Source organism: Phacochoerus africanus, chromosome 2 (genome assembly GCF_016906955.1).
Source record: "Phacochoerus africanus isolate WHEZ1 chromosome 2, ROS_Pafr_v1, whole genome shotgun sequence".
Taxonomy (NCBI): domain Eukaryota; kingdom Metazoa; phylum Chordata; class Mammalia; order Artiodactyla; family Suidae; genus Phacochoerus; species Phacochoerus africanus.
The window spans coordinates 271,696,015-271,900,696 of NC_062545.1; the positions used below are offsets into that span (position 1 = coordinate 271,696,015).

The window sequence follows — 204,682 nt, forward strand, 5'->3', positions numbered from 1 at the left end:
ATCCCAAGCATTCTGCCAAGACGGCCAGGCCTGCACAGGAGCAAAATCCTTCCCTCCCCCCAAATCCGGGGCTGAGACCCCTCTGCCGCCCAGTTCATTGGGAAGAGGATCATGCTGCCTGTAGAGGGAATCTCCCAGTGTTCGAGGCGGCTTTAAGATATACTATCTCAGAAGTCCCATCATGGCTCAGCGCTAACAAACCCGACTAGAATCCACGAAGACTTGGGTTTGATCCCTGGCCTCGCTCAGTGGGTTAAGGATCCAGCATTGCTGTGAGCTGTGGTGTAGGTCGCAGATGTGGTTCGGATCCTGCATTGTTGTGGCTGTGGTGTAGGCCGGCAGCTGCAGCTCTGATTTGACCCCTAGCCTGGGAACTTCAATATGCCAGGAGCGTGGCCCTAAAAAGACAAAAAATAAATAAATACGCTATCTCAATAACTAGGCTTGACCCATCCCTTGCCAGGGAGAGCAGCTGACATTTGCATTGTCACCTAGTAATAATGATGGTAAGGACATAGGCATGATACCGAGAGGTCCCCATGTGCCAGGCATTCGTGACCTTCCCATGAGGGCTGCACTATTACTCTCCCGATTTAGCGGATGAGCAAGGCAGGCTTGGAGAGGTAAGGCCAGTGACAAGGATGGGACAGCTTTTCCAACCTGGGCCTCCTTCACTCCAAAGCCCTCCCGTCCCCCACCCCTGCCTCTCCCGCAGGTAGGACAAAACTCGGTCCATTTGACAGATGGGGAAACTGACACACAGACATCGTCGCTGCTCCCCAGAGAGCCACTGGCAGAACCAAGGCGTCTGAGCTTGTTAATCAGGAGCCCTCCCTTCCTGCCCCTTGGTCAAAGGCTTCTGTCTGTGAATGTAGGTGTTTTCATAAGAATAAAAAGCCCGGAGTTCCTATTGAGGCACAGTGGTTAACGAATCCGACTAGGAACCATGAGGTTGTGGGTTCAGTCCCTGGCCTTACTCAGTGGGTTAAGGATCCGGTGTTGCCGTGGACTGTGGTGTAGGTTTCAGATGCGGTTTGGATCCTGCATTGCTGTGGCTCTGGCGTGGGCCAGTGGCTACAGCTCTGATTCAACCCCTAGCCTGGGAACCTCCATATGCCATGGAAGCAGCCCTAGAAAAGGCAAAAAGATAAAAAAAAAAAAAAAAAAAGCCCCAAGGAGAAATTCCCACTGTAGCACAATGGGTTAAGGATCCAGCATTGCTGCAACTGAGACATGGGTCACTGCTGCAGCTCAGATTCACTCCGAATGAAACAATGCAACACACTTTCTTTTGTGTCTGGCTTCTTTGGTTCTATGTCATGCTTCTGAGATGAATCCATGCTGTTACTTGTATCAGTAGTTCATTCCCTTTTTTTGCTGTATAGTATTCCAGTGGATGGATACACCACAAAATGTTTATCCATCCTCCTGCTGCTGGACATTTCTGTTGCTTCCAGGTTGGGGCTATTATAAACAAAGATGCTGCAAACATTTGTGCACAAGTCATTTTGGGAATGTACACTTTTCTCCTGGTGACTGGGTCATAACTAGGAATGGAATTTCTGGTTCATAGGGTAAGTATGCCTGTTATTGGAAACTCTCAAACATCTTTTCAAAATGGGCATATCATTTACATTCCCACGAACAATGTATGAGAGTTCCAGTTACTCCACATTCTTGCCAACATTTGGTATGTTCAAGCCTTTTAATTTAGACTTTCTGGTGGCAAGCACGGTTATCTCATGGAGGTGGTTTTTTGGTTTTTGTTTTTTCCCTTTTTAGGGCCTCACCCGCAGCATATGGAGGTTCCCAGGCTAGGGAACCCGAGCTACAGGGTCTGGGAACCAGGGAATCAGAGCTACAGCTGCTGGCCTATGCCACAGCTCACAGCAACACCAGATCCTTAACCCACTGAGCGAGGCCAGGGATCGAACCCACAACCTCATGGTTCCTAGTTGGATTCATTTCCGCTGCACCACAGCAGGAACTCCAATGGTTTTGTTTTGAATCTCTCCTACGACTAATCAAGTAATGAGGCTGAGTACTCTTTCATATGCTTATTGGATTTTATTTTTCATTTAAATCTTGAGTTATTACAAAAGTAAAACATGCTTAACGTAAGACATTTAACTCAAAGTATATAAAGTACAAGATGAGGAGTTCCTGCTGTGGTACAGCGGGTTAAGGATCTGGCGCTGCCGCCGCTGTGGAAGGATTCGATCTCTGGCCTAGGACCCTTCATATGCCTTGGGTGTGGCAAAAAAAAAAAAAATGTACAAGATGAAAAAATGTACCTTATTCTCCCCATTTCATCCCCTGGCATTAGCTAACAATTTTTTATATAGCCTACAAAAACAGATATAATTGCATTCACATGCACACGCGTACTTTCATTTTTAAACCGCTCATCAAAAAATCCTTTTTTTGGAGTTCCTGTTGTGGCACAGCGGAAACCAATCTGACTAGTAACCAGGAGGTTGGGGGTCTAACTCTGGCCTCGATCTGTGGGTTAAGGATCTGGCGTTGCCGTGAGCTGTGGTATAGGCTGCAGATGCGGCTCGGATCCCACATTGTTGTGGCTGTGGTGTAGGCCGGCAGCGGTGAGCTGTGGTGTAGGTCACAGACTCGGCTTGGATCCCACATTGTTGTGGCTGTGGCTATAGGCCAGCAGCTGTAGCTCCAATTTGACCCCTAGCCTGGGAATCTCCATATAACGCAGATGCAGCCCTAAAAAAAAAAAAAAAAAAAAAATCCTTTTTTTCCTTTTTTGGCTGCACCCATGGCAGGTAGAAGTCCCCAGGGCAGAGATCAGACTCATGCCATAGCAGTGGGCTAACTAGATACTGAACCCTCTGTGCCACAAGAGAAGTCCAAAAAGCCTCTTGTTTTAATTGAGCATATACTATGTGCAAATTTTAAGCTAAGGGACGGACACACATCTTACCACTGAATCTGTTCAAGAACTGTGATAATTAGAGGAGGAGACTAAAGCCCAGAGAGGTTAAGATGGTTGCCAGAGGCATACAATTCATTAGTGGCAGTGTCCACACTTGAACCCATAGTCAAAGCACCAGCTGGAATAACTGAGCTATTATCCTCTTACCACCTTAGATTCACTCACTCATTTGTTTTTCATTCACTTAACATATATATATACATACATATATTTTGCCTTCTTTTTTTTTTTTTTTTTTTTTTTTTAGGGCCATGCCCACGGCCTATGGAAGTTCCCAGGGCTAGGGGTCAAATTGGAGCTGTAGCTGCCAGCCTATGCCACAGCCACAGCAACTCGGGATCCAAGCCATGTCTGCAACCTACACCACAGCTCACAGCAACGCCGGATCCTTAACCCACTGAGCGGGGCCAGGGATCGAACCCGTGTCCTCACATATGCTAGTTGGGTTCGTTACCACTGAGCCACAATGGGAACTCTAACTTAACATGTATTTTTGAAGACCATTCCAGGTCTTTCCCTGCCTTTCAGCTCCACAGATGAGCTGAGGCATCAGATGAGTAGATTCACTAATATAATTTGGGGAGAAGCGGGTTTGATGGAGAAGTAGAGGGGGCAAGCCAGACCCAGATTTGGGGTCAGGAAAGGGTCCTGGAGGAAGTGATCCCTGAGGGGTGTGCAGGATGCCCAGAGGAGAGAGGGTACAGAGACAGCCTGGGTGGGAGATGGCCACCAAAGGAAGCCCACCTCTTCCCTGAGGTGGAGCTGGGGTTGAGTGGCAGCAGCTGGAGTGGAGAAGCAGTGCCAGCAGTAAGACCTCGTGACCTTCTTAAGGGACCTGGCTCCACTGAGAGCATAAATGCAAACCATGGAAGGGCTGGAGTCACAGTCTTCAGATTCCAGGGTTTTAGGATTTAATTTCCTTTCCTCCCATCTTACAAGATTCCTTTGCAAGGAGCAGTGTTTCCACGGCTTGGAGGCCACCCAGGCACCATGCTCCACAGCTGTCCCCAGGGGCAGACTGGCTCCAGGATTCTGGCTGCCTTGTGGGCCATGAAGGAACCCACTGCCCCCTGGTGGTGACCAGGATGCAGCCGTGAAGGGAAATCCGATTTCTGTAGGATCCAGGAAATGCGGATGGGGGCAGGGGTTCTGGGGTCTGGTCCTCCCCCCCAAATTTGCCACCGCCTCCCAGTAGGTTTCTCTGCTGTCTGGACCACTATCTTGTAGTCTCTATACAGAAGCTACGGGATATTTTATTATTATTGTATTTAAGTAAGTTATATTCGGTAAATTGCACAATCTTAAATGTACAGCTTGATACTTTTTTATTTTTATTTTTTAAAATATTTGTTTATTTATTTCTCTTTTCTAGGGCCACTCCCGCGGCATATGGAGGTTCCCAGGCTAGGGGTCGAATCGGAGCTGTAGCCGCTGGCCTACACCACAGCCACAGCAACGCGGGATCCGAGCCACGTCTGCGACCTACACCACAGCTCAGGGCAACACCGGATCATTAACCCACTGAGCAAGGCCAGGGATTGAACCCGCAACCTCATGGTTCCTAGTCGGATTTGTTAACCACTGCTCCACGACGGGAACTCCCGATACTTCTTTTTTAATGTAATCACCCATGTAACACCCACCCAGATCAAGCAATAGAACATTCCCAGCCCTGGAAACGCACCTAGTTTCCCCTCCCCCCAAAGGTAAGCTGTATCTTAATCTCTGTCACTAAAGATCTGTGTGGCCTGTTATTAGGATGCAAAGAAATGAAACCATTGTGTAATGTGCACGCTTGCCTCTCGGCTGTCACACTCAGCACACACTCAGGTGCTGTGTGTATTTACACATTTCCTTTCTGTGGTTGGGCAGTATTTCATTGTGTTGATGAACAATTTTAAAAACTTTTTATTTGGAAATAATTTCAAACTTACACAACATTGGCAAGAATAAAAATGGTACAAAGAGCTCTCTTGGGAGTTCCCTTGTGGCGCAGTGGGTTGAGGATCCAGCATTGTTGCTGCAGGGGCTCAGGTAACTGCTGTGGCGTGAGTTTGATCCCTGGCCAGGGAAATTTTATATGCCATGGATGCAGCCCCCCCCCAAAAAAAAAGAGCTCACTTGTATGTTCTTTATTCAGATTAAACTCTAGTTTATATCATAGGAGTCTATCTATATACACACACATATATAATAAGAATGTATACATGTAGGACTTGCCTGGTGGTTCAGCAGGTTAAGGATCTGGTGTTGTCACTGCTGTGGCTGGGGGTGGGGGTGGGGTCACTGCTGTGGCACAGGTTCCATCCTTGGCCTGGGAACTTTTGCATGGAAACATTCCCATATGTGTATGTACGTGTGAACACAATTTCTTCTTCTTTTTTTTTTTTTTTTTTTGGTCTTTTCTAGGGCCGCTCCCTCGGCATATGGAGGTTCCCAGGCTAGGGGTTGAATCGGAGCTGTAGCCACTAGCCTACGCCAGAGCCACAGCAACACGGGATCCGAGCCTCGTCTGCAAGCTACACCACAGCTCACGGCAACGCCGGATCGTTAACCCGCTGAGCAAGGGCAGGGACCGAACCCGCAACCTCCTGGTTCCTAGTCGGATTCGTTAACCACTGCGCCACGACGGGAACTCCCCACAATTTCTTCTTAATCATTTGAGTGCAGACTTTATCAATCATGGCTCTTCACCCCTAAGCATCTCAGTGTGTGTTTCCTAAGCAGGGGGATACTTCCTGACATAACTACAACTCAGTTTTAAACTTAGATAGAATTCATATTGCTTCAATCCTTTTTTTTTTTCTTTGCTTTTTAGGGCCACACCTGTGATATATGGAAGTTCCCAGCTATAGCTGCCAGCCTATGCCACAGCCACAGCAATGCCAGATTCAAGCCACATCTGTGACCTACACCCCATCTCAGGGCCACACCAGATCCTTAACCCACTGAGTGAGGTCAGGGCTCAAACCGGTGTCCTCATGAATGCTAGTTGGTTCGTCTCCTCTGAGCCACAACAGGAGCTCCTGATTCAATGCTTTTATTTAATCGAACATTCACATGCTTTTTTGGACCTAATAGCACTTTGCCAAGCATTCTTCCCTCTCCAGCACAGGATCTGGTCCTAGACCAGCTACTGCATGTAGCTGTCACATCGCTGCAGACTTGTGTCAACCAGGAACACGTCCCCAGCTCTTTTTGCTTTTATGACTAAAACTGTCACTCTCAACTGGAAGCAATTTTTGACCTACAGGGTACACTGGACATCTTCTGGAGATGCTTTGGGTTGTCACAACTGGGAGTTTACTACTGGCACCTGGTGAAGAGAGGCCAGGGATGCTGATAAACATCCTACTATGCACAGGAGAGCCCCTTACAACAAAGGGATTATTTGGACCATAATGTCAATAGGGCCAAGGTTGAGAAACCATAGACTGGAATGAGTTTTGTTTTGCTTTTTTTTTCTTTATCTTTTTAGGGCAGCACCCACAGTGTATGGAGGTTCCCAGGCTAGCGGTAGAATTGGAGCTATAGCTGCTGCCCTACACCACAGCCACAGCAATGCCAGATCCGAGCTGCGTCTGCGAACTACACCACAGATCACGGCAACACCGAATCCTTAACCCACTGAATAAGGCCAAGGATTGAACCTGCATCCTCCTAGATATTAGTCAGATTCGTTTCTGCTGAGCCATGAGGAGAACTCCCTAATTTTTTATTTTTTGGCCATGTCCGCAGCATGTGGAAGTTCTCGGGCCAGGGATTGAACCCGTGCCACAGCAGTGACCCAAGCTGCTGCAGTGACAACGCTGGATCCTTAACCCACTGTGCCACAAGGGAACTCCTTAGAGTGATCTTTTATTTAAGATATTTATTTTCTTTTTACAACCCCACTTGGGGCATAGGGAAGTTCCCAGGCCAAGGGTGGAATCAGAGCTGCAGCTGCAGGCCTACACCACAGTCACAGCAATGCTGGATCTAAGCTGCATCTGTGACCTACAAGGCAGCTTGCAACAAAGCTGGATCTTTATCCCACTGAGCAAGGACAGGGAGGGAACCCATATCCTCATGGATACTGTGCTGGGTTCCCAACCTGCTAAGCCACAACAGGAACTCCTAGAGTGATCTTTTAAAAATGGAAGCACATCCCATCACCTTCTGCTTAAATCCCTCTGATGGTTTTCTATCACTCTCTGGATAAAATCCAGGCTCCTAGCATGATTTTAAGCCCTAGGTGACCAGGCCCCAGACCTCGTCACCTCCCTTCCCTCTTTGTTCACTGTGTTCCGACCACACCAATGTGTCTGCTCCAAAAACGTCCCTAGCTCACTCCTACTCCTGGCTTTTGCACCCCCTGTTCCTTCTGTCTGGAATACTCTTCTCCCAATTTCCACTTGGTGGGCTCCTTAGCACACAGATCTCACCTCAAATGTCCTTTCTTTTTTTCTTTTTTCTTTTGCTTTTTATCTGCGGCATATGGAGATTCCCAGGCCAGGGTTTGAATCAGAGCTACAGCCACAGCCACAGCCACACCAGATCCAAGCCACGTCTGTGAACTATACCACAGCTCACGGCAACACCGGATCCCTGACCCACTGATCGAGGCCAGGGATCGAACCTGCATCCGCATGGATACTCGGGGGACTCATTTCCGCTGCGCCATAATGGGAACGCCTCAAATGTCCTCTCTTTGGAGAAGCTTCCTGACCACCCAGAATCCCTCTCCCACTGCCCAGCTTTAGTTTTCTGATGATGCTTCTTCTTATCTGAAATGATCTTGTTTTATTTAATTACATGTTTATTGCTTGTTCTCTTTCCAGATTGACTATTGTGCAGGGGGGATTTTTAATCATTTTCTTCACTACTATACCCTCGGCACCTGAAACAGGTCTTATCGCAGTTAGGATGCAAAAGTATTTGTTGAATAAGCAAATAAGGCCTAATGATTACAAGAAGGGCCCATAGCCAGGCAGACCTCACACAGAATCACTGCCCTGCCACTAACCAGCTGTGGGCCTTTGAGTAAATGACTTTACATCTCTGAGCCTCAGCGTCCTTATTTGTTACATGAAGGTATACACGGTGCCTCTCTCACAGGGGTGTCCCTTGATCTGATGAGCCAAGGCCATAGAACATGGCTGGGCATATAGTACTTGATAAGTTATTATCTGTAGTTCAGCCATAGATGAGGCAGCAGTTTAGAGATGGGAACTGGCACAGAACCATCGAGACCCTTTCCTTCCCATGATCCCACATGAAATCCTTCTCTTGGCCATTTAAAGCTCTTGCAAAAAAATAAAAATAAATAAATAAACACTCCACTGCCTTTTCTGGATGCATCCTTATTAAATGGAGACACTGTTTCGGCAGTACCTGGCATAAAGGAACGAAGAAGGAGGGAAGGCGAATTCCCACTTTGGCGCAGTGGGTTAAGAAGCTGACTGCAGCAGCTTGGGTCGCTGCGGACGTGCAAGTTCGAGCCCTAGCCCAGGGCAGTGGGTTAAAGGATCCATCCTTGCCAAAGCTGTGGCATAGGTCACAGTTGTGGTTCAGATTCGGTCCCTGGCCTGGGAACTTCCCCAGGCCGCAGGGGAGGCCGTTGGAAAGACAGACGGAGAGGGAGAAGAAAAGGAAGAAAGGAGGAAAGAAGGAAGGGAGGGAGGAGGTAGGGTGTTCCTGCCTTTGGTCATGCAGAAGAGGTGAGGTCCTCTGGGGAAAAGCCAGTGCTGGGTTAGGGGGCTGGAAATTAGGATGGGGTTTGAAGCTTCCTGGTTTTAGTGGTATAAGGTGATGGGAATGGGAGGCAAGGGGTGCAAAATAAGAGGTGGGTGCCCAAATCTCAGTAATCCAGATAAATAACAGTTGAATGCAATATGTTTTAAACATTAAGATTAGTGCCCAAAATTCCAGGATGGACAAAATACTAAAAAAAATTTTTTTTTTCCTTTTTAGGGCCGCACCTGTGGCATTTGGAAGTTCCCAGGCTGGGGCTTGAATTGGAGCTGCAGCTGCCAGCCCAGGCCACAGCCATGGGAATGCCAGATCTAAGCTGCGTCTGTGACTTACACTGCAGCCCACGGCAACGCCAGATCCTTAACCCATGGAGGGGGGCCAGGGATCGAACCCTCATCCTCATGGATACTAGTAGGGTTTGTTGCCACTGAGCCACAACGGGAACTCCCAAGATATCAACATTTTAAACAAAACCAGGATTCCCACCAGTGCTCTGCTAAGCCACGTTGGAGCCTGGGGCAAAAGGAAAAATGGGGATCCCATCACCCCTGTCCTGGCCCTTGGGGTCCTGCTATTCCTCTTGTCTACTTGTAGATGGTGGGATCAACCTGGTTTTGAAAATAGTGTCTGCTGGTCCCTGGCTTTTCAGATCTGGGGGATTAAAGTAGATGCTGACCTGGCTGGATAGGCAATCTGTGATCTTTTTTTTCCTTTTATAGGGCCAAACCCAAGGTACATGGAAGTCCCCAGGCTAGGGGTCAAATAAGACCCCTATGCCACAGCCACAGCAATGCCAGATCCGAGCCACGTTTGTGACCTACACCGCAGCAACACCAGATCCTTTAATCCACTGAGCGGAGCCAGGGATTGAACCCGTGTCCTCATGGATACTAGTGGGGTTCGTTTCCACCGAGCCGCAAAGGGAACTCCCGATCTGTGATCTTGAATAAGTCCCTTCCCTTCTCTGGGCCCCGGTGTTCCTATCTGTAAAGGACTGGGAGCTCAAATTCTAGCTCTAGCTCAAATGTCTGAGCTTTGGCTTCTTCATGTGCCCTCATTCCTCCTGTCACACCTTTTGGAATGGAATTGGTTTTATTTTATTTATTATCCTTGTTATTATTATTATTATTATTATTATTATTATTATTATTATTGTCTTTTTGCCATTTCTTGGGCCGTTTCTGCAGCATTTGGAGATTCCCAGGCTAGGGGCTAATCGGAGCTGTAGCCACCGGCCTATGCCAGAGCCACAGCAACGCGGGATCCCAGCCATGTCTGCAACCTACACCACAGCTCACGGCAACGATGGATCCTTAACCCACTGAGCGACACCAGGGATTGAACCCGCAACCTCATGGTTCCTAGTTGGATTCGTCAACCACTGAGCCACGACGGGAACTCCTCCTTGTTATTATTGTTATTATTATTATTAAATGGCTGCACCTGCAGCACATGGAGGCTAGGGCTCGAACTGAAGCTGTAGCTGCCACCTATACCACAGACACAGCAACGTGGGATCCGAGGTGCACCTGCAACCTACGTGAAACTTGCAACAACACCAGATCTTCAACTCAACTCAGCAAGGCTAGGGATCGAATCTGCATCCTCACCAACACTAGGTTGTGTCCTTAATGCACTGAGCCACAGTGGAAACTCCGGAACATAATCGCTTTCACTTTAGCACCTAACTGCAGGCTCTACATGCTCGGATTGATTGAACACTTAATTACAAGAAACCTGGGAGTTTGGAAGAGCAGAAGCTCTATTGCACAAAGCATTATGGCCTTCCTAATGCGTATAGCATGGTACAGGCGCTCACTCAATGCTCTAATTTTTTTTTTTTGTCTTTTGTCTTTTTAGAGCCACACACACGGCATATGGAGGATCCCAGGCTAGGGGCTGAATCAGAGCTGTAGCCACTGGCCTACACCACAGCCACAGTAATGTGGGATCCGAGCCGCGTCTGCAACCTACACCACAGCTCATGGCAACGCCGGATCCTTAACCCACTGAGCGAGGCCAGGGATCGAACCCACAACCTCATGGTTCCTAGGCGGATTCGTTTCCCCTGTGCCACAATGGGAACTCCTCAAATATTTTTTATGGTTGAAAGTTATTCATGTTTTTTCTCCTGTAATATGTTTATGTTATGAATTAAGTTGACTGTGTTTCTAGAGACAAACTCTCTTATTCTTGGGGGTGAGAGAGGAGACTCAAAAGTGAAAATGGTCTATAGTTTTCCTTTTTTTTAAAAAAATTATGTTTTGGCACTAAGGATATGTCAGTAAAATGGATTGGAAATTTTTTATATTTTCCTATTGTCCAGAATAGTTTGTATAATATAGGAATAATCTGATTTTTTTTTTTTTTGTCTTTTTAGGGCTGTACCAGTGGCATTTGGAAGTTGCCAGGCTAGGGGTCAAATCAGAGCTGCAGCTGCCAGCCTACACCACAGCCACAGCCACGCCAGATCCGAGCAGCATCCCCAACCTATGCCTCAGCTTGCAGCAACGCTGGATCCTTAACCGACTGAGTGAGGTCAGGGATCAAAGCCACATGGTCATGGATACCCATGGTTCTTAACCCACTGAGCCACAATGGGAACTCCATAATCTGATTTTTAAAGTCTAGGTAAAGCTCATCTGTGGGGAGTTCCCTTGTAGCACAGCAGATTAAGGATCCAGTGTTGTCACTACAATGGCTTGGGTCCCTGCTGTGGCTCAGGTTTGATCTCTGGCCTGGAACTGCTTATCACAGAATCTTTGGAACTGAACAAGCTAATGGCTTCATTACTATCATTTGAAGCTTGCTGGGAAAAGTTTTTAAGACCTCTATGTGAGTAATGACATCTTTTATTCCACCCGAAGGAACAAATATCATGGCCAAATGATCATACCAACAGAAGACCAAGTGAAAACCCCCTGTGCTCACTTCAAGGCAGATGGGCAGGGGCAGCTTCCAAGGTTAACTGTAGGTGATCTTGAGCCCAAGGGAAAGCAAGAGTGTATCTTCCTAATCAACCCGGGGGGAGCCGAGGCCATAAATTTGAGCCACAAAAACCCTCGGTCCCTTTAGGCGCTACCCTATTTCTCGCCACCATCGCAACCAATCAGTTCCCAACCAATCACGGGTCCTCAGAGTTGTAGTATATAGACAATTTTCCAGATGGTATCTGCCTTAATTTATGGGTATGGTTAGGCTGATTATCTTTGGTATGATCGGTTTGTTCCCAGCAAGAAAGTGCCCTCATATGCGGGTGGCTATATCGTGGCAACAGCCAGATAAGTCCATCCCATACCTGGGGAATAATGCCACCCAAGAGAACAGCTGTTACATTTTTTGTTTTCGCTTTGGCATGCTGCACTACTGGGATGCACTAACAACATCTAGTGAAAAGAAGTGTTTATGGCCAATTCAGAACAGGTGTCATTAATTGGCCAGATTCGAGGGTCCCACTTAGTGACACCAGCGGTAGCTTGCTTGATACTAGAGTTCGCTTCCTCTAAAAGAAAATTTTGAAGGGTCATCCAGTTAGAGCCTCGGAGAGGAGGAATTCACCAAGGAGCCGTGGACCATAATCAACCAACAACTGGATTAGTTTTTAAACTCTGCATAGACTTGTGCCCATGACAAAAAAATACTGATACACATAAAAGCCCCCAAATCAATAAAACATTATAAATAATGAGGAAAATCAGGTCCAGCATCGTAGAATAGCTGTCTACTTCTTAGGCTGTCTTCTTGTCTTGGTGTGGGTGTAGTTTCTCCTCCACTTGATTATTGTTTTAAATGATTTTTTGGGATTTTGTTTGTTTGTTTGTTTTGTCTTTTCTAGGGCCGCTTCCCACGGCATATGGAGGTTCCCAGGCGAGGGGTCTAATCGGAGCTGTAGCCACTGGCCTACACCAGAGCCACAGCAACGCGGGATCCGAGCCGCGTCTGCGATCTACACCACTCATGGCAACGCCGGATCACTAACCCACTGAGCAAGGCCAGGGATCGAACCCACAACCTATGGTTCCTAATTGGATTTGTTAACCACTGCTCCACAATGAGAACTCCTGTTTTAAATGATTTTGAGGTCAGCAGTACTCTCTATAGACCAGTGTGGTGAGGGGGCCCTTTTTAAATGGGGAACATGTATCCCCAAATCCATCCCCTCTAGTTTTGCTGTGCATGAGCTAGTTAAGAGTACCTGAAAAGGGTCCTTCCATCTAGGTTAGAGAGAGTCCTTTAAATGATGGGTTTTCCAGGATGTATGTATGTTTTCCTGGTTGCAGTCATGCGGCGTCTTGATCTTCATCCAAATATGGATTATAAAAATAAGCTTCAGAAACAAACTTAGAATGTCCTTTTAATAATTACTTTCAATAACGTAACATAGCAACAAGGAGCTGCACAGGAAGGGAGTCTTAAGCAGTAAATACAAAACCTCAATTAACAAGACTAGAATTTAATAGCCATAAAGGCATGCTGCAGAAATGTCATCTTTCTATCATTATCTTTCTTGCTGCCAAGTATAGCCAAATGAAGACTTATCTGTGTGCAGAGTAAGTCTGGTTTTAGTAAACTTGGCCTGAATACGTGAGCATAATTGATCAACTACACTGTAGGCTTTGTATTAATTAATTGATTTATTTTGATTTTAGGGCTGCTCCTTCGGCAAATGGAAGTTCCCAGGCTAGGGGTCAAATTGGAGCTGAAGCTACTGGCCTACACCACAGCCACAGCAACACCAGAGCCAGGCCATGTCTGTGACCCACACCACAGCTTAAAGCAAAGCCAGATCTGTAACCCACTGAGCAGAGGCCAGGGACCGAACCCACATCCTCATGGAGACTAATCAGTTTTGTAACTGCTGAGCCACAGTGGGAACTCCACCAGGCTTTTTAAAATCCACTTTACTGTAATTTTTCATAAGGAATCTCAGACTGAACCTTTAAAAACTGTCTCAAGGCCAGGAAAGCCATACTAAGGACTTACCATTAGATTCTGCCTGCAATTTCAACAGATTGGGGTGGGTTCCTCTCTTCTTGATGTTTCCAAAATACCTTGAGACTCCTGCACCTGCAAGGAAGTAGCCTTCCTTATTCACCTGATAAGGCTGCTGGGAGCCCATGAGTTTCCAAATTCTGGAAGGATCAGGTAGAGAGAAAAGCTAAATGTTTCAATTCTGCTTTCTTTCAATTTACCAAATTGCTATAAGTCATAATTAGCCTAAGGGGAACTTTCCCTTATATATGGAAAACAAAGATTAAAAGCCAGTAATATTTCAGACAAAAATCCATACAAATTTTGACCATATTCATCAGTTCACTCTGTCCTATGCAACCCTGATTCTTGATCTCGATCTTTTGTTAACATTTTTTTTTGTCTTTTTGTTTTTTCTAGGGCCGCTTCTGCGGCATATGGAGGTTCCCAGGCTAAGGGTCCAATCGGAGCTGTAGCCGCCAGCCTGTGCCAGAGCCACAGCAACGCAGGATTCAAGCGTCGTCTGCGACCTACACCACAGCTCACGGCAACGATGGATCCTTGACCCACTGAACAAGGCCAGGGATCGTACCCACAACCTTATGGTTCCTAGTTGGATTCGTTAACCACTGTGCCACGACGGGAACTCCAGTTAACAGTGAAGCCATCCGTTTCCATTAGAAATCTTTAATTTCTTACCCAATTAAGCAGTATGATCTGAAAGTGATCAGAAACCTTACTTGTCAAAAATCCTTTCCGGGAGTTCCCATCGTGGAGCAGTGGTTAAAGAATCCGACTAGGAACCATGAAGTTGTGGGTTCGGTCCCTGCCCTTGCTCAATGGGTTAACAATCCGGCGTTGCCGTGAGCTGTGGTGTAGGTTGCAGACGCGGCTCGGATCCCGAGTTGCTGTGGCTCTGGCGTAGGCCGGTGGCTACAGCTCTGATTAGATCCATAGCCTGGGAACCTCCATATGCCCTGGGAGCAGCCCAAAGAAATAGCAAAAACAAAAAAACAAAACAAAAAATCCTTTCTGTGAATCTTCTTTTTTTTTTTTTTTGTCTTTTTAGGGCTGCACATGCGGCCTATCGAGGTTCCAAGGGTCCAATTGGAGCTGGAGCCACTGACCTATGCCAGAGACACAGCAACTCGGGATCGGAGCCACATCCGAGACCTACACCACAGCTCACGGCAACGCTAGATCCTTAACCCACTGAACGAGGCCGGGGATCAAACCTGCATCCTCATGGATGCTAGCTGGGTTTGCTAAGCTCTGAGCTATGAAGGGAACCCCTCTGTGAATCTTCTTAAAGATAGGCATCTTTTGGAGTTCCCATTGTGGCATCAGCAGTAATGAACCCGACTAGTATCCATGAGGATGCAGGTTCGATCCCTGGCCTCGCTCAGTGGGCTAAGGATCCAGTGTTGCCGTGAGCTGTGGTGTAGGTCGCAAATGTGGTTCAGATCCCGCGTTGCTGTGGCTGTGGTGTAGGCCAGTGGCTACAGCTCCGATACAACTCCTGGCCTGGGAACTTCCATATTCCACGAGTGTGGCCCTAAAAAGCAAAAAAAAAAAAAAAAAAAATTTCACTTACAAAATTCTTACCTCATTTATTTAAATTGCTTATAAAAATTCATACCAAGTTATTTTCTTGCTGACAAATTTTGTAACAGAGATAATAAGATCTTATTTGACTTTTAGCAAAAATGGGTACAAATATACTTAATGCTGATGACTCTAATGACATGTCTGTAGTAATTAAGCCAACAAATTAATTTTAATTCCAAATATTAATTTAATACTAAATATTTCCCAGTTCATGTGAACCCAAAAATCATTGGGTTAATTTATTTTATATTACCAAGAATTTATATAAGTGCTTAATTTTGCTTTAATCCAATTTAAATAGATCTCATTTACAAGCTAATTTTGGTAATACCGTCTGAAGGTAGAGACATATTTTATCTACCATGTACATACAGACAAACACAATCAGAGGTCTTATAGCTTCATTTTAAAGTTTAGTCATGGGAGTTCCTGTTGTGGCTCAACAGTAATGAACCCAACTAGTATCCATGAGGATGCGGGTTCAATCCCAAGCCTCGATCAGTGGGCTAAGGATCTGGCAGTGCCGTAACCTGTAGTGTAGGTCACCAATTGGCTTGGATGTGGCATTGCTGTGGCTGTGGTGTAGGCTGGCAGCTGCAGCTCCAATTGGACCCCTAGCCTGGGAAGTTCCATATGCTGTGGATGTGGTCCTAAAAGGCCAAAAAAAAAAAAAAGAATAAATACATTTGAAAAAAAAAATAAAATTTGGGAGTTTCCATCGTGGCTCAGTGGTTAATGAATCCAAGTAGGAACCATGAGGTTGCGGGTTCGACCCCTGGCCTCACTCAGTGGGTTAAGGATCTGGCGTTGCCGTGAGCCTGTGGTGTAAGTCGCAGACTTGGCTTGGATCCCGAGTTTCTGTGGCTGTGGCATAGGCCGGCGGCTACAGCTCTGATTAGACCCCTACCCTGGGAACCTCCATATGCCGAGGGTCCACTCTAAAAAGACAAGAGACAAAAAAAAAAAAAAAGAAAGAAAGAAAGAAAGAAAATTTAGTCATGAATATAAAACTCACTAGTCTGGAGTTCCTGTCATGTCTCAGCAGTAACAAACCCAACTAGTATCAATGAGGATGTGGGTTCAATCCCTGGCCTTGCTCAGTGAGTTAAGGACCCCAAGTTGCTGTGGCTCTGGTATAGACTGGCAGTTGCAGCTCTGATTCAACCCCTAGCCTGGGAACTTCCATATGTCACAGGTGCAGTGTAAAAAGAAAAAGAAAAAAAAGATCTAGATATCAGAACTCAATGGAGCACCTGAGGAGTACCAGGAAGCCTGTGGGGATCAAAGGATCTGTGCCAGTACCAAGCACCAGTTCTGGGTTCTGGGTAGGCTCCAGGTGTCCTCTGGAAAGCATCTCTGATATCCTGCCAACTATGCCAAGCAAATGTTGATGAGAAAATCACTCAATAGCCAATCAAAGAAAGAGAAAATTTTATTCAATCCAACCTAAAGATTCAACCCAGGAGAGTCTCTCCAAGAGCTCTGAGAAGTGTTCTGCCCACCAGAAGCCAAGAGAAAAATTATATATGTTTTTGAGATGGAGGATCATACATCAAAATCACATATTGGCATTTTACATAAAGTTCACCGAAGATACATAGTCCAATTCTGATGTACTAGGCTGAGCACAACTCCTTGCAGAATTGAGCGAGGACTGTTATCTTCTAAGGAGTTACATAGGTGGTGTCAGAAGATGAAGAAAAAAAAATTTTTTTTAATGAACTTCATTGGAGTATAATTGACTTACGAAATTGTGTTAGTTTCAGGTGGACAGCAAAGTAAATCAGTTATACATATTTATAACATATTTATAAATATATATGTTTTGATATAATCTGTATTTCTGCCATTGGGGAGGTTTGGTTAATGCATAATGCACATTGAACACTAAAGGGAAGGAAGGCGGCCCGAATGGGCAGAGAGAAAACTGCATGTTTATATTTTTCTTGTCTTAAAATATGAATCATATTTCATCAATCTGTGAACCAAATTAATTGGCACGATTGAGAGTAGTTCCTTCTTTTTTTTTTTTCTCGTCTTTTTGCCTTTTCTAGGGCTGCTCCCTCAGCATATGGAGGTTCCCAGGCTAGGGGTCTAATCAGAGCTGTAGCCACTGGCCTATACCACAGCCACAGCAACGCAGGATCTGAGCCACATCTGCAACCTACACCTCAGCTCATGGCAATGCCAGATCCTTAACCCACTGAGCGAGGCCAGGGATCGAACCCGCCACCTCTTGGTTCCTAGTCAGATTCGTTAACCACTGCGCCACGACGGGAACTCCTGATAATGGTTTCTTGTAAGTCATTCTTGGGAGCATGTTAGTAAAATGCAGTCGTGGTCATTTTCTTCCTGTGGTGTCAGAAACAAAGCTGCAGAGGTAAGGTTATTACATTGAACTAAGGTAATATTAGGTGAGAAAGTAACAATAGTACCTAAGAATATATGTACATAATATTCAGCTTACAGAATAGTGCTGAGCGTGGTGAGAGTTTAGAAGAAACTCAACTGAGTGTGGGATATAAACACTTAAAGGAACCCCCATGACTATGTCTTCAATAGCTTACAGAAGAGAGCCGCTGCTGAAATAGCCCTTATTCAAGGTAGAAGTCCTTTTGCTACTGAGTCTAACAGCTGAGAGTAATATCCTATGAATCCATGTTGATCACCACATTTTGGGGTTCATACCCCTTAAGCATTTCCTTTATCTTCAGTACAAAGAGAAAAAAAATGTCTAGTTATAACCAGGGGAAGCCAGAGCCAGTGCTTGAGTTAAGATGGGCTTCAAGGCGCTTATGATGGCTTTTCCTCTTGGCGTCCGTTCAATCAGATTAGGCTGGTCAGACTTAGCAATGCACCTACAGGTTGAGCAATAAGTGAAAAGTTAGGCAACCAATTCCTGTAGCAACTAATTCTAGTGAGTTCCAGAAATCCTCTCAATGTTGTTTATTTGTTTGGGGGAGTGCAGCCAGAATTCCTTTCATTCTTTCAGAATCAGTCAGTAGTCCATCCTTAAATATTAAGTGGCCCAAGACATTTACAATAGGTAGACATTTACAATAGGTAAACAATAGGGATTTATCGGAGTTCCCATAGTGGCTGAGAGGGATAAGAACACTACATAGTGTCCGCAAGGATGCCGGTTCAATCCCTGGCCTCGCTCAGTGGGTTAAGGGTCCAGCGTTGCCACAAGCTGCATTGTTGATCACAGACACGGCTCAGATCTGGTGTTGCTGTGGCTGTGGTGTAGGCTGGCAGCTGCAGCTCTGTCTCGACCCCTAGCCCAGGAACTTCCAAATGCCGTATATGCGGCCAGAACACTAACAAAAAAACCTGGAGTGTATCTTTGGACACCTTTTGTCCTGTAGATGTGAGTTTTTGTAAGAGACGGTATCCTTTGGGGGAATCAAATTTAGTTTGGGAACCTAAACGCCATTCATCGATATACTGGATTCAGGTAGAGTCACTAGGAAAATCTACATGAGCTAAATCAGCCTTGAGTATTGGAGAAAAGTAAGCAGGACTTTCAAGCCAGCCCTGTGGCATAAACTGCTCGGGGCACTGATGACCTTCCCAGGTGAAGGCAAAAAGATATGCTCTTTTCCCACAGGGGTATGAAAGAAGATGCTGCATCAGTCCTAAATACTGAAAAACAGCAGCTATCAGCTGGAACGGCTGACAGCAGTGTTTGTGTGTTCGGGACCATGGGAAGTCAGAGAACCACAATATTTATAGCTCTCAGATCTTGAATAAATCTCCAGTCTTTCCCATTTGGCTCTCTCACTGGTAAGACAGGTGTGTTACAAGGACTAGTACAAGGAATGAAAGTCCCTTCTTAATTCCTGGAGTTCCCACTGTGGCTCAGTGGTTAACGAATCCAACTAGGAACCATGAGGTTGCGGGTTCAATCCCTGGCCTTGCTCGGTGGGTTGAGGATCCAGCGTTGCGCTGGTATTGTTGCAGCTGCAGCACAGGTCACAACTGCAGCTCAGTCTGATCCCTGGACTGGGGGCGGCCAAAACTCCAGGCAGCCAAAAAAGAAGAGAGAATGAGATATCAGGTCATCAATTTTTTTTTTCCCTTGGTCTGTTGGAGCCACTCATTTCATAACCATCAACGTTTCAGTAACTGGATTTGGATCAGCATCCAAATTTTCAAACTCTAGAAGCATTCCACCTTTTTTTGGAAAAGGCTATATGAACACTGTCTGCTTTTAAAAGGTCTCATCCTATCAAATGAATTGGGCACATTTTACTAGAAGAAACATGTTTTCCCCTGATAGTTCCTCATGGAAAAGTAGTTCTGATTTTATTTTATTATTTATTTATTTATTTTTGTCTTTTTGCCATTTCTTGGGCTGCTTCTGCAGCATATGGAGGTTCCCAGGCTAGGGGTCTAATAGGAGCTATAGCCACCGGCCTACGCCAGAGCCACAGCAACACGGGATCCGAGCCGTGTCTGCAACCTACACCACAGCTCACGGCAATGCCGGATCCTTAACCCACCGAGCAAGGCCAGGGATCGAACCCACAACCTCATGGTTCCCAGTCAGATTTGTTAACCACTGAGCCACAACGGGAACTCCAGGTTAGTTCTGATTTTAAAACTTGCATAGGTACATTAGAAAGGCTTACCATTTGAATTGTTTATGGCAGCGAGGGAGAGGGCAGTGAACGAGGGTAGGATTAAGCACTGCTAATGCATGGAGTTCCTGTTGTGGCTCCGCATGTTAAGAACCCAACTCGTATCCATGAGGACGTGGGTTTGATCAGGTTCGAGCCCTGGCCTGCTCAGTGGGTTAAAGGATTCAGCATTGCTGTGAGCTATGGTGTAGGTCAAAGACTCGGCTCGTATCTGCTGTGGCTGTGGTGTAGGCCGGCAGCTGCAGCTCTGATTAGACTCCTAGCCTGGGAGCTTCCATATGCAGCAGGTGTGGCCCTAAAAAAAGAAGAAAGGAATTAATGCAGGATGTACGGTGGTGGTCTGGCAGTTAGGATTCAGCACGTTCATTGCTATGGTCCAGGTTCAATCCCTGGCCTTCGAAATGAGCTTCCCACATTAAGTCCCCACACTTAGCCGCAGCCTCTAAGAGGGCTTTTGAGGTTTCCCCTCTGTTATTTCAACCCCTTCTATTGATGAGGAGGGGAAATACCCTCTCATGGTCCTCAGAGCACCCCCATTTCTTTTTAGTTTTGCCATGTTCCTGATCCCATTTAAATTTATGGAAATCTCTTTTTAGTTTATTTTATTTTTTGGCCACACCATGGCATGTGGAAGTTCCCAGGCTAGGGATTGAACCCGTGCCATAGGAGCAACCCAAGCTGCTGTAGTGACAATGCCAGATCCTTAGCCTGATGTGCCATAAGGGAACTCCCTATAGCAATCTCTTTTGAGATGATCAGGTCTTTTGCAGTAAAAACAAATATGGTCATTTCATTTTTGGCCAGAGTTAGACAAAGCTATTTTCAGAGGGCCACTTTTCTTTCGTTCTTTTTTTTTTTTTTTTGCTTTTTAAGGCTGCATTCAAGCATTCAAGGCATATAGTAGTTCCCAGGTTAGAGGTCCCGAGCTGTGTCTGTGACCTACACCACAGTTCACGGCAACACCAGATCCTTAACCCACTGAGGGAGGCCAGGGATCCAACCCGCATCCTCATGGATCCTAGTCGGGTTCGTTGCACTTCTGAGCCACAAAGGGAACTCCTCTTCATTTCTTTTTTATTTATTTTTTACTAAAGTGTAGTTGATTTACAATGTTGTAGTCTTTCTTTTTCTTTCTTCTGGAAGGTTTCAGAGAGTTTGTCTGCAATAGTGACAAGCACATAAGCACGCAGTATGGCCCAGTCCAATTCGTGTCTTTTAACTAGCTTTGCTAATTCTTCATCTAATCCTTTTAAAAAGGTTGGATTCAGAATTGGATCATTTTGATGATTTTGAAAATCATCACTCAGGAGCCATTCCAGAGGGCCGTTTGAAGGTTTTCTCAAACCTCTCGAACTGAGCTGAAATAGTTCCTCTGGGCTTTTGTCTACATTGGCGGGTCATGTCCAATCTATTTTCTTAGGGAAAATTTTGGGGATGGCTTCGTACAAAGTTCGAGAAAGTTCTGTACCCCGAGAAGATCTGCAGGCTCAGGCTTGTTAAAACCTTCCACAGGTGCTTCCTTTCTGCCTCTTGGAGCCCTTCCTTGGCTTTCCTCTCTGATCCCAGCAAACACACAAGCTGACGGCGATCTGAAGATCCTGGCTCAAAGGTCCTCACGGATCGAATTGTCGAGCAGACCCTAAAGGATCTTGGAAAGGGTCTGGGCAATCCTTAGCCAAATATTTAAGTTCTGCTCCGGTCCAGGAAGCAGACATAAGCGCAGCCTCACGTCCTCCTGCACGTTTCTCCGTTGGAGGAGGCACAGGAGGAGGTAAAGCCAGGTCATGGAAGTGCAGAAAGGAGAGGATAGACCAGCCGCTGAAGGAGAGGAAGGAGGAGGAGCAGAGGAGAGGGAGGCTTTTGAGCTTTTCTCCAATTAGCAACAGCTTCTAATAATTTTCAGTTTCCTGTAAAGGTGCCATGGTATCTATCACCCTCACGCTTCCAAGCTTCCAAGTACCAACTGGAATATGCTTCCCATTCTGTCTCTGTGATTTTATAGCCGGCTTCCCCCACCCCCCCGCCCCCCAGCTTTTCCATTGTGAATGCAAATAAACGAATTTTGGCAAGTTGAATGTCCCCGTAATTTAAGAGTTAAGTTCTGGAGTTCCCATTGTAGCGAAGCAGAAGCTCATAACCATGAGGTTGCGGGTTCCATCCCTGGCCTCGCTCAGTGGGTTCAGGATCCAGCGTTGCGGAGAGCTGCGGTGTAGGTTGAACACACGGCTCAGATCCCATATTGCTGTGGCTGTGGCGTAGGCGGCTACAGATCTGATTCCACCCCTAGCCTGGGAACCTCCATACACCGCAGGTGCAGCCCTACCTAAAAAGCCAAAAAAAAAAAGGAGTTAAGTCTCTTTCGTTAGACCTTCCCGTCTTAACAAGTACTTGCATATCTGGGCTGCCCCACCAGCAGCTGCTCAGCCTTAGAAGCACAGTTTCCCATCTTCTTTTTGTCTTTTTATAAGGTCAGAACAATTTCTTTCTTTCTCTGTATTTTTTTGGCTGCACCCGTGCCATGTGGAAGTTCCTGAGCCAGGGACTGAACACATGCCACGGCAGTGACCCCAGCTGGTGCAGTGACAATGCCAGATCCTTAACCCGCTGTGCCACCAGGGACATCCGGGTCTGAACAATTTCTAAGGACAGTGTCGTGGATCAGAGGTGTGTATCTTGTGAGCTTAGCTCCCGGAGGTGTTACCTTCGAGTTGGTTCTCCTCTTTTTGTGTCTCAATTTCTCCGGCCGGTGTCTCAATCCACAGAGGGGGCTCAGAGCACCGAAGGACCAGTTTGTACATGTGTCCCTGGACGAGCCGTAAATAACCTAAAGTCTTCCGATAGTGTGCCCTGGGGGACCGCTATTCATCACCAGGATTAATCTTTCCTAGGTTCTCAGTTGCCTGGAGACCCCTTGTGGACGGGAGGAGCAAAGGCTCCTTTTCTTCAGAGCTGAATAGGTTGTCTCTCATTGTGTTGTTAAATAGCTCGCTCAGACCCTGTATACATAATCTTTCCAATTTAAGTCAAATTAAATAAGGCCAGCCAACCCAGTTCACTCAAAAGCTCCTTCTAGGCTTTCCTGGTCTAGGAATATCCCTCCAGATTCCTGCCTAGAAAATTCCCCCTGAGTCCCTTTCACCCAGGAAGTGTGCCAGTATCCCCTTAAGACGCCAAGCCGTCTTCTTCTTCTTCTTTTTTTTTTGGTCTTTTTAGGGTCGCACCTGTGGCATATGGTGGTTCCCAGGCTAGGGGTTAAATCGGAGCTACAGCTGCTGGCCTACACCACAGCTGCAGCAACGCAGGATCTGAGTCGTGTCTGCAACCTACACCACAGCTCTCGGTCACACTGGATCCTTCACCTACTGAGCGAGGCCAGGGGTGGTATCCACATCCTCATGGATACCAGTCTTGTTCTGAACCTGCTGAGCCACAGTGGGAACTCCAAGACTCCAAGTCTTAAAATTGTAACAGCTCAGATAAAACTCAAGACTACCTGATGGGCTTGACAGATACACACCACCATATACAAGATAGATAAGCCACGAGGATTTTCTGCATAGCGCAGGGAACCATATTCAATGCCTTAGAAAAATGGAAAAGCATTGGGAAAAAAAAAGGCTACAGCTATATATGTATATATAACCAAATCACTTTGCTGTATACCCGTAACCAACACAACATTGTCAATCAATTACATTTCAATTTAAAAAAAAAAAAAAAGCCTCAGGACCATCCAGAATGAGGTCCAGATACCTGGAAGAACTCACCCAGGCACCTGAAAGGTGCCGTGAAGCCCGGAGCTCAAGGGGCTCGTGCTTGGTACCGAGCGCTGGTCCAAAGGAGACTCCAGGTGACTGCAGGTGGGTCTCTTTGATATCCTTTGCCGAACAATGTCAATCAATAATCAATCTATAATAAAGAATAGAGAAGAGTTTGATTCAAGCCACGCTAAGGATGAAGAGCCCAGAAGGAAACTCTGAGGGCTGCCCTGTTAAAAAAAGGTTTTCAGGAGTTCCCGTCATGGCCCAGTGGTTAACGAATCCGACTAGGAACCATGAGGTTGCGGGTTCGATCCCTGGCCTTGCTCAGTGGGTTAAGGATCCGGTGTTGCCATGAGCTATGGTGTAGGTTGCAGATACGGCTCTGATCCTGCCTTGCTGTGGCTGTGGTGTAGGCCGGTGGCTACAGCTCCGATTCGACCCCTAGCTTAGGAACCTCCATATGCTGAGGGATCGGCCCTAGAAAAGGCAAAAAGACAAAACAAAACAAAACAAAAAACCACAAACGTTTTCAGGACAGTTTCCCACCCTGCAGAACAAAGGACATACATCATGTTGACAGGACTACATGCCTTCAAGGTCTCAAAAGAGATAGATTCACTGTGTACACAGTGAGACAGCAGGACTCTGGGAAGGCAACCTTATCTTCCAGGGAGTGTTGCCATGAATGCCATAGGGAGGGAGTTATTTATTCTTCGAAATGGACATTCTTTACCTTAACGATGAAAACAGATGTGCTGTCAGAGGGAGTTCCTGTCGTGGCTCGGCCAACATGAATCTCATATCCACGAGGATGCAGGTTCGATCCCTGGCCTCTTTCATTGGGTTAAGGATCCGGTGTTGCTGTGAGCTGTGGTATAGATCGCAGACTCAACTCGAATCTGGTGTGGCTGTGGCTGTGGCATAGGCTGGCAGCTGCAGCTCCGAATCGACCCCTAGCTTGGGAGCCTCCAAATGCTGCGAGTTCGGCCCTAAAAGCCAAAAAAAAAAAAAAAAAGGTAGATTTTCTGTGTGTGTTTGACAGGCCTGAATCAAGCTGTCTTAGTTCACACAAAATTCAGGGTGAACCATGTATAAGCCATGATGACATCCCCTTACCTCAGTACGTGAAAAATGTCTCCCTCAGAATGCAATCACTCTTAATTACCTTTCTAATCTCTCCCTCGGTTTTTTGTTTTTTTAATTTTTTTGCCACACCTGCTGCATATGGAAGTTCTGGGGCCACGGGCCGAATTCAAGCCACAGCTCTGGCAACACCGGATCCTTAACTCACTGTGACAGGCCCAGGATCCAACCCACACAGCTGCAGAGGCAACTCTTGATCCCTAACTGCTAGGCCACGGTGGGAACTCCCTCTTCCATGGTTCTTAGTCTGTTAAAACGTTCTGCTTTTCAGGTGAATTTTGATAGTTTATATTTTGCTGAAAAAATCATATTTCCCTTTGCTATTTCAATTTATTACCACAATATTTTAAATGATTACTTTTTTGGGGGGCTGCACCCACGGCATTCGGAAGTTCCTGACCCAGGGATTAACTCTAAGCCACAGCAGTGACAATGCTAGTTTCTTAACTACTAGGCCACCAGGGAACTCCTGTTTATCTTTTTAGTATTTTTTTCTATTTAGTCTCTGTCAGCTTTCATCTCATTCTCCCCGCTTCTCTCTTTTATTTTATTGCTATTTTTCTAATTTCCTAGGTTGAATATTTGATTTGCTTATTTTTTTTATTACTAGTAAAGCACTTAAGGCTTTAATGCTTAATTAATTTTCATCCAAGCCCAACTTTAGCTGTGTCCCAGGCAGTTTTAGTATCATTTCCCTTTTGAGATGCTTTTTAACATTAAAAGTATACTGTATGACGTGGATGTTGAAAAGTGAAGAAAAAAATACATAACGTCCAGGGAATTCCCGTCGTAGCTCAGCAGTTAACAAATCTGACTAGCATCCACGAGGTTGTGGGTTCGATCCCTGGCCTCGCTCAGTGGGTTAAGGATCCAGCATTGCCGTGAGCTGTGGTATAGGTCACAGCTACAGATCCTGTGTGGCTGTGGCTGGGGCTGTGGTGTCGGCTGACAGCTGTAGCTCCGATTTGACCCCTAGCCTGGGAACTTCCATATGCTGCACGTGTGTCCCTAAAAAGCAAAACAAAAACCATAAAGCCCAACCCCCCCCCCCATCATTCTAGGACTTCCCTGAAGGGGAAGGGAACACACAGGAATTAGGAATGACGATGGGCGTAGCAATGGCAGAGGATTTGATCTTGCTTCTCAAGGAAGGAGACGGGCACTGTTTCAGCAGGATGAGGTTCAAAAGTTGGGTCAGCAATAGGGGTGGTGGGGTGGTGGGGTGGTGAGAAAGGCATCTCAGAGAAAGAGTACCCATGGCAGGAGATTTCATCTTCAGAGTAAAAGAGGTTTTAAATTTCTTTTCTTTTCTTTTTTTAGCCTCAGAGAAAATGCCAAGGAGGAAAAAAAAAAAAAAAAGCAAGCTGTAACCCAGGATGCAAAATGTGAAGTTCTGCCTCCTCTCTTCCTCCCTGAGGCCCCATCAGCAGGAGGATTGGGGGCGTAGGGGGTGTTTGCAGCCTTTCAGCAAAACAGGGCAGAGAACTGCTTATAAATATGCTCCAACTACTCTGAGACTGCAGCGCTTTTGCTAAGGAAGGCGGCAGGCATCTTTAGGTTCCAGGGTGGGGTGTCCCAAACAGATGGCTTCAGATTGTTGGGGAACCATTCAACGAAATAGCTGCTATTTTTATTTTCTATATTAAACATCTGTTCACAACAGGGCATGGCTGTGATGCATTCAGCAACAGCTGTGGAAGGGTCACAGTTGAAAGAGTGAAAGGGAGAGATTTGGGGGCTAAGTGGACCTCATTCAGGGGTCCCTGCAGGCCTGGGCAGCGAACCCTGAGCCTCTGGACAATCAGCCCCAGGACAACTGCTTGCCTCCCCTGCTGGCCCAGTGGAGGCACCTGAGATACCTCCAAGGGTGGGCAGGCAGCGAAGAGGGAGTCAGATCCCCAGGGTGGACCCCTTGTGCCTACATGACTCAGAGAGAGGGAGAGACAGCTGGTGTGATTCAGTACAAGGAACTCAGGGCCCAGGTGATGCATAAATAGGAAATGGGGAAACTGACATCCAGAGGGAAGAAGTGACAGGCAGGACCCCGAGGGCTGGACATCTGGCTCCCCCAGCCGAAGAGTCCTGCCGAGTCTCTACCAGCGTGGAGAAGGCTCTTGGCCCTGACTCTCCGTGTGATAAGGTGGGGAGGCGGCTGCTGTCAGGGAGAGGGGTGAGTGGTGAAAAGCGAGGTGGGAGGAGAGTAGACAAAAGGAGAAGGAGGGAGGGGAGGGAGGGAGGGAGGAGGGGTGTGTGGAGGAGGAGGGAAGCTGGAGGGGCCAGAAAGACAGCCTGTGTTTAATTTGAATTGGGAGGAGCAGGCACCCCTGCTCTTCCTAGGCTACTGAGAGCTGTTCAGGGTCTGCTTTTTTTTTTTTCTTTTTTGAACTTTTAAGTGCGAATGGCAACGATTTTTCATTTTAATTTCTTATTCATATTTCGATTGATTGATTGATTTTGCTTTTTAGGGCCGCATCCGCAGCACATGGAGGTTCCCAGGCTAGGGGTCCAATTGGAGCTACAGCTGCTGGCCTACACCACAGTCACAGCCATGCAGGATCCGAGCCACGTCTGCAGCCTGTCCCACAGCCCACTGAGCAAAGAAGGCCAGGGATCGAAGCCACAACCTCATGGATGCTGGTTGGATTTGTTAACCACTGAGCTATGACGGGAACTCCAGGGTCTGCTTTATAAGACGTGGGTGCTGGAGGTCTGCTGAGAGCCTTAGGGCACCTCGTCATGAGCCAGGAGGGGGTTAAGTTATTGCTACAGTCTAATGATGGGGCAACCACCCTCCCAAACATGCTGAGCCAGCGCCTTAGTGGGGACAACGGGGAGGGGGTGCTTTCTTTAAGAATAACAGGAGTTCCTGTTGTGGCTCAGTGTTAATGAACCCAACTAGGATCCATGAAGATGCCAGCGCCTTAGTGGGGACATTGGGGGGGAGGGCTTTCTTTAAGAATAACAGGAGGAGTTCCCGTCGTGGCGCAGTGGTTAACGAATCCGACTAGGAACCATGAGGTTGCGGGTTCGGTCCCTGCCCTTGCTCAGTGGGTTAAGGATCCGGCATTGCCATGAGCTGTGGTGTAGGTTGCAGACGCGGCTCGGATCCCGCGTTGCTGTGGCTCTGGCGTAGGCCGGTGGCTACAGCTCCGATTGGACCCCTAGCCTGGGAACCTCCATATGCCACGGGAGCAGCCCAAGAAATAGCAAAAAGACAAAAAAACAAAACAAACAAACAAACAAAAAAAAACAAAGAATAACAGGAGTTCCTGTTGTGGCTCAGTGTTAATGAACCCAACTAGGATCCATGAAGATGGGGGTTCAGTCCCTGGCCTCTCTCAGTGGTTAAGAATCCAGGTCTCAGACTTGGCTCAGATCTGGCATTGCTATGGCTGGTGGCATAGGCTGGCAGCGGCAGCTCTGATTCGACCCCTCACCTGGGAACTTCCATATGCTGCAGGTATGGCTCTAAAAAAAAAAACCCCAACAAAAAACAATGGAATTCCCTGGTGGCTCAGTAGGTTAAGGGCCTGGCATCACTGCTGTGGCTCTGCTCCCTGCTATGGTTTGAGTTCGATCCCTGGCCCTAGAACTTTGCATGCTACTGGTGCAGCCAAAAAGAAAAATAAAACCAAATTAGTGACAGAGCCTTGGAAGGCACCATGCACCTTCTCTGCTCAGAGCCATCGCTGGTGTCTCCTCCCGTGTCCTCTGTGACCCAGGTCTCATCACCTCTGTGGGGCCAAGGAGGTGAGAGCAGGTGGTGCCAAGAGCATGGACTTGGGGGTCAGACGGATGAAATAAAATTTCTAAGATAGGACAAGAAAATTTAAACATGAAGTTCCATCTCGCTCTGTTTGCACCCCGCCTCCCCTTTAGTGTGCAGTGTGCATCTGCCTTATACACTAACCAGACCTCCTCAAAGATGGGAGTGCCTACCCAACCATAAATATCTTTCTTTTTCTTTTTCTTTTTCTTTTTTTTTTGGCTTTTCTAGGTCCCTTCCCACGACATATGGAGGTTTTCAGGCTAGGGGTCTAATCAGAGCTGTAGCCGCTGGCCTACGTCAGAGCCACAGCAACACAGGATCCGAGCTGCATCTGGGACCTACACCACAACTCATGGCAACGCCAGATCCTTAACCCACTGAGCAAGGCCAGGGATTGAACCCGAAACCTCATGGTTCCTAGTCGGATTCGTTAACCACTGAGCCACAACGGAACTCCTCATTTTTTTTTTTTTTCCTTTTCTTCTGAGGCCAGCAATGTAATTTCTTAGAAGATTAGCATTCTTTCCCACTCGGTAAGGGGTCTTGGTGACCTAACTGCTCCTTTTTTTTTTGGCTGTTGTTGTGTTTTTGGGTTTTGTTTTGTTTTGTTTTGATCATCGAAGCTCAGTTTTATTTCCTGTGGTTAAGAAACATTTAAGCACCAAACAAAGCAAGTGGAGCCTGAGCGCGCAAGGGCCAGTACCGGCAAAAGAATTGGTCCCCATAAGGAAGTGGCAACTACAGCAGGAATCACTGCCCCAGGAGGGCTGCGCTGTTGAGGAGGTGACACAAGGTTCCACCTTAGCCCCTCTCCCCTGCCCAGGGGGCCCAAAGCTCTGCATGGTCCGAATCGCCAGGAAAAGCTGGTCAAGAAAGTTTCCGATGGAAAATCAGAACCCTGGGGACTGCCCGCCACCTGAGGGGCTGCCGCGCTGGACCCCGCCCTCAGGGCGCAGGGCTCACCCCTGCCCTCTCCCAACTCTGTAAGGGGTCACGGTGACTTCCTGCTCGCTTTGTGTGTTCTTACCTGGACTACGTGTCTTTGGTAAACTTTACGTAAAATGTCAGGATGTCATTTTGATGTGCAACCCTGTGCCTTCAACTTCTAACCCACAGAACAGCTCAGAACAGTCTGCCTCTCTGTGTTACCACCCTGAGTTTGGCTCAGAAAAAATTCTCTTTTCCTTCTTGATTGTTAGTTGAATTTTCATCAACAAGACCACTCTGAGCTGGCTAAGCCACTTCCTGTGTGACCCAGGCAGATCACTGCATTCTCGGAACCTCAGGTTCCTCATCTGCAAAATGGGCAGGATATTAAACCTCCTCAGGACCACTGTAGGAATTAAATAAAATATGGGAGTTCCCATCGTGGCTCATGACTAGCATCCAAGAGCACACAGGTTCAATCCCTGGCCTCGCTCAGTGGGTTAAGGATCCAGCATTGCCTTGAGCTGTGGTGTAGGCTGCAGATGTGGCTCTGGATCCTGCGTGCCTGTGGCTGTGGTGTAGGCCATCGGCTACAGCTCCGATTTGACCCCTACAACTGTGACCTACACTGCAGCAGCAATATCAGATCCTTTTAACCCACTGTGCCAGGCCAGAGATCAAACCTAAGCCTCCAAAGGATCGGAGCCACTGTAGTTGGATTCTTTTTTTTTTTTTTTGTCTTTTTTGCTATTTCTTGGGCTGCTCCTGCAGCATATGGAGGTTCCCAGGCTAGGGGTCCAATCGGAGCTATAGCCACCGGCCTACGCCAGAGCCACAGCAACGAGGGATCTGAGCCGCGTCTGCAACCTACACCACAGCTCACGGCAACGCCGGATCCTTAACCCACTGAGCAAGGGCAGGGACCGAACCCGCAACCTCATGGTTCCTAGTCGGATTCGTTAACCACTGTGCCACGACGGGAACTCCAGGATTCTTAATTCACTGCACTAAGGTGGGAACTCTCAGGAAGCCCTTTAAAAAAAAATTATGTGTAACATACATCCAATAAAGTACATAAGTGAGAAGACCGGTGAATTTTTACATAAATGTGCACTCGTGTTGCCACCACCCAGATCAAGACACAGAACATTTTCAGAGCCCCTGGGGCTCCCACGCCTTCTCCCCAGTCAATGCTCCTTACTCTCCGCCCCCAAGAGAGAGTTATCCTACTTTCTAGTGTCTAAGATTCGAAGTTTCCTAAAACTTCATTTGCATGAACTCATAGTGTGTACTTTCATATCTGGCTCAAAAAGTTCCTGGCTCAGCAGGTTAAGGATCTGGCAGTGTCACTCAGGCTACTGCTGTGATGACGGTTCTATCTCTGGTCCTAGAACTTTTGTGTGCTGTGGGCACAGCCAAAAAAAAAAAAAAAAAAGATTCTGAAATAAAGTTAAGAGTTAAAGGAGTTCCCATCATGGCTCAATGGTAATGAACCCAACTAGTATCCATCCATAAGGCCGTGGGTTCTATCCCTGGCCTCGCTCAGTGGGTTAAGGCTCTGTGAGCTGTGGTGTAGGTTGCAGACGTGGCTCAGATTTGGCATTGCAACGACAGCTCCGATTCAACCCCTAGCCTGGGAACCTCCATATGCTGCAGGTGTAGCCCTAAAAGACCACCCCCCCCCCAAAAAAGACAAAATAAAATTCTGAAGCAAAAGATGAACTGTCGTTTGTTCTTTGGAAGGACCGCACAGGGATTTGCTTATCACTTTTCTGTGATCCCTTGCGATTCCTCCAGACGTTCTTTTCCTATTCATTGTCATTCTTGCAGAAAGATACGTCCGTACTTTTTGGAGAAGTGTGGACAACAGTCCCCCTCACCTCTCAGGCAATCCTCACCAGTCTGCATTCTGACTTTTGCCCAGGTCACCAATGACTTCTCAACCACCAGACCTACTGATGTTTTAAAATTTTAATCAGGAGTTCCCGTCGTGGCGCAGTGGTTAACGAATCCGACTAGGAACCATGAGGTTGCGGGTTCCATCCCTGGCCTCGCTCAGTGGGTTAAGGATCTGGCGTTGCCATGAGCTGTGGTGTAGGTCGCAGACGCAGCTCGGATCCTGCGTTACTGTGATTCTGGTGCAGGCCGGAGGCTACAGCTCCGATTGGACCCCTAGCCTGGGAATCTCCACTGCCACGGGAGCGGCCCAAGAAATGGCAAAAAGACTAAAATAAAATAAAATAAAATAAAATTTTACTCAGAGCCTTGGGACATGAGGTGCTGTTAGTTACTCCATGTTTCTGCAGCCTGGCTCACCCTGTGCCTCTCCGACCATTTCCCTTCTGCCTCCTTCTGGTCTCTGCTCCCTTTGCTCTGCCTTAACCTGGAGTGTTTCCCAGTGTCCTTCACATGCCTAGTCCCTGACCCCTTGTGTCATCTATGTCACTCTTCCTGGCATCATCCACTTCATATGGCCTGACAAGGAAGCCCAGATCTGACTCCTGACTTTGAACTCATATTCAACTTTCTCAATGACGTCTAGCCCACCAATCTCCCTTAAAATTCGACCCCGGAGTTTCCGTGGTGGCTCAGAGGGTTAAGAACCTGACACAGTGTCCATGAGGATGTCGGTCAATCCCTGGCCTCACTCGGTGGGTTAAGGATCCAGCATTGCCGCAAGCTGTGGTGTAGGTCGCAGATGCAGCTTGGATCCAGCATTGCTGTGGCTGTGGCGCAGCTGTGGCAGCTGCAGCTCCGATTCGACCCCCAGCCTGGAAACTTCCATATGCCATGGGCACGGCCCTAAAAAGACAAAAGATAAAATAAAATAAGATAAAATAAAATGCAGCCCCCCAGCCTAATGCTGATTACCCTACTCTATTTTTATCACAGCATTTACCACCTTTGAACATACTATACAATTTATTGTTTACATATTTACTGTGTTTCCCCTCTAGAATGTCAGCTTCACATCCACAGGTAAATTTCTCTTTCATTCATTGTTTTGTCTGCGATGCCTAGGATAGCGCCTGGTACACAGTACAGGCTCAATGATTAATTTTGCTGAATTAATGAATGCCACCACACTTTGCCTATGCCAGAGTGGCAGCCTTTGTGTCTCAGTCTTTGCTTCTGCTTTTGTTTTCCTTTTTTGGCTGCACCTGTGATACATGAAAGTCCCTGGGTGTCAAAATCTGAGCTGCAGATCAAACCTGAGCTGCAGCAACTCGGGATCCTTAACCCACTGTGCCAGGCCAGGAACTGAACTAGCGCCGCCACAAAGACAAGTCAGATCTTTAACCCACTGTGCCACAGCAGGAACTCTCCATCATTTTATCATAGCATCCCGGACCAAAAGAAAAACCTAACAGCTCTGCTTCCGAAGCAGTCAGGACCAAAAAACTTCTGTTATATTCTAACAACTTAGCATCATTTGAAAAAACAGTACCTATAAATTGAAAGAAAAAAATTTAGTGTATATATATATATTTTTTTTTTTTTGGTCTTTTTAGGGCTACACCCTCGGCATGTGGAAGTTCCCAGGCTAGGGATCAAATCAGAGCTGCAGCTGCCAACCTACACTACAGCCACAGCAGCGCCAGATCTGAGCCGCATCTGCGACCTACACCACAGCTCAAGGCAACGCTGGATCCTTAACCCACTGAGCGGAGCCATGGGGATCAAACCTCATTCTCATGGATACTAGTTGGATTCGTTACTGCTGAGCAACAACTGAAACTCCCAAAATTTACTATAATTCTTTTTTTTTGTCTTTTTTTGCCATTTCTTGGTCCGCTCCCGCGGCATATGGAGTTTCCCAGGCTAGGGGTCTAATCGGAGCTGTAGCTGCCAGCCTACGCCAGAGCCACAGCAACATGGGATCCGAGCCGCGTCTGCAACCTACACCACAGCTCACGGCAACGCCAGATCCTTAACCCACTGAGCAAGGGCAGGGATGAAACCCGCAACCTCATGGTTCCTAGTCGGATTCGTTAACCACTGTGCCACGACGGGAACTCCTACTATAATTCTTAAATAACCACCATTCCTCACTAGTAATGGGCACCTTTTCAGACCTGGGAATCAATCACATCAGACATAAACACCCTCATCTCCTACCCGACACTGATTTTCATGAGCTATTTGCTTCTTACCACATCAACTGTTGAAAACTCAGCTTCGCAGAGATATACTGTCATAGAAAGAAATGAAGAAGAGTCTAATGTTGAAACTGTGAACAGCTTCCAGCTCTTAGTTTCCACAGTGTCCAACAGATGACAAGAATCACTGTTTCTTTTCTAATTCTTGCTTTTTAGGGCTGCACCTGCGGCATATGGAGGTTCCTAGGCCAGGGGTTGAATCGGAGCTGCAGCGGCCAGCCTACGCCACAGCCACAGCAACGCTGGATCCGAGCTGTCTCTGCAACCTACACCACAGCTCACAGCAATGCTGGATCCTTAACCCACTGAGAGAAGCCAAGGATGGAGCCTGCAACCTCATGGTTCCTAGTCGGATTCGTTTCTGTTGCACCACGATGGGGACTCCGTATCACTGTTTCTTTCCAAAGTTTTTAAAATAGGCCATTGTGCTCCTATTGGCTGTGACACCCCAGGGTGCCTTGCACACAGTTTGGCAACCGTGGGCCTAGGCACTTTTCTTTGGATTTGATCTTCTCTCTCTTCTCAGCCTCTAGGCTCAGCTCAAGTGCCACCTCTTCCATGAAGCTTTCTGACCCCACTGGCCAAGAACAAACCACATCTAAACCAAGTGATTTCTCCACTTGGAATAAAAACTTCTTCCTCTGGGATCCTATGACAATTCAATGTGTGTAAATTATTTTCTGATACCCAAAGGGTAAAAAACGCCCTATTTCTTTATTTCTCTAAATTGATCACAACTCTTTTGAAGTCCCCACTGTCTGAGGTTGCTGAGGTTTCATTTGAGTGGCATTTGCGGGGGGGGGGGGGGGGGGGGGAAGGGATCAAACCTGCACCACAGCAGCAACCCATGCCATACCAGTGACCATACCAGATCCTTAAGCTGCTGAGCCACCAGGGAACTCCTGAGTGGCATATTTTTTTCTGGTCTTTTTATCTGTTTTAGGGCCACACCTGTGGCATAATGGAAGTTCTGAAGCTAGGGGTTGAATCGGAGCTGCAGCTGCAGGCCGACACCAGAGCCATAGCAACACAGGATCCAAGCTGCAACTTCAACCTACACCATAGCTCACAGGAACGCCAGATCATTAACCCACTGAGTGAGGCCAGGAATGGAACCCAAATCCTCATGGATGCTGGTCGGGTTCAATAATTGCTGAGCCATGACAGGAACCCTGTGGGGTTTTTTAACCCTTCTTCTTTTTTTTTTTTTTTGGTCTTTTTATGGCCACACCCATGGCATATGGAAGTTCCCAGACTAGAGGTTAAGTTGGAGCTGCAGCTGCCACCCTACACCATAGCCATGGCAATGCCAGATCCAAGCTGCCACGGCAACCTACACCACAGCTCATGGCAATGCTGGATCCTTAACCCACTGAGTGGGGCCAGGGATCAAACCCACATCCTCATGGATACTAGTCCGGTTCTTAACCCACTGAGCCAAGACAGGAACTCCCTGAGTGGCATTTTTATGCGGTTCTCTCTGTGTTTCTGGGCTGGACCAGGACTGCAGGATTTCCACCGTCCAGGCAAAAATGAGCTGTCCACACCAGCTGTCCTCACAGACTGCCACCACAGTGTTCACCGGTCCCATCAAACATGTTTGGCCCTAGGGAGTTGCTGTTGTGGCTCAGCAGAAACGAACCCGACTAGTATCCATGAGGATGTGGGTTTGATCCCTGGCCTCGCTCAGTGGGTTAAGGATCCAGAGTCGTCATAAGCTGTGGTGTAGGACACAGATGCAGCTCAGCTCCAGCATTGTTGTGGCTGTGGTGTAGGCTGGCAGCTACAGCTCTGATTCAACCCCTAACCTCCATATGCCATGGGTTCGGTTCTAAAAAGCAAAAAAAAAGTGGTTGGCCCTGGAGTTCCCGCTGTGGTACAACAGGACCAGTGGCATTTTGGGAATGCTGGGACGTAGGTTTGACCCCTGTCCTGGCACAGGTGGGTTAAGGATCTGGGGTTGCTGCAGCTTCAGCGTAGGTGGAGACTATGGCTGGGAACCGATCAATGGCTGGGGAACTCCACATGCTGGGGACGGGGGCAAAAAAAGGAAAAGAAAAAAAAAAGTGGTTGGCCCGAGTCTGCAGCCCCAGAGCCAGCCTGAGCAGAGGGACTCACTCCTGGCTCTCAAGGTTCCCAGGGGAAGTCCTGGTGCTTGGAGCCAGACACTCACATCACCACCACCCCTGTCCAAAGCCCCAACCACTAGGGCACTCTGTGCCTGGGGGAGAAGTTGGTGCCCCCTCAAAACCTACTGTTGGAGGGAATCCAACCTCTCACTTTGGGAAGAGGTATTTGTCCCCCAGAGTTTGCATGCAAGAAGCCTGGAGGCTGGATGTCGCCCACAGATGTGTTTCGTTTAGCCAGTGTAGTGTTACTAGTTTTTGTTTTTTAAATCTATTGCAACATTTAAACTTACCAACATCTTGGTTTCTTGATGGCTGCATGGAAACCAGTAATTGGAGCTGAGTAAGACTGACCCCTGCACAAGGCTCATGCTTTGCCACTGGTCACATTTGTGGTTTTACACATGTCTGCCTGATGCCTACAGTCCTTTGAGTTTGAGATCATGGCTTAGGCTACTGAAAAATTTAGCCTTTTTTTTGGGGGGGGGGGTTCTCCCCGCAGCATGTGGAGTTCTGGGGCCAGGGATCGGATCCAAGCCATAGTTGTCACCTAAGCCACAGCTGTGGCAACGCCGGCCAGATCCTTAGCCCACTGTGCTGGGCTAGGGATTGAACCTGTGTCCCAGGGCTCCAAAGATGCCACCAATCCTGTTGCACCACAGCAGGAACTCCAAAGCCTTTTTCATTTGTTCGTTTTCTCTTTTTAGGGCTGCAACTGCAGCATGTGGAAGTTCCCAGGCTATGGGTCCAATCGGAACTGCAGCTACTGGGCCATGCCACAGCCCAGCAACATCAGATCTGAGCTGCGTCTGCGACCTACACCACAACTCACAGCAACACCAGATCTTTTTTTTTTTTTTTTCTTTTTGCCTTTCCTAGGGCCACTCCCGCGGCATATGGAGGTTCCCAGGCTAGGGGTCGAATCGGAGCTGTACACCAGAGCCACAGCAACGTGGAATCCCCGCCTCGTCTGCAACCTACACCACAGCTTACGGCAACACCGGATCCTTAACCCACTGAGCGAGGCCAGGGATCGAACCTGCAACTTCATGGTTCCCAGTCGGATTTGTTAACCACTGAGCCACAATGGGAACTCCTCCAACTCCAGATCTTTAACCCACTGAGAGAGGCCAGGGATCCAACTCATCCTCCTGGATACTAGTGGGGTTCTTAAGCTGTTGAGACTCGAGGAGAAATCCAACAAAGCCTTTTTGATACTGTATTCCAACTTCAAACACACAAAATGTGTTAACTCACTCTTCCCTGCAATGATGTACCAAACTCAAGCACTCCAGGCCCTGTGGTTCGTTATGGGTGTGGGGAAGGGGGTGGGGGGTGCTGCGCTAGGGAAAATTCCTTTTTCATTCTCCGCCAGTGAACCGCAGCAGCAAAAAAGGCAGGATACCAACTGAACACTCCACAAGTATATTCAGCACTGATTTACTCAGATTCACGTTATGTCATTTTTAACCATATTAATGGCTAACATTTATTGGGTCCTTAACAGGTTCCCAGTACCAGGTAAAGAAGCTTCAAATCAGTATCTTGTTGAATTCCTTAGAAATCGCTTCTAAAAGAATGCGGTAGAATCTAAAATCCTAGAGATCAGGAGGAGGGGGTTTGGGGGGTGAACCCGGAAAAATGCAGCTGATGATGCAGCTTAAAAGCGGAAGGGAGGTAGGTGCAAGCCGGAGACTGTCGGAGAAGCCCAGACTCTGGACCCAGGACCCCGGGTGGGTGGGGGGAAGCAGGCCGGTGGGTCCGCGGTATAAGCAGGTCTGAAAAAGTCAGAGGCGCGGCTGTGTCGGTTTCTCCCTGGTCCGCCCCATCGCCTATTGTGGATGGTCGAACCGCCTCTCCCTCGATTCTACGTCCCTCTACGCCGCTCCCTGTCCCTATTCCCCGAGTCCCTCGCTAACTTCTGCCTCCTCCGCTCTGCATCCTTCTCCCCACCTCCCTGGCTCCTGGCGCAGTCGCCAAGCCGCAAGCAGGCGCCCCACCGTCACGTGACCAGAGCGTAAATCACAGGATTGTTCCCACTCCCAGCTGCTGACCCGCACTGGGGCTCTGCAGAGGCTGCAGGCCGCGCATGCGCAGCTGCAGGCGCACCTGCCCGCCGGGAGGGCGGGGCCGCGGACCAACACAGAGCATCCATCCGCTCGCTGGACCTTCGCCCCTCCCTCAAGCTGGGCAGGGGCGCAGGGAGAAGGACCTCCAACAAACAAGAATTTGGAGTTCCGGTTGTTGATGTGCTCCCAGCAAGCGGTCCTCCTGGCCGAACCTGTCCTTAAGGCAGGGCATTGGCGCTGCACTCCGGGCGCTGGATGTTGCCCCCCTGGGCATCAGGGAGTAGGACCGCAAGTCCTGGGTCTGCCCTTAGAGGCGTGTAACCTTGGACAAGTGACTTGACCTCCCTGCGCCCCTGGAAAATGGAGTAATAATAGCACTGACCCCGTGAGGCTGTAGTGAGAATTCGATGAAAATTCATGAGAGCCCTTTGCGTGGTGCCTGACGTGTATCAAACGTATGTGCAAATAAAACATACAGAGCAAAGAATAGTACTGTGGGCTGACTGAGGAAGGGTTTTATCCTATCATGTAGGTCATCTCCCTAGTTCCTCAGAGCCACCTTTGAGAGAAGCCGGGAAGCTTTATTGTCCCTATCACTCAGATGGAGAAATCAAGGCTCAGAGATGTCAAGAGGTCTTAAAACAGGTCTTACACCCCGCATTCAGAGAGATTCCAACCTGACACTCCAGTCTGGGGTTCCCGAGTTGAGTTCACAGTCTGTCACCCTACTCCCCTTTTCAACCATTCTATTTAAAATAACATCTGTTCTGATTTTTGCCATCTCTTGTAAACATCTCAGGTACACATCTGCAGGGAAGAATTTCTTTTTTTGTGCTTCCTTCTGCAGAAAATAAGAAACGGCTGTTTCATTTTCTGTGGCCTTTGAGGAGGTCTCCAGGCAGATTCCAGGTCAGTCCAAAGTCCTGGAGGTCTGTGATAAGATCTATCCCAGGAGTTTTCCTCCCCACCCTGTCCCTCAGACTCTCCCCTCTGGTCACACCAGCCCCTCTCTGTTCATGGAAAAGTCAAACTTCTTTCTTAGCACTTGGTCTCTGCACCTTCTGTATATCTACCTAGGACACTCTACCAGACCCCTGTTGCTACCTTTCACTCATCTCAGGAAGCCTGCCCTGACTGCACCCTGCCTGATCCCATCAGGTGCTCTGTCATTGGCTCTTACAGCCCCCTGTCTTTCTGCTTCAGCACTTAGTGGAACAGTAACTCAGTGCTGTGTGGGACTCCTTGATTCCTGTCTGTCTCCTCGGCTAGAATACCAGCTCTTTTTTTTTTTTTTTAAGGGCAGCACCCAGGGCATATGGAGATTCCCAGGCTAGGGGTCAAATCGGAGCTATAGCTGCCGGCCTACACAGCCACAGCAACATGAGATCTGAGCTGCGTCTGTGACCTACACCACAGCTCATGGCAATGCTGGATCTTAACCCACTGAGTGAGGCCAGGGATCGAACCTGCAACCTCATGGTTCCCAGTCGGATTCTTTTCCGCTGTGCCACGAAGGGAACTCCTAGAATACCAGCTCTTGAGGGCAGTCTCTGTTGATATGTGCCAGTGGGTCACAAGGAGGGATCGTGTGGGATCACAAGGGCATCTTAGGTCCCCTCACATTTACAAATGATCTCCTCCTTTTCCAAATGCAACCCAAGGCTATTAGGACCTTCGTTGGGTAAAAAACAGCCTACACATGAAGAGATGACAGATGAACATTTTTCTGCCCTAGGAAGTGACAGGAAGTTTCTGTTGAGATAGACTGAGGTGAGGGTGAGAAGATGGCCAGATCTTTGTGCCCTGGGGCTGGTGGCTGAACTAGAACAAGTGGCCTCTTGTCCCTGTATGGCCAGTGTTCACTATGTGACCTTGGGAAAGTCCTCCTTTAGGCCTCAACTTCTTTAGTTGTTGCTCAGTATTAAATAACTAGAATTAGATCTTTCAAATTCTAGAATTAGATCTTTCCTTTGTCGCCAGCAAAGCACTTATCTTCCACGATCTCCTCCATCAATAAAATCCAGCAGGAGTTCCCGTCGTGGCTCAGTGACTAGGAACCATGAGGTTCCAATCTGACTAGGAACCATGAGGTTTCAGGTTCGATCCCTAGCCTTGCTCGGTGGGTTAAGGATCTGGCATTGCAAATGTAGTTGTAGGTCGCAAATGCGGCTCAGATCCCGTATTGCTGTGGCTGTGGTGTAGGCTGGTGGCTACGGCTCTGATTAGACCCCTAGCCTGGGAACCTCCATATGCCTCAGGTGGGGCCCTAAAAAGACAAAAGACGAAAAAAAAAATCCATCAAAAACTGACCTGGGACCGCTTTGGTAAAGATGAATTCCAGGAAAGAGACGGTGAGCAGAGTCATCTCACAGCGCATTCCTACTAGATTTGGGATCTAGATATTTCTAGACCTTGGTTGCCCAAAGGCTAGGATGGGTGTCTCTCTTTTACGTGGCTAGGGCTCCAATGCCTAGAACATATAGCAGTGGGGTAACAATACATCTTTGCTAATTAATGGTATACAACCTGAGAGCAAGTCTGGTGTTCCTGAGCCTTTTTTTTTTTTTAATCTGAAAATGAAGATTCAATGTCCAATTATTGTGAGGATTTAATAATATGATGCATGTAAGGTATAGAGTTTGAAACATAAGAGCTCAGTAAATGGTGGATTTATGGATATGGGTACTCAGGCAAAGCTGGGGTCAATAAACCTCACGTTATGTTGTGGCTGGGATGGGTACTGCTAATAAGAGATCTAGCCTCTGAGTTCCTTTCGTGGGCAGGGGGAAAATGGGAGGCTCTCAGAAAGAGGAAAGGCAGGATGGAACGAGTCAAAAACCTTTGGCCAGGGTTTCAGGTGCGGAGGGACCCTTAGGATCCAGCTCCCCGGGAGCGCGCGTTGGCTAGGGCGCGCGTGGCGCGTGAGGCTAGGGGGACGGCGCGGCTCTCTCGCCACCCGGGGACCGCCTCGCATCCAGCCGCATCTCAGCGGGCGGGGCCGAGCCCCCGGGCCGCGGTGCGATTGGCCGAGGCGCGCGGGTGACGCTCACGGCTGGAGCTAGACCTGCCCCCGGCCGGACCCGCCCCCGAGCGCGCGCCGGCGGGTCGTCAGCCTCGCTCTGGCTCGCGCCGCGCCTCCGCGCCGAGTCCGCGCGTCAGTCGATCCCGAGCGCGGCTGCCGGGAGGCGGGCTGCAGCCAGCGGAGCGCGCCGATCCCGGGAGGCGGCGGTGTCCGCGGGCGTCTAGGGAGGAGGCTCGGAGCCCGGAGATTCGCGCAGCGCGATGGCCCCCATTGGCCTCAAAGCCGTGGTCGGAGAGAGTAAGTGGAGTCGGGGTCCTCCGCGCTGGCGGCCGCTACGGCTGCCTGGGAGAAGCCGGGCGCCGAACCTGCCCGCAGTCCCCCGGCCTCTGCTGGCCGCGCGCCCGACCCGGCCCGGGGCTCCTGGCTGGGAGGGTCCCGTTATTCCGGCGCCGCCCTCCTCGGAGGGAAGTCCTTCCCGGCCTCCTGCGGCCCGCGCCCGCTTCCCTTCTTCCCCCCTCTCGGCTTCCCGCATTCCTCCCCTTTCCCCCACCCCTCCCCTCATCGCCTTGCTCCTAACCCTTCATCCCACCCCTCGCCTCTTCGCCCCATCCCTCCCCTCCACCCAATCCCTCTCCTTCCTCTTTACCTCCACCTCCCTCGCTCCATCCCAAGCCCCTTCACCGCCTGCGGCCCATTACCCTCCCCGGCACCCCATGCTTCACTCCCATTACCTTCCCCCCCATTTCCCTTCTCCTTTTCCTGGCCTTCTTTATTCCCGAAGCTCTTTGATTCCACTCCTTTTTCCGTCTCCAGTCCCTCCCACTTTCCCACCCTCCTTGTGGAGTCGTGACGAGCGAGCTCCAGGCCTGCGTCCTCCTCCCTCTTCCCCCCCCCCTCCCGGGAGCCGGAGCTGCGGTCCCCGGCTGCGGAGACCCACCTGGGAGCGGCTCCGCGCGCCCTGGCTCAGACGCGCCGCTCGCCCAGCCCGGGCCACTCCTGGCAGCTGGAGAGGAGCCTGTTTTCCAAAGGCTTGGCACTGCTGGGCTGAGGCCGCCTCACTCCTCCAGATCCAGGATCTTGGCGTCAAGGGCGGGGTCTTATCAGGGTCCTGAACCGCCGTAAATCACCCCGGAGACCAGCAAAGCTTTAGAGTGCGGCGGGAGGAGTGGCCCTGCCCAGCACCGCAGTCTGCAGTCTCCTGGTCGCAGGACCTAGCTGGTGCTTGGTTTCGGGCAGTTTCAAATCACTGTTGTAGGGAGGATATGGTGGTGCCTGGGTTTGGACGCAAAGCTCAGCGTAAATGGATTTTTAAAAATGGATGATGGTGGCGAATTGCAGGCTGCAGCGGAGTGAGGGCTGACGGTGGCAATGTTTGGAAAACGGTGTCCCCACTGCTAAATAGGATTGGTGATACGTGTAGACAATAGTGCCTCCTCAATACTTTGGCTGTTTCTTTAACAAAACAAACAAACAAAACAAAAAAAAATGAGAGAGGACTGCTCTGGCTTTTGCTACCTCTTTTGGAATCGAGAGAAAATTAAAACTGGACTTTTCTCTGTAGGAGAGGATAAGAAAGAAAATGGAATAAAAATGGTGGAAGTTACAGTTTCCTTTGCAATGATTCTCTCCAATTAAAGCGCTTCCTCTCTCTCTCTGTCTTTGACTGTAATGTTGCTTTTGAGCGTCATGATTGTTTCTTCTTCCTTATTCTTTTCATTGATATATAGAAAATATTCCCATGTGTACAACCTTATCCGACATATTACATCAGAAGAAAATTGTTATTCAAAGGGAGCCCAGATGACCAGGTTTTAAAAAAGTGCCCACTCTAACACCTGCCTTCTCCATGCAGTAAAGCTTCTGATTCACGTACCTTCTATTTTTAAAGGCAAATCCAAGCCTTTAGGACTGGAAGGACCCATGGGAATCCTCTAATGTCAACACCCTCATTCTACCCGTGGGAAGAAATGGAGGCTCAGAGCAGTGAAATGACTTGCCAAAATCAGTATTAATTAATTTTTGAAAACCTGGTGTCTTTGCAACATTGGTAAAAAAATAACTTTCTGTATGGTTCTAGCTATACCATTTACTTCCAATATCCTTTTTAAAGGACTGTGCAATATGGCATGTGTCAAGTTACGTGTTTTGCATTCTTTTAAACGTTGTATTTGAATAAGGTGCTTTTAAAACAAAATCCCTACGTATTAGAGAGATCACATTTTTGCTTCCTTTGCCATTACCCTTGTTTATGCAGGTAAACTGCTCCCCCCCCCCCAACCCCGGACCTTTTTTTAGAAGCAAGTATTGGAAAGAAATGAATATGTAATATGGTCAAACTAAAAACAAACAAACAAACAACAGTTCTACATAAAATTGGTGACTGTGGGAACAACATTTTATGTCCATAACAGCTGAGTTTGGTATACATTTTGGAAAAAATTTTGCACTTCTTTGTCAGTGACATAAAGAATTCTGTTAATTCTGACTCCTAATTTTGGATGGGGTTTCTAGCTTTGCCTTTTTTCTCTAAAAATAAAAGCGAAATAAAGATTTTTTTTTTTTTAAACCAAGCACACCAGTTTAAGTGTCACCTTCACAGCCTGGCCTTCCCACTCTAAAATAACACCTCCTAGTCACTGTTTATCAGATTCTCTCATTTTATCGTCTTCATAGCACTTAAAATCATCTGAAGTGATTTGGTCTAGTTTTTTGGTCTTGAGGGTTTTTGTTAGGGCCTTTTTGGTCCTCGTTTGATTGTTTCATCCACTCGATTGTTGCTTTTGAGAGGGCATGGTCTTTATCTGTTATGTGCACCCCCGTATCCCATACTGAAAACGGTGGCTGGTCATAGTTGGCAGCTAATAAATATTCACTGAGTGAATCAGTGTTATTAAGGATATGATTAAGAGCAAGATAAATGTCATTTGGGGCTTCCTGTCACATCTTCCTGAGTTGAGTTTTAGAGTGGCAGTAGGTACAGACACAACAAAAGCAGAGAACAGTGTTAGCTGTTGATTCAACAAATGTCTGCTCAGAGCCTGGTAGGAATTATGGGGGTTACAGGGACGACTCAAATAGGGGACAGTCTCACCCTGTTGTGACAGACACAGACAGTCCAGAGATGCTCTCCCTGTCACTCCCCTGACACCCCCAGGGTATAATGGGTGTATTGCACTCCTACGGGCTGGTCTCACTCAGACCAGTAGCTCCATCAGGGGAAAATAGGGCTTTGTTTCATTCTTATGTTGGTGGTTAGTGTGAGAGTTAGTGCTTCGTCCTCCAAATGTTGGACAAATGATTTCATCTTATGTGCAGTGATTCAGAGAATGGGCTCCGGGGTGAAATTTTGATCCACCATGGTGAGCTGTGTGACTGTGGCAAATAATGAAGCCCTTTTGTGCCTCAATTTCTTCTTCATCTGTAAAGTGGGTAATAATAGCACGCACCTTGTGGGGTTCGCTGAGTCTTAAATGAGGTCATGCAGGTGTAGTGGCTAGCACGGTCCTTGACCACAGTCAATAGTATTGCTATGAAAAGACCCACAAAAAAAGAAAACAAAAACAAAAACACAAACAAAAAGATCCACGGAGAAGGTCAGTAAAAGGGTTAGAGTGTTTCAAGGAGAGGTGGAGTCCCTGCATCCTGTGGGGTGGGTTTTTCGGGGAGAAAGTGGAGTCTTAGATAAACTTTTTTTTTTTTTTTAATCTTTTTGCCATTTCTTGAGCCTCTCCCATGGCATATGGAGGTTCCCAGGCTAGGGGTCGAATGGGAGCTGAATCGGAGCTGTAGCTTATGCCGGCCTACACCACAGCCACAGCAACGCTGGATCCTTAACCCACTGAGCAAGGCCAGGGATCAAACCTGCAACCTCACGGTTCCTAGTCGGATTCCTTGACCACTAACCACTGAGCCACGACAACGGGAACTCCTTAGGTAAACTTCTTGAAAGAGAGGCAAATGAGCTAGAAAATGGAAGGATAGACCTGAAGAACCTATGGATGATTCGTTAACCTGACCCAACTTCTATCTCCAGTTCTACTCATTTATTTACTAGTTTCCCTTTCTTTCTATAAAATGTAGGGTTTTTTTTTTTTCCCCTGCTCTCTACTTTGCAAAGAGATTGTAAGAGAGAGGAGAATTTTCTTCTCTTTTCTTTTTTTTTTGTGGTGGCATTTTATATCTATTTTGTGTTGATGGATGATGTCTCAATTATGTAAATCCCTGTTGTAATCCACAATTTACTCTTATTCCCTGAAGTTTTGTCAGTATGTTTCAAAGATGCAAGGATTACAAAATGTACTGTTTTTCTTGCTTTCCTAGCTGTTAGCAGTTTCTCCTCATGTTGGTTTATAAGAGTCACATTCTTTTGGAAAAGAATGTCATTTCAATTTGTCCATTAAATACATACCTTTTTCAGATGGGGCTGTGAGTCATAGAATGTGTCAGATGTGTCTTCAAACCAGATTGAAGCAGTTTTCATTCATTCCTCCCCTTATTTTTTTGCTTTTCAGGGCCGCACCCACAGCATATGGAGGTTTCCAGGCTAGGGGTTGACTCAGAGCTGCACCTGCCGGCCTATACCACAGCCACAGCAACATGGGGTCCAAGCCGCATCTGCAACCGACACCATAGCTCATGGCAATGCTGGATCCTTAACCCACTGATCAAGGCCAGGAATTGAACCCTCAACCTCATGGTTCCTAGTTGGATTTGTTTCCGCTGCGCCACGGCGGGAACTCCCCATTCTTACACTTTTTTAAAAAGGAGACTTTGGTTAGCATACACATAGTGTAAGTATATTTTGACATATATTAAATATATGTTGTGTTTTTTCATTTTATAATTAAGACATTATTTGCATAAGTAAAATTTACCCTTTTCAGTGCACAGTTCTTCAAATTTCAGCCATTGCATCAGTCATGTAACCACTACCGTAATCAAAATACATGATTTGCTTTGCTGTGCGCTTGAAACTAACACAACACTGTAAGCCATCTATGTGCCAATAAAATTCATTAAAAAAAAAATACACGACAGTGCCATCATCCCTCCAAAGTCCCTTGTGCTGCCCCTTTCTAGCCACCCTGCTCTCCCAAAGCCAGTTCCTGGCCACCACCAAACTGTTTTCTGTCCCTATAGCTTTGCCTTTTCCAGGCGGTCCTATCAGTGGACTCATACAGGATGTCGCTTTTTGAATGTGCCTTCTTTAACCTGGCGTAATGCGGCTGAGAGTCAGCCGTGATACCTGTGTCCAGAGTTGATCCTTTCTGGTTGCTGACCGCTCTCCTGCTGCAGGAATGTACTACAGTTTGTTTCTCTCTGCCCCAGCTGAAGCACATTTGAGTTATTTGCACTCTGGGGCAACTGCAGAGGCTTCTAGCCTGCGTCCATAAGCATTCGCAGGTTTTCTGTGAACTTATCACTTGGATTGGTAAATACCTCGGAGTGGGATTAATGGTTTTGTGTGATAAGCATGTGTTTAACTTTATAAGAAACGGTCAAATTGTTTTTTCCAAGTGGCTATTCCATTTTATATTTTTGCCAGCATCCTTATTAGGACTTTATTGTCAGTTTTAAAAATTTTAGCCGTTCTCGTACGTAGTGGTATCTCGTGATTTAAATTTGCATTTTTCTAATGACGAAAAGAACTTTTTAAAGCACTTTTTTATGTATTTATTTGCCATCTGTATATCTTCTGTGGTGAAATGTCCAAATCTTTTGTGTATTTTTTTATTGGTTTATTGGGTTGTCTGTTTTCTTATTATTGAGTTTTGAGAGGTCTTTATATATATATATAAATATATATATATATAGTCTGTTGTCTGTTTTCTTATTATTGAGTTTTGAGAGGTCTTTATATATATATATATATATATATATACACACATGCTGGGTACCTGTCCATCAGATACATGAATTAAAAATCCTGGAGTTCCCGTCGTGGCGCAGTGGTTAATGAATCCAACTAGGAACCATGAGGTTGTGGGTTCGGTCCCTGCCCTTGCTCAGTGGGATAAGGATCCCGCACTGCCGTGAGCTGTGGTGTAGGTTGAAGATGCGGCTCGGATCTGACATTGCTGTGGCTGTGGTGTAGGCCAGTAGCTGTAGCTCCGATTCGACCCCTAGCCTGGGAACCTCCATGTGCCGCAGGCACGGCCATGAAAAAGACAAAAAAAAAAAAAAGAAAAAATAGTATTTTTCTTTAGCAGAAGCTCGAGATTTTTATGGAGTCCAATTTGTTAATTTTTTTATTTTATGGACTGTACTTTATCCTATCTAAGGAATCTTTGCCTAAGCCACGTTCACAAAGATTTTCTGTTTATATGCTTTTTATTTTCTGTGTTTTCCTCTAGAATTTTTATAGTTTTAGGCTTTGTATTTAGTCTTTGATCCACTTAGAGTTAATTTTTCCATATTATGGGTTATGATCAAGGTGCATTTTTTGGTGTATACATACTTTTTTGTTTGTTTGTGAGTGTACAGTTGTTCCAGCACCATTTGTTGCCAAGACTATCCTTTTCCCCATTGAATTGTCTTTGCTTTTTGTGGAAAATCAATTGACCATTGTTTTGGGTGGGTCTGTTTCTTGACTCCTTGTTTGGTTCATGGATCGGCATGTGTGCTTTCGCTGACACGCATTCTGACTCTGCTACTGTCGCTTTAAAGTAGGACCGGAAAGCAGATACTGTGAGTCCTCCAACTTTGTTTTTCTTTTTCAAAATTGTTTTGGTGCTTTTGGTTCATTTGCTCTTCTATATAAATTTTAGAATGAGCTTGTCAATTTCTATTTTTAAAAAATCCTTCCGCAGTTCCCGTCTGGCACAGTGGTTAACGAATCTGACTAGGAACCATGACGCTGTGGGTTCGATCCCTGACCTCACTCAGTGGGTTAAGGATCCCAGGTTGCTGTGTGCTGTGGTGTAGGTCTCAGACACTGCTTGGATCTGGCGTTGCTGTGGCTGTGGTGTAGGCCGGCAGCTACAGCTCCAATTAGACCCCTAGCCTGGGATCCTCCATATGCTGCTGGTGTGGCCCACAAAAGACAAAAAAAAAAATCCTTCTGGGATTTTATTTGGAATTGTCTTGAATCTATAGATTAGTTGGGGAGGGCGTTGACTTATTTTAATATATTAGTTTCTTTGCTGTATTACAATGTGAAAATAAAACTTCTTAGCTTCACAAACAAGGGAGGAGCCCTATGATAGAGAGAATTGCACCTGACTTAGCAAGATTGCAGGATACGGAGTCAATTTCCAAAACCATATTGTATTTTTATATACTAGCAATAAACAATTGGAAATTGAAACCTGAAATAGTATCCCTTACAAAAACAAAAACAAGTAAAATAGTATCTCTTACAGTGGAACCAAACCATGAAATACTTGTGTAGAAATCTAAAAGGGTTCGTTCTGGAGCTGCATGCTGAAAGCTACACCTGCACCTGAAAAAGCTGATGAAAGATATCAAAGCTTAAATACACGAAGAGCTATACTATGTTCATGAATTAGAAGAATGTATGTTACATTTATTGTTTTTGAAAGTGTATTTTCCGTTCTCTTGGGTAGGTGCCTAGGAACAGAATTGCTAGGACATATGGTAACTCTAAATTTAACTTACTGAGGACCTTCCAAACTGTTTTCCTAAGTGACTGCACCATTGTACATTCCCACCAGCAGTATGTGAGGGTTCCAGTTCCATAATATCCTCACCAGCACTTGTTATTGTCTTTCATTATTGCCGTCCTAGTGGGGTGGAGGGGTATCCTATTGTGGTTTTGATTTGCAGTTCCTTAATGGCTAGTGATGTTAAGCTTTTTTTTTTTTTTTTCCATATGCTTATTGGCCAATTGTGTATCTTCTTTGGAGAAATGTCTACACAAGCCCTTTGCCCAGTTTTAAATGAGGCTGTCCAATTTACATTTTAATCTACATATTATTTTCTTTTGAAATTATTATTTTTACTCTGCCTTTTAAGTGTAAAGGTAGGAAGCTTCAATAAATGATAAGTTTATACTTAAATCTGACCAGTTTAGGATTTCCCATCGTGGCACAGTGGAAATGAATCCAACTAGGAACCATGAGGTTGCAGGTTCGATCCCTGGCCTCACTTAGTGGGCTAAAAATCTGGCATTGCCATGAGCTGTGGTGTATGTGGCAGATGCAGCCTGGATCCCCGTTGCTGTGGCTGTGGTGTAGGCTGGCAACAACAGCTCCGATTAGACCCCTCGCCTGGGAACCTCCACATGCCGCAGGTGCGGCCCTGGAAAAGACAAAAAGACAAAAAAAAAAGAAAAGAAAAGAAAAAAAAGAAATGACCATCTAGTTTGTCCTATTTAATCTAACAATGTAATAGAATTAATGAAATATATAGTAATCATTGTATTTCTGAAATAAACTTTACTTGATAGCTGCGCACTATTCATTTTCTGTATTATTCAGTTCTACTTATTATTTTTGCAGTTATATTCATTCGTATTGGAGCCTCCTTGCTGTTCTTTGATCATTCCAAGTATATCCCCACCTTGGGGCTTTGCATCTTGGAATTACCTGCATGCTTATCCCCTTAATTCTTTTGGTCTCTGGTCAGATACCACCTCACCAGTGAGGTCTCCTTTGACATCTTTGTATAACATGGGAAATATCCTCTGCTTTCTTCCATAATTTATTATCCCCCCACCATGCTGAATTGTCACATTGGACATTTCATACTAACGGGTTTGTTTGTTTATCCCGGCCAAATGAAAGCTCCATGAAAGCATAGACATTGTTTTGTTCACAGCCGTGTTCCCAGAATGCAGAACAGTGCTGGTACATAGTGGGCACTCAATGAATATTTGGGGTTTTTTTGTTTTGTTTTGTTTGTCTTTTCAGGGCTGCACCTGCGGCATATGGAGAGTCCCAAGCTAGGGGTCTAATTGGCACCATAGCCACTAGCCTATGCCACAGCTACAGCAATACCAGATCTGAGTCACATCTGCGACCTACACCACAGCTCATAGCAATGCTGGATCCTTAACCCACTGAGCGAGGACAGGCATCGAACCTGCAACCTCATGGTTCCTAGTTGGATTTGTTTCTGCTGCACCATGATGGGAACTCCCAATAAATATTTGGAATGAACAGTTGAAGGCTATGTTGTGTATGTGTTATTACTCCTCTCTCCCTCTCTCTCTTTCATCTTTTTCAGATCTTCTGCAACAGAATTTCTCTCCCCTTAAATGAATTGGGAAGCTTCTCATCTTTGTGTGTGTTTCAGAATGGGTCAGATATCATCAATGTATCATTCTCTGAATGTTAGAAATGATTTATCCATAAAACTATTTGAATTTCTTGCTTTCTAGGGGGAAGAGGATAAATATTTGAAAGTCTTTTGAATTTATTTGTGTCCCAATTGTTTTTTAAGGCTTTCTGCTTCTTCTTGTTTGGCAGTCTCTATTTTCTTTCTTTCTTTTTCTTTTTTTTTTTTTTTGGTCTTTTTGCCTTTTCTTGGGCCACTCCTGCGGCATGTGGAGGGTCCCAGGCTAGGGGTCTAATTGGAGCTGTTGCAGCCAGCCTACACCACAGCCACAGCAATACGGGATCTGAGCTGCATCTGCAACCTATACCACAGTTCATGGCAACGGCGGATCCTTGACCCACTGAGTGAGGCCAGGAATCAAACTGGCAACCTCATGGTTCCTAGTCAGATTCATTAACCACTGCACCACGACAGGAACTCCGGTCTCTATTTTCTTATAAAATAGACCTTTCAGGGAGTCCCCTTGTGGTGCGGCAGGTTAAGGATCCAGCATTGTCATTGCAGTGGCTCAGGCCACTGCTGTGGTGTGGGTTCGATCCCTGACTCAGGAACTTCCACATGCCATAGCAGTGGCCAAAAAATAAATAGATACATAAAATAGGCCTTTCTACTTAAATTTTTCAAATTTATTAACTTTAAAGTTCTGTAATTTAAAAAAATATCAGGGAGTTCCCATCGTGGCTTAGTGGTTAATGAATCTGACCCAAACCATGAGGTTGTGGGTTCAGTCCCTGGCCTTGCTCAGTGGGTTAACGATCCGGCATTGCCATGAGCTGTGGTGTAGGTTGCAGATGAGGCTCGGATCCCGTGTTACTGTGGCTCTGGCATATGCCGTCGGCTACAGCTCCAATTAGACCCCTAGCCTAGGAACTTCCATGTGCTCGGGTGCGGCCCTAGGGAAAAAAAATCAGGTGTTCCTGTTGTGGTGAAGCAGAAACAAATCCAGCTAGCATCCATGAGGATATGGGTTTGATCCCTGACCTCACTCAGTGGGTTAATGATCTGGTGTTGCTGTGAGCTATGGTGTAGGCCAGCAGCTATATCTCTGATTAGAGCCCTAGCCTGGGAACTTACATATGCTGTGGGTGTGGTCCTGAAAAGCAAAAAAAAAAAAAAAAAAAACTTCTCCATCAGTTTTTGTGATCTCTTTTTCCATTCTACCTTGTTGTTATTATTTATGGAAATACCTGCTAGAGATTTGTCTATTTTAATTATCTTTTTAAAAAAAATTAATTCCTTCCTTCTGTAGTGTGTATGTATGTGTTCTTATTCTAATTTCTTGAATCAAATCCCTGGTTAATTTTTTTCCCTAATAAAAGCATTGAAAGATATGAATTTTCCTTTGAGTACAGCTTTGGTTGAATCCCCTAGGCTGCCCCTACCCCCCATCATAGTTCTTAATATGCAGTATTCTTGCCATTTATTTCTAAATGTAGTCTTCTTTGTTTTGGACTAGATGTCACTCTTCTGATGGAGTAATAAGTAGTTTAATTTGGGGTTATATTTCCATAAGAAGCGGTTTTGGACTCAGGTATGATCCATGTGGTACCCATCAGATGTCAGAGAGCATAATGGCCACAGGATCCAAAAAGGGCTTTTGGCTTTTTTTTTTTTTTTTTTGGTCTTTTTCAGGCCACACCTGTAGCATATGGAAGTTCCCAGACTAGGGGTCTAATCGGAGCTGTAGCTGCTGGCCTACACCACAGCCACAGCAATGCCAGGTCTGAGCTGCATCTGCGATCTATACCACACCTCATGGCAACGCCGGCTCCTTAACCCACTGAGTGAGGCCAGGGATCGAACCCGAAACCTCATAGTTCCTAGTTGGATTGGTTTCTGTGGTGCCACGACGGGAACTCCCAAAAAGGGCTTTTGGAATGTGCACTAAAAGATTTTCCCTTGGGTGTTTTTGGCACACAGCACCTCTTAGACAAACAGGTGTTTGGCAGCTAATGAATATTTTCTTTAGTGGAGTAGTCAGGCCAAATTTTATAGTTATCACTGGCAACTCAGCAGCCATAAATCTGGAACCCCAGTCCTGTGGCTCTCCTCTGCAAGAAGGGCTCGGGGAATCCCCAACACGATCCTCTTAATACGATTGCTTTGATCAGTTGCTTCTGTGCAGGGCTGTTGCAGCTAAAGTTAGGGTGAGATAGCCAAGACTTCATTTTAATTTCAGCAAGTATGAGTTTTATGTGTTTTTTCCCCCCATGCTTTTTTTTTTTTTTTTTTCCCAATTAAAAAATGTCTTTGTAAATCAGCAAGAAGCAGTGTTGCGGCGCAGAAAGCATTCTGGACTAGGAGTCACAACATCCAACTGACAGTCTCAGATCATGGCTGGGTGATCTGGACTTGTTATTTAACCTCTTTTTTCAATTGAGAATTCTAATCCCAGCATCACAGAATTCTTTCAAGGCTTGCATTAAAAAATGATTCAGGGAGTTCCCGTTGTGGTGCAGCAGAAATGAATCTGACTAGGAACCATGATGATGCGGGTTCCATCCCTGCCCTTGCTCTGTGGGCTAAGGACCCGGTGTTGCCGTGAGCTGTGGTGTAGGTTGCAGACGTGGCTTGGATCCCACATGGCTGTGGCTGTGGCGTAGGCTGGCAGCTGCAGCTCCAATTGGACCCCTAGCCTGGGAACTTCCATATGCCGCAGGTGCAGCCCTAAAAAGCAAAATAATAATAATCATTCAAAATAATTGCTTGGGTTATTACAATAAACAGTTGCTATAACAGATTGTTGTTATTTTCCATATATGATTATTGCGCTAAGGGTCTGCTCAGCATTATGAATAAGTCCTTGAAAGTGTTAAGGAATCCAATCACTCATAGTTTTGACAGGCACAGGATCTACTAATCGCCAGATAACAGCCAGCTGTTGCCCACTCAGTGCTCTTTGGGAAAACGTGTGTTGGTTAAAACAAAGCAATTGCTTCTGATAGACACTGATCTGATCTTAATAGATGTCTCTGGGGCTCCAAGCTAAGAGTAACTACGAGTGGCTCAAATTGCAAGCTCTCACCAGGCAGATTTCCAGTATTCCTTTCTGTTTCTTACATGCCATTGCTATTTCACTTTATTTAAAACTTTTTTTTTATTATAGTTGATTTATGATATTTCACTTTAAATGTCTCCCAATTATTTGGCCTACAAAGTGACCTTCTAGGAAGTGAATGAGGTATTAAGTACTTGCTGTGCTAGGAAAGCCTGTTTTATTCTTGGGAACAAAAACATTTAGAGAGATATGGAGAAAAGCAGAGAAAAACAAATTTTATTTTTATTTTTTTGTCTTTTCTGGGGTTGCCCCCACAGCATATGGAGGGTCCCAGGCTAGGGGTTTAATCGGAGCTGTTGCTGCCGGCCTATGCCAGAGCCACAGCCACGCCAGATCCGAGCCGTGTCTGCAACCTACACCGCAGCTCATTGCAACGCCGGATCCTTAACCCACTGATCGAGGCCAGAGATCGAACCCAAAACCTCATGGTTCCTAGTCAGATTCGCTTCCGATGTGCCACGATGGGGACTCCGTGGGCGCAAGTGTTTTTTATTCATTTAACCAATACGTACGCAGGCTCTCCTCTGTGCAGGAAGCTGTGCTCAGGGCGTGTAATGGTGTGTATGGAGACCTGGTCCACGTGTGATTCAGACAGACAGGTAATTCACTGGGGAGGTGCCCTGAGAAGGCACTGTCGTGTGATGACGTTGGAGCACAGGGTGGAGCCCCCCAAAGGCCTGGGGAGTGAGGGAGGCTGGGGAGACCTGGAGGCTGGGGAGGAGCTGGTCAGGAGGAGGGCGGGGCTGGGCCTGCAGAGAGTAAGTCAGAGAGTAATGTCCAGCTTGGCAAGAAAGTGGGACAGGGTCAGCCCGGCTGGAACTGGGGGGCCGAGGGAGCGTGCAGAGAGAGTTGGAGAGGTGCCTGGGTGCTCCTGTCCTCGCGAAGGACGTTTATCCTTTTTTTTTTTTTTTCCTTTCTTTTTTTTTTTTATGCCCCAGCCACAGCAAGGCAGGATCCGAGCTGCATCTTCCACCTACACCACAGCTCATGTCAATGCAGGATCCTTAACCCACTGAGCGAGGCCAGGGATCGCACCCATATCCTCGTGGATACTAGTGGTTTACAACCCACTGAGCCAGGACGGGAACTCCGGGACCTTTATCTTTATTCCAGGAGCACTGGGACACCGCTGATGGTTTTGAGTCGGGGAGAGACCTGGTCAGGACGTGGCTCAGGAGTCAAGTTGCTGGTCGGTGTGTGCAGGAGGGATGGGGGTTCAGGTAGGAGCTGTTGTGGCGGTCCAGGCTGGAGTTGGTGGTGGCGAGAACGGTGACCTCCTCCGGGGCGGAGAAGGAGCGGCCGGTGGAGAGAAGAAAGGTGACTTGAAGGCGTCTTTGGAGGTGGACGTGTCAGGCTATGGTGATTGATCCTGTGCAGAGGACGAATAGGTGGAGCTGGGGAAGATTCCTGGTTTCCTGCCTTGGGCAGCCGATGGGAAGGCCGGGCTGTTCACTGAGATAGGAAAGGAGAAGAAGCAGGTTTCCTGGGGAAGACCTGCTTTTGGAGGCCTGTGGACTGTCTCAGGGCAGCCGTGCTGAAAGCCTGGGCTGGAGATTGGGGCGGGGTGTCCGCAGGTGTTGGAAGGAGTAGGAGTGGGGCCAGATGGCAGAGGAGAGGGTGCACCGTGGGAAGAGGGCCTGGCTTCACCCCCGAGGGACACTGACATTGACAGCTGGGTGAAGGAAGAATAGCCAGCGGGCTTGAGAATCGGATGGGAAAGGAAGCTAGCAGAGCAGTGGTTATGATTTTGTGACTCCCAGAGCCCATCCTCAAATCATCCCAAAGCAGGCCTGAGCCAGCAGCCCCGAATCTTCATCTAGGAATCAATCTCGGGTTCCCCAGTGGCTCAGCAGGTTAAGGATCTGACATTAGCACTGCTGTGGTGCAGATTCATTCCCTGGCCTGGGGACTTCCACATGCCGTGGGTGAGGCCAAAATAAAATAAATCTTTTTTTTTTTTTTTTTTTGCTTTTTTAGGACCATACTCGTGACATATGGAGTCTCCCAGGCTAGGGGTCTAATTGAGCTGCAGCTGCCGGCCTACACCACAACCACAGCCATGCCAGATCTGAGCCGCATCTGCAACTACACCACAGCTCATGGCAACGCCAGATCCTTAACCCACTGAGCGAGGCCAGGGATCGAACCTGCAACCTCATGGTTTCTAGTCGGATTCATTTCTGCTGCACCACGATGGGAACTCCAGAAATAAATTTTTTTTTTTTTTAAAGGAATGAGTCTCCACTCCAGCTGGGGGCTTGGCAGCCAGAAACTTCAGGACTTCTTGCTGTGGTGCTTCCCCTGTGTCTTAGAGTCAGTCTTGCCTGTCTGAACCTTATTGTTCAGGACAGTTTTGAAGAAGAAGTGAGGAGACTGTAGTCAGTTGTAATGCAAGGCTCTGAGGATTGGAGTGTTGTGTGGTGTGTCAGGATGCCATCAAACGGTGGCATCTTGGCACTGGGATCACTCGTAGGATCGTCTAGTCCCGACTCACATCTGGAGCAGGAAGTCAGGTGGCACTAGTCCGTCTGCTGGATGAATGGCATTGGCAAGTCTTTTCCTTCTGGGTGGCTGTAGGGGACACTCTGTATCGTTTTCATGTTCTAGGCCAGCATAGCTTCACAACGACAGGTGTGAGTACTAGGAGTGTCACAGTAGTGAGGGGGGAAGGCTGCTTATACTGCGCTTAGAGGGAGCTCAGGACTTTCCAGCCGATTCTAATCCCGCCGCAGGTGACCCTCATGAACTTCCTTTAATGGCCGTAGGAACAAAGCTGCTTCTGTTTGGCAGCTGAGCGGGCAAAGGAAGACCCTTTCGGCTTAGAGGGGCTCCTACTCGCCCCCGACTCTGGGGGTGATGGGGTGAAGAAGGCTTGCTGACCCTTTTCCCTCATAATCTCTTTCACCCATCTTCCTAATCATTGTAGCCAGGAGGCCTTTCCCTGGTCTCTGAACACGTCGATATTGTCGGTACCAGTTGCTGGGGATTTGAAGAAAATAAAACACTGGAGCAGAGCGAGAGTCTTTCTCTGCTCCGTGTGAATGTCACACTGTAGGCTTTCAACAATAGACTACGAGGAGGCCAACCCCTGAGCATCCCTCAGTCGACAGACCTCATCATATTTCAGATAAAAGTGCTTGGGATTTGAAGACGAGGTAGTCATGTGGCCACTGAGAGTTTTCTGGTTTGCTTTCCCTCCAATAATCTTGTGCGGGTGGTGGTGGGGGGAGGTCACCTTATCCTTTAAGGAACTTTGAAACTCAAATTAGCGCAATAAGGTTTTTTGGGCTTTCATTGAGATGGAAAGATCTGGTCAGTCTCTCTTAGAGAACACTCATGCTTCCTCTGCCCTCCCCCATTCCTTATTAAAAAAAATATGCAACATACTGAGAAGCAGAAAAAATAGTATAATGATTACTCACATACCCTCTATCCAGGTTTTACAATTGTTAACCCCTTGCTATTTTTGTTTTTCTCTCTTTACACAAGTGCTTTTAACTAAAGGGGAGGGTTAGGGTTAGACCTTGCAGGAGGAAAAAAATTAGTGAACTTGAAGTTAAAGGAATTGAAACTCTTCAAAGTAAAACAGAAAAAAATGAGTGGAAAAAACAAGAGTATCAGCAAGCTTTGGGGCAATTTCAGGGAGCCTAATATATATAAAGGTGAAAAGAATGAGGGGGTCAGAAACAATATTTGAAGAAATATTAGCTGAACCCCCCAAGTTTGATATAAACTATAAACTCTCAGATCCAAGAAGTTCAATGAACCCCATAAGCAACATGAAGAAATCTCCACCAAGGTACATCATAACCAAAATTGCTTAAAAGCAGTGATAAAAAGAAAAATGTTGGATTTCCCATTGTGGCTCAGTGCGTTATGAATCTGACCAGTATCCACGAGGATGTGGGTTCATTCCCTGGCCTTGCTCAGTGGGTTAAAGATCCAGTGTTGCCATGAGCTGTGATGTAGGTCACATACTCGGCTCAGATCTGGCTTTGCTGTGGCTGAGGTGTAGGCTGGCAGTTGTAGTTCTGATTGGAAACTTGCTTATGCCCCAGGTGAGACCCTAAAAAGAAAAAAAAAAAGAAAGAAAAGTGTTTCACTAGAGAGCAAAGATACATTACATACAAAACAGAGATAAGGATGGCAGCAGATTTCTTGTGAGAAACAATGTAAGCTAGAAGCAGCAGAGCAGAGCAATTATCTTTAAAGGACCACAAGATACAAGATATTAACCTAGAATTTTATACCCAGAGGATATATCCTACAGCAAGAAAACGAAATAAACACCTTCAGACATTAAAAAAAAAAAAGGTTGAAAGAATTTATCAGCAGCAGATCTGCACTGCACAACATGATACCCCAGGGAGACCTGGTTCTACACAACAGAATGAAGAACACTGGCCATGGTAACCAGGTGGTAGAAATAAAGCCACATTCCTGCAGAGACTGGTGATTTTCCTCCACTGTACCACCATTACCCTGGACTTCCACTCACATCCTCCTGGGATTTTTCTCACCTCTCGTTTGGAATCGTCCTGTCTCCTGTATTTTGTGTCTTCCTTTCTTGGTTTACGCGCTCCTGTTTTGGCGGCGCTCTCTCTCCCAGGAACTTTTGAGAAAAGGAAGATAATTATACTGAGACCTTGCATGTCTGAAAATATCTTTTTAGCCCCATACTTCATTGATGGTTCAGAGGACCATGGGATTCTACACTGGAAATTGTTTGCCTTTAGAATTTTGAAAACTTGGCTCCACTGTCATCTGAATTTCCAGTGTCGCCTGTGAGAAATTTGAAGCCCTTGGATTCTTGATCTTTAATATGTGTCCCATTTTTATCTTCCCCTCTGAAACTTTCACTCTGTCCCCAGCGTTCTGGACCTTCATAGCAGTTTGCCTTGGTAGTTTCCTGTTCTTATCCGTTGTGCAAGCCTAGGATCAGGAAACTTTTTCTATAAAGGGCCATGCGTTTAACTACTTTAGTTTTTTTACGACTGGCCCCTTTGTTGTAAAGCAGAAATGATCACAACCTTGTAAATTAACTACACTTTAATAAAACTTACACGAAAATAATTTTGGAGATCTATATGTGACCTCTGCCACTTCTTATTTTCCCAGCCCTTTAAAAGTGTAAAGGCTGCTCTTATCTTACGGTCTGTGCAGAAACAGGCTGTGGGTTGAATTTAGTTCCTGGGCCGCATTGGATGGACATTCCCTGTGCCCCTCCAGTCTGGCAACTTAGGCTGTTTACTTCCAGGAACACTTCTTTTTTTTTTTTTATTTTCCCACTGTACAGCAAGGGGGTCAGGTTATCCTTACATGTATACATTACAATTACATTTTTCCCCCAGCCTTTCTTCTGTTGCAACATGAGTATCTAGACAAAGTTCTCAGTGCTATTCAGCAGGATCTCCTTGTAAATCTATTCGAAGTTGTGTCTGATAAGCCCAAGCTCCGGATCCCTCCCACTCCCTCCCCCCAGGAACACTTCTTAAGTGACTTCACAGTGATTTCTTCCCAGTTTTCTCTGGATGGAATTTCTACTATTCAGATGTTGACCCTCTTGGACTGGTCCTCTAGTTTTCTTATCTTTTCTCTTTAGTTATTTCTGTCTTTGGCTCCTTGCTCTCCCCCCCCCCCGCCCCAGGAGATTTCCTCAAAATTATATTGCCACCCTTCTATTTAATTTTTGTTCATTTATCTGTTCTTTCAACCAACATGTCCAAAAATGATCAATCCTGCTCCCTTGGTGAACAAATCACCTATCAACCCAGAAGTCTGTTGTGTTGCCTTCTTCTTCACCCTTGATTTTTTTTTTTTTGGTCTTTTTTTTTGCCTTTTCTAGGGCCACTCCCGAGGCATATGGAGGTTCCTAGGCTAGGGGTCTAATCGGAGCTGTAGCCACCGGCCTACACCATAGCCACAGAAATGCAGGGTCCGAGCTGCGTCTGCAACCTACACCACAGCTCACAGCAGCGCCAGCTCCTAAACCCACTGAGCAAGGCCAGGGATCAAACCCGCAACCTCATGGTTCCTAGTCGGATTCGTTAACCACTGTGCCACGAGGGGAACTCCCATCCCTGAATTTTTAAGAATTTTTTTTATTGTGGTAACATTGGTTTATAGCATTATATAAATTTCGTATGTGCAGCATTGTGTTTCTACTTCTGTGTCCCCCACAGCGTGCCCACCACCAAACCTCTAGTTTCCATCTGTTACCCTACAGGTGCTTCCCTTTACCCATGTGGCCCCCCAGCCCTCCCCAGCCCTGCCCCTCTGCGAACCACTACTCTCTTCTCTGTATCTACATGTTTGTTTTTGTTTGGTTCGTTAGTCTGTTTTTTATATTCTTCGTATGAGTGAAATCATATGGTATTTGTCATTTTCCATCTGATTTTTCTTCACTTAGCACCATCCCCTCACGTTCCTTCCATGTTGTCACAAATGGCAAGATTTCTTTCTTTTTTTTGGGGGGGGGTTTTCCCTTTTCTAGAGCCGCTTCCCATAGCATATGGAGGTTCCCAGGCTAGGGGTCTAATCGGAGCTGTAGCCACCGGCCTACACCACAGCCACAGCAACACGGGGTCCAAGCCGCATCTGTGACCTACACCATAGCTCATGGCAACACCAGATCCTTAACCCACTGAGCAAGGCCAGGGATTGAACCCGCAACCTCATGGTTCCTAGTGGGATTAGTTAACCACTGCACCACTATGGGAACTCTAAGATTTCATTTTTTGTTGCAGCTGAGTAGTATTCTGTTGTATGTATATTAGGTTGTTTCTCTCTCTTGCCTATTGTAAAAAATGCTGCTATGAACTTGGGGGGAGTGTGTATCTTCTCAAATTCGTGTTTTTGTAGCCTTTGGGTAGATACCCAGAAGTGGGATAACTGGATCAGATGGTAGTTCTATTCTTTTTTTTTTTTTTTTGTGGCTGCGCCTGTGACATGTGGAAGTTCTTGGGCCAGGGATTGTTCCTGTGCCACAACAGTGACCCAAGCTGCTGCGGTGACAATGCCAGATCCTTCACTCACTGTGCCACAAGAGAACTCCTAGTAGTTCTGGTCTTAATATCAAATATTAATTTATAAGTTAATTAAAATTAAAGTAATATTAAATAATTATTTTGAGGATTCTCCATACTGCTTTCCATAGTGGCTGCACTGATTTATACTCCTACCAAGAGTGAGTGTTTCTTTTTCTCCACATCCTCGCCAACACTTGTTATTTCTTACTTTTCGCTCCTATTTAATTTTAAATTTCTGCTCTCATGTTCTTTAAAATTTTTCTAATAGCTCTTTTTAATTTTCTTTTTTCCTACCTCCCTATTCTGCTATACAGCACAGCCTTTGTGCCGTATTTTAGATTCCACATATGAGTGATATCATCTGATATTTGTCTTACTTCTGGACTTAACTTCACTTAGTATGAGAATCTCTAGTTGCATCCATGTTGCTGCGAATGGCACTACTTCCTTCTTTTGTATGGCTAAGTAGTATTCCATTGTATATACGTACCACATTGTATATACTTCATTCATTCGTCTGTCAATGGACATTTAGGATGTTTCCATGTCTTGGCTACTGTGAGTAGTGCTTCTGTGAACATAGGGATGCGTGTATCTTTTTGAATTATAGTTTTGTCCAGATATATACCCAGGAGTGAGATTGCTGGATCAGGTGGTAATTGTAGTTTTAGTTTTCTGAAGAGCCTCCATACTGTTTTTCCTGATGGTTGCACTTACATCCCCACCGACAATGTAGGAAGGTTCCCTTTTCTCTACACCCTCTCCAGCATGTATTATTTGTAGACTTTTTAGCGACAGCCATTCTGACCAGGGTAAGGTGGTACCTCGTTGTAGCTTTGATTTGCATTTCTCTAACCATTAGCAGAGTTAAGCATCTTTTCCATTGCCTACTGGCCCTCTGTATGTCTTCTTGGGAGAAATGTCTGTTTAGGTCTTCTGCCCATTTTTTAATTAGGTGGTTTGTTTTTTTGTTGTTGAGTCGTATGCGATGTTTGTATATTTTCCTGATTAAGCCCTTGTCCGTGGCATTGTTTACAAATATTTTCTCCCATGCTGGAGGTTTTCTTTTCGTTTTTTTTTTTTTTTCCCCCACTCTTTTAAGTTCCATAGGTACCTGGCACTGCCAGTTTCTGAAACAGTTGAGGATTCATCCATGTACTTTTGGTGGGTTTTTAGTGTTCCCGACTGCTGCATCCTGCCAAGTCAGTTACCACACATCTATTGTAGAAAATGAGACTCAGAATTTTAAAATAAGACTTTCTCTTTCAAAAGAACTGCATTCCAGGAAGAAGAGAAGGGAGTGGCCACCAGCCGGAGGCTAGGGACCTCCACACCCAAGTTTCTTAGTAAAGCAAAACCACTGGCTTTGGGGGCCACTTTTATTTTCTTTCTTTCTGAAAGGAGAATGGAAATAGTCTGCTGAAGTCCTTGGGCTCCCCGTCTGAGCAGCAAACAAAAGCCTGATTAAACAGAAACAGGTTTAAAAAGTATTTGGAACATCCTACGTTCAGCTATTTCATTCTGAATTTGCTTTGAAGTAGGAAATCAAGTGAAACCCAGGGTCACTTCTTTTGATTGTTTTGTCTTTTTAGGGCCGCGCCCATGGCATATGGAAGTTCCCAGGCCAGGGGTTCAATCAGAGCTGCAGCTGCCAGCCTACACCTCAGCATAGCAACCCGGGATCCAAGCCACCTCTGCAATCTACACCACAGCTCACAGCAGTGCTGGATCCTTAGACCACCAAGCGAGGCCAGGGATCGAACCTGCGTCCTCATGGATGCTAGTCAGATTCGCTTCCTCTGAGCCATGATGGGAGCTCCCGGGGTCCCTTCTAATACCGGGTATCTCCTCCTAGACCCCAGTATACATCCTCAGTGGACTGGTCTCTGGCTCAGAAGCTTTTACTCAATTATACAATTTGGAGGGAGAAACGTGACCAGTCAGTTCAACCCCACACGCATCCTTTAGCAGAAGTCTGGGCAAAGACCACTGTCCCAGCACAGAACCAACTCATACTCTGAGGGCGATGTTCAAATAATGCCTAGGTGAATAGGGAGGGGGCGAGGGTAGCCCGCCTATACATTTTTGTACAGTATACAATTTTTTTTTTGTCTTTTTTGTTGTTGTTGTTGTTGCTATTTCTTGGGCCGCTCCCGCGGCATATGGAGGTTCCCAGGCTAGGGGTTGAATCGGAGCTGTAGCCACCGGCCTACGCCAGAGCCACAGCAACGCGGGATCCGAGCCGAGTCTGCAACCTACACCACAGCTCACGGCAACGCCGGATCGTTAACCCACTGAGCAAGGGCAGGGACCGAACCCGCAACCTCATGGTTCCTAGTCGGATTCGTTAACCACTGCACCACGACGGGAACTCCCAGTATACATTTTGATACAAGTAGACAGCCAGAGAGAATTGCCTCTGCTCTAGGTGATTTAAGCAGAAAAGAAAAAACAATCTACACGGGAACTTTGTAAAAGTTTGGTAGGGAAAAATGACATTCCTGTTGTGGCTCAGTGCTAACAAATCTGACTAGTATCCATGAGGACTCGGGTTCAATCCCTGGCCTCCCTTAGTGGGTTAAAGGATCTGGCATTGCTGTGGCTGTGGCATAGACTGGCAGCTGCAGCTCCAGTTCGACTCTTGGCCTGGGAACCTCCATATGCCATGGGTGCAGCCCTAAACACACACAGACACACACACACACACACACACACACACGCACACACACACTAGAGAGAGAGAGACAGAAACATGGCATTAAAGGCTCAGGTAGAGGATTTATTCTGGAAAAAGACCACTGGTATAGAGAAAACAATTTAAATCATTCTCAAATGTAAAAATTACAAGCCAAGAGCTTGAATGGGAGGTGACATGAAATAACGCAGTGGAAAGCAGGCCAGCCTGGCCAAGGAAACAGAAAATGAAAAATAATAGGATTGCAGAACAATAAACGGATTTGAAAACATAAGCAGAATCTGTTCGCTAGAGTATGGACAACTGACTTGCGACACTCACCCATTCTGCACACGGTGAAAATTTGCACAAACTCAGCCATTTCTTCCGGCTTTTCAATGTTCCTTCTCTTTGGAGCTCCACCCTCCTTCTGTGCTTGATCTGGAGCCCACATCCCAACAGGATGTTTTCTTGAAGGTTCCAGAGGGGGCTTGACCTTGTGGCCTTGTCATGCTGTGTGAGATTAAACATTTCTTAGCATCCCAGACCCAAAGACCTGTAGCAGGTTCACTCTTAGAGCAGAACAGATTGGGCTGGTCAGAATCTTGGACCTTGGAAGTAAAATGATTTCTGCCACCACCATCATGGAGAAGACACTTGACCCCTCTCGGGGTCAGTTTCTTTATAAAATGGACTAGATCAGGGTGTCTCACTCTCGGCACTAATGACATTTTGGGCTGTGTGCGCTTGTGCATCGTAGGATGTGTAGCAGCTCCCCCCACACCAGCCTCTCCCCACTAGATGCCCATTGCACCTCCAGTCGTGACCGTCAGAAACACCTGCAGACATTGCTAATGTCCCCTGGCGGGGGGGGGGGGGGGGGGGGCAAAAAAAAAAAATCACTTCCCACCAAGAAGTGATCTTCTGTCTGCTCTGGGTTTCTGGGCTGATAGGAAACACGCTTTCCTCCTTGTTCCAAGGTGTATTTTCTCTAATCCTCTAGTCCTTAGAGAAACTCCCGTTTAGGTCAAGAAATGTGATTTGGGAGTTCCCGTCATGGCGCAGTGGTTAACGAATCCGACTAGGAACCATGAGGTTGCGGGTTCGGTCCCTGCCCTTGCTCAGTGGGTTAACGATCCGGCGTTGCCGTGAGCTGTGGTGTAGCTTGCAGACGCGGCTCAGATCCCGTGTTGCTGTGGCTCTGGCGTAGGCCAGTGGCTACAGCTCCTATTGGACCCCTAGCCTGGGAACCTCCATATGCCACAGGAGCGACCCAAAGAAATAGCAAAAAGACAAAAAAAAAAAAAGAAAGAAAAGAAAAGAAATGTGATTTGGAGCCATTAAATGCTACATCTGCCCGTTTAAGATACTGGCCACACCTTGGGATCCTGCCAGGATCAAGATAGATACGGGTTCTCCATCCCTGCACAGCAAGCAGGCGTGACTGCCGTCGTCCTGCGCCTGTAGACGAGGAGGGCCGGGTCTTTGCAGAGAAACAGATGCAGGCTGGCAGATGGCATGCGGCATTCACAGGCGGGGTCTGCTGCGGTTGCTGACGCAGGAGGGCGCTGTGTTTTCCCTCTCTCCCTCCCTCTCTTTTTCTCTCAAATTCTTCTCAAAGGACTGCATGCTAATCCCTCTCTTATATAAAAATGGCCCTCCTTCTTGAGACCTTTCTTCTCGAAAAAAGTCTTATTCTTCAATACTTAACGGGAAACAGCAGTGCTTTCTGTCCTGAAAGATGAATTGCCATTTAACCACGTTGGTCTCTGTTTGGTCCTTCCGTTTCAAAATATCCATATAGCCAAATAGTAATAGTATTTATTATTGATTTTAAGAAGAGGCATTGATTGATTTTTTCTATTTGTGTGTATATATATGGTAATTTCACATCTTTTATCCACATTGTAGGCAATCTTAATTTGAAGAAAACAGCCTTTTTTTTTTTTTTTTTTTGGAACTGAGGGGAAGTGAATGTTGCATCTAAAGTACCACTGGGGGAGTTCCCGTCATGGCTCAATGGTTAACGAACCCGACTGGTATCCATGAGGATGCAGGTTCGATCCCTGGCCTTGCGCAGTGGGTTAAGGATCTGTCATTGCCATGAGCTGTGGTGTAGGTCACAGGTACAGCTCAGATCCTGCATTGCTGTGACTGTGGTGTTGGCCAGCAGCTATAGCTCCAACTCGACCCCTAGCCTGGGAACCTCTATATGCCGCAGGTGCAGCTCTAAAAAGCAAATCGTCATCATCATCGTAATAGTAATAAAGTACCACGGAGAACTATTTCTAGCCTCTTTTTGTCTCCAATTTGAGATTTTCTTTCCACTAATCAAAGTCCTAAGGTCTGTGGGGCTTTGTTTTAGAGATGTAGCTTATTAACCTTTTGGCTCTGAACCTTATGAAAGAGTGGGGCCAGTAAGATCGAAAATGAGGATTTCCTGCGAAAGAGAAAGTGACTAGGGATTCCTCTAAGTCTGTCCAGCATCTTCACAGGCCGAGGCTGGGATTCGGTGTCTCAGATAGCAGGCATTTAGCATCACATACTCCTCTAGAAAACGGTAGCCACCCACGCTTCAGATGTCCTCACATGGGACATTTGAGTCTTACGCAACCTTGGGGTGTGCTCCCCAGGGCGGTGCCATCAAGCCACCATTCTCCCATCTCCCCACGTTCTAAGGCTTGGGACCTCCTCCCTTCTCTCCCCTTCCCGCTGCCCTGCTGAGAAAGCAGACTTCAGGAGGGGTTCTCTTAGATTAAGCAATTGTCATTCAGCAGTAATAGGGAGCCCTGTGCCTGACAATTTGGGGTCTCTATTTTGGTCTCTCTCACTTCTGCAGTGTACAATTTAGATACAAAAATATATAGGAAACTATCATTTTAGATAACTGATATTTTATAGGGTACCTGCCTTGGGACAAAGACACCATGGCACTGCTCCATATTAAGCAAAACTGCATTGTTTGTTTGAGCTTTTTACGGCCGCCCTTGTGGCATATGGAAGTTCCTGGGCCTGGGGTCAAACTGGAGCCTCAGCTAAGGCCTGTATACCACGGCCATGACAACACCAGATCCGAGCTGCATCTGTGACCTTCACTGCCGCTTATGGCAATGCCGGATCCTTAACCCACTGAGCAAGGCTAGAGAGCCAACCTGAATCCTCCCGGAGACAACGTCGGATCCTTAACCCTTAACCCTCAACGGGACCTCCTCGAGATGCTTCTGCTTGCCAACCCAAACGGGCCAGAATAGCCATAGTGGACCTGTCAGTTTCCTTTAATAGAGAGCCCTCTCCCCAGCAATCCTTGTGTAAGTGTCTCTGGGACTTTTGACCTGGAGGGGGTCTAAATCTTTCGGGTGTCAGGAGAGGGGCGGCCCGGGAGGGGTGTGTCGGTGGTTACGGAGAACCCCTGTGTGTGATCCCCTTCCTCAGCCTTGAACAGCGAGCCCCACAGGGCTCTGCGCTCAGGGGCTCATTCATCCTGCAGGCATTTGCTATCATCATGTTATGCCAGATGCCAGAGACGGGTGGGAGGGAGGGGAAGGGAATTGTCGTGTTTGAAGGTGAACGAAAGGGCTCCATGTTCAAGGAGCGGGTACAGTGCGTGGCTTGCTGCGTCCTCCTCGGAGGGCGGCTCCCGCCTTGAAGCCCACGTGAGACCCAGGCGTGATGCCTCCTAGTGCCGCCTGCGCCGCCGTCTCCTCCCTGGAGCTTGCTGAGTCTCTCCGTTCCTACACGGTCCCATCCTGGATCCTGACTTGGGGACTTTGCCCCTGCGCTTCCTATGCCTGGAAAGCTCTCCCCCCAACTCTTGACAGGGTTGGTTCCTCCTTGGCACCTCCTCTGAGGACCTTCTCCCAACTCCCCCCCCCCACCCCAGTCTTCTTCATCAACCCATTACATTTCCTCTGAGCACTTAGCATGCCTGAGCCATCTGGTTTATCTCCGTGTGTGTACTGGCCGGCTCGCCCCTTGCACATCAGGTGTAAGCACCTTACCAGCAGGCGTCTTGTGTAGCTTGGTCATCGTGGTCTTCCTGGTGCCTGGAAGGATGTCTGGCACATAGCAGGAATTCAGTAAATCATCGCTGTTGAATGGGTTAAAGAAGACGTAGGTGGAGGAGTTCCCGTCATGGCGCAGTGGTTAACGGATCCGACTAGGAACCATGAGGTTGCGGGTTTGATCCCTGGCCTTGCTCAGTGGGTTAAGGATCTGGAGTTGCCATGAGCTGTGGTGTAGGTTGCAGATGAGGCTCGGATCCCACGTTGCTGTGGCTCTGGCGTATGCTGGTGGCTACAGCTCCGATTCAGCCCCTAGCCTGGGAACCTCCATATGCTGCAGAAGCAGCCCAAGAAATGGCAAAAAGACAAAAAAAAAAAAAAAAGACGTAGGTGGAGAAACAAACTGGAGAATGGAAGACATGGAGTTGGAGGAACTGTAAGAAACCAATTAGACATCACTGGTTTCTCTCTTATTAGGAAGGTCACTTCCCTTGAACACAGATGCGGATGGCGCTGGAGGTAGCCAACCGTGCAAAGTGTCATTCTAAGACCAGACTGAGTGCTTTACACACATCAAGTCATTTCACCCTCCGAGGCATGTGTGGTCATTCCCATTTTACAGGTGGGGAAACTGTGAGACAGAGATGTAGTAACTTGCCCACAGCCACAGCAAGGAAGTGGAGGAGCAGGGATCTGAACCTTAACTGTATTTTAGGAGCTCCCGTCGTGGTGCAGCAGAAACAAATCCAACTAGGAACCAGGAGGTTGCGGGTTCGATCCCTGGCCTCGCTCAGTGGGTTAAGGATCTGGCGTTGCCGTGAGCTGTGGTGTAGGTCACAGACACGGCTTGGATCTGGCATGGCTGTGGCTGTGGTGTAGGCCGCTGGCAGCAGCAGCTCAGATTAGACCCCTAGCCTGGGAACCTCCGGGTGCGGCCCTGAAAAGACAAAAAGACAAAAAATAAATAAATAAATAAAAAACTATTTTAAATATGCGTTTCATTTTAATAGGGTTTTTACATTATATTCAAAATCTTGACTGGTGAAAGTGATGTGTTGTAATTTTCTTATTTCCTTGTCTGTATGAATAACATAGTTTTTCAGTGACATCACAATAGGTGCCTTTTGTTAAGTGCCTCTCATGTGCCAGACACTTTACCAGGCATTTTGTCTCGTTAATCTTCAAAACAGGTCATTAGACTATTATATTTTTACTTTTGCAGATGAGAAAACTGCAGACTAAAATGTCTTACACTTGCCCAAGGTCCACCAGCTAACAAATCCCTGAGTCTGGATTTTCCGTGATGTGTCTAACTTCAATGCCTCCCTTGGCTTTTTTTTCATTTTCTTTTCTTTTCAGGGCCACCTCTGTGGCATATGGAATTTCCCAGGCGAGGGGTCCCATTGGAGCTGCAGCTGCCAGCCTACGTCACAGCCACAGCAATGCCAGATCCAAGCTGCATCTGCAACCTACACTGCAGCTCACGGCAACGCCGGATCCTGAACCCACTGAGTAGGGAATCGAACCCACATCCTCATGTATACCAGTCAGCTTCCTTACCACTGAGCCACAACAGGAATGCCTTTCATTTCTTTCTTTCTTTCTTTGTCTATGTTTTTTAAGTTTTGTTTTGTTTTGTTTTTGTCTCTTTGCCTTTTCTGGGGCCGCTCCCGAGGCATATGGAGGTTCCCAGGCTAGGGGTCTAATCCGAGCTGTAGTCACCGGCCTACGCCAGAGCCACAGCAACGCGGGATCTGAGCCACGTCTGAGACCTACACCACAGCTCACGGCAACGCCGGATCGTTAACCCACTGAGCAAGGGCAGGGACCGAACCCGCAACCTCATGGTTCCTAGTCGGATTCATTAACCACTAAGCCGTGACGGGAACTCCTTAAGTTATTTTTTTAAATTATAGGTGATTTACAATGTTCTTCCAATGTCTGCTGTACAACAAATGTGACTCATACGTATCTCTGCATTCTTTGTCATATATTCCTGTCCATCATGGTCTATCCCGGGAGATTGGATGTGGTTCCCTGTGCTGTACAGTAGGACCTTGTTCCTCTGGCATTTTTTTCTTTTCTTTTCTTTTTTTAAATTTAATTTTATTTATTTTTGGCATATTTTCTTAATCCTGTGGGACGGGAGTGACCTTGCCCTGAGTGACTAACCTGATACCCTCTCACTGCGGCGGTTCATTTAAGAGGCTGCCTTTTGGAAGAACTGCTGCTCGTGAGGTGGCATACCTGGAAATTTCCCATATTTGGAGCAGTCAGAGACGAGGGCAGTTTGGCCTGAGTTTACACTCCCTTAAATCCCTCTGCAGAGTGGAGGCACTTCTTGGTCTGTCTGGGGACATCTGGTCTCCTGGTGCACAGGTGCAGGATGGCGGGATGCATAAAATATTTGAGTCCCCCGTGGTTTGGGGGACTTTGGTGATGCCCCCACTTCTCCCGAGCTTCCAGCCTACCTAATATTAGTCATGCTGTTTCAGCTGTTTGGGGGGCTGAGGGCAGTCCTGGGTGCCAGGGCTGTAAGGGCTGAGCTTCGAGGGGAGGGGTTTGTAGCTATCCCTAGAGTTTGCCCCGGGGGCTCCAGCGAGCATACGGGGTGCCCCTGAAGGTGTCCCAGGTAACCTAGAGCACCTGCTTTTTGTCTCAGGACTTGGAGGGCCTTGTTGAATTTGGGAGTCATCCAGGACCTCGAGGATGTGGCTGAGAAAGAATCTACTTTCTTGCCCTTCGACCCTGAGGGAAGCAGAGTCCACCAGGGCCTTGGGTCCTGGCGATTAAGGAGACGTTGAAGCTGCCCTGATGTCTGCTCTGTCTACACAGACTCGGTGGCGGTGGATTAGATGTCTTGGCAGTGGCTGCCCGTGGTTTGAGAGGCAGAAATAAGACCTTCTGGCTGGAGCAGCCTTGGAAGCCTTTAGGGTTTCTCTCCACCCACAGAGGACACGTAAGGGAGCTGAACTGTGATTGCCAGGGATTATTTATGAGGAAGTAGCCCAGCCCGCTTGATTCTTAATGCTTAAATGAGCTCTAATCCTTGTTTCCTTTTCGGTATTGGCTTAGAAGAATGTAGGGCAGGCTCAGAACTGGCTGACAACAATACCCACAGCAAATATAGACCCCGAAGAGTTTCAGAACAGGAATCAGTAGGCAGGAAGAGTTGAACCTGCAAGCGGTATTCCCAGCCAGTTTTTTTTTTTTTTTTTTGGTCTTTTTATGTTTTTAGGGCCACACCCACATCATATGGAGGTTCCCAGGCTAGGGGTCTAATCAGAGCACCCCCCAGCCAGTCTTTAGCACTTGCGATCTGTGTTTTGATTTTCTGATTATATCTCTGCCTTCCCCTGTCAAAAGGTGACTTGAAGTCACTGAATTTAATTTTATGTAGCGGTGAAAAAAAAAAAAACAACTTCATCCTCAATAATACAAAAAGGACATTGAAATATACCATTTTATGCAGTTCCCATCGTGGCGCAGCAGAAACAAATCCAACTAGGAACCATGAGGTTGCGGGTTTGATCCCTGGCCTCGCTCAGTGGGTTAACGATCCGGCATTACCGTGAGCTGTGGTGTAGGTCGCAGACGCGGCTGGGATCTGGTGTGGCTGTGGCTGTGGCATAGACTGGCAGCTGTAGCTCCGATTAGACCCCTAGCCTGAGAACCTCTATGTGCTGCGGGTGTGGCCCTCCAAAGACAAAAAGACAAAAAAAAAAAAAAAGGCCATTTTCTGTGGTCAGATTAGCAAACAAAGCTCAAGGTATTATTTTATTTTATGTTCAGTATGTTATTTGGAGAGCCACGCAGAGTACTGACGTCAATTGTGCTTTGGGGAAGTAATTCAGCAGAATTTATTAAGAGCCCAGCGTACTTATACGCTTTACCTATTCGTCCCATACCCAGTAAGCTCTCCTAACAGGATAATTTGTGCAAAGAAAAGCCCTGGAAACAAAGATGTCCACTAGTACATTACTTTTAGAGTATTTTTCCTATTACAATAACTAATCCATGCTCGATGCAGAAAGCTTGGGAGAACATAGGAAGGCACAGATGAGTGCCTAGGAAATTAATCATAATCTTCCTGCACAAAAATAGCATTTTGATATAAAATTTTCTATTTTTTCCTATGCATATATCCTTTTTAAATTATTTATTTATTTATTTATTTTGTCTTTTTGCCTTTTCTAGGGCTGCTCTATGGCATATGGAGGTTCCCAGGCTAGGGGTCTAATTGGAGCTGTTGCCACTAGCCTATGCCACAGCCACAGCAACTCGGGATCCGAGCCGCGTCTGTGACCTACACTACAGCTCACGGCAACGCCGGATCCTTAACCCACTGAGCGAGGCCAGGGATCGAACCCTCAACCTCATGGTTCCTAGTCGGATTCGTTACCCACTGGGCCACAACAGGAACTCCCCTCTGCATATATCCTTTAAAAAATAGTTGTAGCGGAGTTCCCATCGTGGCGCAGTGGTTAAGGAATCCGACTAGGAACCATAAGGTTGCGGGTTCGGTCCCTGCCCTTGCTCAGTGGGTTAACGATCCGGCATTACCGTGAGCTGTGGTGTAGGTGTTGCAGACACGGCTCGGATCCCGTGTTGCTGTGGCTCTGGCATAGGCCGGTGGCTACAGCTCCGATTGGACCCCTAGCCTGGGAACCTCCATGTGCCGTGGGAGCGGCCCAAGAAATAGTAAAAAGACAAAAAAAAAAAAATAGTTGTAGCAAGCCTTTTTGCATAAGCTGCGTATCTGGGACATTTCCTCCTGTTGTACTCACCTGGGCAAACTCTAACCTTAGTTAAAACCAGCTCCTCTTTCTTCCCTGGCTTACACCTGAACAATCATTTTCGGAAAAAAGAAGAAAATCCCTCAATTGAAGTGTCTGGTTTTATGTTAAATTTATGGTTATGGGGTTCCCATCGTGGCTCATTGGAAACGAATCCGACTAGTATCCATGAGGATGCGGGTTCGATCCCTGGCCTCACTCAGTGGGTTAAGGATCCGGTGTTGCCGTGAGCTGTGTGGTGCAGGTTGCAGACACGGCTCGGATCTGGCATATGGCTGTGGCTGCGGTGTAGGCGGGCAGCTGTAGCTCCAGTTCAAGCCCTAGCCTGGGGACTAACAGATGCCGCGGGTGCGGCCCTAAAAAGACAAAAGAAAAACGCTTCCTTGAGTTCGTATTCTCTGTCTCGCTTTCAGACCCTTTCTCTGCCGCCTTTTATAGCAAAACTGCTAGAGAAATCGACTAGTCTGTCTCCTCGTCCTCTTCCTTTCAACTGGCTTCATCCTTATGGTTTCACAGGAGTGCTTATCGGGGTCAATAAAGACCATGTTTCTATCCCACCTTACAGAACCTACAAGTGGGATTCTCTCCAACTTTCCCTCCTACCTCTATGTGGTCATAATGCTCCGACTGTAGACGGTAGCTAAAGGGCAGTCTCTCAGGCTCCACAGTTACCCCCAGCTACCCGTCCAAGGGCGCCTCTCAGTCTTGGATCAAAAAGGGACTCTAGGGAGTTCCCGTCGTGCCTCAGTGGTTAACGAATCCGACTAGGAACCATGAGGTGGCGGGTTCGATCCCTGGCCTTGCTCAGTGGATTAAGGATCCAGCATTGCCGTGAGCTGTGGTGTAGGTCACAGACGAGGCTCGGATCCCACATTGCCGTGGCGTAGGCCGGGGCTGCAGCTCCGATTAGACCCCTAACCTGGGAACTTCCATATGCCTCGGGAGTGGCCCAAGACATGGTAAAAAGACAAAAAGCAAAAACAAAAAACCAAAAAGGGACTGTAGATATTTTCCTACAGATCAGTTCTCCTGGCCTGAAATCTTTGCTGTCCCTACATCAGTTTCTTTGTTTAAGCCAAAAACCTAGGTGTTATATTTCGTTACTCCCCCCCGCCCCGCACACTCAGTTCAGCAGCTAGCCCGGTTGGTTTTATTTCCAAACTGCCTATCAAATTCACCCACTTCTCGCTGTCTCCACCGCCATCCATCATGGCTGGGCGATTGCCAAGTCCTCCCAGATCTATTCCCCGCATCAGTTCTTGCCCTCCCCACCCCACCCCCAGTCTTGTCTCTACAGCACATCAGGTGATGTCCCTACCCTCGGTGGCTTTCCAGGGTCCTTCAAATAAAATCAAACTCCTCTCAAGGTCCTGTGATCTGGCCTCCAGCCTCAGCCTCTCCCATCTTCAGTTGCAAGAACCTCTCAAGCTCCTCTTCCTTTTGCCACCTCAGGCCTTCGTGTCCCTGGCTGCCCCTTTCCCAGCCTTGAATGGCTGGCATCTTCCCCAGAGGGGCCTTGCCTGACCACCTCTTGGGTCGCTCTCCACGCCTGGTTTTTTCTTTGCTGCTGCAGCTCTTATGTATTTGCCTTGGAGCCCTTGTGAGAAGCCGTGAGTGCCCTTTCTGTTTTGTCTGCTCCTCTCACTAGAGTGTAGGCTCCAAAGGAGTAGAGCCATGTCTGTCATAGTTCATCCCTGGGATGGGTCCTGGGCTCGCCCAGCGGTGGGAGTGAATGAAGGAGCAGGTGGTTCTTCCGTGTCTTTCTTTCTTTCTTTTTTTTCTTTTTCCTTTTTTTTTTTTTTTTTTTTGTCTCTTTGCCTTTTCTGGGGCTGCTCCCAGGGCATATGGAGGTTCCCAGGCTAGGGGTCTAATTGGTGGTCTAATTGATGGTCTAGCTGCCATCCTACACCAGAGCCACAGCAACGTCCTAGCCACGTCTGCAGTCTACACCACAGCTCACAGTAACACCGGATCCTTAACCCACTGAGCAAGGCCAGGGATCGAACCCGCCACCTCATGGTTCCTAGTCGGATTTGTTAACCACTGAGCCACGATGGGAACTCCTCCATGTCATTATTTCTAATGGGTACGTGGTTTCCATGGCACAAATGGAACCTAATTGACTTAACCACGGCCTTGTTATTGGACGTCCTTGTTCCCAGGTTCTCGCCACATTGAAACATGGGAACTAATCTAAATTTGGGAAAGTTGTCGACTACACTGGAGACTATTCTGCAGGCATTTAAGACCCTAGGAAGCATTTTTATTAGCATGGAGAAATGAGGTTTCTTTCTTTCTTTCTTTTTCTTTTTCTTTTTCTTTTTTTTTTTTTTTTTGTCTTTTTGCTGTTTCTTGGGCTGCTCCCGTGGCATATGGAGGTTCCCAGGCTAGGGGTCAAATCGGAGCTGTAGCCACTAGCCTACACCAGAGCCATAGCAACGCGGGATCCGAACCGCATCTGCAACCTACACCACAGCTCACAGCAACACCGGATCCTTAACCCACTGAGCAAGGGCAGGGACCGAACCCACAACCTCATGGTTTCTAGTCAGATTCATTAACTACTGCGCCACGACGGGAACTCCAGAAATGAGGTTTCTTAATGAAGAAAACATACTATGAAATTATATATACAGCATGATCTTCGGTATCTAAAATTTCATGGGAAAAGAGAGTAGGAAATAAACTAAAGTGTTAACTATGTATTTCAGGTTGGCAGGATTATGAGTGATTTTTCTTCTGGATTTTTTTTTTTTTTAAGAGGAATACAAGTAATACAGGTATACAAGTAAGAGAGGTTTTCTCTGTTTTCCAAGTTGACTGCAGTGAGAGTATGCTTTCTTATAGTCAGGTAAAAAGTTCTTAAAAATTTTAGAACCCTCTTATGACACCTCAGATTATCGGAGATGGTCCACAGCAGAGCCAGGAACCCCTGTGCTCCAGAGAACCTCCTCTAAGTGTTTGAAACACACCTGCTAATGACAGCTCCAAGCCTTTGAGCCCTTCCAGGCCTGTGGATGACTTCTCTGTGGCCGGGTAGACTTGTGTGTGGTGCAGCAGCGTAGAGAGTGTGGCTTACAAAAATGTTAATTTGGAGTTCCCGTCGTGGCGCAGTGGTTAATGAATCCGACTAGGAACCATGAGGTTGCGGGTTCGGTCCCTGCCCTTGCTCAGTGGGTTAAGGATCCGGCGTTGCCGTGAGCTGTGATGTATGTAGGTAGCAGATGCGGCTCGGATCCCGCTTTGCTGTGGCTCTGGCATAGGCTGGCAGCTACAGCTCCGATTAGACCCCTAGCCTGAGAACCTCCATATGCCGTGGGAGCGGCCCAAGAAATAGCAACAACAACAATAATAACAACAACAACAACAAAAAATGTTAATTTGCGGTGAGACCATCGTCCCACAGATGTGCCCAGGGTTGGAAAGATATCACAACTGCCTTTCACATCTGTTTCTGGAGCTTGAGGGGACCTCATATGACCTGGGGTATTATTATCCCAGCATCTTACTCACTTCTCTTAAGGCAGTGGTTCTCAAACCCTCGACCTTTTTAGGAATTTGAGGTCAAAACTGTCTTCTTGAGAAGACTGAGAGGAGTTGCCATTGTGGCTCAGCGGAGACGAATCTGACTGGCATCCATGGGGACGCAGGTTCGGTCCCTGGCCTTGCTCAGTGGCTTAAGGATCTGGTGTTGTGGTGAACTGTGGTGTAGGTTGCAGTCTCGGCTCAGGTCCTGCCTTGCTGTGGCTGTGGTGTAGGCTGGCAGCTGTGGCTCCAGTTTGACCCCTAGTCTGGGAACTTCCATATGCTGCAGGTGCAGCTAAAAAAAAAAAGACTGAGAGGTTATCTGCCTTTTCACTTTTATTCTCTCAGGATTGCACATTAGCGTTTTCCAGATGTTCTGTGATTCACAACAGACTATTGCAGAAACAGCTAGGAGAACCCAGCTGTCCTCTGTGAGGCCAGACATCGAGGAGTTGCAAAAATGTAAAACAATGCCAATATTCTCACTTTTATGGAAAGTAAAAATAGCATTTTAGTGAAATGCAACTATATTACCACAGGATGAGTTTTTGGTGATGAAAATGAACTAGTACATATTTTTAAGAAATTCTCCGCTTAACTAACATAATAAATGTCAATAGATATTTACCCATATACATAAACACGCTTTGGTGTCCACGATTTTTATTTATTTATTTATTTATTTATTTATTTATTTATTTATTTATTTACTTATTTATTTATTTTGGCTGCGCCTGCCGCATATGGATGGTTCCAGGGCCAGAGGTGGAATCTGCGCCACAGCTGTAACCATAGCCACAGCAGTGACAACACTGGATCCCTAACCCACTGAGCCACCAGGGAACTCCCTCAGGTTTTAAGACTGTGAAGGTGTCCTGAGACCAGAGACGTCGAGAACCACGGAATGAAGGAAAAACTTATGGTGGATTGATGAGGGCTCAGGAGCCGGACGGGTGGAATTGCAGGACTCAGGAGAACAAAGACGATGGAAGGGCAACGACCTAGTCTCATAGGCAGGGGTTGGATGTTCTTGAAATGACATTAACCTTTTTCCTCCTCCTCTCCCTCCCTCCTTCCCCCCTCCCCTTTCTCTCCCTTTGTAGAGATCATGCATGATGTGATAAAGAAGGTAAAGAAGAAGGGCGAGTGGAAGGTAAGTAAGAGAGCCCACCGGAGGACCTTGAAGCTGAGTCCATGCGGACGATTCGGAGGGCGTGGAGCTGGGAAGAGGCGCGCAAGCCGGACCGTCCTAGCGATCGATGCCTGCAGCAAAGGCCCTGCCTTCCAGGCTGTAAATGTGGCTGGAGCTGGGGTTCAGCCTCCCTTTAGGACAAAAAACGTACACCCTGAAAAAATACCCTCCCATACGGATTTCTCGGAGTGGGGGTCCTGTGGGTGATTTTTTTCTTTTTTCTTCTGCATTTTTATGAGAGATTCTTTTGTCCATCATGGGCCAAGGCACTTTAAGCTTAAAAAATTAAGTCACACGCGTGAGAAGGAACACACTCTCCTAGAAGCTCGGGTTCGATGGGGGAAACCAAAGCTAGCACGTGTCTCCGTAAACTTCTGGCCCGCAAGGAAGCATGGATACGTCCGTGTTCTGTGTTTCGGGGCGCTCTCTGCATTCCGATGCGGTCCACGGGGGGTGGGGTGGGGGGGGATCGCAGCAGGTGCCCCCCGGGCTGTGAGGTGTTCCCTCTGCCTCCAGGTGCTGGTGGTGGATCAGCTGAGCATGAGGATGCTGTCTTCCTGCTGTAAGATGACCGACATCATGACCGAGGGGATCACGAGTGAGCCGCCCGCCCGCCCGCCCTCGGGTCTTCTTTCTCCCCCTGTTCGTGGTTATCTTGCTGGGCCGTAGGTCTTCCAGCCACCTGGGTGGCAGGACGGCAGGTCCCTGAGCACGACCCCCTGGGTCTCTTGTTCATCACGGACTCCCCAGCACCTCACCCGGTGTTCCAGCCCCAGGACAGATGTGGGAAAGGAAGGCTCCGGCAGGGAGGAAAAACAAAAAGACAAGGAAGAAAGGCAGAAAAGGCAGGCGACCCAATAGAAAAAAATGGACAAAAGACCTACACAGGCGCTTCACAAAGGAAAAAATCCAAATGCCCAATCAATACGCGAAAATATGCCCCCCCCCCGCCTTTCGTGGGCAGGGGAATGCAGTTAACACCAGCGTGAGGGAGTTCCCGTTGTGGCCCAGTGGAAATGAATCCGACTAGTATCCATGAGGACACAGGTTCGATCCCTGCCTGGCTCCGTGGGTCAGGGATCCGGTGCCATGAGCTGTGGTGTCGGTCGCAGATGTGGCTTGGATCCCATGTCGCTGTGGCTGTGGTGTAGGCTGGCAGGTGTCGCTTGGGTTCGACCCTTAGCCTGGGAACCTCCATATGGTGCAGTGTGGCCCTAAAAAGCAAAAAAAAAAAAAAAAAAAACAGAGTGAGATACTGCTGGGAGCTCAGATTGGGCCATTTAAACTACGATGATGCCAATGACAGGCAATAGAAAAATAGGAACAGTGGTAAGTGTCAGTTGGTACAGCTACTTTCGAAAACACGTGGTGTCTAGGAGAGTTGAGGTATGCATGTCCCCTATGCCAGCAAGTCTGCGGTTAGATATACGTCCTGGACAACTCAGGTGTGTGTGCCCAGGAGGTTATAACAGCCCCAAAGTGAGAACAACCAAAACGTTCATCAGGAGTAGAAATAAGTGGTAGGACAGTCACACGGCAGAATACTATATAGCAGAGAAAAGGAACCAGCTCTACTTGCTTACTCCAGAATGTGAGTGGATCTGATAAACATGATGATGAGCCACAGAGGCAGGCTACGGCGGCGTACCAAACAACCTGCTTTATTTATTCATTTAGTCTTTTTGCCATTTCTTGGGCTACTCCCGCGGCATATGGAGGTTCCCAGGCTAGGGGTCAAATCAGAGCCATAGCCACCGGCCTAAGCCAGAGCCACAGCAACGCGGGATCCGAGCCGCGTCTGCCACCTACACCACAGCTCAAGGCAACGCCGGATCCTTAACCCACTGAGCAAGGCCAGGGATCAAACCCGCAACTGCATGGTTCCTAGTCGGATTCGTCAACCACTGAGCCACGACGGCAACTCCCTTAACAACCTGCTTTAATTCACACAAGGTTCAAAACAGGCAGAGCTAAGCTGGACTGCTTTGGGAGGCAGGGGTAAGTGAGTCTTAAATTACCATGAAGAGACCTGATTGCCATCCCTGTCATGATGGTGGCTCTCTCTGGAGGGAAGGGCAGAAATTTCGATGAGGGAAGGGATGGAGGTGGGAGAGGGCCCTTCTGCAGTGCTGATGGGTTCGGTGTCCCGACCAGGGTGGGGCTTCTGCAGCATTTGCTTTTTAACTATCTGTATGTTTATGTTTAAATCACTCTTTGGAAAGTGTGTCATAATTTCACAACAATAGCTTTTTCAAATAAGTTAAATCACCAGTTCAAGGTCGCTAGCCAGCATCACACCTGAGACTAGGACGCCAGCCTCCTGGCTCCTGTCCCGAGTTCTTTTTCACATTTGCATGCAGCTCAAGTCTCAGGAGCTCCTTTCCCAAGAGATCATGTGTTGTAGTCTGTGAAATAGCGTTGATTGAAAAGCAGTCTATTTTGAGGTATTTGTGTATATCACCTGCAAATGGCACCATGTCCATGTGGCACAGGGCACGCATCCTACACTTTATCAGGTGACCAGTGAGATGATGACTTTCCCAGAAGTAGCCAGGAAGGTCATCTTCTTTCCAGGTGGAGTAGCTGACATACTGGAAAAGAAACCAGCACACCCAACACCGGTGGTTGGCGGCTCTAACAAAATGTGATGTTTAGGCTTTGCGCTATTGAGAGGAACCGTAGTACACAGAGGCTGTGTTTGTAATGTCTTCATTTGATATACACAGAGGAAAATGAGAAAACCATCCTGCTGTAGAGAAACAAACCCAACGTGGACATTCTAAAAGAATTGGGATTATCTAGAACAGATGAGGAAAAAAAAAAAAAAACGAAGGTTTCTCTTTTCCTTTTTTTTTTTTGGCTTTTAGGGCTGCACCCTCAACATATGGAGGTTCCCAGGCTAGGGGTCGAATCGGAGCTATAGCCGCTGGCCTACACCACAGCCACAGCAACATAGGATCCAAGCCACATCTGCAAACCTACACAGCTCCCGGCAACGCCAGATCCTTAACCCACTGAGTGAGGCCAGGGATCGAACCTGTGTCCTCATGGATACTAGTCAGATTCATTTCCACTGAGCCACGACAGGAACTCCCAGTTTCTGTTTTCAATCAGAGCAGATGAAGGCATTTACTTTAGCTGGGGTGGGAAGTGGAAGGTATTTCGCGTGATAGGAGTCCGGGTTTCCTACCACCTTGAGAATCCGGAGACAGGGGAGAGCAGCACCTCTGGGGAAGGGGCCTCGAGTCTCTCCTCCCCACCAACTGGAGATTTTGTGCCGCCCGTCTGAAGGCGGCCTCTGTCTATGGCTTCTGATTTCATGATCTCCGGGTGTGTTTCCTCACGGTGGGCTGCTCTTGTGTTGTCTAGTTGTGGAGGACATCAACAAACGCAGAGAGCCGCTCCCCAGCCTGGAGGCCGTGTACCTTATCACGCCCTCTGAGAAGGTAAGCCCTCCCCGGCAGAGCCCTGGCTGAGGTGGCACGTGCTGGCTCCGTGTCTGTGTGGCACAGTGTCTGATGTTTCTGGGTGAAGCACGCACTTAACACACTGCTCTGTTTAAGCACACACTCCACGGTCGGGGGAGGCGGGGGGTGCGTTAAGCTCTCAGCCAAAAGCCAGGCAGGCCGTGTGTCCACACATCCTTCCTCTCTGGGTAGGGGCTCATTTAATCTAGGGAGCCCCCCCCCCGCCCCCGCCGCCCCGAGAACTTGCTTCATTTATTCTTTCAGATTCATGTCCTCAGCATCCAGTTAGGGTTCAGATCCGCCTGCCTTGTCATTTTAGGGGCCTGGTTCAAAGCAGCAGCCAGCTGCACCGGGAAGAACTAGGAAATACGAACAAACCAATCACAGGTTCTGAAATGGAAACCATGATTTAAAAACTTCCCCCAAAACCAAAAGTCCAGGGCCAGGCAGCTTCGCAGGTGAATTCTGCCCAACATGGAGAGACGCGTTAACACCTGTCCTTCTGAAACTCTTTCCAAAGATCACAGAGGAAGGAAAACGTTCCCCAAGCTCGTTCCCTGATACCCAAGCCAGACAAAGATACCACACGAACAAAGAAAATTATGGGCCAGTATCACTGATGAACGTAGATGCAGAAATCCTCAGCACGAGCATAGCAAACCACACCCCATGATACATTACAGGGATCACACACCATGATCAAGTGGCATCTTTCCCAGGGATGCGAGGATTCCTCAATATCCGTAAATCTGTGTGATACCCCACATCAACAAGCTGAAGAGCAAATCAGCATCCAAGCAGAGATCCACTCCCTCGCTTTCAGTTGCTAGTTGTCTTAGGTCTTTTACTCTATGTAAGTCCCCCCCTCCCCACTTCCCCAGTTTTCATATCTAAAAACTGGCTTCTGTGTGAGTTTCGGCAAATGCAGCTAAATTGCTAGCACTTCATCACAGTGGCTCTCCTGGCAGGTTTCTGACCACTTTCCACATTTGTGGGTCCCTTCTGAAGAATGCAAATTACGGTGGCTCCAAAGAAGTGAGCTAGAATGAGCTAGGGAGGCTGCTGTTCACCTAAACTCTGAAATAATGCTAATCTGAAGTCCTCAGAGGGGTTAGAATTATACATCAGAAATCCCCTGCTCTATTGTGCATGTAGCTTGAAGCCCTGGATCTGATCAGGTTCAGGTATGGGTCCTGTGTGCTTCTGGAATTAAATTCATTTCCTTTTTTCCCCTCACCACAGTCGGTCCACTCTCTCATCAGCGACTTTAAGGACCCACCGACCGCCAAGTACCGCGCGGCTCATGTCTTCTTCACCGACTGTGAGTATGACTGTGAGCTGCCACCCATCCTTCTGGTTTAGCGTTGCTGCACAGCGAGACTGACCCCAGACCAAGCCAGGCCAGCAGGGAAGCCATGGGCCGTTCCCATGTTTGTCCTGATTTTTTATTTTCAGAAGGCAAATTGCATAAGAGATAAAAATAAACACACACATTCAAACCTGCGAGGTCATGCAGTCCTTTCGGATGAAAATTATCTCCTCTGCTGAGGGCTAGCGTGTTGCACACTGAGAAGAATTTTCTGATGCTAGCCTTGGTGTTTCACTCTGTAGACACCTACCTAGCACTGTATGTGAGCTGCAGTGCGTTTCCATCTGCTTTTCAGCTACAAAGTGGAATTTTTCCCAGGTGGTATTTGGATCAGATAGAACGGTAATCATTGTTCCAGAATCTCTTTTCTTTGTGGAGGTTTTTGTGCAGAAGCATCTCGGTCAGTCTTTGGGTTTTTGTTGTTGTTTGGTTTTGTTTTTTCGGTCGTGGTGCGCAAGTGGCTTGATGTGGGATCTCAGTTCCCAGGCCAGGGATTGAACTCAGGCCGTGGCTGTGAGAGGACCAAATCCTAACCACTAGACCACCAGGGAACTCCCTCGGTCTTTGTTAATAGCAAAGAGAACTGAGTAGGGCTGGACAGTAAAGCGTGCACAGTAATAACAGTTCCCCCAGTGCTCCCTCTCGGGGAAAATCCCACAAGACTCGCCACTGAGAAAACAAGGAAAGCTTCTTGCAAAGAATCACTTTATGCTTTTTGAAGATGGGTGGCAAAGAAAGTAGGTAGACAGAACAGTAATAATAAACCAATAACATATTTCTGGGAACCTGAAGCTATTTGTCTGGCCCAGAAGAGTCAGGACCGAGTGGGTCTCCCGAGCCGCTGGGTTCCTTAGAGGCCCTGGGGAAATGCCGACATCACATTTCCCAATGATTCTGTTTTTCTTTACTTATTTCTCCTAAGTATCTCAAATGCATAGTGTTTGTTTATATTACAGGCTTTTTCCTTCTTGACTTCTCCTGGTTCTTTTTCTTCCTCTCCTAATATCAGAAAGTAAATAGTTTTTATTAGCTCTCAGGGGCTCAGTCTTTATTGCCATCTGTTTCTTTGTTATATGTTGAGAGCCCTGTAGGTGGTTTTATGTTCCTTTTATGCCCTAGAGGTAGTAGGCTTGAGTATGGGATGAGATTCCTCCCCTCCCCCCAGGGCCACACCTGCAGCATATGGAAGTTCCAGGAAAAGTGTCAAATCGGAGCTGCCAGCCTACACCACAGCTCACGGCTTAATCCACTAAGCGAGGCCAAGGACTGGACCTGCATCCTCATGGATACAAGTCTGATTCATTTCTGCTGAGCCACAACAGGAACTCCTGGGATGAGCTTTCAATTAGCTTTTTTTTTTTTCTAAGTTTTATTCTGTTTGCCTTTTAAAAAACCCTAATAAAATAAAGGATTCACTGGACACGTGTAACTATTGAAATGAACCAGCCAAAGGACAGGAAAACCTACTGACTTTGTCGTTCTCACAGCTTGTCCAGACGCCCTGTTCAACGAGCTGGTAAAATCACGAGCCGCCAAAGTCATCAAAACTCTGACGGAAATCAACATTGCCTTTCTCCCGTATGAGTCCCAGGTGAGGCCGCGTGGGGAGGGCATAGGAAGCCTGCATCCTGGTTATTCCAGCAGGAGCTCTGGCCACGTCTGAGAGGGTGGCCCTGGGGTGCAGTCAAGAGAGCCGGGAGGGACTTGCTGAATGTCGTCTGGTGCGTGGATGTTTATGTAACGGAAAGGGTATTCCTTAGGGGTCTGCCGGAGAGGGCCTCGTCTCAGTTATTTCTGACTCTTTCCAGCCACCATGCCCTTCCTGATGTTCATTTCATCCTCGCTCGCAGTGTTCGCTCCTATTGGCCAGCTCCGAAAAGCAGCCAATCGAGAAAGAGCCTGGGCGGGGCGGAGGGGCAGGGCTCCGCCCACACCCATCTGCTGCGAAGGAGGCTGTTTTTATTTTATGTGAGATAACCTCGGCTTGTCATGTGCTGAAGGAACAGATGGCAGCCTTTGCTATGAGCTGTTAACGCTTCGAGTGCCAAAACCGCTCCCCTTGGAAAAACGCACCGTCGTTAAACCAGTAAAGGTGAAGCTGACTGGGAGCGAACGTACCAAATGTATACCTTAGTATTTTCAAGGTTTGTTAAAATTCCTCCTCCTAGCAAAAAAAATAACACACCTTTTATGCATTTGGTAGAGGTAAGATATGATGGTGGCCTAGTGGGTCTTTACAGATCCGCTTCTAGATGCCAGAGAGTGACGAATTCTTAGGAGAGACGAGATGGGGAAAATAGTGTGAATATTTTAAAAAGACAATCTCCTTCCTCTCTCACTTGGCAGAAAGTCTGTTCCCAGCTTGAGGGCAGGAATTTTTTTTTTTTTTTCCCCTCTGCGTGAGCCCTGTCACCACCTGGATTGAACAAAATCCAACTTCAGTGTATTCAACCATATCTGTGTATTTTTGAAAAGTAATAAACTTTTCTTTTTTCTAACCTCAGGTTTTCCAGATCAGGGTAGTTTACATAAGAGAGATTCTGAAAAAACACTGATAACTGGTAGGTTGAGAGGAAATTTTAAACTTCTAGAACCCTCAAAAAAAAAAAAAAAGAAAGAAATACTTAGAACATACTACTGAGGATAGGAAATTATTAAATCCATACAAATCTCCTTCATCTGCCACAGCCACAGCACAATTTCTAGCTGGTACCTTATTTATGTAAACTCATAATCCCCATGAGGTCTGATAGGACCTCCTCCCCTGCTCTCTCCTGGGCTCCTCATCTGTTGCCAGAGAAAGGACTCCCCCTGCCTCAGGGCCCTGGCACACGCTGTTCCCTCCTCAGGGAGTCCCCTGCTGGCAAGAAACCCACACCTCTTTCACGCCTTCAAGGAGGCCTCCTGTCCAGCCGTGGTCCTGCTTATTATTTCTCATACACTTGCCCGTTTCTCACTTACTGTAACGTGTACTTTTCATGATGTTTATTGTTTATTGTCTGCCTTCTGCTGCACGATGGCGCACTCCTTGAGGACAGTAATGGTTTGGTCCCTAGCAGTTCCCAAGTGTTTAGCGCAGGGCCTGGCATCCAGCTGACACCCAGCCGTGTTTGTAGAATAAATGAAAATGTGTTCTGTAACCTCGGTACCAGGGTTGGTGGAAACCCTGACAGGTCACAATTCTGGAAGTGTGTGTATGTGTGTGTGAGTGTATAAAAATCCCCTTCTCAAGTGTATTCCTTGGACTCTGCTGACTCCTTCCAAAGCCATACACACAGACACACACACACACACATATATAAATCTCCTTCTCAGGTATATTCCTTGGACTCTGCTGACTCCTTCCAAAGCTTCTACAGTCCCCACAAGGCTCAGATGAAGAATCCAATCCTGGAGCGCCTGGCGGAGCAGATCGCCACTCTGTGTGCCACCCTGAAGGAGTACCCAGCCGTGCGGTATCGGGGGTAAGGCAGTGCACCTGTCTGTCTTCCGTGGCCCCCCACCTGTCTGCCGCGTGAGGCTCCCTCTGGCCTTACAATTCCAGTGGAAGTTGTCTCAAGGGGGTCAAGATTTGAGCATCTCAGATTGGTATTTTCCAATGTTTTTGTTTTTTTCTAAATTTGATTGTGAAATATACCAATATATGCAGAAAAGGGCACAGCATACACATACTCCGTTATCTCATAGCTAAATGCGAACCCCTGTGTCACTGCAACCCCGGGTTGCCTGCAGTTGTTCGTCTCTTTTGAACCTGAAAAAACAAGAACTGTCTTTGCAAAAGATGTTCCAGAGTAAGATCAGATACAAAGAGAACAACCCTGCAAAGGACACGCTCTTCAGATTTTATGAAGTCATTCAATTATCACTTACCCGACGTGTAAGTGCCGGGGGGCCCTAACCTGAAGGTACAGCCGTTACCCTTAGAAGGGCCTGATCTGGGCGGATCAGTAAGATGTGTTCTAAGGTGTGTTGGGCCTGAGCCGTGCACACCTGCAATGTGGACCTGGGAGACCAGTGCCTCCGGACGGGACAGGTCCCGGGCTTGGGCAGCCAGTGCAGGGAGGGGGCCCTTTGAGCTGAGAGGAACAAGACGGCTGCAGACCAGAGGTGGCATCTGAGCTGGGTCCTGGAGGACGGGTTCGGATTTCAGCAAACCGATGAGGACCGGAGGACAGACGCGTTGTGTGGCCAGTAGGGATGAGCAGAAGCGTGATGTTGGAAAGACACAGGGGCAAGTGTGAGGAGGGTTGGTGGTCCAGCAGGACATGTGCGGGCCGGGAGGCAAGGTGAAGCCATTTCTGCGTTTCTGGGGGGCCTTGGATGCCAGGTTTGGGGTCATGCTCTCCAGTGGTTAGCACCGGGCAGCCTTGGGCAGATTTGCATGGGGTGGGGAGGTGAATGCACTGCCACGGGAGTGTGATCAAGAGCCCCAGTCATGCAGGAGAAGCCGGGGCGGGGTGGGCGGGATCCTGCAGGAGGAGGGAAGGGCCCGAGCTGGAGGTGCCAAGGCCCCTCATCGCCCCTTGTCCTCAGAAATGTGCACCCACAGGACCACGCCTCCCCTCTCAGGGTCCTCACTGACAGAGCCTGCTGGAAGTTGAGAAGTGGGGGCTTGGGGTTCATTCACTGGCGGGCGAGGCTGGGAGCAGAGCTGCTTTTGTGCTGAGCGAGGCCAGGTGGCCGGCGGGAGTGACCATAAGCCGAGCTGGGAGGAGCCCAGCAAGTGCTGTCAGGCTCACAGGGGTGGAAGGTCCAGAGGCTCATGCTTGTGTCTTCCTGGCTCTGCAGGCGCAAACAGTCATTTCCAACAGAAACAAAACAGGGTGCAAGAGAATTTGATTTGAGGGAGTGGAGAATCGGGTGGGTCAGACTCTGACAGCCTGGTGATGGGAACAGGTTCGGACCCTCTGCTGAAATGTGCTTGGAAAGACTACCTGTTTCCATTTAGATAGGTGGTTTTTTTGGGGGTTTTTTGTTTTTTTTTTTTTGATCATTTATGTTTCAGGCACTGAGCTAAGTATTTTATTTGTCCTTTTTAATTATACGTGTACCATGAGTGCATGTTCGTTGTAAAATCAATACCTGTGAAGCTCCTGTCTCCCTCCACCTTCCCTCACTGTCCTGGCTTCTTCCCGGAGGGCAGACAGCGCCATCGATGGGGCGGGGCGGTCACCCTCTGTCCCTCCTCCTTTGTCAGGGAATACAAGGACAATGCTTTGCTGGCTCAGCTAATCCAGGACAAGCTCGACGCCTACAAAGCGGATGACCCGACGATGGGGGAGGTAAGTCCGGACTCGGGCCCCACGTGGTTCTCTCACCCAGGGACCACGGTGTTGGCTTGGCAGCCTGGGCATTGCTGGGTTCCATTGCTCACGGAGCCCCACACCTGAACTCTGAGTTCCAGCCTTCGGGCAGGCGACACGGATTCTGTCCTGTGCTGCCCAGCAACCAACTGGTTTCTGTTCACTGGGACTTCAGTCCGGTGTTGGCACTGAAAGCCCTGCGTCCCAGGAGCCCCCTCAGTAGAATGGTATCAAAGCCGGGAAATGGACATTGCTACAATCTCGAGACCTTGCTCAGATCTCACTAGTTTGTGCACATGCACGTGTGAGTGTACAGTCCTGTGCAGTTTTGTCACATGTGTAGAGTCATGTCACCACCACTGCAGTCACAACACACAACTGAAGTTCCCGTTGTGGCTCAGCGGATTAAGAACCTGACTCACATCCACGAGGATGAGGGTTCAATCCCTGGCCTCGCTCGGTGGATCGGGGACCCGGCATTGCCGTGAGCTGTGGTGTAGGTCACAGACGCGGCTTGGATCCCACATTGCTGTGGCTGTGGTGTAGGCTGGAAGCTGCAGCTCCGATTCAACCCCTAGCCTGGGAACTTCCATATGCCACTGGTGCGGCCCTAAAAAGACCAGGAAAAAAAAAAAAAGGAAAAGACACAGAATTCTTCCTTCACTGTCTTAATTTAAAAACTGGGACCCCCCCCTTCGTCTCAGGTCAGCTAGATGGTGGGTCACCCTATATATAGCTGAACCTCAGTGGAACTCCCCTTCATAAGCTCGCTTTGGACCCCAGCCACAGGTTGAGCTCTGTGTCAAAGGACCCTCATTATGAAACAGACACACTGGATTCTCACATGGTGTGTGTTTGGTGTCCTCGTCCAGCGATAACTGGACTTGGTGCTACTTGAGCCAGAGTCTATGTCCTGCCTTTTACAGGAGGGGTAGCTATGCTAGTCAGAAAAGCTGGACCTATACGGGGCAGGTTGTGAAACCATTCATTCCCTGGGTCCTTGTTCCAGGGCCCAGACAAGGCGCGCTCCCAGCTCCTGATCCTGGACCGCGGCTTCGATCCCAGTTCCCCCGTCCTTCATGAATTGACTTTTCAGGCCATGAGTTATGACCTGCTGCCTATTGAAAACGATGTATACAAGTAAGTACACAGACCCGGAGTGACTGCAGCTTTGCAAAGGAACCAGACACACCTGTAACTTATGTAATAAAAGGATGTTTTTAATCCTAGGGAAAGCAGGTACATTGACAGAGTCTTGCTGATAAACCTGCAAGCTTTTCTGTGAGTTCCCAAAGTCCAGGTGCACCACCAGCCAGAAATCCCTGCCCTTGGGGGAGACAGCAAGAACTTTAGGTTTGGAGTTCCCGTTGTGGCGCAGTGGTTAACGAATCCGACTGGCAACCATGGGGTTGCGGGTTCGATCCCTGGCCTTGCTCAGTGGGTTAAGGATCCGGCGTTGCTGTGAGCTGTGGTGAAGTTTGCAGATGCAGCTCAGATCCTGCATTGCTGTGGCTGTGGCGTAGGCTGGCAGCTACAGCTCCAGTTAGACCCTAGCCTGGGAACTTACATATGCCGAGGGAGCGGCCCTAGAAAAGGCAAAAAAGACAAAAAAAAAAAAAGAACTTTAGGTTTTTAGTTCACAGCTCACGGCACCTCAGTACAAAATCTGCTTGGATATGTTAATATGTTGACGTGTGTGAGAGAGTATATTTTTTTCAGAGTTGAAACTTCTTAGTTACAGATCATGAAATATGATGACGATAAAACTGATCAACAGGAGTTTCGCATTGAATTTTATTTGCGGTTTGCTGCATTATAGACGACATTTTTCGGGGTTCCTATCATGGCACAGCAGAAACAAATCCGACTAGGAACCATGAGGTTTCGGGTTTGATCCCTGGCCTCGCTCAGTGGATTGAGGATCTGGCGTTGCCGTGAGCTGTGGTGTAGGTCGCAGACGCAGCTCAGATCCTGCGTTGCTGTGGCTGTGGCCTAGGCCAGCGGCTACAGCTCCGATTCAACTCCTAGCCTGGGAACCTCCATATGCCACAGGTGCAGCCCTAAAAAAAAAAAAAACAAACATTTTTCTTGGTAGCAATCACCAGAAACTTAGTTTCTAAAAACTTACTTTTCTTTTGTTGGGTACAGATGATATTATTCTCATGTCACTTATTTTATAAAGTTAATTGTAAAGGTAGTGGTTTCACAATGAAGCTGAATCTCAGCTTTTCCCCCTTGGGGACCTATAATTGCTTTCCTTTAGATGTTCACGGTTTCAAACTTGGAAGTTAGCTGTGGGCCTGTGGCAACAGCCGTGAAATGTCCTTTGGGTCCCCCACGTGAAGGTGGTGTCCCAGGCCTTTCCCCGCAAAGAACAGGTGTGCCCTGCCCCTTTCCCTTACAAGCGCCTCAACCCACCCATGACCTGACTTCACACCTGAGCCCGCTTCTCCGCTGGAGCCAGATCCACGCAGGCTGGGGATTTTAAAACGGGACATCAAGTCCCCTGGCTTTGATAAGACCTTTGGGTCTCGCCCTGCCCGAGAAATTGTTCGCTTTGTTCCATGCAGCAGAGCTGACACACAGTGACACATCGGCGGGTAGGGCCGTTTGCTGTGCCATCGCTGGGGGTCTATCCGTTGTAAACCGGGGGAACTGGATGAATGCTCCAGGCTGGCTGTCTCCTCTGTAGGTACGAAACGAGCGGCATCGGAGAGGCGCGAGTGAAGGAAGTGCTTCTGGACGAGGATGACGACCTGTGGATAGCGCTGCGCCACAAGCACATCGCGGAGGTGTCCCAGTAAGAGCCCGCTCCGCACCCCGCCCCGCCCCAGGGCTCCCCGCGCCCCCTGAAGTGGGCTCCGTCTGCAGCACCCTAGCAGCGTGATGCTTAGGGGCTCTGTTACTGGAGCTCAGGCGGCATACACCTGCTTCAGGAAGTTAGGGAACACATTCTATGTTAGGGGTGTTTTTAGAATTTTTAGAAAGCATCTGCAGCTCTCTCAGCAAAATGCTTTATAACGACTAAACATTTAAAGCCAGTTTATTCCATTGGAAGATCCAGACTCTGCTACCTACAGTTCAGTTTTCTTTTCTCAGCCGGTGTGTCCCCTTCCTCCCAGCTGTCATACCTAAAATTTCTGAGCAAGAGCTGACATTTACACTGATAGATAGACTGATCTGTATACCCAACCAGTACCTTGCTCAGAAAATGTTTGGTTTGTTTGTTTGTTTGTTTGTTTGTTTTGGTTGTTTTGTTTAATTTTGTGTGTGTGTGTGTCGTTTTTAAGGACCACACCCATGGCATATGGAGGTTCCTAGGCTAGGGGTCTAATCGGAGCTGTAGGCATTGGCCTACACCCCAGCCACAGCAATGCAGTATCCGAGCCACATCTGCCACCTACACCACAGCTCATGGCAATGCTGGATCCTAAGCCACTGAGCGAGGCCAGGGGTTGAACCTGCATCCTCATGGATGCTAGTCAGATTTGTTTCCACTGAGCCACAATGGAAACTCCATCGGAAAATGCTTCTAACACTGGAGAGAGAGAGAGAGAGAGAGAGAGAGAGAGAGAGAGGAGAGAGAGGGAGAGAGGGAGGGAGGGGGGGAGGGAGGGAGGGAGGGAGGAGGGAGAGAGAGACGAGAGAGAGAGGAGGAGAGGAGAGAGGAGGAGGCGAGAGAGAGAGAGAGAGTGTGTGTGTGTGTTGTGTGTGTGTGTGTGTGTGTGTGTGTTTGGTCAAGGCTGAACCCAATAGCACATGAAAGTTCTCAGGCTAGGGGTTAAATTAGAGCTGGAACTGCCAGCCTACACCACACCCATAGCAATGCAGGATCCCAGGCCCACTGAGCAAGGCCAGGGATCAAACGTGCATCCCCATGGATACTAGTCAGGTTTGTTACCTCGGAGCCATGACAGGAACTCCCTAACACTGGATAATTTTTAATAAGAACTTTAAAGTGTAGATAACAAGTCCACTTTTGCGGAAAGACACATTCTGCTACATGGAGTTGGTGATATCCTTAGGAAATTCACAGGGAAGAGTGAGAAAATTCTATAGCCTGAAATGGTGCTGTTATTTAGAAGAATAGGCTCTGAACTTTTTGGATCACTCAACTTTAGAAAAATGTTAGGGAGTTCCTGTTGTGGCGCAGCAGAAACAAATCTGCCTAGTATCCATGAGGATGCGAGTTTGATCCCTGGCCTTGCTCAGTGGGTCTGAGATCCAGCATTGCTGTGAGCTGTAGTGTAGGTCACAGACAGGGCTCAGATCCTGCGTTGCTGTGGCTGTGGTGTAGGCCAGCAGCTGTAGCTCTGATTCGACCCCTAGCCTGGGAACTTCCATATACCAAAGGTACGGCCCTAAAAAGCAAAATTTAAAAAAAAAAAAAGAAACAAAAAATGTTAGTTCACGTTTCCAGTATTATAATTTATGTATGAAATATGTGCCTTATTATACTAGTATGTATGCTTTACAGAATAAACAAAAACATGAAATTGAAAAGGATGAAGTAAAAGTATATAAATAGATTTCCTAACATTTTCTTTTCTGTTCTCAAATTTTCTTGCACACTCTGCTCTGGAGACCCCTGGTTGAGAGCATTAGGAAAATGATGTATCTCTCTCTCCTCTTAGAAAACCATTTTATTTAATTAATTTATTTATTTTTTTATCTTTTTAGGGCCGCACTTGTGGCGTATGGAGGTTCCCAGGTGAGGGGTCTAATCGGAGCTGTAGCCGCCCACCTACACCACAGCCCACAGCAACGCAGGATCCAAGCCGAATCTGCGACCTACACCACAGCTCATGGCAATGCCAGATCCTTAACCCACTGAGCGAGGCCAGGGATCGAACCTGCAACCTCATGGTTCCTAGTCAGATTCGTTTCCACTGTGCCACGACGGGAACTCCTAGAAAACCATTTTAAATGTGTAGCTCACAGGCAGGCAAAGGGCCATATATTCCTAAAGGAAGAATCTTGCTTGTGCTGCCCCGGTAGCTTCCTTCTTCCTTGTCGAGGCACCGGTGTCGCCCTGGCGCTCAGCTGCCTCCTTCTGTCTTCCAGGGAGGTCACCCGTTCTCTGAAGGATTTTTCTTCCAGCAAGAGAATGAATACTGGAGAGAAGGTAAAAGCTCCGGGGCTCTTTAGGTTAATCCCTGCTTATCCCCTGTGGGCGGGAGGCCGCCCCCTCAGCACAGGACTAGTGAGTTGGGGGCTGGGGGCTGGGGCGGTCAGGGGCCTCTTTTCTCTGATATCATTTTGTCTTATTTTTCATTCGAGACGCAGATCCAGAGTCCTCCATCTGTTGATATTTATAGAGAGCTTCTTTTTGTTACCCTGAGAACTAATGTTTACTGTTGTGAATCAAGATTCACTTTAAGCCAGAAGAAGTTGTGAGAGCTTTTTTAGCTTGCAGTAGACTTAGAATTCATAACCTAATTCACCTGGCCTCTCCTCTGGTTTTTTTGGTGTGTTTTGTTTGTTTGTTTGTTTGTTTGTTTTTGGCCACACCTGTGGCAGTTGGGAGTTCCCCGGCTAGGGATCGAACCCTCACCACAGCAGTGACCACACTGGATCCATACCCAGTGAGCCACCAGGGAACTTCCTCCTCCTGCCTATTTATCAGAGGCGTTTCACTCCTCTTTTGTTGGGAGAAATGCAGCTCTGGGTGTGTCCCTCCTTCGCCTAAAACCATTTAGTGACTTCCTGATCTCAGGAGAACCAAGCCCCACCATGGACACGCCAGGTCATCAGGCCCCACAGCTCTCATCTCTGCCTCCCTCCTCACCCCATCGCCTTGCTCAAGCCATGCCTGAGTTCCTTGCATTAGCCTTGCCTCACGAGGTCCCCGTCCTTTGGCTCAGGCTTCATTCTCTCTGGAAACCTTCTGGACTTGAGGTGCCTCTACACTGAGCAGCCACACTCATGCTTCCCTCCACGGGCGCTAAGCCACTCCCTCGGGATAACTCTCTCTGCTGGATGGTAGCACCACGAAAGCAGAAAGTCTTTTTTTGTTTGTTTTTGACATTGCATCTGGCACCTGAAAGTGCCTGATAAATAGTAGTCATTTAATACATTCTCGTTGGAACCACGCGTGGGATTAGGCGGGTCCCTCAGAAAGGAAGCAGACCGCTGCCACCTGTCAGGAGGCAGATTCCAGCCTTCTCTTACCTTCTCCCTACTTTCTACCTGTCCACACAACCGCAGCCTCTCTGCGGAGAGGGAATGTGACCCTAATGCCAAGACAGCTTGAGCTGCGTGTGCAGAAAAGCAGTATCGAGAGGGGAAAACGCTTCTTTCTGGGGCAAGAATTATACTCTCAGCAACTCTCTAGGGCAAGAAATAGAACATACTTACCAGACTTCAGAGGTCACATCCCCACCTAGGAGACAGAGTATTTGGATCAATAATTTGTTTGAGCCAGAGACCAGAAACTCTAGACACGTGATCCTGTGTTTAGCAGATGCCTTTGGGGGGTTAGGGAGCCTGTACTCAGGAGGTCCCCAGCTGCCTGTCATCCTGGGCTGCACCTGTGCCCCCCGCCCCGCCCCCTGCACAGGCTCTTAGTTCTCATGCTAAGATGAGACCACAGGCTCTTCTTTCCCTCTAGACCACCATGCGGGACCTGTCCCAGATGCTGAAGAAAATGCCCCAGTACCAGAAGGAGCTCAGCAAGGTATGACCATCCACCACGACCCGTTCGGATCATGAGTATAAACAGCTGCGCAAAGGCTCCTCAAAGCCCCCTTACACTCAGTGATTCGTGGAAATTCACAGGGTTTTAGTCCTCTGCAATTTTTAGGAGAAAAAAATATAAGATTGGGATGGAGAGCTTAGTTCCAATGACTTTCTTTTCTCCTCCTCCTCTTTTGTTCTCTGTATCCTTCCAATTGCCCAACCCCACGGGCCTGAGAGAGCGCTGGGAGGAAGCCACGCTGACCTGGGAGTCACACAGCTCTCCCTGCACAGGATTCCCTAGGAGCCTCCAGCCCACGGCAAGGAGGCGGGATTGAGCGCCACCTCCTGGAGGGAGGAGTATCAGACAATCTGTGAAACCATCGTGCCACCCCCTGCCCCCACCCCCACATAGGAATTCTCCTTCCTCTTGGCTCTTCCAGAAGGTGGTCTGTCCCTCTCCCCGACGCACACAGTTCTCTGTCTGGCGGTGTCTGCGAACCGGCTTGCCCGTGTGGTTTCTGTCCTTTATGAGGCTGGAGATGGCTCTGGTGCCCAGGGCCGTGTTTATACACAGCAAGTGCTCCGTTGATGCTGCACGAATCAGCGAGTGATTCCTTGACCACACGCTCTCTGCTTTGTCCTAGTATTCGACCCACCTGCACCTGGCGGAGGACTGCATGAAGCACTACCAAGGCACCGTGGATAAGCTCTGCCGGGTGGAACAGGTAGGGCCTTTCCTTCCCTTTCTCCTGGGCCCATGTATTTGCGGAACGTTAACATCTGACCTTGAACCTCCTGCAGAATCTTAGGAAATGGGAAAGCCCACTAGCTCGTGTGGTCTCACCTCCCTGGAGCCGGTGCCGTTCCGCTCCCAATGGTAGGGACCAGAGGGGTCTGAATGCTGTGCCGTTTGGATTTTGCATGTCTGACTTTCCGGAGGCTTCCTGGAAGGGCAGAAGAGAGAGAGATGGAGCCTGAGCCCTCTGTTGGCAGGGCTGGCTGAACGTTATATCTGGAGTGTCTTTTCCTCCTGCCGTGGCCACACCAGCTTTGGAGAAAGAGCCTGAAAAAGAGTAGTGCAGTCAGAAGTCAGAAATTCGACCACAGGGAGTTCCCATCATGGTGCTGAAGAAACAAATCTGACTAGGAACCATGAGGTTGCAGGTTCGATCCCTGGCCTTGCTCAGGGGGTTAAGGGTCCATCGTTGCCGTGAGCTGTGGTGTGGGTCGCAGACGTGGCTCGGATCTGGCATTGCTGTGGCTGTGGTGTAGGCTGGCAGCTGCAGCTCTGATTTGACCCTTAGCCTGGGAACCTCCATATGCCACAGGTGTGGCCCTAAAAAAGCAAAAAAAAAAAAGAAGAAGAAAGAAATTTGCCCGCAGTCACGCTGCTCACAGCTAGGATCAGCGTGCTGTCTCTGTCGCTGATTTAGTTTGATGTGCTTGTTTCTCTCTGGTTTATTTTCCTCATCTGCGAAGGGAAATAACACCGCCGCCGCGTTTCGCAGGAGCATTGTGTGGAGTCACTCGTCCTGACACTCCGTTCCTCGTGCGTGATGATATGAATCAACTAGGGTTGTCTTCTTCTTTTTGTTTTTGGCTGCCCCTGCGGCTTGTGGAAGTTCCAGGTCAGAGACTGAATCCGGACCACAGCAGTGACCTGGGCTGCTGCAGTAACCACAGCTGGATCCTTAACCCACTGTATCACAAGAAATCTCCTTGGGTTTCGGGGGTGGTTTTTTTTTTTTGTTTGTTTGTTTTTTAAGGATCTGCATCTAAGGAAAGGGAATTAAATGATTCTGAAGCCTCAGCGGAAAGTCCATTTTTACCGAAAAAAACAACCCGAGTTCTCAGTGTGAGGCTAAGATTGAAATCTCCTGGTTTGCTGTGACAGGCTCAGCTTAGGTTTGTAAGACCAGCCCTGATTTCATGGACTCTCTCCTCCAGGGAAGTAGCCCTGCTGGCATCCGTCACATTGGTGGGTGATCTTTGCAAACACGGAGATGTCCTCTCCGAAAGTACTTGACTGTCCAGAAAGCAGGTTATCCCTAGATACAGTGCAGATGCTGTCGGGATTCATCCTGAAGTTTGCATTTTTTCAGAAGTGCTCGGTGGTATTTGCTGAACTGGTCACATTACAGTTGACCTTGAGGGAATGAATATCAGACTCAGGCCTTGCTGGACACATGGCGACTGAGGCGTCCCTGGGGGTGACAGGGCCTTCGGGAGGGGCCCTGCCTTCCTCTGACCCCGGGCTGGGCAGAAACCAGAACTCGAGATCATACTTATGATGGACCCCTGGGATCTTGAGAGGAAAGGGGGAACCTTCTGGCGACCTCTGTAAGAGCTCTGGAGAAAGTTGCAACCACGTTCAGAATAAGACCAGATGGTGTGGTTTTTTTTTTTTTTTTTTTGTCTTTTGTCTTTTTAGGGCCGCACCTGAGGCACATGGAGGTTCCCAGGCTAGGGGTCTAATTGGAGCTATTGCCGCCAGCCTACACCACAGCCACAGCGACGCCAGATCCGAGCCACATCTGGGACCTACACCACAGCTCATGGCAACGCCAGATCCTTAACCCACTAAGCAAGGCCAGGGATCGAACCCGCAACCTCATGGTTCCTAGTCAGGGTCCATTTCCCCTGCACCACGATGGGAACTCCAGACCAGATGGTTTTTGATTTGCTGAGACTGATGCGCTGCTTCCTTGGGCCATCGAGGCTGTATCTGCTTCTTACCCGAGTGGGCGCAGGGGGGCCCTAGACCGTGCTAACTTCACTCTTTATCCTCCATTCTGTTGTCAGCCCCCGTCCCTTCCTCCATCGTCCTCAGTGGTATTCGAAGGTTCAGGAGCCCTTGTTCTTTGCTCTTCTCCCTAAAAGTGCCTGGGAGATAAAAAACAGAAGTTAAAACCCTGGAGTAGTAGAGGCTCCGCAAGCCTGGCCTTCAGTGCCAGGGGGAGTGGAGCCCAGAGAGTCCAGCCAGGCAGAGGCTCCTTAAACTATCAAGGCTTCTCAGGTGTGGGAAGTGCATCCCCTGAAGCCCTGATCCCTCTGCCGGGCTTCATACCTCTCGAGGACAGACCAGGATCGAGGCTTTCCCTGAGGCCTTGGCACAGGTGCACGCACCTGCACGGAACAGCCTACAAAAGATGGTGAAGAAGGGTGCCTTCTGGCTTTGGAAAGTGAAACCCAGGCTCTTGCTACGGCCATAGACACCGTCGCCGATGACAGCAGTACTCATCACAGCGCTTTATGGGAGCACGAGTACCTGTTTGGAACCTTCGTCACCCATGCTACAAATCCCAGACATTTTTGCACAACCGGTGTTCTAACAGTTCCCGTCTATGCAGACTTGCAGAAACAGAGCCAACGTGGTATGTCTTCTGCAGGACCTGGCCATGGGCACGGATGCCGAAGGGGAGAAGATCAAGGACCCCATGAGAGCCATCGTCCCCATTCTGCTGGATGCCAATGTCAGCACTTACGACAAGATCCGCATCATCCTTCTCTACATCTTTTTGAAGAACGGTAGGAAGCGGGGAGTAGAGGAGGGCCCGGACCTTCTTGGGGGAAATGAGGCAGCTGGGAAAGAGAGAGAGCAGAGCGGAGAACAGTTTAAAAGACAAAAGGCTCAGTTCCCGTCGTGGCTCAGTGGTTAACGAATCCGACTAGGAACCGTGAGGTTGCAGGTTCGATCCCTGGCCTTGCTCAGTAGGTTAAGGATCCAGCATTGCCATGAGCTGTGATGTAGGTCGTAGACGCGGCTTGGATCCCGAATTGCTGTGGCTGTGGTGTAGGCTGGTGGCTACAGCTCCGATTAGACCCCTAGCCTGGGAATCTCCATATGCCGCAGGTGCAGCCTTAGAAAAAGACAAACAGTAAAAAATAAAATAAAAGACAAAGAAAAGGGAAGGAAAGGGGTGTTGAAGACAAAGATCCAAGGGGCTCTTCACGCCTGAGGAAGTGTAATGCGGGCAGATCACTTGCAGCTGGAAGCCGAGTATCCTCCACCACCCTCCGCCCCGCACATGCTTCTGGAACTGATCAGAGGGATGGGACAGTTAGAAGAGGACAGGGCGGGGACAGCGAGGAGTCCTTTGGCTTTACAGCCAGCTTATTAGAGCATTTCTGCCAGATACTTTTAACTTGCCTCCAGCTATTATCTGCGCCTTTACATAGCATATTTTACTCACGTATAGTTGACCTTGAGGGTTCATAAGTGTCCATTGTGCAAAAGATGGACTCAGAGGAGTTCCTGTCGTGGCTCAGTGGTTAATGAACCTGAGTAGCATCCATGAGGATGCAGGTTCGATCCTTGGCCTCGCTCAGGTGGGTTAAGGACCTGGCGTTGCCATGCGCTGTGGTGTAGGTCACAGACGTGGCTCGGCTCCTGCGTTGCTATGGCTCTGGCGAAGGCTGGCGGCTACAGCTCCGATTCGACCCTTAGCCTGGGGACCTCCATATGCCGCCGGTGCGGCCCTAAGAAGACCAAAAAAAAAAAAAAGATGGACACAGAGACTTCTTTGTCCAAGTTGTCTGTGATAAGGGCCAAGGGTGGGGGGGATGGCTGGGAAGCAGGAGACTGTGGAAATACAGCCCATGTGGGGCCGTGGCTGATGGTCACGGTCCAGGGACACAGTGGCCAGAGCGGAATTGGAGTCCTGATCTGGTGCAGTAAAGCTGATGCACAGATGAGTTCCCACTAACCCCAAGGAGGCAGAAGGGGCACGGTGCCCCCTCGAAGGTGGCTCTGCTCCTGGGTGTGGGTTGCTCAGTGGCGGGTGTGGTGATCGGGGTTTTGTTCTCAGGCATCACGGAGGAGAATCTGAACAAGCTGATCCAGCACGCCCAGATCCCGCCAGAGGACAGCGAGATCATCACCAACATGGCGCACCTCGGGGTGCCCATCGTCACCGACGTGAGTGCCAGCCTTGCCCGCGGCTGGGGGGCAGAGGGGAAGCAGCGGGTCTCGTCTCTTCTCCCCAGACTTAAAGCGCTTAATGATACACCCGGCTTCAAGAAAGAAAAAACATAAAATCAGAGGAATGCAGAAGTAGAGGGTAGATTAAATAGTGGTGTAGCCAAGAACCCAGGCAGCCACATCGAGGGGTCACAGCGTCCCTAAGCTGAGCCATGTCTGTGAACCATCCCCCAGTTGGCATCATGCTGGCTCCATCCTCCAAATCTTGAGTCCTCTGGCTCTGCCGTGGGACACTTAGGCTACGGGTCTCCCTTGAGGGTGAGAATACAAAGCTTGGCGTCAGGCCGTCTTGCCACCTGAGTCTGCTGCTCAGGCGCTGACTCAGGACTGAGTCAGGGTAGGTGTGGGCTCTGGAAGAGGCGGGGGCTCCAGGACCCTGGAGAGCCCTCCCCTGGGAACCTCGCCGTGGGAACCCCGCTTCCTGCAGGGAGTCGGTTGACGCCTCAGTGCTAAGAAAGCAGGGTTGTAGGTGCACCCCTGGAATCTTAGAATTGAAAGCTTTATTCCAGAGCCATCAGACCAGAGACCTGTGATGGGGGCTGGTTTGGTGTTTTCAGACCCTTGATCACAAAGGGGCCGAACGAGAATGGCCATGATCCATTCAGTGCAGCCCATGCTGTTGCAGCAAGACTAAGGGATAAGTCGAACCCAAGCAGTATCGTCTCCTGTCATTGACCGCAAACTGTTTTGTTTATTTAACTCCCTGGATTGGTAAAAATAGCACTTAAGGTGTTTGACCCACGTTTGCCATTGTTCATGGCTTTAAAGAACCACGTTTGCTCCGGGTTCTCGGGCTGGCGTCCGGGGGGCATGTTCTGGGCTTTTCCCGGAAAACCTCCCCTCTTCAGGCTTTGCCAGTGCCGGCTCCCCGCAGGGATGCCGGGGTCAGAGGGCGGGGAGTGGGGAGGGCCCGTGAGGCCCCACAGGCCCGGACCCCGGCTCAGTCTGCTCTCGTGGGCTTGCCTTCAGTCCACGCTGCGTCGCAGGAGCAAACCGGAACGGAAGGAGCGCATCAGCGAGCAGACCTACCAGCTCTCACGATGGACCCCGATTATCAAAGACATCATGGAGGTCAGTGTGGGCCGGGGCGAGGGTGCAAGGGTGCGAGGGCAGCCAGGCCCGGGCTTGCTCTGCAGGCCCAGAGGCTTCAGCCTCACCTACCCTCGGGTGGCGGTTTTCTCTCCTGGGGGATCTGCCTCCAGGCTTGGGAAGGTTTGTGACGAGCAGTCCCAGGACACTGCCAGATGCAAATCCCTGGGATCCACGGGATTTACCCCCATGGTTGAGGCCCCTCGATGGTACCACTTCCAAAGGAACCAAACACACTCCAGCATCTGGAGGTCAGAAGAGTTGCAGGCTCCACACTGAGGGTGCCTCGGGGTGGGAGGGCCTCCGGAAAGGGACCGCAGCCCGCCCTCCTCTCCCACCGCTCTGCTCCCTCAGCCCCGCCTCAGCCAGAGACCCTCAGGGCACATTCTCTTCCAACCCACCCCTTGTCTGGAGTGTGCTCTCTGCTCTCCGCTTCTTGAATCCTGCCTTTCTGCAAAGTCCCCTCCAGTCTCCCCATCCCTGTACCCTGACCTACCTGTCTGGATGCCCAGCACCGCAGAGACCTCCCTGACTCCTGCCAGGAGGGTCAGGAGTGCTCTTTCCAGGTGTGTATGCTGCTCGCCGTGTTGGGTCATCTTTTTTTTTTTTAATCTTTGTAGGACTGCACCCACGGCATATGGAAGTTCCCAGGCTAGGAGTCCAGTCGGAGCTGTAGCCACCAGCCTACACCCCAGCCTCAGCAAGGCAGGATCTGAGCCACAGATGCAACCTATACTACAGCTCACGGCAATGCTGGATCCTTAACCCACTGAGCGAGGCCAGGGATCAAAACCCATGTCCTCATGGATACTAGTTGGGTTCGTTATTGCTGAGCCACAGCGGGAACTCCTGGGTCATCTTTTTAGACCTTGGGCCTGTGCCCACCCCTGACGTGTCCTTTGGCATCATGCCTTGCACACGGCAGGTGTTTCGTATCTGTGACCATCAGCTAGTCCAGGGGCGTCCCTCCCTACGCCCCCACCTGTAGCCCAAAGTCAAGTAAACCCTGACCCACTGCAGCTCTGGATGGGACTTGGAGACGGTCTGCCCAACTCCTGCCCTTGACAGGTGGCCCAGCCTGGGGTCCAGAAAATGAAGGGACTTGCCCGGGATCCCTTTGTTAATTCATAGCAGTCCAGGTGTTCCCACTGAGTTGTACATTAAAATAAGAACATTTTAAAAATACATAGTGAGTCATCTTCCTATTTTTAAAACCCATGAAGCCAAAGGATGGGTGACCATGAGACATCTAGAAAACAGTTACGTTTCCTTGCTCGGCAGAATAAACCCTCTGTCTCGTTCCCTCTTTTGTTCTCTGCTCCCTTTTCCTTCCCCTCCTTCCCAGCCCCCCAGAGAGACACGTGTGGGCTCCGCATAGGAGCTGCGAGGAGTATAGACTTCTCAGCAGCGGGCGGTGGGTGGCTGGATCCACCTCCCAGATAATCGGGCCCTTGGACAACCCAGGGCGTCAGGCCTTCTCTTGCCTGAGAGACTGCCTGTGCCAAGGCTGCACAGGACGCATGGCAAGTGTCAGGAGTTCATTGGACAGAATGCGACATTTCTTAACCTCTCATGGCATCTAAAAGAGGAGAGAAAAAAGAATACGTTGGAAGAGAAGCAAGAAAAACTAAAATCAGTTGAAAAAAAAAAAAGAAAATGAAGAGCAGACCTACAAACTTTATGATATTGTATCTGTCGGTTACGGAGCATCAGGTCCGCCCTGAGCCAGGCATGAAACACCCAGCCGTGGGCAGGCTCTGGTTGTGACAGACCTGGCCATGGCGTTGGCTCCGTGCCTTGTCTTCGAATTGTCTTACCTTGGTTCCGTCAGCCCTGTTCCAGCCGGTGGCGAGTCTCACCACTGGCTCTCTTCCTTCCAGGACACGATTGAAGACAAACTGGATACCAAGCACTACCCTTACATCTCCACCCGCTCCTCGGCCTCCTTCAGCACCACGGCCGTCAGGTGAGTGAGCATCCCTGAGCACGCAGGCGAGCAAGCGGGACCCTGTCTGGTTGGATGGTGGCTACACCGTGGTCCTGCTGTGATGCCGCCAGATCCGCCAGAACCCTGCCCCTGCTTCTCATCACAGGCAGGGTGCAGGCTGAGTCCTTGCAGTGGCTCGTGAGCCCCCCCCGCCACCGCCTGGCTTCTGGGTCTCCCCGACTCCTCTTCATGCTTCCCTCTTCTCACCCGCTTCAGCCCCATCAGCCTCCTTGCTCTTTCCCCGACCACCGGGCTTCCTTCTGCCTCAGGACCTTTGCACTTGCTTCCCCCTCTGCCAGAAATGAACTGTCCCCAGATGTGTCTGCGTGGCTTACCTCTGACCTCCTCCAAGTCTCTAATCGATGGTTACCTTCTCCCATCTTCCCCAACCACCCTGTTTAAAAAAAAGTACAGTACACTGCAGCTCCCATCATGGTGCAGTGGTTAACGAATTCGACTGGGAATCATGAGGTTGCGGGTTCCATCCCTGGCCTTGCTCAGTGGGTTAAGGATCCGACATTGCCGTGAGCTGTGGTGTAGGTCGCAGACGCAGCTCGCGTCCCACGTTGCTAATCGGCTCGCGTCCGATTAGACCCCTACCCTGGGAACCTCCATATGCTGTGGGAAGTAGCCCTAGAAAGGGCAAAAAGCCAAATAAATAAAATAAATAAATAAAAGTACAGTACACAAAAACAAAACACTAAAGTTACAGTACACCAATGTCCCTGGCAGCATGATTCATAATAGCTCAGAAGTAGAAATGACCAGGAGTTCCCGTTGTGGCACAGTGGTTACGAACTTGACGAGTATCCATGAGGATGCGGGGTTCAACCCCTGGCCTTGCTCAGTGGGTTTAGGATCTGGTGTTGCCCTGAGCTGCAGTGTCGGTGGCAGATACGGCTCAGATCCTGTGTGGCTGTGGCTGTGGCTGTGGCCAGCAGCTGCAGTTCCAATTCGACCCCTAGCCTGGGATCCTCCATAGACCACAGGTGTGGCTCTAAAGCAAAAAAAAAAAAAAAAAAAAAGGTATATTCATACAATGGAATATTATTCCAGCCAAAATGAGGCACGAAATACTGATTTGTGCTACAACAGCAATGGACTTTAAAAATATTAGATCAGGAGTTCCCGTTGTGGCACAGTGGAAATGAATCCGACTAGGAACCATGAGGTTGCGGGTTCAGTCCCCGGCCTTGCTCAGTAGGTTAAGGATCCGGCATTGCCACGAGCTGTGGTGTAGGTCGCAGATGTGGCTCAGATCTGGCATTGCTGTGGCTGGGGTATAGGCTGGCAGCTGTAGCTCTAATTAGACCCCTAGCCTGGGAACCTCCATATGCCTCGGGTGTGGCCCTAAAAAGAAAAAAAAAAAAAATTAGACCAATGAAAGAAGCCAGTCGCTAAAACCCACCTATTCTATGATCCCGTGTATATGAAATGTCCAGAGTGGGCAAGTCTGTAGAGATAGAAGATTCGTGGTTGCCGGGAACTGGGGATGGAAGTGAGGGTTAGGGAACGGCAAGGGACCTCTAATAGGTACAGAGTTTCTTTTGGGGGCTGATGAACGTGGTCTAGGATTGCCTGTGCTGATGGCTAATGATTCTGTGACTACACTGAGCACCACTGAATCGTACGGTTTAAATGAGTGAATTACATGATGTGTGGATTTATCTCTTTTTGTTACAGAAAATAATGAAAAAATCACAGCCCCCCACCCCTTCCTGTCTCCCTTCCCTGCTTTCTTTTCCTCCATGGGTGACACCACCGCTTAGTATCCCAAGTATTTTACTTAGTATCCTAAGTATTTACTGTCAGTCTCCTCCCTCCTGAGGGCAGGGATTTGTGTCTGTTTTCATCCGCAGTGCCCAGAACCGAGCCTCGCAGGTGGTGGGCTCTTGGTAGAGTCTGTCGTCACGTTTCATTATTCATTAATTTTAGTGATTAATTAAGAAAGGTGTGAATACAGAGAACAGAACTGTGGTTGCCAAGGAGGAAGGGGGAGGGAGAGAGATGGACTGGGAAATTGGTGTTCATAGATGCTAACTATCACATTTAGAATGGATAAACGCCGGGGTCCTGCTGTACAGCACAGGGAACTATCCCAAGCTCCTGGGATAGACCACGAGGGAAAATGATATTAAAGAATGTAGGAGTTCCCATCGTGGTGCAGTGGTTAACGAATCCAACTAGGAACCATGAGGTTGCAGGTTCGATCCCTGGCCTTGCTCAGTGGGTTAACGATCTGGCGTTGTCTTGAGCTGTGGTGTAGGTTGCAGACGCGGCTCAGATCCCGTGTTGCTGTGGCTGTGGTGTAGGCCGGCAGCTACAGCTCTTATTGTACCCTTAGCCTGAGAACCTCCATATGCTGAGAGAGCAGCCCTAGAAAAGGCAAAAAGACCAAAAAAAGAAAAAATGTATTATATATATGTATGACCGAGTCACTTTTCTGTATGGCAGAATTGGCACAACATTGTAAATCAACTATCATTTATTTTTTTTATTTTTTATTTTTTTTAGGGCCGTACCCACGGCATATGGAGGTTCCCAGGCTAGGGATCAGATCAGAGCTGTAGCCTCCGCCCTACGCCAGAGCCACAGCAACACCAGATCCGAGCCACATCTAGGACCTACACCTCACGGCAACACCAGATCCTTAACCCACTGAGCAAGGCCGGGGTCAAACCCACAACCTCATGGTTCCTCGCCGGATTCGTTTCCACTGCGCCATGACGGGAACTCCCTCAAACTATAATTTAAAAAAAAACAAAGGGATGAATACATCATCTGCCTAGAGCCCCCTTTCTCAGCTTCATTCCTGATGGACACGTAGCTGATGGAAGGGTGGAGGCCTTGGGTTGATTGGGTTTCTGCCACGTGCCGGGTGGATGCTCAGATGTCTCTCTGCTCGGGAATGTGAGCAGACCAGCGATCCACGCTTCCACCTCTGGGGTCTCCAGCCCCTGTGTTTTCTTGGCCGCCCGTGATGCTGTGTGCGTGCAGTTTTGCAAGCTCTTTGTCTCATTCCTCACTGCACCGTACTCGTCCATACTCACAGCATCCTCTCCGGCTGTGCTGTGCAGGCCACACCCCCACGTGCCAGTCCCTGGGATTTGAACACAATCGTTTCTCCTCCAGACTCAGGACACGAGGCTTTGTCCCTCTGCTCATGCTTTGCCTGCCTGTCTTCTCTTTCCACGCCCCCTTCTATTGTCACATTCAGGCCTGCGTGGCACCTGCATGGCTCCCACCCCCACCCCCTCCATGCCAGCAGTGGCCAAGTGTTTATCACCAACATTGGAGAAAATGACAAAATCCTCCGTACACAGCCAAGCTGGCTGACGCTGGCAAACATGATTTCCCAGGCAAAAAAGTGACAGTGAGAGCCTTGGGCTGGCCCACACGGGCCCCTGGTGCCTTTGAGATTTGGAAAGTGACTTTAATGCTGTCGTAAGTCAGGAAGGAGGGTAAAGATGCTACCTTCTGGGGGAGTCATGCTCTCCTCGTTTTGTCTTGATTTTTGTTTTTGGTTTCCCCATTTTCTTAACCTGGAAAGCAACTCATTTCTCATTGTTTCTGGGAACAAGGGGAGGCCCGTGGAGGGAAGCCAGGGATAGAGGGGGGCACCTGGGGAACTGTCCCATCACTGGAATGCCTGCCTTTCAGGAGGCAGCTCGGTGTCGTCTCCTCCAGGAAGCCTTTCCCAGGGATGCCCAGTCATCCCTAGACGGCCCTCCCCTGTGTTTGTCCCCAGGGGCACTGAGTTCCTCATCCATCGCAGCATAACGCAGACCCACCTCCTCCTCTCGCCCTCCTCGCCACCCCCACCCCCAGTGAAGCCAGGCTCTCCTGATGGACAAGGGCCGTATCTCACTCTGGTCGGCTCCACGGTGCAGGGGAGGCCCTGGCCCCGTGAGACACCCGGTGCACGCGTGTGCAGTGAACCAGTGTGCCAGCCTGAAGACAGGCCCCGGACTCTGTGGTCACTGCTCCCTCCAGCCGAGGGTCCCAGACAAGCCCAGAACTGCACAGTCCGGGGAGAGACACCTGGACCAACATTATGCGGGTGAGGCTGTGGACCGTCCACCTTGAAAGCCCAGCTGAGCCTGTCTGTCACCCCCGTGTTTCTCAGAGGGTAACAGGCTTACAGCCCAGGCGCTCATAGGGATTCTCTTCCTTGAAGCCACAGCACTCGATGGTTTGCACTGCAGTTCAGTGCAGCCAGCACTAGCTGAGCACCTGCTTCCTCTGCCTTGGTCACGGGTGTTCAGAACGGATGTGTGAACAGGTCCTGCAGGTACAAAGTTTAAGGGCTGCGAACACAGATACACGTAATTCATGTCTTTCTCTCTCCCTCCCCCTCTCCTGCCCCAGCGCCCGCTATGGGCACTGGCATAAGAACAAGGCCCCGGGGGAGTACCGCAGTGGGCCCCGCCTCATCATCTTCATCCTGGGAGGCGTGAGCCTGAACGAGATGCGCTGCGCTTACGAGGTGACCCAAGCCAACGGAAAGTGGGAAGTGCTCATAGGTGAGTGGGGCGTGTTTTCTGGGGGGCAAGGGGCTGCTTCACTGCACTCGGACTTCATTCCACGCTTTGGTGTTCCATCCTGTGTCCAGCTCTCCGTTGCCCCTGCAAAAACTTGGTCTGGCAACATGTTTGTAGGCGGCGGACACTGCAGAACGAGGGGTGCCGCCCCTCACGTCTGTGCTGTGTCTCTTGACGCGCCGCGGCCCCCTGTGGTGGAAAGTGCCCGGCCACAGACCCAGGCTCCCCGTCCTGCTCTGCCACTGCCACGTGGGTCCCCTGGAAAGTGCCTCCCCTCTCCACACTGCCATTTCCGTACCCAACAAAATGGGGTGAAGAGCTCCCACTGACAGCCTGAACGAGCCTGCGAAGGGGCCTCGTCTATTTTCTGGCCTCGGGCCTCATGTCCAGATCTCAGTGAACAGAAGGTAAATGGTCACGGCTCCGTTACCTGCCAGCTGGAGGTGCACAGACGAGGCGTGCAGGCAGATGTTGCCCCAAATGTATTGGCCTGACTGCTGGGCTCTGCTAAAGGACCCCCGCCCGACACCCACCCCCCAGCCAGTTCCTGCCATGTCTAAGTCTGTCATACCCCTTCTGGTATTTCCTACTGGAGGAGCTCTCTTTCTTTCATAGGAGCTGACTCAAGGCAGCAGGAGAATGTTTTTCTCCTTTTTCATGCCTGTGGGAGCTTTGGGAGCCCCCCCAATTTGGGGGCTAGAAGAAGAAGGCTGAGCTGAGAAAAGCCTTCCTTTTGTCCCATCTTCCCCTCAGCAGAATGGAGTTGCCCCTGCCCAAGTGGCCTCTTGACCTTGACTGGCAAGAAGCTATCAGCACTGCTGCTCTGGCTGGGCCCTGCCCTGGCCCGTTATCTCAATTAGATGTGTCAGGTTTTTGGGAAGTTCCCGTTGTGGCTCCGTGTAAACGAATCTGACTAGCATCCATGAGGATGCAGGTCCGATCCCCGCCCTCACTCAGTGGGTTAAGGATCCCGCGTTGCTGTGGCTGTGGTGTAGGCCGGCCGCTACAGCTCCGATTCAACCCTTAGCCTGGGAATTTCCACATGCCGCGGGTGCGGCCCTAAACACACACACACACACACACATTTTGTCAGTTTTATATGTCCACTTTGGCACAAGTCACAGTGTTCCCCAGGCGCTCCGAGAGCAGATTGCGAGGACCAGTCCATGTGGCCGTTCCTGGGTGTATCCAGATGGACGTGGCTCTGTCTTCACACCCTGCCGTCCAGACGCCTCCATTCCGTGGGGAGGTCGCCCATCCCCCCGCCCCTCCCCACTCCCTGAAGCTTCTCCTGTCTGGTCCCCATGTCTCCCTGGGCTTTTCCCCTTTTGGCTACCCAGGCCCTGGCGACCGAGCTGTCTGTGTTCCCCGCTTGCATACGTGTCGCATGAACGTGTTGGCTGAAACAGCCTTCCCGGGCCGAAGCCGTCTCCGCCAGGCTTCCGTGCAAACCCCTGTTCCACGTGGGCCCTGACCTGCGGTCCCTGGTTGGGAGGTGGAGACCCGGGCAGATAAGGTCGCCTGTGCGTGGATCAGTGGCAGAGCGTGGTGGCGACAGACCGCTGACGTCCGCTGTGTGGCCTCGTCCGCCCTGTGCATGGCCGCCGTCCCTGCAGCCCTGTGCGCGTGCGCTGCGCGTGCACCGCGCGTGCGCTTGTGGCTCGCTGTCCCACACCTCATTGGCTGCATGGCCTCGCCCGCCCTGTGCATGCCTGCTGTCCTCGCGGCCCTGTGCGCGTGCGCTCGCACCGCGCGTGCGCCTGCGGGTGCGGCTCACTGTCCCACACCTCATTGGCTGCATCAAACGCGGGCCTAAGTTGGCATGTTCCTGTAACGTACCTTTGTTCCAGCAGTCAGCCGGCCTCTGTTCTCCCGCAGGTTCTACTCATATTCTCACTCCCACCAAATTTCTCATGGACCTGAGACACCCCGACTTCCGGGAGTCCTCTAGGGTATCTTTTGAGGATCAGGCTCCAACAATGGAGTGAGAGCCAAAGAAACAAAGTAAAAGCAGCTTATTCCAGAAAAGAAACTCTTCCCCGCTGAAGGGCTTTCTTTGTTTATTCCGTCACTCTTTCTTTACTTTTCCCTCTTTTTTTTTCTTTTTAAATTATTTGTTCGATTTTTCTTTGAACGAGAAAATGCTTGCACTTCTTAACACCGATTGAAAATGTGTCCAGTGCTGCCCCTCACCAGCCCCGCCCCGCCCCCGAGCTGCCAGTGCAAGGGCTCGCTGGGGCCTTGGGTCCCCTGCCACTCAGTCACCTGCCGCCCCCAGGCCTGAAGTCGGAAAGGACAGTCCTTTAGCTAAAGGACTGTGGGCACGGTGCCCACGCCTCCTGGCCCTGGAGCGAATGTGTGGGCTCCAGGCACAGAACATGTAGCCTCTGGGTTGTGCTGCAGTCTGGGAACCCGAGAGGGAGACCAGCAGGTCCAAGAAGGCGGGGCTCCAGTGGAGCTGCCCGCCGACACCTGATCCCGTGGAAGGCTCGGCAGAGGGCATCAGAATAGACCCCCAGTCGGTAGTAGTTAGACATGTTGATGCCTCTTTCCCAGGACACGCACGTATCCTGAGGGATGATTTGTAAGAGGTGATGGGGTCTAAGCCATCTCCCATGTGGTGAACTCCAGCCATCAGTGAAAAGAGCTCGAGTCTCTTATTCCTCTGGGGAAGATGGCACTTAATAGTCATTTGCTCTTGGAGTTCCCATTATGGCTCAGAGGGTTAGGAACCCGACTAGCATCCATGAGGATGCAGGTTCCATCCCTGGCCTCGCTCAGTGGGTTAACGATCTGGCGTTGTCGTGAGCTATGGTAGAGGTTACGGATGTGGCTCGGATCCTGTGTTGCTGTGGCTGTGGTGTAGGCTGGCAGCTGTAGCTCCAATTCAACCCCTAGGCTGGGAACCTCCATATGCCGCAGGTGCCTCCCTAAAAAGACCAAAAAAAAAAAAAAGATTATTTGCTCTTTCTGTAATTGCTTTTATTTTAATTCTCCTGTGGATCCTTTCAAGAGCTAGGAATTACAACCCTCTCTCCCATCGAGAGCCTTTGAGTTAGAAATCTGTTTCCAACCCTGTGAGCTGTTTTAACGAGCATCTCCTTCCCCACCACGCTTGTGCCTTTGTCTCAGTTACCCAGGAGCCCGTCCATTGTCAGTTTGGCAGATGATCCAGGTTTTATTCCTGTCCTCATTCCTTCCACACTCCCTATGGGCTGGGAGCCTCCTGTGACGTGTTCAGGGAGCAGGCTGACACTGCACACCTCGCTGGGGCAGAGTCATTCCTTCGCTTCACTAGGCATTCTGTGATGAGGCCATTTTGTGTACCTGACTTTGTCCACACCATTCACAGTGGACCCCGAACCACCACCCCCAGGCTGAGATGTGGCCTGATGAGTCACAGAGGATGAGTCACCTGTGAGTAAGCAGTGGACAGACCTGGCCTCTACCCCCAGCTCAGCCACAAGCACCTGTGAGACTGCAGGAGGCCATTCCCACTGGGCCACAGGATGCAGGACGCAGGGAGGCTGGTTTGCAGGGCCCCTGTCTCCCAGGGCTCTGACCATCTGTGATGCAGTCATTCAGCTGGTGCTCAAACCACACAGTCCTTCCCACTGGTGCACACACTCTGGCCACCCTCAGGGGAAGGGACCTCAGAACCTGGGCTGGGTGACAGCAGAAGTGTGCTCATTGTTTAAAGAGAGCATGCTCCATTCATGGAGGACTTCTTCTGCAGATTGGACCAGAGGCTGCCCTGGTTATCTCGTCCCATTTCCTTGCCTTGGCCCGAGCTGGCTGCCCCGGCGTGGTAGGAAGATGAGCAAGCAGGGGTGGTGGTGAGCCTGGCCATGGCCTTGGGCTAACCTGGTGTCCTGCCTGGGCTGCCTTCCCCCAGAAAGTGAGGCCCGTGGGTGTGATTGTCCTGTGGGGCTGGTCATCAGAGACTCTGGGTCTGGGTGCAGCTGGCAGGTGGCCAGACTACATGTGCTGCGAGATGTATTTTGAGACCTCAAAGGACAAATATTCCGTCGAGGCTGCAGCAATGGCAGACCCCTTGTCGAGTCTGAAAGTATCACAAACCCAGACCCCAAGGGCTCCTGCCAGGATTCACTCCAGGATGTCCTGCTTCGGAAGACCCCTCTCTTTGCAGACTGCTCTCCTCTCTTTCATGTTCAGTCAGCAGAGGGGGTCTCAGCTGCCATCAGAGCAGAGAGCGCACGGGCAGACTCTGGTTGTATGTTCTTGGCTCCTGAAATGCTTTGTCAGGCAGTGGTGGATTTGAGAGAGTTCGGTTTTAAAAAAAAAGCGAGGCGTTCCCATTGTGGCGCAGTGGTTAACAAATCCAACTAGGAACCGTGAGGTTGTGGGTTTGATCCCTGGCCTTGCTCAGTGGGTTAAGGATCCAGCGTTGCCGTGAGCTGTGGTGTAGGTCGCAGATGCGGCTGGGATCCCGCGTTGCTGTGGCTCTGGCGTAGGCTGGTGGCTACAGCTCTGATTGGACCCCTAACCTAGGAAACTCCATATGCCGAGGGTGTGGCCCTAGAAAAGGCAGAAAGATATAAATAAATAAATAAATAAATAAATAAGCTAGGCGGAGCCCTCACACCAGGGAGGTCAGAAAGCAGATGAATGTCCCACTTGGCCCCTTCTGTTGTGACAGCCCAGGTGACCAAATTCCAGGACAGTGTAGGGCATTAGATTGCCGGGTGGTCCCCTCCCACACATCCCTGCTTGCAGGAACTTAGCTTTTAAGAGAAGGTGAGTTTTCCCCGCTCAGCAGCACATAAGCATCCCCAGCGGGCACCATGCGTGGCTGCTGGTGCTGTCCCCCAGCCCCTCCCCCTCCTCCTGGCCCCTCTGTCCTGGAGCTGAGGCCAGCTCCCCAGATCTGGGCTGAAGGGAACGGGCGTGGAGAACTCAAGTGCAACCAAGCCTCCCTCATCTCAGTCCCCTCTCATCAGTCATTCCTCCCAGCCATGCACAAAACGAAATCTTTTCATTAAATTGTCACCTCTGCACTCTGGGTGGTTTATGTGAAAAGCACTGACCATTAGGGGATGGCCGGGAGGCTGTCGGGAGCTAATGAGAGGAGGTGGAGAGGCTGGCTTTGATTTCTTACACAGCACTTACACGGGGGCATAAGTTTTGGAGTTTATGTTGAATACTTTGCTTTATTCTAGATCGGGGTCAGATAAGTTTCATTTTTTCAGTGGAACTCAGATTTGAATCTGAATTCAGAGCCCGCCCAGTGCCCGGCTGCTATTCCAACATTCCCTTGCAAATCCCCTCCACAGGACGCCCGGAATTGAGAGCAGTGGCGTGGCTTCTGGGCCTGGCTGTGCCACCAACCCGCTGCAACCCAGTGCCCCATCACTCTGGGCATCTTTCTACCCAGAGGACCTGAGAGCCAATTCTTCCACGCTCAGCAGATCACCAAACTCACCTAGGCTGCTCTTAAATACAGCATTTAAATCCACCATTCCCTGGTGCCGCCCTCAGTCGTCTGAGTCAGCAGGTCTGTTTCAGCCAAATCTAGGAGCAATTAGACCAGCTGATCTGTAAGACCTTCTGATTTTCACATTCTGTCAATGTGGAAGGAAGGATTTTGTCCTGGCAGAGCTCCCTGTGTCTGGCCGCCGGCTGTGACCGTCTTTGGATGACTTTGTTTTGAAGACCAGTGTTCACATTTCAGTCTTCCAGTTCATGCAGAATAAGAACCGTCAGGGCAGAACCCACGTGCTCTTCTGAAGGGCCTACATGGTCAGCCACCTGTGGGTTCTAATGAGCCCCTTCGCAGTGTTTGTAGTGGTGAAAAGCTTGACCAGGGTACTAAAGCGATGTGGCTGAATGCGTGGAAGAATTGGCTCTTGGGTTAACACCTGCCGGTCTGCATCCTTTAGTGAGGGCCCAGGGACGTGCCTGTTTGCTGGCTGCCCAATATTCTCGGTCCTGGACGTTTTTTGCTTTCAGTCACAGATGGTCAGCAATCAGATAATGAAGTTCTAGGAGTTCCCGTTGTGGCTCAGTGGGTTAAGAACCCAGCATAGTGTCTGTGAGGATGCAGGTTCCATCCCTGGCTTCACTCAGTGGGTTAAGGATCTGACGTTGCCGTGAGCTGTGGCATAGGTCGCAGACGCAGCTCGGATCCCGTGTTGATGTGGCTCTGGTGTAGGCCAGCAGCTACAGCTGTGACTAGACCCCTAACCTGGGAACTTCCATATGCTGCAGGTGCCTCCCTAAAAAGAAAAAAAAAAAGACATTTTTTTTTTTTAAAAAGAAAGTTCTCAAGCGTGGATTCCTTCCCCTCGTTTTAGCCTCCCCCTCCCACCCCCACCCCCCATCTGCATCTAAGCAAGGGTAGGGACCACCTGCCATAGACATCTGCCCAGAAGCCTTCCGATTTCCCTCTAAACTGAGTCTGTCCTCTGGTTCCTGGAAGCCTGAGGATGGCTGCAGGGGGAGGGTGTCAGGGACAGTGTTTCTGGCACATACATGGCTTTAACCCAGAAGCCGCCCAGCTAATCCCAGCACGGAGTTCCCACAGCTGTCCCTCGGGTGTCGACGCTCAAACCGCATCGCATTGCGTTTGGAAGGCTTCTGTTCTGCTGGGGGTTCTGTTTAGAATTTGGGGGCGTTTATCTTGTTTCCTCATTTGTGGAGCAGCCTTTGCCCTGTAGGACTTGTTGGGAGGTTGATATGGTCACAGAAATGAGTGTCTTTGAGGGAGAGGCGTGCCCTTAAAAATGCCCAGGGACACACGGCTGACATTGGTGTCGCATTTGCTGATGGAGCCTCAGGTCTGCACAGGCGCTGGCGCAGACTGCACGCTCTGGGCATCGCATTCTGGGCCGTAGCCGTCGGGGGGGCCAGTTCCTCCCTCGGAGCAGTGTCTGGGTGGCTGGGACTTGAGCTGCACAGAACAGGATGCTGAGAAGCCTCTCAGGCCAGGGAGGGCTTCACGACTGTTCTTCTGGTCTGCACAGACCGAGAAGGCTCCAGGCCTGCAGCGCCGGCAGCCGCGGGTCAGCTGAGCAAGGAGCGGTCAAGGGGCATAGGGACCCTGGTGTTTGCAGTCATGCCCAACAAGCCAGCCAAACCCCTTCTTCTGCCTGCCCTCAGGGTGGGCCTCTGGCGTCCTCTGGTTTCTGGCCCCCTCCTCCCGTGAAGGCCCACTCCCTTGCCCGCATCTCCAGGGAGGCACATTTTCAAGTACGGATCTCTTTTGTTCAGTTCTCCCACCGGGATCTCTCCCTTTGAAGCCTCCTGCTGCTGCATGCGTGCAGGCCTCATGCTCACATGTCAGTCACTTCTGTTCTGTTTGAGCAAGTCCATGTCCAAACCACACGATCCATGCATCTTTTTTTACCGCACTTATATTCGATCTCTCGTTCTCCTTCCGAAAAGGACTTCATTTATTTTTTTATTTTTTTATTTTTGCCGTAGACGTATATCTAATGCCATTAGCTTAAATTTTTGCAAGCATTTCTAACCTCTTACAATGCGCGGTCTCTGCAAGGTAAGGCCTCAGGTACCCCGGCCCTTCCCCTCTCACACCTGAGGTCCCTCCCGCCACAGCATCCCAACCAGCTGGCGCCCGGAGGTCACTGGCTTCCCCAGGGTGCTCTGCCCGACCCCTTGTTCCCTGCCTGCCCCGCTCTCTGTCCACATGGTCCCCCTGCCAATCCCTGCCCCATTCCCCGCCTCTTCCCCTGCTGTCTGGTTTGGAATTTCTCTCCCTGTTTCACCCCTGAGTTCGGGAGAAAATTAGAAGCACGGCTGTCCTGTCCCCTGGCCGATGGTGCTGAGCCCTGGCGGAGAGGCTCCTCCTTCCTTGGTCCAGCCCGGGGCCCCTCCTGAGTCAGAGGATGTGTCCTGTTTATCCACAGGCCCCAAATGCCCCCCTCCCCAGGCCTATAGTGATGTGGCCCCAAACCCTGTCCCCAGCCCCCTCCCTGCTTCCACTAGACTCAGGCCGGGGTGGGGGAGGGGGAGCGGCTGCAGCTCTGGGAACCGAGACGGGCAGGAAACGGGGAAATGAGTGCGAAACCAGGCGCCCGTGAGCTCACAGTCTCTTCTGCCTCCCCCAGGATCCACGCACATTCTCACCCCACAGAAACTGCTGGACACGCTGAAGAAACTGAATAAAACAGATGAAGAAATAAGCAGTTAAAAAAAATAAGCCGCCCCTCCAAAAACCAACGCGCCCCGTCCCCGAAGTGCTCGCAGCCCCGACCGCTGACCGCCTCGGTTACTCTGCCGACGACCCCGTCCCTCCATCGCCTCCCCCAGCCCTGCACGCCCGGCCGGCACTGTCGCCGCTGCGTTCTCGTGTTTGCTGGTGCCCTCTTCTCGTTTGAAACGAAATCATGCATTGTGTTTTTTAAAAAGAGTATCTTCTATATGTATCCTAGAGAAGCAGTTCGGTTCGAAGAGACACGCTGCCGATGGGTTTCGGTTACTGGTTAGGATGAATGGACAGCTCCTCCCCGTGAGTCATGATTTTATGACCTTGTACATAACCCAGCGTGACGTGTGTAAATTGCTTGCGTCTGGAAAGGTAGACGGTTGGGTGTTTTTAGAAACCCGTTTGGGGTTGCTCTTGTTCTTCCCGGGAATCACAGCGACGCCCGATGGAGTATTTCAAACTGAGGAGTCCTCTGTCGTCCCAGCCCAGTCCCCACCCCTCGGTGCTGGCTCTCATCCAGATAAGCTTGGGAGTGACACTCAGCTGACAACGCGTGAGGTTGGAGCTTTCCCCAGGGGCTCTTTCCCCTGGGTGCGGGGTGGGGGCTGGAGGTGTCCACGGAAAGGCAGGCTGGGTGCTGGGTGCGGGTTGGCACGCGGTCTCTGTCACTGTGCCCGGATGAGTGACGAGCAAGCGCCCACTGAGGACCTGGGTCTCTTGGAGAAGCAGTGAGACCTGGTCCTTCTGACCAGAACCCATTCTTCCCAGGCATCACCCCCGCACCAGAGCTCCTCTTTCTCCAAGGGGTCAGCCTGGGTAGAGTCCAAAGGGCAGGAAAGGAGTAGGACAAAGTGGGTTCTGCAGGCTCCTGGTGGAGGCCCTTTCCTATAGAGCACGCTCTGTGCCCCTGAGGCTTCAAACCGCTGGATTGCTATGGACCCTGTTCCCACTCAGATTATCCTCAGTTTAAGATACTTCGTAATTCTTTCATTTGTGTAGCGTGGGGTCCTATGTCATCATCGTGCTTGTAAGAGAAAAAGGGTCATTTTATTCTCTGTATAAAAACATAGCTGTATAAAACTTAGCTCTCGTGCAGAAATCAAAGACGCAAATGCAAGAAGGATGTCTCGGCGTCCTCAGGACTCAGCAGCTCGCTCTCCAGAAGGGGGCGCACTATTTGTTCTGCTGCTGTTGTGAACTCTAATGACAGTGGAAGTCACAAAAATGTCCCGCGCCCCGCCCCCTTGAACTCCCCGCAGACTGTGCGTGTATTCCTGTCTCGTGCCGTCGTCGTTGCAAACGTGGTGTGTGCTAGTTCCCCGCGGCCCCCCACTTCCCTTTTAGAATATGCCCCCCCCCCCCACCCCGCCGCCTGCCCCGTTAGATGCATCGTGGCGTTCTCTTCTCAAGGCTTTGAAATCTCCCCTCTGCACTCAGATTAGTTTTCAGGTCTGTCTCCCTTCTTCCTCCCCCCTACCCCGACGAGATCTTATTTCCTTCGGACAGACTGTAGATACCTGCCTTGGTTTGTTTCTTCCCGTTCACTGCTTGTTTTGTCCCCCTCGCCCCCCGATCCTCGACCAAACAAACGATGCTCATGCTTCAGGACCTTGTGTGACCAACACGTCAGTTTTCCTTTCTGTTATTTATATAAAAATAATTTATCAAAAGGATATTTTAAAAAAAAAAAGCTAGTCTGTCTTGAAACTTGTTTACCTTGAAAATTATCAGAATCTCAGTGTTTGGAAGTATTGAAGCACAAACTGTATCATCTCTGTACCGTTCTGTACTAAAGCACTCGAGTCTAATAAATAAATAAATCAGCGCCCATTCATGGTGTCCAGGGTGACTGGCGGTCCGGTTTTACTTTGGGGAGGGGAAGGAGAAAGGCTCCCTCTGTGGTCCTCTGGGGAGGAGCCCAGCCACCCTGACTGTGGCTTGGAGCCTTCTGGACCCGGGTCGGGGTTCCTTGGTTAGGACCTAGAGCTGCTTCATGTCTGGGAGAACCTGTGAAGCAACTCCACTGCCTGAGATGAGGCTGTTCTTCCATCGTCCTGTGACTCTTTATAGAGGATGTGTCTCTATCTCAGAGATGGCAGGGCTCCCTCCTCCAGCATGTGGTGGCGGTGCATTGAGGGCACAGGATGAGGTCACTTTATCAGTGTCACTGCCCTCCGTCTCTGTTCCTGCGGCCACACCATCAAGCCTTCTCATGAACATCTTTGCAGATCTAGGACGCGTCCCCTGCTGGTCATGCAGCCTGTTCGAGACCTGGGGAGACTGTGAAGCCTTTGGCCCGATGTGGGGAGGAGACCCTTCAGTTAGGGTTGAGGTCACACTGGAAATCTGCTAGAACGAATGCTGGACCCAGGGCAGTGGTGTCCTTTGTGGGAACTTCTGTTTCTACTCTTTTGTCCAAGTCACTCTCTCATTCAGGTCCTCCTCTCCCTCGTGGCGTTAAGAAAGCCAACTAGTCCAAGCCAACTAGTCAAGGCCATGGATGCACCATGGAAGGTGTGTCCTCAGAACCAGGCTATTGTCTTGCCGTAAGGGGGGTGATGATGACAGTGACATTTATTGAGTCCCTGCTCCAGGCAGGCCCCTCACGTACCTTGTCTGTTGGGTGGGTTCCATTTTACAGATGGAAACGCTCAGAGAGATGCAGTAACACACGAAGCTCCCTACAGCCAGGGAACATCATCCCTCTCTGACCGTTCCTGATGGCCTTTGACCCAGCGTGTCTGGCACCTCTTTCCATTTCACCCCCTCCCCCCGTCACTGCCCAGTGGCAAAGAAGCCTGGCCCTTCCTATGCTCCTGGCAGAAGACCTGGTTCTCCTATGACACAGCACAGATGGAGCCTGCAGGCCATTCCTCCAAAAAGGCTCCGGTGGGGAGTTCCCGCTGAGGCCCAGTGAAAACCAATCCAATTAGGAACCATGAGGTTGCGGGTTCGATCCCTGGCCTCGTTCAGTGGGTTAAAGAGGATCTGCTGTTGCCATGAGCTGTGGTGTGGGTCACAGATGCAGCTCGGATCTGGCATTGCTGTGGCTGTGGTGTAGGCTGGCAGCTGTAGCTCTGATTAGACCCCTAGCCTGGGAACCTCCATATGCCGTGGGTGCGGCCCTAAAAAGAAAAAACAAAAAACAAACAAAAAAGTCTCCAGTGGTGTTAAATACTCTTGCAGGGGCTGCGTGCTGTGAAACAAACCAAGGCATAGGGTGTTGACTCGGTCACTGGGCCATCCTGAACCAGGACAGGCTGAGAGCTGCAGCCAGTTCCTCCCTATGTATCTTGCTGAATGTTCTCAACAACTCTAGGGGTTAGATGTCATCATTAGCCCTATTAACAGATGGGGAAACAAGGGCACAAAGACAGAGTGACTTCACCCAAGCTGGGGGCGGACCTACTTTTCCTGGAATGACACCTGCTCTATAAGGGGATGCTAGGAGCTGGCAGCCCCTGCTCTTAGCTCGCCCCTCCTGGTGCAGAACCTCCACCCTAGGAGCTGGTGGGGGTGGGAGCTGTCCGGGTGCAGGTGTTTTTAACCTGCCGCACCTGGAGTGGCACCTCTCCAGGTAGGCTTGTGTGGGGAAGAGAGTCTGCAGCACGGGAGGGAGAAGATGAGAAAGGGCAGCAGTCTGTCCCTCCCAGGATGAACGAAACGTGTAGCCCCCCGACTAGGAACCAAGAGGAGAGGGAGCCCCCATCTTGCCTGCCCAGAGGAGTACGCCCGCCCCAGGGTAAAACTAGCAGTTTGCAGAATTGGGAGTGAGCATGTTTATTTCTGACGCCGAACGCACACTTTCCACACCATTTCCCCAAGTCTCTGGCACCACCTGGGTGTCCGACAGTTATGTCTGTTCTGACCCAAGGGATTTATGTAGGGAAGGGCTCAGTTCCATGAAACCACCCACACTTCCAACATTAGCCACCAACCGGGTGTCCACACTGCCCACACCTGCCCAGCTGACTACAAATTCCGGGGTTCTCGTGACACCTTCCTTGGGTTTGCTAATTCATTAGAACAACCTAAAGTGCTCGGAAAGCGCTCTACTGACTGGTTTATCATAAAAGGTACAACTTGGAGTTCCCATCGTGGCGCAGGGGTTAACGAATCCGACTAGGAACCATGAGGTTGCAGGTTCAATCCCTGGCCTTGCTCAGTGGGTTAAGGATCCGGTGTTGCTGTGAGCTGTGGTGTAGGTTGCAGACGTGGCTCGGATCCCTCGTTGCTGTGGCTCTGGTGTAGGCCGGCGGCTACAACTCTGATTGTACCCCTAGCCTGGGAACCTCCATGTGCTGCGGGAGCAGCCCTAGAAAAGGCAAAAAGACAAAAAAAATAAAAAAATAAAAATAAAAGGCACAACTCAGGAGCGGCCAGGTGGAGGAGATGCATGGGGCAACATATGGGCAGGGGGCCAGAGGGTGTGAGGGTACCCAGGAGTTCCATGCCCTTTCCAGGCACACCACCCTCCCACCACTCAATAGGTTCACCACCCTGGAAGCTCCCCAAACTCTGTTTAGAAGTTTTTATGGAGGTGTCATTACAAAGGCAGAGTTGATCAAATCATTGGCCACTGGTAATTGAACTCAATCGCCAGCCCCTCTCACCTCCCCAGAGGCCAGGGGTGGGAGTCGGTAGCTACAGAAAGTTCTAACCCTCTAATCCTGAAAGCCTGGTCTTTCTGGTGAGCAGCCCCCATCCTGAAGCTATTGCCCCTCCATCACCTCATTAGCATAAACTCAGGTATGTGGAAAGGGGCTTGTTACAAATAGCAAAAGACACTCCCCTCACTCAGGAAACTGGAAGGGTTTTAGGGGCCCTGTGGCAGAAGACCAGGGCAAAAAAACAAAGATGCATATAAATTTTATTTTATTTATTACTATTATTATTTTTGTCTTTTTAGGGCTGCACCTGTGGCATATGGAAGTTCCCAGGCTAGGGGTTGAACCAGGGCTATAGCCAGTGGCCTACACCACAGCCACAGCGATGCCAGATTCCAGCCGCGTCTGTGACCTACACCACAGCCATAGCAGCACCAGATCTCAGCCTACATCACAGCTCACAGCAATGCTGGAGCCTTAACCCACTGAGCGAGGGCAGGGATCAAACCTGCGTCCTCATGGATGCTAGTTGGATTGGTTTCTGCTGAGCCACAGTGGGAACTGCCTCACCTCCGATCTGCACCAAGGGGCAGGGTGGTGATTTCTAGGACTCTGACCCACTCTAATATTCCCATGTCCACTTATTTCCACTTGAGGGAAGGAGGGGTCTCCCAAAGCCCCAAAGTATGCCCAGTACTCTCTGAGACGCCAGGGCCTGGCACACCCAGGCCTACAGCCTCTGTAGCACTCTTGGCCTTGGAGCAGGAGGCTGGTCTCCCAAGCCCAGCCTTGCCAGGAAGAGGGAAGGTCCCTTTAAGCCCTACCTCATAGCCTCAGCTTGTTGCTATGTATGGGACCAACTTCCTTAGCAACCACCTGGCTTCTTAAAGGGGCCCTGGAGGAGTGGTTGCCACCAGCCATGGCTCCGAAAAAAAAGGCAGGCAAGGGGGCCAAGGAGCCGGAGGTCAAGAAGAAGAAAGGGGGCAAGAAGGATCTCAGCCTGGCCTACAAGCCCATGGAAATGCCCGTAAACGAAGAGACTCGAGAGTTCTACCACATCCAGATCCGAGACCTGGAGGACAGGCTGGCCCGGTGGGTGGGCAGGCAGGGAGGCTGCGCCTGCTGGGTCAGAAGTCCTGCTCAGAGCCGCCGCTGTGCAGGCTCAGCCAGTGTTCTGTGACCTGTGTTCTGGCCTCCCATGGGGTGTCCAGACCCTACCCCACCCCAGCCTGTTTCCTCATAGGTATTGGGGACACAGCGATGCGTGTGACAGAGGCTCCACCCTCACGGAGCTTTCATTCTAGTGATGTCATGAGCATGGGTGCTGGCTGTGGTCTTGAGCGTTGATCAGGGGGCACAGGGGGAGATAAGGCTGGAGCCTCAAAGGCCTGCTCTAGGAGGGTCCAAGGAGCAGCCCAGCCCCCGGACCTCTGCCCTGCACCTGCCTCAGGTACCAGCGGAAGTGGGATGAGATGGCCGTGCAGGAGAAGCTGTCTCGCCAGGAGTTTGAGCAGCTGGCCAACAACAAGAAGGAGATTGTGGCCTTCCTCAAGCGCACGCTCAACCAGCGGGTGGACGAGATCACCGACCTCAACGAGCAGCTCCAAAGCCTGCAGCTGGCCAAGGAGATGGAGAAGGATGCCTTCGAGGCCCAGCTAGCCCAGGTGCGCCACGAGTTCCAGGAGACCAAGGACCAGCTCACCACCGAGAACATCATCCTGGGTGAGGGGCACGGGCGGGCGAGCCTGGGGGCCCACGCTGGGGGGGAAGGGGGCGGGGAATCCACGTCTCTGGCTCTTTGAGACAAACCCTAGCGCTCCCACTGCCTACCTCTGTGACCTGGGGCAAACACATCTCGCTGATCCTGTTTGCTCGCCCGGAAAATGGGGACAAAACGTCTACCTTGAGTAACAGCTTTGTGCGGCTTCCCACACCTGTCTTCCATTGTAATTGTCCCAGCAATCCTGTGAGGCAGGAAATACTCTCGTGACCTGCCACTTTGTAGGTGAGGAAGTGCTTTGAGCAGGTGGAGTGTCTCGCCCAAGGTCACCCAGCTGGTTGTGAGTTTCAAGGACAGCATGAGTGCCTGACCCAGAGAGGGAGTTCAAATTCAGTGGCCATTGTCACGGGCACTCTCACGAGGGACGCAGAGGAGTGTCAGGGGAGGCTTCTTGGGGTGGCAGAGCCTGAACCAGGCTTTGTAAGATTTCATGGAGGAGAGGAAGGGCATTCTAGATGAATCCATAAAGGTGGGCAGGACTGCGCATGGCACGTGTTGGGGGCAGGGGTCTGGTGCTACTGGATGGAGAGGTGTTGGGGGGGGGGCATCGCTCAAGGCCCCTCCTGCCCTCACCCGCGGGGCCCTCCCCTCCCCTCCCTGGAGGCAGCCCCTCACCAGGCCTGTGCCCTGCGGGTGGGGCAGGGGGAAAGCTGGCAGCCCTGGAGGAGTTCCGGCTGCAGAAAGAGGAACTCACGGAGAAGTTCATGCTGATGGAGGACCAGCTGCGGAAGCAGGAGAGCGAATACAAGGACTACGTACACAACCTGGAGAAGAAGTCGGTGCTGGACAAGGACAGGTGGGCGGGCCAGTGCCAGGCCCCAGGGTGCCCCCGCTGGGACCCAAGTACAGCCCGGTCCTCAGACCTCCGCCGGCCTCAGCTGCCAATTGAGCGGGGACTGCACTAGCTCCCTGACGCCCTGACCTGCTGCTGCTCGCAGTCCTGGCTGATTCATGGGGGGCGGGAGGAAAGAAATGGGGTCCCGGTTCTCACGCCAGCCTTGGAGAATCCCTGGACTTCCATTTGCCATTTTTTGTGTGTCCTAAATTATGCTTATTTAATAGTTAATGATACTTTGATAGGGTTCAAAATCCCAAAGGTACCATGGGTGTGGAGTCAAAAGGCTCCTGCGTGTGGCCCTGGCCCCTCCTGGGGGACAGGGCATAGCGGTGGCGCTTGGCACTCTGGGGACCCTCACAGGGGCAGGGGCCTGAGGCCTGCGCCCCCTCTGCCTGCTCCCCCCCCACCCCCTCCTGATCAGACTGAGGAAGGAGATCATTCAGCGGGTGAACATGGTGGCCACCGAGTTCCGCAAGGTGGCCACCAGCCAGATGTGGGACACCACCAAGCGGGCCATCTTGGAGAACAACACGGTGACCCTGCAGCTGGCGCAGATATCCCAGCGAGGCCTGCAGCTGCTGCAGGAGAACGAGCAGCTCCGGGGCACCCAGGGCAAACTGTCCCAAGAGCTGGAGCTGTTGGAGGACTCCCAGAAGGTCATGGCCAGGCACAGCAGAGGCCACCAGAAGGTGTGCCCTCCAGGGCCTCGTTTCAGGGTGTCTGGCACAGAAAGCAGGAGGGAACCCTAGGGCAGTGGGAATCGCCCGGCAGCAGTGGCCCGGGGCCCGGAGCCAAAGGATGAGGGAGGCGAGAGGGATGGGGCTCTCCTTGCGCAGGCTCTGGCTCCCTCTCTGGTTCGTATTTGGTTTAAAGCCCCCATAACTGGTTGAAGGGGAACCCATCCCCGGGGACCCAGCTGCTGTCCAGGGAGGGTGCGGGGCTCCCAGGGCCTCAGCTGGCCTCTCAGGGGGGCAGGGGGTGGGGGTGGCACCTGCGGCGGGCCCAGGGCATGGCCACCTGCCCACACCACAGATCATCCTCATGCTGACGGAGAAGTGCCGCGAGCAGCAGCAGGGCACAGCAGAGGCCGAGCGGCTGCGCCTCCTGCTGAGCCAGGTGGAGCAGAACCTCCTGCAACTGCAGAAGGACAACCAGGCGCTGAGGTGCGGCCCGCAGATGGGCAAGTGGCGGGAGCAGGTGGGAAACCCACCCCCTCTCTGTGGCCACGTGGTTCGGGCCAGCGACTTCCCTTCTCCTGAGGGGCCCCGAGGATGCATCTGACAAACAGGCTGAGGCCTGGGGATGGCCGAGGGCCCCTGTGGGCTGGGGAGAAAAGGCAGCCCCCACCGCCACTGAACGGGGAGGTGGCTGACTTGTCTGGATCCGGCCCCAGGACCCAGAGAGACCAGCTGAACCTGCAGCTGGAGCGGCAGCAGGCTGAGGCGCAGAGGCTACAGCAGGAGCTGACCAAGGAGCAGAAGGTTCGGGTGAGCCTGGAGACGGCCCTGGCCCAGGCCACCTCCTTCCTACGGGACATCGTGCAGGTAAACGGGAAGTAGGTGGGAACAGGGGCCTGGGGAGGATGACGCCAAGGACAGAAACTGCTCAGCAATAACTGGGCCGCCAGGGGATGGCCAGGCCAGGGGCCCTGTCTTTCCCCTGAGAAATTCTGGGCAAGTCTGTCCTTTTCTGATTCTGCGCTTCAGAGATCCCTTCGAGGGAGTCTTCCAACCCCAGGTGGGTGCTAGGGTCACTAAGGGCCTGAGCCCACCCACATCTCTACCGCAGATGCAGCCAGAAGGGGAGGATGGTGACCTTGACACAATGTTCCAGCTGCAGCGCAAGGAGATGCTGCAGCACCTGCTGGTCATGCTCAGCTCGGCCATAGTCCTGAGCCCCCAGCTGGCTGTGTCCCCTGGCCAGGAGAGCCACCAGCCCTGGGGTCCGCCCGAGGAGGGGTGAGTGAGCGACCCTGTGCGACCTCAGAGGCAGCAGCTATGGGACTTGTCAGTTGAGCCTGGGCCAGAAATCTGGCTCCCCAGGGCCTCTCTGAATCTCACTTTCCTCATCTACGAAACGGAGATGCTGACACCAGCCCCCTCCCCATAGCCAGCGCAGCAACCAGCCACTCGGGACGGGGTCTCTGCTGCAGCAGCTGTCCAGCATCACACCCTACCAGCCAGGGGATCTGGGCCTGGTACCTCGACGGATCCACATCCCACCCAACCCCGAGGACCTCAGGCTGCTCTCACACACCACCCGTGTGGGCGGCTTTCGGGCGCACAGCATCCCTCAGGTGAGGGAGCCAGGGGCCCTGGCGACAGCAGGATGGCAGCCAGCCCTGGGTGCAGATCATGGCTCTGCCACACCGCAGCTGTGTGGCTTCACCTCTCTAAGCCTCCATTTCCCCATCTGCAAAATGGGCTGAAGAAAGGTGTGGCTAAGCCTCAGTGGGCTAAGACATACCCACACATCCCCTGGGAGGGGGGAGGGGGGCTTGCTGGACCCTGTGGGCCCCTCTTCCATGGGAGGTGGTGGGGAAAGGTGGGAACCCACCCAAGGAAGCCTCGGCTTCCAGGCTGGCATCTTTATTCTTACAGATCCATACCTCTGGTTCTGCAAAAAAGTTCAAAAAGTTCAGTCTTCCTGGAATTTCACTACTTTCTAAGTAGGACATGGTAAGAAGACCAATGTCCTATCCCAGAAAAGGACTGTTGCAGCCAGTCTCCCCTTTAGTCCACAGGCAGCCTGGGGCAGCCCCGAGGAGTGTAACATAAAAAACAGATACCACAGGTTGGTGTGGCACCTCTCTGGACGTGGCTGGGTATGTGGGCACAACAGTCAGGCAGACAGCCGGGTCCCCTGGCATCAGGGGCCCAATGTAGGCCCCTGGCTTCGCTCACGGATGTGGTCCAGGAGCAGGTCGGTGGCACGCTCCAGCAATGGAGGCAGCAGCTCCTGCTCGGCGAGGGAGAAGCGGCCCAGCACGTAGGCCTGAACTGTGTCTGGGTGTGTCGGGCGCCCGATGCCCACCCGCAGCCGTGGCATGGCCTGTAAGGGGGCCAGAGGGGCCCAGGGAGCTTTGGTGAGAACCGGTGGGGACCCTACACTGGCCCACCCCACTCCGTGCAGGATAGAGGGGCCGACTCACATTGGAGTTGAGGCAGCTAATACAGGAACGTACTCCATTGTGGCCCCTGCAAGGGATGAGAGAAGGTCAGTTAGGGCTTCCTTGGCCCCATCACCCTGGACCCTATGCCCTGTGGACACTGGGGTCGGCAACCCTGCCCCATTCCAACTGGGACACCAGTTTCCCTATCCCAGCCTGACCAGCTCAGGGCCTCACCTGGCGCTTCCTCCCAACTTCAGAGCCAGTTTCCCCAGTGGCTTGTCCAGCTCATCGTGCACCAGGTAGACCTCCTCAGCAGTCAGCCCAAACAGCTCCGCTTGGCACAGGGGAAGAGAGGGCCTGGTTACTGCTGATCCGCCCAGATGGGCTGTCCCCACTGAAGGCTCCCCTGAGGCGGGGCAGCAATTCACTCCACTTGTCACATAGAGAAATTGAGGCTCTCACAATTACCCAAGACCAAGCAGCAATTGGAGCTCAACAGGCATCTGGAGCTCCAGGTGAACCGATCTGTGGCAGCCGAGGCTCTGGCAGCCTCCCGGCAGCCCACCCCCGGGGGCCGTCAACTCACCTGCCCGAGCCACGCTGCGCCCGTTGTTGTTCATGAGTCGCCGCGGCCGGAGCAGGACCACCTGGGCATCCCCAAGCGAGGCCAAGGCGAGGTCGGCGGCACAGCGCGCGTCGCGTGCCCAGCTCTCTGCCACACCCAGCCGCCGCGCCAGCTGCCCGAGCACCGCCATGCCCACGCTGTGCCGCGTGCCGGGCAATCCAGGGTTCCCCAGGCCGGCCACCTGCGGGTGGTACCGGGGAAACTGAGGCCGAACAACTCTAACCCATCCTCTATCTCACAGCGCTTCCCAGGACCCAAAGCAGAGGAAGGTAAATAGAAAGCAGGGCTGGAGTGGGTTAGGGACGTGAAGAGGGGCCCAAGAATCCTCGGAGACTCCAGAAGGCCGAGTAGAAACTGTTCCTCTCCCGGGGTGGGCAGGCAGGGCGCCCCGGTCCAGGAGCAGAGTTCCTGGGAGTTTGGAGCACATCTGAGCATCGGACCCATTTCTAGATAAATCTGAGACAAGGAACTGGGGGGACTTTGCCCTGGAGACAGAACTGGAGCTAGGGCCTGGGAGCCCCTACGCTGCCGTCCCCCACTCCACTCACCAGCCACCGCTTCCCCGGGGGCCGGGGTTCCAAAACACACCGGCTCATGGCCCGACTCAGCCACAGACCCGCGCGCGAGAGGCGGGGAGGCGGCATGTTGCCCCCATTCACGGTCCGGACCCCGCCCCCTGACGTCAGCCAGCTATTGACCAATCGCGACCGCCATCTGTTCAAAAAATGGCCGTCAGAGCCCAATCCAAGGCGAGTTACGCGGCCGCCATGCTTCTGAGGGGCGGAAGCGGCTGGGCGGTGGCCTTGTCTGGACGCCCCCGCGCATTCCGCTACAAAGCGTCGCCTTGTCCTACGCGACTTGGTGGGGACTCTCCGAGCCTTTGCTTGGCCTCCAGATTGGGAAGAAGGAGCCATGTGTTGGCCTCAGCTGTAGGCCTGCCTCGACGCAGCAACCAGGCAAGTCCATTCCTCTTTGTAGACCTCCCCCTCCCCAGCTAATAAAAACTTGCTAGCCTCCTTCCGGCTCTGTTTGAGATTGGATTCCAGGGATTAGAGGCTTTGGATTCCGGGGGCGTGGCTGGAGGGGCGGAGCCTGTGAGTATCCTGGAGATGATGCCTAGCAACGTCAGGGGTCTGGGCGGGGAGGCGGGTGAGGGAGCAGGCCCAGGCCCTGGGGTCTTCCTGGAAGGGGGCCTCATGACAGACTCCAGAGAGGTGCGAGAAAGCTAAAGCAGAGGCAGAGGGCCGGGGTAGAAGAAACCGTGTCTGGGTTCGCAGGAAAGGTTTTAAGTAGGAGAGATAAACTCAGTTCGATTCAGGAAAGTCCCCGGCCGCTATGCAGAGAACAGAGGGCTTAGGACATGTAGCTGGTGGGGAGGTCAGAGGCGTGACCAGAGCTGGCATACAGGCAGAGATGGCATTGGCCCAGACGAGAGGATGAGAGAAGAGGAGGCATCTGAGAGAGCTTTAGAAAGTAGGATAGACAGGACTTCAGAACTGATGGGACATAGGTTCCTGGCTTGGGTGGTTGGCAGAGCAGGTGGACTCAAGGTGGTGGGAAAGCCTGGGGCAGAAGTCAGGTGAGGTGCTCAGTTTGCCCTACTGCATGTGTGCCAGGGTCCCACAGGATGTGCAAGAAGATGCTGCACCCCCAGGGCCTGCGGCCTGGGGCAGGGCCTGAGCAGCAGGCAGAGCTTTGGATGTCAGTAGCTGGAGGTAGAAGCTGAGGGAGACCAGGAGGAGAGCAGAGGACAGTATGAGCCTGAGACCCCTGGAGAGAGGTTAAGGGGAATGTGGCCAGCAGTGCCCACCAGACCCCAGATCCTGCCTCCTCCCAGGCCTCATTGTCCCCCCACCTCCTCCATCCTGTAAAATACATGAGAAGAGTGGGAAGGTGGAGTGGGTGTTGTCTCTGAGGCCAACTCCGCTTGCTGTCGCTTGGTTCCAGGATGCTCTGGACCTTGACCAGGCTCCCTCACAGCCCATCCCAAAGCCATGGGTGATTCCGGTCCCAAAGGGGACCCTACAGTACATCTTTGGGACCAGCCAGGTGTTCAGGAACTTCGATGATATAAAACCAAAGTCCACGGGGTTACCAGTGCTCCTCAAAATCAAGGAGTAGTGAGTACTACCTTGCCCCGGGGTCCCAGGTTCCTACCCTGCACAGCCACTGACATGCTGTGCAGCCTTGGGCCAGTTACTTTCCCTCCCTGAACTTTAGCAAGCTCCACTGTGTAATAGGGCTCTTCCATCTCAGCAGAAAAAAGGCTGCTGGCCAGGATAAGCTCCAAGAATACCAGCCTCCCCTCCCTGGGTCTCTGCCTCTCCATCTTGTTTCTCTACCCAAGTCCCCCTTCTCCCAAGTCACTCCCAGAGGCCCCAGCACACAGCTCCCAAGTCAAGGCCAGCCCCTGCGCCTGTGCCCCTACACCGCAGCTACCAACAAGGCCATCGGTGCTTGGAGCAAGAAGACTGGGAAGTGGCCGTGCTGTTCTTCTCCCGAGCCCTCCACCTGGACTCCCAGATGGTGAGGGGAACGGCCTGGGAGGGAGACGGCCCCCTCCCTGTGGCACCCACAGGCCTCTCCTCTCAGAACCACTAAGTCCCTGCTGGTCAAGCCTCAGGGCAGATTGTGGAGAGGGGAATGGCAGCCTGGGTCCCCTCTCCCTCAGATAGAGTTCTATGCCTTAAGAGCCGAGGCCTACATCCAGCTCTGCGACTTCTCCTCGGCCGCCCAGAACCTACGCATGGCCCACGCCTCCCAGCCAGACAACACCAACTACCTGGAGCGGCTCACCTTGGTGCTTTACCTGAAGGTGCCTGGGGCTGTCCCAGGCCCACACACGGGGCACCCACCTCACACCCCCGGCCCACTGGCTCTCCCCCCAGCTATGGGGGCTCTCCTTGTTCTGGAGACCAGCCCTGACTCCCTGGGGACCTCCTTGTCCCTGGGTCTGTGTCCCCATCTGCTGCCCCTCTCAGAATCTCTCCCACCTCCTGAGTTGGTTTGCCACCAGGGCTGAGTACAGTTTTGCAGCACTGTCCTTTGGAACTTTATGCAATGATGACAATGATCACTGGGCACTGGCCAACCTGGTGGCCCACTAGCCACATACGGTTGTGCCCTCAAAATGTGGTGATTGAGACTGAGCAGCTAATTTTTATTTTCATTTTATTTATTATTTATTTTTTACTTTTTAGGGCCCCATCCATAACATATGGCGGTCCCTAGGCTAGGGGTCAAATCAGAGCTACAGCTGCCAGCCTACACCAGAGCCACAGCAACGCCAGATCTGAGCCGTGTCTGTGACCTACACCACAGCTCACGGCAACGCCAGATCCTCAACCCACTGAGCAAGGCCTGGGATCAAACCTGCAACCTCATGGTTCCTAGTTGGATTCGTTTCTGCTGTACCATGATGGGAACTCCTAATTTTTATTATTTAAAAATTTTTTATTTGTTTATTTTTGATCACATCCACAGCATTCAGAAGTTCCCAGGGCAGGGATCAAACCCCAGCTGAGGCAGCAAACTGAGCCACAGCAGTGACAATGCTGGATCCTGACCCACTGAGCCACCAGGGGGCCCCCAACTAATTTGTAAATTGTACTTCTGTCTCCCTTCCTTTCTTGGTCTGGCTGGCTGGCTGGCTTTCTTTCCTTCTTTCTCTATTTCTTTCTTTCTCTCGTTCTTTCTTTCTTCCTTTTTCTTTTTTGGCTGCCCCAAGGCATATGGAGTTCCCAGGCCAAGGATCAGATCTGAGCCGTAGTCCTGACCTAAGACAAAGCTGCGAAAACAATGGATCCTTAATCCCCTGTGCCGGGCAGGGGATTGAACCTGTGTCCCAAAGTTCCCAAGACTTTGTGCCACAGCAGGAACTCCTGTATTTCATTTTAATTAATTTAAATGGTACCCTTAGGAAGCAGGCATCTATTGCACCAGGCAGCACAGGCCTAGAGTCTAGAGGCGCTAAGCACTGAAAAGGTAATAGGCCCCCCATTTGCAATGCAAAATAACAATAATATTAAATCTTAAAACACCAATAAAGTCCTGATTTTGTTTTTTTCATTTGACACTTTGGTGTCTTTGGGTTTGTTTGTTTGTTTTTGGCTGGCTCCCAGGCCAGGGATCAAACCAGCACCACAGCAGCCACCAGAGCCACTGCGGTGACAACTGCCAGGTCCTCAACCCACTGTGCCAGGAGGTTTTTAATGTCGATAATTATTCTACTCTGAAAAAGAAATATTCTAATTTATTTTTTTATTTTTTGTCTTTTTGCCATTTCTAGGGCTGCTCCTACAGCATATGGAGGTTCCCAGACTAGGGGTTCAATCAGAGCTGTAGCCGCCGGCCTACACCACAGCTCACCACAGCTCATGGCAACGCCAGATCCTTCACCCACTGAGCAAGGCCAGGGATTGAACCCACAACCTCATGGTTCCTAGTTGGATTTGTTAACCACTGTGCCACGACAGGAACTCCTGAAAAAGAAATATTCTTAAAACCAAACCACATGCTTAAACCTGTCTGTTTGGGAGTCCAGTCCTGCCGTTTCCTATGTGGTCTTGGAAAGGTTTTTTTCACCCCTCTGAGCCTCAGTTCCTTCACCTAAAAGGGGGATGTTAGCTAGTCCCAGTGAGAAAACAAATTCAGGTTCTTTTTTTTTTTCTTCTTCTTTTCTAGGGCTGCACTCACGGCATACGGAGGTTCCCAGGTTAGAGGTCAAATCAAAGCTGTAGTTGCTGGTCTACACCACAGCCACAGCCATGTGGGATCTGAGCCGCGTCTGTGACCTGCACACAGCTCACGGCAACACCAGATCCTTAACCCACTGAGTGAGGCCAGGGATCGAACCTGCATCCTCATGGATCCTAGTCAGATTCATTTCCACTAAACCACGACAGGAACTCCAAGTTCAGGTTCTTAACACAGGGCTCAGCACCCAGAGCCCCGGCCCAGCTGGAGCCTGTTACTCTTCGATCTGCTGTTCTTGTTCACCGCTCGGATGTCCTCTGTTTCTCTCAGTTCCTGTGTCTGTCCTGCCATCTCTTTCTGTCTCTCCAGCTCTGTATCTCTCTCCATCTGTGTCTCTTAAAGTCTCCCCCAGATCTAAAGGGCTCTGTCCCTGACTCTTGTAATTCCACTCCAATGCTGGCCACCCCCCAACGCGTGGCTGCTGTCGGGCACCGGAGGCGGGGGGCTGTCACCAGCAGAAGTGACTGCCCCCTGTGTCCCCAGGGCCAGTGCCTCTTCGAGCAGTGTGCCTTTCTGGATGCCCTGTCTGTCTTCTCCCAGGCATCTGAGCTCCAGCCTGAGAAAGCCTGCTTCCGTTATCGATGGTGAGTGCCCCGACCGCGTCCATGCTGTACCCCCAGCAGTCCCTTCCTGCCCCTTCACCTTTGTCCTCTGCCCTCAGCATGGCCTGTCTCCTGGCCCTCAAACGGCATCACGAATGCTTGGCATTCGTCACCAAGGAGGTGAAACATGGCACCACCAATGCCGATGTCTACATCCTGCGAGCCAGGCTCTACAACTTCTTCCACAAGGTAGAGCAGGAGGGTGGGATGCGGGTTGCAAGAGGGGGGGGGCTCTCCATCTGGGCCCCAAGATTATAGGAGGCGGCCAGGCTGTCAGCCAGCCTTGAAGCCACATTCCCCAGGTATGGGGGGCGGCTGTCCTTCCCAGGGAGAGGCCTGGACCAGCACTGACCACTCCCGCCCAGGCAGGTTGTCTGTCCCATTGTCACTCAGCCCTGACTCTGTGTCAGGCCTGCGCGGGGCCCGGGAAGCCACAGGGGAAACACCTGTGCCTTCCTACCTGCGCGGAACTCACGGCCCAGGGGAGACGTCCCCTAGCGGATCATCCCACAAAGAATGACTCCACAGCCGTGTGAAGCATCACGAGGGGCACCCGGGCAGCCGTTAGATGTGAGACTTGGGGTTTCAAGGGAGGAGGGACTGTAGGGATCAGAGAGCATCGGGGAGTTCCCGTTGTGGCTCAGTGGGTTCAGAACCATGAGGTTGCGGATTCGATCCCTGGCCTTGCTCAGTGGGTTAAGGATCCGGCATTGCTGTGAGCTGTGGCGTAGGTTGCAGAGGCAGCTTGGAGCCCTTGTGGCTGTGGCTGTGGCTGTGGCTGTGGTGTAGGTCAGCAGCTGTAGCTCTGCTTCAACCCCTAGCCTGGGAACCTCCATATGCCACAGGTGCGACCATAAAAAAAAAAAAGTACAAAAAATAAATACATCTAAAAAAGAGAGATCATGGGGCAGGGTCTTGTGCACTAAGGAGGACCCTGACTTCTTCGAGGGGGCAGCAGAAGGGCACTCCATGGGGCAGTGGGCCTTAGAAAGATGCTTCTGACCAGGGGAAGGGGCAAATCAGGTGGTCGGAAGCCTAGGCGTCATCCATCGGGAGAGGAGGGGGGCTTGGGCAGGGGGGTCATGAGGGTGACAAGGAGGGGGCGAGTTCCACAGACCTTGGAAGCAGGACCAGAGGCTGACCGGGGGTGAGCTTGAGGGAAGGAGAAGCATCCAGAACAATGCCTGGTTTTCTGGCCTGGCCTGGGTACTTGGGGCGGGAGTTGGGGGGCACAGGAGGGAGGAGGAAAGGGATGGGCTGGATTGGGCTGAGTGTCCCTAGGGTGTTGATATCCCGAGCCTCCCAACTGGTGGGCTGGGCTTCTCTGTCCCACAGGTGAGTCAGTGGGAGCGTCTCCTTCAAAAGTAGGAGACTAGTAATTATTGACAATTATTGTTGATTGCTGGGATTTTTGCTGCTCCCCAGGATGCACAGGCACGTTCCATGCACTGCACTCATGTTTCTCTGTAAGGCTGGCAGTAACCCTTTGCAATAGACACAACCCATTGTCCTCTTTTCACAGATGAGGAAACAGGTCCAGAGGGGCTGGGTGGCTTACCCAACGTCACACAGCCAGGTCTCAGTGGTGCTGACCTTGAACCCAAGTCCACCTAGTCCAAAGCCCTGCCTCAGCCTCTGCCATCTTCTCCCTCCTGACTTCCACTCACACCGGGTGTCCACACTGCCTCACTCATCCTCCAACTCATGACCCTACAGGACATGGGGTGCTTGCTCAAACTGTTTGTTGACTGACTAACAGATCCCCTCACCCCAGTGGAAGGCAATTTGCCTGGGAGGGTTTTCTGCTCAGGCCTAAATCTGTTCTTGTTTAGAAGTTGTCTTGGGCTGGGAATTCCTGTCGTGGCTCAGAGGAAATGAATCTGACTAGCATCCGCGAGGACGCAGGTTCGATTCCCGGCCTCGCTCAGTGAGTTAAGGATCCAGCGTTGCCGTGAGCTGTGGCTTAGGTCACAGACGCAGCTCAGATCCCAAGTTGCTGTGGCTGTGGTGTAGGCTGGCAGCTGTAGCTCCGATTGGACCCCTAGCCTGGGAACCTCCATAGGCCGTGAGTGCGGCCCTAAAAAGACCAAAAAAAAAAAAAAGGAAGTTGTCTTGGGCTTAAAGGCCAGGAGAGTGTGGGGGCAGATGTACACGGGAGACTAGAGACAGCGTGACAGTCATGGTCTGGAGGCCACCTTGCCCCCACCGTGAGTGAGCCTCACAGAGGTCCTCCAAGGATGAAGCATCTGTCACCCCATTCTCGAGCAAAACCCAGCAAGGCTGACCTGGCTCACCCGAGGTCACAGATGGCAAAGGGGCCAGAAGTGAAGGCGCCTGGGATGGGATTTTCTCACGATCCTCCCTTCCTCCTTCAAGAGACAGAAAAGGCAGAAGGGGGAGTTCCCGTCGTGGCGCAGTGGTTAACGAATCCGACTAGGAACCATGAGGTGGCGGGTTCGGTCCCTGCCCTTGCTCAGTGGGTTAACGATCCGGCGTTGCCATGAGCTGTGGTGTAGGTTGCAGACGCAGCTCGGATCCCACGTTGCTGTGGCTCTGGCGTAGGCCGGTGGCTACAGCTCCGATTCGACCCCTAGCCTGGGAACCTCCGTATGCCGCGGGAGCGGCCCAAGAAATAGCAACAACAACAACAACAAAAAAGACAAAAAGACAAAAAAAAAAAAAGAAAAGGCAGAAGGGCAATGCGGGGCCACTGAAGCTGGGTGCAGGTGCTGACCTGCCCAGAGAAAGGCCCCTTGGGCCTGGAGGTCCGCCTCCCCACATGGAGCAGGCCATTCAGCTTGGCCTGTGCCCTCCCGAATGCCATCCCTGGTCCCTTGCAGCCCAAGCTCTGCTATCAAGACCTACACAGTGCCTTGCTCTTGGATCCCAAGCACCCACAGGCCAAGGTGCTGCTCAAGGTGATGGTGGGCCAGGCCCAGCAGGCCCGCCAAGATGCAGGGATCCTGGCCGTGCAGGGCAAGCTGCACCACGCACTGCACTGCATCAACTGTGCCATCGAGAACAACCCTTTGGACCCCGGCCTCTTCCTCTTCCGGTACTGGGTGGGGAGATGCTGGTCTTGGGTCCCAGGCCCTGCCTTGCCTCAGATGTGTTGTGTGAACGCAGGACAGCCCTCGCCCCTCCCCAGGTCTCCAGGGCCCCATCTAGCTGCTAGCAGTCTTTCCTTACTCCCCACTGGAGTCAGGGGATCCTGGGAGGTGGTCTCTGCTACTGCCCCTGGAGGAGGAGCAGGCAGTAGCAAGGCTCCTGTTCCCTACCCCTGGCCTGCTGAACAGTTTATTCAGGAGGCTCAGCCCAGCTCAGTGGTTGAGGCTTGGACTTGAATTTTGTGCCGGCGGGCCCCCACCCCGAACAAGGATCGACCACCTCATTCCAGGCCATTTAACTTCCTTGAGCCTGGGTTTTTGCGTATAAACAGTGGAGCTAAAACATCTGCCCTGTGTATAAAAGGTCTTACTCTAGAGAGTGGCACATGCATGGCTCCCTAAAAGACAGAGGGAAACTATTTGGGCGAAAAGTCAAATTACCAGTGACTAGCAGGCTATCTGAGTAGCGATCCAGGAGGCCCACGGGCCACCCCTAGTGCATGAGGTGGGAGGCCCCCCCATCTCCCCAAATCAGAGGGCCCAGAGCCACAGTCCCTTGCATGGCCACCCGTAGGCCGTGGGGGCGATTTGGCCGTCCCGTCCCTCCCGCTAGGGGCACCACGTACCGCCGGCTCCGGGAGTTTGACGCCGCCGTGGAGGACCTCCTGAAGGCGCTGGACATGATGACCGAGCACCAGGAAGACCTGATGCAGCAGGCGCAGCGTCAGCTGCTGCTGGCCTACAACGATTTCGCGGTGCACTGCTACCACCAGGGCGCCTACCAGGAGAGCGTGCAGCTGCTCAACAAGGCGCTCAAGGACGAGCAGCAGGAGAAAGGCCTCTACATCAACCGCGGTGGTGTGTGGGCCCCTCCCCCACCCCACCCCCATTCTCCCCCGGTGAGCCGCTTGCCTCCCCACGGCCTGGGGTGGGCCCTGAGGGAGGGGGGAAGGAAAGAAGGCAAGAGGAACCATTTCAGACTCAGGGTCCCACTGACATCCTTTGGGAAGCATTGTCTTAGACCATCTGACGCCAGTCCTTCAAGAGGCTCGGATTCAGGCAACTGGAAAAAGGTGACCGGAGGCACGGAAAATCTCTGCAGGTGCCCCCGAGCGCCCAGGCTGTTCTCGGCCGCTCGTTGCAGGCCCCACTCGCTGGGGGTGGAGCAGGCTGGGCTGAGGCTCCTGGGCCCTGAGGTTGTGGACGCTCAGCCCCCGCCCCCGGTCCCCGGGCTCCAGATTGCTTCTTCCAGCTTGGCAACCTGACCTTTGCTGAGGCGGACTACCAGCAGGCGCTGGCACTGAGCCCGAAGGACGAGGGCGCCCACCTACGAATGGGCCTGCTGCAGGAGAAGCTGGGCTTCTGGGAGCAGAGGAGCAGGTGCGCGCGGACTGGGAGCGGGGCGGGGCTGGGGGCGGGGCTGGGGCGGGGCGGACCGGGCCGTGGGCGGGGCCAGGAGGGTCGGATGCCACCGCCCCCTGGGATCCCTGGGTCAAGATGCCTCTGCTCTCCCAGTTAAGTCTTCTAAATATCAATTTTTATTTTCCAAGTTTTCACTAAAAGTCCTTCCCCCCCCCCTTTTTTTGTCTTTTTGCCATTTCTTGGGCCGCTCCCGCGGCATATGGAGGTTCCCAGGCTAGGGGTTCAATCAGAGCTGTAGCCGCCAACCTACGCCGGAGCCACAGCAACACGGGATCCGAGCGGCGTCTGCAACCTACACCACAGCTCACGGCAACGCCGGATCGTTAACCCACTGAGCAAGGGCAGGGATCGAACCCGCAACCTCATGGTTCCTAGTCGGATTCGTTAACCACTGCGCCACGAAGGGAACTCCCCCTTTTTTCTGAATGTTGTTATTATGATAATTGTGCTTTTTATAAAAAACTTAAGTATTCATAACATACAACTCAGAACATGAAAGTTCCTTCTAATATCTACCTACCAACGCCTCCTCTATTCCCAAAGTTTGGTAGATTCCTCCAGATTGATTGCTCTGCATAAATTAGAAGTTATTGGAGTTCCTGTTGTGGCGCAGCAAAAAGAATCCAACTAGGAACCATGAGATCGCGGGTTCAATCCCTGGCCTCTCTCAGTGGGTTAAGGATCCGGCATTCCCATGGGCTGTGGTGTAGATTGCAAATGTGGCTGGGATCTGGTGTGGCTGTGGCTGTGGTGTAGGCCGGCAGCTGTAGCTCTGATTAGACCCCTAGCCTGGGAATCTCCATGTGCCATGTGCCACAGGTGCAGCCCTAAAAAGCAAAAAAAAAAAAATTGTTATTTTGCAAAAGTGAGATCATGCTAAACTGATTTTTGACTTGTGACGTTACCTATAGGATTACCTCATTCTCTCTCTCTCTCTCTCTTTTTTTTTTTTTTGTCTTTTTAGGGCTGCACCTGCAGCATATGGAGGTTCCCAGGCTAGGCGCTGAATCGAAGCTGTAGCCGCCAGCAATGCTGGCTGGATCCGAGCCGTGTCTTCGACCTACACCACAGCTCAGAAAAATGCCAGACCGACTGAACAAAACCAGGGAACGAACCCGCATCCTCGTGGATGCTAGTCCGGTTCGTCAACTGCTGAACCACGGCGGGAACTCCCTCATTCTCTTTTGTCGTTTGAAAAGTATCCCATTCTGTGGAGGTACCACAATTAATTTCTTTAGACCATAGTCTGCTGCTGAACATTGGTTCTGTTTTCAAAATTATAAATAATACAGTCATGAGAACTAGGACATATGTTTTCATGCAGTCATACTGGTTATTCTGTAGTTGGCTGGAAGTTAAACTGTTGGGTTAAAGAGTGTGAAAATTTAATGTTTTAAAAGATAATGCCCAACTATTCTCCAATAACACTGAACCAATATAAATGTTCCCCAGTAAAGTCTTGGTTTCCACAAACCTCCCTAGCACAGGGTATTAAGACTATTTTTCAATTTGCTAATCTGGTAGGCAAAAAACACTCTCTCGCAGTGGATGGACTTTGCTTGTTTAAATTGCTAGTGCACAGCAACATTTTTCATGTGTTATTGGCCGTTATGGCCCTGTCCAAATCTTTTGCCTGTTTTGCTACTAAATTGCTTATTGAAAAAAATTTTTTTTATTTTAAGTTGTTTGTTTGTGGTATTTTTCCTGTTTTGTTTGTTTGTTTGTTTGTTTGTTTAGGGCTGCCTCCACAGCATATGGAAGTTCCCAGGCTGGGGGTCCAATTGGAGCTACAAATGCCAGCCTATGCCACAGGCACAGCAATGCCATATCTGTGACCTACACCCCGGCTCACAGCTACACCAGATCCTTTAACCCACTGAGCCAGGCCAGGTAGCGCACCTGCATCCTCATGGATACTAGTTGGGCTGTTACCGCTGAGCCACAATGGGAACTCCTGTAAGAGTTCTTTGCAGGCTAGGAAAACCAGCTTATTATCTGCCTTATGTGCCAAATATATCTCCCCTGTGTACCATTTTCCTTTGTGATGTTTTTGCTCTTCAATAATGAGATTTAATGATAATCAAATTATTTTTTTCTTTTGTGGGCTGCACCCAAAGCATATGGAAGTTCCCAGGCCAAGGATCAAATCTGAGCCGCAGCTGTGACCCATGCTGTAGCTGTGGCAACACAGGATTCTGTGGCACAGTGGGAACTCCCGATTTTTTCATTTTTAGCTGCTGCGTTTATAACATTCTCAGAAAGGCCTTCCCTACTCCAAGATCATAAAAATGTCCCCTTAGGTTGGGATTTTACACTAGCATTTAAGTGTGAGGTCCATTAAGAGGGGTGTGGTGGCAGGGAACAGAGACCAGCCTGGTTTTCCCCAACTCCCCAGTGGGGTCCAGAAGCCTCCAAGCCTCCATCCCCCCACCAGGTGGCCCAGCTCAGAGCAACCTGTGCCCCCCTGTGTCCTGCAGGCAGTTCCAGAAGGCAGAGAAACACTTCTCGATGGCCATCCAGCACAATCCCCAGAAGCCCCAGTACTACCTGTACCGCGCCAGGAGCCGGCAGTTCACCCAGAACATTTTTGGGGCCCGCCAGGATGTTGCCACTGTTCTGCTCCTTGACCCCGAGCAGCCAAAGGTGTGTTCCACCTGGGCCAGGAGGGTGGGCTCCAGAGTCAATGCCCCTGGCCACCTGAAGATACTCCCTGTCCCTAAAAGAAACCTGGTTTCCTAGCAATGATAAGAGCTGCTAATCCTGGAGCACTTACTCTATGCCAGGCACTATTCTTTTTTTTGGGGGGGGTCTTTTTAGGGGGTTCCCAGGCTAGGGGTCTAATTGGAGCTGCAGCCTACACCACAGCCACGGCAACACCGGATCCCTAAACCACTGAGCAAGGCCAGGGATCGAACCCGCAACCTCATGGTTCCTAGTCGGATTCGTTAACCACTGAGCCACGACAGGAACTCCTGCCAGCCCCTGTTCTAACTTCCTCAGCTTGCATCACCCTGTTCAACCCTCTTCACCTACTAGACAGGTAACATTATCTTTGCCCCGCAGTTCAGAGGGAAGCGGATAAGGCTCAGAGAAGTCAGTGCCCTTGGGGAGGTCAGACCCTCATCTGACTGGCTCCAGAATCCTCGATCCGACTCACCATCAGCATCCCCTCCCCAAGTAATTCCTTTCTCATGATCTCCAGAAGGTTCCAAGGCAAGAGGGTCCAGCCCTATAAAACCAATAACCCCTTCTTCAGCCCTGAGAAGGGCCCCTGGCAGCTCAAGGCAGCGCCACACCACCTGCCCACCTCCTGGCCCACAGTTGCGTCTGGTCACCCTCTCTCCCCACAGCTGCTCCCGCTGATGACAAACCTTTTCCCGGGCATGTCAGTGGAGGAGGTGCTGGGGAGCCAGGCGGCCCAGCTGGCCAGGCTGCAGCTGGAGCGGGTGGTAGAGCACAGCCTGTGGGCCAGGCCCTCCCAGGACATCATGGGGTAAGTTTCTCCAGCCAGGCCTGCAGGCCAGGTGGGGGGGAACAGCTGGGGTTGAGGGCATCTCTGACCCCAGTTGCCTTCTCGGACCACTGTGCAGTCCTGGGGAGGGTGGGGTAGATCGGGGGGGGGGGGGCCTACCTAGCACTCCAGGGTCACGGCTTGGCAGGCAGCTCAAGGAGCGGGAATTAGAGCGCCGGAAAGCCCAGACCCTGCAGTTCTCGTGGAAGCTGGAGCAGGTTTCGCTTGAGGCCTCCAAGGAGCTAGAGGCCACTCGCCCGAGCCTGCGGGCAAAGCCAGAAGGCCCAGAGAAAGAGGCCAAGGCCCCTGCCCATGAGGAGAAAGAGGTGAGTGGCCCACATGGGGGGGGGCAGAGGTCCAGGGTGGAGTGACCCCAAGGCAGGGCTGCTGAGGGATGCCGGCTGGCTGGAGGCTGGCTTCTGGTCCGGCTCTGCCACCCCTCAGTCACCACACAGCTGTGTGACTTGGATTGGGGATATCTTGCTGCGAGGGGGGGATGGACCCAGGAAAGGGCACAGCTGGAGGGGGTGAGCGAGGCCTTCCTGCACCTCATCCATGTTCACCTTCCTAAGTTCCTCTCTGGGCACTGGCCGCCTGGGCCAGAATTTTCTTAATTCTTGATTTCTTTTTTTTTTTAATTCTTTTTTTTTTTTTTTTTTTGCTTTTTAGGGCTGTACCTGTGGCATATGGAGGTTCCCAGGCTAGGGGTTGAATCAGAGCTGTAGCCACTGGCCTCTGCCACAGCCACAGCAATGCAGGATCTGAGCTGTGTCTGACCTACACTACAGCTCACAGCAACACTGGATCCTTAACCCACTGAGCAAGGCCAGGGATTGAACCTCATGGTTACTAGTTGGGTTTGTTTCCACCGCACCATAACGGGACCTCCTTGAATTCATTTTCAAAAACTTTCTATTGAATGGTGGAGTTCTCTGGTGGCATAGCAGGTTAAGGATCCGGCATTGTCACTGCTGTGGTGCAGGGTGTTTCCCTGACCCGAGAACTTCCACATGCCACAGGTGCGGCCAAAAAAAAAAAAAAATTAAAAAACAATAATAAATAGAAGTTTTTATTGAATAGACTATAAATATAGAAAAGGACACAAATCATAAGTGAATTTTTGGATGAATTTTCGCAAACTGAATAACCCCATGACACCATTCACCAGATCAAGAAAGAACACATCCGGAGTTCCTGTTGTGGCTCAGTGAGTTACGAACCCGACTAGTATCCACGAGGATTCAGGTTCGATCCCTGGCCTCACTCAGTGGGTTAAGGATTCAGCGTTACCATGAGCTGTGCTGTAGGTCACAGACATGGCTCGGATCTGGTGTTGCTATGGCTGCGGTGTAGGCTGGCAACTACAGCTCTGATTCGACCCTTAGCCTGGGAACTTCCATATGCCGTGGGTGTGGCCCTCAAAAGCAAAAAGAAAAAAGAAAGAAGACATCCCTAGCTCTCCAGAAGCCCCTTGTGCCCCCTTCTAGGCCCCGCCCTCAACCCAGCCCCTCCCCCAAGGCTGTCCTGATTCCTGCCACCATAGACACACCATAGACGGGAGCAGCTGTCCTTCACAACAGAGGATAAACCTGGAGCACCCCCTTGCCTCTGGCTCCTTTCACTAAGCCTCCACGTGGACCACTCCGGCTCAGTGCTGTAGACAGATCCAGGCAGCCACCATGCCAACTATTTACTCACTTGACTGCTGAGGGACAGGTCCATTTTTCTTCTTCTTCTTTTTTTTTAAGGGCCATAGCCATGGCACATGGAGGTTCCCAGGCTAGGGGTCTAATCAGAGCTGTAGCCATTGGCCTACACCACAACCACAGCAACGCAGGATCCGAGCCGCATCTGTGACCTACACCACAGCTCACGGCAATTCCAGACCCTTAACCCACTGAGTGAGGCCAGGGATGGAACCCACAACCTCATGGTTCCTAGTCAGATTTATCGCTGTGCCATGACGGGAATTCTCCATTTGTCTTCAAAGGAGACCTTACACCATTGAAGTAACAGAGTGCCAGCATCCCTTGCCAGAAATGGAAAGGGAGACCTCTGCATTTTCCTAGCTCCCATTAGAATACAAAAATACAGAGTTCCCATCATGGCTTGGTGGAAATTAATCTGACTGGCATCCATGAGGATGCAGTTCGATCCCTGGCCTTGCTCAATGGGTTAAGGATCCGGCGTTGCCGTGAGCTGTGGTGTAGGTCACAGACGTGGCTTGGATCCTACATTGCTGGGGCTGTGGTGTAGGCTGGCAGCTAAGCTCCAATTCGATCCCTAGCCTGGGAACCTCCACATGCTGTGAGTGCAACCAAAAAAAGACAAAAGACCCCCCCCCAAAAAAATATATATATATATACATATACACCCACTCCCCCATCTCATCCCGTGCATCCTCTGAGGGTGCAGGTATGACCAGTAGCCGAGAGCCTGGCTGTGGATCCCACAGACCTGGATCCCAAGGCTGCTTCCCTGCCTCTCCACTGAGTGCCCAGGGCTTGCTGCTTAGGTGTTTCCTGGCCCATGAAATGGTGATAGCGGGAGCTCCCCCCACGTGTGCGGGGAGATGAAGCTGGATGAGGCACATGAAGCACAGGGAAGCCCCTCAGTTTCTCACGAGCCATTCCCCAGGGTATAGCACTTCCCAGTTTACAGAAACCTGTCCCAACCCCTGAACTCATTTGCCTTTTGCAGGTAAGGAGACGGAGGCCCAGGCAGCCTTTTTTTTTTTTTTTTTTGTCTTTTTGCCATTTCTTGGGCCGCTCCCATGGCATATGGAGGTTCCCAGGCTAGGGGTCGAATCGGAGCTTTAGCCGCCAGCCTATGCCAGAGCCATAGCAATGCGGGATCCGAGCCATGTCTGCGACCTACACCACAGCTCACGCCAACGCCGGATCGTCAACCCACTGGGCAAGGGCAGGGACCGAACCCGCAACCTCATGGTTCCTAGTCGGATTCGTTAACCACTGCACCACGACGGGAACTCCTCAGGCAGCCTTTTGACCCAGCTTTTCCCACCGCACCACATCTGTCTAGCCTTGGTCAACCTCTCCGTGTCCCCATCCGGCCCTACCCTGTGCCCCTCGCGGAGCCCTAACCCAGCCTGTCTCTGGCCCTAGGCGAAGCTGGAGCCGGCCCCCAGCACGGGGAGGTCCCTGACCGACAGCTACATCAGCCAGACCTCTTCAGGCTCCACCATGGGCTGTAAGTTACCCTGCTCCTGCCAGACCTGAGTGAGCCAAAGCAGGGGGGCAAAGGTCAGGGGTCAGAGACTCCCAGGCCTGGGTGTGAATTGGGCTCTGCTACTTATGGCTGTGACTATGGATGGGGAGACCCATCCCCACTTTGGGGGTAGGGGGTGTGGGGAGCCCAGCACACAGCCCGGGAGCCCAGCTCTCACCATGGGGCTCTCCACTGGGGCTGCCTTGCTCCAGCCTCCTTCCCTGCTCAGGCCTGTCCGTTTTCTCTCTGCCTCCCTGGTCTCTCCCTGAAATAAGCCCACAAAGCCTATGCCTGTCCAGGGGGCTTCCCCCCACCCCGCAATTCTGCCAGGCGCCAGTGTGGATGGGACAAAAGTTAGAACCCAGGCAGGCATGCCGCTCTGAGTCCCAAGGGCAGCTGTGGGCCGGCTGGGGAGGGATGGAATTAGCAGCCATTCAGCAGATGTGCTGAGCATCCCGGGGCTGGACGCTGGTTACAAGCATGAATGGCACAGTCTGTGCCCCCGGGAGCCCTTGGTCCTGAAGGAAAGAGGGACACAGGTAAATAGATAAGCTGAATGGTCCAGACAACCCTGGAGTCCAGAGAGCTGGGGGTGCACTTAGCCCCCTTTGCAGGGTCAGGGAGGGCTTCTAGGACCCCGGGGAAGAGGGGCAGCCACATGGGGGAGGGGTGGAGAAGGGGAAGCTGGCAGGCAGGGCACCGGGCCCACAGAATGCAAAGGGCAAGGGGCGGCCAGCAGAGGGGAGGCCACGCCGGGGCTCAGCACCTCCCTCCCAGCTACGGCCCTGCCTCACCTGCAGGGCGCAGCTGGTCGGGAGGGCTGGGCTGGGCTGGCACCATCTGGCAGCCCTTCCCCTGGGCCATGCAATGCCTCCGGGATATAGGCAAAGGTGAGGCCTAGAAGCTTCCCTGGCCTGGAGCCGTCTGGGCAAGATGGCCTGACCGCTGCTCTTCCTTCCCAGTCAGGACCACATCCCCCTCAGAGACGGAGACATCCACGCTCAGCTGGGAATACAGGAGTACTTCAACCACTGCTGGGACCTCCTCTACCTCCTCGCTGCTAAGGACACAGGCCTCAGACTTGGAGGGCAACGGGGAAGACCTAAGCCTTAGCCGTAGCCCCAGAAAACCCCAGGCATCCCAGAGCCAGAGCCAGGGCCAGAGGCCCAGCATGACTGAGGCCGCCCAGGGCCAGAGAGAAAGGCCCAGCATGACTGAGGCCGCCCAGGGCCAGAGAGAAAGGCCCAGCATGACTGAGGCCGCCCAGGGCCAGAGAGAAAGGCCCAGCATGACTGAGGCTGCCCAGGTCCAGAGAGAAAGGCCCAGCACGACTGAGGCCGCCCAGGGCCAGAGCCAGAGGCCCAGCAAGACTGAGACCCCCCAGAACCAGAGGCCCAGTGGGACCGAGGCTGCCCAGGGCCCAAGGCAAAAGCTCACAAAGACTAAGGCCACCCAGGGCTCAAGGCAGAGGTTCAGAAAGGCCAAAGGTCCCCATGGCTGGAGCTGGGGACTCAGAAAGGCTGACCAGAGCTGGCGATTGATCCAGAGTCCCAGGAAGGCCTTCTATGACGCACATTGGAGCCTCCGCGACTCCGAGGCCACCCAGGGCCAGGGCCAGGGCCAGAGGCCCAGCACGTCCAAGGCTGCCCAGAGTGAGAGCCGGAGCACAAGCTCAGGTTCCAGCAAGACTGAGGTCACATGGGGACTGATCCCAAGTCTCAGCAACAGCCAGACCGCTCGGGGCCTGAGACAGGACCCCGGCCCCAGCAGTTACTAAAGGGGCCGTTCGGCCCCCCTCACTTCTTGCTGGGGATGTGAGGGGGTCTACCCCGCCCCGACCGGCACTCAGGCAACCCCCTCCTGAGCAGTGAGAATCTTAGCCGACTTTCCTCTGGTCCCAGGGCTAAGTTTATTGTATTGGTTCCCTTCTTTTACAAAATGAAAAACTTCAAAAGCCCAGGCCAAGGGGCAGCTTGAGTCCCTCTGTGCATGGAGACAGAAGCCTCGGCCTGGCTTTCTGATACTGACACATAGGGTGTGGGGGAGAGGGGAGGGGGTGCTGGGCCGGAGCAAGGCCAAGGGCAAGAGATGCAGGAGGAGGGAGCAGCCGTGAGCCACCATCCCTGAGTTACAGTTCACATTTTAAGAAGGCTAAAAAAAAAAAAAAAAAGAAGGCGGCTCAGGCTGGAGGGCAAGGGCAAGGCTCATTGAAGTTCTGGGGTGACCAGTGGTTTCCCTGAGGAAGGAAGCAAAGGCCAAGATGCCCACAGAACAGCTGCGAGGCCAGCGCCTACCAAGAGCCCTCCTCATCTTCACGCGGTGCTCTGGGCCCCACGCTCCCCGAGGCTCAGGACAAGGGACCCTCCGGCAGAAGGCCCAGGGCTTTCCTGCCCGGCCGGGCCAGCTAGAGGAGGACAAGGAGGCCACCTGGAGAGTCAGAGGAAGAAGGCGATTCGGGAAGCCACTGTCTTGCAGCCATTGGAGGAAAAGAGCTGCTCGTCCTCAGGGAAGAAGGTGGTGCTGTCCAGCACAGCCTGGACGACCTCATCCCGTGGCTCCAGGCCCAGATGGGCCAGCTCGTTGAGCACACAGTGCCGCACGTGGTGTCGCTGGAGCGGTAGGAAGGGCACCAGGACGTCCAGGAGATGCTCTTCCACGATGCCTGAGCGCCAGAAGCCGTCTGCAGGCGGAAGCAATGGGGAGAAGCTGTGCTTCCCGGGGACAAGCTGGGCCCCGCCCCCAAAGGGAAGGAAGTGTGGGAACTCGCTGGGTTGTGTGTGTGTGTGTGTGTGTGTTTGGTTTTTCTGGCCACCCCCGAGGCACATGGAAGTTCCCCGGGCCAGGGACTGCATCCAAGCTGCAGCTGGGGCAACATGGGATCCATTGCACTGGGCTGGGGAGCGAACCCAGGGCCTCCATAGCGACCTAGGAGGCTGCAGTCAGGCTCCTAACCCACTGCACCACAGCGGGAACTCCAGGAATGCACTGGTCTTAATCCTCTCAGTCACCTTCCGGGTGGTGGGCTCAGGGAGGCCTTCTGACAGCTCAGAGGGACAAAGCCTGGGCTTGGCAGTACCAGGTCAGCGGGCCGAGCATCACACCCTGGAAAGCCTGGCCCACCACAGGGAGCACGGCCTGCCCCCAGGTGTGACCTGGGTAAGGCTTTAGCCCTGATCTACCCAGGGGTGGGGTCCCCCGCCGAACTCACGGTGCGGGTTGTCCATCACAGCCTGGGAGACGACTGGCTCCAGCTCCTGCAGGCGGATCTCCTCGCGGTCCCGGCGGCTGCGCCACGCCTCCAGGGCCACCTGGTTGATCTGCTCGCCACCAGTGTTGCTAAAACCACGGGGGATGCAGACAGTGAGGGCAGGATGTGGCTCTTGCTTCCCCAGGGCCACCTAACTCGACCTGAGCCTGGAGGCCCAGCTCAGTGCCAGCAGGAGGCAAACCAACTGAAAACGCCACAGGAACCACTTGCCTTCCCTGGAGCTTGTGTCCCTGACCGTGACCCCTGGAAATTTGCCTATACACGCTATGCCCTGAACAGTTTATAGGACACTTTTAGGTCCCTTAAAGGACTTTCCCTCCTCGTTCCACCTCGAGGAGGACAGTGGGGAATTAGGATTGGCCCCGCTGTTCAGAAGAGGAGATGGGAGCTCAGAGAGGGAAAGTGATTGGCCTGAGGAAACACAGCGAAGACTCTCAGGTGGGAATGAAACTCTAGTTTTGTTTTTTCCAGGCCTGCGTCCTCTGGGTCTCAAAAGAGGGAAAACCCTCTTAACCCAGCAGGGGTTCCACAAGGAAATGAGGATTAAGAGACTGAGCCCAGAATGGGCTTTGAGAATGTCAAAGGGAGGCCAATGACCTTGAATGACAGAAGCACCAGTGAGCGTATGGAGGATGCTGGGAAAGTCCAAATGGGCCTTTGGGGAATGGTATTCTGCAGTGGGACCACAGGCCAAGACTGGATAGCTAAGGAGTTCCCATTGTTTCAGCAGAAACAAATCTGACTAGCATCCATGAGGACGCAGGTTCGATCCCTGGCCTTGCTCAGTGGGTTAAGGATCTGGCATTGCTGTGGCTGTGGTGTAGACCGGCAGCTACAGATCCAATTCTACCCCTCGTCTGGGACCCTCCATGTGCCTCTGGTGCGGCCCTACCTAAAAATAAAAATAAAAAATAAAAATAAATAAAGACTGGAGAGCTGAGACCTCTGAGAAGTATCCCTGCAAAGCCAGCCCTACCTGATGAAGATGAAGATGGCTTTGCGGTAGTTGGTCCCATAGACAACCCAGGAAGAGCCCAAGAAAGGTCGCAGGACCTCTATCAGGCCTGGAGTCAGCTTGTCCATCTCATCGAAGAGGAAGAGGGAGCGGCTGCAGGCAGTGAGATTCCCCTGGATCCAGCTCTTGAGATCCTTCTGTGGGAGGCAGGCAAGAGCATGTGGGGGGCCTGGAGATGCTCCCCCGGCCCTGGACTTCTTCCCAAGGCAAGAACTAATCTCCTTCCCAAGAAGATAGGTCTCCCAGAGAGCCCCAATCCCTTAATGAGACTGAGGGTGAAACTGTGGCCCAGAGAGGGGTAGAGACTTGCCCAAACTTGCACAGCAAGTTAGCAGGAGAACAGGGACTCAGACCCAGGCCTCACACCTGCCTGTGCAGGGCTCCTTCCCTGAAATCTACTGCTTTCAAGAAAAAGGATAGGCTCCTTCCTGCTTCCTGAACCTGCCCAACAGCGCTGACAGCTGAAACAGATCAGCCTGGAAGGTACCTTGCATTCAACAGCATCAAGAGTGACATGAGGGGAGTTCCTGTCATGGCGCAGTGGTTAACGAATCCGACTAGGAACCATGAGGTTGCGGGTTCGGTCCCTGCCCTTGCTCAGTGGGTTAAGGATCTGGCATTGCCGTGAGCTGTGGTGTAGGTTGCAGACCCAGCTCGGATCCCGCGTTGCTGTGGCTCTGGCGTAGGCCAGTGGCTACAGCTCCGATTCGACCCCTAGCTGGGAACCTCCATATGCTGCGGGAGCGGCCCAAAGAAATAGCAAAAAAAGACAAAAAAAAAAGAGTGACATGAGCTAATATTTCCTGGGGGCTTACTCAAATTGAGGCTAAGTGCTTTACAGAGAGAGGATAATGCAGACAGACTGGCAAAGGTAATGCTCAATAAAAAATACCTGCAAATCTGTAATGTCCCACACAACAACCCTAGCAGGTAGGTGCCATGACTGCTCCCCAGGAATTAAACTGAGAACTCCCTGCCTGATGGCACCATCCCAAGCTCTGTTCAGGATGGGTCCTGAGAGCTGAGGTTTCACCTGGCTGTGTGGCCTGCAGCGAGTAAGGGATTCCCCGCTCTGGGCTCAGGTCTCCCTCCCTTGGGTCTGGCACCCCACAGGACAATGGTCTAGGATGCCACCAGCCTACCTTGTAGCGCTCCATGTGGCTGGGGTGGGGGAAGTGGATGACAGGGGAAAAGTGATGCACATGGGGGCTGCGGAGGCCACCCCGGAAGAGGTAGCGCGCCAGCAGGGAGCTGACATAGGACTTGCCGGTGCCTGTCCAGCCATGCAGAGAGAGGACCAGAGGCTTGGTGGGGGCTGGGTCCTGCACGAAAGCCTTCAGTGCCTTCACCACCAGTGCCCTGGCCAAGTGCTGGCCCGCCAAGTGCTGGGCCAGGTCACACTCCAGACCTAGGACAAGAAGGACAGTATCAGAGCTGAGGACACACGCCCGCCATGGAAGAGGTTCAGGAGGCAAACCACGTCTGGAACCTGGTCTAAGGATCCGCGTGTTCTGGGAGAGTTTTACGAGCGGTCTGCGGAAAGGGAGAGTGGCCCTTGGATTCTCTGGTCATAGGAGCAACCCTCAGGCCTGACTCAGCTCGGCAGCGCCCCCACCAGGTGGCCCTCTGGATTGCGTTCGGACCTAAAGGGGGTGCGAGCTGTCAAGAGAATCGGCTCCAAATCCCTGCCCATCTCCAAAGCAGGCTTCTCCCTTGACAGCCAGTCCAGTGTGGAGGCATAAACGCCCCCCACCCCCGCCAAGGCCCAGCTGTCAAAAGACCCTCTCCATCCTGGCAGGACTGTGCCGAGACCCCAGATAGGCATCCCCAAACCCTTGTCCCAAGCCCCGTGCCCTAAGCTCCCAGGGTCCCTCAACGTCAGGCCCACTTCCGGCCTCGGCCGCCCGTAAGTTTGGGGGTCCTTCCCCCCGTTCTCTCCTCCAGGTCCGGCCCCGGAGCAACCCTGGATTCCAAGAGCTCCCCGGTCTACCAGCTCCCCCAGTTCAGGCTCCCGAGGCTCCTCACCCTGGAAGTCTGGCCGGAAGTCACATTCACAGAAGGTGCCGAAGTTGCAGCGCAGCGATGTCAGGTCCCAGGAGGCGGCCGCGGCCGAGACCAGGCCAAGCAGCCCGAGGAGCGAACTCCAGAGGCTGCAGCCGCACGTCGCAGCCGCCATCCGGGTGAGGCCGGAGCTGGGTCTGGGGCCTCCAACTGCCTCGTTCGAGAACTACAACTCCCGACGTGCATCGCTCTGCGGCAGCCACCATCTGTAGCCTACAACTCCCGACTCCCCTCTCTCCCCTCTCAAAGGCCCGCCCCTTGGTCGTCCCGCTGCAGGACCGGAAGATGATCTACAGGGGGAGCCCGCGAACCGTCCAATCCAGGACTGCGGGCTGCGTTTCCATGGCTACGGTAACTAGGGGGACCATCGCAGTAGCTCCGAAAGAATAATAAATAAAGGATTATGACCACAAAGGGTGACGTAACAATTGTAGCAAAAACTTGTGGGGGCACTTTACACCTTGCAAAGCGCCCTTTCCGTGCTCTTTTTTTTCTTTTATATGATAAAAGAGCGCTGATAGATTTTGGTGAACACCTACTATGTGCACTAGTGTGAGGCGCCTTATATATCTTGTGATAACCGTACCTGTCACACAGAGGAATGGTGATATTTCAAGGAGGTACAGGCACATAAAGTGTTTTGGCTCACAAAGCAATCAATAGATGACCATTGACAATCCATTATGAAACATGGCTGTCCCTTATGTAGCAGCTGCTATGTGCTTCAACATCAAGCAAAAGGGACCAGATCTGTTATTGTCCCCATTTTACTGAGAAGGAAATTGGGACCCAAGAGGTTAAGCCCCTTATCCAAGGCCACCTGGCTAGTGAACAATAGAACGGAATCCAAATCTGGCTGCTGCCAAAGATCTAACACACTGTCACCCATCCTCTCTTGGTCAAAGGCAACGGATCTTGGACAATTCAAATTCAGTCAATAGGCTCCCCAGGCCTCTAGTCTGGCCTGGCATCATGTGGATCTACATTGCCTACCTCCCCAACCCATGAAACCAAGACAACTGCTTTCATGGCTCTCCTCAAAGATTCCCTGCCCCATCTACCCTTTGTGGGCATAATCCTTTATTTATTATTCTTTCAGAGCTACTGTAATGGTACACACACACACACACACACACACACACATGCATGCACGCACACAGCACGCAGCAAGGACTTCTGTGGCCACGTTTCAAAACCTGAAAAGAAATTAGTGGTTCCCACTTTGGGGAGCAGAAAAGGAAAGAACTCCAGGTCAGGATGCCCAGATTCCAGCCTTTCTCATTCTGAGGCTGGAACCAAGGGCAACTCCCTCCTCCCTCCAGTTCTCGATTTCCCTAGGGGAGCTGGAGTCTTAGATTTCAAAAATCCCTTCCACTTCAAGTATCTGGGATCCTTGGCTGTACCTTTGTGCAGAAGCTTTGCTATGGCTTCTGGAGGAAGGGAATGGGGTGGGGGAGGGTTTCTCTTACTGTTTGGAATTAGTTACCTTCCCCACTGGCCTGTGGGCTCCTCCAGGACAGGATCTGGGTTTTAGTATTGCCTGTAACTCTGGCTCTGGGTACAATCTGGAATGTTTCAGGTGCTAAATAAGTGTTTGTTGAACGAATTTTTCCACCTTTCACATGAGAAAAGATGGTTCCTTCCACCCCAGGGCCCCCTGAGAGATAGAAGAAAGTCATAAAAGTTTATTATATGAAAGAAAGAACGTGGTTTCTGTACATCTATTTACATAACAGACAGATGTATTTACAGCCAGAGGGAGGCCTGGGTGTCCGTGGGGGACAGATGCCTGGAGAAGCAGGAGGAGGCGTGAGAAGCCTCCCGCAGCTCAAACACAGGGCACCTCAGCGGGAAGTGGAGAAGCCAAAGCTGGAGGAAGAACCAGGCATTCCAGTTCTTCCCGAAGGGAAGCTTGGTGAATGAGTAGCAGGTGGGATGGAGCCCAGAGTCCACGTAAGACCCTGGCGGTACGAGGGAGATCCTGGGGTTGAACCCAGAACATTCTCAGGCTGATCACAGTGTCCCTGGGGTGCTCTGGGGAGAGGTCTGTGCCCTTCTGGCCCCATTGCTGCCCGCAGCTGCAGAGGGGAAGGGTCCGTGGCGGGGGTGTCACAGCTCGCTGGAGCGGACAGCAGGTTCCAGCTTGTGCGACAGGGCAGTGAGGACCTTGTCAAACTTCTCGTAGCGCCGGGCCTGGCTGCTGCTGGCACCCTGGCTGCCCCAGAGGAGGCGCATCTGGAACTCCGTGCTGAACACCTCGAGGAGCTCCGGCCGGTCCTGGAACCCTGCAGGGTGGGGCACAGGGGTCAGGGGACTGCTGTCCAGCTGGGGCGGCTGGGGCTCCTGCTCGGAGCCATCACCTCCCTCGGGGCCCCATTCCAAGGGACCTCCCCCCACCTCTGCCAGGGACCCAACAAGGTTAGTTGAGGAACAGGACCAAGCAGTTCAGCACCTAGTCTGTGTCCTACTATTGGTAACACATAGTTTTATTTATTTGTTTATTTATTTTTTATTTATGGCCGCACTGGTGGCATGTGGAAGTGCCCAGGCTAGGGGTCGAATCCGAGCTATAGCTGCTGGCTACACCATAGCCACAGCCACACAGGATCTGAGCCTCATCTTGCAACCTACACCACAGCTCACGGCAATGCCAGATCCCCACCCCACTGAGTGAGGCCAGGGATCGAAGCTGCATCCTCATGGATACCAGCCAGATTCGTTTCTGCTGTGCCACGAAGGGGACTCCCCCTACAATGAATTTTTATGACTTAAATATTTCGTAAAGACGTAGGAGTTCCCGTTGTGGCTCAGCAGAAATGAACCTGACTACTATCCATAAGAATGCAGTTTTGATCTCTGGCCCTGCTCAGTGCGTTAAGGATCCAGAGTTACCGTGAGCTGCGGAATAGGTCACAGGCACAGCTTGGATCTGGCCTGGCTGTGGCTGTAGGGTAGGCCAGCAGCTGTAGCTTCTATTCAACCCCCAGCCTGGGAACTTCTACCTGCTGTACCTTCAGCCCTCCACCTCCCCCCCAAAAAGGAAGAAGTAAAAGGTGGATTGTCTGAAGGCACTCTGTCTCTTCTCCATTTCAAGCAGCTTGTGAGCTTCCTGAAGGCAGGGCAGGTCTGCCTCAGCCCCAGGGTCCCAGGGCGAGTGTTTTGCAAAGAACCTTGCAAAGTGGGCCTGTTAGGATGCCCACTATGCTGAGGCGTAGAGAAGCTAAGATACACAGCTATGGTGCTCTTTGAATCACTCTGTGTGTCCCCCGCCCCTCGCCCGACCTGGTGCCTGCCAGTAGCAATCATCAAACTTTCTCAATGAGAGAAGAAAAGGGGTGAGAAGAAGAGGTCGGGGAGATGGGGCACAGAAGAGGGATGGAGAAAGGTTGAAGGATGCGTGGAGGAGAGGAGAGAGCAAGTCACGCGGAGGGAGACCCCCAGAGGCCACCTGTGACTCACCCTGCAGCTTGACCTCGGCGTTGGTCTGATACAGGCTGCCGTGGTGTGCCACTGTGCGGGCGGCCTCCAGGTGGGCCAGCACCACCTCCACGCCGTGCTCCGTGCTGCCCCAGGGCTCGGGGCCCTCGGCTGGGGCCGCGTCGCACTCCAGCAGAGTGATGAGCGGCAGCACGTGGGGAAACGTGGTGTTGCTCAGCGGGGGGCCTTCTGCAGGGCGGAGACAGCGCTTAGAGGCCCCACCCTCCACCGCGGTCCCAGAAACTTGAGGATGTGTGGGGGAAGGGGCCTGCCGGAGGTCCCAGAGAGAGCCCGCCAGGATTCGGGCTCCTGAGACAAACCCTCCCTTTCAGAGGCCTCCAGCTGAACCCAGTGCAGCCTTGACCCAGCCCTGAGCCCCGCCCGGGATGTGACATCCGCTGGTGCCAGGTGCGGAAAGTGAGCACAAAGAGAAGAGCAGCACAGAGCTCAGGCAGGCCTTCATTCTCTCCACCCTGGGGGAGTCGCTGCCCATCCAGAGAGGGCTGCAGTCTGTCCGAGGTCACACAGCAAGGTGGGGGAGGTACCTTTGCCCTCATTGAGGCTCTTGAGAAACGGCTTGAGCTTCTTCTCATAGAGGATGGCGCCCTCTGTGTGTCGCTGCCGCAGGGTCACCCATGTCTGCTCGAGCCGGGCAATCTGGGGAGACGAGACTGTGAGCGACCAGCCAGGGAAAGGGCCTGCTGGGGCCACAGGCCACTCTCCCCAGTGGACACCCAGATATGGCATAATAATGATTAGTGTGGTCACCGATCACATATTGGGGACAGTGCTGGCAGCTTTTCACGCCATGTCCCACGAAGCCCTAGAAACAACCTGTTTTACACATGAGGCAACTATGGCTCAGAGTGGGAGCGAGTGACTTGCCCGAGTCATTCCAGAAAGAAGTGGCAGAGCTGGGACTTGAACCACTGCCTCTGAGACCCTGTTGTTACTGTTCTCAAGGCAAAGGACAAGAAGTGTAGTGTGGGTGAGGACCAGGCTCTGAATTTAGACAGACCTGGTTCAAATCCCAACTTTTTCAGCCCCGACTGTGTGACCTTAGCCAAGTACTACTCTGCCTCAATTTCTCCGTAAGTGAAATGGAGACAGTAAAGGCACGCCCCTCAGGAGATTATTTTGAGGAATCAGTGCCTCTAAAGTACTCAGTGTAGCACCTCGCATATACTCGGTGCTTGCCACTTGACAGCCATTTCATATTTATTCTTTTTTTTTAGGGTCGCACCTGCAGCATAGGGAAGTTCCAGGCTAGGAGTCAAATCGGAGCTACAGCTGCTGGCCTAGACCACAGCCACAGCAATGCCAGATCCTTAACCCACTGTGCAAGACCGAGGATTGAACCTGCATCATCATGGATCCTGGTCAGGTTCGTTAACCGCTGAGCCATGAGGGAACACCTTCATATTTATTCTTTAAACACATATAATGCTCCTCAGTCATTTGACAGGTGGGGGAACTAACTGGAAAGGCTCGGTCTGGGAGCAGGTTAGCACTTAAAGGGCTTAGTTCTCCCAGGTACCCTGTTACCAATGCTACCTAGAAAGTCACAAAGTTTTTCCAAAGGAAAGAATCTCAGGGCTCCTCCAGACAGACTACCTGATGCCCGGCCCTACGTGGGCCCCTCAGTACCTGGGCCATATCTAGGGCACCCATGACGGCTGCGAAGCTGAACATGTTGCCCATGGTGCCCCGAAGCTCCGCCGCCAGCTGAATGGTCTTGTGCAGAAGCGCGGCCCGCTCCTCAGCTGAGCCGGTGCAGCCCAGGATGTCCACCGCCAGCATGATGGACATGGTGTGGAACCTGTCGGAACGGCCAGGTCAGAGGGGCGGGGCCGAGGACCCAGGGCAGAGGGGCGGTCCTTGCGGTTGGGCTCCCGAGCGAGCGGAGCGGCGGTGGAGGGCAGAGCCAAAAGGGAGAGATTGCAAAGGGGGGGGGGGGCAAAGAATCAGGGGGCGTGGCCAGAGTGAGGACGAGCAAAGTTAGGGACTTCTGATTGGTCATCATAAGTCAAGGGCGGAGCCAGTGACCCTTGAGCGACAGGCTGAGGCGCCTGTGACCGATCGGTGTGTAATTCACCGGATTAGAGCTGTTCTAAGAAAGAAAGGAGAGAAAACAGAGCCGATGATGCGCGGGCCAAGGCTCATGGATTGTGATCGTTTAAGAGGAGGCACAAGGTGAATTCGGAGATAAAGGACTACGTCTTTGGGAGATCAAGATTCCTTGGAGCAGGATATCGAGAAGTAGTGATTGGTCAATGGGATGGAGGCGTGGCCAGGACCTCGGGAGCCGGGGTGAGAGACTGGGATTGGCCAACCGGCCACAGCGAAGGGCAGCGAAGAAGCCTCGGGGGTTCCCCGTGAGTCTCAGTGAGTGCTTGCCTTACCTTTCCAGCAAGTCTAGTCGTAGCTGCCGGCCGTGGGGGAGAGTGAGCAGCTCCATGCCCCAGCGGACTCCCATTAGGGTCTGCATCTCCTTGGTAACGCCCAGTATCCTAGCAACCTACAAGGACGCCCAGAGGGCTGATTAATTTCCTGTCATGGCTGGCCCAAGCCATCTGGGAGTCAGAGAGCTTGATTTAGGAGGGCAGCCTGGCTGGGAGGCCGGGTTTGAATTCCAGCTCAACTGCTAACCCTCCGACATGGAGCAAATGAGCCTCATTATCCCCATCTGCGAAACGTGGGATAAATGGGAAAATGCCCAGAGGTGCCCAAGACACCCCTTGCTCCAGAGGGAAAACCTCAGGCCCAGGGAGGGAAAGTGTGACCAGGTAATCAGTGCCCCCCCCCCGCCCCCGCCAACTTCAACTTCAGAAGAAGAAACTGAGGCGTAGAACGAGTCAGGAGCTTAGATGGTCAAGATTCATTCAAAGCAAGGGCCCAGAGGTTAACAATGAATGTACCCTCCGAGGCCATGAGTTTTGTCCACTAGGGGGGGTGGGGGCGGGGAGTCTGGCCTTTTCTATTCCCTGGACCAGCTTGATGACTCTCACCAGGCTCCAAAAGTGTCCCAGGGAGCCAGACACTTGATTTTCAGGACTTCTTGGTTCCAGTGTCAAACAGACATCTGGAAGAAGCAAGAATATCTCGGTTTTTGCTCTTTTTTTTTAGGAGAAAATGGAGGCCCAGAGAGGTAAAGTGATTAATCAGAGTCACACGACAAGTGAGGGACAGCCATAAAGTGAGAATCCAGACCCACTCACTATCCTTGGGAATTTAGAGGCCAGCTCCTCCCCACCCTGACCCCTATCCCAAAGCCAGGGGATAGAGGTGCTGCCCCTGCCCCTGTATGCACCCAGCACCTACCAGGCAGTCAACTTTGGTGACGTGCCGGGCCAGCGTCCGGGCATCAACCTCTGCCAGCAGCTCCTTGACCTTACGCAGGAGGCCCACCTCCAGTGGCCGGTTATCCTTGGGAATCAGTAGTGACTGGAAGGTAGCCGGGTTGAAGGAAGAGGTGACTTCCACGACAGGGACTGTGAAGGTCTTGCCCCAGTCCCCCTCAGGGGCCCCATTTTCTGACAGTTCCTTTAGCCTCTCCCCATAGCTCATGGCCTGGCGGCTGGAGGCCTCAGCTGCTGCCCATTCTCGGCTGCCACGGACAGGAGGCTGCAGCTGGCAGTAATGGCCAGAGTCCGGGTCGCTGTAGCTGCTGAGCGACGGTGACGGGGAGGCCTTGCAGAGAGTGTGGGAGGGGCTGGAGTAAGGGACCTTGTCCGACTCGCCAAGGGGCTTTGGGGCACTTCCGGGACACAGCTGGGGTTCGCTGGAGCGGCGGGTGACAGGGGAGGCAGGCAGAGCTGTGGCTGAGGGGGCAGCAGGGGCGGCCTGGACACGGGTCACTGCAGGGAGAGAAAGAGAGAGGACCAGTTACCATGGCTCCCTACTCAGTGAGGTTCCCCCACCCCTTCCCAAAGGACATGCTCCATCCGCCCTCCCGGGGTGAGATCGCCACCTCCCCCACCCCAGCCAGGCCCAGCAGACTCTGGCACACCGACCAGCCCTCGGTGACACTCTGAAGTCACCGGGACCCCAGAGTTGCACTTTCCTATCCTTAGGGTTGCAGGCCTGGTGAACCACTGAATGGCTCAAAGGAGCTTTCCTTGATTCAGAGAAGCTAAGCGCTGGCTGGAGTTCACTGGGTGGAATTACTTCTCAATGAATCAGTAATAGTGATTTATGCTGTACGTGTGTTCTGAGAGCTGGTGACAGGCTGGAGATACACTGGTCAAAACCGTAAAACCATCATTTAAAATTAGAGGTGATGTTTATTGAGCTCTTCCTGCCTGCAAGATCCTTCTCTGTACATTAGTCTATTTAAGCCTCTCAACATCCTGTAAGTACTTTTTTTTTTTTTTTAAATGGCTACACTTGCGGCATATGGAAGTTCCCAGGCTAGGGGTCAGATCTGAACTGCAGCTGCCAGCCTACGCCACAGCTACAGCAGGGCAGGACCAGAGCTGCATCTGCAACTGCACCGCAGCTCACAGCAACACTGGATCCTTAACCCACTGAGCGAGGCCAGGGAGCAAACCCACATCCTCATGGCTACTAGTTGGGTTCTTAACCTGCTAAGCCACAATGGGAACTCCGAGTAAGTACTTTTATGGTCCTCATTCTACAGAGGAGAAAACTACAGCTCAGAGAGGCCAACTGACCTGCCTGAGGTCACCCAGCCAGCAAGAGGTAGAGCTGGGATTTAAAACTAGCTGTTAAATCCTCACTCCTGGGTACTTCACTGTGCCACCCTGCTTAGAAATTGTCCGATAAATAATTTGTGGTAAGGCATTTTAACTTGTACACTCAGGGGTGGTTGTTTTGAAGGCAAGTGGGTAGTTATGACAAGCTGGCGGGCTTGTGTTTAGAGAAGAATTTGTGACAACCCACAGACTGCGACAAGGCAATGGAGCATCTCCCAGCCAAGGTTCCTCCCGGGCTGCCCCTCCTTCTGCAGGCTTTGCCTGCCACGTGGACAATATGCAGTATGGCTTGTTGAAAAGACTATTTTTTTTTCTTCCAGAAGTGAACAAGTGGCTTGTTTCTAGAGTAGGAATTTTCTTTGTATTTAAAAAAAGTGCAATATTCTATGGTTTCTGCTCAATTTTTCTGTGAATCTAGAACTTCTCTGAAAAAAGCCTCTTTAAAAGAAAAAAATAGGGAGTTCTGAGTCTCAGTTCCTTCACCTAAAAGGGGGATATTAGGGGAGTTCTCGTTGTGGCGAAGCAGAAACAAATCTGACTAGTGTCCGTGAGGATGCGGGTTCGATCCCTGGCCTCACTCAGTGGGTTGGGGATCTGGCATTGCTGTGAGCTGAGGCGTAGGTCGCAGACATGGCTTGGATCCCACATTGCTTGGCTGTGGTGTAGCCCGGCAGCTGCAGCTCCAATTTGATGTCTAGTCTGGGAATTTCCATATGCTGCAAGTGCAGCCCTAAAAAGCAAAAAAGAAAAAAGAAAAAGAAGAAAAGAAAAAAAAAATAAAGCAGGCATGACTAGCCTGGTTTGAGCCCACCACTTGGAATCAGGGATGCATTAAGTTCCAGATGATACAGGGTCTGGCAGGGCACCCCACACAAGGGGCGGGGACTCAACCAAGGGGGGCTGAGTGTGGCTGTCTGCATGCACTTCACAGCATTGGAGCCCAGATTCAGGAGCATTCAAGAGAAGGCACCACAAGCGCAGTGCCTGGTACCCAACGGGGACTCAGTGAATCACCACGGAATGAACAAGCCATGGATGTGTGTTGCACAACTGACATCGAAAGTTCCACTAGCAACTGTTTAGTGTCAACTCTTGCAGGGCTTTGCTCTCAGAAAAGAGGTACAAACACAAGATCACACACTGTAACAGAAGTCATCAGGGACCACTCACAAATGCACACGCAAGGTCACTTCCACCAGATCCCCCTACCTGCCCCCACCCCTCCGTGGGCCATACCAGTACTGTAGGCGGGGGAGCTGGGGCTCTCGGAGATGGGGGACATGGGCGAGTGCAGGTCTGGGATCTGGTCCATGCTGAGTGCACAGTTGCGGATGGATTCCCGAGGGTGGGGCAGTGATGTGCTGTGGAACAGACACTTTTGTGAGCAGAGAGTCCCAAGGTCCGGGTCCTCAGCCAGCATTAGGACCCCCATCCCTACCTCCATTCTAGATCTGCTGAACTTCAGAGACAGAAAAGGTTTGGAGAGTATCAAGTCCAACCTCCCAACTGACAGACACAAAAACTGAAGCCCAGAGGAGGAAGGGCTTGTGCAGTCCACAACCTGCACGACTGCTCTCTTCCCTGGGAAACTTGCCCCCAACCTGGAGAACAATCTGGGGAGAGGAACTAGCAGGAAGGGTGGGAAGGCCAAGGGAGCCAAGCCCACCAGCCTGGCCCCTCCTCACTACACTCAGGCTGCCTTGGGCACACATGGCCTAAGGATCCAGGCACCGTTTTCATCACTGGTTCCAAACCACAGGCCAAGTGGCAACTCCTTCCAGGGTATCCAACCAGCAAATCCTTGGCTGACAGCACCCAGCTCAAACTCAGGGAGATGGGACCTATCCAAGGGCTGGTAGCACCGGATAGCGGGTCTCACTGCAAAAAGCCAGGGAGGCCATAGGAATTAAGGGCACAGACTTTAGAGTTGCAGACCTGGGCTTGAAGCTCGGTCATACCACCCTCTATCAAGCAATTTCCCCTCTCCAAGTCTATTTCGTCATCTGCAAAGTGGGGGCGTGGACAGAAGCCACCTGCCAGGGGCATATGGGAATCAATGCACAGAGAGCAGGTGGGTACACAGTAGGGCCTCAGGAATGATTTGCTGCTGTGGCTTTTCTTGGGCTCAGAGCCTTGTGTCACCCAGCCCCAGAGGCAACTGGATGTCTTAACAAATGTTACTTAAAACATTCCATTCCTGTGCAGTGGTCTGCACGCGGCAAAGCTTGCCTTGGCCTAGTTACGTGGGGTGGGGAGAGGTAGCATTGGCAACAGGGACCAGGCCCCTGCCAAAGGGCTCCCCCTAGGCCAAAGGGGGCTGTTTGAGTGAGGACCCTTTATAGGTCGGAACATGGAGGCAAGAGAGGACAAATGCCAGGGCCAAGGGCCCACAGATGCTCAGAGCAGAACTGGGATGGCAACCTGTGTTCCAAACCCCGACTCAGCACAGCCCAAGCTTCCTCCCGCTCCTCCCTACACGTGCGGCTCCAGGGCAGTCCCTTCACCGCAGACCAGTGGGACCAAGCGTCCTCTTTCTCACCAATCCTCTCATTACTGATGCCCCCCCCCCCCCCGTCACCTGGGTAGACGGGGGCCTAGTGTGGGTTCTCACACACCTGTTGGGGCAGCCGTCACTGCGGGTGACCTTGTCGGCAGTGAGCCCGTCGGTCATGGTGACGCTGCGCCGCTTCATGTGACTGCCCTTGGGGCCCGAGGGGCTGGCGGGGCTGGCAGCCTTGCCACCGCCCTGGCCCAGGCCGTAGCAGGCCTCCAGGTAGCGCAGCGGGAAGGTGCGGTTGACCGGGCAGTAAATGATGGCGCCGCTCTGCTCGGACACAGCCTTGCGGCTGCCCACATGGTACCTCACAAGGGCGGGCACGTGGTCAAAGCTCTCCTGCTCAAACAGGTACTGGATGTGGGTGTAGCTCTCGCCCGCCTTCACCACCACCTTGTTGATCTTGAAGTGCAAGGCCTGGTTGCGCCAGCGGCACGTGAGCACGTAGTCGCCCAGGCTGGTAAGCGAGTCCCGGATGAGGAAGTCACCGTTGCGCTGCACCAGGGTCTCTGAGACCTGCAGGAGGCAAGGGTCTGGCTGGAGCAGGGCAGGGACAGGAGGGGGCCGGACCAGGACCTGGAGGACCCAGGGCGCAGAGACACCGGAGGCTTGGGATGGGGACACAAAGACCCGTATTCAGAGGGTGCGAGTCAGCCAGAGGCCCTGGGTCTGGGGCATAGAGGCTGAAACTATGCCCCAGGTCTGAGATCTTCTCCTACTCAGGGTTGATCTTGCCAGAATGAATTCCCTTTTTTTTTTTGGTCTTCCTAGGGCCTTACCCACTTCATATGGAAGTTCCCAGCAAGGGGTCTAATCGAAGCTGTAGCCGCCGGCCTACACCACAGCCACAGCAGTGCAGAATCCAAGCTGTGTCTGTGACCTACACCACAGCTCATGGCAATGCCGGAACCTTAACCCACTGAGCAAGGCCAGGGATTGAACCTGCGTCCTCATGGATATTAGACAGGTTCGTTTCCTCTGAGCCATGACAGGACCTCCCCAGAGGGAATCCTCAATCGTCATTACGCCAAACACCACGTGCTCTGGCAAGTCTCTGGGCCTTTTTACCTTTGAGCTATTTTCTCTGCCTAGAACCTTGGAGGCATGAACTCCTATCTCTCTCACAATGGCCTCGCTCTTGAGCACCCCTCCCTTGGGACAGCCCATACTGCCCACCAGGCACTCCACTCTTGCTGTCTTCTCCCACTGGGCTCTGACTGTCTGCCTGCCTGTCAACCCCACCCTGGACTGGCAGCCCTCAAGGGAGGCCACCACCTATTTTATCTCTGTATCCTCAGTGTCCAGCACAGGGCCTGGCAGAGGGGATGCTTGATGAAGATGTGGAGCAAGAAGGCAAGAGGGAGCAGGTGGCTTTCAGCCCAAGTCTGAAGCTCGACTTTGTCAAAACTGAGTGGTCTAAGGACTGATACTCACTAACCAAACACACAGAGCCTGATGTATAGATCCGTAACAGTAACAGTAAAAAATAATAGTAGTAATAATCATAACAACAGCCGCAAAGGACAATGTTCATTGAGCTCACTGCATGCCAGACATCGCGTTAAGCACGGTACACGCATTACTTCATTAAATTCTCACAACCAGAATTCCCACTGTGGCTCAGCGGAAATGAATCCAACTAGTATCCTTGAGGATGCAGGTTCGATCCCTGGCTTCACTCAGTGGATTAAGGATCTGGCGTTGCTGTGAGCTGTGGTGTAGGTTGCAGATACAGCTTGGACCTGACATTGCTGTGGCTATGGCTAGGCTGGCAGCTGTACCTCTGATTCGACCCCTAGCCTAGGAACTTCCATATGCTGTGGTTGCAGCCATAAAAATCTAAAAAAAAAAAAAAAAAATCTCACAACCAGCCTTTAAGGTCACACAGTCAGCAAACAGCAGAGCTAGACCTTATCCCAGTCTACTCTGATTGAATCCATCAAACAGTAGACAGAGCTTCTCTAGGCTGGCGCTGGCTGAGACGGTGGGTGGAAGGATCCAGGGCTGAGGTCCCAGCTCAGTCTGCTCACCTCCCGGGGGATGCGGCCATGGTACCAGGCATGGCTGCGGAGATCCGTGCTGCTGAGTTTGAGCTCTTCCTCCAGCTCCTTGTGCAATTTCTCAGGCGAGGAGTCCAGGATGTACTTCTCCTTGGAGAACTGGGCAGGAGACAGCAAAAGTCGGCATCCAACCTGAAACCCCTCCCTCCATCTCTCCCAACCTCCCCCACCCCGGGTGAACTCATTCCTGGGATGCTAGGAGCACTTAGGTACAGATGCCAGAAAGGATACTCATCCGTGAGTCCCTATTCCAGCCGGAGTAAAGGGATCTCAATGAAGTGCCTACTGCTTTCCAGGTCCTGCACTATGTGCTGGGGCAATAAATAAACCTGTCCTCAAGGAAGCTCCTAGTCTAAGAGGAGAGGCAAAAGCAACACAAGCATTTGAACAGACTGCGGTCAGCACCACAGTGCTGGACAGCGGCAAAGAGCCCAGGAGCTTTCCAAAGGGAGGAGATGGAAGTCCATGCCAGGTGGAGTGCTCCAGGAAGGCTTCCTGGAGGAGACGGGAATCACAAACTCTCATTACACACTAAATTGATCTTGAAGATGAGAGAGGGAGGATTTCTACAGGTGAATAAGGCAGCAGCTACCCAGGCAAAAGCGTGGACAAAAACAGAACTGGATGGATGAGGATATATTTTGTGACAATGAATTATATAGGCATGGAGGAGGCAGCTACTAACAGGGAGGCCATTCCCCTTCTCCTTGTGATGACTTTTACAATTCCCAAAGCCCTCTCTTCCTTGCCATCTCAAGCAATCCTTGTTAGATGGGGAAACTGGGGCCCAGCAGGGACGCCCAAGGTCACTCACTGGAGATAATGCCCAGGGTCCCCCTTCCACATGCCCAAGGGGGAGATTCCTGGTTTCCTGGTCACTGTGACCTGGGGTTGGAGGCCGAAGAACAGAGGGAGGAGAGCTCCTGGTGCCTGATACACCCCACAACGGAACCTAGCCCAATCTTGGCTGTGGTGTGTGAGCTCTCTGGGCCTCAGTTTCTTCCTCTGTAAAATGGGTATGATTGAAGAACCTGCCTTACCATGTTGCAAGGATGAAAGGAGCCAATACTCTGGGGCACTGAGACTACCCCACAGATGTCCTCATCACTGTGAGGACATGTGACATTGCTTCCTCTCCCTTCCCCAAGCTCCAGGCCCTGCAGGTGGCTGGTCCAGGACAGTTAGATCTGGCCCAGAACTGGCCAGGCAGCAGGACAGATGAAGGGGGACCCTGAAGGGCCTGGCTTCAGCCCAGGTGACAATCTCTCTCCAGGACCCCCCAGTCCCCAGGGTCCAGTGTACTCCAGGCCACTCCCTGTGTTCTCAGAGCCTAACCACGGAGCTCCAGTGTCCACCCCTCTGCTCCTGCTACCTTGCTTTGCTTCAACCTGGACACGCTGGTTCCTGGTTCCAGAGACATCTAGAATCTCCGACTCCGTTATTTCAACATGGACTACATCTTCTATTTCTACACGAAACTGGATCCAACAACCCAACAGGAATTTCATCAGACATAGACACCCCCCACTCTGGGACAGGTGCTATGCCAGGGACTGAGCTCAAGGTCATCAGGACAGGCAGCCTCTGACCTGGGGGAGCCACACAGAGACTGACAAGCAATCCCAGGGGTTCTGAATGTTCAGAGATGCACAGGGAACTCTGGGAGCAGATGAGCGCATCCCTCTTCATCCAGCCAGGGAGCCGAGTCCCTCAAGAGGCGATGATTCCTCTGAGGCCTGAAGGACTGAATGAGCCAAGGAACAGCATCAGGCTAGGGATAGCCTGGCAGGCAGGTGGGTAGGAAAGAGCTCTGGGAAGAGAGTAGCAAAGTCAGGGCCCTGTGGGCAGAGTCAAGGTCTTGGGGTGGGGGTGGAGTGGGGATGGAGGAGAAGCTTCAAAAAGGCTGGGGGTGGCAGGGGCAGGTGTAGCAGGGCTGTGAGGCTGCCTTGGGGAGCTAGGGTTTACTCAGAGGCCACAGCAGCTCTGCAGAAGGGTTTTTAAGTGTTGGGACAGGTTTGATCTGCTGTATGGAGGGTGGCCTAGTGTTTTCCAGGCAATGGCAGGGCAGGGTGGGGACCACGACTATGGATCGGGTGTGGACAAGAGGGCAGAGGGGTAAAAGAGGATTCCAGATAGAGAGCCTGGGAGGGAGAGTGAACACGCTCAGAGGTGGGCAAGGTGGGGGCAGGAGCAGTTTGGGGATGGGCTCTGAGGACAGATGGTGGGAGAGGGTGATGTTGATGAGTGAGTGCTCGGGGAAAGGCAGGGTCTGGGGATGGGGATTCTGTATGCCCTCTGCCCAGGGTGGAAACTGATATCCCAGAAGGGCAGGGAGGCCCGAGACAAACTGAGATGTGGGCCTTCTCAGATGCCTACACCTCTCCATGGGGCTCCCTCTTTTTCAGACCCCTCTCCTAGACCACATCACACCTTGGGGAGGAAAGAGGAGGAGTCGCAGGGGGATACCCCTCCTTCATGAAGAGTGTGCAATTAGGAAATTGCTCCAGGGGAGTACCCTTCATGGCTCAGTGGTTAACAAATCCAACTAGGAACCATGAGGTTGCCGGTTCGATCCCTGGCCTTGCTCAGTGGGTCAAGGATCAGCATTGCCCTGAGCTGTGGTGTAGGTCTCAGACACGGCTCTGATCCCATGTTGCTGTGGCTCTGGCATAGGCCGGTGGCTACAGCTCTTGATACGGCCCCTAGCCTGGAAACCTCCATATGCTGCAGGAAGTGGCCCTAGAAAAGACAAAAAGACGGAAAAAAAAAAAAAGTTGCTCTGGTTCCTGAGCTGGAGCAAGAGGGACGGGGGTCAAAGAAGGGGAGAGGTGCTGTGTGGTAAAGAACTTGGCCGCAAGACTCTGCCTGCCACTGTGTGACCTTGAGCCAGTCACTTTCCCTCTCTGGGCTTGAGTAGTCTCACCTGTAAATGGGGGTGGTGGGGGAACCGGGCTCCACTTTTCCAGCCCTAATCAATAGTCAGGGAGCATCTGGGTGGGGGGACATACTTGGTCATTCCACACACCTGAGGTTAGGGAACCTTAGGGTCCCTGTGCCCTCTTCCTCACCTTCGACCTGGGGGTCCCTAGCTCCCAAGGGGGGTTGGGTGCTGGGCACGAATGCAGCATCCCTGCACTCGGTGCACTGCCATTGGCCAGAGATGATCTCACCTCCTCCCCGCCTGCGAGCGCCTGATTGGCGGGTGCGGGGATGCTGCGCTCCGCCGGCGGCGGGGCAGTCATTCAGGCGGGCTCCGAGCCTGTGTGTGAGCCTGGGGGAGCGCAGAGGTGATGCGCCTGGCGTCCCCCAGGGGGCTCGGGAGGCAAAAGCGCGGAGACCCCGGGTCAAGGTCTTAACCCCTTTACCCTAGCCGGTGCCCAGTAAGCCCCCTCTAGCTCCCTTCAGTCTTGCAACCCTAAGCATAGCCATCCCCAGATGAAGCTCCGCAGAGAGGCGGGGTCCGGGTCCTCCCCTCCACCCCCTTCCGTTTAACCCTTTCACCACCACGGCGCCTTCCCGCACTGCCTGGCCAGCTTGTCTGGGAGACCTGCGCCTGGAGCTTGCCCGAGCCCACCTAGAGACAAGAGGGTGGCGGGCACTCTGGCCCCAGCCCGGGCACCCGTAGCATCCCTTCAGCTTCCCACCCCTCATTCATGCTTTGGGACCCCAGCCCAGCGCCCTCGGTACAATGGGGAGTCAGGCTGCCTGGGTCAAGCTGCAGGAGCGGAGTGCTCACTGGAGGACCGACAGGAAGCCGGGGGACCCCATCTCCCTGTACCCAATGCCCTAGCTTAGCTCCCTCCTGCGGAGAAGGCAGGACCGGAACAGCAGCCTCCGCAGCCCAGAGTCCCGGGAGTGGCGGCTGGACTCTCACCCTGCGAAGTGTCTGGGAGCCCGGAGGTGAGGCTGGGGCGACCCCGCCCCCTCCCGCAGCCCCTGCCCGGCTGGACCCTGCGCGGCGCCACGGGCTGTGGCTCCCCGGCTCCCGGGGCGAGGGGCCGAGGGTCCCAACCCGGAGCGCCTGGCGGGAGCTGAGCCGCCCCCTCACCTGCACCTGCACGAAGGAGCCGCGGTAGAAGCAGCAGGCGGCGGCCGACAGGGCGCTCCACAGGCTGCACCGCTCGGTCATGGTGGGGCCGGTCGGCCGGGGCCGGGACGGTGCGGGGGGCGGCGGCCGGCGGGGCAGGGGCGCGGGACCGACCGGGCTGGGCACCGGCTGCGCGTGCCTCTCGGCGGCGCGATTACCTCATCGTCTTGTCGGGGGAGGAGCAGGGAGGCGGGGCGGGGAGACCCCACCCTCCAGCCGGCCCCAGGAGGGGAGGGGGCCATTGTTCCTCCCTCCGCCCGCCCCCGGCTCCCCGCCCCTCGCCCCCAGCGCTTCAGCATCCCAGCTCTGCATCCCCGGACTCCAGGCTGCTGGGGCGCGCTGGGATGCGGAGTGGAGGACCTGCCAAGGCGGACGTCATGGGGTGGAGGGCGCAGAGGGATGGAGTGGGACCCCCTGGGGCCGGCGAGGGAGGGGGTGTCCTGCCTCCCCCACTTGCCTTACCCCTCACTGACCCGGAGGGGGCAGAGACTTTGAATTAAATCATAGCTAAAGCTGGAAAAAATCCCTTTATGCGTTTGACCAAATCCTTTGTGGCCTTAGGAAATCTCCCAGAGCCCAGGATTTCTCATCTCTGATTTGGAATCGGGGACTCTGCTGAGAATTTTGGGATGTTCGCTGACACACTCCGGGAGTGCGGGTGGGGGTGGGGACAAGAGACTCCATAAGGCCCAACGGTTTGAGAATCAACCTGGATTCAAAGCCTCCCCGCAACCAGCCCCTTCTCTGGGAGTCCAGATTCACTACTCTGGAAAACATACCTGTGCTGATCTCAACGGAACTCTTTTGAGCATCGGCTGAGCTGAGGCACTAAAGTTGCCAGGCATAAAGTAAGTGCTCAATAAATGCCTGCTATTGTTTTCAAGCTTCATGTCTTAGAATCTGGACTTTTGGTCCTAGAATCATTGGCTCATCAAGGCAAATGAAGTCATCACTGACTGCATCAGTCAGGCCTGAGGCTCAAATCCTTTTGACAGGCTATGTGACCTTAGGGAGAGGAATCCAACTCTCTGGGCCTCTGTTTGATTCTTTTCTTTTCTTTTTTTTTTTTTTTGTCTTTTCTAGGGCCGCTCCCGCGGCATATGGAGGTTCCCAGGCTAGCGGTCCAATCGGAGCTGTAGCCACCGGCCTACGCCAGAGCCACAGCAACGCAGGATCTGAGCTGCGTCTGCAACCTACACCACAGCTCACGGCAATGCCGGATCGTTAACCCACTGAGCAAGGGCAGGGACCAAACCCGCAACCTCATGGTTCCTAGTCGGATTCGTTAACCACTGTGCCACGACGGGAACTCCTGATTATTTTCTGTAAATACATCTGAAGCTCTGAGCATGGAACTTGGAATGTTATAGTCTTGGAACTTTAGGCTCCCTGCCTTAGAATCAAAGTACTCACATCGTGGTCTGAGAACCCTGGAGTTCTGGAAGCTGAATACCTAAGGTCAGGAATGGACTTGGTAACTGACTTTGTTGTTGTTGTTGTTCTCCTTCTGCTTCTTAGGGCCTTACCCGAGACATATGGAGGTTCCCAGGCTAGGGGGTCTAATCGGAGCTGTTGCTGCTGGCCTATGCCACAGCCACAGCAACACCAGATCTGAGCCGCATCTGTGACCTACACCACAGCTCACAGCAATGCCAGATCCTTAACCCACTGAGCAAGGTCAAGGATCGAACCTGCAACCTCATAGTTCCTAGTCAGATTCGTTAACCACTGCGCCACAATGGGAACTCTGGAACTCCCCAATGGCTTCTTATCTGAGTCTTCTGCTGATGGCCGGGGACAGGAATCTGAGCACTTCCCATAGTGCTCATTACTAGTCACTTACACACAGCTTTATAGGCAGCATCCTGGGTGATGGTGTGTCCATGGGGTCAGGAACCAGACCGGGCTGCTCTGTTGCAGGGCCAGATCTCCCCTCCATGGGCATGGACTCATTGAGCCCACAGCCACGCTGGCTTGGAGGCACCACTGTTACCCCATTTTACACAGGCAAATACAGAGGCTCAGAGAGGTGACACACACTCCCCCAAAGTCATGTGGCAAGACTAGGACTAAACATGGGTCTGCTGGATTACAAAACACAAGCCCAAACCATTGTGCGGTTCTGTCCTGGTTCCCATACGGGCCAGGAACCCTTGGTCCACAGAGCTGGTGCTCCTTGCCCTCAGCTGTGTGCAGGGGCCCTGGCTAGGGGTGGGTGCTCCTGGATGTGGAACGCCAAGGGCTTTGTCCACAGTCTTGGCATCGACTAAGCTGGGACTGCCATCCCAGGTCTGCTCCTCAGTAGCTGTGTGGCTGTGGGCAAGTCATTGTGGTTCTCTGGGCCTCAAGTTTCCCATCTGTCCAATGGGCACAAGAAGGACCTCAATGCCCAGGGCTGAAGGAGGAAGTCAGAGACCTCCTTCGTATAAGGAGGGCAGAGCTGCCTCCCTTCCAGAGCCAGCAGCCGGCACACACTGCGCTGTGGGACTCTGCACACAGTAAACACTCAAAACGTTGCTGCGTTATTGCCATTATTACCATTTCAAAACTGCATTTTCAACATTCCCAGTGCCCGGGACACATTCAGCTTGTGATCAATGTGAGCTGTGCCCATTGTCTGTGATGCAGAACTGAGTCATCCTCTCCCACCCCCGCCTCCCGGCGCCAGCACACGCTCAGAGACCGAGTGGGATTAGAGCCAGTCTCCGTGTGGCCACACCCCTGGGGCCCTGTCCAGCTGGCAGCTGGCTGGGGTCCCGTAGTAGCAAACTTGTCCTGAGTTTGGGGCCAGGAAAGCAAGATGGCAGGCATGAGAAGATGCTAGAAACGAAAGCAGAACCCCCACGCCACCCTGACCCCCAGACCCACTCCTCCCGGCCCAGCCCCTCTTACCTTCACATAGTCCCCGCCAGCTTCCGGCTCTCCGGTGGCCCTGGAAGAAGAGAAGAGGGTGAGTGTCCCCAGCCCTGCCTGGCTCCCTAGCTGCCAGCACCTGGTCCTTGGGGCCCCAGAGGCTTCATCCTGAAGGCAGAAGGCAGGACTGCAGCCGATGGCACTTGCTGGAATCTGCTGGCTAGGCTACTCCTCCCCTCTCTGGCTGTGTGACTCTAGGCAAGTCCCTTCACCTCTCTGAGCCTGGCTCTACTGTCTGTCAGTCAGGGTAATGACAGCCTCTCCTTCATTGGCTTGTCTCCAGGACGCTGGGAATTGATGAATGCTACATGCTTAACGCGGGGCCTCTTCCCTGAATCGCTTTTCACTCAGCTCCAGGATGCTGGGCTCTCCTGGTGCTCTCTCCCCCCACTGCTCCCTGGCTCCAAACATTGGTGGCCTCAGACTGGCCCTCAGCCTCCTTTCCTCCCGCCACTCACTCCCTAGTGCTGAAGGACCCGCTCAGTGGCACACCATGGCACCACTGCTGGTGACAGTTGGCTGCAGAATTGATCCCCTCCACTCAAGGTGGCCAAGATGGGGTCTACAGAGCCCAGGGGTCAGGGTGGCTGCTTATCCCCGTTCCTGATGAGGGCCTCTGTGAGCCACTTCTTCCAACTTCGGCCTTAAATGCCGTCCCTCCCCTGATGCAGCTGGGACCTGCCCCTTTGACACCAGACTCATAAGCCCAGCTGCTCCTTATGTTCCCCCATCAGATGTCTGAGATCGTCTTTTTTGGGGGGGCCGCACCCAAGGCATATGGAGGTTCCCAGGCTAGGGGTCGAATCAGAGCTACAGCTGCCAGCCTACACCACCGGCACAGCAATGCGGGATCCGAGCCACATCTGTGACCTACACCAGAGCTCACAGCAATGCTGGATCCTTAACCCACTGAGCGAGGCCAGGGATCGAACGTGCCACTTCGTGGTTCCCAGTCGCATTCGTTTCCACTGCGGCACGACTGAGGGCATCCTGACTTTCATATCCAAAACAGGGCTGCTGACTGGACTGCCCCCAGCCCCTGCCACACCCCTGCTCCCCACATCCGCTTCCCATCTCCGTTGATGTCAGCTTCGTCTTTGCTGCTTTGTTTGGCCAAACCCCTGCAGTCCTCTGGGCCTCCTCTCTCGCTCACACTCCACACCCAATCCATCAGGAAATCCTGAGGCTCTCCTTTCAAAATAGATCCTGACCACTTCTCTCTGAGTGTCAACTTTGCCCCATCTGGGACGCCCTCTGTGTCCTCTGTGGAACGCACAGCAGCCTTCTTGCTGTGTCTGCTCTCATACCTGGTGGGGGGGGGGGGTCAGCTTTCCCTCCATGGCCCAGGCGCCACTGAGGTGAGAGGCTAAGTGGGTCATGGTACGCACACCACCTCCGACCCTCCAGTGCTCCCATGTCTCAAAGAAAAAAAATCTAGGAGTTCCCTGGTGGCTCAGCAGGTGCAGGATCTGTCACTGTCACTGCAGCGGCTGGGATCGTTGCTGTACCACAGGTTTGATCCCTGGCTGGGGAACTTCCACATGCTGTGGATACCCCTCCCCCCAAAGGACAAAATCTAAACCGCCCCCTTCCATGGTCTGCAAATAGCTGGTCATGTAATTTACTATCAAAACCAGGACTTTTCCTCCTTCATGAGAGTAAAGTGGGTGCCATGTTTTGTCTTGTTTTGTTTTCTTTTGGCTGCACTCATGGCATGTGGAAGTTCCCAGGCCAGGGACTCACCCCAGGCAAAGCAGCTACCAGAGCTGCTGTAGTGACACACTGGCTCCTTAACCCAATGCTCCACAAGGGAACTCCAAGAGGATGCCAGTTTTTATGCCAGAAAAACAAGTGTAAATTGGCTCATATGGGAGTTCCCGTCATGGCTTATCAGGTTAAGAATCCGACTAGTATCCATGAGGACATAGGTTCGATCCCTGGCCTTACACAGTGCCTGGCATATCCTAGGAGCTCAAGAACTATTTATTGCTTAAGGAAGGTAGGAATAGTAAGCACTCATCCAGTATTAATCACTACCATTATTATTACTTCTGTCTGGCTGGGCCCTGGTTCTCTGGCTGACACATGCCTCAGTATTCCCATCTGCAAAATAGGGAGGAAGGTCAAACATCAGAGAATTGCTTCCTTAAATACAGAAACCCCAAACTTTTTCTTTTTTTTTTTTTCCTTTTTAGGGCCGTACCTGCGGCATATGGAATTTCCTGGGCCAGGGGTCAAATCAGAGCTGCAGCTGCTGACCTATGCCACAGCCACAGCAACTCGGGATTCGAGCCTTATCTGCAACCTATACCACAGCTCACGACAATGCCAGATCCTTAACCCACTGAGCAAGATCGGGGATTGAACCCACATCCTCACGGATACGAGTCAGAGTCTTAACTGCTGAGCTGCAAGGGGAATTCCCAGAAGCCCCCAATTTAAATGTAAATGTGATAAATCTAATTAAATCAATTAAAAATAACAACAACCAAAAGCTGAGCTAAAAACAAAATAAAAACTGGGGGGGAGTTCCTGTCATGGCTCAGCAGAAATGAATCCGACTAGTATCTGTGAGGACACGGGTTCGATCCCTGGCCTCTCTCAGTGGGTTGAGGATCCAGCGTTGCCATGAGCTGTGGTGTAGGTCAAAGACACACCTTGGATTCTGTGTTGCTGTGGCTGTGGTGTAGGCCGGCAGTTATATCTCTGATTCGACCCCTAGCCTGTGAACTTCCATACACTGAGAATGCAGCCCTAAAAACAAAACAAAACAAAAAAAACCTGGGGAACTGGGGGATGAGGTGTGTGTATCCAGGGCTGAATTCCACGCAGGACTCTGCCTAGGTCCTGAGGCTGCCTGACAGTTCTCCCTGTTAGGATCCAGAGTCTGCCAGCCTTCCTTCTTGCCAAGTCCCTGGATGGGTTCCCTCCGTCCAGCAGCAGTGGGAGGGAAGGGGAGTTGGGGGCCCACCCACCCCCACCCATACACCTCACCTCGGCTGCTCTTCCTGGGTGAGGTGTCCCATCCCAGCGTTTCCGGCCATTCAGGCCCGGAAATCCTCTCACTGCCAGGAACACATTGGCCAGGACACCAGGATCGCCCAGCACTTCCTCCTGCTTCCTGTCCACTTCCCCTCAGGCTGTGGGCAGGAGCAGAGCTTTGGGGAGGGGGTCCCTGCACGGGGGATCAGGGGGCTGAGGTGATGGAGCCAATGGGAGTGATCAGCGGAGGCTCGGGCCCCGGAAGCTGAGGGCCTGGAGCCAGAGTCACCCCCATTGCCTCTCCCTGGCCCCCTCTCCCTCCAGGATTTCCAAGACAGAAGGTGACCACAGCTTACACCCACTGCCATCACTTGCCCGGACTACGGCCAGCCCTCATAGCTGCCCCCCGCATGCAGCTGTGCCCCTGTGACTTGTCCTCACCCCAGCAGCCAGGGCAGTCCTGTTAAAATGAAAGTCAGATCACAGCCTTCCTCTGCTCCAACCCCTGGTGTGGCCCCTGGTGTCACTCAGAGCAGGAGCTGAAGTCCTCATGACCCCCCGCTGCCCCCCAACCCCCCTGACCACACTCCAGGCACACGGCTCCAGCCCAGCTGGGCTTCTTGCTGCCTTTTGTCCCCACCTCGGGGCCTCTGCACTTTCTGGTCCCTCTGCTAGAACACCCTCCCTCCGGAGAGCCCCCGAGCCCCTCCCATCTCCCTTGGGGTCTTTACTAAAATGTCCCCTCCTCGGTGAGGCTGTCTCTGCCCACTCATCCGAAGGTGACATGTCGCCCTCTCTCTGCTCTCTCTCTGCTGAATGTCACAGTCACCCCTGGCATCCGGAGGACAAAGTCTAATTCTCCTGGGTCGGCCCTTTGCCACCGGGCCTCTGCCAGCCACCCCTCCTGTCTTTGTTAGGTCCTCGGTGCACTCAGGCTTCCTCCAAAGAGTTTACTCCCTGCAGCCTCAGGACCTTGGCACATGATACTCCCTTCACCTAGAGGAATTCCTCCTCAGCCTGCAGACCTCAGTTTGCTTGGAAATTTCTAGAACATTATCCCTCCCTTTGCCATGCTCAAAGGCAGGAGTCAAAGCTTTCAGTTTTAAAAACTCGGCTCCATTCATTAATTAATTTCTTATTTTATGGATTGAAAAGGCCCTTCCCCTCTAACATTAGCGGTGAAATCAATTTATAAATAATAGTGACAATTGAGCTAAATCAGTTTCATTAATCAGCTGCATTAATTATTTAAATAACCAACCCCTTTAATTGCCTGTATTAGCTGATTTGTTCCTATAACTGATAGCACTTATTGCATATATTAGCTTAATTAATTGGATTAATGAGCAGTAATTAGAGCCTGTTATCCTTTATTTCCCCGATGAAAGTTTCAGTCTGAGCTTTCCCTTCAGGGCCTCCATCCTGGCCTGGAAGAAAGGGTGAGGCTCCCCCAGGGACCCTGGAGGTGGAGCTGTGGTCCTGTTGGGCCTCTTTGCCAGGGGCAGCCTTGCCCTCCTGAGCCCTGCTGCCTGCTTGCCCTCTATCTGCCCCCACCCTGGGCCCCCAGGAAGCCTGCCCTACTCCCTGGGGCCTCTGGGCCTGATCATATAGCCTTGAGTGGACACCTCCCCAACCCCTACCCCTGCTACTCAGCTTCCCCCCTGCCCTCCCCTCTCTAGGCTTCGACTTCCTCATCTGCGAAATGGGCATATTTCAACTGTCTTCCCAGACGGGCTGCAAGGATCCTATGAGAAGGAAAGGGGGGGAGTTCCCGTCGTGGCGCAGTGGTTAACGAATCCGACTAGGAACCATGAGGTTGCGGGTTCGGTCCCTGCCCTTGCTCAGTGGGTTGACGATCCAGCGTTGCCTTGAGCTGTGTTGTAGGTCGCAGACGCGGCTCGGATCCCGCGTTGCTGTAGCTCTGGCGTAGGCCGGTGGCTACGGCTCCGATTGGACTCCTAGCCTGGGAACCTCCATATGCCGCAGGAGCGGCCCAAGAAATGGCAAAAAAGACAAAAAAAATAAATAAATAAAAAATAAAAATAAATAAATAAATAAAAAGAAGGAAAGAGGCATGATTCCTCAGCCCCAGGGGCTTCTCTCACTGTCCTCGCCTCCCCACCCCAAATCCCCCCTCCTCCGGCCCCTCCTGGGGGACTAAAAATTCTCTCCCTCCTCCGCTCCAGGCTTCACTACCCCCAGGCAAAGAAGCAGCCCCGCTCTGTGCTCCTTGGACCTTAAAAGCCACTAGCAGAGAGAGCTGGGCCGGAAAGCCCTGCCTCTCCTGGGGACAGCCCTCCACCATGGGGCCTTTGGGATTCCCTGCCAGGAAGGCCCCTGGCTTTAGCTCCTGCCCTGCCCCCTCTCCTGCACGATGGGCCACCACTGTCCCAGAGACACCCCTGCTTCTCTCTGCCACTGTGCGCCCTCAGTCTTCTTGATTGAGCTGAGCTCCCCAGCAGAGCTCAGCAAAGGAGCCAGCCCTGAGAGGAGAGGGCAGAATGGGAGCCGCTCTTCCCAGGGCAGAGCTAAGGGGTCAGCATCCCGGAAGCTGCGGAGACTGAGCCTCCGCAGGAGCTGAGCAAACAGGGAAGGTGAGCAAAGTGCTCGGATTAGACCCGGGGGTCTCTGCTTCGTTCCTTGCACAAGGCGGGCTCCCCCAGAAAAATGGGGACTCCTCCTGGATGGAGACAGGGAGACACTGGGGAGGGGAAAACAAAGAAAAATAATATTCCAACCAGACCAGGAGCCCAGCAATGACACCAGGAAGAGGAAAGGGAGCGGAGATGGACCGAGGAAAGACCCTTTGGGGCTCTGGAGAGGGTCCCTGGCTGGGAGGGAGGAGGCTGTGTGACCCTGGGCAGGTCCCCCTCGCGGGACCTCAGTTTCCCCTCCTGTAAATGTGTGTGTACTGGTACGTCCTCGGCCAAGTTCAGGATAAATGCTCTGCCTCATCGCGTCCTCACAATGACCCCGTGAGGCAGGCACTGTTGTTGTCCCCCATCTACAGAAGGGGACACTGGGGGGTCAGAGAGGAGGAGGGGATTTCTCCATGTCGTAAAGAGAGTCAGTGGGCCTCTGCGCTGCAGATATAGCCGACCCCTGCCCCCTCCCCCGGCTGTCATGCCTCCAACATCCAGCCTTCTGTAAACAGGGTCCCCTGAGGGTGTCAGGGGATGTGGCTCCAGCTGGGGTTGGGGGGACCGTCCACCCTTTCCGAACCAGCGCCGTTCCCACAGCCTGAGGCGTCTGGGGGTCTCGAGGGCTGTGAGAAAGTCTCCACAGGAAATGAGAGCCAGGAGCAGCTGGGCCCCTTCGGAAGACAAGGACCAGCCGCCCAGAGCCTGAGGAGGCTGAACAGCCTGGGCCCACCGCAGCCCCCTCCCCCGGTGGGTAATCACTACCAGATGCCCAGCAGCTGACGTCACTTTGCAGGGCTGAGAGGGTCGTGGGACTCTGGGGAGGGTTGGGAATTCTTGGACCAGAATCAACATTCCAGAAGGAAATGGGGGGGGGGGGGAGGTCCTTGGTCTGTTCTCAGTGCCTGGCACCAGGGCTGGGGCACGGGCACCACGGGGGTGTCCCGGCTCTCCTCTGGGGTGCCACCTTCTCCAAGTCACGGTTTCCTTCCAAACAGCCCTGGGTGGGGTGGGGAGGTGGGGTGGGCTGGGTCTCTGGGAGGGAGGAATGGATGCTCGGGTGAGACACTTTAGAACAAGGAGGTCTGCAGTCAAATCCTTCTCATAGGAGAGAGCCTCGTAAAACGCAAGTCACAGCGGGGCCCGCCTCTGCTCAAGGCCAGTGGTGGCTGCCACTTCACCCAGAGTCAAAGCCAGGTCCTTGCCGGGCCTTCCAGGCCTGACTTATCTGAACCCGTTTCCTCTCTGGGCCTTATTTCCACTGCTCCTCTCCCCAGCCCCCATCTTGCTCTATTCCAGCCACTGGCATCTCCGCTGCTCCTCAGATGTGCCAAGGATGCTCCCACCCACCTCAGGGCCTTTGTACCTGCTGTTCCCTTGGCCTCTGAGACCCTTCCCTTCCGCAGAAGTCAAGAGGGTTTGCTCCCAGTCCACCTGAAACTAACATAATATTGTACATCAAGTATATTTCAATTTAAAAAAAATACAGGGAACTATATCTAGTCACTTGCGATGGAACATGATGGATGATAAAGTGAGAAAAAGAATATATGTATGTATGACTGGGTCCTTTGTTGTATGGCAGAAATTGGTAGGACATTGTAAATCAACTATAATGGAAAAACTAAAAACCTTAAAAAGTAAAATTAAAAAAAAAGAGGATCTGTTCCCTTAACTCCTTCACTCAAACATCAGTTTCTCACTGAGACTTTTTTTCCGACTAACCTTCCTAAATTGTCATCACCAGCCACTCTCCCCCAAGACCAATTCCCCTACTTGATTTAAATCTTTCTCCATAGTGTTTTTCTCCTCTGTCTGACCTTGTATCTTATTTGTCACCTGTCTCCCCTACACTGGCACAGGGACTCCCTGAGAGCAGGGTTTTGTCTGCTGATCTAGAAGAGTGTCTAGGGCATAGGTGCATCTCAGTAAATACAGAAATGAATGAAATTCCAACTCAACTGTGTCATCTCCTGCAAGCTGTCGATCTCACAAAACCTCCAAGTCTTCCTCTGTCAAATGGGCTCCTATGACCCCCATGCCAGGGGGTTCTGGAAAGTCATTTGAAATCAGGATAGAAAGAGTGCTGAGAGTTTTACTTGTTGCAGGAGGTGAAATGTGGCCTAGTGGTTAAGAGCTTGGCTTTGAGGCCGGTCAGGTCAGAATCAAATCTAGGCGGTGATACTTCATCGCTCTGTGAACACAGGAAAGTCCCTTTCTCTCTCTGAACCCCAGCCTCTTCACTGGTAAAATGCAGCCAATAGAGGCTCCTTCCTTGTGGGATCCATGTGGTAGAGGGCACCCACTGGGTGCTCCAGGCAGGGCCAGCCAGTTGTCCTCTGGTGGGACCCTGGCCTGACATTTCCTGTGTGTGGGTGTGGGGGATTGGGGGCCTTTCCTTCCCTCCCTGAGCCTCCACTGCCTCCTCTGTGACATGGGCAGAGGGTGGGGTGTCAGGGCCCCCTGGACCACTCTTTCCCTGCAGAAGGCCGAGGGTGCCGGGGGATATGGGGAGGCAGGGTTGGTGCTCCCCTTTTTCGGAGCTCAAGGCTCTTCATTCCCGGTGCTCTTGGCCCCTCCTCCCTCCTTCCTCCTCCTCCCCCATGATCTCAGCAGGGAACGGAGCACCAGGAAACTCCTGCGGCCTCACCTCTTCCCCTTCCTTCCTTCTGCTCCAGGTGCACCCTGCTTCCCAGGGGGTAGGGGAGGGACACGTCTCCCCCAGCTTAGGCTGTTCCCTGAACAGCTATGCGGATGACCCTCTGGGGATCCTTGGGAATGAAGCCCCCAGTCTTAGGGGCAGGTCCCAAATGCCCTGGTCCCCAAGCTGGATGGATCCTCAGAGACCATCCCAGGCCCATCTTAGCTGCTGGGGAGACTGACGCCCAGAGTAGGGCAGGGCAAGCCTGGGATCACACAGGCAAAGCAGCTTTCCTGACTCCAGCACCCACCGGGCTGGGCCTCACCGGCTCCTAGAAGAAATGTTCAAAAATTCCTGGCCTCCTACTTGGCCTGGAGGGTAGGTGAGACTCTGCGTCCCAGGGGAGCAGGAAGGGGCTCAATCTGATCTGCTAACCCCACGCCTCTCAGGACCCCTGGACATCCAGATGATTGGGGTGGGGTCTTTATTTCCTCCATCAGCTCCAGGCCAGGCCTGATGCCAGAGGCACTGCCAGGACCATCTCTGCCCACAGGGGAGGAAGACTGGGTCCTAGGCCTGGCATTTTCAAGGTTTCTCAAGATCTGCTGGAGGGGAATGGGTTGCCTAGTCGGTGAGGGCCTGTCCAAGAAGGTGGAGTTAAATCCTAATTCTGATTTTCATTAGTTGTGTCAAACGGGGCAAGTAACCTCTCTTTTCTCATCTGTAAAATGGGGATGATGAAAATGCCCCTCTCCTGGGACCGTTGTGACAAGAAGACGCCCAACTCTGTTCCGGGACAGAGTTACACCAAAAGGTTTAAAAGTCGCTGATGCTAAACTCGCGCGCAGGTTTGTCAGCAGCCCCAGGAGCACGGATTCCCATCTCTGACAACTCCCGTTCCCCGGCGGCGGCCCTCTTCGGCCCCAGCTCGGCCACTTACCCTCTGGGTCCCAGTGCAGGGCACCTTCGGCCCACAGCAGTCATGGTTCCCTGCCGTTGCCGTCTGCAGCCCGGGGACCTCCTCAGCTCTACGGCTCCCGCCTCTCTCTGGCTGCGGAGCTGTGGAGCTCAGCGCAGAACTTCGGGGGAGGAGCCTGGACGGTAGGCCACGCCTCAGGCACGCCCCTCCGCCCTCCCTGGGGGCGGCTGCACTGCCTACTCCTCCTTCTGGGAAGGACAAGCCCCGCCTCGGACACGCCCTCCGCCTCCGGTCTCGCACCGCTCTCTCCCCCATCTGTCAGAGTCCGGGCAGGAAGGCCACGCCCCCGAGCACACCTCCTCCTCGCCCCGCCCCGCTCCAAGGCCGGTTCCCCCAACAATCCGTGCGCCGCCTGGAAAGGCCCCACCCCTAGACACGCCCATCCTCCCCGCTTCCTCAAACTCCCAGCGCAGTTCTCAGACTTTGGGTTACCTAAAAACACCCCAGGATCTATGAGGCCCTCTCCCCTACATACAGTCGTTGGTCCACGCCCGAATGAGGCTGAATTTAAGAGGGGAAGGCAAGAGAAGGCAGCCTGGAGCAGCCAGAGAAGGTGGAAAAGTATTAGTTTTATTCATCATAAACATAAGCATTTCTATTTACTGTTTGTGCTATGCCAGGCACTGTGCTAGGATTTTACTAGTATGATATTCTTGAAATCTCACTACAATCCTACAAGATAAGTGCTATCATTGTTCCCATTTATAGGATGAGAAAACTGAGGCTCAGAGAAAGGGAACAGACTTGTCTGAGGTCATGCAGTCAGTAAGAGGCAGAGCCTGCACGGGATTCACTCTGCAACCTCACAAGGGGGGATGTCTGGACCAACTCCCCAGCACGCAGAAGCTGCGCTTGGTATCTCAGGGCATCTGTAAGATGGAGGAAATAGTATAATCTTCTGCAGAGTTTTCAGGGAGTAACATTTGACACCCAGTAAAATAGATACTTACTAAATGAGAGCTATGGTCATATCATCACTATTTGTATTTTTGCCTCAACTCCGCTCACCCTATAAACAAGCTGAATGACAAACTAGACCAGGTGGAGCAAAGGGGTCTAGCAGAAGTAAAGGTGGTGATTCGAGTGTGGGGGCCTAGAGCCAGCATCCAGTGATTGGGCTCAGGCCATGCTGGAGGCTGCCTAGGGCTTTGGAGTCAGGTGGGTCTTAGTCCGAGTCCTAACTTTGTCCATTTGGTAGCTACACAACCTGATTGGGGCAGATGACGCTCCCGCACTCAATCTGTTTTCTTATCTGTCATATGGAAATAACAATATCTCCTCCCCAGCTGTGTGTGTTTTTTTGGATTTTTTTTTTTTTTTGAGAATTAATTACAAGCAAAGGGCTAAGCACGGTGCCTGGTCTATACATTGGTTAATGTGTTGGTGTTTGTATGTGTGTGTTTTGTTTTATTTCTACCCAGATGTGTATACTGGAGGCTCCTCTCCAGGCTCGGTTGGCAGGAGCCTAGAAACACCACCCCTGCAGGTCCTGCCCTGCCCCTCCCCCGGTGGGCACCTACCCTTCTGAAGGTACATTCCTGGGGTCTTTCTCCTCTTCTATGTCTGCCCCAGGGTCCTCAGATTTCTTTGTGGGATCCACTTCCACTGCTGAAGGGTTGGGTCTCACTGCTGGGGTGTCTTCCACAGGGTCATCTGTCTCCACTACCATCTCCTTGGCTGCCTCCAAGCCTGGGGGGTCTGGCAGACCTTGGCGCACAAGGTGGCCCTCAGGGCCAGCCTCCCGGGCCTCCCGGGTGGCCTGTTGGTCCCGAGCCTTCTTGATTGCTGGGCGAGGCATGGTGCCCATGTGGCTGTACATGTCACTGGAGCGGGCATAGGCCGGGGGGCTCTTGGGGACTGTCACCATGTCATCCTGCGTGGCATCAAAGGTGTCAGGCTCCAGAGGGGGCTGGATATTGTTGGGGGCCAAAGATCGTCTCAGTGTGAAGGACCGAGGAAGGTTGGAGAGACTCCCAAAGCCTTTGAACTTGAAGAACTCTGGTAGGGGGGAGGGGAAGGAAAGGAATTAATTGCCTTCAGTAATAATAATAACAATAAAACATTAGTGCAGTTCTGCTCACTGAGGGTCCGAGGAGGGTGGGGAGCTTCATTGACAGCCCCTCTAAGTGTTATGGTATAAATGGCAGCTCTGGAATCACATAGCCCTGGGCTTGGATCCCTTGAATTCCACATTCTAGCTGTGTGACCTTAGGCAAGTCACTTGACCTCTCTGAACCCCATTCTCCACGTCAGTAAAATAGAGATTACAGTACCCATTCTATGGGCAATGGGAGTATTGAAAAACAGCACAAACCCATCACACAACTAACATGCCTGGGAGTTCCCATCGTAGCTCAGTGGCAACAAACCCGACTCGTATCCATGAGGATTTGGGTTCGATCCCTGGCCTTCACTCAGTAGGTTAAGGATCCAGGGTTGCTGTGCGCTGTGATGTAGGTCAAAGTCTCGGCTTGGCTCCCACGTTGCTGTGGCTGTGGTGTAGACTGGCAGCTACGGCTCTGATTAGACCCCTAGCCTGGGAACCTCCATATGCCAAGGGTGGGGCCATTAAAAATCGAGAAAGTAATGAGGATAATGATGACAGTGATGACAACAGATGCCTCTACATTTGGCAAACATGCTCCATGCTTTCAATACGTCACTGGATTCTCAGCCCAACTCCATGATACAAGTTGAACCTGCCCATTTTCCGGATGAGGAGACTGAGGTTCTGAGCTAGGAAGTAGTCTGCCCGAAGTCACACAGCCAGGAGGGGAAGCATGTATATTGTGTGTGTGTGAGATGTGTGTGTTGGGGGTGGGGAGGGGGTGTTTGAACAAGGCTCTGGGCCCCTGTGGGGAGGATGAACTGAGATGGGGCTTGCGGGGAGCGTGAGGGTCCCACTCCCTGCGGTTTTCTCCTTCCTGTCAGCTGAGTCCAAGGTCGGGACTCAGGCAGCCTTGCTCGGGTGATACCATCTCCTCATTTCCGCAGGGGTGCCTGTCTGTCCCCTCCCCTGTGTCCCCAGCTGTGGGACTGCCTCTCCTCACAGCCACCACCATCTGACTGACTTCACTACAGCCCCCAGATAAGCAAAAAGGAAAAACTGTGTGTTTTCCATTTCCTTGGCCAGTTCGGCCTCCTTGGGAACTGGCAACCGCGTTGGAACGTAGGATGCCCCCTTTTGACTGGAGAGGAAACTGAGGCCCAGAGAGGGGAAGGGATTTGCCCAGGGTCACAAAGCAAGGCTGAGCCTGGACATTGGGCCCAGGGCTCCGGACTGCCGGGGCCAGTGCTCTGGGGCTTTCCTTCCCGTTCTGCCCACCCTCCCCTTGGTCTTAGCCTCCGCTTCCCGACAAGCTGTCAGAAAACGCTGATGCTCTGATCTCAGAAAGCTACGCCGGGGGCAGAAACCGTGCCAATGACAGCCCAGTGCCTCCTTTCTCAGCACTGCTTGTTTTGTCTCTTGGACACTGATGGGACCAGCAGATCACCAACCTGGGGAAGCAGAGTGATGGGGGGAGCAGAGCGAGGTGCTCGGGGTCCCAGCATCCCTGCAGGTGGGGACATGGGACAGTATCCCATGGCACGCCCTCTCACCAAACTCAGCCCCAGCCACCCCCAACCTGAGACCCCACGTGAACCAGCCCCAGAGGCAGGGGACCGAGTGCCTGCAGGTCCCTGGTCCAACCCTGAGGTCACAGGGACCCAGAGGAGGCACAGGCGCAAGGAGAGACTGCGAGACTGCGGGTGGGGAGAGACAGAGAAAGCGAGTTGGGCAGAGACCAGTGAGGGAAGACCGGAGATGGAGAAGCCAAACCAGCGGGAGAGAGTGGACCAGAGTGATGGAGAGATGGCCATATGGAAACTCAGAAGCAGAGGCCTCTGGAGAGAGACAGAGATGGACAGAAAGAGAAAGAGAAACAAGGCAGAGGGATGAAGAAACAGATGCAGAGAGGCTGCGGTGGACGGACAGACGGAGGGATGAAAGACCGCCCGAAGAGCACCCCGCACTCACTGAACTTCTTGCTGGCCTTCTTGGTCCCCTCTGTCATCTTGGCAAGTCGCGCAAAGCCCCTGGCCGGAAGGCAAGTGGCCCCTGGAAGCTCTGGACATCAATGCCGAAGCTGAGATGCCTCCCTCACCTCCCCTTCCCCTTTCTCGCGCCCTCTCACTCGCTTCCTCTGTATATTTTTAAAACAGCGAAACTCCCACAGCCCCACCCTCCTCGTCCTCTCCACAGGGGGCGGAGGCAGGGGCCTCCCCCAGTCCCCAGTGGGCCTCCTCCTTCGCCTTGCCAGCGGGGATGCAGGGGGCAGACCACAAGCGCATGGGATCTGAAAGGTCTGGGAAATAAACCACAGGCTCTGGGAAAGGAGCCCACTGGGCTGGGGGGCTCTGGGGACCTGCCAACAGCTGTCAGGGGGTCTGGCCAGCAGGCTGGGAGGGTGCAGGGGAGTTTATTCTAAGCCTCAGTGCTGGGGGACGCCCTGGCAGTGGTGGCTGGGAGAGTGCTGTGGTTTGGCTGATAGGCTCTGGGACCCAGACCCAGATTCAAGTCTTGGCTGGCCACTGTGTCGCCGTGTCATCCTAGACCAGGAAGCTCATCACCCTGAGCCTCGGTTTCCTCTCTGTGAGTGGGGCAACAGGTTGCCGTGTCCACCTCTCAGGGTCTGGGGCTTGTTCTAAAGCCTGGCCCAGAATCGCTGCCCACCAAGGCACAGTCACTCCTTTTCAAGCTAGCAGGGATGTGGCCATAATTTGGTCCAGCACACCCATTGCACAGAGATGGGAAAACTTAGGCACAGACAGGCAGAAGATTTGGCTCAGGTCATATAGTAGGTTGGTGGCCCAGACCAGGCTACAACTGGCCCTTCCAGGCCCCTTAGCCCACTGCCAGGTGCTTTTCCACCTTATAACCAATGTGTGCTTGTGTGTGAGTGTGTGTGTGTCTGTGTGTGTGTGTGTGTCTAGGTACACTCACGTGGGCAGGACAGCGATGAGGAAGTGAAACCTCCCCTGCACAGGTTGTTCCTGACACCTGTAGAGGTTTCCAGCAGCTGCTGGGTTGGGGGCGGGGGAGCTGAAGGAACCAGGAGCTTCCAATCCTGATCTGAGTGCTGTGGACAAGTCACTTCTGCCTCTGAAGCCTCAGGCACGTAGTCTCTAGCACGGGCGTGAGTGCAAGGCACACAGTGAGCTGCGGGGGCTCCAGCAGGTTTACCCTGGACGTTTTTACACTGGTCCCAGGGCTGGCAAGTGGGACTGTGAGAGGGGAAGTCCAAGGTCAGATGGGGCCCCTTCTGCATCCTCCGTAGCAATAACGACTGTTAACAACGACCCGATCCCCGACTACCCGCCAGGCAGAGGGCTCCGTCCTTGGGCCCTAAATAGCAAAGGTTCCTTCTTTTTGTCCTCACTCTACAGATGCGGACACGGAGACCCCCCAAAAGTCAGGTTACCTGGAACTGGGTCCTGCTTGTCCAGCTATAGAGCCCAGGATCCCAACTCCCACACTCACAGCTCCCGCCACCCTCTGGCACCTGGATGAGCCATCTGGGGGTGGGGGAGGGGAGGACCTGCTGGACCTTCTCCACGGAAAGAAGGGGAACCTGAGCCCCCAGAAGGGAAAGGGACACAGACAGAGGCAGCAGCCAGGCCTGGATGGGACAAATGTTCCAAGTTCAGATGAAAGCTGGGGAGTCTTGGGACCACAGGCTTGGGAGGACGAGGGGATACAACTCCAGCTCCTTCTACGGAGCACTTGACCATGAGCCGGGCATGAGCTGGAAGCCTCCACGGAACCCTTACAACAGACCTGTGAGGCTATCCTGGGACTGTCCCATTTCACAGATGAGGAAACTGAGACTCGAGAGGGGCAGAGATTGGACAGACAGATACCTAGATGTTCTAACTTCCAGACCAGTGCCCCTGCCCGCCTCTGGGGTGTTATCAGAGGAGGGAGAGGGAGGGGCCTGTGGCCTGGTGGCAGCAGGGGAGTCTTGGGGTGGGAGGTGGAGCGTGGGTCCCCCAGCTTCCCTCCCAGGAGGCAGCTGCAGTGATTTGGGCTAACTGCTAAGGCTATGGCATCACTTCCCAGCCAGGGCCACTCCCCACGTGCTGTGTGATCCTCCCTAAGGGATGTCACCTCTCTGAGTCTCGCTTTCCCCACCCGTGAAATGGGGTCACAGTAGCCCCTGCTTCCTGGGATGGCTGGGAAGACCAAAGGAGGAAATATGTTGGCCCAGGCCAGTATGCCCGCCCGTGGCCTTGGTAAACCCCAGGGGGCTGTTTCTGAGGAATGGGGCTGGTTCAGGCCAGCTCCAGAGTGGCACAGGCCAGGAACAGCCCGGAGCAGACGCCTGGTACAAGCCCTGGAAGTCTCAGCCCCGGCGAGGCGGTGGAGGGGCCTTGTCAGCGCTAGGCTGGCCCTGCCGTTGGCCCAGGCGCCAGGGCAGTTGCTGAGTCCCTGGGAGAATGAATGGGGCTCAGTGTGGCGGCTCCATGTAGCGGCTCCGCTGATCTCAGAGCCCTCTTTGTGCTGCCTCGAGTGGCCGTTGGGAGTGCGGCTGGGGACCTGCTGGCGAGTGGCTGTCCCCAGGGCCTTCCTCAGCCAGCGCTGGAGGCCAGCCCAGCCCCACTCCGCAGCTCTGAACACACACACACACATACACACAAGTGCTTTCCCGCCTCCAGGCCTTTGCTTCGGCTGCACCCACACTCTCAAGGCCACTCGTCCTTCGACGGGCTCCATCTTTCGCCTCCGCTGAGTCCCTGAGGAGCCCTGTTCTGATATTTGCCCCCTTCATCCTTGCATCTCTTCCCCCGTCCATGACACAGTCACCTGCCATCCAGCCAGGAACCATTAGGGATTGGAGGCTTTCAACATCACAGGCACAGGCGTTGGATGCAGACAAACCTGAGCTCAGACCCCACCCGCATGACCTTGGGCAAGTCACATCCCCTCCCTGAGCTTCATTGTTCCCATCCATGAAAGGGGGACAGGGAGTTCCCGACGTGGCTCAGTAGCAACGAACCCGACAAGGATCCATGAGGCTTCAGGTTTGATCCCTGGCCTCGCTCAGGATCCAGTGTTGCCAAGAGCTGCGGTGTAGGTCACAGATGTGGCTTGGATCTAGGGGTGGCTGTTGCTGTGGCGTAGGCGGGGAGCTGTAGCTCCGATTCAGCCTCGAGGCTGAAAACTTCCATAGGCCACAGGTGTGGCCCTAAATAGGGGACAACTACGACGTCCCTTACACGATCCTGTGGTAGGGAAACAACACGTTTATCCCAAGAGTGTCATCTGGGTTATATTCACTCATGTCTTTATTCGCATGTTCCAAACAGAATGTCCTGAGAGGAGCTGGCCTCAAGCATCCCTATTAGCCCTGTGCCTGCTATACTGCACGACTCAGGAGATACCAGTTGTCTTGTATGTGGGGGACAAAGGCAACTGGCTTGGAATCCCAGCTCCATAGCTCTCTGGCCACTTCACCCCTCGGAACCTCGGTGTCCTCGTCTGTAATCTGAGCTCCATAATGGCCACCTCCCCAAAGGGGTGCTGTTGAGTTCCAGGGGGCTGACACATGGCAACTCGGGGCCAGGCACAGGCAGTACCCAGCTGGCGTGGACAGGATATCCATGGAATTGCGGGGCCGTAGGTGTCACACAGCCATTCTCTGTCCTGTATCCTGTTAAGCAGGGACCCCTTGTCTCCCCAGACTGACCAGCAGCCAAGAGCAGCCCCCCCCCGCCCCCGCCTGAGCCTTTCTGTCTCCTTCCATACACCCTGCATCCTGTTCCAGATCAGGGGGCGAAAACGGAGGGTCCAGGCCAGGGTCAAACATCTGGCCAGGGGCTCCCTTTCCTACTCTGTGCCTCAGTTTTCCTAACGCTCTCAGGGCCTGCTCAGTCAGTCAGCAAACAGCCTGAGGACCGGCCACGTGCCTGGCCTGGCCGGCTTAAGGGATCCATGAACACAGGAGAGAGGTCTCTCAAACCAGCACATCGGGAGTCAAAGGCAGTGAGAAACTGTTTCTGGCTAGGACCTCATTTCTTCTCCCTTTCCCCTGGGTGGGCTGGGGTCCCAGGCCTGCGCAGCCCTCTAAAGGGCTTCTGCCTGCCTGCCTGCCTCCCCCAGGGAGGGCTGAGGGGCCGAGACCCCGAGGGGAAGTGACAGGCAACGTCAAGGTTCAGGGCAGGGATGGTGGGAGGTGATGACACCACCGGAACTTCTGCTGAGGCCTCTGCCCACAGGATGTGACTTCGGGAGGGTTCGTGAGAAACACGCAGGGGCTCCGGCCTCAGAGTCTGGGGTGGAGGACACCCAGACCCGTGGCAGACCTCCCCTCCCACACCGCCCACTGGCATCCTGGGCACCCAGCTGGCGGGGCTGTGCTGTGTGTGTGTCCTAACTCCACGCCGAGCCCCAGTGGGCGGGGTCCTGACGCAGGCCATTGCCTGAGGCTGGCACCTGACTGACCAGGGTCAAGAGAGCTGTCTGACCCTGGCCGAGTGATGCCATCTCTGAGTGTCAGCGTCCTTCTGTGTACAGGAGAGGTAATAACAGTATAATACTGCTGAGTGAGAATTGAGATAATTCCCATAAAGTGCTAAGTGTACTGTTTGGACCATTTATTTTCCCTCCATAAATTGTAATTACTACACTTCTTATGATTTTCTCCCTCCTTGCCCTCCCCACCCCCGATTCAGCCAATGGCTGCCCTGCTTCTAGTAGTGTACCCAAGAAGCTGACCCCAGATCGCTCCCTGACATGCTTAAAACCCTCGCCAACTCCCCACGGCCTTTAGGGGAGGGCTCTCGGCTCCTCGCCTGACCCTCAAGACCCTCCCTGAAAGGGCCCTCCCCGGCAGAACAAGGCCTCTTGGGACCCTAGGATCAGCAGACCCATTCCTGACTCCTACAAGGGAGCTTCAAGGCCAAGCCATGTGAGCTAAGAGCTGGAGAGTAAGCCGGGGAGGGCTTCCTGCAGGTTGCAGAGATACTGGGGTGCAATCAGGGTGCACAGCCCTGGAGACGGCAGGCCCAGGGCCTTAGGAACAGTGTGGCCACAGCCTAGGAGGGAAGCTGGAAAGAGCCTCAAATGTCACGATTCGACTTTTCCTGAAGACAGTGGAGGGACTCCACCTGGGACTGATCTGGTGGATGCTGGGAGGGGGACAGATGGAGAGGGCAGACTGGGAAGGACAGGTCCCAGGGTCCACTGGCAGAGGACTGGGGAGGAGCAGGCAGATGGAAGGGGCACAGAGGAGGTAGAAAAGACAGCTTTGGGGGGAGGCTGGTTGTTGAGTAGGGCTGGAAGAAGAAACAGGAAGCTCCCGGAGCCAGGAAGATGCTGGGGAAAGGCCAGGGGAGGGGAAGGGGGCAGAGAGCCAGAGAAGGAGATGGGAGAATGGTGGGCTTGGAACTTGGCATGGACAGCGGGCCTCAAACAGTACCACTGCTATACTCCTGGACAGACTGTAAATAGCCTGAGTCAGAGAATCCTTTTCAGATTCAGACAGACAAGGTTCGAGTCTCAGCTTTGTCACTGTGTAACCTCGGGCAAATGATTTCACCTCTCTGAGCCTCGATGTGCTCTTCTATAAAATGGGTTAGTGACCCTAACTTATGGGGCTGTTGATTCAGGATTCCGCAGGAATGCCCAGCACTTCCTGAACACACAAGGGTTGTCGAGTAAATGCTGGCTACTTTTGTGACTACCGACCCAAGCACGGCCATCTTGGGCACACCTCAGCTGGGACGGGGGTCCTGGGACTCATCCCTGCCTCCCAGAGAATAGGGGGCCCGGGAGTTGCTCGCTTGCCGCCTCCAATGTCGCCGCGCCCCCTGGCGGCCATCGGTTGCCATATCAACGGCGGCCGGCGGGGGCCCGGAGAGGCGGGCGGTGGGGGCCGTTCTCTTCTCTCTGGACCCGAGGCTGCTTCCTCGGCGCCTCCCTCCTTTGCCTGTAGGGGGGCACCCGGAGCTGGGAAGGAAGGGGTTCCCTGAAGCTGCTGGCATGTGTGGGTAAACTGAGGCACGCGGCGAGTCGCCCAGCAGCCAGGTGTGGAGCGCGGGGCCCCACCTCCGAAGGCGGAGGAGGGGCCGCGGGCGGTGACGCGCCGAGGGCGGCGGGCGGACAGCGGGCGGGCGGGCGGCAGTGGCGGCGGCGGCGGCGGCGGCGGCGGCAGCGGCGGCAGGTGCGGCCGCGAAGGGTGGGAGGGAGGAGGGAGGGGGCGGGCGGAGGGGGAGGGGAGGGCGAGGCCGGGGCACCTCCCCCTTTATAACGCGCCCCCTCCCGGGCTCTCGGGCCGCCTCCTCGTCGGCTCTTTCCGTCTGGCCCCCTCGTCCGGCCGCCCCGGGCCCGGGCCCGGCCAGGGAGCCCCCAGGCCGAGGCTTGGGGGGCGCCCCCCCTCCCGCCGCCCCGCGCAGCCTGGCGGAGGCGGCGCCGTCGGAGGAGGAGGAGCAGGGCACTGCGGCTGGCCCCGGATCGGGCGCCAGAGCGGCAGCGGCTTCGGCAGCAGCGGCGGCCCGAGCCGATGCAGCGGGACGCACCACCCCGAGCCCCAGCCCCGGCGCCCCGGCTCCCCGCGCCCCCGATCGGGGCCGCCGCCAGCACTGGCGGCGGCGGAGGCGGGGGCAGCGGCGGTGGCGGAGGCGCCTCTGCAGCTCCGGCTCCTCCTGGCCTCCCGGGAACTACAAGTCCCAGGGGGCCTGGCGGCGGACGGCGGACGGAAGAGGCGGGGTCGGCGCCGCGGGGCCGGAAGTGGCCGTGGAGGCGGAAGTGGCGCGGCCGCGGAGGGGCCTGGAGCACGGCGGTGGGACCCGGAGCGGGAGCGGCGGCGGCGGCGGCGGCTGGAGGTGGCGGCGGCGCACTGGAGGCGGCCATGGCAAAGCAGTACGACTCGGTGGAGTGCCCCTTTTGTGATGAGGTGACCAAATATGAGAAGCTCGCTAAAATCGGCCAAGGCACCTTCGGGTAAGGCTGGGCCCCCAGGGACCAGGAGCCCTGAGCCTGCACCCCTCTGGACCGATGTCGAGACGCTCAGGCCCGTGTCCAGTTGGTTGGGAAGCCACCTAGCCGCAAACTTGTCCCCTGGTCTCGCTAGGCCGCACCGCAGCCCGCCCGTGCCTGACCGAGCCGGCTGGCGGGGAGGAGCCTGAGGCCCTTGATGGGAGGCAGGGAGGGGTTGCAGAGAGGAGCCTGTGAGTGGAGCGGGATCTCTCCCAGCAGCGGCGCCTGGGTGAGGAGAAAGGGCAAAGGGAAGGAAATAGAGGCTCGGAGAGGGACCGAAGATACCGCGCGTTGGTGTAGCCGAGGGCCCTCTGTACCCGGCCCAGCCCCGCCCGGGATTCCCTTTCCTGCCCTCCTCTGGTGGGGGCGGGGCGGGCCCTGCGGAAACGGCCTCAAGAGTCCTCTTGGGTCCCCCTTTCGGCCTGCAGGGAGGTGTTTAAGGCAAAGCACCGCAAGACCGGCCAAAAGGTGGCTCTGAAGAAGGTACTGATGGAGAACGAGAAGGAGGGGGTGAGTACGGGGCGGGTGGGCAGGCCTGCTAGGTCCCTTGGGCAGAGGTTGGGTTTCCACCCTGCTTCTGGGACTTTCATGCTGAGGTTGAATTTATGTGTTTAGGAATTTCTGTGTTCTACGGAATCTGACTTCCAAGTTAAGTCTTTTAATTCAAATGTTTTAAAGCGTTTGATGTTTCATTCTCGGTGCATGTGGTTGGTGCCAGGAGGGGGAGCTCATGCTTGCACTGAGTGCACCCTGGTTCCTGAAGTTAGGAAGTTTTTAAACACTTTTCCTTTGGGGTTTACTTTTGTCGAATGTTTAAAAAAAAAAAAATCATATGTAATGGCCCTAAAAGAGTAACTGGTATTCAATTGAAATGCTCCCCCCCATCGTAGGTCTAGTCCAGTTTCCCAAAGACCTGCTTCTTTATTTTTGTGTCTTGTTAACCATGTAACAGGTTAAACATGGGTGCAGAGCTCAACATTATGAGTTTAAAGAAACTGTGCAGCATTTAATGACTAGTCATAAAGCATTTGTGTGAAGTAGCAAAACTTCAATTCATTGTCTGAAACCAGCTCCCGAAGGGGTACTTTCTACTAGTACGCCCGTGTTATAAATATGGCATCTGAGGCAGCTCATTTCAGAGCCCACGATCTGACTCTGTCTCCCAACCTTCGACCCTTACTGTGCATCCCATGGCCAGTTCCTGGGTCAGTAGTGTGCTCTCCCGCTCTTGACCTCCTTGTCTTTCTCTCACCCAGTTCCCCATCACGGCCTTGCGGGAAATCAAGATCCTCCAGCTCCTAAAACACGAGAACGTGGTCAACCTGATTGAGATCTGTCGCACCAAAGGTAAGCTGTTTGGATCTTGACCTCCGTTTTCAGATGGGGAAAATGAGGCTTCTCGCCTAAGGTTTTGCTGGCGGAGCTGGAACCGGACCCACTTCATTGCCTCTTCTTAACCCAGACACACCACCTGCAACTGCTTTCCTGGGTCCTTTTGTGGGAGCAGGTGCTTCCCCAGAGCCTGCCACAGTGCCCGGCCCAGAGAAGCACTCAGAAAATATTTTACCCGTGCAGGAATGGGCAGCCGGATACCCACTGTCCATAGGTTGGAGGGGGTAGGAGCTGGTTGTGGAAAGATGAGTTGCGTGTGAGATTTTTGATTTTTTTTTTTTCTTCCACCCCTCTCTTTCCCCCTCGTGCTTCCTGACTCAGCTTCCCCCTATAACCGCTGCAAAGGCAGCATATACCTGGTGTTTGACTTCTGTGAGCATGACCTCGCCGGGCTGCTGAGCAACGTCTTAGTCAAGTTCACGCTGTCAGAGATCAAGCGGGTCATGCAGATGTTGCTCAATGGCCTCTACTACATCCACAGGAACAAGGTGGGGACCGGCGTCGGGGGTGGGGGGGAGACCCAGGCTGGCCTGGACTCTCCGTGCGGGGTGGGTGTGGCTCAGGGCCCCTGGCTACCCCCGCCCGTGTGCTTCCCGCAGATCCTGCACCGGGACATGAAGGCGGCCAACGTGCTCATCACCCGCGACGGGGTGCTGAAGCTGGCCGACTTCGGGCTGGCCCGGGCCTTCAGCCTTGCCAAGAACAGCCAGCCCAACCGCTACACCAACCGTGTGGTGACGCTCTGGTACCGGCCCCCGGAGCTGTTGCTCGGTGAGGACGCTTGAGCAGGCCTAGGAGGGGCAGGAGGCTGGGCCCTTAGCCAGCCTCCGCTCCCCCCTGCCTGGGCTTCTTGAGCTGCCGGCCCTGGGGCCCCGCGCCTCCGGAGGCTGGGCTCAAGGGGCCCTCCTGGTGTGCTCTTCTCAGGGGAGCGGGACTACGGCCCCCCCATCGACCTGTGGGGTGCCGGGTGCATCATGGCGGAGATGTGGACACGCAGCCCCATCATGCAGGGCAACACGGAGCAGCACCAGCTTGCCCTCATCAGCCAGCTCTGTGGCTCCATCACCCCTGAGGTGCGTCGCCAGGCTGTCTGGGCCCCGCAGGCTGCAGGGATCCAGACCTCTCCTTGGTAGAGGAGGGGCAGGGTGGGGAACAGAGGGAGAGGTGGCTGGCGGAGGGTCACAGTCTGCTCTTTAGGGCCACATGGACTGTGTTCACCGGCTCCATCACCGGTTAGGTCAGTGCCTTTGGGCGAGGCTTCTGAACCTTTCAGAGCCGAGCTTCTCTTCGCAACAGCCGGCTGTATCGGGCTTGCAGGCAGTCGGTGTGAGAGGGCCTGGTGCTTAGCGATTGCCATGTACAGCGGTTACTGCTGCCTTTACCTTGGAGGCATCCAGTGTGCCCTCGGGGGCAGTCTGGGAGCATCTGAACCGAGAAGTGTTGGTCCCTTCGGGTGCTTGACCTAACAGGCCACGTGGTTCCTGAACTCACGCCATTCTCCTTCCATGCCTCCCACCCCAGGTGTGGCCAAACGTGGACAAGTATGAGCTGTTTGAGAAACTGGAGCTGGTCAAGGGCCAGAAGCGGAAGGTGAAGGACAGGCTGAAGGCCTACGTGCGTGACCCCTACGCACTGGACCTCATCGACAAGCTGCTGGTGTTGGATCCCGCCCAGCGCATCGACAGTGACGATGCCCTCAACCACGACTTCTTCTGGTCCGACCCCATGCCCTCGGACCTCAAGGGCATGCTGTCCACCCACCTGACGTCCATGTTCGAGTACCTGGCCCCGCCGCGCCGGAAGGGTAGCCAGATCACCCAGCAGTCCACCAACCAGAGCCGCAATCCAGCCACCACCAACCAGACGGAGTTCGAGCGCGTCTTCTGAGGGCCGGCTGCTGGTGCTTCTCGCTAGGGCTGTTTGATTTTTTCCTTCTGCTCTGTGATTTGCGTTGTGGAGATGATGGGGCATTTGAGTTTTTTCTCTAGTGCATATTTTATTTAATCCCCGCCGGGGGCGTCGGGAGCCCGCCGAGCGGACTGGAATAAAGCTGTGGCTGAGAGTCCAGGAGGGCACCTGGGCTGCCTCACCTTGTTCCCAGGCTTTGGGGACGATGCCCAGAGGGTCTCCATTGACTTTAGGACAGGAGTGCGGTGGGAGGAGCGGTGCCCCGCACCAGTGACTTTCTAAGAGATCCCAGCATGCTGGGAGGAGGGGACAGGCCCCTCACCCGTCCCCAACCCTCCCTGTGGGATGAGAAACTTGCTTAGGGGACCGACCAGCCTCGAGAATGGGCTGTTCTTGGCCTCACCCTCAGAAGCTCTGAGGCTGGCAGGAACTCTTGGTTTTTTTCACTAGGAGAGTTTTATCGTATTTCTTTTGTTTGATTGTTCAGAGACATTCCTGGCTGCAGTTTGGTCAGTTACAATTAAAGTTGACTTTTTCAGTAAGTGTCTGTGTCCTGTTCTATGTTCAGATCCCCAGCTCTGAACCCTGTAGCTGGCTGTTGGGATTCGATTTGTCAAGTCTTGGTTCTTTTCTTGGTCCCAGTTCCTGCCTCCTGACACAATTGCAAAAGACTTGTTTTTTGCTTGAGTACCAGGAACATTTGCTGTCATGCTCCCCAGAGGGCAAATATCATGAGACACCCCCCCGCCCCCAGCTGCCCCCACTCCACTCCTCTCCACTCAGTGTCAGAGGAAGCCGGGAGACAGATGCGACAGGGGGCTCAGTCCCCTGATGAGGGAACTGGAGCGGGCCTGCTGCCAGCTGCCTCTGCCGTGGTGACCTAGGTGGGCAGCACCGGCTGTGGCTGGTAAGCAGATGTGTTCAGCCTTGACTCATGAGCACAGGAGGCTGCATTTCACCTCATCAGTGAAATGAACAAGAGTCAGGTCTGTAACTTGCAGAGTCCTCAAGCTGCTGAATGGGGGTGGCTTGGGGCAGGCAAGAGAAAAAATGATCAGAGAGGCTGAAGGCTCCAGAAGCTCAGGGGAGGCGGCACTAGCTTGGATCGGGGTGGTTACGTGGTCAGGAGGACGGAACAGTGTGAAGGCTGGGTCACGAGTCAGGGTCCGAACGGGGACCCATGGCGGGACAGCACCTTCTGGTGGATACATGTCCTGAGCATCCGAGTTCAGGGACAGGCACCTTGGAGGCAGACTTGTCCTCTCTTGGGTGGAGTCTCTTAAAGGTGGCCCGGGAACAAAGCTGGGCAAAATCTTGACTGAAACTCTCCTTAACTTTGTAGGTCTTAAACCAAATCACAGCTTCATAAAAGACCCGTGAGAGGAAGGGGGAAAAAAATCCTTTTTTTTTTTTTATGGCCACACCCGTGGTGTGTGGAAATTCTCGGGCCAGGGATCAAGATGAGCCACAGCTGGGAGAAGGCCAGATCCTTTAACCAACTGTGCCCGGCCAGGGATCAACCCCACACCTCCACAGACACCCAAGGCACTGTAGTGAGTCTTAACCCATCGTGCCACTGTAAGAACGCCAAGAAAAAAGGTTTTACTGGTGTATTCGTTTCTTGGGGCAGGCTGCCAAACACGGTGGCTAAAACAAATGGATTCTGCTCTGGAGGCTGAAAGTCTCACATCCATAGGTGAGGGTGGGGTTGGTTCCTCTGGAGGCTCTGAGGGGGCATCTGGTCCATGCCCCTCCTGGCTCCTGTGGACCCTGGTGTTCCTGGGCTGGTGGATGCATCGCTCCATCCGCCTCCGTCTTCACGTGGTGTTCTCTGTGTGTGTTCTGTCTCTGAGAACACCAGTCATTGGATTTAGAATCCACCTTGATCTAGTAGGACCTCATCTTAGCCAGTTACCTCGCCACCTGCAAAGACCTTCTCAAATAGAGTCACATTCTGAGGTTCCAGGTGGGCATGAATTTGGGGACGACTCATTCAACTCAAACCCCAATTACAACAGCAGAGAAGTGTCCTGGTGGCTTTCAAGTCTATAGGTTTTGAATGACAACTGATGTGGGAAATTCACAGGGCTGCCCTAAAGTTCAAGGTGCTGGTTTTTTTTCTCTAAAGAATAAAAAAGCTTCTATAAAAGCCTCAGGCTTTTTTTTGTTTGTTTGTTTGTTTGTTTTTGTCTTTTTTTGGGCCGCTCCCGCGGCATATGGAGGTTCCCAGGCTAGGGGTCTAATAGGAGCTGTAGCCGCCGGCCTACGCCAGAGCCACAGCAACGCGGGATCTGAGCCGAGCCTGCAACCTACACCACAGCTCACGGCAATGCTGGATCGTTAACCCACTGAGCAAGGGCAGGGACCGAACCTGCAACCTCATGATTCCTAGTCAGATTCGTTAACCACTGCGCCACGAGGGGGAACTCCAAGGCTCATTATTCTTGAGCCAGCAATTCCATTTACAGAAACATTTAGGAGCAGCTGTACACACTCATTGGCTATGTATTTCAAGGGCCAGACTGTTCCAGACCCAATACAGCCATAAAGCAGTGGCCACCCCAATGGAACTTGCACTGTAGAGGCTCAGACTAGTCTGATTGGAGAAGTTCTATGGAAAACAACAAAGGGTGGCAAGAAGGGAAAAGATTTGGCTGTGGGGGTGGGCAGTTGAGGGAGTTAGGGGGGCATGAGAGCAGAAATCCCAAGAAAAGTGGGGGAATGTATGGGAGCAAGGAATGGGCACAGGTGCCAAGGAGAGAGCTCTGTACAGAGAAAGGGGCACAATTGGATGGGTCAGAAACTCACACTGGGAGTTCCCTGGTGATCTGGTGGTTAGGACTCAGTGCTTTGTCTGCCATGGCCTGGGTTCAGTCCTCGGTCTGGGAGCTGAGATCCCACATCAAGCTGCTGCATGCCATGGCCAAAAATAAAAAAGTAAAAATAAAAACAGGGACTCTGTTGAGAAAAACTAAGGTGGCAAAGCTGGAAACTGAGAATGGTTAGGGCTGTCGTAATAATATGGGCAGAAGGTGGCAGGGACCAAGCTGGTCATGAAGCTGGCGGTGAGGAGTGGATTTATAGATTGCTGTGAGGGGGAAAATTTTCAGGTTGGGTATGAGTTTGAATAAACGAGGAGTTGGGAGCCCTAGGCTCTGGCTGGAGGGAGGACAGGGCTGCCATCCCTGAGACAGAGAAGGCTGCGCAGGTCAGGCTGGAGCATGGTAAGTCAGAAACAGACAGATGGACGCCCAGGCTGGAGTTGACAGGAATATGTCCGAATCAAGTTCAGCCCTCCCCCGCCCCCACCAAAGTATAGATGCACCTTTGCACCTTTGGGAGTTGCCAGCAAGGTTCCTTTTTTTTTTTTTTTTTTTTATAGGCATACCCAAGGCACTTGGAAGTTCCCAGGCTAGGGGTTGATTCAGAGCTGCAGCCGCTGGCCTGCATTGCCACAGCAATGCCAGATCCGAGCTGCATCTGCGACCTATGCCACAGCTTGCCGTAATGCCAGACCCTTAACCCACTGAGCAAAGCCAGGGATGGAACCTGCATCCTCATGGACACTCTGTCAGGTTCTTAACCCAATGAGCCACAGCGGGAACTCCCAGCATGGTGATTTTTTTTTTTTTTACGTCCCAACACGAGATGATGAGGGAGGAGGGGAGAAGGGAGATGGGGCCCACTGGGGCACTCCAGAGATAAAGGTCAGGGAGTTGAGGACAGCAGGTGAAGTAAGAAGAGACCACACAGGAGGAGTGGGTACCAGAAGCTAAGAGACGGTGGTTTTTTCAGACATGGGAGTGATCCCTTAGACGCGTGCTACGGATGGGGGCACAAAAGACAGGAGTGAGGACGTGAGGACGGACCCTCAGGTTTAGCCACGTTGACCTCCGTGGTGACCTTGGTGAGAACCACGGGGTGGATGTCTTGGGATGAAATCCTGCCAGGAGCAGTAGGATCCTTGGAGAACAGGAGGAAGGGGACCAAAGACAAGAAGCAGCAACAATGACTGTAAGGAGAATTCGGGAAAGAGCATGGGAGCCGACACATCATGGAATGACCCAGTAGGGAGGGCACGTGTTGTCCCGTATACAAAAGAGCCATGCAGCAGTTCCCGTCGTGGCGCAGCGGAATTCAACTAGGAACCATGAGGTTGTGGGTTTGATCCCTGGCCTTGCTCAGTGGGTTAAGGATCCAGCATTGCCGTGAGCTGTGGTGTAGGTTGCAGACATGGCTTGGATCTGGCATTGTGGCTGTGGTATAGGCCAGCAGCTGTAGCTCCAATTTGACCCCAAGCTTGGGAACCTCCATATGCTGTGGGTGAGGCCCTAAAAATAAAAAAAAATAAAAGCAAAAGAGCCATGCAGCCTCGGGCACAGTGGTCCCACCAGGGCTAGAACCTCAAAGACCATGTCCCGACGCTGTTCCCTGCCACCTCCGCCTTGGGAATCCATGACGTTCGGGGCATGCTTGCTTGTGGAAAAGCATAAACCTCCATCAGCTTCCATAGTTAGAGCAGCGCTTCCCCAAGGTCAGTGCAAGTCCAATCCCCATCTCATCCGTCTGGATGGGGCACCTCTAACAAGGGGACGATGCTCTACAGCCCGTGGGGATTTGGGTGCACAGATAGGGCACAGAGCTAGGATGGGTTGCTGGCAGCTGTGTGCAAGAATGAAGTATATACACTGTGAAAGAAAGATGCTTCACATACACCAGGTGGAAAGAGCGGATTACAAAATATCTCCTGCTTCCGTTCTTTCGTAAGAAAACTGGAAGCAACCACACTAAAACATTACCCATAAATTGGTACAACCTCTATGCAGAACAGTATGGAGGTTCCCTAAAAAACTAAATATGGAACTACCATACGACCCAGCAATCCCACTCTTCGGCCGCTATCTGGAGAAAACCACGATGCGAAGAAATCCACGCACCCCAGTGTCCACTGCAGCGCTATTTACAATAACCAAGACATGGAAGAACCCTAACATCCATCAACAGAGGATTGGATAAAGAAGATGTGGAATATACTAATGGAATATTACTTGGCCATGAAAAAGAACAAAATAGGAGCGCCTACTGTGGCATAATGGATTAAGAATCTGACTGCAGTGGCTTGGACTGCTGCAGTGGTGCGGGTTCAGTCCCTGGCCCTGAGCAGTGAGTTGAGGGATCGGGTGTTGTCACAGCTGTGGTGTAGTTTGCAGCTGTGGCTCAGATTCAATCCCTGGCACAGGAACTTCCGTATGCTGTGGGTGCGGCCATTAAAAAGATAATAATAATGCCACTTGCAGCAACATGGGTGGACCTAGAGATTATCATATTAAGTGAAGTAAGTCAGAGAAGGACAAATATCACATGATATCACCTATATGTGGAATCTTAAAAAAAAAAAAAAAAGATACTGGAGTTCCTGCTGTGGTGCATTGGGTTAAGGATCTGCATTGCCCCTGCTGTGGTATAGGTCACAGCTGCTGCTTGGGTTCGATCCCTGCCTTGGGAAATTCCATATGCTATGGGTGCGGCCAATAAAGAAGATAAATGATACAAAAGAACTTATTTATAAAACAGAAACAAATTCACGGATTTCAAGATCAAATTTAGGGTTACTAAAGGGGAAACCATGGGGCAGAGGGATAAACTGGGAGGATGGTATTAACACATACACTCGACCATGTATGGAACAGATGACTGGAGTTCCCATCATAGCTCAGTGGTTAATGAATCCTACTAGGAACCATGAGGTTGAGGGTTTGATCCCCGACCTTGCTCAGTGGGTTAAGGATCCGGCAGTTGCCATGAGCTGTGGTGTAGGTTGCAGACGCGGCTCAGATCCTGCATTGCTGTGGCTGTGGTGTAGGCCGGTGGCTATAGTTCCGATTCGACCCCTAGCCTGGGAATCTCCATATGCCACGGGAGCAGCTCTAGAAATGGCAAAAAAAAAAAAAAAAAAAAAATAGAATAGATGACTAACCAGGACCTACTGTACAGCACAGGGAGTCTACCCCATGTTCTGTAATAACCCATGGGGGACAAAGGAATAGATATGTGTGTATGTGTAACTGATTCGCTTTGCTATAAACCTGAAACTAATAAAACATTGTAAAACAACTATAACCCAATGAAAAAAAAAATTACCCATAGTTATTTTGTGTGGCTCTATCCTTTATAATTCTCTGTGTTCTCTCATATTTCCTGAAATGATATTTTCACTCATGCAATTAAACTACATTTTAAAACAACCAGGAGTTCCCTTCGTGGCTCAGCAGTAAAAAACCCAACTAATATCCATGGGGGTGCGGGTTCGATCCCTGGCCCTGCTCAGTGGGTTAAGGATCTGGCATTGCTGTGAGCTGTGGTGTAGGTCGTGACGAGGCTCAGATCTGGTGTTGCTGTAGCTGTCGTGTGGGCCAGCAGGCAGCGGCAGCTCCGTTTGGCCCCCTCACCTGGGAACTTCCGTATGTGGGTGCGGCCCTAAAAAAAAAACCAAAACCAAAACCAAATAAAAACAACCACCAAAGCAGCCGCTAAACCCTGGAGCTTCAGGTTCTAAGCTCCCCACCCACCCCCTTCCCATAGAACACCCCAGAGAGGAGGCTGGCACTAGCTGGGCAGGTGTGGGTCTGACCCCCTTCAGCCTTGAACCCAGGTGTGATGTGGGCTTGAACCCCTTCTGTGGAAGGAGGTGTGTAGCTGGGAATAAATGCTCCTTGTGGGGGCATTACCCCCAAGGAAGCCGACCTAGTCCCCGATACCTGGGAGTCTCCCGAATACTGGAGTGCGTGCGCCGCGGGTCTGGAGAGGCCGTGGTGGAAATGGGACAGGCCTTTTACCAGCTCCTTTGGATGGATCCTCCATGCCACCCTGGAGGCCCAAGACTGGGTCTGTGTCCTGGCTCTTTTTGATCACATGATTTGGTGACACAGCCCTCGCCCCCGTAGGCTTGGATGTTTAAGCTTAAGGACAACCCTGTGTCCTGTCCCCCCGCCACCAAATGCCAGCCTGGCAGGGCCAGGGCAAACGGCCCTAACGGTAAGGGGAGGTGAGCTGTGTGTGATAAGAGAGGTCAAATAAAGCCAGCCCCACTGGGCAGGAAGCCCAGCCCAAGGTCTGGATGTCTCCCAACCCCCCCCACCCCATCCCCTGCCGCACACCCTTGTCTGCCCGCTCACCTTTATCCCCCGCTCAGTTGTAATTTAACTCACAGGGAGATTCTGACAAGTCCTGTGCGCGCCCGGAAACCCGCCAGGGAGGCCCAGAGATCCCAGATGAAAGCAGGAACTTATCAGGTAAGATTGTCCTCCCCGTGCTGACCCCCCCCCCCACACACACACACCCCAGATGTGAGGGGAGGCCCTGAGAATCCCCTCAACGCCACCCACCCCCGGGGCCCAGGGCTGCCCGCAGCCCCCGCCCACGGCCAGCTTGGCAGAGGTGCCCACACCTGAGTCATTTACGCCCCATCCGGTCGGAGAGCGGGAAGCACAGGATGAGAGGTGCCAGGGCCCTGGCTGCCTCCTGGCCAGTGGCTGAGACGCTGTGGTGGGAAGCACCCATGGCACAGCTGGGCCCATCTGGGCGTCCTCTCTCGGCTGAACCCGCCTCCTTCCAGGTAGGAGAACACGATGACGTGGGGGCAGGTAGGCTGCCCCGGAAGCCTCATTTTCTTTCTTTTGAACGATGGGTGTAATTCACGCTCAGGGGTCCGAGGCCATGGGCAGTGATAATAACCCCACACTTGGCGGGGCCCCAAGGGAAGAACTTGGCCACCATAAGCCTCGAACTGAAGGCCTGGGGTGGTCAAGACCCCCCACCCCTGGACCTCACAGCCCCCCTTGCACCCAGCTGGAGGCTCCACAAAAGCCCCCTACCCAGTGTGGGTGTGGGGAGTTCTGGACGGGGGGCTCCGTAGAGGAGATGGGCCAGCTGGCATGGAAGGTGGCAGAGGCTACCTCGAGGGTCCTCCTGTGGGCCAGGGGCTGTTGGCAAACTGGTCTTCGTCTGATTTCACTCTCAGGGCTGAGCTGGGAGGAAAGGCTGTCGGCTCCATTTTTAATAATAATAATGTTGGTGATGAGGATGGCAACTTTGATCAAAGTGCTTATTACGGGGAGTTCCCTGGTGGCTCGGCAGGTTAAGGATCCGGCGATCGTCACTGCTGCTCAGGGGTGTGAGTTTGATTCCTGGCCCAGGAATTTCCACATGCCCCAGGCACAGACCAGAAGCAGTGTTTACTCCCTTGGTTATCTGCCTTTTGTTGATCTGAGACAATTATTATCTGTGTTTTATTGATCTGAGACAATGACTGCATTTTATAGATCTGGAAGGTGCAGTTAAGAGCATTTAAGGACTTGGCCTGTTAAAGATTTCTGTCCGCGCTCTTGCGTGGAGCCCTTGATCTGGGTTCCCGGTCCAGCATCCGCCGTTCACCCTGTTCAGCCCTCTGCGGCGGGCAGGACGGCCACCCCCGCTTTACAGAGGAGGAAACAGCGCTTGGGGGGTGAGGACATGGGCTGAGCCCAGGCCCACCAGCTGGGGAGCTGCAGAGCCACTCCCTGGCCTTCCAGTTTAGCTCGGCCAAGAGCTGAGGATGGAGATCCCGGGCTGGGCTGCGAAAGTTTGGGGTACTAGGTTCTGACAGATGCTCAGCCTCGCCCAGCCTCAGCTTCCTCCTCTGTAGAATGGGCACCTTGAGGACCACGAGGCTCCAGCAGCTCCGCCAGCATCCCGAGGGCTGCCGCTCACACCTCTCCCACCCCTCCCGCCCCGACAGACAGAACCTTCTGCCCAGCAGCAGAGGAGGGACGGCTCCAGAACCAGGGTTGGGGAAGCTAGGGCCCCTTTGAGGTCACCTAGGACTCTAGAGAGATGGAGTGACCTTTCCAGGGCCACACCATGCCATCCCCTCCCCAGGAGAGAAAGAACAGAGGGTGGCCCTCCTCGTCCCCCATTACTGGGGAGCATGGCATTTCACAGGCTTCTCATGGGCACCCCAGCCCCTGCGCCCCCCTCGCCCTGGTCCCTGTCCGGTGGCCTGGTCATCTGGTCAGCTGGGTGCTGGCCGGGAGGTGGCTCTCACTTCTGAGCTCTGAGGTGCCAGTCACTGAGTGTGGAAGGAATTGCTTACTCTTGTTCCCACTTATGCATGTTCCTGGGGAAAAATTATAAAATAACTAGAAGCAAAAGGAAGAAAAAAGTCCCCTCTAGCCTCCTCTCTCAGAGATAATTACAATTACCATGAGAATAATACCCATGCCGTTTTCTAAATTACAATTATTTTAAAAATGGGATCCCAGCGTTCCCATCGTGGCACAGCAGTCACAAACCCAACTAGGATCCATGAGGATGCGGGTTTGATCCCTGGCCTCGCTCAGCGGGTTAACGATCCAGTGTTGCCATGAGCTGTGAGGTAGGTTGCAGACATGGCTTGGATCTGGCATCAAATCCAGCTTTGGTTTGAGTCCTCGCCTGGGAATTGCCATGGGCCGCAGGTGCAGCCCTGAAAAAGAAAAAAAAAGGGATTCCCACTGTCCATAGTGCTTCATTAACAGGTTTGTTCCCTTAACAGTCGTCTTATATGGAGATTTGAAACACTCTTTTAAAAAACACTTATTTTGAAATGCTAATACAGGCACATGGTTCAAAATTCAAAAGGTACAAAAGGGTAGATGGTGGAAAGACTGTGGCAAGAAGGTGAGCTGAGACCTAGAATGACCCTGAGCCGGTCAGGTGAATGGTCAAGGCCAAAGGAACCACCAGTGCAAAGGCCCTGAGGCTCTGTCCTGCGTACACTGTTGGTGACCTTTGGCTGGCTGAATAACCCTGCTGTGCCTCAGTTTCTCATCTGCATAAAGGTAATCACTGTACCCTAAAGCTACTGCAAGATTTAAATGAATACCTTTCTATTCTATTTTATTTTATTTATTTTATTTTATTTTATATCTTTTTAGGGCTGCACCTGAGGCATATGGAAGTTCCCAGGCTAAAGGTCTTATCAGAGCTGCAGCTGCCAACCTACACCACAGCCACAGCAATGCCAGATCCGAGCCTCGTCTGTGACCTACACCACAGCTCATGGCAACACCAGATCCTTAACCCACTGAGCGAGGCCAGGGATCGAACCTGCATCCTCACGGATGCTAGTCGGGTTCCTTACCGCAAATCTCCCAGGGGAACTCTGCTGCAGCAGGCTTTACAGTGGTGATGCCTGCAGACAACAGGAGGTCAGCAGATGCTCATGTTGGTGACTCAGCAAAACAGGATGCTTGAAAGTCAGACATTGTCATACACCCGGGACAGCAGGAGACCACTGTGGAGACAGCGTGTGAGCCCCGGGCCCCCCCACGTGAGGATGCTGGAGGGGAGAAGGCCAAGCCAGCAAAGTGCATCCAGCAAGGCGGGGAGGGGGACTGGGATAGGAGGTGTCAGGAAGCCCAGAAAACAAAGGGTTTCAGGAAGGAGGGCATCAAGTCACCAGGCGTGTCACCTGCCACCGGAGATGGAAGGCGATAAACTAGAGCACGTGGGGCTCTGAGCACCGTTCCAACGTTCCAACTGTTTGTTTGCTCAGGGTCATTTTTGGAAGTAGTAGAATTGCAGGGTCAAAGACAGGCCCTTTTTTTTTTTTTTTTTTTTTAGTGATACTGTATTTCTCATTTTTGAGAGATGGTTCCTCCCTTCTTTTATTTTATTTTATTTTTTTTGTCTTTTTTTTTTGCTTTTTCTAGGGCCGCTCCCACGGCATACGGAGGTTCCCAGGCTAGGGGTCTAATCAGAGCTGTAGCTGCCAGCCTACGCCAGAGCCACAGCAACACAGGATCAGAGCCGCGTCTGCGACCTACACCACAGCTCACGGCAATGCTGGATCGTTAACCCACTGAGCAAGGGCAGGGATGGAATCAGAAACCTCATGGTTCCTAGTCGGATTCATTGACCACTGCGCCACGACGGGAACTCCAGACAGGTCCATTTTTAAGGTCCATGGCCCCTCCTGAGACACTAAATCCATTAACACCTTTGTACACAGTGGGGTGAGGCTAAGGAGAGACCACCCCACTGAGGATATGGAATTCTGTTTAAGGCAAGTTTCTTTTTGCCCAGTGACAGAAAAGGGTTTTCTAGGAGTTCCCATCGTGGTGCAGTGGTTAACGAACTGGATTAGGAACCATGAGGTTGCGGGTTCGATCCCTGGCCTTGCTCAGTGGGTGAAGGATCCGGCGTTGCCGTGAGCTGTGGTGTAGGTCGCAGACGCAGCTTGGATCTGGCATTGCTGTGGCTCTGGTGTAGGCCAGTGGCTACAGCTCCGATTAGACCCTTAGCCTGAGAACCTCCATATGCCGTGGGAGTAGCCCCAGAAAAGGCAAAAAGACAAAAAAAAAAGGGTTTTCTTGTAAGGTACTGGATATAAATAGATATTCAGAGGTGGGGGTGTCCTTATGTACATATCAGAGGGTCAGAACCGTGGTGTGGCCATCAGAAATATACCCTCCCTGGAGTTCTCTATGGCACAATAGGTCAAGTTGTCACTGCTGCAGCTCAGGTCACTGCTGTGATGTGGGTTTGATAACCTTGCCCGGGGAACTTCCATATGCTGAGGGCAAGGCAGGGTAGGGGGTGGGAAAGAATTGTACCCTCCCTGCTGAATTCTAGGCTTCTGCATAAACCGGCTGATGAGCTTGAACCACAGAATCGTGGCTGAGGGTGGGGAAGGGGCAGCTGGACTCCTCTAGTCCAGACTCTCTGGAGTGTAGTGGCCTTTGGAGACTCTTGTCCTCATCAAGACCCCCTCTAGAAATCATGAGCTGGGACAGAGCTCATTTCAGCCCTTATCCTGCTAAGGAGGAGACTGAGTGTCAGACAGGATCAGCGAGGGGTAGCAAATTGCCCAAGGTCACACAGCATTAGGCTGCAGACATTGACCAGACAAGTGGTGGTGAGTGGGGACAGATTTTAGAGTCAGTAAGTCTGGGTTTACATCTTGGCTCTACCACATACTGGCCATGCCACCCTGAGTGAGTTGCTTACCTTCTTACCCTCTTTGTGCCTCCATTTTGTCACCTGGAAAATGGGTCTAATTGCTAATTCATACATTTTTTTTTTCTTGGTCTTTTTGGGGCCACACTCGCAGCATATGGAGGTTCCCAGGCTAGAGGTCGAATCAGAACTGTAGCTGCTGGCCTACACCACAGCCGCAGCAACACCAAATCTGAGCCACATCTGCAACTTACACCATAGCTCATGGCAACACCAGATCCTTAAGCCACTGAGCAAGGCCAGGGATCGAACCTCATGGATACTAGTCAGATTCGTTTCCACTGAACCACAACAGGAACTCCAAATTTATACAGTTCTTGTGCGGATAAAAAGAAATTGCAGGAGTTCCCGCTGTGGCACAGTGGGTTAAGAGCCCAACTGCAGTGGCTTGGGTTGCTACAGAGGTAGCCCCGAGTACTGGGTTAAAGATCCAGAGTGGCCACAGCTGTAGCATAGGTCACAGCTGTGGCTCAGATTCAATCCCTGCCCCAGGAACTTCCCTTTGCCACGGGTGTAGCCATAAAAAAAAAAAAGGAAAAGAAAAGAAATTGCAATGCTAAGTATGGGCTAAGTGCTTAATAATAGCTAAAAGAACACACCCAAAAAAGCCAAGAGGAAGAACTTAGGGGAAGGGTGTTTCAGGCTGAGGCAACTATGTAAACGTAAGGTTGGAGGTGGAAGAGGCCAAGGCCAATTCCTGAAGTCTTTGCCAGCTGTCATGATGGAGCAGGAGACGAGGCAGTGACTCGGGCAGATCTGAGTTTAGAAAGCCCAACATAGTGCCTTGGCTGACCTGCTGTGTGACCCTAAGCTGTCTCTCTCCCTCTCTGGGCCTCAGTCTCCTGCCCCTACAGGTTCTAATCAGGGGTTGCAAATATCCAGTCTTTGTAAGTTTCTTTCTTCACTGACCATGCGCCCCCTAGACAGGGTACTCCAAGAGTCAAGCCTTGTCATCTGTCCGCAGAACCCAGCATCCCCCACACCCAGCCCAGGTCTGGCATAGAGACAGTGTCTCACCAAATGAAGGAGTGAATGGACGGATGTCTTTGGGAGGGTGGGGGTTAAAGCAGGATTCCTGGCCCCTCACCCTCTACACAGGTCTGCAGACCTGGACCCTGACCTGCTGGCCAGTTCCCCTGTGCCCTTGTCTTTTCTTGGCCGTCCAGACAATGGCTTTGTTTCCACTGTTCTTGCTGGAGGATGAGAACGCGTCAGTGGTGGCATAGTCAATAGTAGTTCTCCAGCTGTGCCATGAAGGTGCCTTTGATTTTCTCCTTTAGAGGCTTCTCTGT

General features: G+C 52.0%; 7 protein-coding genes across 25 annotated transcripts; 4 read left to right on the forward strand and 3 right to left on the reverse strand.

Annotated features, from left to right (window-relative positions):
- Positions 1-40,973: 40,973 nt before the first annotated feature.
- Positions 40,974-115,889, forward strand: STXBP1 (syntaxin binding protein 1). Of its 2 annotated transcripts, none has more exons than XM_047768463.1 (19): positions 40,974-41,185; positions 76,371-76,420; positions 76,976-77,057; positions 79,829-79,905; positions 81,169-81,247; positions 82,783-82,886; positions 84,611-84,759; positions 86,493-86,577; positions 87,608-87,738; positions 89,291-89,398; positions 91,663-91,723; positions 93,209-93,274; positions 93,921-94,001; positions 96,666-96,804; positions 98,085-98,194; positions 99,227-99,328; positions 101,227-101,312; positions 105,702-105,856; positions 107,753-107,886. In XM_047768463.1, the coding sequence occupies exons 1-19, from the start codon at positions 41,149-41,151 to the stop codon at positions 107,860-107,862; spliced, it is 1,812 nt and encodes a 603-aa protein (XP_047624419.1). In that variant the 5' UTR covers positions 40,974-41,148; the 3' UTR covers positions 107,863-107,886. The 2 variants fall into 2 exon arrangements, with proteins under 2 accessions (XP_047624419.1, XP_047624420.1); XM_047768464.1 differs by lacking the exon at positions 107,753-107,886 and adding an exon at positions 113,962-115,889 and having other exon boundaries at positions 40,976-41,185.
- A 3,658-nt stretch (positions 115,890-119,547) lies between these two features.
- Positions 119,548-124,076, forward strand: CFAP157 (cilia and flagella associated protein 157). 2 transcript variants are annotated; one of them, XM_047768481.1, is made up of 9 exons: positions 119,548-119,758; positions 120,117-120,388; positions 121,089-121,242; positions 121,706-121,973; positions 122,317-122,447; positions 122,678-122,828; positions 123,073-123,242; positions 123,394-123,580; positions 123,885-124,076. In XM_047768481.1, the coding sequence occupies exons 1-9, from the start codon at positions 119,586-119,588 to the stop codon at positions 123,954-123,956; spliced, it is 1,578 nt and encodes a 525-aa protein (XP_047624437.1). In that variant the 5' UTR covers positions 119,548-119,585; the 3' UTR covers positions 123,957-124,076. The 2 variants fall into 2 exon arrangements, with proteins under 2 accessions (XP_047624437.1, XP_047624436.1); XM_047768480.1 differs by having other exon boundaries at positions 123,394-123,924.
- Positions 123,852-125,696, reverse strand: PTRH1 (peptidyl-tRNA hydrolase 1 homolog). 2 transcript variants are annotated; one of them, XM_047768485.1, is made up of 5 exons: positions 125,570-125,696; positions 124,983-125,202; positions 124,631-124,730; positions 124,436-124,481; positions 123,852-124,335 (listed from the first exon to the last, which is right to left on the reverse strand). In XM_047768485.1, exons 1-5 carry the CDS (start codon positions 125,663-125,665, stop codon positions 124,153-124,155), a joined length of 645 nt encoding a protein of 214 aa, XP_047624441.1. In that variant the 5' UTR covers positions 125,666-125,696; the 3' UTR covers positions 123,852-124,152. The 2 variants fall into 2 exon arrangements, with proteins under 2 accessions (XP_047624441.1, XP_047624442.1); XM_047768486.1 differs by having other exon boundaries at positions 124,631-124,802.
- Positions 125,697-125,746: 50 nt separating this feature from the next.
- Positions 125,747-143,608, forward strand: TTC16 (tetratricopeptide repeat domain 16). Of its 9 annotated transcripts, none has more exons than XM_047768465.1 (15): positions 125,747-125,977; positions 126,969-127,141; positions 127,385-127,547; positions 127,693-127,836; positions 130,260-130,360; positions 130,438-130,567; positions 133,219-133,433; positions 134,099-134,343; positions 134,724-134,865; positions 137,385-137,550; positions 137,971-138,084; positions 138,258-138,400; positions 138,567-138,744; positions 141,544-141,628; positions 142,609-143,608. In XM_047768465.1, the coding sequence occupies exons 1-15, from the start codon at positions 125,747-125,749 to the stop codon at positions 143,421-143,423; spliced, it is 3,045 nt and encodes a 1,014-aa protein (XP_047624421.1). In that variant the 3' UTR covers positions 143,424-143,608. The 9 variants fall into 9 exon arrangements, with proteins under 9 accessions (XP_047624421.1, XP_047624422.1, XP_047624423.1 ...); XM_047768466.1 differs by having other exon boundaries at positions 127,457-127,547; XM_047768472.1 differs by lacking the exon at positions 125,747-125,977 and adding an exon at positions 126,093-126,115.
- TOR2A (torsin family 2 member A) lies at positions 143,537-148,194 on the reverse strand. Of its 2 annotated transcripts, XM_047768482.1 has the most exons (5): positions 147,955-148,178; positions 147,072-147,337; positions 145,891-146,066; positions 144,855-144,982; positions 143,537-144,326 (listed from the first exon to the last, which is right to left on the reverse strand). In XM_047768482.1, the coding sequence occupies exons 1-5, from the start codon at positions 148,103-148,105 to the stop codon at positions 144,082-144,084; spliced, it is 966 nt and encodes a 321-aa protein (XP_047624438.1). In that variant the 5' UTR covers positions 148,106-148,178; the 3' UTR covers positions 143,537-144,081. The 2 variants fall into 2 exon arrangements, with proteins under 2 accessions (XP_047624438.1, XP_047624440.1); XM_047768484.1 differs by lacking the exon at positions 144,855-144,982 and having other exon boundaries at positions 144,191-144,326; positions 147,955-148,194.
- A 1,466-nt stretch (positions 148,195-149,660) lies between these two features.
- SH2D3C (SH2 domain containing 3C) lies at positions 149,661-181,218 on the reverse strand. Of its 5 annotated transcripts, XM_047768475.1 has the most exons (12): positions 181,056-181,218; positions 178,558-179,035; positions 167,776-167,815; positions 160,767-160,895; positions 158,798-159,252; positions 157,419-157,543; positions 154,789-155,324; positions 153,870-153,985; positions 153,115-153,286; positions 152,013-152,124; positions 151,450-151,656; positions 149,661-150,275 (listed from the first exon to the last, which is right to left on the reverse strand). In XM_047768475.1, exons 1-12 carry the CDS (start codon positions 181,090-181,092, stop codon positions 150,100-150,102), a joined length of 2,583 nt encoding a protein of 860 aa, XP_047624431.1. In that variant the 5' UTR covers positions 181,093-181,218; the 3' UTR covers positions 149,661-150,099. The 5 variants fall into 5 exon arrangements, with proteins under 5 accessions (XP_047624431.1, XP_047624433.1, XP_047624434.1 ...); XM_047768477.1 differs by lacking the exons at positions 178,558-179,035; positions 181,056-181,218 and adding an exon at positions 176,999-177,310; XM_047768478.1 differs by lacking the exons at positions 167,776-167,815; positions 178,558-179,035; positions 181,056-181,218 and adding an exon at positions 164,845-165,941.
- Positions 181,219-187,785: 6,567 nt separating this feature from the next.
- Positions 187,786-191,896, forward strand: CDK9 (cyclin dependent kinase 9). 3 transcript variants are annotated; one of them, XM_047768487.1, is made up of 7 exons: positions 187,786-188,018; positions 188,483-188,564; positions 189,311-189,401; positions 189,768-189,934; positions 190,046-190,217; positions 190,371-190,519; positions 190,968-191,896. In XM_047768487.1, exons 1-7 carry the CDS (start codon positions 187,927-187,929, stop codon positions 191,331-191,333), a joined length of 1,119 nt encoding a protein of 372 aa, XP_047624443.1. In that variant the 5' UTR covers positions 187,786-187,926; the 3' UTR covers positions 191,334-191,896. The 3 variants fall into 3 exon arrangements, with proteins under 3 accessions (XP_047624443.1, XP_047624446.1, XP_047624445.1); XM_047768490.1 differs by having other exon boundaries at positions 187,915-188,018; positions 188,149-188,564; XM_047768489.1 differs by having other exon boundaries at positions 187,918-188,283.
- Positions 191,897-204,682: the final 12,786 nt, after the last annotated feature.

Excerpts from the sequence above, each read along its gene's own strand:
- STXBP1 (XM_047768463.1), top strand. The coding sequence starts at position 41,149 with ATGGCCCCCATTGGCCTCAAAGCCGTGGTCGGAGAGA. Across the intron at positions 87,739-89,290 it reads ATTGAAAACGATGTATACAA|GTACGAAACGAGCGGCATCG; the intron begins GTAAGTACACAG and ends TCTCCTCTGTAG. Across the intron at positions 96,805-98,084 it reads CTACATCTTTTTGAAGAACG|GCATCACGGAGGAGAATCTG; the intron begins GTAGGAAGCGGG and ends TTTTGTTCTCAG.
- CFAP157 (XM_047768480.1), top strand. The coding sequence starts at position 119,586 with ATGGCTCCGAAAAAAAAGGCAGGCAAGGGGGCCAAGGAGCCGGAGGTC. Across the intron at positions 121,974-122,316 it reads ACAGCAGAGGCCACCAGAAG|ATCATCCTCATGCTGACGGA; the intron begins GTGTGCCCTCCA and ends CCCACACCACAG. Across the intron at positions 122,448-122,677 it reads AAGGACAACCAGGCGCTGAG|GACCCAGAGAGACCAGCTGA; the intron begins GTGCGGCCCGCA and ends ATCCGGCCCCAG.
- PTRH1 (XM_047768486.1), bottom strand. The coding sequence starts at position 125,665 with ATGCCGCCTCCCCGCCTCTCGCGCGCGGGTCTGTGGCTGAGTCGGGCC. Across the intron at positions 124,803-124,982 it reads GCGCAGCGTGGCTCGGGCAG|GGGAGCCTTCAGTGGGGACA; the intron begins GTGAGTTGACGG and ends GCCCCGCCTCAG. Across the intron at positions 124,482-124,630 it reads AAGTTGGGAGGAAGCGCCAG|GGGCCACAATGGAGTACGTT; the intron begins GTGAGGCCCTGA and ends CATCCCTTGCAG.
- TTC16 (XM_047768465.1), top strand. The coding sequence starts at position 125,747 with ATGGCCGTCAGAGCCCAATCCAAGGCGAGTTACGCGGCCGCCATGCTT. Across the intron at positions 125,978-126,968 it reads TGCCTCGACGCAGCAACCAG|GATGCTCTGGACCTTGACCA; the intron begins GCAAGTCCATTC and ends GCTTGGTTCCAG. Across the intron at positions 130,568-133,218 it reads TCTACAACTTCTTCCACAAG|CCCAAGCTCTGCTATCAAGA; the intron begins GTAGAGCAGGAG and ends GGTCCCTTGCAG.
- TOR2A (XM_047768482.1), bottom strand. The coding sequence starts at position 148,105 with ATGGCGGCTGCGACGTGCGGCTGCAGCCTCTGGAGTTCGCTCCTCGGG. Across the intron at positions 146,067-147,071 it reads GCCACATGGAGCGCTACAAG|AAGGATCTCAAGAGCTGGAT; the intron begins GTAGGCTGGTGG and ends TGCCTCCCACAG. Across the intron at positions 144,327-144,854 it reads TGTGATGGACAACCCGCACC|ACGGCTTCTGGCGCTCAGGC; the intron begins GTGAGTTCGGCG and ends TTCCGCCTGCAG.
- SH2D3C (XM_047768475.1), bottom strand. The coding sequence starts at position 181,092 with ATGACAGAGGGGACCAAGAAGGCCAGCAAGAAGTTCA. Across the intron at positions 153,986-154,788 it reads TCACCAAAGTTGACTGCCTG|GTTGCTAGGATACTGGGCGT; the intron begins GTAGGTGCTGGG and ends GCGTCCTTGTAG. Across the intron at positions 153,287-153,869 it reads CGACTAGACTTGCTGGAAAG|GTTCCACACCATGTCCATCA; the intron begins GTAAGGCAAGCA and ends CCGTTCCGACAG.
- CDK9 (XM_047768487.1), top strand. The coding sequence starts at position 187,927 with ATGGCAAAGCAGTACGACTCGGTGGAGTGCCCCTTTTGTGATGAGGTG. Across the intron at positions 188,019-188,482 it reads ATCGGCCAAGGCACCTTCGG|GGAGGTGTTTAAGGCAAAGC; the intron begins GTAAGGCTGGGC and ends TTCGGCCTGCAG. Across the intron at positions 190,520-190,967 it reads GTGGCTCCATCACCCCTGAG|GTGTGGCCAAACGTGGACAA; the intron begins GTGCGTCGCCAG and ends CTCCCACCCCAG.